Consider the following 282,494-nt stretch of genomic DNA (forward strand, 5'->3'; position numbering starts at 1 on the left):
CAAAGCACATACATTATATGGTCAGATGGAAAAAACATTTATATAATGAGAAATTGTTAGAGATTGTACATACACAGTTGCCTAAAATTTATTTTCAAATACATTGCTGAATTGCTGTTACTGATAGCAATATTTTAAAGTTCTTTTTGTAGAAAACACTTTTCTTTTTTGTTCTTTACAAATTGGTCCCTCTCATGGTTGATTATAAATCTTGTTTTTCATTTTTTTCCTCATATTAATTCATATAAACTCCTCTTTATAAAGATGAATTTTAGTTTTTAAAACATTCTTCAATCATTATTTAATAGGAAGAAGAAAATAATCTCATTTCCCAATTTACAAATTCTTTATGATATAATTTTATATTCACATGAAAATATCAAGTCTGTCCTTCATTGCTAAAGACATATGTACTCTCTGACTTCAGCAAATTTAGAGTAAGTACTGTTTCCTTTTTTAGGATGTCTCTAGTTTAAAGGTTCAGGGGAAGGTGTATTGTTACACCTCCTAAACCTTTTAGGCACATGACTTCACTTCTCTGTGCTTCACTTCCTTTATTTGTGCCATGTTTATGATAAAAAGGCTTATCTTACAGGGATGTAATAAAGATTAATAAGCTAATGCATAAGAGAACATGGACAGAGAAATACAAAAATAGTCATCTTTCTTTGGTTTAATATCTAATTTTTAAGTGTTTATAAAATGAGTCATTCATTTTAGTAAATTCTGCCAGTTTTTTTGGGGGGGTACTTACCATGTGTAGGAACTCTAGTAAAAATGAATAGAAAAACTATATTTTAAGGTGTTTACATTTTAATGAAGAAGAACACTGAATTATAATATAAGTGGTTAATACAAGTAATATTATGAGACCACCATGGTAGAACTCACTAAATCTGCATAGAGCAATCAGATTAAAAATTCATGTGAATTTGTTGGGTGAATAATGATTTACCTAGTAAGTGTGTTTGACCGTAGTTATTTGAATAAGTCATGAAAGATAAATACTGAAGAACTATTTATATTGCAAATAGAAATGGGAGAATGTAGTAAAATTCTGACTTGATCTTATACTGGGGAAAAATATCCTAAAAATGTTACTGGGAATACTGACAGAACTGGAATATGAAATGTAGACTAGGTAATAGATCTTTATCACCACCTAATTTCCTGAAATATATCACTGTACTGAGCTTCTGTAAATAAAAAGAAAGAAAAAAGAAAGGAAGGAAGGAAGGAAGAAAGAAAGAAAGAAAATACTTATTCTAAAATGTACCACTGAAATATTAAAGGAGTCAATGGGAAGAATAATATTTGATAATTTGTGATTCATTTGATTTTTTCATATATTCCAAAAATGATCTCAAAAGCATTCATAAATATTTCCTGTTCTTCTCCAAGGAACTGGAAAGTATCAAAAACTACTCTTAAAAAGGAGTAAAATGGTGAAGACAGAATGATGAAGCTTGTGGCAAAATGTTAAAACAAATTACTGACCAAAATATATAGGAGTGTATGTGTTATTTATGCAACTTTTCTGTGAATGTGCTGTCACTTCAAAAGAAAAAAATAAAGAGAGAAAAGGCTTACTTGAAAGACAAGTTCATTAAGAGCCATTGTAAATATCCTAAAGGCTAAGTTCATTGGGTATTTAGCAAAGCCAACATGTAGAAAGGATCTGGAGCCCATGAAAGAGTATGATTAATTTGTAAGTAGTTCAGGATGATAATTTGCATGTCAGTGTGGAAAATTTAGAATACAGGCCTTCACATGTCTATACAGAAACTAGCTTAGATATTCTTAAGCTGAAAATTTAAGAAATATTTTGCAAATTATTGGATGAAGTTTATGCCAGAATCATGATTTATATACCAATAAATATAGAAAATCTCAAATTCTAAATATCTGAATTTTTTTCCTGCTTGACAACCTGTAATTATTACAGAACTCTATTAAAAAGACATATGTTGGGGCTGGAGATGTGGCTCAAGCAGTAGTGCGCTCGCCTGGCATGCGTTTGATCCTCAGTACCACATACAAACAAAGATGTTGTGTCCGCCAAATACTAAAAAATAAATATTAAAAATATTCTCTCTCTCTCTCTCTCTCTCTCTCTCTCTCTCTCTCTCTCTAAAAAAAGACATATGTAACCGTTTGGGTGGGCTTAAGCTAAGTAGACAGTAAAAAATTAGTATCATTGTAGCCCTAGAATCCAATAAAGATTAAATAAGTTAACGCATAAGAGTTATGTTGAACATTAGTGGCAATTTAGAAATTGCTGTCAACAAAAACAGAATAAAATGCTTTAACCATTTCTAAAATCAATATCCATCTTTATTAAGAACATTTTAAAGTGGAGTTGAGAAGAAACATCAGAAATTTTAAAGCAGCAAAATAAGTGATTATGCTAGTAAATTTCACCTTTAAAAGTACAGAATAAGCAAGTGTTATATTTTTGGAAACTTTATATGGTGATTTCACCTATTTTTCCTAATACTTTAATGTTTTATTTCTTAGTCTAGAGATTAAGATATTACTTCAAATGATAGTCACTTAAAATATTTTTATTGCTAATCTCTTAATAGCAAAACTTCTCCAGGTAAGTGCCTCTGTGTTTCATACATAGAATAATTATTAGGAGATGAATTAAAGTTAATGGACCAAGTTCTCAAATAATATTTCACCATTTCCTTACTGGGAAAAAAAAAATATCCCTGGATGCTTTTGAGATATTGATTGAAATATGGGGAAAATATAAACTTTGCACACATTTTCTAGACAGTAAAATCATTAAATAGATTTAAGTTTTATTTTTTTTCTGAAAGAAGTGATAATAATTTGTTACATTTGTTCTTGCATAAACATACCTTTATATAATTTTATATGATATCTATGCATTATTCTACTTTGAATTTTTCTGTCAAAAGAGCTGAAATACAGAAGCATAGTCCAATGTAATTTATTTAGAAAAAATAAACTTTCTTTCTTTCTGAGAGGGAGATACAAGAGAAGTTTTGGAAAATGAAATAAAACCGGAGATTTGCAGACTAACAAACTGATTTTTAACTATGATTTCTCAGGATTATAACAGAATATTTATTTTCATGGTTTCTTGATACTGACTATACTGGTTTTATTTTTTCTTATAAAAATTTTAGGAGAATCCTTTATGGACTCTGTATGCAGAAAAGTTTCTGAAGATTTGAAGTGGTAAAGGTTTTCTACTTTATTTTGTTGTAAAACAAAGATATGTAAATTTTTTGAAATTGCTGAAACTCAAGTATGTTATCCTTAAAAGAATATGAAATCATTTGTAGGAGTTTATCCTGTTTCATGCAGTCACAGTTACTAATAAATAAAAGTAACATAGTTTTCTTGTTTTAGATATTTTAAATTATTTTTGTAAATCTAGAAGATGTTTAAATGATATTTGTTGGAGTCTGTAAACAAGTCAAAGTAACACCTGGAATTTTGCCAGGGGAATGTTAGAGTTCGTAAACAAGTCTGGATGGTGCCTGGCAAAATGTCAGAGGGAGTGGTTTGAGAAGTAACAAAAACAAGCCATTAACTGTGGAGATTCCTTATTGGTTGACTGATGTATCTAGTTTATGCTAATTAGATAAGCTCTGTGGAATGTATAAATACTGCTCCTGTCCTGCAATAAACGGCTCCTACTCCTGCTGTATCAACTACACAAGTTATTCGTCACCCCCCCCCCCCCCTCAGTTATTTTGCTGCAGCCAGCCGGACTGCGGCAGATATTCAGTTTTTTTACTGTTTGTTTTGCTAGTAATAATTTACATGTATATTATATTTGTAGAAAGAGGCTTGGTTTAAGGGATAATAAAGTAAACAGAGTAGTGTAAAATAACTGTTTTATTAAATGTATTTAAACTGTATTTAAAGATTTAAATGCTTGATGATGCTTTCTCTAGTAACAAAAAATTGAGGCAAGAATTAAACAATGCAGTTTTAATTTATCTTTTTGGATATTCTTAGCAATTGGAAGCATGTGGTGAGGAGCCAGAAGACAGAGTAAGATTTGAACCAAGCTGTTACTTCTCTCATGAATCTTCAACGTAGAATGGACATAATGTAAAAACTGTATTCATCTAGACACCAATCTTCTTAATTCCAAACTGATGAAACAATGAATATTTCTTCATGCTTCATTGTATTTGGTGCTTGGTTTTCTCAAAAATATAAATTATAATGAAAGTTGCAATTTTAAAAGTTGTGCTTTTCTTTCAATTTTCTGTTTGTTTTACTTTTTATTAGCTCTTTCACAGATAAGACACCTAAAATGTGTTTAATTATTTTTATAATCAATACAAGAGTTTAAGTTTCTTTGTAATTTTACTACTTAGGGTAATAGGAATTTTGAAATATAGAGTCTGTAATAGTTCTTTTTCACAGCAATGAAACAGGGCATATATGTATGAGTGACAAAGTTAAAAGAACATAAATTTTGTTTATAAAATTTAGTATTTTGTTATTTATTTTTTTCTTTTAAAATTCTGTGGATTATACCCATGGTTTTATTTATACTGATAACTTGTTCTGTACCACTGAATAACACCATTAGCCCAATGCAATATTTTTGCAACTTGATTTGAAAGTTTGCCCTTGAGGCAATTAGGAATTGGGATTGTGCAATTATTGACTAAACTTAAATTCTTATCTTTTTTTTTTTTTAAAAAAATTAGGGATCCAGTTTGCCCTTTTTATAATCATCAATTAATTAGAAAGAACTGGACCAACAGAAAAATGACAGAAATTGGGAAAAATAGATGTATGGATAAGCAAAGATATTGCACAGTGCTGCAATGAATTCATAATGGAAGGACAAATGACAAGAATTGGTGCTAAGAAGAAAGACATATTTTTTTCTTTGATGGCTTAATGATCAGAAGTAAATTTAATCATGGCCAGACCAGCTTCCAGGTTACAGTAGTGCAGACTATAGATTAAAAGAAAAGTTTTCTTTTATGTGGAGAGTAGAAATCTGTGATAAGGAAGATACTTGTGGGGCAGACATGCCTTTGCACTAGTACCCCCAAATGACAACAGTATCATATTTGCTGCTAAGTCTGAAGAAGAGAAAAATAATTGGATGGCCGCCCTTGCTTCTCTTAATTAAGGATCATATAGCTGAAGGCAACTTTTTTGTAGTTCTATGTATGCAGTACTGTAGAAAAGGTTTTATAGAGTTTGTATGTTCTATAAAATGATAGGAAACTGGAATCTTCAGTTGATTAGTTTTCTCTGTTGTATTTAAAATGTTTTTTTTTTATTTATGTATCAACAAATTCCTTTCCTTTTGGTTTTCTTCTTAGATTTGAAATTCCAGATCCAGAACCTACTGAAGCAGACAAAGCGGCAATAGAGAAAAGTGAACAGCCATTCAGTGTTGGACTTCGAAATAAATATGTCCAACCAGGACAACTTAGGTTTTAATCGAATATTACATTTTCTATGTGCCATTAAATGTTCAGTTTATAATAAACACAAACGTTCTTAGCTCTTAATTTAAATGTAAGTATTAGTGTTAACTTTGTGATCATTAAATTTCCAAATTTCTTTATCTATGAAGCTATTGTAAATAAATTCTCTGAAGAAACGTAGCATGCTATTTGCATTAGCTCTCTCTCAGGCATGTGATATGTTTACAAATCAAAGTGTGTTATGGTGAGTAAAACTGAAATGGGAAAGGAGGGGCAGCGTGGGGGATAAAGGAAAAAGAAAAGCAGCCAGTCAGTCCGGGGTGTATCCGAGAAAACTCGGTCCTCCGCTGTTTCCTTCCACCTCTTTCCCATAGAACTAATGAATGTGTGAGCCGGAATTCTAAATTAAGAAGGGTCCCACACAGAGCCTGGAGACCCGGTCACTTCCCTTCCCTTCCTCCCCGAGTGGGCTGTCCAGGGCGATAGGGTGACAGGCGGTGGGGTTCTGCTCGCATGGACAATGAGGTGCCAAGGGGCTGGTGATGGCCCGCGGGATCCCAACCCATTGGAGGGAGGTGGCCCTGCCTCCCTCAGCTCCTCAGGACAACTCTCCACAAGCATCAGCTGCTTCCCGGCGCAGGGACGCGGCGAAAGCCCGTGGCGGCGGCGGCTCCCATGGGTCAAGTTCGCGGCCGCCCGGCGCTGGGAGGCTCGGCCTCGCGCGGTGGCGCCACGTGGGGAAAAGTTTGCAGGAAGCTGCGGGGCCTCGCGCGACCTGACGCCCGCTCCCTCTGCGGCGCCTGGTCACGCCCAGGCCCCGAGCGCCCCGCGGCGTCCCCGCCCGGAGCCTCCTCCTCCGACCCCAAGGGTCGCCCGGGGGAAACGCCTTGGGCCTCCTCGGGCGGGTCGAGGAGCAAGTGTCCCGGGAGGACGCACGGTGCGCGCGGAGGGTCGGGGGCGCCCGACGGGGGCGCCGGAGGGTAGCCCCCGCGCGCGGCGTCCCGCTATCCCCAGTGCGCAGGCGCGGCCGCCCCAGCGCGCATGCCCTGGGCTCCGGAGCGCTGCTGGACCCCAGCTGCCCACGTGATCCTGTTGGCTGCGGTCCGGTCCTGGCCGCCACTGGCTGCGCGGCTTGGACCTCTTGCGGCCCGGCGGTGAGTTTCCTCCGTGAGCAGCGGCGCGGGCGTTCTCCCGCGCCGGGACGGGCGAAGTTCCGCGCCCCCACTTTGCTGCGACCTTTGCGGGCTCGCCGGCGGCTGCGGGCGGCGAGCGTCTGCGCGGGGCGGAGGGACGCCGTGCCCGGGAGGGAGGGCTCCGTGTCAATTTTTTTGTGCGACCGACCAACCGCGGCCGGAGCCTGTGGCGCGCGGGCGGCGAGCGCGGGGACCCCGGCGTGGCAGAGCCATGGATGGACCGGATCGGGGCCTTGGACTCCGCAAAAAGCTGCGGTCAAGGTCGCAGCGAGACCGGGAGATGCGCTCCCGGGTCGGTCTGGGGGTCGGCTCGGCGGGCGGCGGGGCCGGCTGGACTCGGGCGCCCTCGCTCGCTTCGTCGTCCGGCTCCGACAAGGAAGACAATGGGAAGCCCCGGTCCTGCCCAGACCCCCGCGGAGGAAGCGGAGCGAGTCCACCTTGGCCAAAGAGGACATCATCCATGGGTTTGCCAGGACCAGCTTTGTCCCTTTTGAAGCGCTGGAGGTAAGCGCCCCCTCCCCCCGTCTGCCTTTATGCACAAAAATTGGAAAAAAATGGTTTCTGTGTTCCTTCCAGAACCAGCACTGTTACTTGCACTTGGCTTCTGCTCCTAACTTTGCCACTCTGTATGTATTTAACCCTAAGCAAATTTCATAATCCTTTGTACCTCATTTTAAAGGTGTTGAATATATAGATTGCTACTATCTCTTCCAGCAGTGGAAGTCTGTGATTTTACAGATGACTGAATGCTCTGAATAAGATTAAGAAAGCTTTTTTTTTTTTTTTTTTTTTACAGTGTCTACAGGTCAATCCAAAGTGCTGTTAAGTGTCCTCAGCTCTTAGGTTGTTTGGTATCATTGGAAACTATAGTATCGAGTTTTTTTAAAAATAGGCTGAAATTTTCACTTGTCTTAGTGTTTCACTTTGACTTGTAGTGATCCCTACTTAGAACTTTAGGGAAGATGGGTTAACTAGTGCAGAGGATGACAAGATGTCTGGAAAAATCATTATTTGAAATACTCTCCAGATAAATAAATAAATATTCTCCCAGTATTAGGGATTGAACTTAAGGGTGCTCTTCACTGAGCTACATCCCCAGCCCTTGTAAGAATTGCTTTATTTTGAGGCATGGTCTCACTACATTGCCCAAGTTGGCCTTGAACTTGTGATCCTCCTGCCTCAGCCTCCTCCATAGCTAGGATTGCAGGCATGTGCCACCATGCTTGGCACTCTGGTTATATTATTTATTGTGCCGCTATATGAATTTTCCACCTGTTCTTTTAACTAAACTTAATTGTGTGTGTATATATATTTATTTATTAGGGGATTCTATCTTAAAATGAAATAGCGGCATAAAAAAGAAAAACCACAAGTATTACAGAAAGTCTTTAAATAGATATTGGTTTTAGTTTTACCATGTATAACCTGTGTATCTTTGTGCAAGTTATTCAAATCTCTGATCACCTGGCTCCTTGGATGTGAATTCGAGTGATAACATTGCTTATATTTCTTTATATCTATAGGGTAAATGCTGGCATTACTCAAATAAGAAGAGCTTAGAATTATAACTAATGATAACTCCTTCAAAAAGATGTTCTAAGAAGTAAAATGGGCCTATGAAAAATTCTTTGAACATGAAGTCCTATCCACCTGTTCATCATTATTAATTGTTACTATTGTTAGGCTTTTCATGCAGAATGCATGCTACTTAATTAATATTTGGATTATCAGATATGAGTTTTAATTTGTGGAATAAAGTTTTTCTTTAATGTTATCAAGACAAATTGCATTAATATTTATTGGTACTATCTTTGCCTTCCTAGAGAAGTCCCTACATTATCATGATTTATTTCATTTATTGAACGTTTATTTTAAATAAACATTTAAGAATGTATATTTACTGTGCTCTGCTTTAGCTATATCAAATTTTGACACACAGTGCTTTGTTTTCAGTGTCATTGAAATTACATTGTGATTTGCTATAAAACCCTTGTTTTTTGTAAAAGAATGCTTTTGAAATTTATTCCTGTCCTAATTTTTTTTTTTATTTGCAATTGGTTTGTTGACAAAACCAGGTCATTTGTTTTATAGTTTGTCTTACTCAAAATTTTGGTGATGTATCCTTGTCACATGTTTCTTTGTCCCCTCTATTTCCTGAAATTTGACTATTAAATCTAGAGCCTTAATCAGGTTTTAGTGACACATCTCTGGCATGGTGGCACTCGCCTGTAGTTTCAGCTACGCTGGAGGCTGAGGTACGAGGATTGGTTGAGCCCAGGAGTTAGCCTGTACAACATAGGGAGACTCTGCCTCCAAAAAATAGAGAAAAAAGAAAGAAAACTTCATAGGTATTATTTTTGTGTTACCATTAACTGACAGTAACATGTTATCATCTTTTCTAATGTTAACCATCAACAATTATTGTCTGCATCTTAAACAGTAATTGATAAAGGACAAGAGTGTATGTAAACATTACTTTTAACTGTTTGTTGAGATATTTCTATAAAACAAACTCACTCATATCAGCAATTTGGCTCCCTAGATCAAATTCAGTCAGAAAAGGTCATATGAAAATGGGATAATTTCTTTCTCTTTACTGGATGTTTTTTTAAATAATGGACTTGTTCTCTAGCATGAACATGATGAAGAGTTATTTTCTTAGTATCATTATGAAAGCACAGAATGGAACGTATGTGATTGTTTCAATTATGGAATCATGACACCAAATTTGTTCAGATTTTTGCATTAGAAACCATCCTGAGTCCCTCTAACATGAACTCCAATATATTTTCACAGTTTTCTTAATTGTTTCAAGATCATCTTGTGCATTTTTTATTACTATTATTATTATCAATATATATTATACAAAGTAATGGGTTTTACTCTGACATTTCCGTATAAACATGTATCATATTTTGATCATGTCTACCCTCCATTCTACTTTCTCTTGCTCTTTGCCCACCCCACAGTATCCTTCCCCCTTCCCAATAATTCCTTTTCAATTCATCTCCTTCCCACTTTTTACCCTTTGAAAGAACACTAAGGAATGGTCTATTTGGCTTTTTTTTTTTTTTTTTGGTGGTGGTGGTGGGGAGGGGGGAACTAGGGATTGAAGCCAGGGGTACGTAGCCATTGACATCCCCTGTCTATTTATTTTTACTTTGAGTCAGGGTCTCACTAAGTTGCTAGGGCCTTGCTTAGTTGCTGAGGCTGGCTTTGAACTTTCGATGCTCCTACTTCAGCCTCCCAAACTGCTGGGATTACAGGTATGCACCACTATGCCCAGCTCTAGTTGGATTTTATGGTAAATCTATTTTTAGTTTTTTGAAGAATCTGTAAAGGGTTTTCCATACCAGCTATACTAATTTACATTTTCATAAACAGTTTATACAGATTCATATTTTTTCCACATTTCAACTAGCATTTGTTATTTTATTTTTTGCTTTTGCTTTGGTTTGTTTATTTATATGACAAGAGCCATTCTGAATAGGGTGACAGGAATCTCCATGTAGTTTTTTGTGATTTATTAAGGCTAAAGATATTATTTTTACATATATTTGTTGTCTTGTATTTGTATTCTTTTGAGAAATGTCTGTTCAGATCATTGGTCCAGTTACTGATTGGAATATTTGTTCTTTCTGAAGATTAATTCTCTGTCAGATGAATAGCTGGCAAAGATTTTTCCCCATTCTATAGATTTCCTCTTCACTCTCTTGGTGGTTTCCTTTGCTGTGCAGTAGAGTTTTGATTTATTGTAATCCTATTTGTCAATTGTTGCTTTTGTTTCCTGAGATATCAGAGTACTATTCAGGAAATCATTGCCTGTTCCAGTATTTTGAAGTGTTTCCTATATGTTTTCTTCCAGTAGTTTCAAAGTTTTATGTCTTAAATTAAGATTTTGATCCATTTTGAGTTGATTTTTCTTCAGGGTGATTGAAATCTAGTTTCAGTCATCTGCATGTGGATATCCAGTTGTCTTAGTACCATTTGTTGAAAAGGCTTTTCTCCAGTATATGATTTTTGGCACTTTATTGAGATCAGCTGTCTGAAGATACATGGGTTTATTTCTGGGTCCTCAATTCATATATATATATATATATATATATATAGAGAGAGAGAGAGAGAGAGAGAGAGAAAGAGAAATTGTAATGATAATTGTATTATCTGTAAATAGGGAGATATATCTTGTTTATGTTTATATTCTCTTTTTTAATATTTATTTTTTTAGTTGTAGTTGGACACAATACCTTTATTTTAATGTGGTAGTGAGGATCGAACCCAGGGCCTCACATGTGCTAGGCAAGTACTTTGCTGCTAAGCCATAACTCCAGCCCCTTTATATTCTTTTTTGTTGTATCCGTGTATATCTGTTTTTATGTCTATACTAGGTTTTTTTTAATTAAAATAGCTCTGTAGTATACTTTATTTATTCGCTTGTTTAGTCATTTGTTTATTTGTTTTTTGCATTACAATTCTTAATACACCTTTATACCACAATTTATCATATCTTTGATTGTATATAAGGTATGTTGACACCAAATTCACATCTTCATATTTTGTATACTGATGAGGGTCTCTATAGTATATTTTAAAATAAAGGATTACAATGCCTATATCCTTAGTCCTTTTGCTCAGAATGATTTTGATTATTTGTGGTCTTTGTTCATTCCAGATGAATTTTAGGATTTTTTTTCTATTTCTGTGAAGAACTGTGAAAGATGTCATTGGTATTTTGATTGTGATTGCATTGAACCCATAGATCACTTTCAGTACTATGGCTGTCTTAACAATATTAATTCTTCCAATCCATGAACACGGAAGATCTTTACATCTTCTACTCTGTAATCTCTTTCTTCACTACTTTCCAATTTTCACTGTAGCAATCTTTCGCCTCCTTGTTCAAGAAACACTGATTTCTTTCTCAGTCCATTCATTACTGATATATAGAAAAGCTATTGATTTTTGTATATTGATATTGTATCCCTACTACTTTGCTGAATTTATTTATCAGTTTTGAGTCCTTTGGTGGAATCTTTAGGATTTTCTCAGAATATAATTGTATTATCTGCAAATAGGGATAATTCAACTTCCTCCTCTCATATTTATATCACTTTATATATTTTTCTTACCTAATTGCTCTGGCTAAAATTTCAAGCAATGTACTGAATGAAAAGGTTGAGAATAGATACTCTATTTCCTGATTTTAGAGGAAATGCTTTCAGTTTTTCCCCATTCAGAATGATGATGGATATAGGTTTATCATATATAGCTTTTATTATAATAAGGTATCTTCTTTCTATATCTAATTATTCAGAACTTAATCATGAATGACTGTTGAATTTTACCAAGGACTTTTTCTGCATCTATTGAGATGATCATGTGATGTTTATTCTTGATTCTATTTATGTGCTGTATGCTGTATTATATTTATTGATTCATATATATTGAGCCATCATTGCATCCTAGGAATGAAACCAACTTGATCATGATATATGCTATTTTTAATGTGCTGTTGAATTCCATTTGAAAGTATTTTATTGAAGATATATATCATCTATATTCATCAGGGACATTGGTCTATAGTTTTTTGTTGTTGTTGTTGTATCCTCATCAAGTTTTGGTAACAGGGTGATACATTGCAGAATGAGTTTGAAAGGGTTTCTTTCCATTTTAATTCATGGAATAGTTTGAGGAGCATTGGTGGTAGTTCTTTAAAAATCTGGTAAAAATTCATCAGTGAATCTGTCTGGTTCTTATACTTTTTTGTTGGGAAACTCTTTATTACTGCTTCAATCTATTGCTTATTGTTGATCTATTTAGATTTTTTTATGTCCTATTGGTTCGATTGTGGTAGGTCATCTGGGCCCAGAAATTTGTTAATTTCTTCTAGAATTTCCAGTGTATTGGTATATAGTTTTACTCAATATTGCTAATGATCCTATGAATTTCAGTGATGTGTGTCATATTATCCTTTTTTCATCTCTTTATTTCTTTGGGTTTTCTTTTTTTTTTTTTTTTTTGGTTTGTTTAGCTAAGTATTTGTCAATTTTGTTTATCTTTTCAAAGAACCACCTTTTAGTTTAATTGATCCTTTCTATTCATTTATTTCCTGTTCTGATATTTATGATTTATTTCCTGCTACTGATTTTGGATTTGGTTTGCTCCTGTTTTTCTAATGCCCTGAGAAATACCATTAGATTATTTGTGTTTGCTGTGGTGATTTTTTTAATGTATGTACTCATAGTTATAAAATTCCATCTTAGTACTGCTTTCATTATACTTCTGAAATGTTGGTAATTATGCAACACTGGCTGAGTCATAAAGAATTGAGTGTATGTCTTAGTTGTGATTATTGATCCTGAGTATATCTTAGTTTAAGTTTCTTATGTTGTGAAACAGGAATATTTTTTTCTTTGAGAATTTGATAAAAGTAGTCCTGAGTGATTCATTTCAGATTATAATGACAACTTTTATTACTGCTTAAGTTTTTGTTTTTATTTATTTTTAAAGTTTTTGGTACTAGGGATTGAACCTAGGAGTGCTTTACCACTGAGTTACCTTCCCTATTACCCCCTCTTTTTTAAAACAAATTTTTGAGATGATTTTGCTTAGTTGCTGAAACTGGCCTTAAATTTGTGATCCTTTTGTCTCAGCCTCCTGAGTTACTGGGATTCTAGGCATATACCTCCATGCCTAGCGTATTAGATAGGGTTTTAGAGGGAAAGTAAGAGAAGAAAAACTTGGAAGTGAATATTCAACTCTCTGTACCAAAGTAAGATGACTTTCTTCTTTTTTTCAATCCTGCCAAATATCACAAAACCTGGACATTATGAAGGAAAAAGAATATAAAGGTTTTTTTTTTAGTTTTTTTCAATGTAGTAAGAAAAAGTGGGAGCAAGTAAGTATTTTCTTATGCAATATCTTAGAAGAGTCTTCAAATCTTGTATAAAATAAGTGGTTTTTATCTTGAAATTGCATATAGACACTGTCTTTTTCTTATTAGACTGCAAGTGCTCCTGAAACCCCTCTAATAAATAAGCACTGCCCAACTTTTTCGAGGTCCAATACTATTTCCAAACCATATGTTTCAAACATCCTGCCATCAGATGCACCCAAGAAGAGGCGTGCTCCATTGCCTCCAATGCCAGCATCTCAGAGTGCCCCTCAGGACCTTACAAACATACAGGAGAGGCCAGCTTCTTGTGTGGTGAAATCCACAAGTGTGGAGGAGACTGATAAGGTGGGTAGGTTTGTTTTGTTTTACAGGATGAGACAAGGTTACGTAACTTAGACCCCCAAGAAAGTTAGTAACAGTTATTAATATGTAATAACATGAATAAGTACTTAACTAAAATTGGTACTGGAAAAAGATTATATGTAGTTTGATTCAATGAAGAATAAGTTGCTATTTTATGGAGCTTTTTTTTTCAAGCAAATAGCTGGTCTATAAACATTATGTCTTACTTAATGCATATATTACAGATGAAAATGCTTATTTTCAAATGAAAATGTTTTTAAACAACAGTCTTTGTGCTAATTCATGGGCTTCTAATTTGTATGTCTTCTTTACCTAATTTTGAGATTCTGCAGAGGAAATACTTGTGTCTACCTAAAATCAATACTAAATCAACATATTGTGATTACCTTTATGTGTTCTTATGTTCAAATCATTGTTCTATGTGTACCTTTTCCTTTAAGTTTTACTTTTATTCTTCTTCTTTATTGTCTTATTTTTACTCCCCTATTATTATTGGTTCCCTTTAATCCTAAATTTGGGAATCTATTAGCAAACAGCTTTTTATGACTAAGCAATCTGTACATTCTTGCTTTATTCATGTGGAAAGTAGATGATTTTTCAAGTAAGTGTGATTGAACATAAGATGATGTATTATGTTGCTTGTAATCACACTATGATTTAAATGACTTTGAGAGCAATTTTTATTTTGAAGTATTCAAGACAACAGGTCGTCTTCTCATATCTGGTTGAAGGATTTTATTTCCTCCTCAGAAGTTTAGTAAATTCTAGCCTCAAGAAATGAACTCTTCCCATCACCTAATATGCATTTGGGTACTTTCTTAATTTAAAAAAAAACCCAGCAACTTGATTATAGTTTTTTTTTGTAAACTATCATGTGTGTCTTTAGAACATAGCAATTTGAATAGAAACACATCTTTAAAGAAATGCTTAATGAAGTTGTTACTTAGAAAATCAACTCTCTTATTTCTATTAAGAGGTCTAATTTAATGTTTGTGGTATAAAATCTCATAAATCAGGAATTTTTTTCTGTAATGGAGTCATTTTTCTGACAAAGTTTTCCAGGGTTACTGCTTGGTAGTTGAGTGAAGCTTTGCGAAAAAGGTGATCGTTGAGTTCAGTCTTAAAATGAGTGTGGGAGTCCATCAGTCAGGTGGAGGACCCTGTCCAGAGATTCAGTTCCTGAATACAATAGCTTGCCTGGGTGTGTGCAAGGATCAGATTGAACCAGCAAGGAAATCTAGAACCAAGTCAGGGTCAGAGACTTCATTTTGTGCTTGTAGCTCCTTTGCATTTCTTCATAGCAAAAGCATTTTCAGGATTTTTTATACTTGTATTTACCCTAAAATTACATCCTAAGTATGTAAGTTATTATACTCTCAAGTAGTTACCAAAGCATCTTTTTCTGTATATAGAAGAACCATTTTTTATTTATTCATTACAAAAGTGCATGTATGCACACACGTGAATTCTTGGTTGCCTAGGTATCTTAGTGCCTTTTCCTTACATTCCTGGCCATATTTGATGTGAATAGTCACCCTTTGGTCCTGATTTTTTATCTTCTGCTGCATCTCACTGTGTACCTCCATACCTTGCACAGATCCAGGAGGAGTCAGTTTTTGTTGTTGTTGTTTTTTTTTAGATGGGGATTGAACCAATGATGCTTTATCACTGAGCAACATCAAAAGCCCTTTTATTTTTAATTTTGAGACAGAGTCTCGCTAAGTTGTTGAGGCTGGCTTTGGACTTGCAGTCTTCCTGCCTGAGTCCCTGGGATTACAGGTGTATACCATGGTACCCTGCTAGGAACCAACTTCTTATACTTTAACCACATCCTATTTTTATTTTCCTTGCTGTCACTCTTTTACCCATTGTCTGAATTGGAGATACCTGAATTCATGATTCACTATGTTCACTCTACTCTTTAAGAGGCAGCACATCTGTTCTTTTGTTAAATCCATGGGCTGATAATTTTCACTATGTGATTTTAATAGTGTCCCCCTATGTCCAGGTCTTAAATAAATGAAGTCATATTTAAAACTAGTGTTTTGTGGATGTACTTATGGGTGTAGAGATGAGAGCATCTTAATTTTAAGTTAGACCCAAATCCACTGGTGAGTATGCCAATGATGAGTCCACAGAGAGGGCACTTAAGGTGAAGACAAAGCAAAGGTGATGTCATGCTGCTGCATGCAGCTAAGGAGCACCAGCAGCCAGCAGAAGCCATGGGATCATGGCCTTTCCAACACCTTGATTTCCTTGATTTCAGATTTCTGGCCTTAGAAACCATGAAAGAAGAACTTTGGGTTGATCTAAGCTACTCAGTCATGGTAATTTGTTATAGCAGTTTTAGGAAACCAATATATCAGTAACTCCAATTGTAACTCCAATCCTGGTATTCTTCTGGTTGTACCTTGACCTCACTGTTACTTAGTGACTCATTACACCTATAAATCAACATATTTAAAACCAAAATCATTTTTCACTGCTAGACTGAAAAGCTAAAGATCATTTTTTACTTTTTTCCTTATTCTTTCACATCTACTTAGAAACTAATTCTTCACATAGTCACCCTTCATAATGTCTTCCATTTCCTTTGCTGAAGTCATTCCTAGGAAAATCCAGGCAGAGTAAGGTGAGAAATAGTATTGAACTTATCCTCAGGATGCTCTAAATGGAGCAAGCTGCCACATTTCTATTTGTTAATTATCACTTCCCAGTTCAGAAATCTCAGTTTGCTGTGATTAATTTTCTGGGTCTCAAGTTTCTTTACAGACTGATCATAAGTTTTAAACTTTTAATCCTCGTCATTTTCAGGATGCTTTTAACTCTGACCACAAGATTTGACTTATTGTCTCTCATGTGAAATCCTGCTTCCTTTCCTTTCATAATTGAATGGCCCGATTGCACTTACAAAAGTGCATGTATGCACACATGTGAATTCTTGGTTGCCTAGGCATCTCAGTGCCTTTTCCTTACATTCATTCCTACTATCCCATTCAGTGGATCCTGTTTTTTTTGTTTTTTTTTTTTAACTTAAGAATTTTTTTTTTCAGATTTTAGCATAGAATACTTTTTACTTTCTCTTAACATGTCTCCCTTGTGCCTTTTTATTTTTTATGTATATGTTTAGGTAGTATGTTCATATATTACATAATGCTAAAGATAAAAAGGGGAATACAGTGAAAATCATCCTTTTCTGCTTTGTCCTCAACTAAATTCTTCTGCCCAAGGGCAACCAATATTGACAGTTCAAGTCCCTTTCAAGAGCTAATGAATCTATGCAAATTCAAGTCAATACTCATACTACCTATTGTTCTTTTCCCATGGTCATGTGCTACCTTATACCATGTTATTCCTCACTTTTGGTACTTAATGATTCATTTTGGATATCCTTATTAGAACATAAAGGGCTTCCCTTGTTTAAAGATTGAATAATATTACATTGATGGATATAACAGGATTTACTTACCCTGTCATCTAAAGATAAATATTAGGGTTAAATTGCTATTGTTCAAAGCTTAAAGCTCTGTTAAATTTTCCTTTTGTCCTCTTCCAGCTATAGGGCAGGAATTGTATTCTCCAGCAAAATCCTATAACACTGTAGGTATTCAAGAGAATTGGTGGTATAGTACAGAGAATTGACAAACATTAATAAGTAGAGCTTCCACGTATCCAAGTATATTATATACAATGAGAATTTGTCATATCACAAAATGTTAGTATTTATTTCAGTTTTGTATTTGTTGAATTTTCTGAAACACTTGGATAACATAGGTTGCTTATATTTAGTTTTATGGTAACTGGACCACATGGCTTTTAGCAATGTTTTCTTAGGCTTTTATAGAAAATCCAGAATTTTGACAACCTTATATTTAAAAATCAAGGATGAACACCTAAAACATTATATTATATATTACACTGTGCATATAAATATAATTAACCATTGGATTGACATTAGTTATATACAGACATTCAGAAAATTCAGCAAAGCATATCAATTACTTAGTTTACTGATTACTTGCTGAGGCTGGTCTTGAAATTGCAATCCTCCTGCCTCAGCCCCCTGAGTTACTAGGATTACAGATGCCACCACTCCTGGCTGAACTTTGAATTTTAACAAGTCACTATTTTATGTGATTGAAAGTATAGGCATGTTGGGGAAAATGTAACTGGAAGAAAAAATATTTGTACAAATCTGTTCTTAAGTATGCAAAGAATTTTAGATACACTTATATCCTATGATTTTCATTGTCTGTGATGCAAAATAAACTACAAGCGTGCACTGTTTAACAGAAGTACAGTGTTGTAATCTTTTCCATTTTTTTTCTTCCAAACTATACTAAAGCAGAAAGCAAATATTGGAAATATTTATGTTATATTAGAAATAAAAATGCTTACTTTGTATGAGTAAAGTGACAGAAAATAGAGTAAGAGAGATAAATACCAGTAATGTCTGACAGTGATTTATAATTAGCAGTTTTATCCATTTTGAGCTTTGAGTTCATTTTAGTGTTCTTTTAAAGTCACTAATACTATGTTTCCCACAGTCAAGGCTTACCAATAAGTTAGTTCATCTGTATCTTGAAAAAAATTGTTAAACACATCTCTTTTGTATTTTTTTTGGCTGCCCGTATTTAATAATTTGCCTAATTCCTCTAAGGCATTTCTCAATATTGGCAAATTAAGATATTTGGATTGTGTTTTTGGAACTTATACTGAAATTATTCACATTACAGGCTGTTGATTTTCTGAGCTGATTTTGACAACTGATTGTGCAGTTTCCAAAAAAGATTCATAAAAGTTTAAAATTAGTAAAATAGTCTAAATTTTTCTTGGAATAGTTCTGTACCTAAAATTTTCCCCATTTAAGACTGTATTTTATAGAATATATATTTCACTGTCAATTTCATGTCCTTAAATTTTTCTGTACTTTTTCTCCATTATTTCAGGCTTCATGTCATTTTCCCTATAAAGGTAGATATATTCCTATCTACAAAAATGTTCATTTGAAAAGAAAAACTTTCCAATTAGAATTTTTCTGGCAGTTTTTAATGGAACTTTTGGAGCATTTTGTGGTTCTAATGATTCAAAATGTCAATTCTGTGACAAAATATAAAATATTTGACTCATTCTCTTATTTATGCAAACCATATCCCATGCATTAGTATAGAAAATGTATACAGTTATATATAGTAAGACCAACATGTGTGAAACAGGAAGTCAGAAATGCAGTGACTTGACTCAAATTGAAAGTGACTTATAATTATGGAACTAAAACTAAGTTCAGAAATCTAGTTTCTGCACTGTATGTGCAGAAACTAGATTTATTACATTAGAAGAAGAGGTAAAAGAGTTGAATTTGTGGATAATCTTGACTCAGAATTCATAGAACCTTTGGGAGAATTTTTCATTTGACATATTTGGTGTGTCTTTGCGGCTTAGAGCTATGTGTATACAACACCCACCAGCTTTTCCACTGACCACTAACATGGTATGCCATTTTCTTGGGATATTGAGTTGTGACTGAAAACACAGTCGGAATAATCTCTAGTGGATATTTCATTTTGTCTCCTTTTGCATTCTGCTACAAACACTCAAAGATTGAGCAAATGAGACTTTTGCCATCTAGTATTATGCAAGTGAAATTTAATACCTAGAGTATTCATTTTTAATAAGTAACTTAATTTTTTAAAATATGTGCTGTCTTCATCTTTTACTCACTTTTATATCAATGGCTTACAAGCAGATGATGTATCTGCTTGTATGAGTAGGTATATATTTGTTTTCATTTTACTTAATTGATTTTAATCCTACTTTTCAACAAAGTAATTAAGGCTGTACTCTTCTATATGTAAAGTGTGTATTTGTAATCTTTAAGAAATATACTGTTTTTTAATCCAGATCATCGGGTAACATTTTATTTTCCCCTCCACTCTCCTCTTATCATATGGAAAGTGGACCACACACATCATTCTACAATTGCTTAGGAACAGTGGTTACCATGGCATTTGCAGTTTGATACATGGAATACAGCTGTCTGTACTTCCAAAAATGACTGACTGGTTTCAGTAGAAAAATGCACTGGCACAATATATTTAATCTTTCCCAGATATAAAGCATATTTTGTCATTGTGGTTTTCATAAGGTTCATTTCAAGGGTCAGAATAACAAAAGCAGTGGTGAATGCTTATATATTGACTTTTAATATTACATATCAAGTTTAAAGAATATTACCCAGTTAATCTCCACAATAACCCTCTGTATTACTACTTTTTAGTTTTCTGCCCAATTTACTTCTGACCGAAAAGTAAAAAAAAAAAAAAAAACTATGCTCATTATAAATTTAAATTTTAAATAAAAATATTATTCAAAGAACAGTGGGTTGTGGGATTAATGTGGATTTCTCTTCCTTATCTATTAATATGCAAAAAAGTTGTTTCTCTCTAAAATTGCACAAGATATTCATAAAACCATATTGAAAACCATCAGTGTTAGGAGGCTTTCTTGACCAGTCCTTGTGGTTCAGAGTTTGCTTAGCCTGTCTGCCATGGGAGAGATTCACCTTTCAGTGGTAATTGGTTTGTGTTAAAAGAGGCCAGGCAGAGAGAAGCGGGCGTCTTTCCTAGAATGATGGTGATAAGCTTATAGAGGTGGGGCACTGTCTGGAATGAAGCCAGCTATACATCTTTGGTGCATTTTTTGGAATCAGCTGAATTGGCCCCAGTTTGTTTACCTGTAGGTGTTTCATATTTCCCTACCCTGTCCCTAGAAAGACTTCTGCTAAAATGATAACAGAAGACTAGAGTTACCACCATTCCCTATCTTTAAGCTTGATCATGGGCTCTGCGCTCTTCTGGTTCATCCTGTCTTTTCCCAACAAGATATACTATTGAGAGAGGCCCTCATCTTTGGTCTTTAACAAAATGTAATAAGCAAAGGTTTCTCAATAACAAGAATTGGTTGTATGCTATCGCAGAAAATTGTAGGGCTTATGAAATGAAAATGCATGTTGCTTCAAGAGAAGTGTAAAAACATTTTCAGGTCATAACACAAGTTGTAAAATTTGTAATTTATTTCTTCTTTGCATAGAGAAGGGCTGGAAAAAAGAAGTATATTGTGGCAGAACAGGAATTGTCGTGGTTTGGAGCATGGTTACATTCTATTCTTGGGCCTATGATTTTTTTTTTTTTTGTCCTTGTCATTTTCTTTTCCATCATCATCTTCATTGAACTTTTCTGTGGCTTGGTTTTCTCCTCTGTAGAATAAGGTTTTGTAATTGTGTTCATCAAAGTGTCTTCCAGCTCTAGTATTGTAAAATTATTTTAATCCTTTTATTGTCTTTTAAAATTGGACGAAAGGGCTTTGTTGTGGGAAGCTTTGATCAGTGGTAATGAAATGGTGATGCCTACTTCAACTCTGTGAGGATTTATGAAACCTAAACTACAGAAGCAACTTAAGACATTGAATAATGGACATCTTTCTCCCTGGACTCCTGAAGGACCACATGGGTATCACTAAAAAGTGCTCAAAGACTTAGTTTCATGAAGATGTGTTCAAGTTAATGAAGTTGCTCAGATATTCAAGTTAATGAACATGAATATTTCATACTATCTCATAGTATTTACTAGGAATATATAGCTGGCGAAGAATAATGTTGATCTGTACCTTAAAAAAAATATGTGTGTGTGTGTATATAAAATTTATAATAATTTTACAGGATTTCTTAGGTTCTCTCTATTTACCCCGCTCCTCCCCACATGTGAAAATAATATTGTAAACAGATAATAAAAAAACTCCTAATAGATATATTAAATAACATTATTAAAATTAGGCTACTGTTTATATGCCTTAATTCATTTTTTTCTTTTTGTGTTCTTTAACTCTTATCTAGAATGCATTGATTCCAGTGACCCACATCTTATGATTCACCTAATGATTAATAAGTGACCTAGTAACTAGTGCAAAGCTAGTCATCAGTCTTTTGAACATTATTTAATTCTGTTTTCAACTTTTATTTAGTTTCACTTGAACCAGTGAATTTTGATTTGGATGAGAATTGTGGGACACTAACTATCTGGCCTGGTTTTCAACCTGATGTTGCCCTTTTTGCTAGAGGATTCTGTTGTTTCCTTGTAGTGTTTCCCTTTTCAAAGAGCACACAGTTTGGTGATGTGTGTTTCTATTACAGGCGCAGTGGTCACTAATGGCAGACAGACTTATCAGTAGCTTTAACTAAATTCAATAATTGAATATCTCTAATGATTAACCATAACAGTTTCTCCTGGTAAATAGAAACCCATTTTCTCATATTGTAAACCCTTTAGACTTAAAATAATTAAATTTTAACCACTGTTAAATATATATGTATGTGTGTGTGTGTGTGTATGTATGTGTGTGTGTGTGTATGTGTGTGTGTGTGTGTGTGTGTGTGTATATATATATATATATATATATATATATATATATATATATATATATATATATATATATATATATATATATATATAATTTGTCCAAAGGAAATGTATCCTGGTTATAAAAGGTAAACATTTATAAATTATTCTTTATTTAATTCTTCATGTAAACTTCACCTGTTAGATTGTTCAGATTTATATACTCTAATGCATATTCACGTACTCATCACCAGCATTTAACAAACTAGTGTTAAATATTTAACTTTTATTAAAGTCCTTCATGGTATGATGAAATAACTTGAGGTGATTAAAGGTGGAGAATTGTAGAACAGCGAATTTGGCTTATGCAGCGGACTAAGCACAGGTTCCTGAACATTGAACACTGTTGGGTTTTAAAGTTGATAATAACTGAGATTGATTCCAGTAGGACCCCCAATGCCATTGTCACCAAAGAGAAAGGCAGTCATAAATACTTCCTTTTTTTAATATCCATACTTTTCACTTTAACCTTAATAACTATCATGTTTTTATTTTGTTTACGGAATACATTCACATGTCATGTAATAACAGCTGATAAATATGGAACATGTACTGTGTACTAGGCACCATTTTATATATGCTGAGATCATTTAAGGATCACAGCACCTTTTAACATAGATATTGTTACTTTTTATAGATGATGAGACTGAAGGTCACAGAGACAGTAAATGACACGTTTCTTGGTTCTGCCCCTAGTGTTGACCCCATAGTCCATTTTGGGGATCACCATTATGGTGAGCTATCTTCCAACATAAAAAACTTCTATGAACCTCCCTCTGGTTTAAAAAGATACACCTTCAGCACACTAGGTGATTGAATTCTGATCAGTGCAAAAGTACAGTTACTTAGAGACTATTGGGAGCGCATCCTGAAGGAAACAGGAGAATATATTCTAAATGGAAACTTGTGTATTACTTAAATAACTGTGGTAATTTAGGAAGTCTACTTTCTAGCTGTAAGTATTCCTGTGTTTGGAGCCTTTCCAATCTTTTGTATTAGGATATATATATAGTATACATATCTAAATACACCCAGCTTTCTTGGCTACAGTCTAACCAAGAAATAAATACTTAAGTGTTCTAATGTAAATACTCCATCTTTTCCTGCAGACTTTCACCCAAGAGAAGGATATGTTCAGTAGATACAGACCATCTTTTCCTCAAGACCAAGTACTCCTCCAGGTTTTCTTAGTAGTGATATTTTAGTCAACCCCAAAAAACTTCAAATTTGACTTTTAGTAACTTTCTTTGGCTGTTACCTTAGCTGACTGAAGCTCTTTTCTGAGAGTCTCTTTTTATAAAAACAACTAACCTCTTATGTATCCCATAGGACGACTGAAAATATAAAGCTATTTTTTAAATGCTATTACTGGTGTTACATCTCAAAATTTACATTTCTATTATTAATCTTGTGTTGATTATCTAATCTCACAATTCTTATTAATTCAGAACTCCTGCTTTTGGATCATCTTATACTAATTGTTACATTTATATTTTGTCTCTTTATTTAGCAAGTTTTCACTATTATAAGATGGAATCTAGTTATGACAGGCACAAGTTCTACCTCATATCAATTAGTAAGAATCATGTCTCTCCTAATGTCCTTGTTCTGTGGGTCTGTGTTTCAAACTGCAACTCTAGAAATGTACACCCATTTATACCAGTGTTTTGTAGAATGATTATACTGTATGTGCTTCCCAAGGTATCCATAGCTTTGCATTCCCTCAATTGTCTTCATAAATGCTATTTATTTATTCTGACAAGTTTTAAATTCCTTGTTCATAGAATTATACATATTCTGTACAAAAATGCTAGCTTATTTTAGGATCTCCAGACTGATAAATATATGAATATGTGGGTATTCTGTATTTGAGTTATGGATATGTTCAGATGAATTTGTGAGTATAAAAATTCCTCTATTTTTAAAATTTCTATGCTGTCTGCTTTACTGTATTATGAAAGTCTTTAGCTCTTAAACACTATTGTCTGTGAAGTTCATATCATGACTGCTTTTAGCATGTAATAGGCGAGATCCATAAGTGACAGTGATTGAGAATGTGGCCTAAGGTGGAAGTATTTTTATTATATACCTCATGAAAGCAATCAGTCCAAACATGAGAAACATGAAACTAAGGAGGAAGATCAAAGATGTCATTACTTGGTGTGTTTTTACTGCATTGTTACTAATAAACCAGGTCTGCAGTGAGAGTGATGCTTGAATAAGGCTAAACTGAAGTCAGTTTCTCAAGAAATAACATCTTTAGATTTTTAGACAAATATTTTAAAATGTACTTTTAGCATTTAACAATCTCCTTGAGTTTCTCTGAATTTGTTAATACTATGAGAGATCAAGTGAAAGTTTCAGACCACAGAGGCTTTATAATCTACTCAAATCAGTAACAGTTAGTTTCTGGAATAGTACTCGCTCTTAAAAAAAAAATACTACGCAAGGGAAGAGGGAGGGAAGGGAGTGGAGGAGGTTGGAGGTTGGAGGTTGGATCCTTTGCTCCCATCCAAAGGTGGGTGAGAGAAACCTGAGTCTATAGGGATATGCTGGCTGGCCGGCATGGTGGGTATTGCTCCTGTTCTTGCATGTGTGGATTCTGCCTGTGACACTTTGGCTCTGTGTCAGAGAATGGTGAAGATTGTGTGTGGACGAATGATGGATGGCATTTTTCCGGGCAGCTCTTAAAGTTCGTTTTAAGTGAGCAGCTTGGGATTTGGTTTCTTTGCTGTGTGTATGTCTACTAGAAAGAGAGAAGCCAGAAGGGCTATGTTGTGCAGTGACCCTGTGCCTCCAGGGAGGAAGGAACTGTCCCTTTTCAGGCACCCTCTGAAGTAGACCCAGTGGGAAACACTTCCCAATGAGCCTGTCTCTGTTGAAGGGGGCATTGATGCCTCTATATGGAAGCCATACTCTCACCAAAAGCCGGGGTATCAGTTTGGGATTGAAATTGATATAAATCAGCTGCTCCAAGTGAGAGGAGCTCTAGGGTACAAAGCCTGTGCCAAGGCAGGAGATGAAGAGGGAAGGAGACCCCCAGAGGTCCTTTCCTCAGAGGAAAGAGTGAGGCGAATGTGGGCAGGGGAGCAGTGGTGATGGATCTGCTAGGGTTGAGGCTTGCAGACTTGGCTTTCTGGCTTGAGACTTCGTTTTAGGACACCAGTTTGTAGTAAAAGGGGGAAATGCAGACTGAGGCTAACAGGAAACATGTGGGGTTTTCATATGACTATGTTGTGCGTTTTCAAAGGACCTAATAGAATGGAAAGCAAGAACAGCTCCTAGTTAAAGAGACACTTATGGGGATAATTTCATTCTGATTTGCAGAAGGCTGACATCCGCCCTGATGTATATTTAGATGCTGTATATTTCTGTGAGCCATGCCAATGCTCTTGGTCATCTCTTTGCCTTTGCAGTGGGTAAAGGAATTAAGTGGAAAGCATGCAAGGGTGATCAGATGAGTTTTTTTCTCAGTTGCAGTATACTTCTGCCCAGGAGATGAGGCCCAGAATAGATGCCTCTTAAGAACCTTTCTTTCTGTCTTTAGCTTTTCTAATTCTTTGTGCTTTTACCTTCTCTAAGGCTGAACTTTGATGTAGTCCAAGAAAGGTTGTTCATTAACATTTCCAATATTAAGGCTAATATAACCTTACACTCAGCAACCAAATAGACGGGGACCTCAGGTTTGCATCCTCTTTGAATTTATCTAAATGGGTTTGGAGCTTTGATATTGGGATATAAAAGGGCACCTAGGACAACTTTGCTCAGAAATATGCAAAGACCTTTCTTCGGGATTGGATGAGACTGCCTTTTGTGTCATATGACTTTATTCTTTCTTTCCCCCTTCCCCTTCTTTACAGACTCTTGAGTTCTTCTTGAATTGCCGATTTTCAGCCTCCTCATGCCTCCGTCTCCTTTAGACGACAGGGTAGTAGTGGCACTATCTAGGCCCGTCCGACCTCAGGATCTCAACCTTTGTTTAGACTCTAGCTATCTTGGCTCTGCCACCCCAGGCAGCAATAGACACCATCCTGTCATCGCCACCACAGTTGTGTCCCCCAAGGCTGCGAATCTGACGTATATGCCCTCATCCAGCGGCTCTGCCCGCTCCCTGAATTGTGGATGCAGCAGTGCCAGCTGCTGCACTGTGGCAACCTACGACAAGGACAATCAGGCCCAAACCCAAGCCATCGCTGCTGGCACTGCCACCACCGCCACGACCGCCATTGGAACCTCTACCACCTGCCCTGCTAACCAGATGGTCAACAACAATGAGAATACAGGCTCTTTAAGTCCATCAGGTGGGGTGGGCAGCCCTGTGTCGGGGACCCCCAAGCAGCTAGCCAGCATCAAAATAATCTACCCCAATGACCTGGCAAAGAAGATGACCAAATGCAGCAAGAGTCACCTGCCAAGCCAGGGACCTGTCATCATTGAGTACCCTTCATGGAGTACAACAAAAGTCACATCCAAGGAGCTGTCCATGTTAACTGTACCGATAAGATCAGCCGGCGGAGACTGCAGCAAGGCAAGATCACTGTTCTAGACTTGATTTCCTGTAGGGAAGGCAAGGACTCTTTCAAGAGGATCTTTTCCAAAGAAATTATAGTTTATGATGAGAATACCAATGAACCGAGCCGAGTGATGCCCTCCCAGCCGCTTCACATAGTCCTCAAGTCCCTGAAGAGAGAAGGCAAAGAACCTCTGGTGTTGAAAGGTAATGCCCCTGTTCTGTCCCAAGCACAGTCCCGTTTAGCTGGGTTCACTTTGGGATTTCTCTTAGCAGTGGCAGCCTTCTCCTTACCCTGGCTACCAGAGAACAAAACAGACTCTCTTCTTGTCTTCTCTGCCATGCCCTTTCTTTATTATTTTGGTATAGTGAGAAAAACCCAGCAGCACTGAGTTGGAAGTCAGAAGATCTGGGTGCTACCCTTGATTCGGCTTCTGATTTGCATTGTGCAAGTCATTTCACCTCTCTGAGACTGTTTTGTCATCCTTCTAAAAAGGGGCTTTATACCACCAGATGGTGTCTCAAGTCATGCCTGGTCTGGTGGCTTTCTGTTCCAGTCCATAACTAATTGGAAAGTTGCTGTCTCTCAGACCTAACCAATGCTGATGAAACAGAGGAAGTTACTCTGGTGCACTACAAGTAAACCTACAGGTACCAGCTCTTTTTGTGGGAGATTCTTCCTCTTTCTCACCTCTGATCAGCTTGACTTTTATATAGCTTATAAAATGACCTTCAAGAAGGGCAGAGATTTATTTGTAAAATGGAAGTGTAAATTCATCGAATACCTCCATTCCTTTGCCAAAGCTCCAAGGGGACAGAAAGATTTTTATGAAACACTTTCCAACTCATTGTACTTTTTTGGCTTCACCTGATAACAATTGGCATGGTGGTTCCTCCCAAGAGGGAGTAGTAGGTCACCTTGCCAGTACACTGAATGTAGAACAACTCTGAGGTTAGTGAAGCTGAGCCCCAAGAGGAGGAATTAATTGTCCACTCTTCTCTGAGCCCCTTCCGTACAGTATTATCTAACCTAGCAGAGGAGCCCTGATCTTGTGTCCAGCCTAGTTGCAATTCTTTGCTCTCAGACACTGCACCTCGTTTCTCTTTGGCATCTTCTACTTGGTGACAGTAATGAGAAATAGTCATCCTTTTTCTTCTCTCTTCTTGTGTTTTGAGCCAAGGTACACAGTTTCTGGGTCACATCTCCAACCTGTCTCCTGAACTGTGTTGATCAAAGGTGTTGCTGGGTTCTTCTGAACACTTTGCATATTTAAATTGCAACAGGTGATTTAGGTGAACAAATTACTTATTTTAGCTTTGTGGGACAGCTCTGCCACCATTCTTCTTGTTTTCCACGAGAGGTCTTTAGCCTTTTGGTACGCAGTGTTCTTGGAAATATGGTCCTGAATTCCTTTGCTAGTAGTCCCCTCCCACACCCACTTAACACTTTATTCTCAAGTTTTTTCTCATTGGGCTCAGATATCACAAGGGCATATCTTTCAAGGTTTACTTGGAGTCACAAATACGTTCAGGCTTCCTCTGTGTAGCTCTGTATTTTGTTTTTGTATTCTTGTTTGGTTGACTTTTAGTATTTCCCAGTAGGTTTACCTTTCTTCTGTTCTCTCACCACAATCCTGGTTTGTCTTTTTCAGATGAGAAAATACCATCTACAAATTTCCTATTTCCCATTTGTAATAGTTTGTCTTGGGGAACAAAGACAAATGGTCTTGCTGGTCTCTTTTCTTTTATAGACATTCTTAATATTAAAAAAAAAAAAAAAAAAAAAGGAGAGAAGGAAGATGGCGGCGAGGGGAGTGCATTGTCCCCGTGTGCTGCTTCACTGTGTGGGAGTATGACAAGTCAGGACGGCTAAAGGATATTTTGTTAGGAATTTCCAGCAATAGTGGGGTGCTCCGGAACCTGGAGGAAGGATTTCCATCGCACGAGGATCGGCTACGGGGACTCAAACGCGAGAGGTTTGTCGCACGGAGGGTATCACTGCTTATTCAGCAAATCGCCCCGCGGCTAAAGTCTGGGATAGAGACGCAGGGTTACAGCGCTGCAGTTTCTGCCAGCCGCGCAAGCACCGTACTCAGGGCTGAATTCTGGGTTCGAGACGGGGGAAGGAAGCGGTCCATCTCGGTTCTCCACACGGGTCAGACCACAGAGGAGGCCAGCAGCCACCATGTTGGTAAACTGACGTCACCACCCCTGTTTTTGACTGACCGCAGCTCATTCAGCCATAGAACAGGTAATTTCAGGCTGCAATTCGCCTGCGGCTTGCAGACAGATTGCTAGGGCTCAGCGCCTGGGTGCTTCTTAGAACCTGATCTTATCAGAGTGAATACCGAGCGCGGGGCGGCCGAGTTCCGGCTCCCGGAACTGAGCCCGCGGGGACTGCTTCTTGGAGCTTACATTTATAGGAGCTTACACCGAGCACGGAGTGGCCGAGTTCCGGCTCCCGGAACTTCCCTGGCCCGGGGCTAGGAGCCCGCGGAAACTGCTTCTCGGTCCGGGTCCTGCTGAGGGCCGGTCAGGACTCACCCGGTGCTTTGGTTGCCCGGCAAGGGGAACGAAATGCTGCCATTCGCATAGGATACCAACATGGCAGAGATCTGACGTCTGCAGAAAGCAGCAGAGGAGGGAACTTCATCAATACCAGTGGTGACATAAGCAGTTGGTCTCCTGGTAGGGGGGGTGAGGCACAGTCACCCGAGTCTCCTCAATTTGTCGTCGAGCCAGAGGGAAGGAGCCGGGCCGCTGCCAGCGCCCGGAGCAGGCCCAGCGGCTCGCCAGCGTGGTGACCGCGTGACCCCAATTGGAGAGGGGGCGGAGCGGAGCCGCCAGCCGCAACCGCAAGGTGGGCAGACCCGCGACCCAGTGGTACATGGGCGTGGTAGGAGGGGCAGGGCAGAGCCGCAGTTCGCGCTTGCAAGGTAAACAGACCTGTGTCAGCCTGGCGGGTCAGGCCCAGTGGCCTGCCAGTGTGGTACACACGTCACCCCAACTGGAGTAGGGGCAGAGCAGATCCTTCTCCCACGCCCGGATCAGGCCCTGCCGGTGTGGTGGTCACGTGACCCCAATTGGAGTGGGGGCGGAGCGGAACTGCCACCCGTGCCCGCAGGGTGAGCAGACCAGTGATCAACCTGCAGATCAGGCCCAGGGGTCCGCAGGCGTGGTAGGAGGGGCAGGGAAGATCCGCCGCCCGCGCCTCCAAGGTAGGCAGACCTACAACAGACCGGCGGATCAGGCCCAGGAGCCTGCCGGCGTGGTACAAACACCACCCTAATTGGAGTAGTGGCAGAGCAGAGTCGCTGCCCGTGCCAGGAACAGGCCCAGCGTCCTGCAGGCGGGGTAGCCATGACACCCTAATTGGAGTAGGGGCAGAGCAGAGCCTCCACCCGTGCCCGAAAGGTGGGCAGATCTGCGACCGACCAGCGGGACAGGCCCAGTGGCCTGCCGGTACGACAGACACGTCACCCCATTTGCAGTAGGGGCAGAGTAGAGCCGCCTCCCGCGCCTGCAGGGTAGGCAAACCTGCAACCGACCGGCGGATCAGGCCCGGTGGCCTGCCGGCGTGGTACACTCGTCACCCCAATTGGAGTAGGGGCAGAACAGAGCCGCCGCCAGCTCCCAGAACAGGCCCAGTGACCTGCCAGCGTGGTAGCCACGACACCCCAATTGGAATAAGGAGAGAGCACAGCCGCCGCCCGCACCTGCAGGAAAGATACGCAAGCAGTATGAAAAGACAAGGAAAGAAAGGACCACAAGCAATGCAGGTCAACGCAACTTTAGAAGAGGTAACAGCTGCAGCAGATGGAATGTCAGATAAAGAATTCAGGATATACATGCTTCAGATGATCTGGAGTATCAAGGAAGACATTAAACAGCAAAATCAGACAATGAAAGATCACTTCGACAACGAATTACGCAAACAAATCCAGGAAGCAAAGGATCAACTATACAGGGAGATAGAGGTTATAAAAAACAAACAAACAGAAATCCTAGAAATGCAGGAAGCAATAAACCAACTTAAAAACTCAATGGAGAATACTACCAGCAGAGTAGAACACTTAGAAGATAGAACATCAGACAATGAAGACAAAGTATTTCAACTGGAAAAGAACATAGACAGCTCAGCAAGACTGTTAAGAAACCATGAGCAGAACATCCAAGAAATATGGGATAACATTAAGAGACCAAACTTAAGAGTCATTGGGATACAGGAAGGTACAGAGCTCCAAACCAAAGGAATGAGAAGTCTATTCAATGAAATAATACAAGAAAACTTCCCAGACTTGAAGAATGAGACAGAACCCCAAATCCTAGAAGCCTACAGGACGCCGAATGTGCAAAATCATAAGAGATCCACACCTAGACACATCATAATGAAGATGCCCAACATACAGAATAAGGAGAGAATTTTAAAAGCTACAAGAGAAAGGAAGCAGATTACATTTAGGGGTAAGCCAATCAGGATAACAGCTGATCTGTCAACACAGACTCTGAAAGCTAGAAGATCCTGGAATAACATATTTCAAACACTGAAAGAAAATGGGTTCCAACCAAGAATTGTGTATCCAGCGAAATTAAGCTTCAGGATGGAGGATGAAATTAAAACCTTCCACGATAAACAAAAGTTTAAAGAATTCACAGCTAGAAAACCATCTCTTCAAAACATCCTCGCCAAAGCATTACAGGAAGAGGAAATGGAAAATAACAATGAAAACCAACAGTGGGAGGTAGGACAGTAAAGGGGGGGGAATAATCAAAGAGGAAAACAAACCATGTTTAGTAACAGAAATAAACAAATATGGCTGGAAGAACAACCCATATCTCAATAATAACCCTAAATGTTAATGGCTTAAACTCACCAATTAAGAGACACAGGCTAGTAGAATGGATCACAAAACAAGACCCAACAATACGCTGCCTACAGGAGATGCATTTGATAGGAAAAGACATATATAGGCTGAAGGTGAAAGGTTGGGAAAAATCATATCACTCATATGGACTTCGGAAACAAGCAGGAGTGTCCATACTCATATCAAATAAAATAGATTTCAAGCCAAAGTTAATCAAAAGAGATAAAGAGGGACACTACATACTGCTTAAGGGAACCATACAACAACAAGACATAACAATCATAAATATTTATGCCCCAAACAATGGTGCAGCTATGTTCGTCAAACAAACTCTTCTCAAGTTCAAGAGTCTAATAGATCACCATACCATAATCATGGGAGACTTCAACACACCTCTCTCGCCACTGGACAGATCTTCCAAACAAAAGTTGAATAAGGAAACTATAGAACTCAATAACACTATTAATAACCTAGACCTAATTGACATATATAGAATATACCACCCAACATCAAGCAGTTACACTTTTTTCTCAGCAGCACATGGATCCTTCTCAAAAATAGATCATATATTATGTCACAGGGCAACTCTTAGACAATATAAAGGAGTAGAGATAATACCATGCATCTTATCTGATCATAATGGAATGAAACTGAAAATCAACGATAAATGAAGGAAGGAAAAAGCATACATCACTTGGAGAATGAACAATAGGTTACTGAATGATCAATGGGTTATAGAAGACATCAAGAAGGAAATTAAAAAATTCTTAGAGATAAATGAAAACACAGACACAACATATCGGAATCTATGGGACACATTGAAAGCAGTTCTAAGAGGAAAATTCATTGCTTGGAGTTCATTCCTTAACAAAAGAAAAAACCAACAAATAAATGATCTCATACTTCATCTCAAAATCCTTGAAAAAGAAGAGCAAAACAACAGCAAAAGAAGTAGAAGGCAAGAAATAATTAAAATCAGAGATGAAATTGAAACAAAAGAAACAATTGAAAAAATTGACAAAACTAAAAGTTGGTTCTTTGAAAAAATAAACAAAATCGACAGACCCTTAGCCATGCTAGTGAAGAGAAGAAGAGAGAGAACTCAAATTACTAGCATACGGGATGAAAAAGGCAATATCACAACAGACACTTCAGAAATACAGAAGATAATCAAAAACTATTTTGAATCCTTATACTCCAACAAATTAGAAGATAGTGAAGGCATAGATAAATTTCTTAAGTCATATGATCTGCCCAGATTGAGTCAGGAGGATATAGAAAACCTAAACAGACCAATATCAATTGAGGAAATAGAAGAAACCATAAAAAGACTACCAACTAAGAAAAGCCCAGGTCCAGATGGGTATACAGCAGAATTTTACAAAACCTTTAAAGAAGAACTAATACCAATACTTTTCAAGCTACTTCAGGAAATAGAAAAGGAGGGAGAACTTCCAAATTCATTCTATGAGGCCAACATCACCCTGATACCTAAACCAGACAAAGACACTTCAAAGAAAGAAAACTACAGACCAATATCTCTAATGAACCTAGATGCAAAAATCCTCAATAAAATTCTGGCGAATTGGATACAAAAACATCAAAAAAATTGTACACCATGATCAAGTAGGATTCATCCCTGGGATGCAAGGCTGGTTCAATATACGGAAATCAATAAATGTTATTCACCACATCAATAGACTTAAAAATAAGAACCATATGATCATCTCGATAGATGCGGAAAAAGCATTCGACAAAGTACAGCATCCCTTTATGTTCAAAACTCTAGAAAAACTAGGGATAACAGGAACATACCTCAATATTGTAAAAGCAATCTACACTAAGCCTCAGGCTAGCATCATTCTGAATGGAGAAAAACTGAAGGCATTCCCTCTAAAATCTGGAACAAGACAGGGATGCCCTCTCTCTCCACTTCTGTTCAACATAGTTCTTGAAACACTGGCCAGAGCAATTAGACAGACGAAAGAAATTAAAGGCATCAAAATAGGAAAAGAAGAACTTAAATTATCACTATTTGCAGATGATATGATTCTATACCTAGCAGACCCAAAAGGCTCTACAAAGAAACTATTAGAGCTAATAAATGAATTCAGCAAAGTGGCAGGATATAAAATCAACACGCATAAATCAAAGGCATTCCTGTATATCAGCGACAAATCCTCTGAAATGGAAATGAGGACAACCACTCCATTCACAATATCTTCAAAAAAAATAAAATACTTGGGAATCAACCTAACAAAAGAGGTGAAAGACTTATACAATGAAAACTACAGAACCCTAAAGAGAGAAATAGAAGAAGATCTTAGAAGATGGAAAAATATACCCTGTTCATGGATAGGCAGAACTAACATCACCAAAATGGCGATATTACCAAAAGTTCTCTATAGGTTTAATGCAATGCCAATCAAAATCCCAATGGCATTTCTTGTAGAAATAGAGAAAGCAATCATGAAATTCATATGGAAAAATAAAAGACCCAGAATAGCAAAAACAATGCTAAGCAGGAAGTGTGAATCAGGCGGTATAGCGATACCAGACTTCAAACTATACTACAGAGCAATAGTAACAAAAACAGCATGGTACTGGTACCAAAACAGGCGGGTGGACCAATGGTACAGAATAGAGGACACAGAAACCAATCCACAAAACTACAACTATCTTATATTTGATAAAGGGTCTAAAAGCATGCAATGGAGGAAGGATAGCATCTTCAACAAATGGTGCTGGGAAAACTGGAAATCCATATGCAACAAAATGAAACTGAATCCCTTTCTCTCGCCATGCACAAAAGTGAATTCAAAATGGATCAAGGAGCTTGATATCAAATCAGAGACACGGCATCTGATAGAAGAAAAAGTTGGCTACGATCTACATACTGTGGGGTCGGGCTCCAAATTCCTCAATAGGACACCCATAGCACAAAAGTTAATAACTAGAATCAACAAATGGGACTTACTCAAACTAAAAAGTTTTTTCTCAGCAAAAGAAACAATAAGAGAGGTAAATAGGGAGCCTACACCCTGGGAACAAATCTTTACTCCTCACACTTCAGATAGAGCCCCAATATCCAGAGTATACAAAGAACTCAAAAAATTAGACAATAAGAAAACAAACAACCCAATCAACAAATGGGCCAAGGACCTGAACAGACACTTCTCAGAGGAGGACATACAGTCAATCAACAAGTACATGAAAAAATGCTCAACATCTCTAGCTGTCAGAGAAATGCAAATCAAAACCACCCTAAGATACCATCTCACTCCAGTAAGATTGGCAGCCATTATGAAGTCAAACAACAACAAGTGCTGGCGAGGATGTGGGGAAAAGGGTACACTTGTACATTGCTGGTGGGACTGCAGATTGGTGCAGCCAATTTGGAAAGCAGTATGGAGATTTCTTGGAAAGCTGGGAATGGAGCCACCATTTGACCCAGCTATTCCCCTTCTTGGTCTATTCCCTAAAGACCTAAAAAGAGCATGCTACAGGGACACTGCTACATCGATGTTCATAGCAGCACAGTTCACAATAGCAAGACTGTGGAACCAACCTAGATGCCCTTCAATAGACGAATGGATAAAAAAAATGTGGCATTTATACACAATGGAGTATTACTCTGCATTAAAAAATGACAAAATCATAGAATTTACAGGGAAATGGATGGCATTAGAGCAGATTATTCTAAGTGAAGCTAGCCAATCCCTAAAAAACAAATGCCAAATGTCTTCTTTGATATAAGGAGAGTAACTAAGAACAGAGTAGGGTCGAAGAGCATGAGAAGAAGATTAACATTAAACAGGGATGAGAGGTGGGAGGGAAAGGGAGAGAGAAGGGAAATTGCATGGTAATGGAAGGAGACCCTCAGGGTTATACAGTGGAGGAGGTAGAGAGAGAGGAGGGGAGGGGAGGGGAGAGGTGGGGAGGGGGGAGGGTGGAGGATGGGAAAGGCAGCGGAGCACAACAGACACTAGTATGGCAATTTGTAAATCAATGGATGTGTAACTGATGTGATTCTGCAATCTGTGTATGGGGTGAAGGTGGGAGTTCATAACCCACTTGAATCAAAGTGTGGAATATCATATGTCAAGAAATTTGTAATGTTTTGAACAACCCACAATAAAAATTAAAAAAAAAAAAAAAAAAAAAGGCATGGTTTTTGTGTCAGCATGACCAGAGGAGAAATGCCAAGCAACAGAAAATAAGATGACCCTGAACTTGAACATGGGGATGATCAGGAGGAGTTGTAGATCTTACCCTGCATTTTTCAAGGGGTCTTGTTGGGTAGAAGGTTGGCTTGTCAATTACTGATAAATCAGTCTCTTGAGGGCGGCTGATGAAATGGGGTTCCTCTCCCCCTTTCCTGTGGATGCATCTGAGAATCCGGGCAGCCTGGGCTTGTTCCTCAATGTCTGAGAGCAAGGTTGCCTCAGTGGGGCGGGGCAGGACACACTGCTGACCTCACCACCAGGTGCCCTGGGTGTCCGCAGCGGAGGGCTCATCATTTTCGGGTTGATGAGACAGCACAGCGGTGAACTTGGAAGACGCTCTGGTGGTAGAGGTTGGATTATTTGTAATTTGGGGGGGGGATTTTTCTTCAAACACCTGGAAGTTTGGTTGAATTCACATAGTTCAGGAGCAAGTGGGTCTGTAATGTACTCTCTTTATTATTGTTTTGTTCATTTGATATCTTTTGATGGAATGGCCTAAAATTGGGACCCAAGATAAGAATGAGAGAAAGGGATGAATCCTCATTAGAATGTCCCTGTTGTCCTTTCATCTAGGCAAACCCGAGGTTAATATCAGAGCAGCATTGAGGTGAAGAATGGGGTGGGCCTTTCTCAAAAGAAATGGTCAACAACTTCCCCCAGGTTCTTGAGTGGGCCAAGAAGACCATCCTGATGTGGCTTCTCTTCTGAGATTTATTTTAGGAATCCCCTTCCTCTGTGATTGTATTTCAGCAAGAGTAGTAATGGTACCATTTTGGAATGAGGGATTTTTCCAGGGATGATATGTGTGTGTTGGGGGGGGGGTAGTTAGAATATAAGGTAGAAACTTCTTTGTAGGTCTTGTAAGTTTATTTCCAGAGATTTCAGTGACCTCACCCCTGACAGGACGGAGGGGTGCACATGCTCCCAGTGCCCGTGTGGAGCCAGCAGGAGGTGGACATCCACGTCCCCATCACCCTCCACCCCAGCATCTTGACGTTCCCGTGGCAGCCCAAGACTGGCGCCTACCAGTACACCATCCAGGTACCTGGGCTTCCCGGGCGTGTGGCCTCCGTCCGCTCTGTGACTTTTTTTGGTAACCAGAGATTGAACTTGGGGGTGCTTGGCCACTGAGCCCCGTCCCCAGCCCTTTTATATCTTATTTAGAGACAGGGTCTCGCTGAGTTGCTGAGGGCCTCACTAGGTTGCTGAGGGGCTGGCCTCTAACTTTTGGTCCTCCTGCCTCAGCCTCCCCAGCTGCTGGGATTCCAGGCGCAACATGCCTGCTGTTCTGTACCCTTGGCGTTGCTCTCTGTGGTACGACCAAGTATCAGGGGCTGTGGTCCTGTGTTCCCTGAGGTCCCTGTCACTGCAGTGTTCTGGGTTGCCAGGGAAGCAGCCCACAGTGGACACTAGCTGGAGACCACAGTGAGCCCTGGAAGGGCCTCGAGTCCCACTCGGCAGTCACTTGTGTAAAACATGTGGAGCAGCATAAGTGCACCAGAGAGAACTTTGAGATTTTAAGGGAAAACTCTCTGTAACCCTGTCCACGCCAAGCGTCTGAACTCGCTGGCGTCCATGTTCCCACAGGGCGTGGCCTCGGAGGGGGCTCGCACCCTGTGGTCAGCACAGTCCCAGGGCCTTGTGGGTCCCCTGGTGATGACAGGTGGCCTGTCTCTGCACCAGCATCTGCCCCTGCCCACCCAGACCTGGTGCCATCTTGGCCTCTGGGGTTCAGGATCCTAACCCCTGACCTGGCCACAGCGAGTCTGGCATTTGTCCCCAGCAGGGGGTCAGGACCTGGCCAGGGCCTGTGCTCATGTCTCGTCACAGAAGCAGCGTCTGCTGGTGACTCCGGGGCCAGGGCCAGGGCCAGGGTTCCGTGTTTGTGTCTTGCAGTCATGAGTTCCGTAGAGCATGAGGTCCGCAGAGCACAAACATCCCCAGAGCACAGATGTCCCCAGAGCAGGAAGTCCCCAGCACACGAGGACCAGAAGGGAGATGGGAACAAGGGTTCAAGGGCCCATGGGCACCTCCAGCCCCCGATTTCCACGGGTCCGTGGATCTGTGTGTGTCCCCGTGTGGGGCAGAAGGGTGGAGCAGGTGGCGTTCCCGGGGGTCGGTGGCACGCATGGGCAGGTGCAGGTGGGCTGGGAGAATGTGGTGGCCATGGCGTGACTCAGTGATATGTGGACATAGCGTGGACGTGTCCCTGGCCAGCACGGCAGTGGGCACCTCATCCCCCACCTGCCACTTCCCAAGGCCGGCCGGTGACTGCATGCTCCCTGGTGGCTCTTCTCCCCAGGCCCACGGGGGCAGCGGGAACTTTAGCTGGTCTTCCTCCAGCCACCTGGTGGCCACCGTCACCGTCAAGGGCGTGATGACCACAGGCAGTGACACGGGCCTCAGTGTGGTCCGGGCACAGGATGTCCAGAACCCTCTGCATTTCGGTGAGATGAAGGTGAGACCCCGGGCTGGACAGTAGGCCAGGGGTGGCCGGGAGGCCAGGAGTGCCCAGTCTGCCCTGTGGGACCGCGACCTGGCACCCTCGCCCCAGCCGGAAGGGCCAGTGCCCCAGGGCTGGGGTCCTGGCGGGAGACCAGAGCACCCTGAGGACCTGGAGGGTCAGCCGGTCCAGAGAGGGCCACCCTGCCCTGGGCTTTTGGGTCACAGGGAGAGGCCCTGGGGCCCGAGACCCCAGAGCCACGCTGCGCCTGGGACTTTCTCCCTGACATGCAGGGCAGATGGCCATCCCTCTGCCCCTACGGCCTCTGCCCCCAGCCCCTCCTGACCACCGCTCTGAGCTCCCCTTCTTGACCCACTAACAGCAGAGGACACAGGCTGTGTCCCTGTGGTTGGGACGTGGGTGGCAGGTCCTTCCCCCTCCTGCTGGGAACCACACACCCACTAGACGGCCCAGGCCATGTGTGGACACCTGGACAGAGGCCCTGGGGGGGCAGCCCCATTGTGCAGTGTGGTGTCCACTGTGGCCACTCCCGGCCTCCCTCCTCCCTGCAATTCCTGTGCCACCTGGAGCCCCAGGACAGCTCCTGGGCCAGGCAGGTGGTCCCCTCCTGGACACCCCCAGAGAGGGCTGGGCTGTCAGAGCCCCTCCTGGTCCTCGGGCTACTGGGGCTGGTGGCCCTGGGCTTGCCTGGCAGGAGACAGGAGGGACAGGTGAGCGAGCCAAGAAGCTGCAGGCAGTGAGTGGCCACTTTGGCCTCCCGCCCTGCCCCAGGCCACCTGAGCTGTCCGTCCAGGGTCGCCCCTCAGATCTGCCACTGCTGCCCACCAGCAGCTTCCCCATTAGTCGCCTGGTGGCCGATTTTTGCACAGGACCCAGAGTGTGGCGCCCTCTGCAGCCTCCCCAGCTCAGCCAGAGTGAAAATGGGGTCAGGCCCTGCCCATGGCCTTCTGGGCCTCCTCCCCCTGTGGCCACACTGTCCTTTCCATGGGGCGTTCAGGGGATTGAACCCAGGAGCTCTCAACCCCTGAGCACCTCCCCAGCCCTATTCTGTATTTTATTTAGGGACAGGGCCTCTCTGAGTTGCCCAGGGCCTTGCTTTTGCTGAGGCTGGCCTCCAACTTGTGATCCTCCTGCCTCAGCCTCCCGAGCCACTGGGATGACAGGGTGCACCACCACGTGTGGTCACACTGGCCTCCTTTGTGTGCCTACCAGGAGCTGAGCAGCTAAGTCCATCTCAGGACCGTCTCTTGGCCTGACTGTTCCCCAGGGAGACATTTCTCTACCTGGCAGGGCTGACGGGCTCATGTCTGTGCACCTCTCAGAGACCAATCCCCTTCCTAGTCAGCTCTGTGCTTGCATCCTCCGTGCCCAGCCTGGTTGTCCTCTGGTGTGTCCTCAGGGCCACCACAGCACACCTGGCACACTGAGCCACTGAGCCGCAGGCTGCTTCCTGCAGAGGCTGACAGCCCAGGCCTGGCCCTCCTGCAGGTGTATGTGATCGAGCCCAGCAGCGTGGACTTCGCCCCGTGCCGGGTGGAGGCTCGAGTGGGCCAGACCCTGGAGCTGCCCCTGAGGATCAACGGCCTCATGCCCAGTGGGGACAGCAAGGTGGTCACCCTCAGCGACTGCTCCCACTTCGACTTGGCGGTGGAGGTGGAGAAGCGGGGCGTGTTCCAGCCCCTCCCGGGCGGGGCAGCTGGCCGGCGGGGCGGGGCCGAGGCAGCAGAGCGCCAGTGTGGGGTGGCCATGGCCGCGTCCTCATAAGCTGCGGTCTGTCTCAGCCTCATGGGCAGAGGTCCTGGCCAGTGCTGCCTGCCGTGGCCGGGTCTCCAGGCCTGGCTTTCACCCCAGGACGCTTGCGTCTTTAGGGGGATTCTGTTGAGACAGGAGTCCTGGGGTCAGGATTTCTCTCAGAAAGTTCCTGTAGGCTCCCGAGTGACTGCATGCAGGACTTTGTGTGGCCTTGGGGACGACTCAGTTGGCTTAAGGAATAGTTATCTTAGGCAGGGACGGCTGGTCAGTGCAGAGACATTCACAGGGATCTGTGGGACCCTGTCCCCGGTCCCTCCGCCTGCTGTGGCAGAGTTTCTTAAACTGGGTAAGTTTTGTCAACGACAGAAAGTGACTTCACAGTCACTCCACATGGGGCTGCGTCCTGCCCTGTGCGTGTATCCCACGGCCTTGTTTCTTCAGAAGCTCTTAACTGTGCGGTGACACATGCCTGTCATCCCAGCAGCTCAGGAGGCTGAGGCAGGAGGATCGCAAGGTGGAGGCCAGCCTCAGCCACTCATTGAGGCCCCAAGCAGCTCAGCGAGAACCTGTCTCTAAATAAAATACAGAATAGGGCTGGGGACGGGGCTCAGGGGTTAGGGCCCCTGTGTTCAGTTCCTGGCACCAAAAAAAAAAAGCATTTTTAACCAGTGTTGCCCTTGGTGACCTTGAGAGGCCTCTAAGTCCTGCCTGCTTCCCTCCTGAGCGCGTCCCCCACCGTGAGCTCAGGGCCCTGGCTGACCACTTCAGATGCAGGGAGACTTGGAAACACACATGGACACCTGCTGTGCCGCTGCAGCTGTCTCCCCTCTATCTGACCCTTTGTTCCCTGTGACTAGGGACACCCCTCCCCGCCCCATCCCTCCCACGCCCTGTCCCTGAGCACCATTGTCCTGCTGCCCCTTTCTAGAAGTTCCACTGTTAGACGCCACAGAAGGACGCTCCTGGGGGATTGATGTGTTAATTCGTCCTGTTCAGTCACTCTTGGTGATAGATGCCACTGTCACACTGTCACACTGAGAATGACATTGATGGGGATGTAGAGAAAATGCAGGGTCTGTAGCGCTTGCCCCTCTGAGGTCTCTGTGTCGGCTGTCGGCTGTCACCAGGCCTCTTTGGTTCCGCATCTCAGTGTGACTGCACCCTCCAGTGTCTCCTTGGCCACACCAGGCCACCGTTGGGAATCCGGGAAAAAAGAAAACTGGCTTGTTCACACAGTGGATCAGCCAGTGAATGACGGGGGAGCAGAGAGTCCTTGGGACAAATGAAAATAAAACAGGGACCCAAACTTGGAAGTGTGGCAAGAGCATTGGGTTCCAGGGGGCGCAGAGCTGCGGCTGCTGAGTCAAAAAGACTGAGAGTCGACTCAGCAACTAAGTCCAGTACTTACAGAAACAGAAAAAGAACAGGCTAAACCCAGTGCCGTCTCGCAGAAGAAAAGCACTCAGATCAGATCAGAGGAGAGCCGGGCGCCAGGCGCCAGGGCCCACGCCTCTCATCCCAGTGGCTCAGGAGGCTGAGGCAGGAGGATGGTGAGTTGGAGGCCAGCCTCAGCAATGGCCAGGCCCTACAGATCTCAGTGAGACTCTGGCTCTCATAAAATACAGAATAGGGCTGGAGATGTGCTCAGGGTCCAGGGCCCCTGAGCTCAATCCCTGTTCCTCCCCCAGCAAAAAAAAATAAGAGGAAATTAACGAAACCAAACGTTGGATCTTTTGAAGGATCAATAAAACTGAGACCCCTTTGGCTAGATCGTCACGATAAAGGACTGGTCGCTAAAATCAGATGTGAGCCACAGGACGTCATTGCTACAGAGATTAACAGATCCATGAGAGTCTTTTTCCGGGGACATCATCGTCCATGGAGAAAACCCCCCGAGGTCCTAAAGAGGAGCCAAAGGACCAAAGTGAACCCAGCCGAGGGGCAGGAATGTGGACCGTCCAGGACCTGAGTGGGCCAAGCCCTCTTGGGAGAGGGCAGACGTGGCGGGCTGGTGACTGCTGTTTCCAGGCTGTGGAGCTGCAGGCCACAGCTCGTGACAGTGGTCATGGCCAGGCTTTAGAGGCCCACGGGGTAAAACACCCGGCCTAGAAAAGGACCCTCGTGCCCATAGTGAAATGTCATTTTTGTGGGGTGTGGGAACTGGCCATTGGACTCAGGTTACTAGACCCCTGAGCCCCCGTCCCAGCCCTAGTTAGTAGTTTATTTAGAGACGGGGCCTCACTGAGCTGCTTAGGGCCTCGCTGAGTGGCTAAGGCTGGCCTCCAACTTGCGATCCTCCTGCCTCAGCCTCCCCAGCCCCTGGGATGACAGGCGTGGGCCACCACCCTGCTATCTTATGCTTCTTGACCTGAGTCTTAGCTACAGGCCATCTTAGGTCTGTGGGGTAAAGACAAGACCGTGAGTCATTCCCTTAGGACATCTTGGTGGGTGACTTGTTTGATTCTTTGTCTGTTTTCGGGGTCGGGTGTCAGGCACTGAGTTACACCCCAGCCCCAAGGCTCTTAAGTTGGCATCAGCTGTGTGTCCAGCCAGGTGGAGGGGCCCTGAGCTAGCCATGCGCCCCTCCAGCTTCCCATGGTGACCGCAGTTCTCTCCTTGACACAGGGCGGCTGCCCCGGTGCCTGAGCACAGTGGTGGCGTCCGGGTGAAGGCCGAGGCTCGGGGCTCCACCACACTCCTGGTGAGCTACACGCATGGCCACGTCCACCTGAGCGCCAGCCTCACCATCACCGCCTACCTGCCCCTCAGGGTGAGCCGGCTGCCCTGGGCCACTGTGCCCACAGCTCCCTGGGGCTCTTCCCGCAGATGTCCCAATAGAGGCCAAGCCAAGGGTCCCTCAGAGGCCGGGGGGAGCGAGGCTGGGTTCTCTCCAGAGCCCACTGCGTCCTGGGGTCTCCCAGACACGGAGGGTTGCATGGGGGATTCAGGCACTGGGCTGTCCCCACAGAGAGGGCAAAGACGTGGCCCCGAGGCCCTGCCCCGCCTGTCTCCTGCCCTGCCTGGGGAAGGCTGAGGCCCCCCTCTCCCTCCCAGGCCGTGGACCCGTCCTCCGTAGCTGTGGTCACCCTGGGCTCCTCAAAGGACATGCTGTTTGAAGGAGGACCCCGGCCCTGGGTCCTGGAGCCTGCCAAGTTCTTCCGGAACCTCACCTCTGAGGACGGGGCAGCATCAGCCTGGCCCTCCTGGGCCCGCCCGCCTCCCGGAGTCACCAGCAGCACAGCATCCGCACCACCTGCCGGGCCCTGGGCGAGCAGGTGAGTGGCTGCTGCTCAGGGCCTCCAGGTGGGGGACCTCGCAGAGATTGGGTGACCCTGGGTCGTGCTGTCCTGCTGTGCCCACATTGCAGAAGGGAAGTGAAGGCCAGGTGAGGGGACGACGGTGTGCCCCGGGCAGGCTGAGCGGGGACCGAGGCCACCAGCTGTCCCAGAGACAGCCCCCGGGGGTCCCTCTCAGGGCCGCAGAATCCCCCACCCAGCCGGAGTCGGGGTCAGGGCAGAAAACCTGACGGTCCCAGAGTTGGGCCTCATAAGTGAGGAGGCTGTAGACCAGGGGGGTCACCTGGGGCTCAGCACGCAGCACAGCCTGTGTTCCTGCCCCTGGGATCCCTGTTGGGGGGGGGTACACCAGGGAGTGACCCCAGGGGCCCTCACCCACTGAGCCCTGTCCCAGCCTTGTCTTGTATTTTATTTAGAGTCAGGGTCTCACTGCGCTGCTCAGGGGCTTGCTGTTGCTGAGGCTGGCCTCCACCTTGTGATCCTCCTGCCTCAGCCTCCTGAGTAGCTGGGATGACAGGCGTGGGTCACGTGGGTGCCTGGCTCTTCATATTTTTTTTTTTTAAATGTGAAAATCGAGAAATATCAGAAGACTGAGTGGATGGTGTGGCCTGAGCCCCTGGGCTGGCCTGGCGGGTGGCGAGGTGCAGGTCCTCTGGTGCCTGGTACCCGCGCCCTCCAGCCAGGCAGAAGCTACTGGCTCTACGCCCTTTGTCTTTCTGTGGGGTCCACCGCTCTGTTGCCAGGGTTCCCCAAAGAGGGCATGGAAAGTGAGCAGGAGGTCAGAGTGGACCCGGAGAGGCGGGGGGTGTCCCCTGCACATTTAATAGTACAGAGGGCACCGGTGGAGTCCAGAGTCCCATGGGCAGCTCCCAGGATGCCCAGGACTACGCTTGTGTGACCAGATTAGTGCACAGAGAAGGAAGCCCAGGGGACCCGCCCCCTCCTGCCTGGTGGCCCTACGGGGCACCTGGACCAGATCTGGGCCGTCTGCAGAGGGGTGTGGCATTGCAGTGGCCTAGGCGCCCATCCCGTAGGGCGTATGCACAGGGCCAGACCCCATCCCCGAGATCCCTCTTGGCCAGTGAGCAGGCAGCCAGGGCCCTGCAGGGTGACCCTCTGCACCCTCCTGTGTCCTGAGCAGCACCTCCCGTCCACCCCGAGGACAGGGTCTGTGAGCAGTGAGCGTGTCCCCTCCTCACATGTTGGGGACATCTGCATGTGCTGGGGCATCCTGGGGGCTCCTGGGTCCCGGAGGCCACAGTGCCCCGATCTCCCCGGGTCCCCTACAGAGGCCCTGGGATCCACAGCATCCACAGCGCCCTGCACTGAGAAGGTGCAGCCGTGTCCCCTGGGTCCCCGGCCCTTGGCAGCCACTGGGCGTGGGTGTCCACATCACAGCCGTCCTGCAGAGCAGAGCACAGGAGGGGACGCGCCCTGGGGGACGTGCCCTGACTGCCATCCCCCCACCCCCAGGTCATCGCCCTCTCTGTGGGGAACCAGCCTGGCCTCACCAACCCTTTCCCCGCCGTGGAGCCTGCCATGGTGAAGGTCGTCTGCGCCCTGCCATCCAGGATCAGCCTCACGCCTGTCCACACCGGTCCCCCGCTGGACCCGTCGTGTCCACGGCTGCAGCACGACAAGCAGGTGGTGCGTGGGGGAGGGGCTGAGGGAGGAGGCAGGCCTGGAGAGGTGGCCAGGGACTAGCAGAGCACAGTCCAGGTGGTGGGCAGGTTGGACTGCCTGCCTGTCATCCCCTGAGCTCACCTGGATCCCCGGGATGTGGCCCCGGCCAGGAGCCTTTGGACTCTGGTGTTGCCATGGGGGACAGGGAAGTCCCTGTTCCTGGCTGACTGTTTTGGCCTCTGCTCTTCATCCTCCTCTGCCTCCCTGGCCTCTACTGACCACTATTCTGCTCCTTAATTCCTTAGTACCAACTTTTTTTGGCTCTGGAGATCAAACCCAGGGGTGCTAACCCCTGAACCCCATCTCCAGCCCTCTTTGTATTTTATTTAGAGACAGGGTCTCACTGAGGTGCTCAGGGCCTTGCTGAGTTGGTGAGGCTGGCCTCCAACTTGCGATCCTCCTGCCTCAGTCTCCTGAGTGCAGGGTGCCTTGGTGGCCAGCAGCTGTAGAGTTTGGTGTTCAGCTCATCCCTTCCCCCATCAGGACCCCACAGGCAGCCCGCCATCTTCAGGATACACCATGTGGTCAGCCGTGGCTGTGCCCAGGCCTGGGTGTCCTGACCTCTGTTTCCTGTAGGTTCCCGTCTCCAGCCACCGCAACCCCCTGCTGGACCTCGCCGCCTATGACCAGCAGGGCCGCCAATTCGACAACTTCAGCTCCCTGGGCGTCCAGTGGGAATCCACCTGGCCCTTGCTGGCCAGCATCGAGCTGGACCTGCCCATGCAGCTGGTGTCCCGGGACGACGGGAGTGGCCAGAGGAAGTTTCACGGTGAGCCGCGGCTGTGGGCCTGGAGCCCTGGACAGCAGGCTGGGGACCAGGGAAACCCCGACAGATGAGTGTCCCAAGCAGCGTGGCACCTGTCAGAGCCTCTGCCAGCTGGGGCGCCCCTTGGCCAGCTGGGGTCCCCTCGTCCAGCACCGAAGCTCGGGCAGCTCCCTGGGCTGCAGTCTTGCACTGGAGCTAGAGGTCCCAAGTGGGGAGTCCCCGGTGGCCCCTGTGTGTCCCCTGTGTGTCCCCAGGCCCCTCAGCAGCCAAAGCTGGCCCGTCCCCTCCAGCCCTGCTCCCTGGGCCCCACCCAGGGTCTGGCGACTCCCGACTCCCCCCGACTTTCACACTGGGGCTTGCCCATGATGGAGGGGTGGGTGACTACAGAGGCCCAACGTCGGTGTCCTCCTCTGGACCCAGGATTGCAAGCCATTGCTGTCCATGAGGCATCAGGGACCACCTCCATCTCTGCCACGGTGACCGGCTACCAGCTGTCCCACCTCAGTGCAGCTAGAGTGAAGCCACTGGTATGTCCAGAGCCACCCGTGGGGGTGGACAGCTGCCCGCTGGGCACCGGGAACGGCTCCTCCCAGCTCTGGGGTCTGGGGCCTCATGGGAAGGTGGCTGCCCTGGGCCCAGTGTGTGTCCTGGACATCACGGGGGCCTGGGGCAAGGCCAGGACTGGGATCCCGCCCCTGTCCCAGGGGTGGCCTATGGGTCTGATGGCCCTGCCCTGTCCCTGCAGCCTGGCCCACCTGCGCCCGTGTCCGCCTCGGTGGAGCTGGTCCTGGTGGAGGACGTGCGTGTGGATCCGGACGTGGTGACCCTCTACAACCACCCTGATGTCCAGGTGGGTCCCCCACCAGCCCCGCCCCGCCTGGGAGACCCTGGACCCTGGCCCTGCCTGACCGCTGCCCCTGGCCTCTCGTCCCCAGGCGGAGTTGCACGTCAAGGAGGGCTCCAGCTACTTCTTCCTCAACATGAGCGCTGCCAACGTGGTCAGGGTGGCCTACCAGGAGGCCAGGGGCATCGCCACGGTGAGCGGGGCCTCGGCCGGCACGGGGTGGCTTCCTCAGTGGGCCGTCCCCTGGGCTCCATGGCCGATCGTTTCCAAACCTGGGACTGAGCAGCGCCAGTGCGTCTGGGTCACTCTGGGACCTTTGTCACTGCAGGGCCACCTGGGGATCTCTAGTCCGTGTCCACAGCTGCGTGCCCTGTCCGTCAGCAGTGGTGTCCCTCAGTGTCCTGCTGAGAGTGACACATCCTCACACGGGCAGCACCTTAGCAGCCATCGTGCCTCTCGGACCCAGGACACACCTGCTGCTCCCTGTCCCCACGTCTCTGGGGTCCCTGCCACGGGCCACATCCCCAGCCCTTCGTGGTCCTTATTTTGAGACAGGGTCCTCCTGAGTTTCCCAGCTGGCCTCGAACTTTCCATCCTCCGTCCCAGGCCTCCCAAGTCCTGAGGTGACAGGCAGGCGTCACCTGGGCCCGAACCTTCTCTAGAAGGAGCCCGTTTCCTGCTGAGTGAGTCAGGCACAGGGCGGCCCAAGGGGACACAGCAGGGGTGTCCAGCCAGGCAGCACCGCTGAGAGACAGCTGGCCAGTTGCCTCTGGGCCACTCGGAGCCCAGGCCCTGCTCTCCCTGTTCTAAGGGACGGTTCCCACAAGGCAGCCACCATCAGGACCACGCCACGGACCTCGAGGAGGCCAGGGTGGTCGCCTGGCGTGGGTGCTGGTGCAACTCCCGGGGCCCTGGCCCAGCTGTGGCACCTGCCTGGGGGCCACCTGCAGTCCCCCCGCCGGTCCCTGCCCTGGGCCTGGCCTGGGGAAGCAGGCGGCCCTCCTAGGCCAGCAGACGTCCAGACCCAGCCTGCGTCCAGGGCCTGAGCCGTCTGCCCGCGAGGTGGCCTCACCCACTGCCGCAGAGAGTCCATGGTGTCACCAGTGATCACATGTGTCACCGTGAGCGGTGTCCAGTGAGCCCTGCAGTCCGTTCACCTCCTGACCGTCTCAATGTGGGGGTCCCCAAGTCACGGCCTATGGGCTGGGACAGGTACAAAGTGAGGGGCACAAGCCACTGTCAGGGACACACTTGGAAGTGTCAGCTAAGGGGACCTGGGTGTGACCTTGGTGCTAGGTGATGGGACGGAGGCAAGTCGAGGAGCAGGGAGGGCCTGGGGGCTGCACCGTGCCCCTGGCTGGTTCCTATCACTTGGTGACGTCTAGACCACAGTGCGACTCGGGTACCGTGGGCGTCGCCCCCTGAAGGTAGGACTTGGTGGATTTTGGTGTCCACACCCAGGCCCGGCCACCACGATGGTCAGTGTCGAGAGTGTTGTCATTATCTCCAAAAGAAACCGGGGCCCTGTGGCCACCACCTTCCTGTCCTCACCCGCTCTCTCACGCGGCCCACTTCAGTGACCATTCTCACTTCTGTCGTCCCTATACCCAGGAATGCAGTCCCCGAGTCTGCAGGGACTGTGGAAACTATCCAGGAACTTCCTGGCGGATTTCCTGAGTGGCTCAGCAACCCTGTTCCTGCGGTGGAGCCTAGGGAGGGCCCCGGCTCCTCATGTCCCCTACCTGCGTGAGGGCCCTGGCTGCCCCACATCCTTGTCAACACTTGTACTTATCAGACTTAAGTTCTAGCCATCTTTGGACAGTGGTTTTGCACTGCGGTGACCGTTGGCATCTGCCTGATGGCTGATGGTGTGGTGACTGTTCCTGTGCTTGTCACCCGTGTGTTTCTGTGGCTTTGTTAGACAAATGTCTGCTCAGATCCTGGGCCCATATTTCATCTTTTTAAAAAATATTTTTATTAGTTGTTGATGGATCTTTACTTATTCAGGGGCCGTGCTGGGAATCTAGCCAGTGCCTCCCACATACTGGGCCAGGCCCTGCGGCTCAGCCCCAGCCCCAGCCCCAGGTTTACTGTCACGCTTTCTTGATGACACCAGCCCTCTGTCTCCTGTTCCTTAGGTCATCTTTTGATTTTTTGGTAGCATCGTCTTGCTCTCACGGCTTTCATTTTGAGGGGTGCAGTGTCTCTGTTTCCTTGTGTCCTTGCTCCTGTGTTTGATGTGAGATCTAAGAATCTGTTAAAAATCGAGGTCGTGAAGATCCATGTTTTCTTCTAGACTTAAAATTCCAGCTCTTGCACTTCAGTCTTTGAAACAATACGCTGGGTTTGTGGGGTGAGGTAGGACTCCATTTTCTTTCTTTCTCTCTTTCTTTTTGGTACCAGGGATGGAACCCAGGGCCGCAGGCATGCTAGGCAAGCACTCTGCCACTGGGCCACATCGTCATTTAAAAAAAAATACTTAAGTATTTTTAAAAATTTTAAAAAAGAAAGGAAAAACCCCTCCCAGTCAGCCCGAAGATGTAGGCAGCTGGTGCCTGTCTCTGTTACATTGGGAGGCTGAGGGGAGAGGCCACTGCAGAGCCCTAGCCGCCTCTCCCTGGAACATGCACTGGTCACTGGGCCGTCCCTGTGTCTTCCCTTCTGTGGGATCTTGAGGGGAACAGTGTCCCCTTGCAGGCAGGACCCCAGGGTGGGCCCACCCAGCCCTCTGGCAGAATAACCTGTGAGGCAGGCCCCCTGAGAACAGCTTTGTCCCCAGAAGTTCTCTGGAACAACCTCCTGCTCCTCCTCCCCCTCCTCCTCCTCCTCCCCCTCCTCCTCCTCCTCCTCCTCCTCCTCCTCCTCCTCCTCCTCCTCCTTTTCCTCCTCCTCCTCCTGCTCCTCCTCCTCCTCCCCCTCCCCCTCCTCCTCCTCTTCATCGTCCTCTTCCTCCTCTTCCTCCTGCTCCTCCTCCTCCTCCTGCTCCTCCTCCTCCTCCTGCTCCCCCCCTCCTCCTCCTCCTGCTCCCCCCTCCTCCTCCTCCTGCTCCTCCTCCTCCTCCCCCTCCGCCTCCTCCTCCTCTTCGTCCTCTCCTCCTTCTCCTCCTCCTCCTCCTCCTCCTGCAGGGACTCTCGAGGCTCTAGAGGGAAACTGGGCCCTGCCCTGTGGGCCTCTGTGGCCCTGGGAGGGATGTCCCCTTCAGTGCTGACCGTCTGCAGGTCCTCCCAGCCTCCTCCAGAGGACACTTCACACATTTCCTTGGTCTTCATCTGCTAGTTCAGGGACCTGCTGGGTCTCACCCCTGCTGGGACACTTCCTCTTCCTCCTGGACACTGAGAATTCAGGGACAGCCCTTGGCCCCTGGAAGGGAGGCGTAGGGCCTGTTGTCCTGTGCTCGGGGCAGCCAGGCTGTGCAGGCCATGGCCAGCTCAGCCACTCGGCCCCGTGTCCAGCGGGCACACAGAGGGGCACTTCCCTGACGTGAGCTTGGGTCCCTCTCCAACTGACATATCCTGGTGGGTCAAGATGAGCCCTCCAGCTGAGGTTGCGTGGTCACAGGAGCAGGGCCAAGCGTCCCCTGCCACCTGAGCGACTGCCACTTCTCACTGCTGTGTCCCTTCTGCAGGGCTGGCGTTCCTGTCAGGCCAAGGGCTCTGCTGGGTGTGGGATGACGTTGACAGGGCAGCAGAGGACACAGTGGTGCCTCTTGGTGTCTCCTAGGCCCTGGGAAGCAGTGCAGGGCCTGGTGCCACTGCTGCTGGGGACACAGGCTGGGGAGCAGGCAGGGAGCAGTGGCAGCAGCTGGGCCTGAGCTCAGGTGGCCCTACTTTTGTGTGACACTGGTCTGTGGACAGAGGGGCACATGCCCAGCACCCAGGCCAGGACTCCCCTCAGAGCCTGAGATTGTCACGTGAGCCGAGGTTGTCCTCTGGGCTGAGGGTGACTCCTGGGGCACAGGAAGAGACACAGTCCCCTCTGTCCCACATGCTTGTCCCACCATGGAGCCTGCACAGGTTTTCAGGGAACAGGAGCCCGCGGCCGCAGAGAGGCAGAGATATCCCCGTGTCCTTGGTCTCTGCGAAGGCCACCTGTCGGGGGACTTTAAAGCAGGGTGGGGGCCTGGGGAGGAGGCGGGGGCTGGGATGGCAACTGGTTCTTTAGGGCAGCACTGCATTCGTCACCTGCAAACAGGTGACACAACTTTGCCCTGGGCTCCGTCTGCCAATGTCCTCGGGTGACACTCCAGCTCTTGGAATCCGGGGCTCACTCCAGGCCTGGCTTGTCCCCAGCTCTGTCCTTCCAGCTTGGCCGAGGAGCCCGGGACCCAGGCCATGAGAGGCAGGGGCTGTGGTCCTGGTAGGGTCAGGCGCAGGTCCCCACAGCCACCAGTTTGTCCCCAACGTGGCCTGTGAGGCCCCAGCGTCATCACAGAGGTGAAGGGAGCCAGGGCACCCCAGACACGGGGCAGGCCAGCCTCCAGAAGGTGGCCACACGTCCACCCTCTGACAGCTGAGCGGAAGGGACAGTGACCTTCCCACTGTCCTTTTCTGCCTCTGTTTAAAATGTGCAAAAATTGAAGTTTCTCGTTCTTCTCTGCGGTTCCCAATGGGCTCTCCTTGGGGGGCAGATGTACCCACTGGCCTTTCCCACTGGCTGCCCATCCTTCCCCCCGACACCTCCGTCCTGGCTGCCACAGGCATCCCCTGACTCTGCTGGCACCAGGAGCCCCGACGGGGAGTACTTCCCGCATGAATGGGGGTGCACGGGTATTTTTCCGGAAGTTCCATGTCTTCACTAGGCAGGTTCAGACTTTGGACAGCCAGGCTGGCTCAAGGACCAGGTGTCTGTGCATCTGGAGGATCCCTCGGTGCCTCTGTCTGATGAGGGAGGTGCCCAGGGTCCAGGCTGTGCCAGGCACCAGGCCCAGCATAGGGTGGAGAGGCCAGGAGGGGAAGGAGGTGCTGAGTGGTGCTCTCCATTAAGGCTGTGTTAGAGATGGTGACAGGAGCCCCTGGGAGAAGTCAGCAAAGTAATGGAGGGGCCTCCCCTGTATGGGGTGGAGGCTGAGTTGGAGTCAGAAGGCACAGCTCAAGGGAGAAGAGCTTAGGGCCTCGCTTTGGCTGAGGCCAGCCTCCCACTCACCATCCTCCTTCCTCAGCCTCCCAAGCTGCTGGGATTACAGGCATGCACCACCATCCTGGCTGTATCCCAGACCTTCAAGGTGGACTATAAGGTCACATGGCAGGTAGGCGGGCAGGAGCCTGCTGACCGTGAGGACAGGAGAGAAGGTTGATGTGGCTGGGGCTTGATGGTTATGAGGGATGGTGCAGTGAGACTGTGGCCCTGCGAGTGTCGTATTGCTTAGGCGTGTATTTCAACTGAGTGGTTTTCAGCCAGGGCAGGCAGGGCCAAGGGGGGTTGCGGCCTTGGCCACCGCAGTCTCCAGTAGGACACGTTGAGGATTCGGGCTCAACCTCAGAGCACTGGAAAGCCGTGGACGTGTTTTAACCAGGGTGCGATATGATCTTGGCTGCTTGTCTCCTTTTGAGTCCAAAGCCTGATTTTTCCCCCTCCAGATTCTTAGTACTGAAAGTCCTCTTAGCAGATACTGACCTGTCGCTGTGCACATCGCCCTTCCCCTGAGTAGGGGATCCCAAAGAGCAGGAAGCAAAGTGAGCTAGAGACGGGCCGCAACCCCCCTTGGCCCTGCCCGCCCCAACCGAAAACCCCCAGGTGAAATACTCACCTAAGCACTATGACATGTTGCAGCTGGTCCATGTTCAGCTGAGAAACGTCCAGTGTGGGGATGCCCATCATCTGGCAGCACAAGAGAGAGACTGGGGTGCCATTTGTTAGGGGGGAGATTCTGTAGAAAGTGGGGTCCCTGGAAGGGGTTGGGAGAGAAGAGTTAAAATGGGGACATTGGCAGCTAAAAGTCCAGAAAACACCAGCTCAGGTTTGCTCCTTCACTTGGTGCATTTGCTGTGGTTACTACCTCAAGCAAAGCCAGGGCGTAGAGATGGATGAGCCTCTAGGAGCATCTGCCTGAGTGACCTCTGGGGTCGGTCCCCAGGTTCTGTGACGCTGTGAGGTCTAATGGGGGTTTCTTAGAACTCACTTTTGAAAGCACCTGTCTCCTATTCTGCCGGCTCCTGGTTGGCAGCCTCGCCCCATGGAGTTGCAGAAACAGACGGCCAGAACAGGACCTGGCCTCCTGGGGTTAAATCCTGACTCTGCCTTCAGGTTGCTGTGTGTCCCAAGGCCGCCCGCTGCCCCTCTCTGAGCAGCTTCCATTTTCTTCTCTTTGTAAAATGGACAAAGTTGAGATAGATGCTCTTTCTGAGATCCCCAGCACGGACATTTTACATCCCCAGCTCCTCTGCTGGCTGGCCATGGGGCCCACGGAAGTAGACAGAACACCCCTTGGGTTGTGGATGTCCTTGTCCACTGCCTCCAAGCACTGGTCTCAGGCAGCGGCACCCCAGAGATGGGGGCCTGACCCCACCCACCCCACATCTTGCAGGTGCACCCTTTACTGCCAGGCTCGGCCACCGTCCTGATCCATGACCTGTGCTTGCCCTTCCTGGCCCCAGCCAAGGCCACCGTCTACATCTCAGACATCCACGAGCTGTATGTCCGCGTGGTTGACAAGGTCAGTGGACATGTCCCCTCAAAGCTGGCCTTCCCACTGCCCTTGGGCTGCTCTGAGCTCCCTGGCTGGGTGGGGAGGGGCAGCATCTCCACTGCTGTCTGGTTTCCTCATCCAGCCGACATCCGCGGGGCTCAGCCATAGACCCTGGCGAGGTCAGCTAAGCCAGCCTGGCCTGGGACCCGTGTCCTCCAGCGCCCGCAGGTCACACAGCAGCCGGGCCCCCCATCCCGGGTGCAGCTGTGCTCCTCTGGAGTTTCACCACCCTGGGGAGAGCTCAGGGCCTCCAATTGCTCTTGCAAAATGGTAAATAATAGATCTGGGTTTTCTTTGGCCTCATCAGGAAACTTTTTCTTTTTATTATTATTATTATATTTTTTTGGTACCAGGACTGATCCCAGGGGCACTCGACCCCTGAGCCCCGTCCCCAGCCCTTTTGGTATTTTATTGAGAGACAGGGCCTCACTGAGTTGCTTAGGGCCTCGCTGTTGCTGAGGCTCACAATCCTCCTGCCTCAGCCTCCCGTGCCACTGGGATTACAGGCACCCAGCTCATCAGGAAATTTTTATGACTCCCAATATCAGAGGTAACCCACGCCAGGCTTCCAGGGGGTGCTGTCAGCCTCTTGTTTGACCCAGTGGGTGTAACGGTTGGTAATTAAAAGGCAAATATTCAGGCAGCTTAGGCTACTTACCTACAAAGTATCATTAATTAGCTAAAGTGCTCACATTCCCGACCAGGTCTTAAATATTCCTCCCATAATGTGATTTCTCTGCTCATTTCCTTACTAGATTCCTTTTTTTTGGCTAAGCATTTCCAGCCCCCACTTGCTATTATGCACTGCCAGATGTGAACTGTTCAGTTGGTGAGCACTTATTGAGCTCCTGTTGAATGCATGATGGAGTTATAAGCTATATATATTTTTTTCTTTCTTTCTTTTTTTTGAATGAGTGTACCATGGATTGGACTCAGGGAAACTCAGCCCCTTAGCCGCATCCCCAGCCCTATTTTGCATTTTATTTAGAGACAGGGCCTCACTGATTTGCTTAGGGCCTCACTGTTGCTGAGGCTGGCTTTGAACTCACGATCCTCCTGCCTCAGCCTCCCGAGCTGCTGGGATGACAGGCGTGGGCCACCTCGCCTGGCCTAAGCTATACCTTATTTTCGGGGTTCTGTGGTTCATCCATTAAGAGTAGGGAGTGGAATTTTTGTCTCTTAGTGTCCCCAAGCCCTGTTGTATACAATAAGTACTTAATTGGTGTTCGTTTGTTGATTGACCTAGTCCAGAGAGAGGTCATCCTGGGCGACTCATCGCCAGCTCCTAGGGCATTGGTTTTGAGGTCACTGTCCCCACCTGAGGGAACTGGTCCTTCAAGCCTCTGTCCCCCCGACACAGGTGGAGATTGGAAAGATGGTCAAGGCCCACGTCCGAGTGCTGGACTTTTACAAGAAGTCTTTCCTGGCCAAGTACTTTGCCTTCATGGACCTCAAGCTGCGGGCGGCCTCCCAGATCATCACCCTGGTGTGAGTCCTCCCGGGGGTCAGGCGGGCTTCTCAGGGACAGTGCTGGACCGACTGCGCCCTCCTTGGCAGGTCTGACCCGGAGGTGGAACCCAGCGCCCCGTCTGTTTCAGGGCCCTGGATGAAGCCCTGGACAGCTACACGGCTGCGTTCCTGGTGCATGGCACGGCCATCGGCCAGACCAGCCTGACCGCAAGCGTGACCGATACCGCCGGACAGAGGATCAGCTCGACCCCGCAGCAGATTGAAGTAAACCGGCCCTTCTCACGCCCTCTGGGGTCTGCCCCTGCTGGGGGAGGGTGTCTTCTTGGTGACAAGCTGGACGGTCCAGCAACAGCCCAGGAAGTCACCACGGAGAGGCCCTGTTAAAATGTGTGCCCGTCCTGGCTTCTGAGGAGAGGGTCTCCACCCGGCCCCGGGGCCGGGAGGCAGGTCTCAGTGCTGGAGGGAGGTGGCTGGGGGTTTTGCTTTTTGGTACCAGGGCTTAAACCCAGGGGCCCTCGACCACTGAGTCCTGTCCCCAGCCCTGTTTTGCATTTTATTTAGAGACAGGGTCTCACTGAGTTGCTCAGGGCCTCACTTTTGCTGAGGCTGGCCTCAGCAAAACTGGCGATCCTCCTGCCTCAGCCTCCCAAACCGCTGGGATGACAGGCGTGGGCCCCTGAGCCCAGCCTGAGTGTTTCTAATCTCCCTCTGTGACACAGGGGGCTGTGTGGCCCTAAGGAGAGGCATGCCTAGTCACATGGCAAGGGGACGAGCAAGAACTGTTCCCAGAGAGTGGCCCGTAGGGAAGTGGCAGATGCACTGTGTAGACCTGACCTGAGCCTCCGCCCAGGCGCCTGGGGGCTGAGCTCCTGCCATGGGGCTGTGCGGGCAGAGGGGTCACTGAGCCACCCAGGGCCGGCCGCTCTGGGGAAGGCAGCCCTGAAGCCCCTGTCTCCGTGTGACGCTGGGCTCTGTCGGGTCCTTAGAGTCTTACTGCCAAGGCCACCGGGGCCAGGGCACCCTGTTGTTTGGACCCTCCAAGGGATTTGGCCCCGCAGGGGCCAGTGGGCTTTGTTGACCTGCGTCCAAAGCTGGCAGGGGCCATGCCTGCCTCCAGGGGACAGTGCAGAACTCCAGGGGACAGAGTAGGCTTCCAGGGGATGGTGCTGGCCTCCAGGGCATGGTCACCTTCCTCCCCCTGGCGCAGCCCTGGGAGGCTGACCCTCCTACCTTGGGCAGCATCCTGGCGGCTCCCATGGCCGCGGGGACTTGTGGGGCTGCCCAGGGGGTAGGGACCTGCCGTGTGGGGGGGGCGCTGTGTCCCTTCTGCCTGCCCCTCGGCCCCTCTTTGAGCCTCAGAAATCCCGAGGATGCTGGAGTAGATGGCCGCTGGGCTCCTCACGTCCTCAGGGATCTGGAGGGACCTTGGGAGCCAGAGGTGGCAGACGGTGACGTGTGTGAGCCCCCAAGGGCTGTGTCCCCATCACAGGACCCGCCTTGGGCTCTGTGGTTCTGTCCTGGGCCAGAGAACGCGTGCCCTACCAAGGCCCCCACGGTCACCCATGGCTACCGGTCCACTGTCCATCATCGCCGCCCGACCTCTGCCCACCAGCTCCTGAGGCGTGGGCGCTGTGCCCCATGTGACCCACGTGACTGAGGCTCACCCGTCCTCTCCCGTCCCCTCAGGTCTTCCCCCCATTCAGGCTGATTCCCAGGAGGGTGACGCTGATCATCGGGGCCACGATGCAGGTAGGAGCCGAGGCCTGTCCCTCCCACTCATGTCCCCAGCGGGTCCCAGCGAGGAGGCCACCGCCCCGCCTCAGGACAAGCCCGCCTGTGGCCTCTGCTGGCCCGAGGGTGGACGTTCCTGACGCGTGTGCAGGTGCCCACGAAGCCACGCGTCTGCCCCGCAGGTCACCTCTGAGGGCGGTCCCCAGCCGCAGTCCCACATCCTCTTCTCCGTCAGCAATGCCAGCGTGGCCACCGTGGGCAGCACAGGGCTGGTCCGTGGCCTGGCCGTGGGCAGCGGCACCGTGTCGGGCGTCGTGCAAGCGGCGGACGCGGACACCGGCAAGGTAATCGTGGTCTCCCAGGTATCCCTGAGCCCGTGGTGGCCGGCACCGGCCACGCCTGGGGTGGGGAGCCCTGCGGGTTGGTGCCCTGGGTCCAGGCAGCCCTGTGTGGCCAGCGGTGCCAGGCACTCCTGGGGACCTGCCCCTGAACCTGCTGTCCCTATGTGTCCCCTCCTGGGACAAACTGCCCATGTGGGCCCCATCCCCGGGTGCCTCCTGCAGGCCGAGGCTCCCAGGTCTCCTGTGGCGGGCCAGGCCACCACCCCACCCCGTGCCCCCAGTGGGTGGACGCTGTGCGGTCCTCTCCTCGGTCCTCAGCTCTGTGCCTCTGGCTCCCATTTGCAGAGAGCCCCTGGAGTGACCAGCCAGTGGCCCTGTCCTCGTGTGGCAGGTCTGGGACGTGGCCAGGCTCTTGGTCTTGCTGGCTCATTCCCAGTGGGGTTTGATTATGTGCCAGGGACAGAGGAGGGGACACTGTGTGGGTGACAGTGTGCGTGCGCTCAGGGTCGTGCCCTAAGTGTGGCAGATTGAGAATCAGTCAGGGGTGGCACCTCCAGGAGGGACCGTGAGCCACCTGCCACAGTCAGGTGTCCCCAAGCCTCTGCTGGGGGGACAGGCCTGATTGCTCCTCCTGGTCACCAGACAGCTGTCCCTGCTGGGCGGGCCTCCTGCCCCGCCTGCATGCGGGGCTCCAGGCCGGGGGTCAGCATCCGAGGTCCGCTGCCTTTCCCGGGGGTCGGGCACCTCCATCTCCTGGAGTGGAGGCCGGGTCATCTCCATGGCTGTGAGAGGCTCAGGGGTACCCCAGAGGCCTTGGGTGCCCCTGGCATCCTTCGGCCGTGGTGACCCAGGCCCTCAGGTGCAGGTTGGGGTCCCGCTGCCAGCCACACTGAGTGCTGGGGGCTGGGGACAGCCCCGTGGGCACGCAGGGCCACCAGGGAGGAGGGCCTCTTCAGATCTCAGCCGGCGTCCCTCGCCCAGAAGCGGGTCCCCTCCGAGCAGCCCGAGCCCTCTGAGCTCAGGGCGTGTGATCCTGCTTCCCAGGCGGACTTTGATCCAACCATGAGTCCACTGATGGACTCCTCCGCCCGCAGCTTCAGTGCGGGCTTCCAAGCATCCGGGTGACCACAGAGGCTTTGTGAGCACCAGGGGACGCCATGACCCTCTTCCGTGCCAGCAGACGCAGGGCAGCCCTGAGCGCCCGGAAACTTCCACGGGGTCCAGAGGCCCCGGGTGCCTTGCTGGCTTCTCTCTCTGGGGGGGACCCGGCTCCTCCTCTCTGGGGCCAGGCAGAGGACGACAGCCCTGTCCCCTCCCCTCTGCCCTTCTTCCCTGTGGCCTGGCCTTGCTGGCCCCCTTGCCCCCTGGACCCACGTCCATGTCGAGCTGTGTCTGGTCAAAGCATCCAGGACCAGCTGTCCAACCCCAGCTCAGAATCAGCACCCCAACCTGCTGGGTGGTCCTGCTGGGTGGCCCAGGCCTCTTAGTGGAAATGGACCAGAGAAGGAGGACCCGGGGCAGGTGGGAGAGTGAGTGCTTTTCAGGACCAGCTGAGTGCCAAGGATTGACAGCAGTCAGGAGGCACAGGGTCCCCTTGAGCCTGTCAGCAGGCCTGGAGGGGTTAGTAGCCTGAGCACAGCCCAGGTCAGCTGCGCAGGTCAGCAGGCCACTGAAGTGGGCATTTGGTCAGATCAACAGAAGCATGGAGATGAGAATGTGGGAGTATGTGCAGTCTGTTCTCACCGCACCCTGTGGCTCCTGTGTGCCTCCCTGTGTCCTGAGTCAGGGAGAAGGACGAGCTGGATTTGGGGTTGAGTGGACCTAGAGACCTGTCCTGCGAGGGCCACCTGCTGAGAGAACAGGCCCCAGCAAGACTGCCGTGGTAACATGGGTCAGCTGGGCCGCTAGGCCTCGAGGCTCAGGGGCCAGATGGGGACTTTGAAGGGCCCGCAGCCTGAGCCCAGTCTCTTCCCAGGACCTGGTGGAGCTAGAGGTGGTGCAGCTGCGGGCGGTGAGGATCCGCGCACCCATCACGCGCATGAGGACGGGCACCCAGGTGAGGACCAGTCGGGATGGGGCTCCGTGTTCTGGTTCTGACGAAGCCATTGTGAGGGCACTTCCCTGGGCCAGAGCCACGTGTCCATGGTGCCCAGCTTAGGCTCGGTTCTGGGCCTGGGGTGGGGTGGGCGTGCAACACAAGCATAGCGTCTCCCCTTGGGGTCCACTTGGCCTCCTCCCTGAGGGCGAGGCTGCCCATCCCCCACCTTGGGTAGCACCTGGATAGCAGGAGCCCCTACCCCGTGCACCTGTGAGGTTGGCCGGTGAGCGATGGACGTGGATACCCCGAGTCCTGTGCACAGCCAGGGCTGCTGTCCTTGGCACCCAGGAGGCCTGCTTCCCAGAGCCCCTGCCAATACCAAGACCTAAGAGTACCCTCGTCCTTCGTGTGAAGCGCCCCGTGGGTGCAGGGGCCTGTGTGTCCTCCCATGCACCTGGGGTTGTCCCCAATGTCCCCAGCATCCCCAGGGCGAGTCAGACAGTTCTCAGGCCTGTGCAGCTGGTTGTGGGTGTGGCTAGCACTGCGTGTCCCCAGTCTGCCACCTGGAGTCGGGCTGGGGGCCAGCTGGTGGCTGGCTCACCTACGCCTGCCCACAGGCTGAAGGAGCCAGGCTGCTGGTGTCCACGCCCCACAAGGCCTGGGAGGGTCAGCAGGAGGGTGCGGACCTCGGCAGCATGGGCTGAGTGGCCAGGGGTGTCCGCAGGCCTCCTGCAGCCCCAGGGGTCTTTCCAGAAATGGACCTGGCCATGCACAGCCCCTGGCAGGGAGGGACAGGCCGGTCCCCGGTGGTTGGACTATCTGGTGTTTGGTCATGGCTCCCAGAACCTATGTCCGGCCTGGGGTGGACATGGGCAGATAGGCAGAGCTCCAGGAGGAGGGTCCCCAGCCTGGGTGCGTGGGTGCTCACAGGCCCGGCTCTCTCACCCCCAGATGCCCGTCTATGTCACTGGGGTCACCAACAACCAGAGCCCTTTCTCCTTTGCAAACGCCGTGCCAGGCCTGACCTTCCACTGGTCGGTCACCAAGCGCGACATCTTGGAGCTCCGCGGACGGCACCACGAGGTAGGGCCCAGCCTGCCTCCCGGAGGGCGGGCGGCCTCATCGCCCCGGGGGCCTGTCCCAGGGCAGGGGACACAGGGCCCGCTGCAGGACACACTGTGGCTTATTACAGACGTCCTGCAGTGGGCCCTGTGGGGGACCCCACAAAACCCAGCAGCCCCCACATAACACTCCCACGCACACACAGGGCTCCAGGCCCCGCTCAGCGACCCCGCGTCCCAGGCACCATGCAGAGTGGCCTGTGGCCTTGTGTGGGTGACTGCCGTCTGTGTGGCCCTGGGTCAGCAGATCTGACCCCGGCCGAGGGCAGTGGCCTTGGGGAAGAGGGTGCCCCCAGGCCTGTCCCTGAGCCCGCTCTCTGCCTTCCAGGCGTCCGTCCAGCTGCCCTCGCAGTACAACTTCGCCATGAGCCTGCTCGGCCGGGCGAAGGGCCGCACGGGGCTGAGGGTGGTGGTCAAGGCCCTGGACCCCTCGGCGGGACAGCTGCACGGCCTTGCCAAGGAGCTCTCGGACGAGATCCAGGTCCAGGTACTGACGGGACACAGCCGTGAGGGCAGCAGACAGCGCAGGGGCCTGGCCCAGAGCTCCTGGGCCCTTGGTGTGGGGGACCCTCGCTGCACTGAGGGGCTGCGCCTGCCTGGGGAGGACGGGCAGAGGGGGTGTGTGACACCCTGGGGGGAGCCCAAGGGTGGTGTCGCCAGACTGCATGGAGGGACTCTGCCGGTGGCAGGGTTGGCTGCAGATCTGAGCAGCAAAGGCCTGGTGACCGGGAACAGCCTGTGGGTTCCAGGAACAGCAGCTGGGCCTAGTTCAGGAGAGGGCGGGGCCTGCTCAGGGGAGGGTGGAGCCTGCTCAGGGGAGGGTGGAGTCTGCTCAGGGGAGGGCGGAGCCTGCTCAGGGGAGGGCGGAGCCTGCCCATGGGAAGGTGAGGCCTGCTCAGGGGAGGGCAGGGCCTGCTCAGGGGGAGGGTGGAGCCTGGCTCAGGGGAGGGTGGAGTCTGCTCAGGGGAGGGTGGGGCCTGGTTCAGGGGAGGGCGGAGCCTGCTCAGGGGAGGGTGGAGCCTACTCAGGGGAGGGCGGAGCCTGCTTAGGTGGTCAGGGGCCCTGCTTGTGGTCAGGGGTCAGGCCTTGGGTGGGGCCTCATGACACAGGACCAGCTGCCTGGAGGGCAGGGAGCCAGCTGCCCTATGTGGTCTGGAGAGGGAATGTAGGTGGTGGGCTCCCTAGGAGTCCTGCTGCCCCTGTGTCCTCCAGGAGCTCTCGAGCATGGCAGAGGGGAGGGAGCCGGATGGGCCACAGCAGAGAGAGAGGCTTGTTCTGAGATGGTGACAGGGACAGGATGTCTCAGTGGCGGGGGTCCCCCGAGCAGGACGCCGGGCCTGATCTCCCTGCTATGGAGTCTCCTGTGACGGGGGCCGAGGCCGAGGCCGAGGGTGAAGCCGGGTGGCCCAGCTCCCACGGGGTGCAGACAGCTGCTGCTCCTGGGCTGGGCCACCAGCCCCATCGTGTCCCCAGCCATGGGGCAGATAGTCTGCCGTTGGTCTCGTCCTGGCCCCCAGCCCCCACTTGTGGATAAGGGGATTCAGGCGTGCCGTGGGAGACCCAGCTCACCCTCTTTCCCAGGTTTTCGAGAAGCTGTGGCTGCTGAACCCCGAGATAGAAGCAGAACAAATATTAATGTCCCCCAACTAGTTTATCAAGCTCCAGACAAACAGGTACGTGTCCCGGCTCCTGTTCACAGCAGGGCTGGGAGCTGCCCCCCCATGCCCATCTGGACACCACGGGGCCTTCTGGGCACTGGGCTGGACCTGGGCGGCCACTGCCCATCTCTGGCCTCCTCCGGGGCCGCCCGCCTACCGCAGCCTAGAAACATCTCCCACTCACGGGGGAAGCTCGGGGTTGAAAAGGGGAACAAGTTCCAACTTGGACTGTTAAATATTTCAAATGACTCAGAAGCGGAGACCATGAATTAACCAGAGCGGCCTCACCTGGGACCAGGTCAAGTGCGCCTCGCAGCCCTTCCCAGACCCGCAAGGACAAAGCTGCCCTGTAATGAGGTCCCTGGGCGGTGGCCATGCACATTAACGTCCGAAAAGTGCATCTTTAAAGGTTCTGAGCAGACGTGATTCCCACCTGACCCTCACAGGGACAGGGACACTTTTCCTAAGGAGCATTTGCGCTTAAGTGGCAGTTGCTAAGGGCCCGGGGGCCGAGTTCCATGTTTTATGAACGCACACCCAGGGAGTGTTCAGCCGGAAGTAACTCAGTGCCCAGCACTGTGCTAGGCCCCAGGAATGCAGGCAGAGGTGGATGGCACGAGGTGACATCAGGTGACAGCAGGCGTCCTGCAGGAGCCCACCAAGAAAGGGGCCACACGGCCAAGCCAGGGCTCAAGTAAGAGCTGCTGGCCCCCAGATTGAGGGGAGCCGCGGCCCAGATCACCTGGAGGGCTGGCCGCAGAGGAGAGGGCACAGGACACCACAGGACGTCCCCTGGCTCAGTGCCTGCTGACGGTGTCCGTGACCCCTCTCAGGGTCCAGTGAGCAGCCCCAGAAATAGGATGGGGCACTAGGCCTCCCCTTTCAGAGCTGACGAAACCGAGGCCAGAGAGAAGGCGGAGGAAGCTCTAGACCACCTCGGACCTGTCCCCACCTGGATCCTGTCCCCGCCCCAGTCCTGCCCCCGCCCCGCACTCTCCACCGCACCAGGCGGCCTGACCTCAGTGACCGTTAGCTGCAGAAGCCATCTTTACCCATAAATGACCGTGTCGCTGATGCAACCGTCCTCAGGGTCTGTCGCCCGCTGCCCGCTGACCCCACGGCCACTCTGAGGAGTGCGTGGCCATGTTGTCTTCAGAGCCACAGGCTTTCTGGCTTAGGTCTCCTGGGGGTGGCTGACGAGGCTGCAGACGGCGACAGCACACGCTGCACTGCAGGCAGATGGTCGATCTCGAGGCATCGACCAGGGCCGTCCCCCACCCCCGCAGCCATCTGCAGAAACAGATGTTTTCTTCCCCAAGGGACGGTGCTGCGGTTCTTTGCTACTGTGTCCTGGAGGGGCCTGAGAAGGTTCCCGTCGTGCATGCTGATGAGAGGGGCTTCCTGGTGTCCGGCTCAGTGATCGGGACGTCCACTGTCAAAGTGACCGCTCAGGAGCCTTTCGGGGCCAACCAGACCATCATCATTGCCGTGAAGGTGGGTGGCACTTGGCCCTGTTTTGGATAACAAAATCTAAAGCTCAGAGGCACGTTTTTCCTCTTTCTGGTGTAAAACTGGTTCACCCAGCCGGGGGCCTGCGGTGCACATCTGTGATCCCGGGAGCTCAGGAGGCTGAGGCAGGAGGATCGCCAGTTGGAGGCCAGCCTCAGCAACTTAGCAAGGCCCTGAGCGACTCAGGGAGACCCTATCTCTAAATAAAATACAAAAAGGGCTGGGGATGGGGCTCACGGGTTAAGCACCTCTGGGTTCAGTTTCCCAGTACCAAAAAAAAAAAATGTGTTCACTCTCCAGCTGTAAACCGTGGGTAGGGATTTACGTAAGAGTCACCCAGGGACAAATCCTGGGTAGGTGTGTGGCCGTTGGAGCCAAAGACCCCAAGAGGTCACCGATTCCACCCACCTTGTTTCATAGATGGGAAACAAGTCCAATGAGGGCCTGGATCAGCCCGGGGGCGCAGGGCAGGTGCCCCGTCCCCCCGGCCCAAGGGTACACTGCCTGACGTGCCTGATCCCTAACGTGGCCACCCCTGGGAGTGGAGCCCCTGCGGGGGCCACCCAGGGAAGAGCGAGGTCGATCCTTGACCAAACACTGTGCACTTGCCGGGGACCCCCCACGATACTTTCAAGCTCATGAAAGTGGCTAAGTGCTCATCCTGTTTCAGCACGCACGTGCTGAGCGCTAACTATACCAGCCACTGCCTCCCGGGACTTTGCGGTGACTTTGGACTGGGGAGGGGTGGCTTTGTGACCAGGAGGTTTCTGCCTGGGATCCAGAGAGATTTGTTGAGTTGCGATTTATGGGACTCGGGTTCCTCCGTCACCTGGGGCTCCTCTCTGACCCAAGGGGCATTGTTCCCGCCTCACGTGCCCCAAGAGCCAGGTGACAGCCGGTGGTGCTTAAGCAACGAGCACAGCACTCTGGTCTCTCCAGGTCCTGATGTGGGTGTCCTGGGTGGCACCCGGGGGACTTGGCCTGCACGGTTGGAGGCGGGAACTGGGTCATAGGCCTGGCGCTCTGGAGGCCTGTCCCCGGCTCAAGGGTGTCATCGTATTGCCCCTGTCCTCCAGGTGTCCCCATCTCCTACCTGAGGATGTCCATGAGCCCGGTCCTGCACACCCAGGACAAGGAGGCCCTGGCGGCCCTGCCTCTGGGGATGACCGTGACCTTCACCGTCCACTTCCACGACCACTTTGGAGACGTCTTCCACGTGCACAGTTCGGTCCTCAGCTTTGCCACCAACAGGTAGGGTGTGGGTGACACTGTTGTCACAGCCCCACCCGGGGTGCCCCTGGTTCCACCCGGTGTGGCGACAGGTGGGGACTTGGGCTCAGCCACCAACAGGACCCAGTGCTGTCCAATTCAAATCTGTTTTTATTTTGGGGTCACTCGTGGTTTCCCAGGGAGGGGCCACGTTGCCTGGCGGAGGGAGCAGACCGTCTCCAGGGTCTGGGGGAGCAGAGGGAGCATCCTGCCGGTGGTGACCACTGCAGCCTGGGCTTCCCACGGCCGGTGGCCGAGCTGGCAGAGTGGGGCCTTAGGAGACACGGGCACCAGCTGCTCTCTAAGCGCCAGCCGTTTAGCGCGCCCGTCACGCCACGTGGCAGGCACAGTGTCACCGGTGCACAGAGGGGACGTGGCGAGGCTGTCCCACAGCAGAGGCCTCCTCTGGGGGTCACTCTCCTCCTGGCCGCGGTTTCCCTTCTGGGTGTGGGGTGGCGGTGCTGGCCCTGGGTGGCCAGGGGCTGTGGCCTCTGTCCTGCAAGGCGCGAGGAGGCCTGCGAGGCCCTGGGACTCCCTCCAGCTGAGCGCCTCCCTGTCCCCAGAGAGGACTTCGTGCAGGTCACCAAGGGCACCACCAACAACACCTGCGTACTGCGCACGGTCAGCGTGGGCCTGACGCTGCTGCGCGTGTGGGACCCCGAGCACCCCGGCCTCTCCAACTACGTCCCGCTGCCCGTCCTGCCGGCCATCGCTCCAGAGCTGCCCGGCACCGTGGTGGTCGGGGATGTCCTCTGCCTGGCCACTGTGCTCATGGGCCCCAAGGGTGAGAGAGCCAACCAGGGCGGTCTCGGGTCACCGCGCCTGCCAGGGTGGGAGGGGGACCCTGGGGTGCCCTGAAGGGGTCAGGAAGGCCACCAGAGGGCCACATAGGCCATGTTGGCTTTGGAGATGACCTGCCTGGGTAGCAGGGCCACTCCCTAGTGGGCACCTGGGGAGGGTGGCCCTGGGGACAGTTCCCCTGGTGACGGCACCCCTGGGGACGGTCTGCTGGGCAGCCACAGTCCACAGAGCAGGTGCGCCAGAAGGGGCCACCAGGACGTGGCCACGGAGGCGGGCAGGGAGGCTGAACCAGAAGGCCCCTCGTGGGCAGGGGTCAGGAAGAGGTCATGGGCGGCCGGTCCTCTGTTGGGGGGATGGGTGACATGGGGCCTCTCCTCCCAGGTGCCCCAGGAACCTGGAGCTCTTCAGCCGACAGCATCCTCCAGGTCGACCCCAAGACGGGGGTGGCCGTGGCCCCGGACGCGGGGTCCGTGACGGTGCACTACGAGGTCCCCGGGCACCTGAGGACCTAAAAGGAGGTAGGGCAGTGGGCGCCGGGCCTGGCCCACCCTCCGCGGGCAGCGGCGCCCTGGCCTGTGGCTGGGAACGCCTGTCCTTTAAACCAGTACCGTGTGTCCAGGGGTCGGCCAGGACCTGGGTCCCCAAACCTGCAGGTGCTCAGTCAGGTCCCTCACGTGCTACAGCACAGTGTGACCTGTGGCCTGTGCGGCCCTGCGTCCACTCTGAGTCGTCCCCGGGTGGCTGGTGACAGCAGGGAAGCACTGTGTGCCCTGTGACCATGCTGTGCTGTTCAGGGGGGACAAGACCCCCGGGCCTCCTCCCCAGAGGCCGCTCCTCTCAGGGGAATCTTAGAAAGACACGCAGGCCACCGAGGCCGCCTGAGTCACCGAGGCCACCAAGGGAAGCTCAATGATGTGACGTCACCAACAGAGTGAAGCCACAAGGTCTCCTTCAGAGCCTTCTAGAGGCAGCAACCCTTTGGCTCCGTGTTTCTGTCCGGCTGAGGACAGGTCAGCGTGGACCCCGGTGGCACATTAGTGCCATGCCTGGGTGGCCAAGGACTGGGCGTGTCCTGCCTCCTGGAAGGGCCCAGCAGGCAGGTCCCGGGGCGCAGGGCCCTGGGTGGCTGCTGGAAGGAGGGCTGCACGTCCTGGGCCTGGCCGGTCTCTGGTCAGATCCTGGAGGCGTGAGGTCTGGGCAGCTGGTCCCGCGGCTGAGCGCAGGTGGCCTCAGGGAGCAGGGCTGGGGTGACCCTGTCCACGTGGCTGACCAGGTGCCCACGGCCCTTCCTGAGGGGAGCCGGGGCAGGGGGTGGGCATCACAGTGGGGGTCACGGGGTCCAGGTGGGGTCGCACCTCCACGTGGGGCTGCCAGGAAACCTGGGGCCTCCTGTGTCCCCGAGGGTGGGCGGGACACGGGCTGGGCGCAGGGCTGGGGACGAGGCCCAGCCACAGGCATCAAGTGGGACACGGACTGGGGCGGAGCCAGGGCCAGGAGTGCTGTCCGGGGCTGTGGTGGTCAGCCCTGTCCAGCTGGCCCCTGGGGACCTGGAAGGAGGCAGTGCCTGGGCTCTGGGGTCAGTGTGGCCTCTGCCTGTGGCCTGCAGTGGGGGTTGATGACTCCGAGTAAAGGACAGGAGACTAAAGTGGGTCCTCTTTGCTGCGAGGTCAGGTCAGGAGCTCCTGACTGGTGTGTCATCTGGGTGTCACAGGTGCCATGAGGTCGAGAGGGGCGCAGGCCGGGTCATGAGGTCCAGCGGACTGAGTGTACACTGTGCTGGCCGGGTGGACAGGCCTTGGTCCTGTTGTCACCTGGGGCCAGGTGTCCGCAGGCAGCAGGCTCAGGAGGGGTCACGGGGGGCCCAGCATGGATGGCCAGCGGGCGGCTCTTCACCAGCTGCCTCGCCCTCCACAGATCGTGGTCAGTGTCCCCCAGAGGATCGTGGCCCGGCGTGTCCACACGGCCCAGGCCAGCTTCCAGGAGGCCACAGCCTCCAGAGTGACCGTCACCGTGGGAGACAGAAGCTCTAACCTGAGAGGTCCATGCCGTGGGGAGGTGGATCCCAGTGTCCCTGAACCCAGAGGCCACCCAGAGCCTAGGACCCCACGGCTGGGCAGGTGCTCTGCCTCCAAGCTGCGCCTGGCCAGCTGTTCCCACCCAGGGGACACTCTGCTCCTGGCCGACACCTTCGCCTCCCTGGGGCCCACCTGTCCCTTGCCTTGGGTGGCCGGGTGTGGTGGCCGCTGGCCAGGCCTCCTGACTCTGCCCGTCTGCAGGCGAGTGCTCCGCTGCCCAGAGGGCGGCCATCCCGGCTCTGGGGCCCGAGGCCCTCCTCAGCTGCCATCTTCGGTTCCAGCAAGACGTCTTCAACCTCCCAGTGACAGACGTGTTCTCGGCCGAGCCGGACTTCGACGTCACACTGGGTGAGCCAGGGCTGAGGGGCTCTGCCCACCGCCTTGGGCTGCCCGGTGGTCATGGCCTGGCTCACCACTGTCCAGCCTGGCCCAGGGCCCTCCTGGGAGTCCGTCCTGTGCGGTGCCACCAGGGCCAGGCCTCTGTCGCTTCTGGGCCCACAGGAGGCTGGCCTTCAGCCACCGCCGCACCCGCAGGACGGTGCAGGGTCAGGAGAGTCAGGGACAGGGTGGGGTGTCAGCGCAGGTAGGGGACAGGGACAAGCAGGACACCCCTGTCTCCGCAGGCCAGTACCTCTGCTCGGTCACCATGCATAGGCTGACCGACGGGCAGCTGAGGCACTTGAGCTCGAGGAGGACACCCCTGGTGGTCACAGCCTCGGTGGCCGGGGGCCAGACGTCTGTGGAGCAGGTGGGGGCCGAGGTGCCCTTCAGCCCTGGGCTCTACGCTGACCAGACCGAGATCCTCCTGAGCAACCACCTGTCCAGCCGCGAGGTCAAGGTCTTTGGGGCCGCGGAGATCCAGGACAGCTTGGAGGTGAGCAGAGGGGTCGGGGCGGACGCAGGGACCACAGTCGGACTTCACGTTGACTACCCGGGTGGTGACCGTCCCCAGCCCTTTTTATATTTTATTTAGAGACAGGGTCTCGCTGAGTTGCTCAGGGCCTCACTAAGCTGCTGAGGCTGGCCTCCACCTTGCGATCCTCCTGCCTCAGCCTCCCGAGCTGCTGGGAGGACAGGCGTGGGCCACTGCACCTGGCTTGGTTTTGCAGAGTTTTTAAAAAATTTTATGTATTACTCGTTTGTTGGTTGGTTTGTCTGTCCATGTGCTGGGTCCCCCGGCCAGTGGCTCTGTGGAGCGTCCCTGCAGCCTGACGTCTCTCCCAGGTCAGGTCCGGGTCCCCCGCTGTGGTGGCCTTCGCGAAGGAGAAGTCCCTGGGGCTGCCCAGTTTCATCACCTACACGGTCGGCGTCTCGGATCCCAGGGCGGGCAGCCAGGGCCCTCTGTCCACCGCCCTGACCTTCTCCAGCCCTGCCACTAACCAGGCCCTCACCATCCCGGTGACGGTGGCCCTGGTGCTGGATCACTGTGGGGCTGGTCCTTGTGAGTGTCGGGACGGGACGTCACGGGAGGGACCTGGGGGGCAGGGGCAGGGATGGCCAGCGTGGTCTCGGGGGTCAGTGGAAACCTGTGGTCAGATGCAGACTTGGAGGGTCCTAAGTGCAGGGTGTCCCTCGAGGTGACAGTCACCTTTTTTGGGTACCGAGGACTGAACTCCGGCCCCTGCGACCCCCCCCCCCCAGTGTTTTATCCAGAGTCGGGGTCACTAGGTTCCTGGGCCCGCTGAGGCCCTTGGTGGGCCTGGGTCCCCGAAGTGGCCATGGGACCCCACAGGCCCTGGCTTCTTGTCCACCTGTGACCCCCCACGGCCCCCACTCCGGCCACAGCATCCTCCTCCCGGGGGGCCCTGGCCAGCGTCCTCCCCTCCTGGGACCCGCCCTCCTGAGCCATTTCTGGCTCCCAAACCCCTCGACCCTCTTGTCCCCGGACACCATTGCCAGAGCCGCCTGTCATGGGCAGCGTGACGATGGCTCGGCTTCCCACGGGTCTCCCCAGCTGGCCGGGCCTAGAGGCTGGACTCCTGGCCTCCTTGCCTCCCTGCCTCCTCAGCCACGAGGTGCGTCCTGGGCCGGCCCTGGGCCAGGTCACCACGGGAAACCTCCCACCTAGAGGGGACGCAGGGTGGACTCTGAGCGGGTCCCCTGCCCTGGTGGCCCTGCTGGGCATCCTGGGGCCGGCAGACACTGGCAGGCCACCCTCCAGATGGGCGGGGCTGGCGGGGGCCTGGGGTGGCCCTGGCCTGGTCTTGCTGATGGTGTCCCCGCGCAGACGGGGCCGGTCTCTTCCAGCACCTCCTGGACTCCTACCAGGCCCTGTTCTTCTCGCTCTTCACCCTGCTGGCCGGGACGGCCGTCACCGTCATAGGTGAGCCGGGGGGTGCCGTGGGGTGTCGCGGGGGTGCCGCCTGCCCTACCCTTGCTGACCGTACTGACCACGCTGACCCGCCTGCCCTCGCAGCCTACCACACGGTCTATGGGCCCCAGGAGCTCACTGGCCCCGTGGTCCTCACGCCCCGAGCCAGCCCTGGGCACAGTCCCCACTGTGAGTAGTCCCCGCCATGGGCAGACTGGGGGGTCCCTGAGCCCCGGGGCCGGGCTGTGGGGGTGTGGGGGGACAGCCCCGGGCTCCTGCCCATGCTGGCCCAGGTGTCCACTCTGGGACTGCCTCGTGGGACCCAAGTCAGGCGGGGGGTCCAGGCAGTCCTGAGGGGTCCCCCAGAGGGAGAAAGGGCAAAGCCTATTCCTTTGACAACTCCTCCGTCTCCGAGGGACCTGAGACCTGGTGGCCCTACAGGCCTGGTGACCCCACAGGCCTCCAGAGGCACATCCTTTTGGGAGCACCATCTAACGGGGTTGCAGTGCCCATCCTGTGCAGCTGTTCACGGCAGCCCTTTCTGGGTCCAGGCTCCCCTTCGCCGCCCAGGGGCCCCCATCCAGGCTTGGCCCTGGGCAGCCGCGGGTGGAGGCTGGGGAGTGGACTTTTTGAACAAGGGCAGAGTTTCATAGAGAGAAGCATTTTCCTTGGAAGTAAGATGCCACACATGTCCTGGCCCCTGGAATCACAGCCCCTGCCCTGCCACGCCTCTCACCTGTGACGCGGGACCTAGGAGAGCCACCGAGCTCTCGATGACACACTTCCCTTACAGCCATACCTGCGGTGGGCTCTCACCTCTTCCCACCTGGAAGAGTGCTTCTGTCTACAGAAGTACATCCTCTTCCAAAAACCCAGGGACCCCTGGAAGCCTGTCCACACCCCAGAGGGTTAGTGGGGAAATAACCCAGGGGCTCCCTTTACAGGGGGTGAGCCCCTGAGTAGGAACAGGAGACACAGGGGCACCCTGCACAGCTGCACAGGTTGGGCACTGCACAATCTCAACGACCGCCCTCTCCACATCATACCCCTGAGGATCTCCCTTTGCTGCCTCCTGGAGGCCTCAGGCCTCATCAGGAAAGTGTCCTAGGCATACAGCAGGCACTTCATAAATGCTTCTTTTGGCTTAAGAGGGTTGAAGACACGTCTACTCCCCCAGAGGGTCCCTTGCTCACTCTCTCTCTCCCTCCTCCCTAGATCCAGCGGCCTCCTCTCCGGCCTCCTTCAATGCCTTGCCTCCTGGTCGCAGAGGCAGCCCCCGCTTGGTGCTCTGGAGCCCAGCCTATGCCTCCCACTAGCTCCTGAGCGCCCCGTGGGTAGGAGCCCGCGGTCAGTGTGCTGTGTCCCTCCTCCTTCGAGCCGTGCGGCCACCAGGAGCCCGTACACCCTCGTGTTTGTATTCCTTGCCGCTAAAAAGCGCTGCGTCCTCAGAACCTTGGGCCGTGGCAAGGCGAGTCACCCGCGTGTCACCCTCGTGGTCTCAGGGAAGGGCTCTCTGGTGACGCTGGGGCTTGTGGGGCGCCTGGCCTGTGTGTCTCCTCCCCGTGAAGACTCTCCCTGTGGCTGTTGCTACGACAGGCTGGGGACAGCAGTGTCCTGGGCCAGCCCCGCCCACCTCAGGAACTGTCCCCAGCCACGACCAGGAGCCGAGCCAGTTGGACGCCTGAGCCCAGAGCCAAGCACCCGGGGCGGCTCCGTCCCCTCCGGGGGCCACTGTGACAGTGGCTCTGCGTCTTTGTAGAAACTCCTGGTTCCGCGTGACCTCTGCCCCCCAGGACAGCCTGAGCCCGTCCCTGGAGTGTCCTTGAGCCCCCATGGGGCCTTCTGCTGTCCCTTTAGCACAGAGACCCAGCGTCCCTGCCGCTCCTGTGCCACGCTCAATACCTCGGCCCACCCGAGCCAGACACAGCTGCGGTGTCCCCCAGCTGCAGTGTCCCCCCGCCACGGTGTCCCCTCCTGCCTGAGATCCCCTCCCCCGCCCCGCACTGCCGCCGGGCAGCCTCCTGGAGGCCCCGAGCCCACCCTGGCCTCGAGGAGGCTGGGCGGCCACCCAGGACCTGCCCTCCAGGAGGGGACTCCACCAGAGGACAGCTCAGACCCCGCTGTGCCCAGTGCCCCCTCCAGGTCTGGGGCCAGGGAGGGCAGGCCCTGGATCCAGGCTGTGCACCGTGCGCCTGGAGCCAGCCACACCTGCACGCCACGTGTCTGCTGAGTGCTCAGCCTCTGAGGCCCACCGTGGGGCTGGGAACAGCACTGACTGCTCTGCAGCTGGGGACTGAGACCTTTGTGCCTTGCCTGTTACTTGAGCTCACACTGACGACCTGGATGTCGCGGAGCCCGGCTCCTGGTGTGGTCAATAAAGTTCTGTGGTTGTTCTCACGAGGGCTGTGGTCACTGCGGGGCTGCCCGCGTCCTGTTGCCCGAGCCCAGGCCACTGTGGCCAGGGTACCCTTCCTTAGGGAACCCAGCTGGGGACAGGAGCCAGCGGCTCTGCGCGGGGGGACGGGCCTGCCCTTCTGCCACCACGTCATCCAATGTCAACTGAGCATGTCCCCTTGCTATGGCCCCCGCCTGCTTGGCCCCTGCTGATCTCCATGGCCTGGACACCCCCGGCCACGCTGCCCTCCTCGCCCCTGACCCTCGGCAGCTCCTGGGCCCTCCTGCTCCCCGCCTGGCCAAGGGGCCTCTGCTGCCCACTGTCCCTGAGGTCCATCCCCATTTCTTCCCAAGGGTCTGAGCTCCACCTGCCTTGGAGCTGAGCCAAGATCCCCAGGACACCTGGTTCCCCACCCTCTTTGCCGCTAGACGTCAACAGGTGACCACGTGGTGGTCACGGTGAGCAGAAGTGACCATGGACATCTGGCGGAAAGACGGTGTCCTCACCTGGCGCCCACCTGGCAGCCAGTCCCGGGAGCCCTCTCTGGCTTCCCCACGGCCTCCTTCAGAACAGCAGCTGGGGTGCCACCGTCCTCCTCCTGGGCTGGGTCTGTCCCCGGGCTGAGTGCTGCCCTACCGCCTCCCCGGGCCCATTTCACAGAGGAGAAGACTGAGGGTCAGAGTGGGCAAGCGCCCAGGCCAAGCAGCCAGGCTGGAGGGTCTGAGGGACCAGCCCTGCCTCCTGCCCACTCCCGGGTGGGGGTGGGGAGTGGAACTGCTGGGGTCACAGGGGCCTCCCAGGGAAGGGGCCCCGCTCAGACTCCTGGGCAGCAGGGCTGCCCCTCCACCCGCCTGCACTCGCCATCCCACGTCCCCTCCAGGCGGGAGGTTCCCTCCGTGACCTGGCACAGGGCCGGCCCAGGATGTGCCTCGTGCCTGAGGAGGCAGGGAGGCCTGGTCAGCAGCCCAGCCTCGAGGCCAGGCCAAGTGCCTCACACCTGTGAGGCAAGCACTCTGCCTCTGAGTCACAGCCCCAGCCCCAAAGTTTTTATAAGAAAAAAATATTTCATCAGGTGACGCTCATCTGTCATCCCAGTGGCCCGGAGGCTGAGGCAGGAGGATCCCAAGTTCAAAGCCAGCCTCAGCCACTTAGTGAGGCGCTGAGGCAACTCAGCGAGACCCTGTCTCTAAATAAAATCTAAAAAGGGCTGGGGATGGGGCTCCGTGCTTAAGCACCCCTGGGTTCAATCCCTGGTACCAAGAAATAAAAGAAAAAGAAAAATTATTTTCCTAAGAAAAAATGCTCTCATGTCACGGCCACCTCCCCAGCCCCTTTTAATTTATTTTTTTCAATTTTGAGACAGAGCCTCGCTAAGTCGCTGAGCTTTCAATCCTCCTGCCTCAGCCTCCCGAGTTGCTGGGGTGACAGGTGTGCACCCCCCGTGCCCAGCAAGAAAATAATTTCTAAGAGAATTTTCCCATAAAGTTATTTTATAGGGTTGGGGCTGGGGCTCAGTGGTAGAGTGCTCGCCTAGCCCATGTGAGGCCCTGGGTTCAATCCTCAGCACCACATAAAAATAGATTAATTAATTAAAGGTATTGCATCCAACTACAATTAAAAGAAAATAATTTTTTAAAAAGGGACTGTGGGACCCTGTCTATCCTCTCTCTTTGCTTTTGAACTCATGATGTAACCAGGAAGCCATTCCATCTTGGCCTGGGCCCTCCAGTACCATGGGCCCAAATAAACCTTTTTTCTTTATAAGTCAATTTTCTCAGGTAATCCATTACAGTAATGCAAAGCTGACTAATAGAGGTGCAGAGGCGGGAGTTTCTCTAGAAGTAGAATTACTGGGTCATGGCACATGCCCATTACCAATTTGGTAGATGCTACCACATTTGCAAAGCATTGTATCAGTCTGCACACCCACCAGCTGGGGACGAGATTTTGTTTCTACCACTCTTGCCAACACACAATATCGCCATATGTGTGTGTTTATCTTTACTGGTTTGGTAGATGGAAATTAGAATTTTATGAGTGATTTAAATTCCTTGATGGTACAAAAAAGGATGAGCTTTTATTTGTTTATTGATCATTCCTGTTTCCCTCTGAGCACTATCTGCTCTCCATCCAAATGTTTATTTTTTTAAGCTATTTCTTTGTCAGAGCCAAAGAGAGATCTAAAACAGCTTCACGTGCCCGGCTTAGCATTCGATGTATCAGTTAACTATTGCCGTGTAACAAATGTCTCCCCCAAATCAATATCTGGTGTCAGCTGACATTCAGGCCGAGTTTCAGCTGAGAGCACCTTGCCCATGTGTCCCTCCTCCTCCTGTCTCCCATGGTGACGACCAAGGTGCCAGAGAATGTGTGGAAACACTGGTCACCTCTGGAGGGTGAGGCCGGGAGGGGCATGTTGTCCTCATTCACAGTGAAGCCCTTCATTCAACTGGACAATGGGAGCCATGCGTCTGAATCCAGAACCAAAGGTTGGAGGGACAGAGGCCACCTGTGAGGAGCTATAGTGTCACAGGTAGATGGTGCTGAAGGTGGGTGAAGACTCAAGGTCAGGGCTCTCGTGGGTTGGCATCTCTTCCTGGTTCATGGATTTATATATATATTGGCACCAGGGATTGAACTCAGGGGCCCTCGACCACGGAGCCCCGTCCCCAGCCCTATTTTGCATTTTATTTACAGACAGGGTCTCGCTGAGTTGCTCAGGGCCTCAATCAGTTGCTGAGGCTGGCCTCCAACTTTTGATCCTCCTGTCTCATCCTCCCGAGCTGCTGGGATGACAGCCATGAGCCGACATGCCCGTCTCCTGATTGATATGGATTTGTGGACTGTGCTGGACCCCTCTGGGAAAGGATGGTAGAAGATTTGACAATGATTGAGCACCATATGTTTGCTCATGACTGTGCTGGAGCTTATTACACCCACAGAGCAAACTGATGGAGGCTACTATTTGATGTTTTTATATAGAGTTAGTTGCTGATGAGCCTTTATATATTCTAATTATTTTAAATAATTTATGTTTAGTTGTCGATGGACACAAACCTTTATCTTACTTGTTTATTTACATGCGGTGCTGAGAATCGAACCCAGGGCCTCACACGTGCTAGGCGAGCCTCTACTGCTGACCTCCACCCCAGCCCCCTAAGTAAAACTTTACTACTCCATGACCCCGTCCAACCCTCCCATTGCATAGATGGGGAAACTGAGGCTCAGGGTCAGGAAGGCATGGCTGAGTGAACCCCCCGTCCTTGCTCCTCCGGACCCTGCAGGTCCACAGCTGTGCCTGCTGGATGCACACGTCTCTGAGTGTTTTTCCCAATGACTGGTTCTCAGGAGGCGGTTTTGACATCAGATAAAGCAAACAGTTTATTAGTTAATGAGAGAGGGAAAGGGGGGGACCAGGCTTCAGCCGTGGGCTGGGGACGGGCTCCCGCCCGCTAAGCTGTATGCCGTGTGTGATTAGCACACGAAGCTTCCCTGAGGACTCATTAGCAGCCTCATTGGGAGGCCGCTGTCACTGAGCGAAAGGAGCGTTTCAGTCTTCACTGAGAGTGAGGAAGGTGCTGCGGAGACTCGGGAAAACGGGGTCAGAATTGAACCCAGGGGCCCTCGACCCCTGAGTCCCATCCCCAGCCCTGTTTTGGATTTTATTTAGAGACAGGGTCTCCCTGAGTTGCTTAGGGCCTCGATGTTGCTGAGGCTGGCCTCCAATTTGCGATCCTCCAGCCTCAGCCTCCAGAGCCACTGGGATGACAAGCCATACCACTGTGCCCAGCCAGCATGGATCTTAGAAGCCCCCAGAGGCCCATGTCCTAAGGGCTCGGTGGCCGTTCTGGGGCACTACTGGGAGTTGGTGCTAGTGAGAGGACTGTCCTTGGGGATGTGCTTTCAAAGGGCATAGTGGCCCTGGCGGGAGCATGAGGTGTGACAAAAGGGGGCTCTGCCATGGTGCTGTCCCGCAGGCTCAAACAGGAGGCCTGGGGACCCTGGACCAAGTCCAGGAACCTGTGAGCCCAAATTAGCCTTCGTCCTTGCAGCTGGTTAACTTGGGTCTCCCTCCTGTGGCAGGAGACTGGCTAGCAGATGGAGTGGGCATGGGGACCGGGGTGGCTCAGTGCACGCGGCCCTGGGCTGGATCCCAGGACCAAGAAAAAGCAAAAAAATCAGCGACAGCAACACAGTGGTCAGCTCCTGTGTCGAGGACCCTGGGCAGTGTGGTCAGGAGCAAGTGCTAGGTGCTGGATGCTCGTGAACTTGGATGGGCCTGGGCGCGGGTCAGCGCTCGCCTAGCCCATGATTCCTGGGCTCCATCCACCAAGCCACGCGGGGGGGGGCGGGGGGCGGGGGGGTCGGCTTGGTGGGGTGGGGGTCGGCGTTGCCGTCGGCGTCGGCTGGGGGCGGGGTCGGCGGGGGGCGGGTCGGCGTCGGGGTCGGCGTGGGGATGGCAGCCAGGGTGGCGGCCTCGGCCTCGTTCCCGGCCGCGGCCGCTTCGTTATTCCTGCGAGGTAAGGCAGCGGCAGGGGGGGTCGGCGTCGGGGTCGGCGTCGGCGGGAGGGGGTCGGCGGGGGGGTGTCGGCGTGGGGTGGCAGTCAGGGTGGCAGCCAGGGTCTCGGCCTCGATCCCGGCCGTGGCCGCTTCGTTATTCCCGCGAGGTGAGGTAAGGCAGCGGCGGGGGGGGGGGGGGGTCGGCGGGGGGCGGTCGGCTTGGGGTGGGGGGGGTCGGCTTGGGGTGGTGGGGGGTTGGCGTCGGCGGGGGGGGGGTCGGCGTTGGGGTCGGCGGGGGGCAGGTCGGCGTCGGCGTGGGGGTGGCAGCCAGGGTGGCTGCGGCAGCCTCGGCCTCGTTCCCGGCCGCGGCGCCCTCGTTCTCGGCGCCCTCGTTCTCGGCGCCCTCGTTCTCGGCGCCCTCGTTCTCCGCGCCCTCGTTCGCCGCTTTGTTATTTCCTAGAGGTAAGGCAGAGGCGGGGGTTTAGGGTCGGCGTGTGGGTGGCAGTCAGGGTGGCGGCCTCGGCCTCGTTCCCGGCTGCGGCCCTTCGTTATTCCCGCGAGGTAAGGCAGCGGCGTGGGGGGGGGGTTCGGCAGCCAGGGTGGTTGCGGCAACCTCGGCCTCGTTCCCGGCGGCCGCGCCCTCGTTCGCCGCTTCGTTATTTCCGCGAGGTAAGGCAGAGGCGGGGGGTTGGGGGTCGGCGTGCGGGTGGCAGTCAGGGTGGTGGCCTCGGCCTCATTCCCGGCCGCGGCCGCTTCGTTATTCCCGCGAGGTAAGGCAGCGGCGCGGGGGGGGGGTCGGCGTCGGCGGGAGGGGGGTCGGCGGGGGGGTGGTCGGCGGGGGGGTGGCAGGGTGGCGGCCTCGGCCTCGTTCCCGGCCGTGGCCGCTTTGTTATTACCGCGAGGTAAGGCGTGGGGGGGGGGGTCGGCTGGGGGGGGCAGCCAGGGTGCCGGCCTTGGCCTCGTTCCGGGCCGCGGCCCTTCGTTATTCCCGCGAGGTAAGGCAGCAGCGAGGGGGGGGTCGGCTTGGGGTGGTGGGGGTCGGCGTCGGGGTCGGCGGGAGGGGGGTCGGCGGGGGGCGGGGTCGGCGGGAGTGGGGGGAGGTCGGCGGGGGGGAGGTCGGCGGGGGGGGGCTCGGCGGGGGGGGAGGTCGGCGGGGGGGGGCTCGGCGTGGGCGTGGTAGCCAGGGTGGCGGCCTCGGCCTCGTACCTGGCTGCAGCCGCTTCATTCTTTTTTTTTTTTTAAGAGATAATTTTAGTATTTATTTTTTAGTTTTTTCGGCGGACACAACATCTTTGTATGTGGTGCTGGGATCGAACCTAGGCCGCACGCTTTCTAGGCGAGCACACTACCACTTGAGCCACATCCCCAGCTGCTTCGAGGTAAGGCAGCAGGGGCGTGGGGGTCGGCGTGGGGGTGGCAGCCTCGGCCTCGTTCCCGGCGGAGGCCGCTTTGTTATTCCCGCGAGGTAAGGCAGCGGCGGGAGGGGGGCGTCGGCGGGGGTCGGCGGGGGGGGGTCGGCGTGGGGGGGGTCGGCGTGGGGGGGGGTCGGCGTCCGCGGGAGGGGGGGGTCGGCGGGGGGGGGGGTCGGCGGGGGGCGGGGTCGGCGGGGGGCGGGGTCGGCGGGGGGCGGGGTCGGCGGGGGGCGGGGTCGGCGGGGGGCGGGGTCGGCGGGGGGCGGGGTCGGCGGGGGGCGGGGTCGGCGGGGGGCGGGGTCGGCGGGGGGCGGGGTCGGCGGGGGGCGGGGTCGGCGGGGGGCGGGGTCGGCGGGGGGCGGGGTCGGCGGGGGGCGGGGTCGGCGGGGGGCGGGGTCGGCGGGGGGCGGGGTCGGCGGGGGGCGGGGTCGGCGGGGGGTCGGCTTCGGGGTCGGCGGGGTGGGCGGGGGGTCGGCTTCGGGGTCGGCGGGGTGGGCGGGGGGTCGGCTTCGGGGTCGGCGGGGTGGGTGGGGGTCGGCTTCGGGGTCCGCGTCGGCGTGGTGGTGGCAGCCAGGGTGGCAGCGGCGGTGATTTCGGTGGCCTCGTTCCTGCCGTGGCCTGGTTCCTGCCGTGGCCTGGTTCCTTCCGCGACCTGGTTCCTGCCTCTGCCTCGTTCCTGCCGGGAGTGAGGTCGGCTTTGGGGGCAGCTAGGGCTGTGTTAGCGGCGGCGGTAGCTTCGTTCCCGCCAGGAAGTAGGGCAGCGGGGATGGTGTCCGCGTGGGCTTCAGCCGGGGCGGTGGCGGCGGCAGCTTCATTCCCGCCGCGAGGTAAGGCGGTGGGGCTGGGGTCCGTGTGGGGGGGCAGTTAGGGCAGCGGCGGCGGCAGCTACGTTCACGCTGTGCTCCGCACCACCCGGTGTCCGGGAGCTGAGGGTCCTTTTGGCTGCTCCTATTGCTTGGCGGCTGGGGCGCCGAGCTGTCCGTGGGCGGCCCTCCCCACAAAGGGCAGCGGAGCTGCGTGGTCGCTGGCAGCAGCAGCCGCTGGCCTATGAGGGCAGAGACATTTGTTGCAGTTCTTGGGGCTTTGTTGTTTTTCCTCGGGCTTTTACCCTTCTTTTCGTTAATTTTGGATAAAATGTCCCCCGTGATGTAAAGATTGAGCAAGGAACCTTCGTGATGTGGGGAGCTTTGCCGAAAGTGCAGGTTGGATTCTGCTTTTCCTATGATGGCGGCTGGATGAATCTTCACTGCTGGCCGTGGAAAAGGCTAGAGCAGCTTGTTAGTTGAGTTTTAAATTTCCCAGTGTTCTTTTTAAAGGTTTTTCATGCATAGAAGAGGAATGTTCACCTTAAATAAGCATATGAGCGATTAACAGGGTATGTTTTCCTCTGGGAAAGGGAATTTGGTAGCTCTGACCCATGTCAGTCTGTGAATATTTAGACGTGTAGTGACTTTGTAACATTTTTTCATAAATGTTATTTATGAAACATTTCATAAATGTTGTTTATGAAACTGTTATTTACAGTTATGTTGTTAATACTCCTTGCCTTCAGTTCCCCGGCAAATCTTTTTCATGCCTTCTGAGAAAGTAGACAATTGATAGATTATCCAAGGAATGGAGAAAAATGTGAGTGGGTGATTTCGGACAATCCCTGAGAGCTGGCATTGTAAGATTCATCCTATCCCCAGTAATATTTTCATACAATAAATGTGAACACTTTTGAAGACTTTTTATAGAGATACAATTTGGGAATGATATTAAGATAAGGAAAAGCTGTTGATTGATTTCTTAGATTAACATTTCTTCCCTCTGCTCTTTTCTCTTTAAAACAGTTTTCCAAGTGGTAACTTCATCAAATGGCCAGTGATAAGCAAATGTCCGATGATGACAGCCCCAGCACCAGCAGTGGCAGTTCAAAGGCGGACCAGGAAGACCCTGCTGCTCCAGAGCCTGAAGATCATGAAGAAAGAACCTTCTGCCACCCAGCACAAGAAGAGCACCAAACTCTCTAGCAAAACCACTGCTAAGTTATCCACTAGTGCTAAAAGGTAACATTGTCAGGTTGTCTTCCAAGCAATTGGATGCTTTTATTTTTACATCAAGAACAATACTCCAGAAATACTTCATGACCAATTTTATTTGTACTTGAATGAATTGTCATCCTTTAGGGGACATGAAAACGTCCTCACTAAAATTATGCTTCTAAGCAAACTTATTCTGTACTTTGGTAATTTCAGGAAGAGTCCTAGAGACTGAATTCTCATCCTGACAGTTTAAGGAGTTGGCCAGGAAAATTTGTGAAACTGAATTAGATGGTACATTGGGGATGTTTCCTTTTGTGAGTTATACTCTTGAGTGAAATTAGCACGTGTCCACGTGGGTGTCAGTCCAGGCATCTGTGGTGGCAGCTTCATAAAAGGAAATGTGTCACTTTTCATGAAAGGAAATGATCAAAAAAGTTTATATTTGCTAAAAAATGTTGAATGTCAGGCCTTGGCTTTTTTTGAAAGCAGATTTTAAATTTGCTTAGTTTTACAAACAAGTCTTTAAATCCTTCATAATAGGTATAATTTTTTTGTAGTTATAGTTATCCCTCCTTGTTCTTGTGAGAACAAATAAAACTGAAAAGTAGCCATTAACAATCTCAGGAGTCACTTTGCTGTTAAAACTTTGCACATCTTTAAAACTCATGGATGTTCTTGACATAGTAGTGAAAAACAACAGCAGGAAAAAACATTTTGTTGGTTGTAAGTGAAAGATTATTTGTTTCCTGCTGACTTTTATTTTCTATGATGGCAAAAAAATCCATCAATGGGACTCCATTAGTGATAGTGGTTGTATTGAGTAGAACTCTTGTATCAAACATAAAATGTACCTATAGCATTACCTAATGTTGATGTTTTGTTGTTAGAACTCTTGTATCAAACATAAAATGTACCTATAGCATTACCTAATGTTGATGTTTTGTTGTTTTTCATTGATCACAACTAAAAGAAAAAGAAAATATAAAAACTGATCAATTATTGCATTTTATTCATGTTCTTATTTTTCTATACATTTTCACCGTCATTGCGCCATTAATCAAACATTAATGAACTTGAGAATATTATATTGAATAGCAGCAGTCTTTGAAATACTTTAAAATTCTTCTCAGTGTGTTGTAATCTTGTGGAGAGAACAATAAACAACTTTTGAAAACATTTTAAGTTTCAAGAAAATCAGAGAAATGCTCTTTTTCCCCTTACCTCAAGGCCCTCTTTCCTCCAAGAGTATGAAATTTACATTTACGGGCTGTACCTAAGATCAGAGAAAAGAAATGGTTAAGTAAGATTGCTAAAATAGTCCTTGGAAGTTTTTCATTGGTAAAGGTATTTGTAAATTTTAAACTTTTTTTAAAACAGATAAAATATTGACAAAACTATTAATGTGCTCTTGCAATAGCTTTGTAATTTTTACCACACTAAAAGTGGATTGAAGTCATTGTCAAAAATATTCTAGTGCTTTTCCTCCTTCTGTTTTGTCTCGTTTGCATATAAGCTTGAAAAGAGAATTTCTTTGGTAAAAAGAGTTTTAAAATAGATTTTATATCCTTTTGTTGAGTAGTAGTGGAGGACTTTCTCAAATCAGGTGTAAATGACTTACCTATTTACAGTAGCAAGTGAGAAAAAAGCTGAAATTTTCTGTTAAGGAGTTTGGATTATGCCTCTGAGAACAAAGAGGAAGCAGCCATGTTAGCATTACTGAAGGCAAAACCAGCCTTGCATTTACCTGCATGATGGTAGAGGGCATTCTGATTTTCTGGTTATTCTGTAGACTGTCTCAAATCCTTTTTGTCTGTTCCTATTTCACTAACAGAATTCAGAAGGAGCTAGCTGAAATAACCCTTAATCCTCTCCTAACTGCAGGTAAGAAACAAATTTTGTTATTTTGATTTCTAAATTGTGGAACGATATCAGGAGATTAATGTATTATCCTTGTATGTATGTGCAGCAGAAAAGGCTATGTTTACTTCCTTAAAGCTTTGCAAGTTCTTTAAACAAAAATTGCCTAGGTGAATTAAGTTAAATTAGGAGAAAATACTCTTTAGCATGTATCATATATTCTGTACTTATGAATATACTGATCTTGTGCTTCTTGCTGAGATTTGAGTGGTGTTGATTTTTCTGTGGAATACATTTATTCACAAGTATTTTGTAGAAACCTGTAAGGTTTTAAGTTTTCAAGTTAGTGCTTGTGTGCAATCTGAACTGATTTTCCAAATTTAGAAATTTTTGAATATGGTGTTACAAAATGTAAAAGCATTAAACAGGAGTATAGTTGTTTCTGTTTGATTTATTCAGTAACTTGCCTAAAGGACAAATTTTATGTGCTAAGCTATGGTTGTAGTTGTTATTTTCTAGAAAACACATAGTTGGAATTATTTACATTTTAAGCAAATATCCTAATGACTTGGGAAAATTCTTAGCAGTAAATTAATTGGAATTGTGAGAAGAATCAAATTCAGTGGAACTCAGAATTTAAGATTGGTTGACAAATTGTATTAAAAGTAGCTGGTTGATTTTTTTCATTTGTGTCTTATATAGTGTTCTGTTTATTTTTTAATGGTGACTGTATGGTTGACAAAATTTATCAAATTTAGAGAGCAATATTATAAATAAATTGCATAGAAGTATGTGCTCAAGAATGAGAGGGGAAGGGATGCTAGAATTAAGGCAGTGCTATGATTTGATATAAAAATGTTTTGGTGTTTAACCTGTGTTTTTGGTACAAATTGTGTTTGCTCATGTTGATCAGCACCATCTCTGAAGTCTACTTGAGACATAATAAGGAATAATCCGTTTGCTACTTATTGTGTGTGTTAACCACATCCCCAGATAAGGGGGATCTGATCCTGATTTATCCAGTGAATTAACAGTTTTGCTTATATTTGTAGTCGCAGCCATTTCAGTTTAAAAAGGAGACATGAATGTGAACTAATTATAAACAGAGTGGTATGTCAGATCTCAAAATATTACTTAAAAAGTATACTGCTCAATAGTGTAGCCACTAGCCACATTCTGACTATGGACCAGGTTGTTGTGGTTAGTTGAAAATATGATATGCTGAAAGTGTGAAATGCATACTGGATTTTGAAAACTTAGTACAATTTGTAAAAGAATAAATATTTTAATGATATTTATTACATCTTGAAATAATATTTGGCATGTTTAGTAAGTGTTTTAAAAATTGTATTTTTTATCGTTTTAGCATAGATATTAGAAAATTCAAAATTACGTGTGTAACTTGCATTATAATTTCGTTGAACAGTATTGCTTTAGAGAAGAAGTAAATCAGTATTTCTTTTAGCCTTCTAAATGGTGTGTCAAATTTGTACCATTTAGGAGGTCAAGTTAAATTTGCTCTGTGGAAGAATCACTTAACTTTCAGAGTATATTCTGATAATTTCCATTACGAAAGATGTAAAGATCTGTCAGTTTAAAACTCACATGTCTTAAAGTTGCATGTCAGGTCAAACGTTTTTAAGGGTTTCTGTTGATTTTCTGCAAATGGCTTAAACCAGTGTATGAATATACATCTAGAGAACATAGTAGACATATTGAATGCTTTCAGAGCAGTAATGTACTGGTACATTTGGTAAAGGAATGTACTTTAAGTGTTTAACCCAGGACTGTTTCCACAAGGTCACAGGATTATTTTAGATGGAGTAAAATAATCTAAAATAATAATAATATTTCTGTGAAATAGAAAGTAAGTTTCACTTATCGCGTATTTTTTCTCTTTATATACCAGATTTCATTTAAGTTCATGAAATAATGCTTAACATTTAGTGATTTAACTAGTGAAGCAGTAAAACTTTGGGCTTGCTTGTGCATAGTAACATGGAATACTTATATCTATTTTCTTTTGTCACAGTCTTTGGTGACTGTTGGCTATTGAAAAGGACATCTTTTAACTTCTCTAGTTCTTTAATATCTGAGTTTCTTTGTGGCTGCGTAAGTGATTCAGGAAAAAAACAAATGTAAAATACAAGTTTCTTAGGAAATCAGAAGTTGTTTCTTACTACTTTGGGGAGACACTTTTTTCCATATACCTCATATGTAAAATAATGCAGATGCTTTTGTGTGTCTTTGGATTCTTCTGGGTAGAAGGTTAGTTCTTGTAATTTTGATAGAAAAGCCTAAATTTGTATTGTTTTTGCTTTCATGCCAGAAAATGCAATAGATTGTGGTATTATATTTCTTTTAACTCATAGCTGCATAAATGAGAATTTTAGCTTTATGGTAGTTGTATTATTTAGATTTGTTAATTTATGTTGTAATTAAAAATGGGATTCCACAATCATAAGTACATTTAGAATTTGTGGGTTAATATTGCATGAGACCTTTGAAACCTTATGCTTGCTACTTCCAGGTGCAATTATTTAATTATGGCTTTTGGTACGGGGTGTGTGTGTGTGTGTGTGTGTGTGTGTGTATGTATGTATGTATGTATAAACTTGTCAAAGTATGTGACAGTGTTAATTATCCCTCAGGGAAGAAATGTTAAGTGTATCTGGGTACATTCAGGAAAATGTTGGATGAGATATAGGAAAACCAGAATTACTTGTACTAGGGAGATTTATCTTAAATCCCATCTTTTGTTTTAATTAATTAATTTAATTTCTTCCCTTTTCATGAGGTATAAAAATATAACGAAAACCCATCAGGACAGATTTTGTATGGCTAAAAATTCATGCTCTCATGAAAATAGGGAAGAGTTTTTCTTGAAGTTCTCAAACACATCTAAATAGTAGATAGAAAAGACAGTGGAATGAGATTACCATCATTACCCTAAGTACACATATAAAGACACAACTAGGGGCTGGGGATGTGGCTCAAGCGGTAGCATACTCGCCTGGCATACCTGGTCCCCAGGTTATATCCTCAGCACCACATACAAAAACAAAGATGTTGTGTCCGCGGAGAACTAAAAAATAAATATTAAAAAATTCTCTCTCTCTTAATAAAAAAAGGCACAACTGATGTGACTATACTTTGTGTACAACCAGAGATATGAAAAATTGTGTTCCATATGTGTAATATGAATTGTAATGCATTCTGCTGTCATATATAACAAATTAGAATTAAAAATAAATACATTTTTTAAAAAGGTAAAAAAATGGGAAAATTAGAAACTAATATCGTTCCATGCTGTACATATCACTTCCCTTTCTCAAGTACAATCTGGCACAAAATGTGTTGAAGAGATTCCCCTCTAAAGGAAAAAAAAAATCCACTGGGGTTGGGGATATAGCTCAGTTGGAAGAGTACTTGCCTCCTATGCACAAGGCTCTGGGTTCAATCCCCAGCACCACCAAAAAAAAAAAAAAAAATCTATGATATTACATCCAATTGCATGAACAAGATTTAAAGAGCCACATAACCATAATGAGAGCACAAAGCACACAAAAGTCTTTCTAGATTCCAATCTAGAAAAAAAAAAAAAAACAAACACATCCCAAGGGAGGAGAACAATGTTCTTGCAATTACTTTTCTCTAAGGAGTATCTTAGTATGGTGATGAATGACCTTCCCCCCCTCCCCCAGCACTGAGGATTGAACTGAGAAGTGCTCTACCACTGAGCTACATCTGCAGTTTCATTTAATGTTTGTTTTGTTTTTGTTTTTCTTGAGACAGAGTCTCACCAAGTTGCCCAGGCTCTCCTCAAACTTACCATTCTCCTACCTCAACCTCCTGAGTAGCTAGGATTATAGGCATGCACTGTTGTACTGGCTACAAATTATATGTTTTTAAATCAGGAAATTGTCATTTAGAGAATATTATTCCCATGAGTCCTTTCTGTATAAATTACTATAGAGCAAGCTTCACACAACCAATTGAAGAGACGTTATCATTAATAGGTTATCCTATATTGTAGTTAATTGTATGGAAAAGAAACAATGTAGCAAAAATGAAATCATAAAAACAAAGACATTTCACATAGTAATGTAGATTAAAATGTCATCCAACTATAAATTCCCCCAAAATGCATGGACCAAGATCCTACCCAAGATTGAGACTTGAGGAAGGACTGACTGTATCCTTTAAAGGCACAAACTCATTTTTTCTTCTCTTTGGTACCCTGTGCCACACTGTAAAGAAGCCCAGGCTATCTTGCTGGAGGGAGAGTCCATATGAAGAAAGCCCCTGACATATGAAAGACCACATGGAAAGGGAGACTACATGAAGCCAACAGTCAGCACCTTAGTTCGGGACATAAAAAGCCATTTCAGACCTTGTAGTCTAAATCAGGCGTTCGCTGTATGAGTGAGCCTAGGTGACACTAGAGCAGAACCTTGGTTAAAGTCTTGACTTACAAAATTATGAGAAATAAAATGGTTGTTTGTTTGGTAGTGGGGATTGAATTCAGAGGCTCTCGACCACTGAGCCACATCCCTAGCCCCATTTTGTATTTTATTTAGAGACAGTGTGTCACTGAGTTGCTTAGTGCCTCGCCATTACTGAGGCTGGCTTTGAACTCGCCATCCTCCTACCTCAGCCTCCTGAGCCACTGGAATTACAGGTGTGCACCACCACTCCCGGCAAATGGTTATTTTTTTAAAGCTACTAAATTTTGGAATTTTAAAAAATATAGCAATAGACAACTAAAATACTGTTTATTGATGATTTGCAGGGCTTTTATTTAATGACCAGTTTTATTAAAGAATACCCCATTTATTTCTACTGTGATCAGAAAACAAACTGAAATTCAATATTTAAAATTTTTTGAAACTGATTATTTTGCCAAGAATATAACCTATCTTGCAAATTTCCATGAGGACTAGAAAAGAATATATATTCTGGAGTTGTTGGGTATTGTCTGTCAATGTCAATAAGGTTAAGATGGTTGATAGTTTTGTTCAGACTCTTGTATCATTAGTGATTTTTTAATAGTGTTACTATCAGTTATTAAAAGGGTGTTAAAAATTCAAAGTATGGATTTGTCTCTTCAGTTTTGTCAGCTTTCATATATTTGGGGCATATAAATGTTTGGTTGTATGGTGTCATGTTTCTGTGTTCTTAAAAAACACATTATGGTATTATGAAATGTCTTTCTTATTTCTTATAAAACTCTTTATCTTGAATTTAAATTCATCTGATGTTAGTATAGCCTCTGCATTCTTATTGGCTTACTATTCATGATGTATTTTTATCTATTATCTATTTCTTGTTTTCGTTCTATTCATATTTTTATTTAATGTAATTAAATAAAATTACATTAAATAAAAATTAAATTTTATTTAACTTATCCATTTGCTTTTAGCTGTATTGCTTTACATTATTGTTTTAGCAATGTTTCCAGGAATTATGAAATGCATTCTTTAATTTATCACAGTTTTCATAGTTTAAAAAATTGTGATACTTTCTCACATCTCCCCAAGTCTTTTGTGCTTTGTCATCATACATATTACAGCTGTATACATTTTTTACCTTAGTCATGTTTCCAAGAAATTAAAAGAATAAATATGTATACATATTGCCTTTTATATTTACCTACATTTTACTATTTCTAGTACTTTTCATTTCTGTTTATGGTGCATTGTCTTTAAAAATATCTACCCCAAATTCTTCACATTCCTGTATCATGTTGCTTCTCTCATTATGAAGTAATATCTATTTTCCTACCTGCTGAGTCTGGGCTGGTATTTTGTCTTGTTTTAATGAACAAAATATATTTTTGGTGAAAGTGATGCCATGCCAATCCTAGACCTAACACCTTGGGAAGGTGTATACCTTCTACTTTTATCCTCTAGGAATCCAATCAACAAATAAAAAATTTTAGAATGACTGAATGACTAAAAGCATTTGAGGAGAAAAGCCTGACCCAACCAGTTGAGCTAGCAGACATGTAAACGAAGCTATTTTGTCAGTTCTACCTTTGGTTAAACAATCCCTGCTAAAGGAAACCACATAAGCAGTAATAAATACCTAGAGCAAAGGACCCATCAGGTTATGTAATGCCAAATTATAGAATAAGGAGAAATAACAAAGAATTTTTATTTTAAATCATTAAGTTTATTACACAGTGAACTAAAACACACAGTGCATCTGTTTCTAGCTGGTGGATCATCTCCTTTTATCCTGAAGAGGTTCTTTTAGCATTGTTCATAGTAGAGATCTATTGGTATTGAATTTTCTTACTTTTTATTTATTTGAAAATGTCTATTCTGCTTTCAGTTTTGAAGAGTATTTATCCTGGATTAGCAGTTTTTGTCTTCTAGCACCTTAAACCTTTCCATTAACTTTAACCTCTCATTTCTGATAAGAAGTCAGCTATTATTTTAGTCATTTTTACCAATGCATAACACACCACTTTTTTCTAATTGCCTTCAAGACCTTTTTCCTCCTAATTGATTATTTACAGTTGACTCTGATGCATCTAGATGTGATTTGCTTTGTAACTAACCTTAGTATCCACTGAGTTTCCTAAATCTGTTAACATCTTTTTTGTTAATTTGGGATAATTTTAGCCATCATTATCTTAAATATTTTTTTCTGTACAACTTATGCCTCTATTCTTTTAGAAATCTAATTATATGTATGTTAGGTCACTTTGTACTGATAGTAACCACGTCTCTATTTTTTTCTTTCTGATTTTTAGACCAGATAATTTTTATTGGTCTATCTCCAAGTTAACTTTTTGTTGTTTTTGCACTATACAATCTGATGATAGATTTGTTTCATGAATTTTTCATTTCAAATACTATACTTTTTATTTCTTTTAAAAGAAATTTTTCATTTATATAGTGACACCCATATCTACTTATTCATTATGATTAAGCTTTTCTTTAACTCCTTGAAATTAGTTATAAAAACTATTTAAATTTTTTTTCTGCTAATCCTAACATCTGGGTCAGCTCACGGAACTTTTTTTATATGTGATATTTTCTCTTGTTGTTCTCATTTTTCTATCTTCTTTGCATTCTGGCAAAATTTAATGATATTCTACATGCCTATAATCCCAGCGACTCAGGAGGCTAAGGCAGGAGGATCAAGAGTTCAAAGCTAGCCTCCGCAACTAAGGGATGCAGTTAGCAACTCAATGAGACCCTGTATCTAAATAAAATGCAAAAAAAGGGCTGAGGTTGTGGCTCAATGGTTAAGCACCCCTGGGTTCAATCCCTGGTACCAAAAAAAAAATTTTTAATTATATTCTGGTCATTTATAGATGACACATCATAGGAAGTCTGGATTATGTTGTCTTCCTATAAAGGATATTCTGTTTTATGTGTCATGCAGGCTAATTACTGGTAAATTGTTTTGATCATATTAGATTTGGTATTATTATTATTATTATTATTACTATTATTATTATTATTATTTGGTACCAGAGATTGAACTCAGGGTACTCAATTACTGAGCCACATCCCCAGACCTATTTTGTATTTTACTGAGAGACAGGGTCTTGCTGAGCTGCTTTAGCACCTCGATTTACTAAGGCTGGCTTTGAGCTCGTGATCCTCTTGCTTCATCCACCCCAGTCACTGGGATTATAGGCATATTCCACCGCGCCTGGCTAGGTTTGGTATTTTTCTTTTTTTCCATATTTCATGGTGCATTATACTTGTACATAATGGTGGGATTTGTTGTTATGTTTTCATACATATGTACAATATAGTGATAAAACTTAGCCAATATCTTTCTCGAGTATTTCTCTTTTACCTGCTTTCCTCTCTCCCCTGATCCCTTTCCTCTATTCTACTGATCTCCCTTTGATTGTCGTGAGATTCCTTTCACACACACACACCTTTCTTTTCCTTTTTCCTTTCCGGCTGCCACATACATTTTTAGCATGAATCAATTTTGGTTTCAAATTTAGGTCTACCATTTTCCCTTTACTCTTTTGTGTGTGGTTGTTTTTGCTAAGGCTTATTTCTGAACTCTTAATTAAGTACCTGATATACTAGTGAAGCTGCTGCAACCTGACTCTGCTGGAAACCTAATTTCTTCCAACATTGCCATTTAGCATCATCTTCAGTCTCCTTTATAGCAGTCAAACTCTGCTAAGCCTTAAAGAGTCTCATCTGGTACATTCATATCAAAAATGAATTTCCTCCAGGCTTTTAGTATTCTCTCTCTAACACACACACACACATAATCACATTGCACACACCATACATAGCTCAGACATTCTTGTCCACAAAATTCCAACCACTATGATAATCTTGCACTTTGATAATTTTCTCCTTAACTCAGTATGACCACCATCTTACTTGAGCTTCATCCCCCTAATTAAGTGTGTTTTGTGCACCAGGCCTACAGTCATGTCTGAAATTAATACCTGAAAATGTTTAGTGTTTCTAGTTTTATACTCTTTTGTGTCAGGAAAACAAATCCAGTACAGTAGATCTATAATAGTTTCAAGTAAAAGTACTAAATTACTTATATCCTTGCCCATCAATAGTGGTAGAGACACTTAGTTGAACTTACATAGAAACTGCAACATCTTACATACTCAACAACAATTTCATTGCCCATGGGACCCAAAATTAATTGAAAGAGTAAACCCCAAAATGGATATCTGAAAAATAAACTGGTCAAAATCAGTAAGGCAATCAGACTTAAATAATCATATATTTTACCAATAGCACTAGCTTAAAAGTATGGGTCTACAATAACTAGAAAAATACAAGTTAATGGCTAGAGTCATAAAAGTTATTACAATCCAATAGGCAGTCTGTTATGATGCTTTAATATTATATGATAGTTGTGAAATGATTACAAAATAATAATGAACATAATCTATTTGCAGATTAAAATGTTCTTCCCTGTATTATCTACAAAGTTTAGACCTCAAAATGCCCTGGAAAATAAATTTCTTAAGTCTCATCAAAATGAGCTGCCAGTTTTTTTCCTACATTTGACATGACACAGTGCCAAGATTTCTAGTCCTGAATACACACTTTCTATAGGGAAGAGACATTTATCTTGGCAACTAACAGATCATTTATCTCATTTCATACAGCCAATTTTAGTTGTAAGAAAAGAAATGTTTATGTATTTATTCTGCTGACTTTAATCTATAATCTAATCAGGGATCAACAAACTTTTCCTGAAAAGAGACTGATAATAAATATATCAGACTTTGTAGGCAAGTCTTCATTGCTACTCAAGTGCCAGTGTAGCACAAAAACAGCCTAGACTGTGGGTAAATAATATAAGCTTCTGTGTTCTAATAAAACTTTGTTTACAAAAGCAAGTGTTATTGTTGGACACCTTGGTGTGCTTGCAACTACTCAGAAAGCTGAGGCAGGAAGATTACTTAAGGAAGGAAGGAAGCAAGCGAGGGAGGGAGGGAGGGAGGAAAGAAAGAAAGAGAAAAAAGCAATAAAGAGAATAATGAAAAAAAAAAAAAAACAGTGTCAGGCTGACAGCTATGATTTGCTCATCACTGTTCCAGAGTATTAATTAATGTTTATGCTCACAACAGATGTTTGGCTAGGCTGTATATATACATACATACATGAAGGCAATTTTGTTCTTTTTGTTTGCTTTCTTTTATTTTTTCCATTTTTTTGTTGATACATTACAGTCGTAAATCATGGCAGTATTTGTCGTTACATATTTCCACATGCACAATATAACACTACAGTTTGGCCAATATCATTCCCCAGTATTTTCCCTTCACTCCTCCCTCTCCTGGTCCCTTTCCTACACTCTACTGATCTTTTGATTTTCACTTTTCTTTTCCTTTTTCCTCTCTTGCTTCTACATACGAGAGAAAACATATGCTCCCTTGACCTTATGAGTTTAGCTTATTTTGTGTAACAGAGTGTTCTCAAGTTTCATCCGTTTTCCAGCAAATGACATAATTCACCTTTATGGCTGAATGAAGCTCCATTCTGTGTATATGCCACATTTTCTTTATTTATTCATCCTTGATAAGCACCTAGTTTGGTTCCATAGTTTGGCAACTGTGAATTGTGCTGCTATAAACATGGGTATGCATGTACTACTCTAGTATTATGACTTTAATTCTTTAGGATAAACATTGAGTAGTTGTATAGCTGGGTTATATGGTGGTTTCCTGCCTAGTCTTTTGAGGAACCTCCATACTGATTTCAATAGTGGTTATATTCATTTACAGTCCTATCAACAGAGAAAAAAGTGTCCCTTCTTTTCCACATTCTTCTAGCATTTATTATTAATATTTTTTTAAGTAGTTGGACACAATACCTTTATTTTTATTTATTTATTTTAATGTGGTGCTGAGGATCGAACCCAGGGCCTTGCACGTGCTAGACAAGCGATCTGCTGCTGAGCCACAACCCCAGCCCCATATCGTTCATATTCTTGATGCCTGCTATTCTGACTAGAGATAAAAGCTCACTGTAGTTTTGATTTGCATCTCCCTAATTGCTAATGATGTTGAACATTTTCATAGATTTGTTGTCCATTTTTATTTCTTCTTTTGAGAAATGTCTGTTTAATTCATTTGCCCAATTAAGCTAGGTTATTTGAGGTTTTGGTGTTAAGTTTTTTAAAGTTTCTTATATAGTCTGGATATTAATCCTGTGTCAAAAGAGCAGTTGGCAGGGCTGGGGATGTGGCTCAAGCAGTAGCGCGCTTGCCTGGCATGCATGCAGTCCAGGTTCGATCCTCAGCACCACATACAAACAAAGATGTTGTGTCCACCGAAAACTAAAAAATAAATATTAAAAAATTCTCTCTCTCTCTTTAAAAAAAAAAGAGTAGTTAGCAAATATTTTCTCCCATTCCGTAGGTTCTTTCTTCATGTTACTATTTGTTTCCTTTGCTGTGCAGAAGCTTTTTAATTTGATGCCATTCTGTTTATTAACTCTTGTCATTATTTTCTGAGCTTTAGGAATTCTAATACGAAAGTCATTGCCTGTACCTATATGCTAGAGTCTCAAACCTATATTTTCTTCCAAGGATTTGCATAGTTTCTGGTCTAATTCCTGGGCTTTTGATCTCTTTCAAGTTTGTACAGGGTCTAGTCGTATTTGTCTACATATGGATAACCAATTTTCCTGGCACCATTTGTTTAAAAGCCTGTCTTTTCTCCCAATATGTTTTTGGCACCTTTGTCAAGGATCAGATGACTGTTAACTGTGTTGGATCTTTTTCTGTGTCTTCTCTTCTTTCCCATTGGTCTATGTATCTGGTTTTATGACAGAGACTTGCAGTGGTTATTTCAATAGCTTTGTAGTATAATTTGAAGTCAGGTATTGTGATGATGCCTCCAGCTTGCTTTATTGACTTATAATTGCTTTGGCTATTTTGAATATTTTATTCTTCCAAATGGGTTTCAGGACTATTTTTTCTAGTTCTGGAAAAATGAAATTTATTATTATTATTATTATTTTAAATTTATATATGACAATAGAATGCATTACAATTCATATTACATATATAGAGCACAATTTTTCATATCTCTGGTTGTATACAAATTATATTCACACCAATTCATGGGTAATTTGATGGGAATTGCATCAAATCTTTATGTTGCTCATAAAATCAATTTCAAACATATACAATCATATTAGTAGTGATTTTAGTGTCCAAAAAGAGATCTACTAAACAATAATTACTAGGCTGGTTTGGTGACTTGTAGTCCTAACTACTCAGAAGACCAAGCCAGGAGGATTGCTTGAGTCCAGGAGTTGGAGATCAGGTTAGGCAACATACCAAGACCCCCATCTTAAAAATAATAATAATTAATGATGTCAAAACACATCTCAATCATTATGATAGTCACTAACTCTTCATTGTTTTCCTTGAAACTCTAATATACAATTAGTGAATGTCAATTTAGGACTAATTGTGCTGTTTTATAGAGGAGAAAGCTGATTATAATGGTAAATGAAATCAGCTAGCATGAACTGATTTGTGTTTATTTAATTACAATTATCATGCTGATGACTCTACATATTAAGTCTCCACCTATAAAAACGTGAGTTTTCATTAAAAATAAGAAAAGAAACCCCTCCATATGCATTTCAATAATTCAGATTGTATCATAATTTGACTATTAACACAAAGGAAAATCAATGCAACTAATTCAGATTTAAATTTAAGATTACACAGTGCAAAAGAGGAAATAGTCTTGGAAAGGGAAGTAGAAAAATGTAAGGTCCCTCGTAGAGGTCAGAAAAAATAAATTCAAAAATGTGATTTTTTTTTAAAGGTAGTGTTAACTTGAAGTGGAAAACAAAAAGCAAAAAACCTTTGAAGCAAAGTCAGTTGTGTTTACAAGGGCCTTTGGGTTTTTTTGATGTTTTAGTGCTTCTGGTTTTTAAAATGTTGATTTGTGGAGGATGGGCACAGGGGATTGAATCTAGGTGCTTAACCACTGATCCACATCACCAGCCCTTTTTTACATTTTTTTTTTTTTTTTTATTTTGAGATAGGGAATCCATAAATTACTTAAGGCCTTGCTAAATTGCTGAGGGTGACTTTGAACTCAAGATCCTCCTGCCTCAGCCTCCAGAGCCACTGGGATTACAGTGTGCATCATGAAACCGGGCCTTAAATGTTGATTTTATAATCCTTTCTTTTTAGCTGATAAGAGAAATTACAAAATACAGAATACTTGCAAACTACAAAATATAGGATACTTACAACTAAAGGTGCTTTGTTAAATGATCAGAGTTTAACTAAAGTTTCAAGCAGTGACTCTCAAACTGGGAGAGTGATTCTAGTCTTTCAAGAGAAGTTTAGAAATGCCTGGGGGCATTTTGTTGTTGTTTCACCATGACTGAGGAAACTACTAACATTTTTTGGCCAGGCCCATGGATAGTATATAACCTTCAGCTAGTAGGAACAGTCCAAACCAAAGTACCAATAGAGTTCTATCAAGAAACCCTGGTGCAAAGAAGCCATCTACCAAGGTCTCTTACTTAACTGCAAGGAAAACACAGTTGCAGTTAAGTAAGAGAACAGAGCAGGTGCCTGGTGCAGTGCTGCATGCCTGTAATCCCAGTGGCTCTGGAGGCTGAGGCAGGAGGATCGTGAGTTCAAAGCCAGCCTCAGCAAAAGTAAGGCCCTAAACAATTCAGTGAGACCCTATCTCTAAATAAAATACAATGTAGGGCTGGAGATGTGGCTCAGTGGTCTAGAGCCCTTGAGTTTAATCCCTGTTACCAAAGAAAAATAGACCACCCAGGTGACTTGTTTGTACCAGTAGGTCTACCTAAAACGAAAAGGGATTTTATGCAATCAAATTGTTTTATTATCCATTTAAATATAATTCTTTATTTCTTTATGTTTGTCAAGAAGTAAATATATTTAAGATAACAATGAAAAATAATAAAAGAATGACAAGTATAGGAACCTAATGATGACTTACACTTTTTGATTACAGACTTGAGATTCATCTGAAATGACAATGCAATCCTTAGCTATTGCAACAGAAATCTTAACCTCTCAGTGAAAAAAAAAAAAGAGGGATGTTGAGATACCTTCAATCATCTTTTCTCACTTCTGCGTAAGTACCAAGAGAGGTTGGCCAAAAATATTTTAAAACCTAACACATACTTTTAAACTTGACTTTTCTTTAAAATAAGTGCAAGTATATGGTATGGCCTAGTGTTAATTTACAATCCCTACTTTCTTATGCTGTGACTGTCTTTAAATGTGCCCAGTTTGAACTGAGATGTGCCATAAGTCAGATATCAAAGACTTATTGTGAAGAATGTAAAATAACAGTTATATTTTTATTTTGATTACAAGTTAAAAGAATGACATTTTGAATATATTGAATTATGTAAAATGCATTATTAAATGAAGCTCGTCTGTCTTTTTAAAATATGACTTCTAGAAAATTTAATTTACATGTAGAGTTAATATTATATTTCTATTGGTGGTTCTAAGGGATCAGTGAGAAATAAGAGAAAGATCATGTTCAGATTCTCTATTTCATCATTTGGGTTTGATGTCATTCACTGGTCCTCTTATGTATTCCAAACCATTTCAAATTTCATGTGCATTTGGGTAAGGCTGAGCTTTCATACTAATCGCAGAGAACTTACTTTCCCATGTATGTTTGTTCAGTGTCCCCCACTGAGTATAGTCTTCATAATAGTGATTATGGTCCTGTTTCTAATTTTATTTTATTTTTTTAAAGAGAGAGAGAGAGATAGAGGAGAGAGAGAAAGAGAGAGAGAAATTTTAATATTTATTGTTTAGTTTTTTAGGCCGACAAAACATCTTTGTTTGTATGTGATGTTGAGGATCGAACCCGGGCCGCACGCATGCCAGGCGAGCACACTACCACTTGAGCCACATCCCCAGCCCCTGTTTCTAATTTTATACTGCATGCATCAATTAAAATGCTGAAGATTCAGGAGGGCTTGCTTTGCTTCAATGTATGCTCTGGTAGACTATATGTTATCCCGAAGAACATATTTTCTCCTCCACTCTCCCTGTCTCCTCCAAGAGGTGCTTGTGATCTTCCAAGCACACTTTGGGAGGATGTTATCAGCCTTACTTTGTTTCAGTGAGAAGAGGACAGTTTCCAGAGTAGGCACTATCTAAAAATGTCTCCTTAGTGATGAAAGCATTTATTGCCAAGACTTTTGTTGCTTTGTCAATTGTCTATATTGGCTGTAACAGCCAGGATTTTGCTGTATAATTATTTAAACCACATAAATGGGCAATCTTTCATATATTATCTCATTTTCTTCTTAAAAAATGAACTATAAAATTTTTAACTTTGACCCATATTTGTATAGATGAAATATCTGAGACTCAGAAAATTTAATGATTTGCCTATAGTCACACAATTAGACTTTTGACTCTTACTACAATCCTTTTGGCTATATTCCTTACTTCTGCTGTTGTTCCGGTAAGGAAGTAATTTATATTTCTGAAAACTAAATGGATAAAGCCCAACAGTGCACTGTGGAAACTGAGATGTACAGGCCACATGTCCCCAATATCTGTTCTGCATTTATTTCAACACACCAAATATTTGACCTCCATAGAAAGAATGCCAAGGTAAATTAGGCAGAACCAGAAACAGGAACTCATATACATGCCATATATTAGTGGCAATTTCAGATGTTTGAGTTTCTTTCTTTGTACAGTTGAAAGTGGAATAATATTTGTCAGGGCTAGACAAACAGTAGATGCTGGCAGAAGACCTTGCCTTGTATATGACTCACTTCCATTAGTACAGTACACTTCGACATGACTTTTTAATTGTGGGGAATGGCTCAGCCCTACTGGTCATGCCCAGCCTAAACCTCCATCTTCCCTGGATTTAAGGACAAGATACTTGTTTAAATTCCACTTAAGTTATATGATCCCTTTACTTAAAGTCTAATACTTTCTGCATTTTTATTCAATTAAGTCTAAATCCTTATGCTTGATTTTCAAGGAATTTCATAATCTGACCTAAGCACACAAATATGTCTTCCTTTATAGAATCCTTTCCTCTTAGCAAAATGAGGTGTCCTTACTGTCCTTTAAACATACTTCTTTCTGCTGAGTCTTTCTTCTGCTGTTTAATTCACTTGCCTTTTATTCTCTTTTTAGAATCTGAATCCTATGTACTTACCCAGGTCTAGCTCAAATCCCAAGACTCATCTCTTACATTTAACTCTTTAATGTTTACAATTTGTACCAAAATACATTTTAGCATTTATTTTGCGGCAGGGTAGGGCCCTTGCCACCCTCCCATTACACTAACTCTTACCAAGGAGGAAACTGGTGTTACCAAGAAAGACCTATTTATTTTTTTAGGAGTTCCCACTCTCGAGATTATAATGAGGAGCTAGAATCACCTCCACCCTTGGAGATAGATCCAAGATTGGGGTCCTTAGGCACAGGTGTAAAGGTTGATCCATTGCCTAAACCTCTTACACTGGCACAGAAGATGATGTACACACACACACACACACACGCCAAAACTCAGAGAGGAAGGAAGGGAGGGCAGGGAAAGAAGGAAGGAGACCCTTTGAAATCCATTGAGAAATGATACTGTTCTGGTCAACCTGACAGAAAATGGATATTTGTTGTCATTTTCTGACTTACCATATTGTGACCAAGCATAGTGCTTTTATTTTTATTATTTTTTTATTAAGACCTTTACTAGGATTCACCTGGTTTATAACTTTCTACCTTTAAATATAACTGAATCTGCTGGGAGGTGGTGGCAGTGTCTGTAATCCCAGATATTCAGGAGGCTGAGGCTGGAGGATCGCAAGTTTGAGGTAAACTTGGGGAACTGAGCCAGACTCTGTTTCAAAATTAAAAACTAAACTGGGCATGGTGGCACACACCTGTAATCCCAGCGGCTCAGAATGGTGAAACAGGAGAATTGGGGGTTCAAAGCCAACCTTAGTAATTTAATGAGGCCCTGAGTAACTCAGTGGGACCTATCTCTAAATAAAATACAAACGAGGGCTGGGGCTGTGGCTCAGTGGTTGAGTTCCCAAGAGTTCCATCTCTGATAGCAAAAAAAAAATTAATAATAAATGAATAAATAAAATAAAAGGGCTGGGGATGTAGCTCAGCAGTAGAGCACCCCTGGATATTTGTACTAGGGAGTACAAAAAAAAAAGAATTTTCAATGCGTATTACTTTTTGTCTAGTTTATTTCATTCAGAATCTCCCTGTTTTTGCTATTATCAATAGTTCTTTATTCTTGCTAAGTATGTTTCCAAAATTTATTATCTATTTTCCTATTGATATACATTGGGGATTTTTTTTAAGTAAACCAGGTTATATTTATACAGTGGAAAATTATTAAGCAATGAAAATAAGAAGTACATTCACATTCAACAACTTCGATAAGTCTTATAAAAATACATATGGAGCTAAAAAAGCCACACACCGAAGAACACATGTGTATGATTGCACTGTATAAAGTAACAAAACAGGCAAAACTAATCCTTGTTATTAGAAGTTAAAATACTGCCTAACTCTGGGGGAGCGGAGGGAATAATTAGGGGAGCAATGAGAGAGGGCTCATGAAGGTGCATTTGATGTCCAATTTCTTGACCTGGGTTAGGGTTTAGTGGATATGTTTACTTTGTGATAATTCATTGTGCTATACGTGATTTTCTTTTGTCTGTTATATTTAATAAAAGAGAAGCTCTATTAACAGTAAAAAAAATCAATCTCTACATTCATGGAATAGTTAGTAATCAGATGCCTACTATATGTTTAATATGAGTATAAGGGTTCTGAGGCATGTAAGACAGACATGTTCCCACAGTCCAACATTGGGGATTTTTTGACTATTACAAATAAAACCACCATGAATAGTTGTGCACAAGTCTCAGTGTGGATGTATGCTTTTATTTCTCTGGAGTAAATATCTCGACAGATGTGATTTAATTTTTAAAGCAACTGCCAAACAGTTTTCTAACAGTTTGTGCCATTGTTTGTACTACATGTTATACTCTGCAGTTCTAAGAGAGATACCATAGTCTTCATCTTTGTCAACATTTGTTATGATCAGTCTTAAATTTTGTCCATCTTACTGTATGTGTAATAACATTGCAGTTTTGATTTACATTTCAACTTATGTTGGATATCCTTTCATGTGCACATTCACCATATTTGTGTCTACTTTGGTGAAGAAAAAAATCTTCTGCCCATCTTTTCAAATTGGGTCATTTTTCTTATTAATAAGATGCAAAAATCATTTGTATATCCTAGATATCATTCTCTTGAGAGATATATGTTTTGCCAATACTTTGTCCTAGTCTGTCAGCTTATCTTTCCATTTCCATAACAATGAATATAGAATAGACAAAGTTTGTTGTTGTTGTTTTTGGTACTGGGGATTGAACTCAGGGGCATACCACCACTGAGAGAGCTAGTTAGTTTTAAAAGTCTCTGCCAAACAGCTTTTTATATTTTCTTCCAGAAGTTGTATAGGTTTAGCTGCTACATTTAGGTCTGTAGTCTATTCCTACCAGTAGTGTGTGAGGGATCCCATTGAGTCACATCCTTGCCAACTTCTTATTATCTTTTTTATTATAACCATCTTAATAGATGTGAAGTAGTATCTCACTGAGGTTGTACATTTCCCTAATGGTGCTGGGTATCCTTTCATTTGCTTATTGGCTTTTGCCTATTTTCTTTGGAGAAATGTCTATTCTAATTTCTTGCCATTTGTCTTTTCATATTGAACAATAAGAATTGCTTATATATTCTAGGTAGTTATATTCTAACTACATGAATTGTAAATATTTTCTTCTATGATTGTGTTTTCACTTTCTTCGATGGTAGCCTTTAAAAGTTTTAAATTTGATGAAGTTCATTACTTTATTATTTTTTCTTTTGGTGCTTGGGCCTTTGGTGTCTTAACTACAAAGTCATTGTCTACTCCAAGATTTACCTATGCTTTCTTACATTTAGTTTTGGTTCTTACATATATATGTGTTGTCCATTTTGAGTTCTTACATTTATGTCTGTGGTCCATTTTGAGGTAATTTTTATGTGGGGTAGCGTTTAACTTATTCTTTTGCATTAAAGACTACATCATTTTGAAATATATTTTCATTTGGAATGCAATTCTAGGATGTCAGTGTTTTTTTTCTTTCAGAACTTGAAAATGCTGATGTACTGTTTTCTGGTTTGCATGGTTCTTGAATGAATTTTGACATTTTACTTTCACTCCTTTGTACATAATGCTATCTGATTTCTGTAGATGCTTTTCAATTTTTTTCTTAGCACTGGTTTTAAGCATTTAGTGTATATTTGTGTTATCTTTATCATTTTTCTTATTTATTGAGCTTTTTGAATCTGAGTGTTCATCAGATATAGAACATTTTTATTTATTATTTCTTCAAATGTGTTTTTCTCATCACTTTTTGGAACTAGCATAACACATATATTGGACTGGTTGAAGCTGTGCATACTGATGCTCTGTTCAGTTCAGTCTCTTTCTCCGTGTTTGATTTTGGAGAGTCTTTATCACTGCATATTCAGTTTGCCGATATTGACTTCTTCAATGTCGAATCTGCTGTTAATCTCATTCAGTGTAATTTTCACCTTAGCCATTGTTTTATCTGAGCTTGAATTAGACATTTTTATATCTTCTTTTTTCTCCTTTAAATGCTTATGCTTTTCCATAGCATCTTGAACATATGGTATACAACTGTATTAATGTCCTTGTATAATAACTCTATCACAGTGTAATTAATGATCATTTCTATTAATTTTCTTTTACACATGGGTTATATTTTCCTACCTCTCTGCATGCCTCATACATTTTTATTGGATTCCAAATATTGTGAATTTACCTTGTTGAGTATTGGATATTTTGTATTCTTTTAAATATTCTTGAGCTGTGTACAGCTTTTTGCTGAACTATCTTGGAAACATATTTTGTATTCTTTTAAATATTCTTGAGCTGTGTACAGCTTTTTTCTGCACTATCTTGGAAACATTTTTGTCTTTTTAAGATTCTGCTAGACAGGAGTTACCTTCAATCTTGGGCTAATTTTTGCCTTTTACTGAATGTGTTACTTGATGCCCTTTTATTACAGATTTTCCATTCCAGCTGGTGATTACAAAAATTGATCTCCATGCCAACAATCACCACCACCTTCTATCCTGTTCCTTTCTGAAGGTTCTTTCTCTGGCCTTACATGTGCACCCATTGTTACTTAACCACAGACTTCAGGGGAACCCTCCATGGATGTCTAGAGAGCTAGTGCATGTACACACTCTCCCTCCCTCTGCAGTTCTCTACTTTCTCCTTTATTCTGCTCTGTGACTTCTAGCTGCATTGGTCTCTTCAGACTTTGAAATCCATCTCTTCAACTCAGGAGATTTTCTATTTGAATTTCCCTTCTCTGGATGTGACCTGAAAAATTCTTTCCAGGGAGTAAATTGGGATAATCCTAGCACTCATCTCTCATGCTTAACTTTATCTTAGAGGTCACGCTTATGCTGCTTATTATCTAATATCTGAGAAATGTTGTTGTTTGTATTTTGTCCACTTTTTTTCCAATGTTTCATACGCAAGGGTAAATATGTTGCCCCTCTTGGAGAGATTTAGTCCTCCATAAATGTTTAACACTATTCTCTGGCACATCATTTACAATAGATGAGGTTCTTCCTGGTAACAGCAGCGTTAGGCCTTCTGAATGCTCCTAGGCAAGTGCCTTCACAAGTTTCCAATGGTGTATGTTATTATGCTGCCAATTATTTGTTTCAGATATGTTTTTCTTGTCTCATTTAGATTGTACTCTGACATTAGGAACCCTTCATATCTTAGAATTTTATGTCCCCTCCACCCAAACTGGATACATTTACCTTTAACAATTACTCAACTCTTACCCCGTAAGAATTCCCTTTGAGGTATTAAAGAATAATGCACTTGAGATTATTTATCTCCATGCCAACAATCACCACCACATTCTATCCTGTTACTTTTCTGAAGGTTTTTAACATAACCTTATATTAAACATCAGTGCCACATATTTAAATGCTATAAGTAAAAGTGAATGCTGATTCATCCACTAATTGTATGTATCCTGGTAGAAAGAACTACCACTACCTTATTCTGGCCAGTTGAGAAATTTTCTTCTCATTATCCACCAGACTAGTTAATATGTCTTTAAGGCAATAAGTTTAAAAAATAATGCTGATAAATCAAAATATTGAAAACTCTACAAACTAAGCAGCTAGTTCTTCAGTAACTGGAAGCACTGACTATGCATATAAAATTATATCTGATTATGAGTCAAAGTAAATATCAAGAAGATAATATACAATTAGATCATTTTGCTATTCTGATTTTTCCACCAATGAATTGTCATTAATTTCTATTCTATAATAAGAAAAATTCTACAACATACCATATTCTATAATAAGAAAAATAAGAAAAAAATTAAAACTAGTTTTTAAAGATCTGCTTAAATATTCCAGTATCATGTAACCAAACAACTACTCTCCACAACAACTATGTTTTTATTCAACAACAAACACATTCAGGGGTACATTCCTGGAGTTGAGGATGCATGCTGCTGAGAGGTGGACCTTAAATGCCTTATTCTCATAGCTTATTTCCTCTCAGTACTATTTATATACGGGGGCTTAATAGTTAATATATGTGTTTAGGTTAATAGTGTAGTATATTTATAATATCATTGGAACCATGAGTTTATCCAACAAATCATTTGTTAACTCTCTCATACATTCTAGGCATTTCCCTAGTCACTGATGTAACAGTAGTGAACAAAACAACTAATTTCCTGCTCGTGTTGGAAATTGTGTTTGAGGTTGGGTTGGAGCAGTCGAGTAGATAAACAAATGTAAGGCAAGTAGTAAGAGAAGTCTAAAGTGGTAAGGCAAGTCTGAAGAGAAAGAAAGGCATGGTGATGGGCTTGATAGTCATGGCAAGAGGCTCTATTTTGTGTAGGGTGGCCAGGGAAGGCCTTTATCACATGAAATGCCACTGTTACAGAGACATGATAAAGTGAGGGGGTAGTTAGCTAGTCAGATGATTTGGGGAGTTAAGGTTGAGGCAAAGTTGCAAGTGTAAATGCTCTGAAGCGCAGGGGTGGGCTTGGTGTATTTAAATGGAACTAACAGAGCAATTGAAGAATGTTAGGAAATGGGGAGAAAAGGATGAGGGGAGTCACATTGAATAAGAGCAGTCCATAATAAGGCAGGGCAGTCCATAATAAAGTCATGGCTTTTTTTCCTTTTTTTTTTTTTCCTGATACCAGAGATTGAACCCCCAGGGGCACTTAAACACTGAGCAACACCCACAGTCCTTTTTAAAATATTTTATTTAGAGATAGGGTCTCACTGAGTTGCTTAGGGACTCGCTACATTTCTGAGGCTGGCTTTGAACTCAGGATCCTCCTGAGAGCCTCCTGAGCTGCTGGGATTACAGATGAGTACGACCAGGCCTGGCTAAAGTCATTGCCTTTTATTTGGAAATGGGAAGCTATAGGAAGATTTTCAGCAGAGAGACACAATCAAATTTATATTTAAAAATATCACTCTAGTTGCCATCAGGACAATAGATATTGGGGAAAATGAGGGCAGAAGCAAGGACAGAAGAAGGCTATGGGAATCATTCAGGTGACTTATGATGTGGGTTTGGCCTGTATATTGGCTCAGCAGATGCAGAGGAGTGGTCAGATTCTGGGCATGTTTCAAATGCTTATTTGGAAAGAAGGAAGTCAGAAAAATAAATAAATAAAATGCTGTATAATTTATATCAAATTCTAGAAAATGCAAAACAATCTATAATGACAGGAGATGTTTGGAGACAGAAAAGGAGAGGGGAGGGATTACAAAGAAGGATGAAAGACTCTTTTGATTTTGGTGATAGTCTCATGGGTATATTCATGTCAAAACTTATCAAATTGTACACCTTAAACATGTGCAATTTATTGTAGGTCAACTATATCTCAATAAAGTTATAAAAATAAAGACATAATATTGTCTAATGGACTGGAGTTGGAATGTGAGAGAAAAGAGATCAAAGATGGTTTGTAAGTTTTGGGCTTTGAGCACCTGGGTAATGGGAATTAAATTGTTGTTCTTATTTCTGAGATAGGGAAGACTGAAAGGAGCAGATTTTGAGAGAAAAATGAATTCAGTTTTCAACATGTTATTAGAGATGCCTACTAGATACATTTTATAACATAATAAATGCATGGTAGAAAAGAAATGAAGAATGACTCAGACAGTTTCTCTCTATGATCCACTGGTTCTCCAGAAAGCGCAGAAGTACACTGGACCAAAGGGGACCTCTCATGGCCCCTGTAGACAAATGTTTGTGCACACCTTTTTTCCAACGTTTTCTTTATTTAACATTATGAACATGGTGGACTACATTCTTTTCTCTAAGTTTTAAAGATTCAGTTAATTTGGGGAAACAACTGATGGGTTCATTGTTGGAGGTTGATGAATAACTTTAGCAGAGACTATAGTAACAAGCCCTTGGTCACAGACAAATGAGAATGGCTCCACCAAGGATGGGAGCATTGCAGACACTCTTCCTTGGGCTGGCTAGCTTGTGCCTTCCCCCCCTTAACTGTACATATCAGTAATTCAGCTATATTATGATTTAAATCAGATTTTGCTCCTCTTGTCAGAAAGTACAACATTTGCTTGCTTGTTAGTTGATAGGTTGTGATGAAAAGGAGTCTACTCCTTGGGTTTGAAACTTAGCTCCATTACTCACTGGATGTGTGACTGCCTCAATTTACTCTAAAATAAGGATTGGAATAGGACCTACTACTACTCTAAGGTACTATTGTTATGAAGATCAAATGAATTGATATGTATAAAACCTTCAGAATAACAACTGGACATAAAGCGTTGAAGAAATGTTAGCTACTAGCTTTCTTCTCTGACAATCGGTTTTGTCAGTTGGTTCCCACTAAGTTGTGGACTTTTTCGGACCAGGACCAGATATCTTGTCTTTTGATTTTCATCCACTCCCACACCATGCTAGGGCTTTGTCCAGCGTCTGGCATGAATGGTAGCACAAAATGAAAGTTAAAAATATGCTGTTGAATTAAATGATTTCTTCCCTTATGGATAAAGATAAGAATCTCAAGATCTTAGCCCCAAGACTACTGTCCATCTCTCTGCCCTCACCTGTCCCCGCCTTAAAAAAAAGCAGGCCATTCATTGTCTCCAGTTTACACCCTCACTCACAGTTCCATTCACCTTCCCCTTTCCTAATCAGAGGGATCTTGGGGTGGGGCTTCAAGGAACCTCTAGGAGTTTGAAGGGGAGGGAGCCTGGAACCATAGACTAGCTGTGACAACTCATGGGTGGGATTTGGTAGTTCAGAAAAGGAGGTACCCTACCAGGAATGGGGGATGGGAGTGATGGTGAAGTGGAGTAGGCTAGTTCAGGATGGACCAGAAATGAGACTTTGAGGAAAGCCAGAAAGGACCGGTTGGCGGAGTGGGGGGGATGGGTGGGTGATGACTGGAATCATGCGGAGGGTCGCTTGTGAGGTCACAGAAGCAAAGGCAGGTGATTGGAGGAGAAAGAGAGTCCTAGTTGCCCCGGCAACGACTGGAGGAGAAGGTCTTCAGTTGAGGAGAAGGTCTCCACTAGAGAAGGACGGAGCTCCGGCTCCCTGCGTTCTCCAGTAGAGTCTGTGCGTCGACCCCCAGATATCCCTGCTGACGAGTCACCTGGGAAAGGCTTAAGCCTTCCCAGGCGCCACCCCTCCGCGCCTCGCTACCCACCCGCCCCCTGAGGCCCACCCTCACCTCGGGGAGCGTCACCAGCTCCCCGAGGTGACCACAACATGGCTGAGGCGCCGGGGCTGCTCTTCTGGCTGTTCGTGCTCTGTCCGACCTGGCGAGTGCCGGGCCATCCGGACCCGAGCACCGGCCGGCGCTTCTCGAAGCACAAACTCTGTGCAGACGACCAATGCAGCAGTGAGTGCACAGGCGGGCGGGCGGCCCGGGGTCTCTGCGGTGGGTCTTCGGGGCTGCATGGGGCTCCAATCCCGTGGTCCCCAGCCTCGCGGGCTGGGCTAGGGGGTCGCTGGAAGACGGGTGGGGCGCAGGAGTGACAGAGCCTCGGGACCCTGCGTGTGTCCCCTCCGGCTCTGCCGGCGCCCCGGCCACTCGACTCCCACTTGTTGCCAGCGTTTTATTTTTCTCTACTGAGTGAGGTGGGGGTTGGGAAACACGATTCCCCAGGGACAGCTCTCAGTTTATTCCCTTCCAGGATTCGCCTAGGATCTCAGTGGGTGATGGGGTTGCGCGCCGCGTGCCGGGGGGGGGGGGCTCCCCACGCTGTAGCAGAGCGCTTTTCTGCCCCCGCCACAGGGACCTGGGCCCGTGAGGTATCAGGGCAGATGCTCTCCAGGGCTCGGTGCCCCTAATCCCAGCGGCAGGTTGATGGTGGGGCTCCTTGGGAAAGGCTCACTGGCCCCTTCGTCCTTTTGCTGCACTGGGGATTGGGCTGGTTTTGCCTTTTAACAGGGACTAGAGTTTAGGCTTGGGAAGAGCACCGAGTCCAGGCATGCAATGTGTTCCGAGGTCTCGGCCCCGACTCTGCTTCAGTCCTGTGATTTCTGTGCATAGAAACCTCCCTTCATATTTGAGGTAGGGTAGCAGGTGGGCCAATAATGTTTTGCTTTTGAAAGAGGCCAAGGATCTGCACCAGCCACCTGGGAACTGCAGCCTCTTCTGTGCACAGGAAGCGGACAGAATTGCTTCCCAGTCCTGGATTGGAGGTGGGCGGTGGGGAGGATGTAGCCATTCAGATTCAGATGAAGAGGTTTGTTGCAATAACAATAATAAATACTCCAAGATTTTTATAAGCCAATTCAGTTTTAGACTCAGTCGCTAGTGTTGTTGGAACCTCTTTCCTCTGTATATTTACTGGCCCAGAATACTTCTTATGGCCTCCCGCTTGGTTTCTAGTAACCTTGTAACTTGATGACCGTGTTGTCCATAAATTGTAAGCAGTACATATTTTAAAATATTCATGCTAAAAAGGCCAAGAAGTTTACCATTGAGCTCTTTATGCCTAAATTGGTGTTACCAAAAACAAATTTTATAATTTGAATTGTTTGTTCCACTCCAATAAAGAAAAAAGATGTCTCCAATATATGTTAAGCAGTTCCTAGAGGTAACCCTAAGGCTGGAGTAAATAAACACTCAGAAAAGCAAAGCAGCTGCCATGATATTTCCTTTCAGTTTTGGGTGAACAAAATCAGGCTTCCAGCATGGTAAAATGTTTGCTATTCTTTGCTATCAAGCGCTATCCTACATGGGCTACCTGGACAATATCATCACTGATGCTTCCTCAGTACTAAGACATGGTGTTGGTAAGGTTCAGTGGGGTAACATAACTTGAGAAATGGCCTGTGTCCAAACAGATGTGACCAAACACAACAGGTGGGTCTGTGTTGTGTTGTAGGAAGTAGTGAGGTGTGGATGTCAGGTGTCCTTTTGTGTGCCTTCCAAATAAGTGCTCCAAAAAAAAAAAGAACTAAATAGGTGCTCCATAGTATGCATTATGTTGTCACCTAATATATTACTGATTTGTAAATCCTCTATGACCTAAGGGGGAACAAGAGAAACATTGCCATTTCCACTTGTGATGAGAATTCCCCACCTTAAAGTGTCTCTCACCTTCAACTTGGCCTCTTAATTATATATGAATTAGGATGCTGACAGTTCTGAAAATAGTCCTATTTTAGCTTCAAAAAAAAAAAAAACAAGTTACCCTCTCCAAATCTGTTTGTTCCTCAGACATATATTTTTATAAAACACACATTCTTGTGTATTTTACTGCTAATTGGCTTTTAGAAAAAGTGTTATTTCCATTTCTTCTTAGTGATTTTTACATACATCTATTGTCCATTTCATCTTAAATCAGAAACTGTGTATTTGGTCAACCAAAAGAAAAATGTTGCTTCTACCAGTTTCTAGATCAATTGTGATTCTAGTCCTGCATTTTAAGCATGAAGGTATTGCCTGACCTTTTCTCATGGTTAAACTTGTTCCTTGTCAGATAGGATACCCACTTTTGATTTTGTTTATTAAAAAAAATACGAATGAGAATGTTTTGAAACAATGTTGAATATAGTCAACAATATTTGCTCAGAGAAAATACATTTCCTGGTAATTTACCCAGATCCTGAACACAGAGACAGCAACTCTGCTGCAAATGAAATTTACAGTGTTTACGGCTGCATGGTAGCACTTGCAGCCACTTAAAGGTAATGTCTTTTAGTGGTTAGTTCAAGTTAATTAACCCCTTGGGGGTTCCTGGATATTCTTCCCTCTTCCCTATTACCTCTGCATGAAGCCATACTTAAGCCTGTCCGTGTCTACACTTGGATTTACATATTTGCAAAATGAAGCTTTTTATGATTATGAAACAGAAAAAAATTGAGGCCTGCAAGAACCAAGAGTTTCACTGAAACCAGCCATGGTTGGTGGTAGCTTGGTTTTTATTTCTCAGCACAGAGAAAAATAGAGAAGCTTCCTTTTCCCTTGTCTAATTGCAGGGAATATTGTATTTTATAGCAATAAAATCTCTAAGGATTTTAGATACTTTGAGCAGGTGAATTAAAAGTGATTCCAGAGAGTACTGGAAAAACTTGATTTTTGTTCATAGTGGGATTCATATTTCCTGATGAGTCAATATGGACTGTGAAAAATCAAATCCTAATGTTTGTTTTTCTTTTTTAAATGTTCATATACAGTGTTAATGTATCGAGGTGAAGCTCTTCAAGATTTCAGAGGCCCAGATTGTCGTTTTGTGAATTTTAAAAAAGGTGACCCTGTATATGTCTACTATAAACTTGCAGAGGTATCACCAGAATGTTGGGCCGGAAGCGTAAGTAAAAGTTTGACAGGTGTTATATTCTTACTTTTGATGGGTTTTTCAGCAGTGTAGATTTAAATGACTGATTTCTTTCCTGGCACCTCTCTGCCAGGCCCTGTGCTCCTAACACGCCTTGGGCCTGGCACAGCATAGAAAGTCAGGAGACTTTCTGAAACAGAACTGAACTGGTTGTGGTTGCTATCCCTCACATCAAGTTCCAGAAGGCTCTACACATCATAAAGGTTGTCATGGTGGAAACCTGACAATTTTTAGCTTTACTGCTTCAAAAGGGAGGGATTCATGGACATTAGAGTTAATCCTGTAAATTAAGTCTGAGATAGTAACTCAGGCATGCATATTTAAAGTTGATTTTTTGTGTATTTTACCTAATCATTTGTGCTGTTTTTACTCTAAAAAAGCAGAGTATTATGTTCATTATGTGCTTTTTTTCCTCCCCTTTTTTTCTTTTTTGCAACTTCTGGGCCATCCATTTCCTGCTTTTCCTATATTCTATGCCTGAAGGTTCCCCCAGGGGTTCTACTTCCAGCCAGTTGTATGGATCTTCTGATGAAAGACATGACATTGTTTATATCATTCTTTGATATTTTAAATGGGGAGATTCACTAGGAGTGACCTCATTGAGAGACTTATGAGTATTGTCCTTTTCATTTAAAAAAATGTGATATGTGGATTGTTTACTTAAAATAGTAGCAAGGGTCTTTGATGACTGTAGGAATGTTCCAGTTTAGAGACATTCCGGGTTGCATCCCTGAAAGTTCTCACCCTAAATAAAACACCACACAGCAGAAAATAAGACAGAAAATAAGAGTAATCCCTATGGGAAAACTAGTTTCATTTTGTTGCCATTTCTGATTCTTAGGGAATGATCTTGAAACATGGTGGCTCTAGGTACAAACTTTATATTTAGACAGAGTCCCAGTTGCAGTACTCCATATAAAGAACCATCTATTGTTTCTTTCAAGTATACCAAATAGGATTGGTAATCTTTAAACTTGGAACTGTTTTTCCATGTACCTAAGTGGCATTTTTCATATAGTAGTCATCTTTCTCCCCTTCTTTGAGCTTTTGGATAAATGGGCTTGATTTACATTTTCTTCTGTCACATTGTAGCCTGTTAACTATGTTCATCCCTAGGACTCTTGCCATTCTGGGTGGCAGCACTCATCTTGTCTTCCTGAGGAGCCCTGCTTTCAGCACCTGACCAGAAAGGATCTTTGCCGACTGATGAGTATTTGAGTGGCACTTTGTTTGCATTGCTCCTGTGGCATTCATTTGTCTTCTTTGCCTTCAGTCAGGTTGTGTTTTATCTTAGCTCCCTATAAAGTAAAAAACTCAGTTAGGAAAGGACCCCTGTCTAATCCATCTTCCTTTTGAATATTTCCTTTCAGGGCAGTGGCACTTAAGTACATTTGTTCTGATAGTAGCTTATGCAGAATTTGTTCTCTTGTGGCAGTTCTTTGCTCCCCACCCACAAATCAAATCAACAGCACCTTGGCAGGGATGATGTATGGAAGCAAAATTAGATATAGATTAGAGGAACTGGATGGGTACACAGCTGGTGGGGATATAAAGTGGTAGAATCACCTTCTTAAAAAGGTAAGCATACACCAGTCATATCCAACCATTCTTTTCCAAGAAAAGATAAGTTATATAGCAATAGAAGGAATTTTATATCAGTGTTCTTGGCTATTTTATTTGTAAAAGCCCCAAACTGGAAAAAAATCCAAATGTCTATCAATAGATGATAGACAAATTGTGGTACGTACATATAATGAAATACTACTCAGCAATAAAAATAGATGATAGATAAAACTGATGTAGATGAATCTCAAATTATGCTGAATGAGAAAAGCCGTAGAAAATACAATATATTATCCCATACACATAAAACTTGAGGAATACAAAGCAATCTATTAAGATAGACATTTTGCTGGAGGAGTGGGAAAGTGGGGGGCAAGAAGGAAGGGTGACAAAGGGCAGAATTACCTAGAGAATGAGAATATTTTTGGAAGTAAAGGATGTGTATATTATCTTGATTATAATGGTGATTTCATAATTTCATGTTAAAATTTATCAAATTGCACACTTTAAATACATGTAATTTATTTGCATGCCAATTTTACCTCAAAGCTATAAGAAATATATTCATCTTTTTTCACTTTCTAAGATACAAATAGTATTCTATAAATACTTTTCTCTACTTCATTTTTAAAAAAATGTATTCTGGAAATCAGCTCTTAGCAGTATTTAAAATTATTTTCTTTCTTCTTTGGTTTATTCAACAACTTTTATTGATGACAGATGTTTCAGCCTTTTGTGACCATCTTGTGTTATTATAATTAATGCTTGAATAACATAGTTTTGTAAATACAAGTTTTAAACATTTGTTGTTGTATTCCCAGTATATTTAGAAGTTAGGGCTGGGGGACTATAGCTCAGCAGTAGAGCACTTGCCCTAGGTACCCTTCCCCAGCACTGAAAAAGTTAAAAAAAAAAAAAGTGGGATTGTGGAGTTAATAGGTAAATATATAAGCAGTTTTGGGAGATGTTGCCAAATCTCATTCATAAGGGTTGTATTATTTTGTATACTTATCAGCAGTGTCTGAGAATTTGTATTCCCCCACATTCTCTCACCTACTGAGTATGTTGTCAAACGTTTGGATCTTGCCAATGCAAGTGAGAAATGGTATCTTGGTGTGGTTTAATTTGTATTTTGTTCATTATGAGCTAAGCAGAGCATGTTTCCATATTTTATAGCTATTTGCATTTCTTTTCCTGAGATCTGTTTATTTCTTCAGCCCATTTTTGTATAGGTTTGCTGGCCATTTCATTTATAATATTCTTTATATTTCAGGAACATGATTCTTTGGACAATAATATGTTGCAAATATTTTTTCTCAGGTTGTCATTGTTAAACTGCATGTGTGTGTGTGTGTGTGTGTGTGTGTGTGTAGCAGGTTTAGATACAGCCAGGAAAGATTTTTTCATTGAGGCAGGTTTTGCCCACTCATAATACATAGAAAATTTCACCCAATATTTTCTAGTACTTGTTTATTTTCTATTTTTACATTCATGTTTCTTATCCATTTGTAGTTTATCTTTCGAATAAGTAGAGAAAAATCCAATTTTATAATTTTCCATGTGGTATTTGCAAACGCTACTTATTAGAAAGTCTATTTTCCCCAAACTCACTTTTATTGTACCCCAAATGTCCAGTGCATTCGGTTCTGTTTCTGGATTCTCTATTCTGTCCCACAAACTCTATGTATTCTTGGGCTTGGACGAGGGTACATGATTTGATTATGTAGTCTGCCCTCCCTGTACCCTTCATTGCTCTTCTTTTTCAGTGCTTTCCTGCTTATTCTTGTTCTTTTGAATTGACTATATTCAACTTGACGACAGATTTTTAAAGATCCACATATGTTCATTCCCTCCCCAAGTTAAACGTCCCCAGTTTCTTCAATTTTTAGCACGTACTTTTCGGGCTATTCATGATTCTGTTCTTTTCCACAAGTCATGCAACCTTAAAATGTGGCATCCAGAAATGAAGCCACCGGCGTGGGGTGATAATGACATGATTCCTTAGGGTAAGGCTTTTTAAAAAGAGTATCATCCACAAGTGGAGAAAGTAACATAGGACTGGAGTGAGCAGGGAAGGAAAGCCCAGTCCGAGCAGTAGTCCTTTAGAAGGGAGCAGGAGAAGCATCTCCTCTTGTGTCTGCACTTTTGGGGCAGGTACCTGGTGTCTCAACACATTGACAAAAGGGTTTTGCTCTGGGAGGGGCTGGGAGGCCTGACTTTCTCCTTTTTCCTAGTCTCTGCCTATAATCCCCTTCTGCTAGTTCCCTGGCTTCCTCCAGGGCCTTCTAAATCGCAGGTCCTCTCCCAGTTCCAGGGTCAGGTGAGCCTCTTTCCTCCTGGAGTCCTTTCATTTGGACTCTTCCGCTGGGCTCTCCTCGCACTGTCCCCTCCGTGCTCCGCAGTTGGTTCTTCCCGCTCCCGGCCCCGCCCCTCGGCATCCTCCATCTGCTCACTGCAGTCCGCCCAGTGGCTTCGTCTGATGACACGTTTTACGTGCGTTGGGCGGAAAGCGCCTGCGTGGAGGTAGGCAAAGTTCACTCCCAGTACCCGCCCCCTGCGCTGGGTCCTCCCGAAGTAGGAAACGGTGAAAGAGAGGGTCCTGTGCTGTTCTGCAGGGAAGCGTCGCTTCCGCTCAGCTGTCCCTACACCATGGACTCAGTACCTGCCACTGTGCCTTCTGTCACTGCTTCCCCGGGGAACCCGGAGCTCCTGGGACCCCTGTAGGTGCTCTACGCAGCCCTCATAGCCAAGCTACCGGAGGTGACGGTCCCATTCCCAGCGAGGGACCCCAGCTCTGGCAGGCGGGTGGCTGAGTTCTGGCGGAGTGGGTGCACTGACTGTCGCGGCGACGGAGAAATGTAGTGTGTCAGGCCCAAGGCAGGCAGGACGTGACTGTATTGTTAAGCGAGGCCGGTGAGGGTGTACTTGAGCTTTCCCCACTTGCACTTTTTTTTTGACGGAATAGAGGTGACAACCTCATGTTATGTTCTGAAATGCAGCCAGCAATCGAAACAGCTAACGTTACTACAGGTCTTTTCCCTACGGAGACTGCTGGGGAATTGGGCCCAAATGACAGTTATCTCGTATTACGTGTAGAGGGCGGTGAAAATAGGGAAGAGTAGGCAGGTGTTTAATGCACTGCCTTTGAGCAACCATTTAAAATTAGGCTTTGAATTTTATAGAAGGATGTTAAATTCAGAGAAGTGTATCTAAGCCAGTTTTCAAGAGTTGTCTGAAATTACATGTCACTTATCTGTTTATATAAGAGTGGAATGGAAGTAAGATTTAAAATCTTATACGTATATCATCATTGTTTTTATTTGTTGCCATAAAATTAATTAGTTCTTTCATATATTTAAGTTTTTGTCTTAAATGAATTTTTAAATTATAAAAACCAGGTTATCTAAGAGAAAAGAATGATCCAGAGGGATTCTAGCCAGGTGTTAGACAATGTGATGATATAGGGCCTGTTACAAACTGGAAATGTATGCTCAATTTAAAGTATTTAGATTCGGGCTGGGGTTGTGGTTCAGTGGTAGAGCGCTTGCCTAGCATGCATGAGGCACAGGGTTAGGGTTAGGGGTTCAATCCTCAGCACCATATAAAAACAAAATAATGTGTCCACCTAAAACTAAAGATACATAAATAAATATTTTTTAAAAAGTATTTAGATTCATTATACTTGAAAACACTGCAAGTGAACAAAAAATATGTGACTGCCAGTATCCTCTCTCTTGAAGAAGCTATTGGAAAATATTGAGGAGGTGGATTTCTGATGAGGAGGTTGGTTTAGAATTGCCATGATTCTTTGTGACTGTTTTGTTATAAATTTAAGGTTTCCCATTTCTTCTAATTTGTCTGTTTCAGCTGTTTACTACATTGCCTGATGATACTCAACCTGGGCCTGATTTTTATGGACTACCATGGAAGCCTGTAGTTTTCACTGTTTTGTTTGGATTTGTATCCTTTGTCATTTTCTTTTGGAAAACTATTCTTGTGAGTAAATTAACTTACTTATACCTTAGCACATAAGCACAAGGATTATTTTATATAGTCACTGGCCCCCACCTTTTTTTTTTCTTTTTCAGTTGCTAAAACACAAATTAGTGGTTTAAGTCAAACTAACCTTATAAAATAATTTAGTGTGGGTGCAGTTGGTAGAACTGGTAATTCTTACAGCCATCCTGACCAGTAGTTTCATATGTATCAGAAGTTTTAAAAGTGGGATAAAAGATGGAATAGGTTAGATAAATATCCTTTTATGTAGCATATATGTCTAGTAATCTATATTAAAGAAATAACCATACTTTGAAGATTTTGGTAATGTTTTTCAGTGGAACAGTGTATTAGATTGAAGACTTAGCACAACATAATTCATTTAAGGGTTATTGTATGTTCGCTTAATGTAATAGTAGGCAGATTTATCTATTTCAAAGCTTTGAGGTACAGAAAATGCTCACAATTAAATGTGAAGTGGAAAAAAAAGCAGAAACTAAGATTTAAATGTTGATGAACTGTATGTTAATATAAACACATATAAACAGGGGGAAATGCTGCAAAGAAATACAGTAAAATGAGAAAAAGGAGATGAGATAATTTTTCCAGTCTTTTATATATATTTTTCCCAGATTTTATGATTTGATCATATGTTCAGAAAATACCTTTTTATTTGGAAGTATAGATTATGTGTTGTCCAAAAATCCATTAAATGTTTTGTTCATTAAGTCTTTTTTTTTGTTCTGAGCAGAATTAGTCCATCTCTGTGTATGTGTGTACATATATGTATAAGTGTGTGTGTGTGTGTATATATATATATATATATATATATATATGCTTATACATACTTATGTTTGTACTGTAGGTCATTCTGTTTCATAGTTATTTAACATAATTGGAAGAAAATTATTTTAGGTAAATGGGCTTTGCATATGAAAAGCCTCACAGTTAAAGAGGCCAAAAGCATTGGATACAAATATTTTCAAATCTGAGTGTTCTTTTTCTGATTTCTTAATTATATCAGATATATCATTGTTAAGATAAGTTTCCTCTCCTTGTACAATTGAGTGTAAAATCTCTTAAAAAGTATTCCCTTCTTAAATAGAAGAATCGTTTGCCTGGATTCCTGTGAGGAATTTTCTAATCTCATTGAACTTTTTCTCAGCTAAAAGAAAAAAAGGAAATAGAAGAATAAAGAGAGGGGAAAAACATTAAAACATTTTATATTTCTCTCTCTTGTTTCTTTCATTTCAAGAACCCCGTACCTGTTTCTCTTTTTACTAGGTTATGTGGGATCTGGTTCCTAGCTGTTTCAGCATTTGACTTTGGAGCTTTAGTCCCTTCCTTAGATGACTGCTTTTATGCTACTTCCCATTTTCCTCTGTTGTCATTTTGAGTAAAAGGTTAGCAAGGCTATGACATTAAACAAATGTTCATTTCTTTCTGTGTTGGGGTTTTCTGAATGCAATTTCCTATTACGAAGATCCCATGGATGATCCTTGGACACATCTGAGTATCCCATCACCATTTATAACATTTGAAAGGATAAGTATATGCTAAGTTACAAAGAAATTTAGTGATGTTTTTAAAAAATTTCTGCTTAGGTTTTATTATCAGGCAGTTTATTGCTGTCTTTAGGAAATGATTGTTTTTGTCCTTTCCAGAATATGTTAATTGTCATTTCTCTTGTTGCTTGTGCATTTTCTTCTAGCAGTCTTACCTTTCAGATTTCTTGCTATATATTTAGTGGTTTGCAGAAATAAGATGGTGTAGCCTCTTAGTTTCTAAATTCAGCCAATAGCCAAATTTAAATTGGAGTTCTAAGATGTTTTCTGGTGAGTGAAAGTGGCATATCTTAGTACAAAGATATGCCTTTAATATTGTTTCCTCATATTCCTTTTGAATAGTCATTGTTTCTAGACTTTATCCTGGTTATTTAGAATTGTCAAGTAAATGATTTTGAGTACACACACACACACACACACACACATCTTTACTGTGAAATAAGGTACATATCTTAGTGTTTTTATGTCAGAGGCTATTTATGAAATATCACTACCAATTAGATTTAAAAGGCTTGTTAACCTTTACTTATTTTTAATCCTATAAATTATTATCCTGAACCAGAATGTTATTAAATTCTCACTTGGTTATGATTCTGACTGTTGTTTTAGGAATGCTGTTTCTATTGAGCAGATGTTTGACATCAAATTTAATCTTTTTTCTCTCTTCTAGGTAAAAGATAGAGTATATCAAGGTAAATTTTTAGGTTTCTTAAACTTGTAATAACCCTTTGTATTGGTGTTTGATGTGTGTTTTATGTATGTTAGAAGTAGATAGTGACTTTTAATGTCTATTATCTTTTTTACCTCCTGAAAATTTTACTATTCCTGGGTTGCTAGCATGGATAATAGAGTAGATGATGATGGTTCCAACTCTGAGATAGGAGATAAAGAGGAGGAACAAATTGTGGATAGGGAGATGATGGTAAGTTTTAATTTGGGGCAGATTAACTTTGAATATTGATGTAATGCAGATGTATTACATTTGAAGAGTATTTCTATGCTAATGATTTAATCATGCATTAAGTAATTGAGTAGATAATTTAAAGAATGGTAATGTGCATCAGTATGCTTTCATTTCTGTTTTTCTTTGCAAAGAATTAAATGATTCCATTTTCTGAAAAGAAAGTGTTTTGAGAAGGGAGGAATATCAAGCTACAACACTTTACTGTATTTCCCATCTGTGAAATAATCTTAAATTGAAATATCATTTTGGATGGGAGGGGTACCTGGGATTGAACTCTGGGGCACTCTACTGAGCCACATCCCCAACCCCCTATATTTAGAGACCAAGTCTCACTTAGTTGCTTAGTGTCTCGCTCTTGCTGAGGCTGGCTTTGAACTTGGGATCCTTCTAGCTTAGCCCCCTGAGCCACTGGGATTACAGGTGTGCACCACTGCGCCCAGCAAAATATCATTGTTCTTATATTTTTCTTAAATTTTAATAATTTTTATACTCTTATTGCTAATAAGCATAGATTGCTTTTTAAAAGCATAATAGTTATGCTAAGAAGTATTTCCTCATAGTACCATATAACATGTCTTTGCTTTTAGTAGATTGAGTAGTTGAATTTCATTTAGTGATTGTAATAATCTTGTGTATTTCCCCCTTTTAGTCAATGAACAGCAAATTTCCCAAAAGGTGAACAATTTCACGAAAGAAAATGAACTGAAGCAGAAATTGTCAAATTATAAACAGAAGGTATAATTATTTTTTTTGTTTCTTTCTCCCTTGGTTCTAGCTTAAATCATTTCTACCTGTTTTAATTTAAAAATCGTATTTTAAAATTTTTGTTTCATTATTTCCTACAAATCATCCAAATTCTAAGCAGTCATATGTATTAAGTACTGCTTTCTTCTGGAAAAGGGTCACTTGTCTGGAAGTAACTTGTATAGTAGCACTATAATTTGTGTGTCTTAATTCTGAATGCTTTATTTACATAGATGAAGAAACAGGTCAAAGAAATCATGAAGCAAAATATGATTCTTTCTGATGAAGCAACTAAATATAAGGTAAAAATCCCTTCTTTGGGGGGAATTACATTCTAAACTCAAAAGTAAATGTAATGAGTGAGTAATCTTGACACCTTTTTTTCCCAGGATAAAATGAAGCTTCTTGAAAAAGATAAAGAACTTCTGGATGAGAGAGTTAAAAGTCTTCATGTTATGTTAGAATCTGAGAGAGAACAGAAAGCTAAGAATCAGGACTTGGTAAGAGTTTTGCTGCTAAGTGTTACTGTAATTTGGCTTTTGAAATATTTTGTAAAATTGGTTAAGTTGAACTTAGTCCAGCTGTTAACTAAAGTAAGATTAGGAGTCAAGGAAGTTGAACCCACTTCTGCCCATTTTGTGGAACTTTTAAGTACTGATACAACAAATTATTTTTATGGGCCTAGGAAATATTTTTATTCTCAACCTTGGATAATTTTCATATTGCTTTGCTCTGCCCTTGGAAACATGCAGAACAACTAAAAAACTATTGTCCAGTTGAACAGTATTTGTTTACTTTTTACTTGAAAGAGTAATGAATTAATCAATTTTCTCTACTTAAAAAAATTTTACTTACATATTTCATTTTCAATTTCTATAAGTTTCTGTCATTACATAAAAGTTGAAAAAGATAGTAGAGAGTGTGTTCTGAAATATCCTACCCCCAAGTAAGCTTGATCACCTAGCTGAGGTAGTATTTATCAGATTTCTCCACTGTAAAAATTCTTTCCAATCCTTTTCATATTGTATTCTTTGGAAGTTACCATGCACAGCCCACAGTTAAAGTATGAAGAGTTACGAGCTCAGGATGCAGCTCATGGTAGAGCACTTGCCTAGCATGCATGAGGCCCAGGATTCAGTCCCAGGCATTGCAAACAAAGATTACAGAGTTATGTCCACTTCCTTAAGGAGCGAGTATCTTTATAAATTTTTTGGAATTCTTCTGTATGTGAGATTAGTCTATTCTCCCTTAAATTTTATCATTTTTTACTTCAGATAAGAAAATTTTAAAAATGATCTTGGGAAATTTTTTTCTCTATCACTAGAAAAAAAATTTACTAATTTGAACTGGTTTACTTGAAACAGTGATTAATTAGTTAATTTCCTATGCTTTAAAACATTTTATTTACTTACTGCATTATGTTTTTCTATACTTTGACCTTTTTTTCTGGTTATCTCATAAACCGTAAGGTTGTGGATGCCATGAAATATTTATGACTTCATTTTCCCTCATCTCTTTCAGTTCTTGATTTTTTGCTTAGTCCAAAGCTGGATCCCCTGCATTTACCTGAAATGTAATGGGATGGCTTGACAAATATTTTGTTGTGTTTATCTTTTTTAGTATATATATATCAGTATTTCTACTGAAATCCTAATGCATATTTTGTGTTCTGTTTTCACCTGGCAGATAATGGAAAATAAGAAATTGATAGAGAAGCTTAAAGAGGTCATTTCAGTGAATACTTCTGAACTTTCAGAGGTAAAGCTGCCAACTCTTGCTAACGGACATTAATACTACATCTTAGTTTTTTTGCGGACCAAAAATTTGAGGTGTGCTAAAATGTGCAAAAAATGAGAACTATATGATGTCTGGTTTGGGAAAGTATAACTTTGTTTTTTCTTTGGAATTAATTCACTAACTGTAGTGTTTTGCATTAGCTTCAAATTGTCCTTAATGAAGCTAAGCTTCGTGAAGAGAAGGTGAAGTTGGAATGCTGTCGGCTTCAGAAAGAAAATACCATGCTTAAGAAGAAGAAAGAGCAGGTAAAGAAAATTTGATGTCATACATAATGTAAACTAGAGAAGTGAATATCATTATCTTGTATCTTTCTTGGATCTGTTTCTGAGGTAAGGAATATTCATGTAGGACCTTTACTAGATATGCAAAGTTTAAACAGTGCTCCCCAAATTGAGTGCATATATTTGTTCTCCATCTGTTTTGGATTTTTGGATTATTGCTTTTCTTATCAAATATCAATCAGTTATTAACTTGCATAGCCTCAAAGAAACTTTTTAAACCAGAAAATTAAGTATTTTATGATCCTCTTTTGAGTAGTTACTGATTCACCGGCCAAGGGAAGATTACATGATAAGGAGTCTAAATTTAGGAGACAGTCATATGTGCCCAGCCATTCCTGCTGGAGGTAAATTATTTGAATTGGCAGCAATTTTCTGGGGAATGCAATAAACAGGGTCAATTTCCTGATAGCTCTGATGTTCTTACTGCAGCTATGAGAGTTGGGGCCACTCTGCCCTCTTCCTTAACCAAGGTCTCAACCCCCTTGATTGAGGCAGGCCACCGAGGAGTATGGCTCTCTATTTCTTTGTCTAAGTCTTGTAGTCCTGATGTATCCAGTGCAGAAACCTCTCCCTAACCCATAGGAATTCATATGTTTTGACTTTTCAGTTGCAGCAGGAAGTCAAAGACTGGAGTACATCACATGCTGAGCTCAGTGAACAAATCAAATCATTTGAGAAGTCCCAGAAAGATTTACAAGTAGCTCTTAGTCACAAAGAAGATACTATTAATGTAAGTTTATACTCCAAATACATGTTTCATCTCATGAATTCTCCTGAAATCTTCTGAATTAAAATCGAGAGTCTTCCAACCTTTTGCTTCTTTTCTAGGCTTCGACTAATTGTATCACACAGTTGAATTGGTTACAATGTGAATCTGAATCTGAGGATCAAAATAGAGAAGAGGAGTCAGATGAATTAACCAATGGAGAGGTAGCAGGTAAGATCAGTCTCAGGGAGGTTGAATCCTTTTTTGCTTTCCTGTCTTTAATTAAGTATACAGATGCCACTTTTCAGCTGCCTGAATTTCTTCTTAAGTTTCAGGGTTGTAGACACATATCATTGGATCTATAGATATGTCTGTTGCATTGGCAGAGGTGGGTTGCTGGGGTATAATGTAGCAATAGGCATGTGAAGAACACTGACTTTTTCTATCCCATTGAAAACTAGTAAGTACACTGCAGCTACAATAGTCACATCCTATACCTCTAAGTATTTAACATTGTACAGTAAGAGAAATTTATTTCTTTATTCAGATGATACTTGATTTTGATACTCATCATCTCTATGGCTCTGTGGTTTTAAGGTCCACAGTCAGTCTTAAGAGTCCGGAGGTAGTTGGAACCATAAACTAAGGCTGTGAGAACAGAGGCTAGAGACTATCAGAAAGCTAGAGAGGGAGTGTAACAGTGTTTACTGATGGGGAAAATATTTCCAGATGTTTTCTCCCAAGTTGGATATTGCTTACATAGCAGGTATTTCAAACCACACCTGGTAGTAGATTCAGGGAGAAAATAGAGGATTGAATCTTTCTAAATAAGACACTTACTTGCCCAGGTGAAGATAGATCTGAGAGAGAAGAAAAGCTTTTATCTTACAAGAATAACATAGATGACATTTCAGTTGTGCAAACTAGAAGTTCACCTTTTTTTTGTTTGTTTTTAAGACAGACACAGTACTTTTATTTATTTTTATGCTGAGGATCAAACTCAGTGCCTCACACATGCTAGGTGAGCACTCTACCACTGAGCCACAACCCCAGCCTGAAATTCACCTCTCTCTCTCTCTCTTTTTTTTTAAATCTAAGCTTGCAATTCTCTTAAAAGTCATTAGTCTAATCAGTTTAGTTATTTAATTGATTTTTTTGTTTTGTTTGAACACAATCATTATTTAGTTTGGGGAAGTTAGGAGAATATAGAGTTAAAAGTAAGGAAAGAAAAAGCTAAATTCTTTTGTTTTTTAGGTGATCTGAATAAGAAGATCAAAGATCAAATTAAGCAGATGATGGATGTCTCTCGGGTATAGTTCTTTGTAAGAGTCCCATAGTGCCTGTGAATTCTTCCTGTGCCTCACTTTTAAGAATACCTCTCTTTTCTGCAATTTTTAGACACAAACTACAATATCAGTAGTTGAAGAGGATCTAAAACTTTTACAACTTAAGCTAAGAGCCTCGATGTCCACAAACTGTAATCTAGAAGGTGGGTTCTTCATGAGAAGAAATTGCCATGTTGGAAAGACTTAAAATTTTATTGGAAAGATAAAGAATGGCTTCTTGCTTTCATGCTTCTTACTTTTCTTGGCACTACTCCCTCAAACAAGTTCTTAAGTCCTTGTACACATATAGAGATAAGCTTTTTTATCCTTTACAGACAAAATAAAGAAATTAGAAAGTAACTGCAGTTCACTACAGTCTTCTAAAGTTGGACTGGAAGAGAAATGTAAAACTCTAAGGCAGAAAGTGGAGATTTTAAATGAACTCTACAAGCAAAATGAGATGGCACTACAAAAGTAAGATTTTCATTGTTTGTTATTGTTATCACTGTGTGAACTAATAGATAATTTTATCTTTTCTTAAGATTATTTACAATTTCTTCTAGTTTGTAATAAGTAGAGATTTGTCTTTTTTCCTTTGTGTTTTGTTTCCTATAAGTTGCATTTTTCTTTCCATCATCAGTCTTAAGAGTCCTGAGGTAGTTGGAACCATAAACTAAGGCTGTGAGGACATTGTAATCAATTGTCAAATTCATATGAAGGCAGGAAGTGGTAAACTGGTATTAACAGTCACTGATGTGGAAATACCTCTCAAAGATCTAGACCCTTTCTATGATCCCACTATTTATTTTAATTACCTTTCATTGTGATCAGTTATGTAATTCTAATGTTTTGAACTTGTATCTCTAGCTCTGGACCTTTAAAAATACTGAGTGATTTGGAATGACATGTTTTAGTAGAATAAAAACTTCAAAAAGGAATAATATTTACTTATTGATGGTACAAGTTTTGGACTTGAATATCTCAGATGTTCACACTAAAAATTGAACTCTGGCAAGGACCTTAGGAGTTATGATTACAGAAGTACTTGTTTGTAGTATATATTTATATATTAATCTTCTCAGTGTGGGGCTAGTTATTTTTTGAAAGTTCATTTGAAGTTTTTAATCCACAAAAATACTTGAATTCTCTAAAAATAGTTTTTTTGTGTCAGATTTTATTTGTTTGCACCTGATTTTACTCTTCGGCATATATATATATTTTCTTGTAAAGCAAAGACAGACCTTCTTACAGACCTAACTATTTTTAGGTATTTTGACTTCTGTTGCCTAATTAATGCATTAAATATTGAAACCTTTCCATTAACTTTTCTAAAATTCTGTGATCTCCAAGCGACCTTTTTAGAATCTCAAATATTTGCCTGGCCTGTTTCAAAGAAACATTTCTCATTTTATCACTTTTTTTTTTTAAAAGAACACTTGTTTTCTCTGTCCCTACTAGTAATATGAATGACCTAAATGGCAACTACTTTTCTTTGTAATGCAATTAAATTGTAGCACTATTTTCCTCAACTCCTCCAAAATTCATTGTCATCATCTGTGGTTTGTACTCTTTTTAAAAACTCATCCCCGGGTACTATGTTAGTTCATGCCTGTGTCATCTTTTCTGTTCCTAACCTAGATCATCTGTCTTCATTCTCCATTTTTTATATTTTTTATATAACTTATTTCAAATTCTTAGTAGTTTTCTCTATAGCCGCTTGAGTGGACTTTCTAAAATGTAAGTCTGTCCATGTCAATATGTGCCTGTGGTTTATGAAGAATTTGCTTTCTATTTGATGACCTGTTCTTTTTTTCTTCCTTGTATCTTTTTAATAGTTTAAATATTTTTAATTATTTTCCTCATCCCCTCTGTATAAGCTTGATGTAATCATAAATTATAATGGAATTATAATTATATAATTATAATTTTATTCATCTTCTCATAATTTAAAGGCCATGGTATATATTCTGGATTTAATAAAAACCTGACATAGATTAATAGGTTTGTTATTTTTTTTTATGGGCTTTAAGTAGCTCCTGAATCAGATAACTGTTGTGGCATTGTATGTTAGTACTTCATATACTGTGAACTCCACAAGACATTCATTCAATTTATACACATATTTAAAGTTTCTGTAGTTCTGCATTCTACACTGTTTGTTTCTTATTTGAAATTATTTTCATTCTATTTGAACATTGTCCTTTAATGATAGATTTGATTAGTGTATCAAAGTAGTACAAGGATAAACAGAGAATAGTATTTTATCCACTAAATATTGCTACCTTTATAATCTGTATTAGGTTGACATGAACTTCATGATTAGAGTTAAAACCAGTTTCCATTTTTAAAGGATCTTTCTTTTGGCTACTGAATTTTGACTCTTACTTAGTTTTAGCAATTTAAAAATATCCAATTAATTACCATCTGTTTTAAATTTTTTCTTTAAGGAGTCCATTATCATTGTTGTTTGGTCTTATCCCTCCCCTAGTTCCTGTAGTCATTTCTCTGTTTTTTTAACCGTTGTATTGGGAAGTGCCTAGGTGTAGTTTTCCCCACCCCACCCACTTTTTCCTCTTGCAGTTATGTTGCTTGGGACCATTAAACATTGCTTGAATTTTCGAGTCTTTTTCTAAATGTTGATTTTACCTCATTCTCTCTTCTGATTATAATAATGCATATTAGAATTTGATTTCCCCTGCCTCCTACATTCTGGATTTACTTCTTCTGGATATTTTCTTCTGACCTGTCTTAAAAGCGCTAGGATTTATTTTACTTCCCAAATCTGGTGCTAAAATCATTCATTGAGTTTAGGATTTTAAAAAATTCAGGGTTTAAAATATTATTTTAGTTGTAGATGGACACAGTATTTTATTTTTATAGGATTTTTTTAAGAGAGAGAGAATTTTAATATTTATTTTTTAGTTTTTGGCGGACACAACATCTTTGTATGTGGTGCCGAGGATTGAACCTGGGCCGCATGCATGCCAGGCGAGCGCGCTACCGCTTGAGCCACATCCCCAGCCCGACACAATATTTTATTTATTTTATGTGGTGTTGAGGACTGATCCCAGTGCCCCACACATGTGGGGCACGTGCTTCACCCCTGAGCCACAACCCCAGTCCTATTTCAGTACTACAGCTCAAACCCAGAACCTTGAGCCATGTGCTCTACTATTGAGCTACCTCCCCAGACTCCTTGCTCTTTCTCATAAGGGACTAGGGTCTTACTGCTTTCCAAGCTATCTTTAATCTCATCATTCTGCCTCTGCCTCCTGAGTATCTTCCACTGTAGGTAGGTCACCACATCCAATTATTTCTTGGTTTTATAGTTTCTAATCCTTTGACAAAATTCATAATCTTTTTTTTCCTCTTTTGTGGTGCTGGGGTTTGAACCCAGAGCCTTGTGCATGCGAGGCAACACTGTACCAACTAAACTATATTCCCAGCACTGAAATTCATAATCTTGACTTTACTTTTTTGACTATATAAAAAGCACAGTGATTTTAAAACATGTGCGGATAACCCCATTAGGTGGTTTCCTTTTCTGTGGGATTTTTTCTCACAGAATTTTGTCTTATGGAGTGCCTGGTCAGTTTTGATTGGCCAACATTGTTGTGATAATTATAGATGAAATTTGAGGACTAAGATGAAGTTATCTTCTTATAGAAAAGTGTTGAGGTTACTTGAGTAAGATTGTTACTTTAAACTTAGTCAGCAATTAAGATAATTCAAAAATGACTTGTCTTTTCAATGTTTCATTATTGTTCCTTTTGGATTTTTTGCCTGTTCATCACTTAAGTGTGCAGTACTTTCTAATCTAAACTCAAAGGCTAGGGCTTTTATTAAGGGTCCCTTTATTTGTAGCCCCAAACACTTCTTTTTTTCCTCTAAGCCCAGGAATTTGATGAAGGCTTAGTTCAGACTCATTATATCTTTGTGTTATCTTCAATATGTGGGTGAACCTAGGAGAAAAGTACCTTAAAGTGCCAGCCTTACTTGTAATTCTGAGATTCCTTTTTCTAATGGATCTTGGCCACATACATATATCTTCACTGCCTTTTTAGCTTGGATCCCTTCAAACACAATTTTATATTCTTATAAAGATATTTTGATTGTTCTTAGTGCTCTCAGACTAACTCTTTGATAATTGGAAACAAAATTCTCTCTGTCCTTCAAGATTCAGTTTTCTCCATATTCCTTCTTAAGCCAGTGGGGAAAATTATTATATTCCTTTAGGCATCATTTATACCTGAAACAGTGAGCTCTTTTATTCTTTAGCATCTTACAAGGTAACTAGTATATTATAGCCACTCATAAAATACTTGCTGAAGAATTAAATGAGAAGCTATATAAGAATATATAATCCCCTTTTTCTATTTGGTATCAATAATCCTTTTTTACTATAGTTCTTCTGATTTATGGAAAATTAAGTTTCAAGTTAATTATCTTTTGAATTGGAACTATGGCTAAAGTAGTACAAGGATAGCAGAAAATAGTATTTTTTAAATCATTAAATGTGGCTACCTTTGTCTCAGTAGATGAACATCTTGAGTTTCATGATCAGAGTTAAAACTTGTCAGTAGATAATACTCTGATCGTGGGTCAGTTTGGCTTCTTTTTCTGGTTGACAGACATTATCAAAACTCAGATTTGTCTTTTTGCTTAATTACAATTCTTTTGAAATAGATATCTACAGTGTGAAAAATGTTCTGTGGTTAATTGCATAGCTAAAAGACATATTCTAGAAGATTTTTTCTTTGACTGATTATCTTTATTCTGGTGCCAGTCTTGGATTGAGAAAAGAGTTCCTCCATGACAAAGATATACTTAGTGTCCTACCCATGGCAGAAACGAGAAAAGAATTATCCCCTGCTTTATCCTAATATGTTTAATTATGTTAGGTTGATCAGTCCTGATCTTCCACATTGAAGTAAAGTGAGTTTTTGTTATCTTACACACAGGAGACTTGCCCTTGGGGCACATGTTGTTTTCACATTTATTTTATTTACTGGTAAGTAGAGAATTAAGAGGAGAAGTTAGAAAATTTAAGTGATTTGCCAGAGTTTGATTTACGAAATTGCAGGTTTGAATTCCTATTTTATGTGCCTAAGCATTTTATAGAATTGTGGGAAGTGATATTCACAAAGAGAAACTTTTGATTTGATAACTGGCTTTATTTTAGGAAACTGAATCAAGAAGAATATGAGAGACTAGAAAAAGAGCAGCGGCTGTCAGCTGCAGATGAAAAGGTGGTTTCCCCTGTAGAGGAAGTTAAAAATTACAAGTGAGTTCAGTTTCTAAAGGAGGGTGTCAATGTCTAATGAACTAGTGTTAGCTTTCTTTTTAATCTTTTTTTACATTATGTAGATAGAAGAAAATAGCATGGAAGTATAAATAACGAGAGAATATGAATACATTCAATTCACACAGGAGAAAAAATAAATTCCAACTTAACAAATGAAAAATGTTAACAAAAATTTACTTATACCCAATGGGCAAGACCATAGGGAACTTGGTCAATGCAAACAGTTCTGGGGGTTTTGTATGTTGTAGTAATTCTTTAAGAAATCAGTTTGCTGTGTGATGTATCAAGACCCACAAAAGTGTGGCATTTGATAGACCTTGGAAATCTTCTATGGATATAATTTGAAAAAAAGTTTTAAGGAGGAAGATATTTCTAGCTGAATTACTTGAGAACACACTGATGAACAGTTAAGGAAATTATAATTTATCAATTCAGAATCTCTAGCAATTAAATGATAAAGTTATTAGTATTAGGTTTTTATTTCATTTATTTATTTATTTTTGGTGCTTTACTACTAAGCTACATCCTTAGACCTTTTTTTTACTTTGAGAAAGGGTCTCAGTTGCATAGGTTCCCACTTAATTGCTGAGACTGACCTCGAACTTGTGATCCTCCTGCCTCAGCTTCCCAATCATTGGGATTACTGGCATGTGGCATTGCACCTGGCCTATAGTATTAGTTTTGATCACACTGGATTCATATAACTATAGAAATGTTTTTCTTATGTATGATAAAGTCTTTAAAAGTATAGCTGATGGAATAAAGGGAAAATGGTCAGAATGTTTCAAATTTTATTCAATTGTTGTAATTCTTAGGCGGAGAATTGAAGAGATGGAAGAAAAATTACAGAAAACTGAGCGCTCATTTAAAAACCAGGTAGTAATTAATACTGTCCTGTAGTTGCAGAATTCTTTGATATCTAATACAGACAATTATAGGCTATTATAATGAGTCCCTAAAAACATTTTTTTTAATGTGTTGTCTTTTTCAGCTTGCTATGCAAGAGAAGAAAGCTCATGATAATTGGGTAAGATTTTTTCCCCCTTTTCTTTATTTTGTGCATAGCCTACCGCAACTGAATTTGAATATTTTCTCTTTGATAGCTCAAAGCTCGTTCTGCAGAAAGAGCTGTAGCTGAAGAGAAAAGGGAAGCTGCTAATTTGAGACAGAAGTATGTGATTTTGGTATCTTACTATATGTTTTATAGTGTTTTAAGGTTATGCTAGATATTATCTATGATAGATTGCTGTTTCATAATTTATCCCATTCTTTCTCAATATTCAAGACTATTGGAAATGGCCCAAAAGATGGCAATGCGGCAAGAAGAACCTGTGATTGTAAAACCAATGCCTAGAAGACCAAATTTACAAAATCCTCCTCTGAGAGGTAGGGGGCACTTTGTAAAAGGAGCTATTTTATTTCTTGGTGCAGAATTATGTAAATTACTTTTTATTTCTGTAATGGTTATGAAATAATCTGAATGATTTGCTAAAGCGGGAGGTGGGGGTTGGTGTCAGGGAGAAGGCTGCCTTAAAGTAGTAACACGGCATTGTTGTCTTTAGGTCCCCTGAGCCCGAATGGCTCTTTTGGTCCATCCCCCGTGAGTGGTGGAGAATGTTCCCCTCCACTGACAGCAGAGCCAGCTGGGAGACCTCCTTCTGCTACCCTTAATCGAAGAGATATGCCTATAAATGGATTTGGTGAGCATTCACATGTTGCTTTATAGTAAACTGCTTCAAGGTTTTGGTTTTTTTTCCCTTTTGAATATTCTAATGAAAACATAGAATTTGGGCCTGTACAATATATAGAAGATAATTTCTTACTTTATCTTAGTGAATGTTTTCTGTAAAATCTGTTCTAGAATAGAAAACATTTTTTTTTTCCTGGAGGTCCCTGTATTGTTTTTTTTTCTTTTAAATTTTACACTGTGAAGTGTAAACCTTTATCTTTAAATTAAATCTCTATGATGTTCCTTTCCCAAATATTATAAAAGTAACCTTAAACTTTATGTATCATACATATTTCCAATATGAAATACTGAGTCTTATTTCCAATTCTAAATAGGACTGTAGTCTTGGTAAGATTGGAATTCAGGTTATACAGATTAAAGAAAAGCCAGCCTACACATACTTCAAGTCTATAGCTTAAAGTTTAGGACCAGTACTTATTAATCTGCTGTTCTATCAACCCAAGGCAGTTCTTTATTTTATTTAAGTCTCTTCATAAATTGTGATTTACTATTGGGCAACCCATTTTAAAAAATATTTTTAATTGTAGATGGACATGATATCTTTATTTTTTAAATGTGGTGCTGAGAATCAAACCCAGTGCCTCACACATGCTAGGCAGACACTCTACAACTGAGCTACGACCCCAACCCCTGGGCAACCCATTTTTAATGTTGCTTTCTAGTTATTGTTGAACCCTGACCTGTCCACCAGTGGTTTATTTCTTCTGAAAAATACATACAAGGGCTCTGATCTTTCTTTCCCAAGGGTTAATGGATGGACCTTTACCTCGTACTCAATGGTCTTCTGAGGCATCTGGGAAACCCGTTGCCTCTGGTAAAGGGACCAAGTAATTTCAAAGAATCTGTAATTGTGGATGCAGGATTTTTATTCTTTTCATGTTAGAATAAGTCTGAATCCATTCTTTGATCTCTAACAGACCCAGGATGTGGTCCAGCTCACATGAACAGCAGCTCCAGAAGTTCTTCTCCAGCTAAGGTGACAGATGAGGGCAAGGTAAGTTCTGTAGTTACTGTGAATCATGTGGTCGTGCAGGAACATGTAGCTTTCCTACAGTACTTGCTCTTTGCTTTATCCTTCTTTGTGTTCTATTTGTACTGTCCCATTTGTTTTTTAAAAAGCAAACTGTTCCCCAAGAACCTGAGACCCCCTCAGTTTCCACCAGTACTTCTTTGACTGAGCATCCAGTTGGAGTAAGTACTTAGAGGTTGAGAACTGAATTGGGTTTTATTCTGTGCATTTCTGGGAAGGATATTCAGAGCATGACACTGATCTTGTTTGCTTTAAAACTGCATGCAATATTGAGCTTACTTTTCTCCTTAACTTGGGAATGTTGCTTAAGTGTGTACAACTATAATGAACTACAGAATGTGAAAAGTTATCACTCTATATGGTGTTTTGTGTTGAATGTTCTAAGGCGAAGTAAATTCATTATAAAAATTATATAATTCATCATTTTTATTTTTGTTTGGAAGAATGCTATTTAAGAATTCCTCCATTGTGCAAACCCTATTTTGAGTGATTTGAATTAGATTGGTATCAGATTTTCTGAAAGTGAAATACTGTTTCAGTGAAACAATGATAATCTGAAATGACCTCTTGAGCCAGTCCCAAGCAGTGGTCTCATTTGTTCACATAAGTACATTCTCTTGTAACTGTGTTGCTATTATATCTGGTAGGTCTTCTGCAGCTCTATAATAAATTTTTAATTGTTCAGTTTCAAACCCACTACTCATAGGAAATGATAAATCAATATCTCAAATGGTGTACAGTAAATGAAAGTAAATATTAAAGCCTTGTCTTCCTTGGAAATTTGTGTATATAGCACTGTGTTGGAAAATACTTCTCAAGTGCCAGTGTATATATATTCCAGGAATATACATCTCTGGAGAAATCTAAGGGCAGCTTAGATAAGATCCCAAACCCCTTTGTAGTAGAAGATTTAAAAGAGAGCAAAGACCCGTTGTTAGAGAGGAGTAGAGGTGGGAAAAGCATGGCTTGGAGGCAAACCTTGGGATTGAGTTCCTTTAATATGCAGTGTGGCCTTCAACAAATTACGATATTCCATTTGCTTTTGTTCCCTCTTACTTAAAACAAGACAGTCTACTTAAAGATCTCAGAGGTTGAATAATATATGAAAGACTTACTGACGATACTCTGAATAGTAGCTATTATTACATGGGTAGAGAATGGATTTTTCATTTTATTCTGTTCATTCTTAATATGGAAGTAATGAGCTATTGTGATGAAAGGGAAGTGATGGGGAGGGGGGACTCCCTTTGATATAGATTGTAGTGAATACAGCATGACATACTGGTCAGAAATCACCTCTGTTAATAACCTCTGCCAGTCCTCTTGCCTTTCCATTTCCTGTGCAGATATAATCAGTAACAAACTGCTCCCTCTTGTGGCATCCTTCTAACTTCTGTAAGCTGTCAGTGGGAATACACAGGAGGGGTGGGGAGAGTTTTGTTGCACTGATGGTGTTCTCTGGACAGATGCTTGTTTTGGGTTTTAGCTTTTATTGGTGTTGGTACTTTGTCTTAATACATAGGAATTTTAAAACTTTTAACTGCTTTCAAATCTTAAATTGCAGGTTAATATGGCTATGAAAGGGCCCCCTCCTTTCTCAGGGGTACCCTTCATGGGCCCCCCCGATGGGACCCCCTATGAGACGGCCTCCACCACCTCCCATTTGGTATGGACCGCCACTTCATTTCGATGGGCCTTTTGGGCCTCGGCCAATTCCTCCACCATTTGGTATGATGATCTGAACAGTAGTGATTGACTTATAAATCACATTCATCTTTCATTTCTATTGCTTGCTAAAACAGTTGGTTGCTATCTCAGGTCTTAACAATGAAAGGATAAAGCTGAGTACATTTTAACTTTTCCTCCAGTTTTCTGGGACATATGGGACACTACATAATCTTATACTGAGATAGGCAATAGCTATCTATCATAGACAAGGATAAGGGGCTATATACAGAAAAGCAAGAAATATTACTTCTGCAGATGTTTGTTGAAAATCTGTTGATACGCACTGCAATGGATGGAAAGGTGGATGAGACACATGCCATAACTTAAAATTTTGTCACAGATATGAAAATCCTATAACATAAAGTTTGTAATCACCCATAACGGAAGCATAAGCAGTAGGTTATAGAATATAGAAAAGGAAAAGTCAAACCCTCCTTACCTTGAGAAAAGTCAGAGGGAAGTGTTAAAGAGGAGGATTTAACAGTGACCTAATAAATGTTGCTGATTTAATTAGGTGGCTATGGAAGGCCTTTTCCAGGAGGGCATGCACCTTGATTCTGATGGCATGTGTAAAGTCCATGCTGAAATACTTCATGAATTTTTAATGGATACAGTAATAAATAGTGGGATTTCCTTTTATCAAAATTTCTTTGATGTAGTAAAGTTCTTATTTCATAATCTATCATCTTGTCATGGTAATATAGTACTTCCAAATATAAATGGAGCTCTTGTGAGATAGAAATAATTCTGCAATTATATAGTAGGGAAAGAAAAAAGACAAGCCTGGAGCTAGGTAGAGCTATGTTTAAATCCTTAATATGTTGCTTCATGGCTGGTTGGCCAAAGGCTATAACCTAAACTTGTTCCATCTCAGTTTGCCTCATCTGGCAAGTCAGGATGTTCACCAGTTGATGTTCTAGGCTTGGGAGAATTAAAGACTATATTAACATACTTGAAATCACCCTAGTTCAGAAATTTCTGGGTATTTACATAACTTCCTTTTTATTTTCCAGGTCCTGGTATGTGTCCACCAATAGGCTTTAGAGAATATTCACCAGGTGTTCCACTTGGAAAAACGGGATTTGCGTTTTGACCCTCGTGTTTTTTTTCCAGGACCCGCACCATTTAGACCTTTAGGCTCATTTGGCCCAAGAGAGTACTTCATTCCTGGTGCCCCATTACCACCTCCAACTCATGGTCCCCAAGACTATGGGCCACCACCTGTTGCAAAAGACTTAATGCCTTCAGGCTTTAAAGATGAACCTCCACCTACACCTGATTCTCAGAGTAGTGAGGGCTGTTCACAGGCCTTAAAACTGGGCCCATAAAATTAACCTCTGACACTTAGTCAGAAAGTGGATTATGAACTATTCATTGTGTTAAAGGATTATTGGCTTCAAAATATAAAAGTTTATTTTAAATGGTCTATGTTTTTAGAATGAAGCTGCCTTGGCGCAGTACACATTTTGAGCCAAAATATTTTCCCCCTAAATATCCCCCACTTAAGCTAGAGTATAATTCCAACTTTAAAACGTGCAATAAGGAATACCTTTGTTTTAGTTAATGTAGCATATACAATTGCTAAATGATTTAGAATGTCATAATTATGGACATTTCCTGTGGAAATGCTTTAAGAACATGTATTTCCATTATCCTATTTTTAGTGTATTCCAGTTGATAGAGAAATGGTGTTTTATAAGCTTGATTTTTCCTCTTCCAATATCTGGTCACAGAGACTGTTACGCTAAAAATGTTTACTCAAAGATCATAAACATAATTTTCCTTCTTGCTGAAGTTCTTTGTTGTAATAGTTCATAAAAAATTGTTTATTAATATTTCCCAAGTGTCTGTTGATTCATTGGATCGTCATGAGACTTTGTGCCATTGGGGAAGCATGTAAACTCACTTTCAGAACTGAAGATGGTGACTTGGAAGCATATTCCCTGTTGCTCACTGTTAAGGAGGCTGGACCTTGGTCAACTGTGGACTTCTACAGAGGATTTCTTTTACTTGTGAGAAGTCGTGTGGCTCTATTTTTGTAGCACATTCATGTACTTTTTTCTAACCATTGTCCATGTGAGAATGGTTTTCTGAGAATGAGTTTACATTAGTAGCAAGAGTTGTTTGACCTGAAGTTCTACTGCTTTTGCCATTATTGCATTATAACAGTAAAATATAAGGTGGTATGTTGTGTCTATAAAAAATAAGGAAATTTCTTTTTAAAAATGTACACACACACTCTTCTCTTTCCCATACCTTGCCACTGATTTTCAAGGAATATGATTAAAAAAATTAGAAAAGTATAATCCTCTGAGAAAGAATGAATGAAACTCTAAGGCTTATAATGTCTTTAATCAGCAACTATGGGCTGAATTAAATTCTTTTTTTTTTGATAGATACTCAAATATATTTTATTTAAAAATCAATTAAAGCAAGTCCTGAATCTGTAACTACTGTCTTTAAAACAATGTTTCTAAGAACTAGCTCTCCAGAGCTGTAATTTTAATTACGGCAATTTTAACAGTACATTTTAAGAGGTTTAAGATTTAAATAAAATTATAAAAGCCTGGTACTTTTGTTTACTGCTAGACCATATTCTTCCATTCTTTTAAGTTCTAGAAAGTAAAAGGATTGTTGAAACCTACAACATAACATATCATTGTTCTTTTTATGCCCCTAAATATTCTGAAAATAGGGGCAAAAGCTTCAGTTTGAAACAAAATCTCTGTGAAACAAAATCTAAACTACTGAAGAATTCAATCTACATAACCTCCATTTAATATCAGAAGCAGCAGCTGTGTGTAAGAGGAAAACCATATAATAGCTTATGCCATTTTTAACCATGTAAAATAAAATTTAAGTCACAAATACCAATTTTGAACGTATCTTTCAACCTCTACAGGACACAAGGCAATGCTGAAGTTACTATAACTTCTAATTTTAAAATAGCATTTAAATAAAGGTGATGTCAGGAAGATAGATTTTCAAGGAAAGGCAGATTTATTTTTTTATTCAAAGCAACAGTAGTTTTCCCTCTAAAGCCTTTTTTGTATTTATTCTATTAGTAAGCTATAATGCGTTCTACGTAGTTTATCTGAGCAGTTCTGAACCCACCCATAGTTGCCTCTCCTTACATCCATCTGATTGTACCACTTCTGTAGCAAAGCCCAAGGTAGCTGCCCATATACAGGTTGTGTAGAGAATACTGTCCCTTGATTCAGTTATACTTTTGTATCTCAAAAGTTTTAGAAGTCCTCTCCAGCAAATTGTGTTTGAGTTTAGTTACTAAAATCATTTCATTTGTGAAGCAGTAGTGTTTCAACCTGAAAGTATTACTGCTATAGTTGTAATTAATGTCCAGTGACTCATCCCCTCCCACACTAGAAAGTAAATTTAAACAACTAATTTGTGAGATACAGATTGTTTTGTGTTAATTGCTTCAATATAAAATCACCTTTTTTTGGGGGGGAGGTTTGGTCATTCAGGTCTGAATTAAAGCTAAGCTGATGACAATGTTCAATTTAAGTTCGTTTAATGCTGATGAAAGACATTCATACAAAGCATCCTCTTTTTTTTTTTTTTTTCATATAACCCCATTCTTTGGTGGCAGCTGGGGTTGTGGCTCAGTGGTAGAGTACTTGCCTAGCACAGGCAAGGCCCTGGGTTTAATCCTCAGCACCACATAAATAAATAGAGGTTAAAAAAAATAAAGCATTCTTATGTGAAGGATGCTAAATGTTTCTTCATATAAATTTTCACTTTGAGGGGCTGGGGTTGCGTGTGAGGCACTGGGTTTGATCCTCAGCACCACATATAAATATAAAGGTACTGTGTCCATCTACAACCAAAAAAAAGGTTTTTGTTCTTTTTTAAATTATCACTTTGATATACATGTTTTATAGTCTACGAGAAAACAGAAAGAACAATGTATCAGTTTTGCTACATTTTAATAGTAGATTTTAAGGGAGCAACATCAAACATCAGTAACATCAAACAAAAAGGTACTGAGTACTCCACAGGGTACAGAGTGCTGCCCAAGCACCTTGGAAAGTTTACATGACATGGAGAAGATGAGTCCCTTCTCTTGAGAAGTTTACAGTCTGGAAATTTTGACTACTCAGAGTTTCAGTTGAGTGAACATTTTATTAAGGCAAATTCTTCATTTCCTAGAACTACTGTAGACTGAACTATTTTTGCATTTGTGAAATTAACCCAATCCAGATGAAAGACTAATTTTGGCCGAGAATTCTTTCAGGCTCATATAGTTTTATTAATTTTCATCTAGTAAACAAAATTGACCTAACAGACAACTGAAAAATTAAAGACTAGATCTCTTGAAGTGCAAGGGCTAAAACAACTGTTATTCATTTTAAAAAGCAAATGGATGGTATCATTAGGGTTTACACTAGTTTAAAAATAGGCCAAGTATTGCATTCCCTTCATGCATTGTTCATTTAAAACAGTGAATATTAAAATACATGGGTTCTACATGTAACCCACAAAAAAGCTCCTCACAAATCTTTATGTTCTGTGTATCAAATATCCACCTCGTGTACTATGAAAGTTTTATTTATGTCTCATCATTAAGTTAAAAGTAATGTAAATAGTGAAATTATAATAGGCTAATGACCTGCATATTTTCATATGATTATCAATATATCTAAATAGGAAATAAATGTCAGTTGTATCTACCTATATTATAAAAAATAGAATATCTTTCCAGATTTTGCATACTCATCACTTTATAAAGACAAGGTATGCAGGTTTTAAGGTTTCACAATCAGTTGTCAGAAAAACAGCAGTTGTTCCTGTAGTATCTCATTAGCATCTGACTCAATTATTTTTAGATGACATGATTTAGAAGACGTAAACCCACCCCAAAATTTGTAATTATTCTGAGAGAGATGGTTTTAATGTTAACCCTAGAAACAATAGCAATGTGATGTAGAACAACTAATCGACATGACTAAAAATATGCTCACTTTTAGAAAAACAATCTGGTCATCTGGAAAAAAGTCACAGCTACAACCTGGAGAACACTCCCATATAAGATATTGATCTGGTCAAGGCACACTATTTCTAAGTAGAACTATCAGATGAGGGTGAATTTAGGCCAGCTCTAAGGAACAGCCTATAAGACAGACCATAACTGATCCAATTTCCTTTCAAAGCAATCTGGTACTATCCTACCCACTTCAATTCAAAAGTTTGAAGTTAATTCAAATCAAAAGACCATATTGGAGCAAAAGTGAGCAAATGTGTAAACACTAGCACATTCTTATTGCTGTATTAAGTTTGAAGATGAGCATACCTACCACAGTAGTATTGTTCCAGGAAGCAGGGTAGGAACAGTGGTAAATTAGGAAACAGACTATTAATTGCACAATTAATTGAAAAGTAAAAACATGTTTCAAAATCTACAATAAACCTGTATCCAAAGGAGTCATAACAATGAAGTGCTGGACTTTAGTTCTGTGGTACAGCTTTGCAATGGACTCACTGGCCGATAGGTACGGCTCACTTCCTTCCTCCTGTAGGATGAATATGCTACACAGAGCTATGATGATTTCTACTGAGTGGTAAAATTCACAGAAATTCCACATTACTCATGTCAGAATCATTCCATGTGCAAAGTTTGATGTAGATGAAGATAAAGTGGTTTCTTGGTCAATAACTGCAATTTCTTTCTTTTAAAGTCAGTGGGTTTCTTGTATCTGTAACCACAATAGAAAGATCATTGTTTAAAATACTTTGATGATTGATCTACTCCAATGTTACATTCTAGATAAGAGGGACTAAGAAGAAACATGAACTAGTAACCATTAAAACAGTAAGAATCCTATATGTATATCACTTACAGTTCTATTACAATTGGCCCAGGTTTAATCTCATCTATCTCCATGAAAGCAAAACACTTGGTGCTGGTAAACCTTTTTTTAGGCTTGTAGTGTTTGAATTCAAAGAAGATAGCTGCACCTAAGGAATTAAAACAAACCACATAAGCCAGAGACCACACATTTCTTACGTGTCACCAGAAGCCTATGATTTTACAAATTAACATGTGTCAAACAGTCTGATGACACAACTGTTGATAACTCACTGTGGCTGTCACTCCAAGCTCTTCTACCATGTCTGAGTGACATTTCTCCATATCATTTAATTCTACAAAGTACAACAAAATTGTATAGCAAGAATGTAAGTTATGTACACAGGTAGAATCATAAACTACCAAAATATAAAATATTAAATACCACAAGAAAAACAGAAGTTACTTAAATATCAGCAGTACCTATAGAAATGGTTTCAATAAGCACCTATATTAGATAGAATAGAAATTTAAAAGAGTTCATTTAAAAAAAATTCTAGCTTACATCATTTCTCTCCCTCCTGAAACCACCAAGCCCAGATTGCCCTTTCCATATTCTTACAAACTAACTGCCAGTTATAGTATCTTTTTACCCAATGCATCTTATTGAAAGAAAAAAAATAATTCTTTAACTGTTAGAAAGTAATCATTAGGTTCCTAAAAGGACTTAAGGTAATTATTAGGGACCCTGCTTCCTTAACTCTGTATTATGAGAAAAAATTCCCTATCAAATAATATTTAACCACATTATTACACAACTAGATAATGCAACTGCTAATTCTCATATTTTAAAAAAATGTTGATTTGACTTTCTTTAAGTCAATATTCATAACTATGTGACGTAAGATCTTGTGTTAAGTATACTATGAACACAAACCCAGATAAGTACTGTGTCCTTAAGAAGTCAGTAACTGATAATTACAAACCTTTGGTTAATTTTTCAATATGCTTCTGGAGCTCAATGTCCACATTAAAATGAACATATGTATCTTCTTTTCTTGAAGCCACAGGAGTATCTTGCACAGGAGTTAAATCTATGCCATTCAGATCTGGAGAAACAAATAAGTTTCTGCTTATGAGCATTCACATATACAGACGGAAAATCTAGAAACTGCAAAGGTTACAGTTCCTAAAGAGGCATGGAAGGAGCTGAGAGGAGATTCTCAGGCTAAGAGATTCCTATTTGGTGTGAGCAAGTATGTGAGAGTTGTTGAAGTTCATGGGGTATGTGGAGAGAAATGAATATAGACTGGAGAGGAGACCTCATGAAGGGGACAAGTAAGCCTTAACATGGCCAAGTGGACAAAACTTGATCTTCATAGTGAAGTGGTAAAAAGAACAAACATGTTTTCCTTAGGGAATAGCCCACTATATTTTTTTATGCAAAAAAAAAAAAAAAAAAAAAAAAAAAAAAAAAAAAAAAAAAATCTGGAGTATATAATTTGCCACAATGGAGCTCTGCCACCAATTTCTAACTTTGATCAAGTATATGGCTTATTTAGAAAAGCCTTTAAACCTAACCTTATCATAATTTCCCTGTTAAGAACCAAAAATGGATGAGAACAGCCAACAAAAACCCTTTTGTTAATGAATAATTTTTCATATATATTATCTAAATTCTGGTTATACTGTTTACAACATACCCTGAATTTACAACAACCAGATGGTACATTATATATAGTTTTAATTTTCCGGGTTTTAAAATTCAGTTTAATCAAATTCAACATGGACTCATTTAATAACTCCTCAGTGTTTACGTGTTATTCATTTATGTATCTCAAAAAGCTCAAAAACAATTTAGTACATTTAATAATTAAAAAATATTTACATAAAAATATTTCAGTTTAACATATGCAAAGGTAATTTAACATTTACAACATCATTAAATATTTTTGTGTTTTAAGTATACTTTCTGAATGAGTATGCAGTTTTACAAATGGCCTATCAAATAATATAAATATTTCCCAGTACACTATATATTTGATAACTGGTAACATCGGCATTTAAAAGTGTACCAGTATTAGTGCTGTGGATTATGTTCTTTAAATAAATGTTTTTCTTTGTGGTCATATTTTTCTTTTAATTAGCACTAATGAACCCATGGATCTGACTTTATTTCTGCAATTGATAAAAGTTCCTCCATTTAATTTCAGCACCGATCTGTTCCTTTCATGCAAAACTACAGATTAAAATAACCCATTTGTACTAACTATAGTTATTTCTATAAAATGGTATAATTTATTCCTTAATCACATCATCATCCCACGGGATTGCATTCAGGGCATGGATGTTATGGACGCCCCCTACTTCCCTGTCCCCTGATTTTCATCTGCCTCTGTAGGACTCACCTATGTAGATACCTCAGTAGCACAGGAAGAAGAGGGGCTGAAGCAGGAGAGATGGGAAAACAGGATATGGGGCTTTGTGTAGAAAACTACACACCCATGGAAGGTGAGGGGTGCTATTGTTAATCTACATCCTGAAGGCTGTAGCTGCTGTTAAGGACAATGTGTATGTTTAGTCCGCACGTTAGATGGAATCTGAAGAGCAAAAATCTATACAAACTCAAAAGCAAAAGTGAGTGTATAAGTAGGAAATATTTTTTGTAAGTCTTTCAGAACTATGTTCTGTTATGATCTCTTCTAGGATTTTGCCTCATTATAGAATGCATTAAAGTAAGTTGTCACATATACAAGACCATCCCCTGTCAAAAACTTTGTCCCATATGAGAAAAAACATAATGCAATTTGCCAGTTATTTACCCTTTACACTAACTGTAATATAGGGATCGATGCACTGTCCAGCATCTTTCAGACCAATTTTCTCAATCCTGATAGTGAGTAATGTCATTCCCGGTTCTGATGGCAACTTTGGTAATAAAGTACCTGGCAACAGAGAAACCTCAATAAAAGTTAGCTCCACCAATAATTCAGAGTAAATACTTTGACAAACAGAAGATATAGCCTACCTCTTAAGAACTAGCTAGGCATTATGTATTTTTATTTCCAAAATTCATGAACATCTGATGTTATACTTTTTTAGAAAAATATTTAATTTTACACATAGTATATCTGCATTTCCCAAGCATACAATCACCTTTAAGCAGAAAATAATAATTTCTATAATAATAGTGTATAGTATGTATAATAAAAGTTTGTTAAAACATCACTTGAGGAAGCCCAATTATACATAATAGTATAATATGCTCACATAATATTTATATTCCATATGTACTTCTATATTATACTCAGCATCTTAATATGAAGTGGTAGAACAAAGACAAGAAAAGCTTTTAAAATACTTGTTATACTGTCCTAAATCTGAGACATTTAATATCAGAGTTGATCAATACATTCTTTCCTTTAGTTACTCCTAATAAAGAAAATAATTTACAATTTGATATTTATGTTTCAATTTAACTATATAGTCTAACTTCTATTCTTCATTCTATTTTGTATGATTTATTCCCTCAGAAATTAGTACTACACAGACTGCCATATAAAAGGGCCATTTGTATAACTGAAAATTTTCCCCAAAACCAACTAAAAATTTTAAAACTAAAAACCCACCCAGAACAACATGACAACATTCACCCACCAAGAACATATGAAGGAAGAAATCAATTGTTCAGTATGTTCCCTTTTTTGAAACTACCAATAGAGAACAGATGCAAATAAGCTGATTTTAATCAAGTATGTATACAGAACCTCAAAATACACTTAACAAAAGATTTTGGTTGATGTTTTTCAAGTTTCTATTCTACAATGTGTTATGCTACTTTTAATGATGAGTTATTTGAAATACATGAAGCAATCAACACACTACATTTGAAAATACACATTTGATTGATGGCAAATGTGGCTTGAGGAAATTTTGGGAGGTGATGGGAATGTTCTGAACTTGTATAGTGATGACAGATGCAAAACTCTATAGAGGTGTCAAAAATCAATGAATTTTATACTTACAGAAGGGAAATGTTATGATATGCAAATTATACCTCAACAGTGCTGTTAAAAATGTATTACTTTTAATTTAAACAAATATGAAGACAATACAGACAAATGCAAGAATGGGAAGGCCTGGAGGCTGCATTCCACTGTTGCATTAACAAACCTAAATGGGCTCAGGCTGATATCATTAAATATATACATAATACCTTTTATGCATCTTCTTTGATTGACAAATTAGGGTACTTTTAGAAGAGGGGCTTGTACCTGGACATCTGGGATGAACTTCAGAGAGTTAAGAAACACCTCTGAAATTTTATGAAAAATGTGAATATGTATACATTTATATTTATATACATACATATTCACATGTATGTATATCATATATGAATTTTTCTGCAGAAAAGTTCATTCTATTATGTAGTACATGGCTGTATAAATATGCTACAGTTTATGTACACATTCTTGTGTTGATAGATATTTGAATTACTTCAAGTGTTTGGATATAGTTAACAAGGCTATTATAAATACTCTTCTGAACATCTTCTGGTGCCCATAAGCACCCATTTCTGAAACAGAGGAATCAATAAGTCACCTGGCATGTTACCTCCATACCTACTATGTAACGACAATCCATTTCCCAAGGTGGTTGTGCCAATTTTTATTCCTAGCCCAAGTGCAGTAGTATTCCCATTGCTCCACATCCTCACTAGGTACTGTTTTCTCAGATTCTTCATGTTAGCCAATTTTGGTATAAAGAGATCAATCATTTTAATCTGCATTCCTCTGAAGATTAATAAGGTTGAGCACCTTTTCGAATAAATCAAATATATGATTTCCTCTTTTCTGAAGTGTGTTCAATTATTTTGCTCGATTTTTTATTGAGATGTCTATCTTATTGAGCTGTAGGAGGTCTCTATTATTTTGCTGGACAAATGTTTTACAAGTAGCTTCTTAGCAGTTTTCCTTTATAAAGACTTTTTGTTGAAGTAGAGCATATACATTGTAAAATGTACAAATTGGAGATCCGGGCTGACGGATCCGTGCGGCCCGCCACACGGCTACAGACGGCGGGGCACCACCAAGAAGCGACCAGCAAGCAGGGAGAAACGTTGCTGCAGATTCTGTGGAATCCTGCCGGCTGAGCCCCCACTAAGCCCCGGGCTGAGTTCGGGATTTCAGACGGGGAAGGAAGCGGTACAGTTCTATCCCCCACAACGGAAACTCCACCAAGGAAACCAGCAGCCACCATGTTGGAGAGCTGAAGTAACCACCGCCACTCTCTGACAGATTGTAACAATAAAACAGGTGTGTGTTACTCAGCTCAGCTCCCATACAGCGGTGAATTCACATAAAATCTCTCCTAGGCTTTCTGGGGGTGGGATTATCAGAGCAAGCCTGCATAAAGACTTGGGGAAAACTAGAGACACCTGACCTTCAACTCCCCCTCCCATTAGTGGCGAAAACGAAACCTGTCTAGCCAGCACTGGGGGAGGGGCAAGTGGAAAAAATCAAAACAATAGAGTGCTGGGGTTCCCAATAGACACCCTCCACACCCAACAAACGGCAGGCCCAGAGTACAGTTTGACTGCCGAGAGGCATCACTCAGGGGAAATCTGGTCTAGCAGGAGAAACCAGGACTAGCAGGAGAAACCAGGGAACTAGAGGCCAGGCCCTCACGACTGGGCGGCTGGAGACCGCATGCCCACCGGCGACAGTCCACCCGCTGCCCGTGTGACTGGGCGGCTGTAGAACGCCTGCCCGCCAGCGACAGCCCACCCGCTGCCCCTGCGACTGGGCGGCTGGAGACCGCACGCCCGCCAGCGACCGGGAGCTGAAACCAACCAGAGACAGTCCAGTCCCACTCCCCCATTCAGACACCCCGGCAAGGAGCCTGGGGCCAGCCATAGCAGAGAGGTGACATCACTGGAGCTTGGCAGTTGGAATTCCTTCCCAGCGGATTCCACTTTAGCAGGCATAGTCTACCAACACAAAGGAGAGACAACAGAGATATACAAAACCAAAACAAATCTATATAAGAGAGCAGAAACACAGCAATCAAATAGAGCTGGAAAGTAACGTGAACATCATGAAAAAACAAGGGAATAAAGGAGTACAAACAATGCAGGACAACTTAATTCTACAGGAGGACCTAGAAGCATCAGAAACAGGGATAGGGAAAGAACTCAAGGCATACCTAACTCAGATGGAAAGGAATATTAGAGAAGACATGAGGCAGCAAGTCCAAGCAATAAAAGTATATTTTGAAAATGAATTAAACAAACAAATTCAAATGGCAAAGAATGAGCTTTACCAGGAGATAGAGATCTTTAAAAAAATCAAACAGTAATCCTAGAAATGCAGGAAACTATAAACCAAATTAAAAACTCAAATGAGAATATTACAAATAGACTAGATCAAGTAGAAGTCAGAACATCAGATAATGAAGACAAAGTTTATCAACTTGAAAAGAATATAGTCAACACAGAAAAGATGCTTAAATCCCACGAGCAATCTATTCAAGAGATATGGGATGTCATAAAAAAACCAAATTTGAGAGTCATCGGGATAGAAGAAGGCATAGAGATTCAAACCAAAGGAATGGACAACATATTAAATGAAATAATTCTAGAAAACTTCCCAGAGATGAAAGATGGAATGGATTGCCAAATCCTGGAAGCCTACAGGACCCCAAACATTCAAAACCGTAATAGACCAACTCCAAGACATATAATTGTGAAGATAGCCAACATACAGAACAAAGAGAGAATATTAAAAGCTACGAGAAAAAGGAGGCAGATTACATTCAGGGGTAAAACAATTAGGTTAACGACTGATTTTTCATCACAGACTTTGAAAGCGAGAAGATCCTGGAACAATGTATTTCAAACGCTGAAAAATAATGGATTCCAACCAAGAATACTGTATCCAGAAAAATTAAGCTTCAGATTTGACAATGAAATTAAAATCTTTCACGATAAACAAAAGCTAAAAAAATTCGCAGCCAGAAAACCAGCACTGCAAAGCATTCTGAGCAAAATACTACAAGAAGAGGAATGGAAAAATAGTGCCCAAAACTAACAGTGGGAGGTATCTCAGTAAAGGGGGAGAAAAATAACCAAAGAGGAAAAACTAGCCAAACTAAAATAAATAAATAAATAAATAAATAAATAAATAAATAAACAAACATGACTGGAAGTACAAACCATATTTCAATTGTAACCTTAAATGTTAATGGCTTAAATTCACCAATCAAGAGACATAGGCTAGTAACTTGGATTAAAAAAACAAATCCAACAATATGCTGCCTTCAGGAGACTCATATGATAGGAAAAGACATACACAGGCTGAAGGTGAAAGGTTGGGAAAAATCATACCACTCACATGGCCCTCGGAAGCAAGCAGGAGTGGCCATACTCATATCGAATAAAATCAACTTCAAACCAAGTTAATCAAAAGGGATAAAGAAGGACACTATATACTGTTAAAAGGAACCATCCACCATCAAGACATAACAATTATCAATTTGTATGCACCAAACAATGGTGCTGCAACGTTCATAAAACAATCTCTCCTCAAGTTCAAGAGTCAAATAGACCACAACACAATAATTATGGGGGTCTTCAGCACACCGCTCTCGCCATTGGACAGATCCTCTAGACAAAAGCGGAACAAAGAAACTATAAAACTCAATAACGCAATCAATAACCTAGACTTAACCGACATATATAGAATATCAACCATCATCAAGTGGATACACATTCTTCTCAGCAGCACATGGATCCTACTCAAAGATAGGCCATATATTATGCCATAGGGCGACTCTCAGTAAATATAAAGGTGTGGAGATAATATCATGCACCATATCTGATCATAATGGAATGAAACTGGAAATCAATGATAAAAGAAGGAAGGAAAAATCCTACATCACATGGAAAATGAACAATATGCTACTGAATGATCAATGGGTTACAGAAGACATAAAGGAGGAGATAAAAAAATTCTTAGAGACAAATGACAATACAGACACAACATACCGGAATCTATGGGACACAATGAAAGCAGTTTTAAGAGGGAAATTCATTTCTTGGAGTTCTTTCCTCAAAAAAAGAAAAAAACCAACAAATAAATGAACTCACACTGCACCTCAAAAACCTAGAAAAGGAAGAGCAAAACAACAGCAAATGTAGTAGAAGACAAAAATAATTAAAATTAGAGCAGAAATCAACAAAATTGAAACAAAAAAAAATTGATAAAACTAAAAGTTGGTTCTTTGAAAAAATAAATAAGATCGACAGGCCCTTAGCCATGCTAATGAAGAGAAGAAGAGAGAGAACTCAAATTACTAACATATGGGATGAAAAAGGCAATATCACAACAGACACTACAGAAATACAGAAGATATTTAGAAAGTATTTTGAAACCCTATATTCCAATAAAATACAAGATAGTGAAGATATCGATAAATTTCTTAAGTCATACGATCTGCCCAGATTGAGTCAGGAAGACACACACAATTTAAACAGACCAATAACAAAGGAATAAATAGAAGAAGCCATCAAAAGACTACCAACCAAAAAAAGCCCTGGACCGGATGGGTATACAGCGGAGTTCTACAAAACCTTCAAAGAAGAATTAATACCAATACTTTTCAAGCTATTTCAAGAAATAGAAAAAGAAGGAGCTCTTCCAAATTCATTCTATGAGGCCAACGTCACCCTGATCCCGAAACCAGACAAAGACACTTCAAAGAAAGAAAACTACATACCAATATCTCTAATGAACTTGGATGCAAAAATTCTCAATAAAATCCTGGTGAATCGAATACAAAAGCATATCAAAAAAATTGTGCACCATGATCAAGTAGGATTCATCCCTGGGATGCAAGGCTGGTTCAATATACAGAAATCAATAAATGCTATTCACCACATCAATAGACTTAAAGACAAGAACCATATGATCATCTCGATAGATGCAGAAAAAGCATTCAACAAAGTACAGCATCCCTTTATGTTCAAAACACTAGAAAAATTAGGGATAGCAGGAACTTACCTCAACATTGTAAAAGCTATATATGCTAAACCTCAGGCTAGCATCATCCTAAATGGAGAAAAACTGAAGGCATTCCCTCTAAAATCTGGAACAAGACAGGGATGCCCTCTATCACCACTTCTATTCAATTTAGTTCTTGAAATACTAGCCAGAGAAATTAGACAGACAAAAGAAATTAAAGGCATAAAAATAGGAAAAGAAGAACTTAAATTATCGCTATTTGCGGATGACATGATAATATATTTAACAGACCCAAAAGGGTCTACAAAGAAACTGCTAGAGTTAATAAATGAATTCAGCAAAGTGGCAGAATATAAAATCAACACGCATAAATCAAAGGCATTCCTGTATATCAGCAACAAAACTTCTGAAATGGAAATGAGGAAAACCACTCCATTCACAATATCCTCAAAGAAAATAAGATACTTGGGAATCAACCTAACAAAAGAGGTGAAAGATTTATATAATGAAAACTACAGAACCCTAAAGAGAGAGATAGAAGAAGATCTTAGAAGATGGAAAAATGTACCCTGTTCATGGATAGGCAGAACTAACATCATCAAAATGGCGATATTACCCAAAGTTCTCTATAGGTTTAATGCAATGCCAATCAAAATCCCAATGGCATTTCTTGTAGAAATAGATAAAGCAATCATGAAATTCATATGGAAAAACAAAAGACCCAGAATAGCAAAAGCAATTCTAAGCAGGAAGTGTGAATCTGGAGGTATAGCGATACCAGAGTTCAAACTATACTACAAAGCAATAGTAACAAAAACAGCATGGTAATGGTACCAAAACAGGCAGGTGGACCAATGGTACAGAATAGAGGACACAGAAACCAATCCACAAAATTACAACTTTCTTATATTTGATAAAGGGTCCAAAAACATGCAATGGAGGAAGGGTAGCATCTTCAACAAATGGTGCTGGGAAAATTGGAAATCCATATGCAACAAAATGAAACTGAATCCCTTTCTCTCGCCATGCACAAAAGTTAACTCAAAATGGATCAAGGAGATAGATATCAAATCAGAGACACTGCGTCTGATAGAAGGAAAAGTTGGCTACGATCTACATACTGTGGGGTCGGGCTCCAAATTCCTTAAGAGGATGCCCATAGCCCAAGAGTTAATAACAAGAATCAACAAATGGGACTTACTTAAACTAAAAAGTTTTTTCTCAGCAAGAGAAACAATAAGAGAGGTAAATAGAGAGCCTACATCCTGGCAACAAATTTTTACCCCTCACTTCAGATAGAGCCCTAATATCCAGAATATACAAAGAACTCAAAAAATTAAACAATAAGATAACAAATAACCCAATCAACAAATGGGCCAAGGACCTGAACAGACACTTCACAGAGGAGGACATACAATCAATCAACAAGTACATGAAAAAATGCTCACCATCTCTAGCAGTCAGAGAAATGCAAATCAAAACCACCCTAAGATACCATCTCACTCCAGTAAGATTGGCAGCCATTATGAAGTCAAACAACAACAAGTGCTGGCGAGGATGTGGGGAAAAGGGTACACTTGTACACTGTTGGTGGAACTGCAAATTGGTGAGTCCAATTTGTAAAGCAGTATGGAGATTCCTGGGAAACCTGGGAATGGATCCACCATTTGACCCAGCTATCGCCCTTCTCAGACTACTCCCTGAGGATCTTAAAAGAGCGTACTATAGGGATACTGCCACATCAGTGATCATAGCGGCACAATTCACAATAGCCAGACTGTGGAACCAACCTAGATGCCCTTCAATAGATGAATGGATAAAAAAAATGTGGCATCTATACACAATGGAGTATTACGCAGCACTAAAAAATGACAAAATCATAGAATTTGCAGGGAAATGGATGGCATTAGAGCAGATTATGCTAAGCGAAGCTAGCCAATCCTTAAAAAACAAATGCCAAATGTTTTCTTTGATATAAAGAGAGCAACTAAGAACAGAACAGGGAGGAAGAGCATGAGGAAAAGATTAACATTAAACAAAGATGAGTGGGGGGAGAGAAAGGGAGAGAGAAGGGAAAGCATATGGAAATGGTAAGAGACCCTCAATGTTACACAAAATTACATATAAGAGGTTGTGAGGGGAAAGGGGAGGGAACAAGGGAGAGAATTGAACATCAGATGAGGTAGAGAGCGAAGATGGGAGGGGAGGGGAGGGTGGATAGTAGGGGATAGGAAAAGTAGCAGAATACAACAGTCACTAATATGCCATTATGTAAAAATGTGAGTGTGTAATCGATGTGATTCTGCAATTTGTATTTGGTGTAAAAATGGGAGTTCATAACCCAATTGAGTCAAATGTATGAAAGATGATATATCATGAGCTTTGTAATGTTTTGAACAACCAATAAAAAAAAAACCTATACACTTGTACATTGCTGGTGGGACTGCAAATTGGTATAGCCCATTTTGAAAGCAGTATGGAGATTCCTGGGAATCTGGGAATGGAACCACCATTTGACCCAGCTATTCCCCTTCTTGAATTATTCCCCAAAGACTTTAAGAGAGCGTACTATAGGGATACAGCTACATCGATGTTCATAGCAGCACAATTCACAATAGCTAGACTGTGGAACCAACCTAGATGCCCTTCAATAGATGAATGGATAAAAAAAATGTGGCATTTATACACAATGAAGTATTACTCTGCACTAAAAAATGACAAAATCATGGCATTTGCAGGGAAATGGATGGCATTAGAGCAGATTATGCTAAGTGAAGCTAGCCAATCCCTAAAAAATAAATGCCAAATGTCTTCTTTGATATAAGGAGGGCAATTCAGAACAGAGCAGGGAGGAAGAGCATGAGAAGAAGATTACCATTAAACAGGGCGAGTGGTGGGAGGGAAAGGGAGAGAGAAGGGAAATTGCATGGAAATGGAAGGAGACCCTCATTGTTACACAAAATTACACATAAGAGGAAGTGAGGGGAAAGGGAAAAAAAAAAACAAGAGAGAGAAGTGAATTACAGTAGATGGGGTAGAGAGAGAAGATGGGAGGGGAGGGGAGGGGAGGGGGGATAGTAGAGGATAGGAAGGGCAGCAGAATACAACAGACACTAGTATGACAGTATGTAAAAATGTGGATGTGTAACCGATGTGATTCTGCAATCTGTATACGGGGTAAAAATGGGAGTTCATAACCCACTTGAATCAAATGTATGAAATATGATATGTCAAGAACTATGTAATGTTTTGAACAACTAATAAATAAAATATATCTATAATGGTGATGGTGATGATTGTAGTTATGATGATGATGATGGTGATGATAGTAATAGTCATGATGGTGATGGGGATGGATATGGTTTTGGCAATGGAGATGGTTTTGGTGATAGTGATAATAATGGTGGGTGGTAATGATGATGGTGGTGATTATGGTGATGAAAATTATGATGGTGATGATATGATAGTGGCAATCATGATGGTAATAGTTATTATGATGGTAGTGATGATGGTGAGTAATGATATCCATTGAGCCATTACCATATATAAGACACTATTTTAATAGCTTTAAATGTTTAAATCAGTTAACCTTTACAATAAGTAATTTCTCAGCTGTCCCTTGGAGCCCAGTGAGTGTCCTAGAAGAGTTATCATGGACTCATTCATCACAGCAGGACCCCAATCAAAATCAGGAAATACAGGAAAATGACAGGGATGTTGAAGCTATTGTTCCTATAGAATTTATTACAACTAATTGTTAAAACTACTTATACAAGAACATGGTAGCACTAAGTGAGGTGGTCTGACCATATTGTCATGAATCACAGTAAAGAGATGTAGTTGATTTGCAAGTACCTAGTGGACAGCCTCATTCAGTATTTTCCCCACATCTAGTATCTGGTGGACAAGTAAACAGGAATTCAGAAAGCCTCCATCACCAGCCTCGATGATGAAGAGACTCATGGAGGGCCACACATACATGGAAGGGTTCAGGAAAGTTTGTTGTGTTGTTAAACTTTGTTACTAAACAGTCAGCATGACTTTCTCAGGACAGTATGCATTTCTGTAAGCACCTATACTGATGCAGATATATTCACTCTGCCAGCCTCTCCTGTCAGTCCAACTTCCCAGTTGGGGAGAGAAGCCCTGCCTAAAATACACTCTCAACATCACTTTCATGTCTTACCATCTCATTTGATCTCATAAGTCATTTCTCCTTGAAAAGCAAGTTAGAATATTTGCTTGTATTTGCACTAAACATTGAGGTTAAAATAACTCACATAGTATAAAGTAAGGAATTCATATCTTGGGCACTAAGCCTAGAAAAAAATCCTATCTCCTTTATTACAACAATACAGCCCATCCCCTATATAATATATAATGAGTGTTGGGATCACATCCAATGCTAAAATATACCAGAAAGATGACTAGTGATCCACAGGCTATGTAGTCCATGCACATGAAGGGCAACATTGTTGTATAAGGATGCAATGATGGGGGATGTTGGGAAAACAATAGGCTGAACAATGGTCAAAGGGCACCATTTTTGCAGGGCTCAGTGGTGCACACCTGTAATCCCAGCAACTTGGGAGGCTAAGGCAGGAGGATCGCATATTCAAGACCAATCTCAGCAACTTAGTGAGGCCTTAAGAATTCAGCAAGACCCTCTCTCAAAATAAAAATTAAAAGAGGGCTGTGGCTAAGTGACCCCAAGTTCAATCCCCAGTACCAAAATTAAAAAAGAAATAAAGAGAGAGAGAGAGAGAGAGAGAGAGAGAGAGAGAGAGAGAGAGAGAGAGAAAGAAAAGCACCATTTTATTATAGTGCCTGTAATGGAGAGAGAAAGGGAATAGGAATGAAACCTAAGGGCATTCAGAACCCTAGAGCAACAGATGAATACTCTAGGGTCACATGAGCAAGTGAGCCATGCACAGTTGTTTAGCAGACTCACAGCTGCCCACTTTTCATACAGCAGGTCCCAGTGGGCCTCCTTGCTCCAAAGTCCCTCAGACACTTTGCAATAGCTGAGGGTGCTTGATGCCCACAAGCAATCACCAAGCAGCTAGAGTGGAACTAAATGAACACAGCATTATCTAAGTGTTGGCTATCTCCCAACTCTGAACAGTGAATGGAAAGACTTAAGTTCCAAAATTAGCTCTTACCTGATCAACAGGAAATGAGCTTCAGGGTTTTCCACAGCTGCCCTGGGTCAGGGTCAGAGTAACCTGTCAACATAATATAGCCTCTGATAATGGGAAAATTGTATTTCCAACAAGGAAGTTCAATTGATTTCTGCAGTGGAGACCCAAGAAATAGGCACCAAAGTGGAGGACCCTACTCAGACAGCAGCACTCACTAGTGAGTTGCAGAGGTTCACCACAAAAAAGCACTGGCAGTATGAATACATTGATCAGTTGACACAATGCTCCAGGGAAAGTCTCTTGGAACTAATAAATTATTTTCTCATGTTTGGGAGGTTAGTTTTCAAGATGGTTATTGTAAAAAAAAAAATCAAGGCATCTCTAGGTTATTCTGGAGTCTCACCAGAAAGGGACACATAAACATTTGGGATAATGTCCAAGAGGTTTCTAGGTTCTTGGCTAAGGGGATTATACAATTGTTAGTTAATCAAGTGCTAGAGATGACTCTGAAACCACATGACCGGGAAGCTAGAACAGACAGATGTTGAGTAGACCCTGTATAGAAGTCACCTCCTGTATTCATCATTACCTCATAGACAGATGGGGTTGGAGGAACTTTGAAAGTTTAATTTTGTACATGCATACACACTAAGGAGATGGTGCAGGAATTTAGGGGTCAGCCTAGCCTCAGATGGTGAACACAAACTGGAGGTTATTATAATCTGGCAACATTAGACATTCTTCATCAGAAGAATTCCTCTGTGCTGGATGGATGGGATGTCCACTAAGAGTCAATTGGTGTCTTTGCCTCAGACCTTGGCCCTATTCCAGAGCACATCCCCCAAGTCCTCCAGCATGCCTGCATTAGTCTATTTGGGCTATTATTAAAAAATGAACAAAAAAACACAGACTGAGTAGCCTAGAAACAACAAAAATGTGCCATAATTCTAGAGTCTGGGAAATCCAAGATCAAGATAACAGCGGATTCAGCATCTGATAAGGACCCATTTTCTGTTTTAAAGCTGTTCATCTTCTTACTATATCCTCACATGGTGGAAGGAGCTAGGGGATGTCTCTAGGGTCCTCTTATAAGAGCACCAAGCCCATTCATGAGAGCTCCACCTTCATGATCCAATTGCCTCCCAAAGGACCCCCTCCTAGTACCCTCACACTGGATGTTAGGTTTCAGCATCTTGATTTCAGAGGGGCACCTGCTGAGCATAGCAACACCTTTCCTTACTGAAGAGGCTGGAATGGTCAAGCCCTATACTTCTAGATCTCTCTTTCAGTGTGATTTCCTAGTGGAAATCAGGTTCCTCCAATCTGATGCACTTTTATGCAATGAGCAAGGCAAAACTGAGGATGGGGCTGTCCACATTCCCTCCTTCCTTTGGGGTCCTGGAGTCAGGATCTTGTCAGAAGCTTCATGGCTTCATGAACACTGCACAGCAGCTGCAGTGACAAGGCCCAGACTCAGTGTCCTTCTGTCTCCACTCCAGTGTTGTACTTTGGAGGACAAACAGACCAATGAGCTTTTCATCTCCACAATCCTGGCAGGACTCCCCATCTTCCTGACCATACGGAGTCTGTGGCTCTATAGCAAATAACCACCCCACCTCACATCCCCCAGCTCTGCAGGACTGCTCAGGAGGCCTACTGGGCCTAGAGTCTGCTCCTCTGGCCCTCCTATAATGTCACAGCACTCCTTCACCATCTGCATGTCTGTTCTGCTCAAAAGCTAGACTTGCTCAGAGAGGAAACACATTCGTTCACTAGCAAGAATCAGGGTTGCCCAGCCCACAGGTGCAAGGTTGCACCCCATTTAAGGAATACAAGGAATTTCCCTTTCTCAGTCTCTTCCTCTTTAGTTTCCTAGGGAGACTGAACACATGCAGCAAGTGGGATGTGATCCCTGTAGCATAAATAGCTCAAAAAATGCTAAATAAAAGCATAAGAAAAAATATAAGCCCTCTCCAGTTGTCAAAGAATGATGTAAGGATAATGTATCCTAATATATCAATACAAAACTTTTTTTCTTTAATAGCAGTACCAGTACTGCATAAATTACCTTAAATCAGTTAGGGAAATAGTTGGCTGCTTCTATCCTTTAAGAAACCACGTGACAACTACTTTCCCCAGTTTTAGAAAAAAGTTCATGATTCTTGACCCATAATAACCCTGCTTAATGATATTTTAGTTAGTTTTCATTTCACATCATCTTTGTATTTTACCTGTCTATACTTTATAAAGTTTTTAATGGTGTGGTCAGATATTACTTTTAGCAACAGAAAAAGAAGCATTATTTTTTAAAGGTTTAAGTTTGTTAAAAGTCTTTGACCCTGTAATTTCATCTCTGGTGATTTTTTTTTTTTTTTGAGATGGCACTAAAGAGGGATTGTAAATATGTGGGTTTTTTTTTCTTCTCAGTTTTCACATGATATTTCACATAGTATAAAAAAATCATGACATATATTATGGTCTCAGTTTGATAGTAATTACAAACATAAGTAACTTTTTAATAACACTACAAGTGGTGGTTGTGGGTATTATAGGGAATATTTAGCTTTTATGTTGCAGTTGAATTATTTATTCAACCAATATTGATGGATAGTATGTGACTATGTCAATCAGTTCTAGGTACTGGGGACACAGCACTATTCTGAATCAACTAAGCCCTTGGGCTCATGTAGCTAATCTTCAGTAGGGGAAAGAGAAGCATAGATCTTTCCTTTAGTTTGTTACTACCATGAAAAAGTACCGCATGCTGAGTAGCTTTGACAGGAGAAATTTATTCTTTCGTTGTCCCAGATCCAAGATCAAGGTGGGGGTAGGATTTGTTTCTATGATGCCACTCCACTTGGTTTGCAGATGGTATCTTTCCTCCTTTGTCCTCACAAAGTGATCCCTCTGTATCCTGATTTCTTCTTTTTGCTTTTCACTTTTCTTATTTTGTTTATTTTTCTAAAAGTATGTCCAGAGTAACTTTACAATTATTTACTTCTGTCAGAAATATATGAAAGATCCATTTTGCCTGTATTTTTACCAATATCAACTAATTTATATAACCTAATTTTCTCATTTCAAAGTTTTTTTCTACTTTTATATACCTCTTCGATATTGTGCTTGACATATCTATTCTTTTAACATGCATTTTTTCCCAATAAAGTTTTCCAAAAACTTTGTTTTTAAACTGCACCATAAAAATATGCTATAAGCATTATAAGTCAATTTAACCATTTCCTTCATATTTTGGACATTCACACTGGCTTTATTTCCAACTTTTATTGTACATAATACTATAATGAATGTATTTGCACATGCAACTTTTTATGTATTTTAGTTATTTTTTTCTTAAGACAAATTCTGAAAATGTAGTTGTTGGGTCAATTCTTTTTTCTTCTTAGGAGAACATAAGTCATACTGGATTAGGGCCTACCCTTGTGATCAACTTAATTTTAACTTAATTCACTCTTTAAAAATTCTGTCTCCAAATACAGTCACATTATGAGGTACTGTGAATTAGGATTTCCAACATATGAGGTCAGGATGTGAAGACACAATCAGCCCATAACAATAAATAAATGTGTTAAATAAATTATGTTGAATATCAAGGAAAAATATGGCAGGAAGTTAGATTAGGAAATGTAACTTTAAATACACTAGCAAGAAATGTCTCTGATAAAGTGACTGGAAGAAAGAAGAGGAATAAGCTACAGAATTATCAGAAAAGAAAAAAAGAAAAAGTATTTCAAGCAGTAGACCATCCAATGCAAAGACACTGAAAAGAAAGCCACCAGCTATGTTCCAGGAGGAGCCAGGGGAGCAGTGAGGATGATGCTAGTTATTGGCATGGACATTGGTCATATGCTAGGGGCTACTTGCCTGACTCACAGGAGCAGGCAATTAAATGTTTAAAGAAATCTGTGTGCAAGTTGACAACATATCAGTAGCTTGAAATTGGCTATTATTGAAGTATTTACACCTCAGAAATTGGCAAACACTACAAATCATAGTGTGTTCTCACCAGGGGACCCAGTTGTTAAACATTTACAGTGCACCAGAGAGCCAGGGGGAGAGTTTCAGGAGGTGAGTTCAGAGAAAAGGCCAGGACAGATCCTGTGGGCTGGAAAGCCACTGCAAGGACATGGGCCCTTTCCTAAGGAAAAGTCTTTAGGAGGACTTGAAGAGAAAGGGCACATTATTGCATGTGTGTTTTAAATAGATCTCAATGCAGTACATAGGGGAAATAGACTCACAATGCATATGTCTGGAAGCAGGGAGAACAGAAAAAAAGGCTGTGGCTAGAATTCAGGCAAGAAAGAACAGCTTCTCTACTCAGCAGGAAAGAACTGGTGCTGTCTGACAAGGATTCAATTCTGGAACGTTTATTTTATAAATAGGGACACCAGCACAAATTGGAGAATGTGTGAGACTGGGAGGAGTGGAGGATGACTTTGGGGATTTTGTCTTGAGCCACAACAAGAGAAGAAAGGAGTACTCTCTGCAGAGAAGTTTGCTGGAGTCACTCAAGCTTGAGATGAGTCACAAAGACCCCCAGATGGAATCACACAGTAGGTATTTGGATAAATACACTTGAGTTTTAGAAGAGAGACCCAGATACATCTTATATCTCGAACACAAATATGCATGGTCTTCAGATGCAGAATGAAACAATACTATACATCCTCTAATGATGGTTTGCCATCATTAATCACTAGAGGGCAATATAAACTAATTTTTCTCCTGTTTTACAGTCTTGAAAGAAGGGATTAAACAAATCTGATAAAATGATGAAGATTGTTAGGCCAAAAAGCCAGGTGTTCTAACCCAGAACGGAATGTACAAGACACTACATTTGATGATGTTGGCATTCTTCAATGTGGAAAACATTTATGTCAGGCCATACCAAATAGGAAGATTTGAAGGCTGACATGTTCAGAATGAGCAGAAATGTCATTCTTTGCTGAAGTTCAACCCAACATTTACTTACTATGTTTATTCAAGTGGTAGGCAAAATGTTCCGTACTGTTTCTACATGAGTTAAGGTACGTATCAGTTAATACTAGAGGATCGTGGTCACCCATGGCTCTTTTATCTTCAGGAAACAGCAGAGCACAGTCACAGTGTGACTAAGGGCCCTTGATACCCTTGGCACTCTCTTCACCTAGTTACAGTTTCCTAGAAAGGACGTGTAGGATGATCAGAGGTAACAAATGTCCAAGAGAATTTTTACCTCAGAGGCCACATCGAAGGAATGATTAACCATGTGTGATACATTAAAAGGTTAAACATGAAGGAGGAACAGAAGAAATAAGGGAGGAAGTCTCACAATTACAGGGTGATTTATTATCCATAAAAAAATAAATAAAAGAATAAGGGAGTGGTTGATTTATACAAGATCTCTGGCCAGGAGCAATGCCTTGAGAAGGGAACTGCTGGCAACCAGACTGCTTGGCTCCTGACATGCTGCCCATAAGCTACAAGTAGCAAACAGCTCAGCCCTGTTCACCTGCCTCTGTAGTAATTAAAATGTCCCAAAGCAGCCTCTGAACTACAAGCACCTGTCCTTACGGTTGTAATAAAGGGGGAGAGGGCAAAAGTAGTCTCAGATCCTGGGTGGATACCAATTCTTCCCTCAGTGACCTTGGACAAGAGGTTGTGGGAATGCATCTGCATGAACAAGGAAGAGAACCAGGCAATGGATCAAGGATGTATTTTATCCAACACATGGCTCTGTGCTCAGCACACAATGCCTGTGCTTACACCTACAGAGTGATAGAAGCAAAGTCTCTACTGGCAGAAATGCTTCTTTTTCTGAAATCCTTGAAAGGTTCCTAGCAATATTATAAGACAAAAACAGTTTTCATTGGTTTGCTTTTCCCTGGAAGAATCAAAGAGACTGACACTTCCCATGAGTTCTGGGGTCAGGGTGAGGAGACCCAAACACTTCAATATGTGGTTGGGTATTTTTTTCTTGGTATAGAAAAAGGTAAACTTGTAGCAAATAGGGTTGAGGATATGGCTCAGTGGTTAAACACCCCTGAGTTCAATCTCTGGTACAAAAAAAAAAAAAAAAGATTGCAGCAAATAAAGTAAAATGTTTAAAAATAGTGCTATGGTATCTATGTCAATCAGACAACAAATAGAGGAAATTTAAAACCATCATGATCATCATTCTAGAGTTTAAAATTTGGTATATGTAATAACAAACAAGCCTAATTGTTTTAAGCTTCTTTTAGTAGTAGAAAAAAAATTGCATTCAAGTAAAATTTTTCCTGTAACCCCAGTTACAAACCCATAAAGGTGAATGCTGCTTAGACTGAAGCAAAAAAAAAAAAAAAAAAAAAAAAAGAAGGAGCTGAGCCCACAAGTCCCCACCAGGTATTCCATGTGACTGTCATCAAGGTGCCATCTTGCAAACTGTTTTTTTTTTTTTTTTGTCCATAAGATGTATGGCTAAGAACAAAGTCCACTAGATAATGAAAGTAATTTAAAAATTTTTTTAATCTTGAAAAACACACATGATTTCTTAATCCAAACCATCAGGGGCTGGGAGTGAGTAAGAAAGTGTTCCCCTTTCTGTATGAAGATAAGAATTCAGAGTTTCTATTTCATAGCCATGGCTCAACCAATATATTCGCAAACTTGTACTTAAAAGTAAATCCCAGAATTCCTTGTGGATTCCTCATGGCTGTTCTCTGTAGCAGTCACCAAGATTATAAACAGGCAACTCATTTTTCTTTCCCAATGTCTGCAACCCATTCACTTCCCACTAGCATCAATCTGTCTTGTTCTAATCCCACATAAGATAACTAGGCTTTATTACTGATTCTGAAGCCATCTATATCATGACAACACTCTGCTCAGCCATCTTCAGCACTTTCTGCCTTCCCCAAGTAAGGTCCCGACCATCCTGCTAAGCACCCTTACTGCCCGTGTAGTCAAGGCAGCATGGATGGAAAGTCCATCTATGGGGACTAAGCTAGACTAGGTAAACCTGAGGCTGCACTGAGCCAGAAAAAGGATTGCCCCAGCCATTTGGGGATAGAACATGAATTGAATGGCTAAACCATTCTGTAGGAGGCTAAAGTTTCTGATGGAAAGAGAACACAACAGGCCAGATCCAAGGACCAGCGACAGAAAGAGAAGGAGGATGGAAGTCAGAAACAGGAGAGACAGGGGTAGGTGGGACATGGTAAGGGAAGAGCCCTCAAAAGGGAGAGGCTTAAGACTGAGACTGCACCTCTAAGAGTATGTGGCAGCTCACTTCTAAGAATAGAAACTAGAGACCTAAGTGGAACCCAGTCACTATGGGAGAGCCACAGTCCCCAAGGAACCATGTCAGGAGACCTAAGACACTCCATGTGTTGAAATGCATTAAAAGAGACTGCAAGGGGCTGTGTCAAGGGGCCTGTGCTTCTGTGTCAAGCACAAAAAGAATGTGAGCTGTCCTCATGCACCTGTGAGATGTGGTTTTCTAAGCACAGCCGAGCCACCATTCCTCCATAACTGTATACATGTTGTTCTCAGCCTCAGATTCTCCTTTCTTACCAACTTTCCCACAAACTTCCACTATGTCCAGACCAAATTGAAATCCTATGGTGTTGATGAAACCATCTCTAAAGTGTCCCTTTTACCCAATATAAAGTTTCAGCATGCTGCAAGGCAGAGACATGCAGTACACAAAATACAGCAATGTCTCTTTATTTGGAGGGAATATGTTCCAAAATCCTCAGGAGATGCATGAAAGCTCAGAGTACCAAATTATCTCTGTATTGTTTTTTTTTCTATGCAATCATTCCTTCATTTCCATGGGGGACTGTCTTCAGTAACTACTTCAGACACCAAAATCCATAAATCCTCAAGTCCCTCATATAAATTGTATAGTATTTGCATGTAACCTAAGCACATCCTCATGTATACCTTAATTCCTCTTTAGATTACTTATAATACCTGATGCAATATAAACACTATGTAAATAGCTGTTGAACTAAATTTTTAGGAAATAATGAGAAGGAAAAAGATTGTGTATTCAATACAATTTTGTGTATGTGTGTATGTGGTGGTTGGAAATGACCTCACACATGCTAGGCAAGAGCTCTCCCACTGAGCCCTGCAATTTTTTATTTAATATTTTCAATCTATGGTTGATTGAATTTGTGGCTACAAAACCCACAGATATGGAGGGCCAACTGTATTTACATACCTATTATAAAGTTTAATTTATAAATTAGGCATAGTAAAATATTAACCAAAATAACTAATAATAAAATATTTTAAAAAGTATAACAATACACTAGAAAACAAGATATTTATACCTTATTGTTTATTACTGAAACTTTCTATTTAATAATTTTAGACTGCAGTTGACCATAGGAAACTCCAAGTACAGAAAGTAAAATCACAGTTGAGGAGAGACAATGTGCTTACTTTACACAATTGCTTTAGGAAAAACATTAAATACTGTATAATTAAGCTGATTCAAAACCAGCCCTGGATTTCAGATGGAGGTACAGATTTAACAGTCTTCAGTATAAATATGGAAGCTAGAACTAAGGTGATATTTTCCTGTAAGGGTAGGTATGTAGAGGGAAACAGGGCCAAAGAGATTTGGGGGTTCCATGTAAGGATCTGTTACTGAACCAAACACCATCAAAGGACAAAGTAGAGAGGTCAGCAAGGGGAAGGTAAGGAAAGCCTGGCTTCATGAGGAGTGTGTTTCCATTAGTGGAGCATAGAGTGTCATTAAAGAGAGGCAGAGGGCATTGAAAATGTTCACAAAGGATATTTTAATGTTTTTTTTCTTACATGAAGAAATTTTAATAGAGGAGAGGGGCCTATGTGATAAGGTTTTGAGGAGATAGGGATACACAGAAGACAGGTCAGTATCTAGATGACATGGGTTGAAAAAAACTGGACAACAAAAGGAGTAAGCTGAGAGGGTGGATATACAATTGACCAAGCACAGTGCTGGTACAAATAAAAAATTGTGATGCGGTCTCTGGAGATTTTCTTATCATTGTCTCAGTTCAAATAAAAACACCACTTTTTCTATGAGCCCACCACAGATTTGATCAAGGACAATGATGCACATTCACTAAATTCACCAAAGCCACATGTAGAAAACAAAATGTCCAATTATTCCTTTATGGTGAAAACGAGTCATCAAGGAAATGCAATGAAAACTACCAAGAGATTCCTCTAAAAATAAGTCATAATGGTTAAAATTAAAACAGCTGACAAAATCAAGTGTTGACAAGAATATGGGTCAATTGGATCTCTCCTACTCTGCTGGTGGAACACATCCACTATAGAAAGTTACCAGTAGTTTCTAAAGTTAAACATATGCCTACTCTATTATTCCTAGATATACCACAAAGGGGAACAATCGTACATGTCCACTGAAGCACACAAACTAGAATGGGGCTAGCATCTTTACTTATAACAGTCAACAACTAGAGTCAACCCAAAAGCAAACCAAGACTAGGCTAGATAAGTAATTTGGAATATATTTATACAATGGAATATTGCAGAGCAGTACAGAGTACGAAGAACTATAACTACATGGACAAAGCCACAGCAAGAGGAAACTACACGCAAAGGAATACATAGGTTCCTCTGGTGAACAGATAGGGAAGGGGTACAAAGGAACCATTCAGAGTATTAGAAATGCTCTCTGTTCTATATCTGGGTTTACAGTGTACGAACACAGGTACATACATTTCTTAAGACTCAGGAAACTCTATAAGAACTGTGCACTTGATAATATGTGTGACATCTAACAAAAATAAAAATAAAAAGTAAAAAAGCTTAATTAGATGATCAGTGGGAGTTATAGAATGAAACCAAGATTTTATTAGAAGAACAAGACCTGTTCCATTGAAAACAGAACCCTGAAGAGATGAACCATGAAATGTCATGAGATCAGAAGCCCCTACCAGGCAGAAGCCATTTATTTTTATTTTTTTAATTTTTTTTAAGTTGTCTGGACCTTTATTTATTTATTCATGTGCTGCTGAGAATTGAACCCAGTGCCTCACATATGCTAGGTAAGCACTCTACCACTGAGCCACAACCCAGCCCCCAGAAGCCATTTCTAATGTAGCATGATGCACCCAATGCATAGACAAGTTTCTGAAACATAGTAGGGCCTCATTAAATATATAGTAATTAATAAACAGGGTTAATAAACCAAAAGAGATCTAATTAAGTAACACAAAGCAGTAGTGTTTTGAGATTAAGAAGTTAGTTCAAACCAGTAGGAGAAACAACAAGCAAAAATAGTGCTTTGGTAGCTTGCTCGCTCCCTCTCTCTTCATATGAATTAGTTTTTCTTTTAATGAGTTTATTCTTTGTAGTAAAATTGAGGCTCATATTCGTGGCTCCAATACAACTTGACTCAATTTTTATAAATCTGATACATTTGGGAAACCTTGTAAACTAAGTTTTAATTCAATCCGGAAATACTGGATTTGGGCCAAAAATCAATGATACCAAAATGAACAACAGTATACTGAAACTACAGTAAGGGATGGATAAAGGCCGCCTTTGTCAAACTTCTCCAACTTAGTAAAACCTGCTTAGCAGGGAGAGTGTGGAAACTTGGACAGAAAATCCTCCCATGTTGCCAGTTTCCATCTATTACAGAAAATGGTTATTTAACACAGTACAGGTGGAATAATCCCAATTAATGTTTCCCACATGCTACAACTTGGAGAAATAACATCTCATCCAATGACACAGTGTCATCCAATTGTCTGTGAAAAGCTGCTTAATGACCGGAACTATCGCATTGTCATACGGAAAAGCCACTTGTAAATATTATGTTTATTTGGTTTTCTATCTTTTCGGGCTCCAGTGTGTAAATTGTACAATCTCAGTGACCACACCTACACAATCAGCTCAGAACCGTCAGGGCCACGGTCATATATAGCAGGGAGGTAGGGTTGGCCAACAGTCTCAACCCATGGGACTCTCACTGAGAAGCACGAGCATCTCATTGCAGTGGCTGCTGAAGTGGGCCACTTCCAGGCTCAGGAGAAAAGTGAGGTTTGATGAATTAATGAAACCTGCAAGAGCAATGGGACAGCTGGGTGAGAATGGATGCCACCTCTGGTACTCCCTGGTACTGCCACAAGGACAAGACTGAAAACAGGTGGCATGATTCTAAAGAAGTTCTAGAAAGAAGACTGTGAGGGAGGAGTATATGGCCAATTGTGTATGACCTCTCAAGATTCTTTTTGTCCTTGCCAAGTCTTCTCGATTCAGGGGTCTTTGTCACCAGTCTTCAAGGGGAAATTTTCTTGTATGTGTGAGCCCAATACTGATCTGTTTAAAGAAGTCCCATTAACCGAAAACTACAAGAGGTTGATACAAAAATCAGATACCAACTTAATAAATAATGGCAAGATATATCGATATCAAGAAGTGATATTAATCACATCCAATAGGAAGTTTCCTTGGTCCTATGATGAAAGCCTATATCATAACCAGAAAAACGGAGCCAGAGTCAGTTTGAAGGCAAAGGTGTTAGAGTTCACATAGCTTAAGGCCACCATTTCCCCCTGTTGACACCGAGCCTACAGGTCAGACACCATCTCCTCTGCACAAAGCCAGAGAGATTTGACCAAGTCTGACCCTGAGGCCCCCATACAGGGCATGCATGGAACTGCTTCTGCTATTAAATCTTCTTGCACAGATGTTAACAGGACCCAGAGTTTTGTACATGCAGACATGTCTATCCTTCAGGACAACTTCTGTAGGCCCTTGGGCTCACATTTTTTATTGATTTTATTTGCTGAATTCTCAAGGTGTGACTTAGGAGCAACTCATAGTAATCATACACTATAAATTGTCCACAATTTCCTCTTCAATCCAATACTAAGTAGCTCTGGGATTGGGTCAAGTCAATTTACCTTGGAGACCAAAGCTATGTAATCTATGAAATTTTAGCATACAGTTTAGAATTTAGACAAAATAGCTAAAGGTCAATGATCTTAAGGAGAAATACTTGCATATTCCTACAATACAGGATTTGCACAGATACCACTGGAGTTGTACTCCATTTTTTCTTGGAACAATTCCTGTGAATTTTCTGTTCAGACTCTCTCTACCAGTTAAACTGCACATGAGGTAATTCACTTCTTGTCATACAATGATTCCTTAGATCAGTTTGGAAATTTCCAGCCTACAAAACATTGCTGCTTCATAGCAATTATGTAAGGTATTCATTATCATCATCCCTATTTTACAGATTACAAAAGGTCACATCAGAAGTTTTAAATGATGTGTCCAAGTTTCTAGCCCTGATAATTACAAGCTGTGGGTCAGATCTGGAGAATTCCAGCTTCAAATCCGGTGTTTTTGCTGGTAAGCAAAGGATATGCCATTCTGTTGTGTTTGCCTTTTCACAATTTATAGGCAGTTGCGGCCCAATTTGTTTTTGTATCATTTGGCTTTAAATCAGTACAGTCAGTATGTACAGAAAACAAGATTTAAATTTATAAAGTCATAAAATAGAGCTCAGTGTACATTCCACACATGTCACCCAGACATGGGGCTGCTCCACACTTGGGAAAGATTCGCTAATGCAACAAGAAATTGCTGTACAGGCCCCTGAGTATCTGGAGTTCCAGAAGGGAAGGATGCCAACCAAACTCGACACCAGGGATCACATACGTTCTTCCTCGTGGACTGAAACTCAACACCTGCCTTCACAATGCACAGCAGGCCTATCCTTTTCCTTATTTGGAAGGTGCTATCACAGTGTGGACTTGAAACCTGATCAGCCCTGCGGCTGGACAGGCTGTATTGTGTTTCCTGGTAACATCAGATCCAGAGACCACAGACACTCTGGGTGCCTCTGTGCTCCGTATTCTAGAAAGTTCAATTTGGGAATCTCTAACTTTGAGACCACTGTCTGAATATGCTTCACTGTACGCACTGATGACTATAAGACAGCTAACCAGGAAGTGTTGCCCAGCAGTTACTGCTGAAGCAAAAAGCAGGATAGTGAATATCTTTTCTCCTTGTTTTATCTCATCAATGTAAACTTATTAGTCAATTAATAACTACTTCTCTTCAATCAAATCTACTTCTCTTTCTTTGGAAATGGGCCTAAATTGCACATGAGAAAGAGGAATGGAGTTTAATTACTATATCTTGGGCCAGAGAAGTCAGAGATCCCATGTCCTGTTATCTTCTCCAATTTCCTCCCATCGAAGGGAAGAGAGAGATAATTTGTAACCTGTGCCCATTCAGAAATACACATGTAAAATAAAAGTTAAATGTCCAGATATCAGTGAGGTCTGAGATGGGAAAAATCTTTCCATCTATTGCCAGAGCTGAGGAGGGAAGGTGCAGAAATTAGTGGAGATCAAGGACAATCACTTGCATTATTTCTTTTCTATTTTTCCATTTGCTGTCATAGTAAAGAATTAAATTCCCTGCTTTTTCAGGGCTTAATATTCTCAGGAAAATATCTTATTCATATGATAGACTAATTCAGGTAAAGGCATATAAAGCACATTATAACCAAGTTTTAATTATAATTTTATTTTTCAAATTATCCTGGCCATTTAAAGTTTCATCTGATTGGCGGGCTATAAGAACTAAATCAAAATATCTGTTGCAGATACATTTAGCATAAAGCAAATATTTAAAAGGAATTTTGCATGTATTAATTGCTGATTCTTTCATATGCCAACATAATTGTTAATATGAACAACTAACATTATGCTTAGAATGATTCCATATGACTGCCTTGTCCTTTTTAATTTTTGCAACTCAGGGGATTAAACCCAAGGATTTGCACCTGCTGGGTAAGTGCTCCACCACTGAGCTACATCCTCAGCCTCACTGGCATTTTTATCATCCCATTTTATAGATGGAAACTGGGGCTTCTGTGGAGACCTCTGATTCACAAACCACTACTTGTGATGAGGGGCTAGTTTGCAGAGCAATAGTTTCCCTCTGGAAGTTATATGCAATTGTACAATTGTTTTAAGATTAATATTTTAACAGACAATCTTGAATGTGGGGGTTCTGGATTATTGACTAACTATACCCACTAACAATTCTATTTTTCTACATGTAGTAGGCATGCCGTGAATGACCAAATAAACTTCCAAAGAACAGATGAATGAAAACTGCTTGTTTCCTCAATTTAATAACTTACTAATGTCCCTGTAACACATTTGCTACCTTATTTTCATCACTGAAAAATGAAGAAGACTGAATCTTAGTTGATATTTTCAAGCAATTTCAAAAATAACTTTAATTTTATTAAAAAATTTAATTTCATATACACTATGTTGATCCACTGGATCCACACCTGTCAGATGGCAGGGTACCTGAAAACAAGAAATATATATGAAACAAGAAATATAAATGAAATAATGCAAAATTTTTTAAAAGATTAAAATCACCACAAACCCCAATATCAGAAGCAAGCATTCTCAACATTTGTTTGAACTATTTAAAGTCACACTATGTATATAAGCTCACATATAAGATCATGCCCTTCCAAGTTAAAAGAAAGGTATAATGATTACAATGTCATTAAAATAATTCAGTGAAAGAATTTTACATGCAAAAAGGCATATTAAATGGCCAAGATAACTGAGTAGTGATTATATTTTCATCATATTATATTTCAGCTTGGATCCCAATGTCATATGCAAATTCTCTAATGATAATTTATTGCTGAGGTCATAATAACAACACAACCATTTCCAATCTGCAGTTATTAGAATTTGGTTAGACATTATATTAAACAGGTGTTGATCCAGTGGACTCAGTGATCTGCATGCCGTTGACCATCCTCTGAAAGACATTGCTCATTTGATGGAGGGCTGGGCTCCAACCAGGGGAATTAAGCAGCTGTTCAATTTCCACCTAAGGTAATGGGAGAGGATGTTTCTCCTTTTATCTATTTCACATGTGCAGTTTCTTCCTAATAAGCTCTATCTATTTAGATGGACCTACAAAAAGGTGTCAACATGCATTAGACTGACACATGAGCCTTTCAAAACATGCAATTCTCTCGCTATATTTGCAATCATCAACCCTTAAGGTCTCTTCCTCCTGTTTGCTTTTGTGCACCTAGTGAATAGAATAGATACAAGCATCCACCTAGCAGAATTGTGTAAAATTCCCTGTCTAGTGTAGATGCTACTGAAATTACCAAAGGTTAACAAAAATAAAAACAGTTGTTCCCTCACCCCCAGTTAAATGAGAGAACTATTAGAAGAGAGAATCGGGAGGCATTACTCTAGGATTTAGCCTGCTTGTAAAAGAAAGCTGTCTCTAAAATATCAACACTGAGCTTTGGGGCCTGGTGTAGACCTTTCTTCCACAGCTAACATGCTGATATGTTTAACTCACTAAAAAAGTCAATTGTGCTTATTTGGAAATTTCCAAAGAATATTAGTTTAATAAATATTAGGCTTTTGTGGATCAGTTGGTACCATCTGTGAAATACTCCTCACAGCTGCGGTCCACATTTTGCTTTTCCCCTCTATAGAAAGTAGGAGAAAAGGGGGATACTCAGATGGTTATCATGCAACTGAGTGACAGGTCTTTCTTTTCAAGGCAGGATGGCAGGATATCCCTAGTCAGAGATGGCAGAATGGGTTACCAGGGCTGCAAGCTCTGTGACAGTGGGCAAGGGAGATCATCAAAGTTTCTTTCATCCATCTTATTTATTTGAGATTGACAGCTGTTTGATTCTGGCCCTACTGGCAGAAGAATTGACATTTCACATTTTATTGACATTTCACTATTTTATGCCATCTGGTTTCATCATGGTGGCTGATTTAAAACTCCCAACGTGGAGCATCACTGTTCAATAAGAATAGTAGAGAACACACAGCTGCTTATTTGGTTATTTTGTCAGAATCTGAGAAGACATTTACATTTCACACTGGCCCAAATGGCTAATGACTGTTTGTTTTAGCACTTCTCAACTGTTCATCTCTATTAGTTTACACATCTCAACACAACACAGAGAACTGATGAACACCAGAAGTGAATGACACACACATGGCCCTGAAGTCTTAAGAGCTGATCTTAATGTTGCTCAGACCGCCAGAAATATCAGAATGGATCTTGATTTCAAAGGTTTTTATGGGGGGGAAACTTCATAACCTCCTTTAGCAACCATAGTTCCATTAGGAAATCGATTGCTCCACTTCGAAAATTATACATTATCCACCAGGTACTGGATCAAAGCACTTCTAAAGCACTGATAAACAGTTTATTTTATTATTTTTGGTGGTTTTCTGCTACCTCTTGCATAGGTTATAAAGGACTTTATGGGGGTGAATTTTACATGTGAATTACATTTCAATTTAAAAAGTGACAAAGAGCATCCCATTACATACACACACTTTATTTACCTAAGTATGTAGGCATGCATGCATTTACTTCTGTGTGTTCTTGTTTGTTCAGCTTTCAAAGGAAATACAGTGCAAGTAATATAAAGAACATCTCCCAGCAATGGCAACACTTTTGCTTCTCTTCCATCTCCAAATGTAGAACCCTTGATTCTCTCCAATCATAATTCCTATCCACAGCTTTTACTTCTTATATTTAGCTTGACATTTCCCATACAATTTGCCTTTTGTTTCTATTGGCATGTACTTTCCATGACCTTAAAGAATCAATTTATTTATTTTTGCTTGATTCTGTAACTTATTTTCCATAGTATTGATAAAGCCTCTTGTTGCAGATCATCTTGCTACATAAGCAAAACTCCCCCAGGTTCACTTTGAGATACTTGGTTCCCACTGTCAGGTCACCCACACCTGGTTTCATCTCCCTCCACCCAATCCATTTCTTCAGGGATCTCTGAGTACTGTCAAGCTCATTGTTCACTGTGCATACACACATATTCCTAGTTCTTTGGGGCTACATCATTACCTATGAGCTGAGCCTTTTCTTCCCATCATTTGGCAAACTGATGAAAAACAGAAAACATTTTCTACTTTCTTTTTAATTCTCTCTTTTCATTAAGATTGTTCCCTATCCTCAGAACCTAGTCAATGCATGTTGCTGAATTATGGGAGCCATGTTCACCAAGGTCAATTTGAATTTCAGTCCTCTATTCCAGGGCCCTATCTGTCCCCACGTGACTGTCTCAGCTGCAAATGCACGAAGCATGCTTTCCATCCCATCTCACCCAGGTACATTGATAAAGCTGTTAAACAATAATAGGCCAGGGCCCAGGCACTGGGGAAACACCTGTTCTTTTACTCCAGGTATCACTGATCACTGATAGCCACTCTCGGTACAGACCTCCAGCCAATTCCCCTGTGATGCCTACAATGGGTTCCCCCCCTGGTGACTCCATGTATCTATCTGGAAACAGTTGCTTGTTCAAAGGTGTTTCATGACCAAGATACAAGCACAGTTATAATGATAGATTAATATTTAATAGAATGTTAAATCATTTGCTAGGTAAAATAAAAGGACCATGAGGGTTCCTTAATATGTCTTGCATGTAAGAGAAAATAAGGCAATTAATTATTGTACAGGGGAGCAATGTTGAATAGCTCAATCTTTGCACTCTACTTATTAAAAAGTTCTAAAGCTTACTAATGAGATATTTATAACATGCACATTATGATTCACTTTTGAGGATAGTACAGAATCAATGACTTTCACAACAGACTCTTCATTTTTCTCATGCCTGTTTTTGTTATTTAACATTACTTTCTATCTAGTAGCTTGTAATTCTGATGCAATGGAGTCTTTCTAGGTTGACACCCCACCTTAAAATAAAATTAAACACAAAAGAAACCCAAGGTTAAATAAAAAAGAGATTTGGGTCCTAAGAACAGGGATGCATGGCATAAACAGTGTCATTTAGGATTTTAGTTTTATTTTATGATTGACAAACATGGTCAAATGAAAGCTGCCTAGAGGTATTTTACCTGTTCTTGAAGACCTCCTACCCCTGTGACTATCACAAACACTAAGTATAACTTGGCTCCTCTTTAAAGAGCTTTGTCAGAAGTTTCTCCTTCCTTCATCCTTCCTTTACCCACCCAAACTGCACCCATATTCACCACCGCAAAAATTATGTGGGCTGCTGAGTCAGAGCTGTGGCTCTCATCTCAATCTTGTCCTTTATAATTGTGAGAAGTTGGACAGCTAATTAGTTTATCAGTTTCTTCATCTGTAAAATGAAAATTATGTATTACTTTTTGGAGGGATTTAAAAGGTTTGTTAAACCAATATATTTTTAGAAATACCTGAATCTTATCTGTCTCATGGTAAACAGATTAAAAAACTATACAAGGTTGAGTTTCTACAGCTTGAATATCCTTTATCCAAAATGATTAGGACCAGAAACATTTCAGATTTCAATTTTTTTCCAGTATTGGAACATTTGCATATTCCAAATGAGATATCTTGAGAACAAGACCCATGTCTAAACAAGAAACTCATTTAGATTTCATATACACTTATAAACTTGAAACAAAGGTAACTTTAGATATTACTTTTAATAATTTTGTCCATTAAACAGTTTCATGGTGTGAAATTTACCACTTGTGAGGTCATATTGCTCTCAAAAATTCAGACTTTCAGGTTAGGAATGCTGAAACTGTATTATATTCTTGCACAAAATACTTTCTTCTACTTATGAGAAAACATTAGATATATCTGAATGGAGGGATATTTTGTTTTAAAAAGAACTCAGGAGCTGTCCCAGTATAGGAGAATATACTGACATAATAACTAAATGCAGTGTGGAGCCTGGATTGGATCCTAGAAGAGAAAAACAATATTAGTGAATAAACACTGCAGTTAAATTAATAGCATTGTACTGATGTTAATTTCCTGGTTTAGATAATGATGCCATTGTTATATGAGATATTAACATTAGAGGAAGCTGGGTAAGGCATACTCAAAAATCTTCTGTGCTATTTTTGCAACTTATCTGTATGTCTAAATCATTTTTAAACATTTCAAAATGTTATTTTTAATGTAAAAAAAATCTTAAAATTCTATTTTGTTCTTTATAAAATCTGCACATTTTTAGTATAATTTCTTTTACCTCCTATTGTTCTTGGGGCCATCTTTTATATTTTTATCATTGTAAACTGATGTCATAAAAGAGGCTTTGTGGAAAGAGGAAACCAAGTATGGCTGTTGGCTTTGCCCATGTTCACAACACTGTTGATCTTGGCAAGGCAGCTGTATTGGGGTCAGAAGCCTACCTGGAAAGGGCTCTGTGGAGAAGGGGACACATGGATGGAGGAAGCAGGCATGTGCAGTGCTTTCAGGGAGGATGGCTCTGAAAAGAAGGAGGAAAGGACCAAGACATCAGTGACAATGGGGACCTGAGAGGGCCTTGGAGATGAAATCTGTTCCAGCATATTGGTTTGTTCATTATAATAATCTAATACAAGGGAAAAATGTGATGATGGAGGTGGAGCAGAGGGAGCTGCAGGAATAAAGCCCTGGGTTGGAGAGAGGTGGGCCTTAGAAGCAGGGAGCTCTAATCCTCCTTTTTTTTTTTTTAAAAAAAATATTCTATTAGTTGTTGATAGACCTTTATTTATTTATGTGCTTATTTATTTATTTATTTGTATGTGGTGCTAAGAATTGAACCCAGTGCTTCACACATGGTAAGCAAGCTCTCTGCCACTGAGCCACAATGCCAGCCCCAGTTCCTCTTTAACAAGGTGAAAGGCAGGCTTATAGGCACACAGATAGTCAGCTGAGAGGATGGGAGAGATGATGAAAAGGCTTTTTAGTTATGAATGGTCCTGAACTTTATGCTGATTTGACATGATTTTTGAACTTTATGATGGTGTAAAAGCAACATCTATGCGGTAGAAACTGTACTCTGAATTTTGAATTTTGACCTTTTCCCAGACTAGTAATGTGCCATACAAGACTCTATCAGAATGCTGAATAGTGCAGCAGCTGCAGCTCCAGTTGGCCCTGTGATCATGTGGAAAACAATCAAAGCTACAGAGCACTGTGGTGCTAATCTAGGAAGTTCAGGGGACTAGGTATAGTAAATACATTTTTTCCTTATCATATTTTTAACTTACAATGGATTGATTATGAAATAACTCCAACCTTAGTTAAAGAGCACCTATACTTAAATCTCCACAAAAATGATGATAAAAAATAAGATAATATATTGGGAACATTAGTCACTGTTCTCCAGAGAAACAGAACAGAGTAATACACACACACACACACACACACACACACACAAAACACACACACACACACAGAGTCCAGTTGTACCTCTTAATGTTGAGTTCCACATTCATGGTTTCAAAGAACTGTGGATTAAAAAAAAGGCAAGTTTTCACTGAACATATGACTTCTCTCCCCCCCATTATTTCCTAAATGATTTAATTGCATAACAACCATTTATGTGTCATTTACATTGTATTAGATATTATAAATAATCTAGTGATGATTTAAAGCATTACGCCCTATGCAAGTACTACACCAAGGACTTAAGTGTTTACAGATTATGATATCCTTGGGGGTCTGAGAACCAACCCCTTTCAAACACTGAGGAATGACTATGTATGTTTATGTTTTGGGGAAGGGGATTAGACACAGATTGATTTATCATGGGAATTGACTCATATATTTATAGAGGCTGAAAAATCCCATGATCTGCCTTTTGCAAACTGGAAAGCTGATGGTATAATTCTGTAGCAGTCCAAAGACTTGAAAAAGAAAAGCAACAGACCAAGACCCAGAAATGCTGATGTACAATGATAGAAGAAGATGGAAGTCCCAGTTAAATAGAGAAAGTATTTGCCCTTCCTCCACTTTTGTTGTTGTTGTTTTGTTGTATTCAGACCCTTAATGGACTGGTTGATGTGCACCCATAATGGTGAGGGTATGTCTTCTTTACTCATTCTATTAATTCAAATGCTAACTTCTTCAAGAAGCACCCTTATAAACACAATCTGAAATTCTGTTTTGCCTGGTATCTGGGGATTCCTTAGTTGACCCATACAATTAACCATCATACAAATGAAGAGTGAGGAACAGAGGTGTTTGGAGTTGTTCTTGGGAGATTCAAAACTATGTAGAATGGTTTCAGGGAGGATGAGCCAGTGAGCCCACTAAGGTCATGATCAGTATCCAGGGTTCCCTTTAGGTGAGTGTTCCTAAATTTAAATAAATTCTTTCTCCCTTGTGGTCTGTTTTTCTCCAACTGCATTCAGTTTTTTGAACAGAAAAGACTTTGAGCCAGGGTCTTAATGGTAGTGATAGTGGGAGGGAAGGGTGATGGAAAAGGGTATGTACCTAGGAATAATTCTCATGTACATAATGGTGACTGAAGAGAACCCAGTGGGTCAAAAGAAGGAAACTCAGAAAAAGAGGAACTATGTTACTTTCAGTTTGTTTGTTTGAGTTGCAGATACTTAGTGTACTGTTCTCTTCCTGCCCTTATTCCACTCCCGAATGCCTTTATTAATTAGATTGTATATCCTATAATCTGTGGCATCTCAGAATAGGCAAAATAGGTAAGAATGAATGACTCATCCCAGGCGTTAAGAGGATCTGTATTTTTCTTTTTTTAAATAATTGATGTTTTTAACTAGTAATGGTTTGATGCATAAGCATGTATCCTTCCATATCCTATTGAAAGCATTCAAAATATATAAATACACCTTTAACAAACATTTATGGAATCATATATGCTCTGGATTTTTTAAAAAAATGTTTTGTTTTCTAATTCTGTTTAAAATTTACTTTTTTGATTGATTCAAAATACATGTATATACTTTGGGCATATAATGTGATATTTTAACACATGTATACCATGTGTAATAACAAGATTATGGTAACTGGCATACTCACCACTGTCAACATTTTATTTTTCTTTGTATTGGAAACATTCAAAACCCTATATTAGCTATTTTGATGTGTAGTAGAATTAGTTGTTGTTGACCATAGTTAGCCTACTATGCTATAGAATATTAGAAACTATCCAACTGCTCTTCTGTACCATCTTTTCTACATTCCCTTCTTGCTCTTACCTTTCCCAGGCTCTGGTAATCACTACTCTACTTTCTTCTTCTTTGAGATCAAATTTTGGAGTTTTCATATATAAGTGATATCATATAGTATTTGTTTTCCTAATGGTAGTGATAGTGGGAGGGAAGGATGAGGGAAGAGGGTATGTGCCTAGGATTTGCAAGGGAGAATCTACATGTAGACATCCAAAAAGTCTCAACCCATCTCATTTTTAAGGAGTATGGTAGTTTGCACTGGGTTTGGGTCTTGATTCCAAGACAAAGATGGAATAGCTGGGTGGCCCACCAATTCTGCCTTCCCATTAATTAGGTTTCTACTCTTCTTATTCATGATGTTGGTCATTTGTTTCTGCCCTGAAGTACTGGATTTCTAGCTTCAGCATATTTTGCATTTTGATTCTCCTCAGCTACACTTAGCTTTGCAAATCCATATTCAAAAAGCTTGACATGATGAGGACCTTATTCTCTTTAGCAACTTGCTTCTAGAACCGGCTCTTGTCTCCATTCATAGTTCCTGGGAATCAGACATTCAGGATGATACACCACACCCTCATCCCCAACTGTCTGCTTTCTATCACAGATAACCAGGGACTGAGCTTGCCCAAGATGAGGCAGAGCATCAGGGCAGGCAAAGCAGTCCTGATGCTTTCCTGAGGAGGAAAGCAGCTCAGGACATGACATTCAGGCAGAGAAGAGAACTCTGCTCACCAGAGATAAAATATAGACCCAAAAGCATGCCCCCAGTGATCTACCTCTTCCAATCACACCCTACCTGCCTACTTACTATCCATTTAATCCATATCAGGGAATTAATCCACTAATCAGGTCAAGGTTTTTATAATCCAATCATTCTGCCTCTGAAAATTCTTGTATTATCTAACACATGAGCTTTGGGGGAAACACCATATATCTAAACCATAACAGTTGGTCTATAACCCTAAATATCCATTAGACCTTTCTTCACTTTACTCCAGCAAGGTTAGAGATAGTTTCCAATTCATCTTCATCTCCCTCACTTACCACAATCCCCAACCCAAAATCAACATTTGTGGATACATTTTTAATTTTATTAATATTATTTTTCATTCCTAAGATTGCACCCAGGGGCACTTAACCACTGAGCCACATCCCCAGCCCTTTTTGTATTTTATTTAGAGACAGCATCTCATTGAGTTACTTAGGGCCTTGCTAAACTGCTGAGGCTGGCTTTGAACTCATGATCCTCCTGCCTCAGCCTTCTGAGCCACTGGGATTACAAGCGTGTGCCACCATACTCGGTGTGGATACATTTTTATTCAAAGAATGGAAAATGTGCTAGAAAAGAGTTCATCACATTAACATTAGGCCAGGGGATAGATTTGCTAGCTTGGACAAATGGGAGAAAAGTGGACATGGAATATCTCAGCAGCTACAGCCAAATCAGAACCTGAAGGACCTGCAAAGAAGGAGTGAAGAATCACCAAAAGTGAGATGTATATTTAAGAGATGATAATAAAGAGTAATTGAGTATAATGAGTTATAGTTGGAATATTTTCCCCCAGGTATACTCTTCTTTCTCTGAATCCATCAGACAATGGCAAATATAAGGCAAAGAAAATGACCATTTATTTATGTCCCTGGCCAGAATCATCTCTGGTACCCTGAGCTCATGGTTCCTTCCTTTCTTATGGAAAGGTACCAATAGCTCATACCTTCTTTGGGGCAACCAATAACATTGTTGCTCTGGGTCACTTCTTTTGTTCTCAGCATTTGCTTTTGTTTGGTTCCTCCAGTATCTGTGTTTCTACCATAGTCAATTCTTTGAGTTCCAGGTATGAATTGAGTCATCAGGCTCCTGCCACAATTAACCAAGTATGCACCTCAAAACTCTTCTCCCTTTTTCAGTTTCTTAAATCATTCTCTCTAGAGACACTTGCAATGGATGCTATATGGCACAGAGCCAGATAATAGTTAGGGGCAACAGCATCCTGTGCAAAAAGCACACACCACCCATCCCGTGGCTGCAGAACTTTGTACCTCTCCTCCCTGATATACTGTCTGTGTCCCCATGACATATCAGTGATCTCCTATGCTTCCTTCATCTACATTTTGAGGAAAAAAGGGAAGAGCACCAACATACCCCTCTGGTGAGAGTGTCATCTATGACAAACTCAGGGCTGTATGCCAGTCATGAGAACATGGTAAGAGACATCAAAGGGGCCTTTCAGACATGAATATCATCAGCAGAAGCACCACTGTGAGACCAGACAAAGCCACATCCTAAAAACTCATACAAAGGAAACCTAAAAAGCTTTGCCTCTGAGAGTATGTGGACCCATGCTGCCTGCCTGCCTCTCATTGCCATGGTTCCTGAACTACCTGCTAGGATGCATGCAGGAAGAGGTCACCAGGGCAGCAGCTAACAAGGAGCCACCTGAGAAGATCAGCATCTCCTCCACTCACTGGCTTATGTGCAAGTGGCTTTGAAGTATGTGCTATGTGTCAGGCCCTGGCACTCTGCTGGGAATGGGTTCACATCCTCATAAGATGAAGCAGAGCCCCATCCAAACAAAGAGCAGGAACTCTGGGGTAGGAGTTGCTAAGACAAACCAAACAAGCATTGCTGGCAAGTCAGATGAGAAACATGGGTCAGGATTTAGTGCATGGTTCACCTAGGAGTTTCACTAATCTGAAACCACTCAGTTGATGTCTTCCTAAGATGAAGCTGGTTCTCATTATTTTTCCCTCTAAATTTGTATGAAAAAATTTAAACATCAGTATTTGAAAACCAGCAGGTATTTCACTCATCCAAGTAATTACTAAACAACACTACTCTACTACTGGGGCTCTTCTCTCACACATTGCATTTTTGTATGCAACTCAGGAATTTGTCATCACCTTATACTGGAGGAGGCTGGGGTACAGGGCCACTAAGAATCAGTTCTAATACCAGACCTAGCTGTTCTTAGTAAACAGTGTGAAAAGAATATCATGATAAATACCAAGCAAAGTATACATGAAAAATCAAAGGAAGCATGAGCTCGTGCAAACTGAGATAACGAATGGAAACTCAGGACATGTGAGGACCAAGCAGGGCTGTCTGCACATTGATAAGAACCTTCCTTCTCCTTCCTCAAGAAGCAGTAAAAATTTTTTAGAAGTAGTTTAAAAGTAATATTTATATTTAGCAGGGTTTGAGTACTTTATAGGGGATCATTGTTTAACAAGTCCAAGAACATGACAAGAAGTCAGACTGAGTGGAAAAGTGTGCCTTGGTTAGATTCAGTCTTCCTGCATCTTCTTTCATTTGGGGACATATGGTTTGACTTACAGTGAGGGGAATAATAACCTGTAAAGTGTCTTTTTTTTCTCAAGCATTCTGTTGTCAGAAATTGAAACTTGGCAGCCTGGGTTATATTTGGCTTGTAGGTATGTTTGTTTAGGTCCTAGATTGTTTTTTGAAACAGTTTATTGAAGTGTAATTGACATACAATAAACTGCATGTATTAAAATGTATACTTGGGTAAATTTTAATATCTGCTCTACCATTCCACCACTGAGTTATATCCCCAGGCCCTGTCACCCCTTTTTATTTGCTCCCTTACTTTATCCTTACTACCAATCCTTTCTCTACCTGCTATGTCCAGAAAACTATTCATTTGCTTTTGGTACTTGAGATTAATTTGCATTTTTTAAAGTTTTATATAAATGGGATCACCCAGGATGTGTTCTTCACTCAGGAGAACTGTTCTGAGATTCTTCCATGTTGTTGCATATACTATCAATAGTTATTTCTTCTTACTTGATCATAATACTCCATTGTTTAGAGATACTATAATTAGTTTTTTCATTTCTGTACACTTGGGTTATTTTCAGTTTGAAGCAATTATAAATAAAAATACTTAGAATTTTGGTCTATAAGTCATTGTATAAATATATGCTTTCATTTCTCTTGGGTAAATTCCTAGGAGTAGAATGGCTAGAAGATATGGTAGATGTAGCTTAACATTTAAATAACCTCCAGACTGTCTTCTAGTTGGCATCATTTCACATCACTATAAGAAGTAGATGAGAGTTCTGGTTCATTCACAATCTCTCCAACACTGTCAGCCCCCCTAGTTTTTGTTCTTTTAATAGATATGGCATTTCACTGATTTGAATTTTCATCACCCTGATGGCCAACCGAGATTTTAAGTATCTCTTTTCATTGCTTATTGTCAGTTGATCTGTTTTAATTTGTGAAATGTCTCCTTGAATTGTTTGTCTACTTTGATTGGTTTTTCTTTTGGGAGGGGCTTATTAATTTGTCTTAAGTTTACATATGTATATAGGTACGTGAGTTTGTATATATACCTTTTATCAGATATGGCTGTTACCAATGTTTTCTCTCAGACTGTAGTTTGGTTTGTGGTTTTGTTTGTCTGTTTGTTTGGGTGGTTGGTTTTTTGTTTTTTTTGTTTTTGTCTTCTGATGAGCTGAATTTTAATTTTAATAAAGTACATTTTTCTTTTATGGAATGTTTTTCTGCCATTATATCTAACAAATCTTCACCTAGCCCACAGCCACAAAATTTTTCTTTATAAATTTAGGTCTATATACAGTTTTGAATTAAATTTTTGAGAGTGTATAAATTAGAATCAAAGTCAATCTTATTAAATATGAATAGCTCCTTGTTCTATCATCATTTGTTGAAAACTATATCCTTTCCCTATTGAATTATCTTTTGTTGAAGATCATTTATCCACGTGTGTAGTTTTGTGTCTGGATTCTTTATATTGTTATATTGATCTACTTGTCTAGAATTATGCTAATTATGTTTCATGAGATATGCTAACCATAAAATCTTAATAATTATAGCTCTGTGATAAACCTAAAAATAAGATATTGTTAATTTTCCAAACTTTCAAAACACTTTTGGCTGTAGCAGGCATTTAAACATTTCCACACGAATTTTAGTATTAACTTTTCAATTTCTTATAGAAATTGTTGACATTTTTATTAGGATTCCATTAAATCTATGGGTAAATTAGGGGAAACTTGACATCTTAACAGTATTAGTCTTATGAGCCTTGAGAATAGTGTGGGACTTCATTTATTTATTTATTCTTTCATTTTTCTTGACATGTGTTTTATAATTTTCAGGTCTCATACATAGTTTGTGAAGGTTACTTCTATATATTTCATGTTTTATGCTAATTTAAGTAGTATTGCTTTACTAATTTCAGTTTTCTAATGTATGCTGTTATAATATCTAAGTAGGTTTAAATGTTTATGTTAAATTTTTAATACAACCTTTGAAAAAACTATTTTATTATTTCTAATAGCTTTTCTTGAAGAATCCATCATATTTTTATATAAATAACCATGTATATCATATATGTGAATGTAGACAGTTTTATTTTTTCCTTTACAATCTGAATACATTTTATGTCCTTTTACTACTTTAGTGGAGTACTCATAATCTCAGAAATGTACATTCGAATCTTATCACATGCTTTCAGTGCATCGGGATAATTGTGTGATTTTTATTTTTTATATTTTCATATGATGAAATACACGGATTGATTTTTGAATATAAAATCAATATTTAATTCATTTCTTTTCTTTCCTAAGATAAATGTGGAGCTCTTCAATCAACTCTCAGAATTGGTCCAGTTTTTAGACCCAAATCTCCTTGAATGAAGAGGAGCCCATGTTCTCTTGAGGAAGAATCTTCAAACAATGCTGAGAATATATACCATTAATCTTTCTCCTATCCCTCCCCCAAAAGACCTGCAATATTCTACCAGTGTACCCACACACTGAGGAAGAGGAAGCAATCAGAGGTTTCAGGGACTATGTAACACTCATTCTGATCTGACACTAAAACATCACTGGGGCCCACCACTCAGACTAAGGGCTTATGGAGGTCAGGTGATCAGTATAGTTTTAATCTAGTTCCTTTTCTCAGTGTGTCCAGTGAACTCTCAAACCCAACTTGTGGTCATTTCTTCAGTTCCAGAATGAATAATTGGACTAGATATACCAACAATTAGCACAATACACAAGCTAGTTCCCTCATATATGAAACAGGGGCTATAATGGTAGATAAGGACAAATAGAAATCACTAGAACTGCCTCTACTTGGAAAACTAGAAAATCAAAAGCATTCCAGAAGGATTACAGATTAGTGCCACCATCTAAGGCCTGAAAGATACAGAGATGGTGATTCCTAATATATCTCCATTCAACTTTCTTATTTAGTTTGTTCAGAAGACAGATGAATCTGGGAGAAGAACTGGATCATCATAAACTTAACAAAGTGTTGACTCTAATTGCAGCTGCCATACCAGATGTGTTTTTATTGTTTTGGCAATAAAAGCAATTATTGCTTTGACACATCCCCTGGTATGCAGTTACTGATCTAGCAAATGCTTTTTTCCTCCTGCATACATTGTTAAAGACACCCAGAAACAGTTCACTTTGAGCTGACAAGGCCAGCAATATGCTTTCTTTGTCCTACTCAACACTTCCACCCTTTGCCATAATTTAGTTTTCGGGGATTTTTATTGTCTTTCCTCTCTACAAGATCAACATGGTCCATTAATTTGATGACACTGTGGTGTATGGATCTAATAGGCAAGAAGTGTCACCTACTCTGGGTTTATCGGTAAGACATATATGTGTCAGGGGGTTGGAAACAAATCTGATTAAAATTCAAGTATCTTTTACCTCATGACATTTATTGGGTTCCAGTGGTATATGGCATGACAAGATATCCCTTCTAAGGTGAAGGGTAAGATTTTTGCCTCTAGCTCCTCCTACAACCAAGAAAGAAGTACAGTATTTAGTGGCCCTCTTAGGATTTTGAAGGCAACATGTCCCCATTTGGGTGTATTACTCTAGTCCATTTACCAAATGACCCTAAAAGCTGCTAGTTTTTTTTTTTTAATTTTAAAATATTCACTTTTTAGTTATAAGTGGACACAGTAGCTTTATTTTATTTTTATGTGGTGCTGAGGATTGAACCCAATGCCTCACTCATGGTAGGTGAGCACTCTACCTCTGAGCCACAACCCCAGGCCCAAGCTGCTAGTATTTATTTATTTATTTTAGTTTTAGATGGACATAATATCTTTATGTGGTGCTGAGGATTGAACCCAGGGCCTCACATGTGCTAGGTGAGCATTGTACCACTTCAACCACAACCCCAGCCCCAAGCTGCTAGTTTTGAGTGGGGCCTAGAGTAAGAAAAGTATCTATTATTTATATAAGTTGCTCTGCCATTTGGGTCATATGATGCCTGCAAATTCATTGGTCTCAAAATATCAGTAGCAGATAGAGATGCTGTTCGGGGCCTTCATCAGGTCCTTATGACTGAATTATAGCATAGGACCCCAGGATTTTTAAGCAAAGCATGCCATCATCTTCAGACAGCCACTCTCTTTTGGGGAGAAAGTTCCTGGTCTACTACTCGGTCTTTTCTAAATGGGCAAAGGACATGAAGATATTTGTGTCCCTAGTAAATGCTCAACAAATGATGACTTCACCCAAGCAAGATTTTAATAATGAAGTGGATAAAATAAACCATTCTATGGACACAAATAAGCCTCTCCCATCCATGCCTGAATAAAGTAGCTATGGTGGTAGGAGTGGAGGTGATTTCCACTTACCAAGACTAACCTTATGATCACTGCTGCATGCCAAATCTACTAGCAGCAGAGACCAACACTGATATCCTATTATGCAACTATTCCCTGAGGTGATTAGCCAGTTAGTTACTGGTGTCAGGTTGATTACACTGGACTAATCAACTAAGTTGATTGTATTTCTTAAATTGTAGGTAAGATTTGACTTCTCCTCATACAATGCTTCCTCTAAATCTACCAGCCACGGACTTGGAGAATGCCATGTCCACCAATATTCCACCAATTATTCCATATAGCATTGCTTCTGATCAAGAAGTTCATTTCATAGTCAAAGAAGTGTAGCAATGAGCCAATGCTCATGGAATTCACTGTTCTAATGTTCTCCACTAGCCTGAAGAAGCTAGTTTAAAAGAATGGTGGAATGGCCTTTTAAAGACTCAGTGACAGCACCAGGTAGGTGTCAGTACCTTGCAGGGCTGGGCCTGGTTTTCTAGGAAGCTGTAAATGTTCTGAATTGGTGCTGATTATACAGTGCTATTTCTCCCCTAGACATGATTCAGGCTCTAGGAATTAAGTAACCCACTAACATAATCTTTGTGTCTTGTTTCTATCAACCTTATTCTCTGCTGGTCTAAAGTTCCTAGTTCCAGATGGGAAAATTATTCCATCAGGAAACATGACAATGATTCCATTGAAATAGAAATTAAGGCTGCCTCCTGGCTACTTTTGGCTGCACATGGCTACAACAGGCCAGGAAGGAAATGAATCTACAGGCATGTATGATCTATCTAGACTGCCAAGGGAGAATTGGACTACTACTCTATATAGGGGTGAGGAACAGTATGTCTGGAACACGGGTGATCCCTTAGGGCATCTCTCAGACCATGCTCTGTGATAAAGATCATTGGAAAACTATAACAACCCAATCCAGGCAAGACTACTAATTCCCCTTCAGGAATGAAGCTCTGAGTCACCCTGAGTTCCCAGGTAAATAAGTCATCTCAAGTTTCCAGGTAAAAAAATCACAACCCACTGATGTGTTTCCAGAGAGAATATAGAATGGGTATAGTTCAAAGTAATTATTAAGCACCAGCTATGACCATGTGACTGGTTATAGAAATGAGGACTCCAATTGTCATGAATATCTACATCCTCCTTATTTTATTATGAATGTGTTTGTGTGTATATATACATATATTAAAGCAAATACATTTGCTTTATTCCTTTAACATGTAGTATAAAAGGTATTGGCTTTATATGAGTCAATATTTAAGCACTGTCAATTTAACATCATAGTATCAAGGTTATATTATATCAGGAGAAGAGTAAATGTTACTCAAGGACTTCACCTCCACTTCTGGGAAAGGGATTAAGTTCATTTGGGGTTGTATACAGGATAGTATTGTGTTTGGTGGAATTCTGACCTTCCTATAGTCTTTGGAGATTTAGTCTGGCTTAAGGAAATATGATCCAATGTCAAGTTGAGAAGGGGTGGAATTGGGGTGATTAATTTTATGTGTCAACTTGACTGGGCTAAGGGCTGCCCAATAGCTGGTAAAGATGTTTTTCAGATGCATCTATGAGAGTATTTGGGGAAGAGGTAAGCATTTGAATGAGTGGACAGAGTAAAGAAGATTGCTGTTACCAATATGGATGGACGGTATCCAATCCATTCAGTGCCTACACAGAACAAAAAGGTGGTGAATGCATGAATTATCTCTGTTTTTGCTGGGATGTCCATTTTCTTCTGCTCTTGGACATTGATTTCTAGTTCTTAGGCTTTCAGACTCAGATCAGGACATATACCATCAATGCCCCTGGCTCTCTGGCTTTGGGGATTAGAGTATACCACCAGCTTTTTCTGGATGCCAGTTTACAGATGATGAATTGTGGGTTTCCTTGACCTCCATAATCATGGGAGCCAATTTCTCATTATATATTTATTATTTCTAAATACATCCTATTGACTCTGTTCTTCTGGAGAACCCTGACTAATATAGACTTTTTATATCTATATTCACAAGGGACATATATATATGATTATATATATATAATACCCACTCTTTATTAATAGCTTTCTCTGGTTTTAGTATCAGGGCAACTCTAGCCTCATTAAATAAATTCAGAACTATTTCTTCTCTTCAATGTTCTGAGTGAGTTTGATGGGAGCAATACACATAAACACACACACACACACACACACACACACACACACACACACACACAAACTCTCTCTCTTCCTTGCTAACAGGTATCTGTGTTGATGATTCCAAAGAGCACACCCTCCTGGCAAGTAGAAAAACCATGAATTTCATCTCTTTTCTGAAACATCTGCTGATTTACCTTTGCTGGGGTACTTATGTATTATCCAGCCATTTAGTGCTGAAAATAATGACATAGAAGGAAAAAGATAAGGCATAGTTACATAGTTTCTTTTCATTCAATCTTTCCTTATTCACCAGTTGGCAGAAATGAAGTAAGCATAGTTGAATTTGTTTTATGAAGCACTTCTACTCTGTGGTATGAATAAAATACATAGGCACGTATGAGCTGAAAAATACAAACTGTGTCATTTCAGTAATTCCACAGATAGGTTAAATTATCTTACAATTTGCATTTAAAACCAGCACTACACAATAAAAAGATGAACAGTAAAATTCATGCCAAGGATTTGAAATTTTTTAGTTTTTTTTTCTTTTTTTTAACTTAGAAAGACAGTAAATATCAAGTGGAAAACACCATGACAAGTTGAGAGAAAGCATGGAATAAAAGGAAAAGGCTATTTGTTTTAGTATCTGCAAGGGCAAAGGGCACTATATTTCCATCTTGATGTTCGGGCAAAGGGCACTATATTTACACTTTGCACTGGATTTTAGGGTGGGCATACTGGAGGCTTTCTTAGAGTTGAACCAAGAACTAAAGAGGACGAGAGAACAAAGGGTACCTTCAAATGGGTGTTGCTGCTACTCTCTGATAATGAACAAAAGTACAAATAGAGTAAGTGCTATAGTTGGGATCTAAAATGCCCCCCAAAGGCCCGTGTGCTGAAGGCTTTTTCCCCAGTCTGTAATTATACTGGGAGGTGGTAGAATGTTTTTAAGAGGTGAAGCCTAGCGAGAGGAAGTTAGGTCACTGGGGGAATGCCCCTGAAGTGGATATTGAGACTCTGGGCCCTTTTTGACTCTGCTTCCCAGTTACCATAAGGGGAAGAGTTCTCCACCATGCCCAAAGCAACAGGGCCAACCAACCATGACCCAAAATCTCTGAAATCATGACTAAAATCAATCTTTTTTTTTTCCTTAAAAGTTTAAGGATCTCTCAACTATTTTGTCAGAGTAATGGAAAGCTGACTCACATAGTAGGTTGGTAAATTCTTGATATGACTGCTTCTCCTTTTTTAGTTTTTGATTCTAGTGGCCTGGTTTCTTTTCCCCACCCTCTTCTTTGGTTCCCAGGATCAAGTATGTGTCCTGGAAACAGGCCCTGAAAAAGCTGTCCAGGCCTAGAAAAAGTTGTCATTGGAAAGTATAAACACAAGCGTTCCCCATCCTCACCCAAGTATCCCTAGTGAATTCCTATGGCCAGCTAGAATCAACCTGTTTTGGAGACCCCAGCAGCTCCCCTCTATTGTACAGGTTGGCAATGAGCAATCATTGTGTTTATGGGCTCCTGTGGTCTCTGAGGCTGGTGATCAGGAAGGCCTCACCTACCTCCCCTTTTCACCCCATGGGATTTTTGGATCATTCAACAGGGGTATTGATCCCAAGATGGAGAAAACTGACATCTGCCAAGGAGGCATGTGATGCTTAAGTGATCAATTGGAAAAACAAAAATGTAATACCCTACAGAGGAGTAAACATTCCAGAGCTGCCTGCATTTGAGAGATCTGTTCACTTGAGTTAATGTCTAATCTGGAAGTGTGGGAAGGTACTATTTCTGCACAGTTTATCATGCCTGCTTATGTTGGTATTTTCTCTCTGTGACCTCACCCATCTTTGCTTTTTTTCAATGAGTAAAACAAAAGACAAAAATGGGATTAGAAAATTGAGTACAGTATCCCTGAAGCAATTCCAGTTCTGACAGTCCATTCTGCTTTCATTAAAAAAGGGAAAAAAAGTAAGATGAAATGTATAAGAAGACCCCATCAAAGAAGAAAGTATGATATTGCTGAACACAGAGGAGATGCATACCAAGAGAAACCTTTGGCTGGCAAGATATTCTATCACCTCCAGGCAGCTGCATCTCCCCTCTGTCATGATGTTTCTGACACAGTAGACAGCTTAAACTGCTCTTTAGGTAAAGAATGTTGCATTTGAGTCTGTTGTTTGTGTGTGAAAATTTGCCAACTGAACAGACAGTGAACTTTTGTCATAAATCCATGCATGTATAACAGAAAAGTCTTCCCTGAAATTTTGTCATGGAGAAAATCAGAAGCCTCCACTACCATTTTCATTATTATGTATCCGTTGATCCTTAAAGGCCTCCAAAAATAATTCTAGGGAGTTCATTGTACAACCCATGTTTCCTAGTCTACTCTAGCTTAAAAATAATGTTCAACTAGAGTGATAAGTGAGAATGTTTCTCTGCTATCCATCACCCTAAGAAAATGTAAGTCACTGATATCTTCCCTAAGATGTTCCTCCTGCACTACACAGATCAGTACTCCTGCCATACCTGGTGGCTTCCCCGATCCCTCTCCACTCTATGACCCTCCTTGCTGCAGATACTATATATGGCTGCTCTTGCTGATAGCTACCTCTTTGCTAGGGCCTTCCTTCATAACTATAGGACACAGTAATGTGGCTCTGACCTTCCCTAGATATTGATATTTTCCCCAGACACAATGTGGTTTAGATGTAGCTCAAATTGCAAATCAAAGGAAAGTCTTGCATTAGGCTTCCTAAATATAAAATTGAAAACATAAATTATCCTGCATTAGGCCAGTGTTTAGATAATGGGAGGGGGGTGTGGATTCAGTTCTTATCCAGCAGAAGTATAATACAGTACTGCAGAAGCTGGCCACTATAATTCTAATCCCCAATGTGATGTCAACCTTTGATAATATCATTGGTATCTAGATACATCCAGCAGTTGCCTTTTAAAATTTAACCACTAAAGACATATTTTTCAATATTTCAGGTGGTATCAATTTACTCCCTGAGAGGCAATTTCTAAAAGTTCTATTATATCACATGACCCAAATTCACAGTCAAATTACTTTCTACTTATTTATGTTTCCATTTTCTTTTATTCAAAAGCAATACTCAAACTCTAAAAAATGTTCACAAAATAATTGGAGAAGCTGGAGAACTGACTGGGTATTGGATGTTGGTAAGGAATTTAATTTTTTTAAAGGGGTAATAATGATATTGTGGTTTTATTAAAATGAACAGATGCTTATTTTCTTTTGATACATTTCCAACTATTTAGGAATGAAATGATATGATGTCTGGTATTGTTTCAACATAACCCAGTATAATGGGGCAGGAGGGGAGGGAGTGGGAATGTCAAGACTGGCCATAAATTTATTGTAAATTGTTGAGACTGAGTGATAGGCTTATTATATTCTTCTATTTTTGTATAGTCTTGAAATTTTTCATGATTCGAAGTTTTTAAAAGAAGCATTAAAAATTTAACTCTTATTTGTGATAAGAATCTTATTATTATTAGCTTATGAATGTCTATATCAATGAACCAAATTAACACAATTCTTGAAAGAAAACTATTTTGAATCTCCTAAATAGCCCTTTCCCCCTCATTTTACTTGGTAATACAATGGGGAAAAATCAGTTATTCTTTCAAAGTGATCTTTTTTCACCAAAATCAAATTCCTGCATAGCATTCACTACAAATACCACTTTGTGGCCATTTACTGACAACTTAGTGAATAATAAAGAAATACATGCTGTGTATGATATATCAAAGTATATGAGTACATTCTACTGCCATTTAAAACAAATATATATTTTTTTTTTAAAAAGAAAAGAAAAGAAATAGATGCTTCTGCACTTAGAACCCTAGTTGGACATTTCTCCATGATGGAACTCAGGGTCAGCACAGTTATGAAAGTCTGAGATATTTTATTTTAATAAAATAATTATATTTTAATATATACATTATATTTTAATAGCATTTACTGAGCTCTTGGGATGGGCAAGCACCTTGCCAAAGGCTTTACCTACTTTCACTTAACCTTCATTAATGTCCTGTAACGTGGATACCATGATCATCCCTTTGGGCAGGTGAGAAATCTGTTTTAGAAAGTTGAGGTAAACTTACCCTGGGCAAGTGATGAGAGGAGTATAAGCTAGGAGAGGAGTCCAAGAATGTGTGATTATAGAGCCTGCATCCATAGTAGGTTTTGAACTCTATGTCTACAGAAAAAAAAGGAAGAGCTTAGAAATGGCAGGTTTCTGTTTTCAGATAATTAGTGTGCTGTGTACAACACCAGACTACGCATCCAGTGATCTGTTTAAGAAATCAAGATACAAAAATTGAATCACCAAAGATTAAAAACAAAGGTCACCAATGCTGGCAAGAATCACAAGGCTCTAATATTCATAACTTAACTAAGTTCATTATAATAAAAAGACAAGAAAAAAGTCAATAAAATAAAAAATCGTATAAATGTGTTTGACAATCAGAGAAAAGGAAATAAGGTTTCACATGTGGTCTCAGTAAGTTTTGTTAAGAATTATAGAGACCTTTGCCTTTTATTGGTATTTGAGAGTTCATTGACCCTCTTATGCTGCAAAGAAATTTGTCAAAAATTGTCCATTATGACCTGCAGCTCATCTTTCAAGGTCTCTGAGTTCTATGACCATCTGAAGCCTCAAGTAAAAGGACCTTGAGAACAGTGATAATGAGTCACTTGGCTTTATCTAAAATGTGCCACTGAGCATTTGAATCATGAAAAAGCATAATGTGGATATTTTGTCTTATGTCCTTTTGGGTTTCTCCCTGTCCCTGGCTTGCCCCTACTCAATAGGGCTGGCTGACATGTGCTGCCCACAGCAATTAGACATGTAAATGAACACTGTCAGGCAGCTACTTTTTCCTAAAATGTGCACACATAATCACTCTCAACAAGGTGTATCAAAATCCCATCAGAAAGTGAATCATTTGTCAACCTGACCTTTCATAAATTAATTGAAAGCTCCACATGGGGAGGAGGGAAGTGAAAGCAAAGAATAATATCAGGGTGGACACTTGACAAAAGCACTAGAGGATCCCTTTGCAGCCTTTGTTGCAAAATTCAGGACTGAGTGTCTGGTGTGGATGGGAATTTAAACCCTGAGCCAGAGATCTAACTCAACTCTCAATAAGCTCTGCGACCTTGGGCAATGGCCATCAGGAATGTCATAGCCTCTTTGGTGAACCAAGGCCTGTGGATTCTGTGAAGTCTTCCTGTATAGAAACTCCATGTTTCTCTCATGGGGCTATCTACAAACTGCAAGGAAATGGATCTTCATGTTTCTCCAATAACTAATTGTGTGTAAAAGAGGGTTTACCAGTTATGAAAACACTAAATGCAAGATGACAGCCATTTCACAAATGAGTAATAATGCATAATAATGAGTCAGTCCTAAAGAATATACTATGAAATAAGGGGATTTTACAATTATTTGTTTCACCAATCAATTTAGAGAATAAATATCAGACAGGAAAGGCCATTTACCATACAGTATGCCTGTGCACACTGAATTTGAAGCTTGGGTAGCGTGGTGGATTTTTGTTTTGTTTTCTCACCGTTTCTTGCAACATCTCTTGAGTGTGATTTTTTTTCTCTCTGATCCTCTAAGCATACTGATTCTTCTGTTTAAGTCTCTATCTTTGACTTAAAGCCTATTCTACCTTTATGCCCTATCTTCTAGGATCTTCTCTTAACCTTTAAAACTGGGTGAAGAGCCTTCCTTCAAGCCCCAGAAGATCCCCGTGCTTGCCTCTGTGTTCACGTGTGAGGCCCACAATTGCTAGGCCCTGCTTGCTCCTCCTGTTTCTCAGGGGTATATCTGTGCTCTTCTATCCCTAATACCAAGCCGAGTACCAGACATAGCAGGTAAACATTATTTATTGAACGTTGAATGACAACCGTCTCTTAGGATCTCATAGACTCTCATTCTATAATCAAACAGAAAAATTTTTTTCACTTGTCAAACTGGACAAATGATCCCCAACTTAACGACTGTTCAACTTACAAATTTTGATCTTTACAATGGTGCAAAAGCAATATGCCCTCAGGAGAAACTGTACTTCGATTTTTAGAACTATACTTCCTCTTTTGAAATATGCTTCAAATTCTGAATTTTGAACTTTTTCCAGACTAGCAACATGCTGTATGATACTCCATTGTGATGCCCATTGTATTCTACTGTAAATGTTTTGAGCACACTTAAAGTAGGTGAGTGTAAGATATGGTGCTTGATAGGTTAGGCACATTTGATGCATATTAGACTTATGATTTTTCCAACTTTTATTGTGTGTGTATGTGTGTGTGTGTGTGTGTGTGTGTGTGTGTGTGTTTTAACCCAAGCCTCATGCATGCCAGGCTAATGCTCTACCACTAAGCCAAATCCCCAGCCCAATATTTGCATTTTTTAATAGGTTCATCAGGATGTATTCCCACTGTAAGTTGAGGAGTATCTGCATTTAAATTACCCCAGAGAATCAATGTGATTGGTAAGCACTTGGAAGCAGGAAATAATTCATAAAGATAAGGAAATTGTTTTTTTTTCTATGATACTTAAAATACATTAAACTTTCACTTTTCCTACTTTTGTAGGGTTGCTTATAATACAAAAAAAAGAGAAGTTTCAAAGATCTATTTTAAAATTTAAAATGCTACTAGAAGAAAAATATCATGCTATTAAACTTTAACATTTTTTAAATGTCTGTAAAACAGAAAACACGATTTCCCTTTCTTATTGTCACACTCAACCTTCTCAATGGAGCACCTGTGAGAAGCACATGAAGATAGCTGTCACAATCGCTAAAGGTTACCCTTTGATGATCGGAAAAATACTCTTTCACTACAGGAGTTTAGGTTCCTGAGCAGCACTGCATAAATGCAATTCTCTGTGGTCAAAGGCACTATCATTTCTCTGTACTATTTGGGTTTCCTGACCCTGAGGACTTTGGCATCTCGTTTAGCCTTTGGTTTACTCTGGTTAAAGATTTTCCAATCCTTCATTAGGAAACAAGGCTATGAAAACTCTGCTACTACCCACCCCCAATGCTCACAGGAGTTCACCTCCCAGTCTCCATGTTTAAGCCCTGGAACAAGGCTGGGGTCACAAGAGTTACACATCACTGTTTTAACTAATGCTCTTTTGGCTACTTCTGAGTAGATTTTAAAGCTTTTGGAGAAGTAGAAATGGTGTTTTGTGGGTTACCATAATAGTGGAAATGCCAAGAAATAAAATAATGTGTGTGTAAGTGTCAGCATAGGTAGTAATGAAGACGTGGCCATCTTAATTGTGAGCCATTGAAACAGAACTGTTTGGTCAAACCATGAATCTCAGGTTCCCTTCACCCCTCTTCACTCTTCAGTCCATTTGGAATGTCCCTTCTCCATCCTCCCCTCAACTCCATCTCTGTCCCCTTATCCATATTATACAAATTCTCCCTGTCCTCAAGTCCTAGGTCAAGGATTATTTTTCCCTTCTCATAATCCCTCAGTTAGATGGAATTTATTTCTGCTCCATAGCCCCCTAAAAACTTCATCTATATTTCTGTTTGCTCACTTATTTATTAATTTAATAGATCTTTACAGAAGGCTTAATGCACCAGTTCTTATTGCTTGCTTCATACTTTTATATAGACACATGTTTTAATCTCCTTTATCAGACAGACAGCTTTTGAGGGCAGTTTTCATGTCTGTTTTTTTTTTTTTTGAGCATCACCAAATATTTTTGGTAGGAATATTGTTAGTATTAGTTTCATTCTTTTTCCTCTTTTCCATCAGATTCTAATATAGTTTAGGTGTCTCCTCCACTGTGTCAATTTCAACAATGCCTCATGGAGTTACACAATCCCTTTCTGCCCCTTCCTTTGATCTCTCCTTCTCCTGTCTTCCTTCTCTCCCTTCCTCCCCACTATTCCTCCTCATTCATTTCTTTCCTCCTTCAACTTATTCAACAAAATTACAAAACATTTTCCTGGATGTGATGATAGAAAAAGGAACCTGAACAAACAGCCTTATTCTTGACGGATCTTAGGTTGAGATTTCTAATGAGTCCTCCAAAACCCAAACTCACCTCTTTATAAGGAAATTGAAGGCTTGGGATTAACTGACATGTCAACTTTCAGAAAGCAAGTGCCAGGACAGAGCTAAAAGAAAGGTGTACTTATATATGTGTGCTTGCACATATATGTGTGTAAATATATTTTAATTTAAATTAAAATCTATAAAAATGAAAAATTTGACACAGTCCCTCTGCGAACTCTTGTGGGAGGAGGCAAACAGATTCTTAATTACAAACCTCATGTCAAGCACCTTGTTGGAGGAATGGAGGAATGTATGGGCTGGGGCATAGAGAGGAGGGGGCATCCCTGACTCTGTAGGTGAGGGAGTAAGCTCTGAAACAGAGTTATAGAGCAGATTATTCTATAGTTGAATCCTAAAGGATGAGTTGGAAAGACAAGAAAGGGAAGATGGAGTACTTCAGGCCAATGGTCTGGAGCCCTGTGCAGATCTGGCAACCTCTGGGTGTAGCCGGAGAACAGGGCTGGGCTGCCTGGTAGATGTCTGTGCTGCAGAGTGGCAAAGGAGGAGCTTGGAGTGGTGGTGTTCAGGTCACAACGTGTTTCTCATGTCAGTCTAAGTAGGCGTTACCTTATCCTAAAGATGGTAAAAAGTCTTAATGGGTTTTAACCAGGGGAATAATTAGATTTTAATTTTAGAATATTTTTCCGATAACCATTGGAAGAATAGCCCCCGAGGCAGGGTAAGCCCAAAGATAGTAAGATTTGTTAGAAAGGTGTTTTTTGATTTGTCTTAAAACTACAACAACGACAAACAACACTCAGGCAAGAAATAGTGGAAACAGTTAAATATACAAAAAGAACCAGTTTCGAGTGAGAAGATTTTTTTTTAAACATGGCCACAGCAAAATTACTGAAAAATAACTATAACTACAAAAAATTTGTTGAGATATACAATATCAAAAGGTATGAATTATGACATCACAGACAAAATGTGGGGGTGAAGAGGAATTGTAGAGTCATTTTTAAATATGTGATAGAAATTATCAGCTTAAAGTAGATTAATAAAAACTATCCACATAAGCGTTACGGTAATTACAGAACAATACCAGGAATACACACACAAAAGAGGAAGAGAAAGTCAAAGCATCTTTCTACAGAAAACCATCTACTCAGAAAAAGAAGAGAGCAGAGAGGAAGAAAGGAATTTCTTCCTTGTTTACAAACAAAGAGAAAGCAATGAATAAAATAGCAGTAGTAACTCTTTACCATCTGTGACTACCTTGAATGTAAATGAGTTAAATTCTCCAATTACAAAATATAGAGTTGCTGAATGACTAAATAAACAATATCTAACTACATGTTGCCTGCAAGTGAGCCATCTTACCTTTAAGGGCATCCATAGGTAGAAAGTGAAGTAATAGAATATTCCATGCAGATGGTAAGCAATGCAATAATAGGGGGCTTCAATACCCCACTTTCAACTATGGATAGATCATCCCGTTGGATAGAGGGAAACATGGGACTTGGTGGACACATTAGACCAAATAGACCTAACAGATATTTAGAGAACAGTGTAATATACATTCTTCTCAAGCACACATAGAACATACTTCAAGATAGACCATATGTTTGGCCACAAAGAAAGTCTGAAAAAAATTTAGATTTAATCACAGCAAGTATCTTTTTCAACTACAATAATATGAACCTAGAAATCAATAACAGGAGGAAAATTCATAAATACATGCAAACTAAGCAACATGCTTCTGAACCAATGAGTCAAAGAAGAAATAAAAAGGAAAAACTACCCTGGGCTGGGGATGTGGCTCAAGTGGTAGCACGCTCGCCTGGCATGCGTGCAGCCCAGGTTTGACCCTCAGCACCACATACAAAGATGTTGTGTCCGTCGAAAACTAAAAAATTCTCTCTCCTCTCTCTCTCTTAAAAACAAAACAAACAAACAAACAAACAAAAAACCAAAAACAACAAAAAAAAAAACTACCCTTGAGGTAAAGGAAAATGAAAACACAACACATCAAAAGCTAAAGGTTGTAGAACAAGCTGTTCTAAAGGGCATATTTTAGGGTGATAAACACCTTAATGTAGAAAGAAGAAAGATCTCAAACACTCTAACATTATAACTCACGTAAGCAGAAAAAGAAGAAGGATGTGAACCAATATAACAGAAGTCAAGAAATAATGAAGACCAGAGTGGTAATAAATGGAACAGAACCTAGAAAACCTACAGGAAAAAAGTACTGGGGTGGCGGAACATACTAATAATCCCAACCACTCGGGAGGCTGAGGCTGGAGAATTGCAAGTTCAAGGCCTGCCTGGGCAACTTAGAGAGACCCTCAGCAATTTAGGGAGACTCTGTCTCAAAATTAAAAATAAAAAGGGCTGGGGATGTGGCTCAGTGATAGAAAAGAACAGAAAAAAAAATGAGGGGAGAAGATGGCCGCTGCATACGGGGGTTGCTGAAGTGCTGAGCGTGGTGCTCAAAGCAGTGGCTTTAATAGAGATTTCGCACAGTCTGTTAGAGCTCCTTTCACCGTTAATCTGTAGCGGACCACTTTGCCAAGGAGCAGGAAGAACAAAGAAATCGAAAAAGAGACGCTTGGCTGCTCAGAGCCGCGGGCGCTTTGCTCCCATCTGCTTCCTCTTTCGCTTTGCTCCGGGCGGACAAGCTGAATGTGTAATCAGCAGTGGATTGTAAGTACCCGAGGCAAAGAAAGCTCAGTGCGCCCCGCCTTTTTTTTTCTTTTTGAATATTTTTTATACAGGGAGAGTTTGTGGATTGGGATTGTTGGTGGGGCTGTGGTTTCTGTGCCGAAAATCCACTCCACGGGAGCCGCCATTTGCTTTCTGCTTGCTGTCTTGATGGCTCTGTATACACTGTCCGGCCGCCGCACCTAGAGGTTGGAGCTGGGCTGCGTGCTGAGCCCTGTCCTCCGAAGGCTGGACTGCAGCCTCGAGCATCTCGGTGGCCTGTTCGCCGCTGCACCTTCGGGCAGAGCCTGCTCTGGGGTCGTTCTGCACCCCCCTGCCAGGGGACCGGTGCTCCGGAGGAGGGGGACGGAGAGCCGCAGAGGCAGCCGCTTGGGCCCCTGGGGCCGGGCACCGGGCTGAAGAGCTGCGGAGGCCAGGGCGGCTCTGCTATGGTTGCAGACAAGCGCGGTGCTCGTAAGCGCGGTGCTCGTGAGCGCGGCCCAGAGACGGAGGCGACGGCAGCAGGGTTTCATTTCTAGAAATCTGGACTGGAAACAGAAGCAGTAGTTTGTATAATCCCAAGAACTTGCTTATACCAGGAAGCTGTAAGGGCAACATGAATAGCATTGAGGAGATGTAACATGGTGGCAGGCGCAGAGAGATCAAGTCTCTGACATCTTCAACTGCGCGGGCATAGGGAGCCGTAAACTGTCTAAATGCTGTTTGCTCAGGATCACTAGGCAATGCTGAGCTGACGTGGATCTGGGGTGTACAGGCTGGGCCCCTCAGAACACACACACAGAGCCCGAATCGGAGGCAATTAAGCTCCGGTTTGCCTGCTTCGTGTGACTCAGCACTAATGATCCCTCTGAAATAATTGGCCGGCCCTTAGGAACTTACAGAGGTAAAAGCCAACCGAGCCTTCATAGGCAGTGGCCACAGGACTGAAACGGGGATTGGGAGAGACAGTCAGGACCCACCCGTTGCATTGGTCACCTGGCAAAGGGAACAAACAGTCACCATTTGCATGGGATATCACCATGGCAGAGAAATGGCGTCACGGGCGGAGGAGATAACTGCATTGAAACCAGCGCGACAGGTGTGTAATCCCCTAGCCATCTCTCTCCACACAGCAGGGAAAACTTAAGGGCCACTCCCAGCTCTCCTGTGAACGCAATAACCAGACCGAGGGAATCAGGAGTGGCGCGGGACTCGTGGCGCGGAACTCCCGGCTACCGCTCCCACCAGTGCTGACAACTGAGGTCTCTTGCACCAGCTACCGGGGGCGTGGCTACAGGAGGGCAAGCAAATTCGCTGGGGGATCTCAGCCCCAAGCTCTACAAACTTAGGGTCTGAGGGAGGCAAACAGGGAGAGTGAGCCCAGGTGTTCATGAAAACAGGGTTCCCAGGAGCAGCAGACCTGGCATGTAGCCAGTATTGTGGTGAGCACCACAGGTGAGCATGGCCTGGCTTGAGGAAACACAAGACAAGGCCCTAGACACTCAGGATTGGAGACCCGCCCAGTCTAGGAGAAAGAGCTGCTGCACAGTGAATGGTTCCCACCTATTGAGAGGAGAAGCTTGGCCCAGTGGGCACAGCTCCACCTACTGGAAGAGAAGTTAATAGAACTCTAGGACTGCATTTATTATTATTATTATTATCATTTTTTTTCTTTTCTTTTTCTTTTTTTTTCTCTTCTTTTTCTTTCATTTTCAATTTTTATTTGTTGTTGTTCTTTAACTTTTTTCAATGTTTCTATTTTTTTTAATTTTTTATTTTATTATTATTATTTTTTTAAATTTTAATTTTCATTTTTTATTATCACTATTATTTTTGTTAAAATTTTTTTTTCGTCTTTTCTTTCTTTCTTTATTATCTAATCTTTGTTATTTTTGTTTCTTTTGTCTTTTCATTTCTTTTCAATTTTCTTATTCCCCCTTCCTTGAATTCTACCTGCCTACTCTCATTCTCTTTAGTGACTTCTTCCCTTCCCTTCTAATATCTTTCCTCTCAAGCATCAAATAAATCTATAAGAGTAAACAGTAACTCAGCAGTCAAACAGAACAAGAAGTAACATGAGCAGCATAAAAAAGCAAGGAAGAAAAGGAGTACAAACAATGAAGGACAGCCTAAATATTCAGGAGGACCTAGAGTCAGCAGAAAAATGGTCATATAAAGAACTCAAGGAATACCTTAGACAGATGGAATGGAACCTTAAAGAAGATACGAGACAGCAAATTCAAACAGTGAAAGAACACTTTGAAAATGAATTACATAGACAGATAAAAGAAGAAGTTAAGCATCTTTATCAGGAGATTGAGATTATAAAAAAAAACAAACAATAATTCTAGAAATGAAGGAAACGATAAACCAAATTAAAAACTCAATTGAGAGTATCACTAACAGAGTGGAGCAAGTAGAAGCCAGAACATCAGATAATGAAGACAAAATATATCATCTTGAAAAGAGCCTAGCCAACTCAGAAAGGCTGGTTAAAAACCACGAGAAAAACATCCAAGAGATATGGGATAACATAAAGAAACCAAACCTACGAGTCATCGGGATAGAAGAAGGTACAGAGATTCAAACCAAGGGAATGAGTAACCTGCTGAAAGAAATAATTACAGAAAACTTTCCAGAAATAAAAAAGGAAACGGATATACAAATTGTAGATGCATACAGGACACCGAGCACACAAAATCACAGTAGACCAACGCCAAGACACATTGTTATGAAGATATCCAATATACAGAACAAAGAGAAAATACTAAAAGCTACAAGAGAAAGGAGGCAGATTACATTCAGGGGTAAACCAATAAGGTTAACAACGGATTTTTCATCACAGACGCTGAAAGCGAGAAGATCCTGGAACAACGTATTTCAAACACTGAAAGACAATGGATGCCAACCAAGAATTCTGTATCCAGCAAAATTAAGCTTCAGGTACGATAACGAAATAAAAATCTTTCATGATAAACAAAAGCTAAAAGAATTTGCAGCCAGAAAACCAGCATTGCAAAGCATCTTGAGCAAAACACTACACGAGGAAGAAATGAAAAACAATAACCAAAACCATCAGTGGGAAGTGCCTCTATAAAGACAGGGGGGAAAGCTAACCATGGAGAAACAAACTAAATTAAAAAAAAAAAAGAAGAAGATAAATAATCAAACATGGCTGGAAGTACAAACCATATATCAATAGTAACTCTAAACATTAATGGCTTAAACTCTCCAATAAAGCGACATAGGCTGGTAACATGGATTAAAAAAACAAATCCAACAATATGCTGCCTCCAGGAGACACATCTGATTGGAAAAGACATACACAGGCTGAAGGTGAAAGGTTGGGAAAAAAATATACCACGCACACGGTCCTCGTAAGCAAGCAGGGGTGGCCATCCTCATATCGAATAAAATTGACTTCAAGACTAAATTAATCAAAAGGGATAAGGAAGGACATTATATACTGTTAAAAGGAACCATTCACCAACAAGACATAACAATTATCAATATTTATGCACCAAATAATGGTGCTGCGACGTTCATAAAACAAATTCTCCTCAAGTTCAAGAATCAAATAGACCACAACACAATAATTATGGGTGACTTCAACACACCTCTCTCACAATTGGACAGATCCTCCAAACAAAAGCTGAATAAAGAAACTATAGAACTCAATATCACAATCAACAACCTAGACTTAACTGACATATATAGAATATATCAACCATCATCAAGTGGATATACTTTTTTCTCAGCAGCACATGGATCCTCCTCAAAAATAGACCATATATTATGCCATAGGGCAACCCTCAGTAAATATACAGGGGTGGAGATAATACCATGCATTTTATCTGATCACAATGGAATGAAACTGGAAATCAATGATAAAAGAAGGAAGGAAAAATCCTACATCACATGGAAAATGAACAATATGTTACTGAATGATCAATGGGTTACAGAAGACATAAAGGAAGAAATCAAAAAATTCTTAGAGATAAATGAAAATACAGACACAACATATCGGAATCTATGGGACACAATGAAAGCAGTTTTAAGAGGGAAATTCATCGCCTGGAGGTCATTCCTCAAAAAAAGGAAAAACCAACAAATAAATGAGCTCACACTTCATCTCAAAGCCCTAGAAAAAGAAGAGCAAAACAACAGCAAATGTAGCAGAAGGCAAGAAATAATTAAAATCAGAGCGGAAATCAACGAAATTGAAACAAAAGAAACTATTGAAAAAATTAACAAAACTAAAAGTTGGTTCTTTGAAAAAATAAATAAGATCGACAGACCCTTAGCCAAGCTAATGAAGAGAAGAAGAGAGAGAACTCAAATCACTAACATACGGGATGAAAAAGGCAATATCACAACAGACACTACAGAAATACAGAAGACAATTAGAAATTATTTTGAAAACCTATATTCCAATAAAATAGAAGATAGTGAAGACATCGATAAATTCCTTAAGTCATTTGATTTGCCCAGACTGAGTCAGGAGGATACTCACAACTTAAACAGACCAATAGCAATAGATGAAATAGAAGAAGCAATCAAAAGACTTCCAACCAAAAAAAGCCCAGGACCGGATGGGTATACAGCGGAGTTTTACAAAACCTTTAAGGAAGAATTAATACCAATACTTTTCAAGTTATTTCAGGAAATAGAAAAAGAAGGAGCTCTGCCAAATTCATTCTATGAGGCCAACATCACCCTGATTCCGAAACCAGACAAAGACACCTCAAAGAAAGAAAACTACAGACCAATATCTCTGATGAACCTAGATGCAAAAATTCTCAATAAAATTCTGGCGAATCGGATACAAAGGCACATCAACAAAATTGTGCACCATGATCAAGTAGGATTCATCCCTGGGATGCAAGGATGGTTCAATATACGGAAATCAATAAATGTTATTTACCACATCAATAGACTTAAAAATAAGAACCATATTATCATCTCAATAGATGCAGAAAAAGCATTCAACAAAGTACAGCATCCCTTTATGTTCAAAACATTAGAAAAACTAGGGATAACAGGAACTTACCTCGACATTGTAAAAGCTATCTATGCTAAGCCTCAGGCTAGCATCATTCTCAATGGAGAAAAATTGAAGGCATTCCCCCTAAAATCTGGAACAAGACAGGGATGCCCTCTATCACCACTTCTATTCAATATAGTTCTCGAAACACTGGCCAGAGCAATTAGACAGATGAAAGAAATTAAAGGCATAAAAATAGGAAAGGAAGAACTTAAATTATCACTATTTGCAGATGACATGATTCTATACCTAGAAGACCCAAAAGGGTCTACAAAAAATCTACTAGAACTAATAAATGAATTCAGCAAAGTGGCAGGATATAAAATCAACACGCATAAATCAAAGGCATTTCTGTATATCAGCGACAAAACTTCTGAAACGGAAATGAGGAAAAACACTCCATTCACAATATCCTCAAAAAAAAATAAAATACTTGGGAATCAACCTAACAAAAGAGGTGAAAGATTTATATAATGAAAACTACAAAACCCTAAAAAGAGAAGTAGAAGAAGATCTTAGAAGATGGAAAAATATACCCTGTTCATGGATAGGCAGAACTAACATCATCAAAATGGCGATATTACCAAAAGTTCTCTATAGGTTTAATGCAATGCCAATCAAAATCCCAACGGCTTTCTTGTAGAAATGGATAAAGCAATCATGAAATTCATATGGAAAAGTAAAAGACCCAGAATAGCAAAAGCAATTCTAAGTAGGAAGTGCGAATCAGGCGGTATAGCGATACCAGACTTAAAACTATATTACAGAGCAATAGTAACAAAAACAGCATGGTACTGGTACCAAAACAGGAGGGTGGACCAATAGTACAGAATAGAGGACACAGAGACTAATTCACAAAGCTACAACTATCTTATATTTGATAAAGGAGCTAAAAGCATGCAATGGAGGGAGGATAGCATCTTCAACAAATGGTGCTGGGAAAACTGGAAATCCATATGCAACAAAATGAAACTGAATCCCCTCTTCTCGCCATGCACAAAAGTTAACTCAAAGTGGATCAAGGAGCTAGATATCAAATCAGAGACTCTGCGTCTGATAGAAGAAAAAGTTGGCTCCGATCTACATATTGTAGGGTCGGGCTCCAAATTCCTTAATAGGACACCCATAGCACAAAAGTTGATAACAAAAATGAACAAATGGGACTTACTTAAACTGAAAAGTTTTCTCTCAGCAAGAGAAACAATAAAAGAGGTAAATAGGGAGCCTACATCATGGGAACAAATTTTTACTCCTCACACTTCAGATAGAGCCCTAATATCCAGAGTATACAAAGAACTCAAAAAATTAAACAATAAGAAAACAAATAACCCAATCAACAAATGGGCCAAAGACCTGAACAGACACTTCTCAGAGGAGGACATACAGTCAATCAACAAGTACATGAAAAAATGCTCACCATCTCTAGCAGTCAGAGAAATGCAAATCAAAACCACCCTAAGATACCATCTCACTCCAGTAAGATTGGCAGCCATTATGAAGTCAAACAACAACAAGTGCTGGAGAGGATGTGGGGAAAAGGTGTGGTGAGCCGCTTCTGCCATTTCTGCAGACTATGGTCGCCATTACGAGATGGCGCTGGCTCCGCTGTGGTATGTGACAAACAACTCCTTATCTGAGAGAGTTGGCACATGATTTTTCACCACCCTGTGAGAAAGTTCCACGCGGCAGCTTTGCATTGGGGCTTGGGATGCTTTATTAAGGCTGGGAGGGCATCCGGGAAAGAGAGAAGAAGAAAGAATAAGAAATATCAAGGGACCTGAATAAACTGCTGAGAGAAGATTCCTGAGTTGCGTCTTCCTTGCGGGCAAGGGGTCGCGACAAAAAGGGTACTCTTGTACATTGCTGGTGGGACTGCAAACTGGTGCGGCCAATCTGGAAAGCAGTATGGAGATTCCTGGGAAAGCTGGGAATGGAACCACCATTTGACCCAGCTATTGCCCTTCTTGGACTTTTCCCTGAAGACCTTAAAAGAGCATACTACAGGGATACTGCTACATCGATGTTCATAGCAGCACAATTCACAATTGCTAGACTGTGGAACCAACCCAGATGCCCTTCAATAGATGAATGGATAAAAAAAATGTGGCATTTATACACCATGGAGTATTATGCAGCACTAAAAAATGACAAAATCATAGAATTTGCAGGGAAATGGATGGCACTAGAGCAGATTATGCTTAGTGAAGCTAGCCAATCCCTAAAAAACAAATACCAAATGTCTTCTTTGATATAATGAGAGCAACTAAGAACAGAGCAGGGAGGAAGAGCAGGAAGAAAAGATTAACATTAAACAGATACATGAGGTGGGATGGAAAGGGAGAGAAAAGGGAAATTGCATGGTAATGGAGGGAGACCCTCATTGTTATACAAAATTACATATAAGAGGTTGTGAGGGGAATGGGAAAATAAATAAGAAGAGATATGAATTACAGTGGATGGGGTAGAGAGAGAAGATGGGAGGGGAGGGAGGGGGGATGGTAGAGGAGAGGAAAGGTAGCAGAATACAACAGTTACTAATAGGGCATTATGTAAAAATGTGGATGTGTAACCGATGTGATTCTGCAATCTGTATTTGGGGTAAAATTGGGAGTTCATAACCAACTTGAATCTTATGTATGAAATATGATATGTCAAGAGCTTTATAATGTTTTTAACAACCAATAAAAAAAAATTAAAAAAAATGAACAAAACTCAGCAAACTCTTAGCTAGATTTTTAAAAAATGAGCAGATTCAAACAACGAAATGTGGAAATGAAAGAGGAAACACAAAAACAATTCTTCAAAAATTAAAAGGACCCTCAGTGAATAGTATGAATAATTATACACCAATGAATTTGATAACCTAGAGGAAATGTGCAAATTCCTAGAAATATGCAACGCACCAAGATTGAGACAGGTGGAAACAGAAAACCCAAGCAGACCATAACAAATGAAGAGTCAGAAGTAATGAAATTTCCTGACAAAGGAAACGGACTGGACACCTTTATTGATTAATTCTACCAAATATCCAAAGAATTAATACTAAACCTTCTTAAACTCTTCCCAAAAAACAGAAGTAGAGGAAATACTTCCAGTCTTAACAAAGAAAAACAAAGCTGAAGACATTATACTTCCTAATTTAACATTAAACTTAAAAGCTATAGTAATCAAAATAGCATGTTACTTACAGAAAAACAGATATTGAGACCAATGGAACAGAAGAGAGAACCTAGAAATCAACCTATACATGTGTGGTCAACCAGCTTTTGGCAAGGGCACCCCATGGCACCACATAGGCACCAGGAGAGGAATGAAGATGGACTCATCTTACACTGTCTACAAAACATAACTCAAAATGGATCAAATACCTCAATGTCAAGCCTGAAACCATAAAATTCCCCAAAGAAAGCACAGGGACAAAAGTACCTCAACACTGACATGAAAGGCAAAACAAGCCAGTGGGATTAGGTTAAACTAAAAAGCTTCTGCACAGCCAAGGGAATAGCAAAACGAAAAGGGAGCTTACACTAGGGAGATGGTGTTAGAGAATCACATGTTTACAAAGGGTTAATAGCCAAAACATATCTTTAAGAAACACATGACTCAATAAACACACACAAGGGAAAGAAAAAAAACGACTGGCATTATTTAAAAATGGGTGAAGAACCTCAGTAGATTCTTCCCCAAAGATGACAAAAAATGGCCAACATACATGAAATGATGCTCAAAGTCACTAGTCACCAGAGAGATGCAAATCAAAACTACAATAAGTCATTACCTCATACCTGTTAGAATGGCTGGTATTGAAAAGAATCCCAGGCTCATTGCAGCATTATCTACAATAGCCAAGATATAGAAATAACCAGTGTTTATGGATAAATACTTAAGAAAATGTGAAATATACATATAATAGAATATTATTCAGCCTTAAAAAGAACGAAATCCTGCCATTTGTGATATCATGGATGAACCTGGAGAATGCTATTATGCTAAGTGATATAAGCCAAATATGGAAAGAAAAATATTACATGTTCTCATTTAAATATAGAATGTAAAAAAGGCTGTTATACAGAAACAAAAAAAAAGTGGGATTTCCAGGGGCAAGTAGGGTGAGGGCAGCATAGAAATGGGGATCCGTTGGTCAAAGGGTGTATAGTTGCAGCTATGTAAGATGAATAAGTCCAGAGATCTAATGTATAGCAGGAAGAATGTAGTAAATAATATTGTATCAAATACTGGAAATTTGCTAAGAGACTAGATTTTAGGGGCTGTTACCACACACACACACACACACACACACACACACACAGGTAACTTTGTGAAATGAAGGATTCTGAGTTACATTTCACTATGCATGAATACATCAAAATACGTTATACCCCTTAAATAAATACAATAAAAATAAAACATTGGTTACATAAGGATCACAACTTCACATTTTTCTACCATATATATTTTTTAATTATTTCTTGAAAAAAACTAAATAGTATTTCTGTTAACATGCAGTAAATAATTAGCTGGAGTAAGGAGAAAAGCCATTGAAAATCCTAGAAAGCATATACAGGATAGAGTACCACATTAATATTCAGTACACAGAACTTTTAAAGGAGAGGATAAACATAAAATAACCATGTTGACAATTATTCAATACCAAAGGTTCATGTTAGAACTTGCGGTCAATTTAACTTCTAGTTAAGTATCTATAAGTCACCTGGCCTTGACCAAAAACATTCACACCGAGTGAGCTTTATGTGACAATGTCCTGAATAAGCAACGCTGGAGGCTATTTATAATAGCTAGCTTAAAGAGGTCCCCATCCTGCTGAATTGATGAAGTTTCCATTCCTGACTAACTTCAGGAGACAGAGGAGGCACAGAAAAATGAACTTGTATTTTTGCAGAAGGAGGAGAAATAATGATTTTTCTTTTCCTTTTTGTCATAAGACCTATCAGACTCTTCAAATCATGGGCAATGTGTACTAAGTCCAGAGATAATTTAATTCTGCTTTTAAGTTATAGTACATTAGGTTTGACCAAAAGGAAAGACAAGACTTATAAAAACTCATCACTCTGGTTAAAAAAAAAAAATCCCAGAAAGCTGACATATGGCAAGAAAGTTATGATATGAAGTACTGAATAAAAATATCTTCTACAAATAGACGTGAAGATCAATGAAGCATTGCTCCTAATGGTAAGAAGCTGAGATCCAAGTTTATCAATTGGAGAAGGGATAAAATGTTGTATAGTCGTACAATGAAACATTCAACGGGTTAACATAAATAACCTGAGGTATCAGGAGAGACTGAATATAGAAAATGAACAATAGCCAGACCATATATAAAAATAGTACTTTGACCCAGGACCTGCAGCAACCTGCCCAGGAAACCAATCCCTTTATCTCCAATAAACAGCTCAGGAAGCCAGTCTGCTTGAATTCAAATCTGCAGGAAGTCAGATTTCTATCACCAATGACAGTGAGGAAGCTCAACAAAAAACCTCCCCAATCAGCTCCAAATAGCCAGCACTTGATTATTACCTCCCAGCTTCCTTAATTTTTGTCCCCACTCTCAATTTAGAACCAAGGAAAGTCAAATATGCCTCCCTAACTAATTATATAACTGCCCCACTGATAGTTAGCCTTTCCTGCTTCCCCAGGACTCTCCATTTTAATCTACTATAAAGTAGCAATGTTTTTTTTTTATATTTATTTTTTAGTTTTCAGTGGACACAACATCTTTTATTTTACTTTTATGTGGTGCTGAGGATCGAACCCAGCACCCTGCACATGCCAGGCGAGTGCACGACTGCTTGAGCCACATTCCCAGCCCCAAAAGTAGCAATGTTATACTCAACAGCACTACCACAATATGGGAAGCACACCTAGAAGTGCAAAGTTTGACAAAGCTGGATTGTGGGCACATGGCTATTTTATTTTTCTCCTTAATTTCCTATGTACTCAAATCTCTAATGATATGAAAAAGAGATGATAATAGTAGCTATACAAATTATAAGATAAAAATATTTCCTTCTTTTTTGGCGGGGGGCACTGGTTACCGGGGATTGAACTCAGGGGTATTTGACCACTGAGCCACATCCCCAGCCCTATTTTGTATTTTTAGATACAGGATCTCACTGAGCTGCTTGGTGCCTCCCTTTAGCTGAGGCTGGCTTTGAACTTGTGCTCCTCCTGCCTCAGCCTCCCCAGTCACTGGGATTATAGGCCTGGATGACTGCGCCCAGCTATAAAATAAAAATATTCCTTATGCAGAAATTGTCATCTCTACTTGCCAGAAAAACATCTGTTTTGATTGGTAGTTGGTGACTTTTCAGAGATCAACAGAAAACAAGTACTTTTTGTGATTTGACTTACTTTCTATGCAACAAGGGAGGCAAGATATTGATAACTGCTCCCCTTTTCTTGGCTTTACTCTTTCCATGCTGTGAATGTGAGTGTGCATGCATGCATGTCTTCCTATGATCCCTTGGGACCTTACCACCCCTCTTCCTCATCCATATATTTTCTTCATGCATATTTTTATTCTTTTTTTAAAAAAATATAGGTTAATTTTTTCCCAAATAAAAGAGTAGTATGTTCATTGGAGAAATGAACCTGAGAATGAATCTGACCCTTTAAGATTTTTCTCTAAGAAACACTGGTATCATGGTTAATTTCTATGTTTCTTTATAGATATAATATATTTTTGAAGATACTATATCTATAAAGAAAGACAGACTTACAGTCATACCATTCAATAAACATATTAGTAATTCTAAGGTATTTTTCTAGTAATTGTATTTATATAGTACATTTAAAACATAATACCATGACTTTAGATTTCATTACTATTTTAAAGAGATGCCAGCCTCACATAATTTCTATAGCCAAATATGGCCCTTAGAGTATCTATAATTGTTACCTGGAAGAATAACTTAACATAGGAGAATATTAGGAATAAATACATGAATAAAATATGTGAATAGAGCAATGAGGAAGCATAGGAATATCATTATCTACATCATCATTGATAATTAAAGTATAATAAATAGATATTTTTCCCATTAGCTCTCTAAAGCTCATCTATTTATCATAAGAATTTTTGACAAAATTCCTTAAGAAGGAATTGTTACAAATTACCATGATACCAGTGTTCCTTAGAGAAGAATCTTAAAGGATCAGAATCATTCTCAGGCTTAGCATGAGTAACCACTGCATTGTGGAGACATGTTTCCAAGTCCAATGGAAACCTTCTGATCGTTGGCAATGGTGTATCTTAAGAATTTTGGCACAGATCCAATGTAATTCCCCTACCTATAATTTGATTTTTTTCTGAACATGACCTGCCCTATAATTTTTTAAATCATTAGAAGAAAGAAATCATGAGAGTTCTTTATATGACTCAGTGAAAGTCATTTTGATTCAGTGTTACTTTCATAACATTATCTGATATGTCTGTGAGATAATTATGTTTTATGGTTTTAGAAGTTATAGAAGCTAACACAGCTCCAACATAAAATGATTTAAATCAAGAATATATAAAATATAGAGTGAAGGCATTGACCAGGGCAAAAAGTCTGTGATAGAAATGTCTTTTATTACAAATCAGCTACATCAAAGGAAGAACATGCAGATTTATTCCATATTTAATGCAATACTTCTGGGCAGCAAATCTAATCACCCTGAAGCCTCGTGTGACATGAGATACAAGAATGACCTAAAAGGTAGAGTCTATCACAGTCTAAGTTTCAAATATTGAATTGACTCAAGCATTAGTCCATTTAGTCCAAGGAATAATTACTGTTGGTCATTCATTTTTGTATACAGTGTTGATCAACTCTTGCACGCTACAACACAGGCATGTGGCTTTGGGATGCAAAGGTGGGAAAATCTGGGTCTATCTCTGACTTCTTTTTTTCCAGGTCAGCTACACAACTGCAGATGTCTTAGAGACACCTCCCTCCAACTCAGGGAGCCTGAAACTGAAGGCATTATCTCTTCAAACTCTGCCTTCCAATCTCAATCAATGCCATTTACCTCTTACAGTTTCCCAGCCAACAATGAAATAAGCCCTTCTCAATTGCTCTGATGAGTCCTGTTCCTTTAACTCCCCCAACTTCCATTCTGTCATTGCACATATTAACTGACCTATTAATCAGTCAAGAAAGTGCATAAACGTCCTTCGAACCCAGGCCCCCCTCAGCTTCTCAACTTCACTTTCCCTATCTCTTCCACAGCCTTAGGTCATTTCCTGATCATCAGTGAGCTAATCAAGGGCAACAGCTTCCAACCAGCTAAGTGCCTGAAGTTGTCTTTTATAAAAATTCATCTGATCATGAATTAAATATGTCTGTGGAATATGATATGTCAAGAAATTTGTAATGTTTTGAACAACCCACAATAAAAAATTAAAAATTAAAAAAAAATATGTCTGTGAGCTCCCTGTTGCTAACTGGCAGGAGACACCAAGATCTGCATCGTTTGACCCAACCTATCTCCTTAGCTTCATCTTCTGCATGAAGCCCACACTTTACAGTTGTGTGGCCTGGGCCATAGTAGAAATAGATCCTATGTAGGAAGATGAAAATTGACAAATAAAACTTATAAAGCATTAAGTATGCTCCAGTTTTCTGTCCTAGCAAACAAAACTGCTTAAAGTAATTGGAGATCAGGAGTGAATTTACGATTCTTAGAATTCCCAGAGTCCCACATGGGAAATAGAGACACAGGGAAGGAAGGCTCAGTGCTCTGGGTCTGCACCCTACCCACCTCTTGTTCCACCCCTGAATTCCCTATGTGACCAGTCTTATAGGCAATACTGTGGACACCCCTGTCTGATGTCAGAGCTCAGTCACAGCATCCTGCAAAGGGCCTCTGACCCCACTTAGGGATTGAAGATGCTTCTGTTCTCTGTGCATTTCCACCCTGCAGGAAACTGTAATGAGGAAAATGCCAAGAGAACTGCCAGCAGAGAGCCAGGGTGTCATCCAAGCACAATGTTCCAGGAGACCTAGAACATGGACTTCAGGTTGGCAGGTCCTTGGTCCCATAATCCTCTTGCCAGAGTGACACCCCCTAAAGAGCTGGACTCAAGACAGGAGTTCCTATCACCCAAGGCTAAGGCAGTAGTCGTCTCCAGCACAGACAACACACCAGAAACATAGAACACCACATAATTTCTTCTGTTGTAAAGTTTTTCACAAGGAAACTTAGACACATCATTGTCGTCTACTTCATTTGTTTCCTTGTTTATTTTTGTTTCTTTAACCCTTGGCTTCCTTAGTGGACCTTGATTCCTCTTTTGTGAACCCCCCTTGCCTATAAAAATGCCTGGTGTCTCTTGATAACAGTCTGATAAATGAAGAGATTAATTAGTGAATTTGTCAATCATTTCCCTATGTACATCCCACTCATTCTTCTCTTTCTCAGTTTCTGTTCTCATTACTCAATGTCTAATCTAACAGGGGTTTTAGGAAGGAAAAATAAAGTTAAATCCTTCTCCATTGGTGGGAGGGTAACAGGCTCTCCCACCTGTTAGGCAATGGAGGGGTAAGAAAACAGAGACAATAAGTTAGGGCTCTAAAGACAGCACTATGAAGAAATCACAAGAATGAGACTTATTCCTGTAGAATCATATTATCATATTATCATAACACATACTTCTTAATTCTCCCATAGGATTAATTCTAGAATAGGGCCAAGTAAAAAGATTGCTTAAATCTTCTTTTAATTTTTCAACATCCCTAAGAGTATACAAAGTATTCATTCCTAAATGAATGGCATAGCATGGCATGGCAGAATTTGGAGGTATATGGCCATCAACCTAGAGTATTACATTTCTGAATTTATACAAGAGAAGTGATAGAGGAACCTTCTTAGTCAATGTAATCCAAACACTTAGAACAATCTAAAACATCATGCAATACAAAAGAGTCAATACCATCCAGTGTTTAGAACAATGTCTGGTACTCCTAAATATAGCTTACCTTATTTTCTTTATGTTATTCTATTTTTTCTTCCCATCCTCCTCTATTTCCTGATTATTATTACAAACTTTTGAAGGTGCACTTTCAACACTGGCACTTACACCATACTTCATGAGTTCTTATATAGCATTGTTTCAGGTTATAAAAAAGACTTTAAATTGGAATAACCATGAACATTAAGATGATAGCACGCCAATCGTTAAAATCCTCACCAAAGATTATGATGCATGTAACGAATTTGATGATTCATGTTATAACCATAAAGAGTAGTGAATATTTCTGTTGTCATCTGAAATAAAGGCTCCAAGTATCAAAATCATAACTGCTTTACATTTTGCTTTGCTTGCCAGCTTTGAAGTTATATAGATTATTTTAAAATTAGACATATTTATATTTCAGTTTTTCAAATTTTACACATCAAATGAGATTCTACTAATAGTTACTAACATTTAAGTCACACTTTTTAAATTCACATAACTTAAAATTCATAAAATATGATGAGATTGTATATTTTCAGATTCTTTCTTAAATTCTCAACACTTAGGTTATACTGCCAAACATTTCATTATAGAAATAAAAAAAAAAAATAGAAAGGCACAGAGAGGGTGTAAAGGAAGAAAGAACACAATTTTGGCAGTGATAGAATAATTACTGACCACAGCTGTATCCTCTTCCCCATGAGCACATAGCTGGACACCAGTCTCAGTTTCCTTGCATGTGACTGGCCAAGTCATAAATGGCCCTTGAACATGTGCAACTTTTCATGTCCTTTCCCTTTCCATGGTAATGGTGAAAGCCTTGTATCAAATATCGAGTGTCTCTTAAATGCCAGGGACTGTACATCCTGAGGATTCTGAGATTTAAAAGCCAGCGGCTCCTCCCTAGGTGCTCACAGCCCAGCAGGAAAGAAACTCAGGGGACAGCAGGGAAGAGTTAACTCTAACGGGGAAAGAGAGAACAGTGGGTAAGCTGGGGAGATTCACAAATGAGGACATTTTAGAGCTGGGTCATACGGGTAAGCAGAATTTGTCAAGGACTTAAAGGAGTTAGAATTACCAAAGTCCAATGGCAGAGTTTAAAGTGAGATTATGAAAAGGTCCAGATCTGTGATTTCCTCTATATTCTGAAAAACAGATATTTTAAAACTTAGATGGATTGTTATTTTAAAATCTCCTAATCATTTTTCTTTGACCAATTGTTGAGATTAGTTTGAATTTTGAACATATGGCATTTTCAATATTTGCAGCCATTAAAAACAATTAATTCACTTATTATTGAAGAGGCTCCCATTCCATTTTCTAGCATTCATCTAGAAACTGTAAGTCCATATAAATTTTGCTTCAATCAGTGGTATTCCTGTTCCCAAATGTTTTAGAGGAAATGTTGTAGAGAGTTGGGTTCACCCAAACATATGCAGGCCACAGTGTTCCAAATCCAGTTCCTAGCTTGCAGCCTATTTTCTAAAATTATTAAGTTTTCTAAAACTATTATAGCTATAGCTCTGACTAAGTAACAGGTGAGCAGCTGTTTGACTTTTGACTATGTTTACAAGCAAATGCACAGTTGAAGAAGGTCTAACATCTATAGCATGCTATGATATAAAGTTCTCAAAGTGTTTCTTTTTTTTATTTTGTAAATATGTTTTTTATTAGTTGTTCAAAACATTACAAAGTTCGTGACATGTCATATTTCATACATTTGATTCAAGCGGATTATGAACTCCCATTTTTACCCTATATACATAATGCAGATTCACATCGGTTACAATCCACTTTTTTTCCTACTGCCATACTAGTGTATGTTTTATTCTGCTGCCTTTCCTAACCTCTACTATCCCCCCTCCCCTCCCCTCCCTTCCCATCTTCTCTCCCTACCCCATCTACTGTAATTCATTTCTCTCTCTTGTTTTTTCCCCCTTTCCCCTCACTTCCTCTTATATGTAATTTTGTGTAACAATGAGGGTCTCCTTCCTTTACCATGCAATTTCCCTTCTCTCTCTCTTTCCCTCCCCCCTCTCCTCCCTGTTTAGTGGTGATCTTCTCATGCTCTTCCTCTCTATTCTGTTCTTAGTTGCTCTCCTTATATCAAAGAAGACATTTGGCATTTATTTTTTAGGGATTGGCTAACTTCACTTAGCATAATCTGCTCTAGTGCCATCCAATTCCCTGCAAATTCCATGATTTTGTCATTTTTTAGTGCAGAGTAATACTCCATTGTGTATAAATGCCACATTTTTTTTTATCCATTCATCTATTGAAGGGCATCTAGGTTGGTTCCACAGTCTAGCTATTGTGAATTGTGCTGCTATGAACATTGTTGTAGCTGTGTCACTATAGCACACTCTTTTAAGGTCTTTAGGGAATAGTCCAAGAAGGGGAATAGCTGGGTCAAATGGTGGATCCATTCCCAGCTTTCCAAGGAATCTCCATACTGCTTTCCAAATTGGCCGCACCAATTTGCAGTCCCACCAGCAATGTACAAGTGTACCCTTTTCCCCACATCCTCGCCAGCACTTGTTGTTGTTTGACTTCATAATGGCTGCCAATCTCACTGGAGTGAGATGGTATCTTAGGGTGGTTTTGATTTGCATTTCTGTAACTGCTAGAGATGGTGAGCATTTTTTCATGTATTTGTTGATTGATTGTATGTCCTCCTCTGAGAAGTGTCTGTTCAGGTCCTTGGCCCATTTTTTGATTGAGTTATTTGTTATCTTATTGTTTAATTTTTTGAGTTCTTTGTATACTCTGGATATTAGGGCTCTATCTGAAGTGTGAGGAGTAAAGATTTGTTCCCAGGATGTAGGCTCCCTATTTACCTCTCTTATTGTTTCTCTTGCTGAGAAAAAACTTTTTAGTTTAAGTAAGTCCCATTTGTTGATTCTTGTTATTAACTCTTGTGCTATGGGTGTCCTATTAAGAAATTTGGAGCCTGACCCCACAGTATGTAGATCAGAGCCAACTTTTTCTTCTATCAGACGCAGAGTCTCTGATTTGATATCAAGCTCCTTGATCCATTTTGAGTTAACTTTTGTGCATGGCGAGAGAAAGGGATTCAGTTTCATTTTGTTGTGTATGGATTTCCAGTTTTCCCAGCACCATTTGTGAAGATGCTATCCTTCCTCCATTGCATGCTTTTAGCCCCTTTATCAAATATAAGATAGTTGTAACTTTGTGGATTAGTCGCTGTGTCCTCTATTCTGTACCATTGGTCCACCCACCTGTTTTGGTACCAGTACCATGCTATTTTTGTTACTATTGCTCTGTAGTATAATTTAAAATCTGGTATCGCTATACTGCCTGATTCACACTTCTTGCTTAGAGTTGCTTTTGCTATTCTGGGTGTTTTATTTTTCCATATGAATTTCATGATTGCTTTATCTATTTCTACAAGAAATGTCATTGGGATTTTGATTGGCATTGCAATGAACCTATAGAGAACTTTTGGTAATATCGCCATTTTGATGATGTTAGTTCTGCCTATCCATGAACAGGGTATATTTTTCCATCTTCTAAGATCTTCTTCTATTTCTCTCTTTAGGGTTTTGTAGTTTTCATTGTATAAGTCTTTCACCTCTTTTGTTAGGTTGATTCCCAAGTATTTTATTTTATTTTTTTGAGGATATTGTGAATGGGGTGTTTTTCCTCATTTCCATTTCAGAAGGTTTGTTGCTGATATACAGGAATGCCTTTGATTTATGCGTGTTGATTTTATATCCTGCCACTTTGCTGAATTCATTTATTAATTCTAGTAGTTTCTTTGTAGACCCTTTTGGGTCTTCTAGGTATAGAATCATGTCATTCGCAAATAGTGATAATTTAAGTTCTTCTTTTCCTATTTGTATGCCTTTAATTTCTTTCGTCTGTCTAATTGCTCTGGCCAGTGTTTTGAGGACTATATTGAATAGAAGTGGTGATAGAGGGCATCCCTGTCTTGTTCCAGATTTTAGAGGGAATGCCTTCAATTTTTCTCCATTGAGAATGATGCTAGCCTGAGGCTTAGCATAGATAGCTTTTACAATGTTGAGGTAAGTTCCTGTTATCCCTAGTTTTTCTAGTGTTTTGAACATAAAGGGATGCTGTACTTTGTCGAATGCTTTTTCTGTGTCTATCGAGATGATCATATGGTTCTTATCTTTGAGTCTATTGATGTGGTGAATAACATTTATTGATTTCTGTATATTGAACCATCCTTGCATCCTAGGGATGAATCCTCTTGATCATGGTGCACAATTTTTTTGATGTGTTTTTGTATCGGATTCGCCAGAATTTTATTGAGGATTTTTGCATCTAGGTTCATTAGAGATAATGGTCTGTAGTTTTCTTTCTTTGAGATGTATTTGTCTGGTTTCGGAATCAGGGTGATGTTGGCCTCATAGAATGAATTTGGAAGGGCTCCCTCTTTTTCTATTTCCTGAAATAACTTGAAAAGTATTGGTTTTAATTCTTCTTTAAAGGTTTTGTAAAACTCCGCTGTATACCCATCCGGTCCTGGGCTTTTCTTGGTTGGTAGTCCTTTGATTGCTTCTTCTATTTCATCCATTGATATTGGTCTGTTCAAATTGTGTGTATCCTTCTGATTCAGTCTGGGCAAATCATATGACTTAAGAAATTTATTGATGTCTTCACTATCTTCTATTTTATTGGAATATAGGGTTTCAAAATAATTTCTAATTGTCTTCTGTAGTTCTGTAGCATCTGTTGTTATATTTCCTTTTTCATCCTGTATGTTAGTAATTTGAGTTCTCTCTCTTCTTCTCTTTGTTAGCATGGCTACAGGTCTGTCGATCTTATTTATTTTTTCAAAGAACCAACTTTTAGTTTTGTCAATTTTTTCAATAGTTTCTTTTGTTTCAATTTCATTGATTTCCGCTCTGATTTTAATTATTTCTTGCCTTCTGCTATATTTGCTGTTGTTTTGTTCTTCCTTTTCTAGGGCTTTGAGGTGAAGTGTGAGCTCATTTATTTGTTGGTATTTTCTTTTTTTGAGGAATGACCTCCAGGCAATGAATTTCCCTCTTAAAACTGCTTTCATTGTGTCCCATAGATTCTGATATGTTGTGTCTGTATTTTCATTTGTCTCTAAGAATTTTTTGATTTAATCCTTTATGTCTTCTGTAACCCATTGATCATTCAGTAACATATTGTTCATTTTCCATGAGATGTATGATTTTTCCTTCCTTCTTTTATCGTTGATTTCCAGTTTCATTCCATTATGATCAGATAAAATGCATGGTATTATCTCCACCTCTTTATATTTACTGAGGGTTGCCCTATGGCATAATATATGGTCTATTTTTGAGAAGGATCCATGTGCTACTGAGAAAAAAGTATATCCACTTGATGATGGTTGATAAATTCTATATATGTCAGTTAAGTCTAGGTTATTGATTGTGATATTGAGTTCTATTGTTTCTTTATTCAACTTTTGTTTGGAGGATCTGTGCAATGGTGAGAGAGGAGTGTTGCAGTCACCCATAAGTATTGTGTTGTGGTCTATTTGATTCTTGAACTTGAGGAGAGTTTGTTTTATGAACATAGCAGCACCATTATTTGGTGCATAAATATTGATAATTGTTATGTCTTGTTGGTGAATGGTTCCTTTTAACAGTATATAATGTCCTTCCTTATCCCTTTTGATTAACTTAATCTTGAAGTCGATTTTATTCGATATGAGGATGGCCACCCCTGCTTGCTTACGAGGACCGTGTGCGTGGTATGTTTTTTCCCAACCTTTCACCTTCAGCCTGTGTATATCTTTTCCAATCAAATGTGTCTCCTGGAGGCAGCATATTGTTGGATTTGTTGTTTTAATCCATGTTACCAGCCTATGTGGCTTTATTGGTGACTTTAAGCCATTTACGTTTAGAGTTACTATTGATATATGATTTGTACTTCCAGCCATGTTTGATTCTTTATCTTTTTTTTAATTTGGTTTGTTTCTCCATGATTAGCTTTCCCCCTGCTCTCTGGCTTACTGGGGTACTTCCAGGCGAATGGGAGCCGGAATTCGGCTGCTCCGGGCTCGGTGTGTGTTCTGATAGGAGCAGGCTCCAAGAAGCAGTTTCCACGGGTTCTTTAGCACTGGGCCTGAGCAGTTTGTCTGCGAGACGCAGGCGAACGGCAGCCTGAATTCGGCCGCTCCGGGCTCGGTGTGTGTTCTGATAGGAGCAGGCTATTCGCCCCAGATCCACGTTAGCTCAGCAATGCCTAGTGATCTTGAACAAATGGCATTTAGACGATTTAAGACTCCCTATGCCCGCACAGCTGGAGAGGTCAGAGACTTGATACCTCCGTGCCCGCCGCCATGTTGGATCTTCTCAAAGTGTTTCTGTTAACAGGAACTTAGTGGTCATGAGCTTCTTGAGGTACAGATGGCCCCCTAATCTTTCTCTGAGGATGTTCCTTCTACCAAGTTCCTAAGTGATGACCATGGACATTCTGATTATAACCAGAAAGTATTCTTTGACCTTGTGCTATTTTGAGTATTGCCCTAAAAGCAAAGGAGAACATTCTAGTATATCCTTTGGTGATGTTATAAAGAAACAGGGAGAGATGTGGAGTGACACTACTGCAGAGAACAAGCAGCCTTATGAAAAGAAGGCTCCTAAGCTGAAGGAAAAATGGAAATGATATCGCTATATACCAAACAAAAGAAAGCCTGATATGGCATCATGGGAGATGTCAAGGCTGAGAAAGTTAAGAAAAGGAAGGAAAAAGAGGAAGATGAAGAAAACCAAGATGGAGAAGAGGATTATGGAAATTTGATTCAAGTTCAGGTTTTCCCCTTTGTCTTTAGAGTATTTAAACCCCCTGTGTACAACCCACTTTTTCTAAAGAAAAGAAAGTGAAATTTATGGTTGTGTAAGATTTGTTTCTGAACTGTACACTACAGTTAACATACCACTCCAAGTGTCTTTAGGTTGTCCTGTCCTGGTGGTATTGTCTGCAGCCACTTACCTTGCCTGATACAGTAAGGGGGTTGTCAATTGGCAGGGAAATTTAAAGCAGGCTCTTGCTAATTATATATGGGGATGGTAGTTTTTTTAATCTTCATTTGTTCCTGATATAGCCCAGGTATTTACGAATGTAATTTGAAAATAGAAGTTCCCAGCATTGGAAAGCTCAGGGAGATAACCCACAAATGTAAGAATTCTAAAATATAAAAACTTGTTGTCCATTTTCACTGAGAAGGATGGTGGTCCTTTCTCTCAACAGAGCAAGGTGCGAGCTCCATAATTATAATTGTTTAACATCAAAAATACCTTCATTTTCTCTGTTCATTAGCTCCTTTATCTCTAAGATTACAAATGTAATTGCACAGCTCAAGTAACAATCAATTCATTCCAGTAAAATATTTTAATCAAATGGCCCCTCTTGCTAGAAATTTCCAGAACTAGCACATGTCAAACCCATTTAAATGCCAGAGAACTTTTTCTCCCTCAAGTGGATTTTAGCACGTATCACATGCTCAGCTTAGAGGATCTTCCCTCCATTTGTGTTTGACATCTCCTCTATTGGCACCATTTTGATTGTTTGTTTTCTTTTCTTTTGTTTTTTAAATCAAATCTAAAATCTTTCTGAGATAGACACAGAATGCTTTCTATACAAAGATTTGAGCTCTCACAAAAAACAGGAGCCATTAAACTGGAGAACCGAAGTACATTGGGTTCCAAGAAGAGAGCACCAGAAGAAGGTAAAGAGGCAGTACATGACTCTGTGCCTTGCAGGGGTAAATAACTATGCATGGACACAGGAGATCCTAAGAAGCTGAGAGGCAAAATGTCATCATAAGCATTCATTGTGCAAACTTGCTAGAGAAGCATAAGAAGAATCTAGATGCTTCAGTCAATGTCTAAGAATTTTCCAAGTAAGTGCTCAGAGAGGTCTGCTAAAGAGAAAGGGAAATTTGAAGATATGGCAAGGGTGAACAAGGCCCATTATGAAAGAGAAACAAAAACTTATATCCCTCCTAAAGTGCAAAGAAAAAAGTTCAAGGACCCCAATGCAGCCAGAAGGGCATGGGTGTGCAGCCTGCAGGCACCAGCTAATTGGCTTTGGGTTGGCAGCAGAACTCATCCTGGACATGCAGGTTCTAATTAATGGAGCTTCTCCAGGGAATCTAAGCATAGGACACAATGGTAACTCAAGGGAACCATGATGGTTCTCATTACCACACCAGCCATGGCCTAATTAGATCATGGTACTTGGGAATCTGGGTGCAGAACAGCCTAGAGCATGAGGTTACAGAAGCAGTCCTGGGTACTGAGGGAAAATCTAGATCTTTTGCAAAGGGGATTGGAATTTTGAAGAAATCCACTCTTGACCTTGTTCTCCATACCTTTCTAAACTTTCTTTCTCTTTTGGATGCATGGCTTCATCATGACCTTCACTAAACAAGAATGTTCCTCCAGGATCTAGGCAAGCAATGTGATCCCTTAATTGTCTACCATGGTCTGAAGAGTCAGCTCCATCCTGACGGTCCTGGCCTTGCTCAAGATCCTCAGTTTCAGCTATACTGGCAAGACATTTCCTTAAAGACCACCGTCTTTATTTACCTTTTGACTGAAACCCTCCCCATCACTCATCTTCCGAAAGCCTTGGAAAGGGAACCAATCACCCTGGATCAGAAGACCAAAAAATAAAAGGTGCATCTTCATCCAAATCCAAGAAGAAATAAAAACACAGATACTTCCTCCACCATCTCATTACTTTATCTTTTATTCTTCAAGACTCTTCTGTCATCTCTCCTCCAGGCTTCTTGTTTCTACCAAGTTTCCTGTGCAGAGACTCTAAGAGGTCTTTTTTCCTTGCCAAATCTTTTGAATAGATCATATTTCTAGGAGATGAGTGCTGTGCAAACTATATGAATGCTTTTCAAATCAGATATTCTTTATTTTGTTTCATTTTCAAATGAGATCTACTCAGGAGGCAGGACAGTCTTCTGGGCCCTAAATAGTCTTAACTTCCTTCTTTTTGGACTAGAGGCTTTCTGCTGGTTTTTCTGATTGCTTCTCCACTTCTATCCTTTTACCTATCTTCACACCCATGGAGCAGGCAACCCCTTGGCATGCTTTATTTGGACCTTCCATTGCCATCTCCATATCCTTCCCTACAGCAGCTGCCAGAAAATGACTCCCAATGCCCACTTCCCCTGGCCCCACTATTGATGCATATAAAATCTCTCTCAAATTCTAACTTGAACAAATGTGGCCATCCCAGATAGAAAGCTGCACACATGCCTCTGCTCCAAACTTGTATCTAGAAAGTCAGCTAATGGAGGACAGAGAACATAGTGAAAGGCACTCAGTGCAGTCTTTGGAATAGCATCTGTTTATAAAGGGTGCAAAATAACAGGGAAGTCTGAACCACAGAAGGAAGATAAGCCTGGCTTAGTCTTCTCTTTACTTGGTTGCAGACTTAACTCCCCGTTGGGACATCCAATTGCTTATATGTCACCTCCACTCACATGATTAAGAGGCATCTCCAGGATAAGACCTATAAAATGGAACCCCTCAAGGTCCCCATATCTGATGTTCCCACAGTTTCCCTGTGCAGAGGGTGGCAACTCCCTCTCAGTTCTCATATAAATAGCTTTGAACTTGCCCCTAAATCCTTGCTCCTTCATCTGACCTATGCTCCATCCAGTCATGTTAGCTCTGCTTCAGAATATGTCTAGAGCTCACCCCTTGGCATATAACTGCTACCATCTGGCCCAAGACACCAGTCTCCATCACCTGAATCACCTTGGCACCTCTCCTCTGGCCCTTACAGTCCATTCCTAACCCAGCAGCCAGAGTGCTCCTGTACAAAGGTTAAATCGCATCTCCTCCCTGCCCCTAACTCCTCCATAGCATCCCCATATCCTGCAGAGAAACACCAGCCAAGAACCCCTGTATGTCCTGGTCCCTGGTGCCTTTCTGAAGCCACCTTCTATGTCTCAGCCCAATACTCACTCTGCTCAGGCCATCGCTCTTCCCACATCCCTGACATGCTCCCACCAAAGCCTTTTGGACTAGAAGTTTCTTCCACCTGGAATGTTCTCCTCACATATCCTTACCTTCTTTGTTTTAAAATCATCACATGAACCCCCATTGAACATTTTTTCCTTTTCCCAGTTTATTTTTCTCTTGAGCACGTTGCTCCATCTCTCTCTCTCTCTCTCTCTCTGTATTCCCTACATCCCCTCCGCCCTCAGTAGAATCTAACCCTCCATGAGAGGACAAAGTTTTTTGCCTGTTTTGTTCACTGCTCTGTCCCCAGTGCCAGTGGGTCAGTGACCAGATCATAGTAGGTACTCAATGGTATGTGCTGGATTAATCAGTCATCCATTTCCAAATTCCATCTGCCCAAGAAATAAATGACAGACTATAATGGTTTAAAATAAAAACTTCCCATTGCTTTCTCAAACTCCAACTTCAAGACCTAGGGAAAAAATTTAAGACTATTCACTTCTTGAGCCCCATGAAAGAATAAGAACAAGTTGAAATAAGACATAATGTAGAAAAATTATATATATATAGTGGCTGAAATAAAATCAACAGGCATACGGAAAATCAATGCATGATTGTAGAAGATGAACTTGAGAAGCATTCTCAGAACAAAAAACAGATGAATTGCAAAACAATATGTACAAGGCTATGACATATTTGAATGACAAATCTCAGAAGAAAACCCACCAATAAAATCACAAATGCATGTGTAAGGAGCAATAATCAGAGATGTGAGAGGATAAAATATTCCAAACCTCATAAAACAAACTTGAGATTAGAAATCAAAAGTTTAACATCTTCCAAGAAATTTAATGAACAGAAATAAATATTAAGACACAGCCTCATAAAATTTTAAACTGAAAGAATTTTTAAAATGAGTCCTGAAATTAACCACCAGGATAGCTATTATCAAAAAGACAAGAGAGGGGTTGGGGTTGTAGCTCAGTGGGGAGCCCAAGAACCTAGGTTAAATTCCCAGTACCTACACTCCCAATAAAAAGAGAACAGGAGATAACAAATGCTGGTGAGGGTAAAAGAAAAGGAAAGCCTACCACACTATTTGTGGGAATGTAGACTGGCACAGCCATTATGGAAAATGGAATGAAGGTTTCTAATCAAAATAAAAATATAACTATTTACAAATTCTTCTTTTGGGTATACACCCAAAGAAAATTAAATCACCCCCTTGTAAAAATAAAAATAATTTTAAAAGTCTACACTCATGTTAACTATCTACAATTGTCAAAGGATCAATTGAACCAAACAATTACACACACACACACACACACACACACCCCAAAGCACACAAAGTAGAAAATATAAAGGATGAACAAGCTGTAATATCTAGCACACAGCAGATTATAGGTAATAATAGTGCATGGTATTGAGGATTTCTGCTAAATGAGTAATTATAGCAGCTCTTCCACAGGTGAGATAGTGGGTAAGTATAAAAAATGATGGATGTTAATTTGTTCCACTATAGTAACTATTTATATATATATGTATGCATGTGTGTGTGTGTATATATATATATATATATATATATATATATATATATACACACACACACACACACACACACACACACACACACACATAGGTACACACATATATATATATATATATACACATCTATACACACAAACATAGATACATCTCTTTTAATACATGTTGAATATGTTATGCACAATAATTTTTTTTATTTTATTTTAATTTTTGGTACCAGGGTTTGAACCCTGAGATGCTTAATCACTAAGCCATATCTCCAGCCCTTTTCTATTTTTTATTTTGAGGCAGGATCTCACTAAGTTGCTTAGGGTCTCACTAAGTTGCTGAAGCTAACTGAATTTGTAATCCTCCAGCCTCAGCTTCCCAATACACTGGGATCTCAGGTGTGCACCACCATGCCCAGCTGCACAATAAATTTTTGAAAATAAACAATTAAATGAACAAATAAATAAAATTAACCAAACTGGGGGGAAAACAGTTTTCCCTAATATCTTCTCTGTTATAATAAATGACAGACAACAAGTCAGTTTAAAGGGCATAGAGGGGGAAAGTTTATGATTCAATGATTTATAAACATATCTGTGCTGTTAATATGCTAGGACAATGTTTAATAACTTATCATGCCTACAAATGAATAATGTTATAAAAAATATAACTAGAAGATGAAAATTTCTCATAAATTTGTGCCCAACAGGTTTTCTACAAATTTCATTAACAATATATTCCAGATCACCAAGAGATGAATAAAACCATGAATTAAAATATGGAACTATATTACTCAACAAAGATAAAAATATCTGTCAACAGGCATTAAAACTGGTTCACTACTTAAAAGTAACTAAATAAATATTTATCACTGAGAAAAAATAATATATTCTCACAAACAAATGATTTTAATTATTACAATAATAGTAATGAAGAATGAAAAATAATATATCATTGAAAGAGAACATTTTGTTTCAACATAATTGTGTAAAATTCAAGATTAAGTTGTTGGGAGAATGATAAATCCTTGGCAGCAGTGAGGAGAAGAGCGATAGGAAGAAAACAGTAAAGCAAAAGACTAGATTCCATTTAAAATGCTAATATAAGTCCTGTAGAACTTAAAGCACTTTATCTTCTGTTAATAGATAATATCCGGTAATCCATATACAAGGGATAGGCAAGACATGCATGAAAAAACTGTAAAACTCTTTGGAAAGATATTAAAGTTTCAAATAAAGAAAGGGTATGTTCCTGGGTCAGAATACTCAATTTGAAAAGATCTCAGTTCTTCTCATAATTATCTTTGAATTAAATAGGATTCAATCAAAATCTAAGAATTCATTTTTAAGCAACTGGACAGACTAATTCTAAAATATATGTGAAAGAACAAAGGTCAAAAATAGCCAAAAGCTTCTGAAGAAAAATAAGGAGGTAGAGCAGGAACTTATAACACAGCATTTAGGATTTTTGTTAAGTTGAGGTGATGAAATATTACAGTGCCATATTGGCTTAGAGGTAGACAAACAAAACAGAATACAGATGCATATAGTGAGCCTCTCACACACGAAAATTTGATGTATGGCAGAGTTGACACTGGAGACAACATTAGAAAGGGGGAACTATTTGATAGATGGTCCTGAGACAGTTGGTTGTACGTAAGGGGAAAAAAATGGACCTATATATCACACTATATTCATTATACGACACATACCACACAAAAAAGGATAAAGGATTTGAACATAAATAGCAAAACATAAAGAAATTTAAACATACGAATGAATGTCTTTATGGACTCAGGTAGAGAAGAATTTTTAAATAACATGGAAAAAGAGGTAATAAAATAAATGATTAATGTATTTAATTACCTTAAGATTAAGAACTTCCGTTCATAAAAAAATACCATGAAGAAATGCTTGTACAGGGCTAGCTGGGTTATAATATGGTATAACCACTTTGGAAAACAGTTTGGCAATTTCTTAATACTTAAATACCTACATACCATACACCCAGCCATTTGCACACTTGTGCATTTATCCAGGGGTGAAGGAAATACATGTTTACAAGAAAACTTTTGGAAGTGCTAGACATGTTCATTATTTTGATCATGTTGGTGGCTGATGCTTCATATGTATATATGTCAAAATTTGCTTAATTGTACATTTTAAATATAACTAGTTTATTATATATCAATTGTAACTCAATAAAGCTCTTCTAAAGTAATATCATAAAGAAAATGAAAAAAAAGCCCAAAACTGGAAGAAGATATCTGCAACACATAACCATCAAGGGAATAGTATTCATAATATATAAAGATCTCCTTAAATCTAAGAAGAATAAGGCAAATAATCTAATAGAAAAAGAGGCAAAAACAAATTCACATTTCACAGAAGAGGGAATGGCAACTAAACATACAAGATGCTAAGCCCTCATTAAACAGAAAAATGTAATTTTAATTTTTAAGAATCATTCTAATATGTCATTATACTTTCATAGATTTATGAACATTAAAAACTCTAACAGTATAAAGTATAGACAAGTATTCAGATCAATAGTCTCACACGTTGATGTAGAAAGTTAAAATGGTGTGCCTCTTCAAAAGGCATGGACATGATGGCACACACTTGTAATCCCAGTGACTGTGGAGGCTGATGCAGGATTGGAAATTTGAAGTCAGACAACTTAGCAAGATCATGTCTTAAAATACAAAATTAAAAGGTCTGGTAATGTACCTCAGCGGTAAAGCAACCCTAGGTTCAATCCCTGATACAGGAAAAAAGAAAGAGAGTAAAAATACAACACAGGGGCCAGTACCTCCATGGTAGAGTATGTGCAGAGCATGTTTAAAGGCCCTAAGGTCAATCTCCAGGACCAAAAACAAAACACAATGCAGCTTTATGTATAAAAATCAAAGCTCAGTGAGTTTCATAACCCAGTAATTCTATTCCCAAGAACATATTTTAGATTAAGTCTTGCATATGTACATTAGTAGACAAGATACAGCAATGTTCACAACAGTATTATTTATAATAGTAAAAAATGGGAAAAATTCAAATGTTCATCAACAGGCGAATGAATGGATGAATAAATTGTGATGTGTTCTCTCAACAGAAAATTTATCATGATTAATATGAATAAATTGTGTCTACATGCAACGTAACTCACAGAAATATATTGTTGCAGAAGAAGTAACAAATTGCAAAGACCACAGAAGGTTATAGTTTTTAATTAAAACATAAAGTAAAAAAAAATTAGGAATTAAATGCACATGATATTTTTTTTAAAATAATTTCAATGATAACTCTCCAAGTAGGAATAGTGCTTACCAATGAAGGGAAGATAGGGGAGAACACATAGGTGAAAGAATTGTTTGAGGTAAGACATAGGAAGTTGGGAGGTGATATTCTCATGAAATTGCCTTCCAGTTAAGTTGGGAAATTCCAGTTCAGTTGGTATTATGATAACAGAGATTTATTTTCATAACTTATGTGTCTGGTTAATGTTTTGTGTTAAATGCTACATGGTAAAATATTGGAAAGAAAAAAAGTACTGACTTAATACTCAATCTTACAACCAAGAGGCTGTAATTGAAGCAGTAAGTTATTGTGAATTAAATTAATGCATTTTTAAATATTCAGTGTCAGCCACTTTATAACTAACAGAGGTTACTTATAAGACTACAAATGCCATATACTACTGGAACACTATTGAAGAATGAGTTATCAAAACATTTTAGCAATCTAAAATTATTCTTAATATTTTAATCCAGATACCCCACTTTTAATAATCATTGTTTCTGTAGTTTATTCATAAATGTAAAAAGTAATGTATATATTAAATATAACATATACTGAATAAGCCATCATATATCTCCAAAGATATGGTTTATAGGAATTACAGTTGATAGCTCTAAAGATACTATAAGAACAAAAAAGGTCATATTCAAGTTTTGGTTTCCAGTGCAGTATGTAAGAAGTTTGTGAGATATAGCAAAAGCTGTGCTTAGAGGAAAATGTATAGCTTTGAATGCAATTGCAGTCACACATCACTTAAGTACTCGGAATGCATTCTGAGAATGCTTAGGTGAACATCACAGAATATCCTTACACAAAGCTAGATGGTATAGCCTACTGCACACCCAGGCCACAATGGTACAGCGTAGTGCTCCTAGGCTACATACCTGTATAGTATATAGCTATAGTGAACACTGAACACAATTTTTAACATGATGGTAAATATTTGTAAATCTAAACCCAGAAAAGACACAATAAAATTAAGTTACAAAAGATAAAATGTGGTACACCTGTATAGAGAGCACTCTTACTATGAATGAAGCTTGCAGGACTGGAATTTGCTCTGAGTGGAAAGAATGTGAAGATCTAGGACAATACTGTCTACTACTATAGATTTCTGTAGATTAACCCTGTTTACTTAGGCTACACTAAATTTATTAAAAATATTTTTTTTCTTCAATAATAAATTCCAACATTTAGTTCACTGTATCTTTTTTACTTTATGGCTTTTTAATTTTGTTTAACTTTTTGACTCTTGTAATAACAATTTGAAACTAGAACACATTGTACAAGTCTACAAAAGTATTTTGTATTTATATCCTTATTATATAAACTTTTTTCTACTTTTAAATGTTTTTATTTTTACTTTTTAACTTTTTTGTTAGGAACCATGACACAAATGCACACATTAGCTTAGGTCTACACTGGGTCAGGATCATCAATATCACTGTCTACCTCCTCCACATCTTGTCTCCCTGGAAGGTCTTTGGGGACAATAACACACATGGAGCTGTCAACTCCTAGGATACAATGCCTTCTTTTGAAACACCCCCCGAAGAAACTGTCTGAGGCTGTTTTACAGTTAAACACTTTTTTAAATAAGAGGAAGGAGCACACTCAAAAATAACTATAAAAAGCATAGTAAATACCTCAACCAGTAACACTGTCATGCATCACCATTATCAAGTATTATGTACTACACAAAATTGTGTGTGCTATATTTTTACATGGCTGACAGTGCAGTTGGGTGTTTATACCAGCATCTCTATACACATATGAGTGAGGTCCAGCACTGTGACATTATGATGGCTATGATGTCACTAGGCAATAAAACTTTTATGCTCCCTTACAATCTTATGGGGTCAGTAAAAAGATCAATGGTTGCCATGAGTTGGGTTTGGAGAGATGGATAAATAGCATAGAGGATTTTTAGGACAGTTAAAATACCCTGGATGATCATCCAATTATGATGAATACATGCCATTATACATTTTCAAATCCACAGAATATCCACCAGGAGTGAGCCCTGTGTAAATTATGGACTTCTGGTGATAAAGGTGTATCAGTGTAGGTTCATCAGCTGTAACAAATGCACCACTCTGGCAGGCAATGTTGATACCAAGGAAGCTAGGCATATGTCCAGGCAAAGGGAATCTGGGAAATGTCAGTACCTTCCCCTTTGTTCTATTCTGAGCCTATAACTGCTCTAAAAAATGAAATCTACTTTATAAACAAATATTATTAAACATTAGATGATAAATATACAAAAATATACATATATCATGATGACAATTACATTAATAGAAACAAGCCTATTTACAAAAATGGAATTAAATACCCCCAAATTATAGTAATAGTATGAGTAAGCTAAAACTGTAATATCTTTTTTTAATTTTTTTTAATTCTCCATAGACATCACTTTTCTTTCTTTTTTTTTAAAGAGAGAGAATTTTAATATATGTTTTTTAGTTTTCGGCGGACACAACCTCTTTGTATGTGGTGCTGAGGATCGAACCCGGGCTGCACGCATACCAGGCGAGCAGGCTACCGCTTGAGCCACATCCCCAGCCCCTGTAAGTAATTTTTAAATTTTCTTTATCTTCCAAGCTTTTCTTTGTGAGTTATAGCTCCTTTACCATTTAAGAAAATTAGCAAGAAAATGAAAACCTCACGCTCAAATATTAGGCTTACATATCACCAACAAATTAGTTTTGCTCTCCCCAAAATTCTAGAAAATTTATTCAAGTTGGTACTAAAGAAAAGCAAGCACAGAGAAAAATTAAGAAGGTGAATTTTAAAATCCTATGAATACTAAAAAAGAGTGAAATCTAAATTTAGTTGTAAGAGTGGGAAAATGTTAATAGAGAAATATTCCCCAGAAATCATATAAAAGGACAACATGAAGGGAAAAACTACAAATAACCATTTCTTCCCACAAAAAAAAAATAGTGCATTTTTTGGGTGAAGAAAAAAAAAACACAAAATCCTAAAGCATAATTTTCAAATTGAAAAACTGCATCAATTTGAACTTGATTGTTGAGGTTCAGACAACATTTTAAATAAGAGGACACAAAGGTAGGGGTTTGATGTACGTATCTATTAGCAGACAGCTGCTTATAATTTTGGTTTAGAGCTGGAACACTATTCTTGGAAAAACCAGTCGTGTTCAATTTATAACAGATGTAACCAAGTGTTTATTACAGCAAAATGCTGGTTTCTGTAAGTCAAAAGTTCAATGAATAAACAAGCCATGTACACAAGCAAAACAACATTTATTGTTCTGAACCAAAGAATTCACTCTAATCAGTGGTGAGCATTAATTATTCCATCAAGTAGAGCGTTCTATATTTTATTCACTTGGAAGAAAGGGGGCAACTAGCTCATTTTGCTGTGTTATATTTAATTGCCTTATTCTCGCGGATCTGATACATAATTGCAATCTTAAAGTTAAATTTAGGAAAATAACTAAAAATTACACATGAATCAATATTCACTGAAGTTATTGGTATTAAAACTGAAAGGGGGGGGAGCTGGGGTTGTGGCTCAGCGGTAGGACGCTCGCCTTGCATGTGCAAGGCCCTGGGGTCCATCCTCAGCACCACATAAAAAAATAAATAACAGTTATTGTGTACAACTACAAAAAAATAAATATGTTTTTAAAAAAAACTAAAGGGGGGAAATGTGCAATTCAAGATATGCAGGTCATGGTCTTTGTGTAGTGCTTAATAATAACAGCAAATCATGTAAATCCTCCTGGCAAACTGGTATGTGCACTGCAACTGGTGTGCCCATCTCTGTAGTTCCTCATGTAAACCCATCCCACAGAACACTCACAGAGCAAGCTACCAGAAAGACCCATGGATGGGTTGAGCCACATACACAAGGGTGCCAAAGGCAAGGCAGCAGTAATCCAAAGATGGTTTAGAAGGGGGAAAAAAGTAAAAGCAGAAAAGCAGCACACATAAAGACATAAGAGGAAAGGGAAACGGGGAGAGGAGCAAGCAGAAGAGCAAGTATTTTTCTAGAAAAAATGTGATAAAGTATTAGATGTAGAAGGGGTCCTCCTGAGTGGAACTGAGGTCAACCAATGGCTGCAAATAGCCAGCAGAACTGGAATTGGAAAGCTTCTCATTTACACGGGAGCAAGGTCATGCACCAGATACAAGACCTCCTTGGTGTGGGAATATGGTGGCAAAGCCATCAGACGAACCCGGCATGCCTTCCTGGAATAACAGTTAACTCCATGACAAATAATTAAATCATAACTCATATTAAAATAATTATATGCATATCATAGAGTGAAATAAAAATTTTACATAAATATTTAAGTTGAAACATGAAGGCTCAAAGAAATTTTTATGGGTTTGCGGCAACCATTTAGGGCTAACCACCCCAAAATCATGGGATTATGCCTTTATTCTCTTTTACCTGTAGGGATACTTAGGGATAAAATTTGAGAGGAGTTGCCAATTTATCCACAATCTTGCCCACATTTTAAACTTATCTACTGCTGCTGATAAATCAGCACCATTGTGAGAAACATTTTTGACAACATCTGTTTTTGTCAGCTTTTTCATCGCTATGACTAAAGAACCCAACATCTGAAACTGTGAGCCCTCAAATAAGCTTATTTGAGGGAGGAAAGGCTTATTTGAGGGCTCACAGTTTCAGAGGTCTCAGTCCATAAACATTTAGCTCCATCATGGTGGAAGAGTATGGCAGAGGGAAACAGTTTACATTATGATCAGGAAGCAGAGAGAGAGAGAGAGACTCTACTGGCCAGATACAAATTATATACCCCACCTCCTCCAGCCACACCCCACCTGCCTCCAGTTACCACTCAGTTAATCCCATGAGGGATTAATTCACTCATTAGTTCAAGGCTATAACCCAATCATTTTCCCTCCAAACCTTCTTGCATTGTCTCACCTACGAGCTTTTAAAGGACACCATATCTAAACCATAACAACACCTTAAAAAAACAGAGCAAAGTGTATGCAATGCATGATTTAAAAGTTAAACTAAGAGGTGTAGAAAATTGCTTACTAAATGCAAGTAAAACTTCATAAAAGGAAAAATTGAAATCAATAAAATGAAAATGCAAACAGGAATAGCATTGGAAAGTTAAAGGATAGAATCATTTAAAGGATAGAATCATTATCATTTTGAAACACAGGAATTATCAAATCTGATAAAAACATAGTATGCAAAGCTTACATTTACCAATGTATTCATTTTCACATATTAATTTTAATATTTTTTTAAAAATCAGCAAACAGCAAAGCTATCATGTACAACCACATGGATTTCTTAGCAAGGATCTCTAAAAAACAACTGCTAAAAAGTTTAATTTTACTAGTTTCATAATAGCCTTGAAACATATAAAAGTTTTATACATTCTTTTTTGTAACTTTAAATACAACTAGAAGTGACTCATGAGTAATTCTAAACTATTAGGAAACTTGAGAATAAGCAGTAAATGCACAGCAATGAATCTGAACAGCAAAAAAAAAAAAAAAAAGAAAGTTCTATCTGCATACATTAAGACTCATGCACTGCTTTTCTTAGGACAAACCAACATGCCATGATTATTAGCCTATTTTTAAATTTTTATATAAAGTTCTAATAAGGTAATGTTTTTTTTTTTTTTTCATTTTCCCAGGGCACAGCAGCTAAGCAACACATAATTAAATAATCAGAGGAGGAATGGAAATACTGCTGGGAACAAGCACACTAATAGAAACTAGAAGGAGCAGCTCAGTGACAGCAAGAGTTAGAGAAATGGTAATGAGCCAGACAGTCATTAAAAATCATGGCAGCACAGGGCTATTCAGAGCCAGCCGACTACAGCATCAGCAGCCCTAAGGAAGCGGCATGCTGCAGGAAAAACAGGATCAGGGAAGGTGGATTCCTCAATCTCCATATGACCCCCAAATCGAACTGAAGTTCATCACCCTTGCTGTCCAGAAACTGGTTTAAGAATGGGTGTGCAAACCCACCCTGATCAACAAGGCAAAGGATAAAACCCACAGAAGAGCTGATTGATGACACTCAAGAATTACTCCGGCTATTTGCCACCTGTTTAAGAATGAGACCAAGACACAGGTTAGGGAAGAAACAAGGGAGGAAGAGAGGAACAGCTAGACAAGAGTGAAGGCTGAAGCCTACTCCTCAGGAACTGGAATATGTGAATTATATTATTTCATCGTTGAAGCCAGTTTGAATTTAGATTTCTACTACCTACAGGCCATAGGACTAAACTCAAATCTAGGTTTAGCACTATGTGACTCAAGAGAAAGGTACTTGACTTCTTTGAGCCGCCATCTCCTCAATGGTGAAAAAAAGTTTTCTCATTGATAGTTGTGAGCTAATGAAGATAAAGTACATTATCTGGTCATGGGGTCTGGGGTTGTGGGTCAGTGGTAGAGCACTTGCCTAACACATGTGAGGCACTGGGTGCAATCCTCAGCACCACATTAAAAAAATAAATAAATAAAACAAAGGTATCTGGTCTGCTACTCCAAAGAATATGATATATTAAAAACCAAGTATATAAATAGACTATATGTAAGAAGCGAGGTATTTTGAGGAAAATATTTTTATCCAAAATTATTTGAATTCTAAAATAATGAAACATAAAAGCAGGATTTTTTAATTTGTTCTTTTTAGTTCTATGTGGTGGTATATTTTTACATATTTATACAAACATGCAGTACATCTTACTCTAAATAAGATCCCAGTCTTGCAGTTGTACAAGATGTAGGGATTCACTGTGATGTATTCACATATGTACATAGGAAAGTTATGTCAGATTCATTCCACTGTCTTTCCCGTTCCTGTTCCCTCTTTCTTCCCTTCATTATCCTTTGTCTAAGTGACTGAATTTTTTCTTTAACATAACAGTCAAGTATTTTTTCTAATCTAAGAGCTTATGATAGATTTTATGGAAAACTGCTGGAAACCATTCCTTTTATAAAAGCGTAAAATGTACATATCTTAAATGTTCAAATTTTTAAAATTTTGGCAAAATCTGTATCACACAAAATTTGCCATCTTAACCACTTTTAAACATTCGCTCCCATAGCATTAATATATGCACATGGTCTTGTTACCATTATCAACGCTCATCCACAGAACTCTTTTCATCTTGCAAAACTGAAACCTGACTCATTAAACGATAACACTTCATTCTCCCTTCCTCCAGCCTTGGGCAATCCGCACTCCACTTTCTGTCTCTAAATCTGACTACCAGCTACCTTACATAAGTGGACTGATAGAGTGTGTCTTTTTGTGACTGGCATATTTCACTTAGTATAGTGTTTTCAAGGTCCATCCATGTTTGTCGCCTGTGTCAGAATCCTTTCTTTTTTAAGGTGGAATAATTCCTCATTGCATGTATACACCTCATTTTGTTTATCTGCTCATCTGTCAATGAACCCTTGAGTTGCTATAGCAAAATATTTTTAAAAGCAAAAACAATAGGAAATCTGGATGGAAACAATAAAATACAGGAAATCCTGTGTACCTGGTTCGTTGGAAAAGCAAAACTTCAAAAATTTTATTAGAAACACCCATGTTATGTGCTTGAGGCACTGAAGTTGATTTAAACTCTGAACAGGTGTGCTTATGTTAATTTCTTCCATTGTCTCAGAAGTCAAATAATACAACTCCTAAATGAGGGAAAATTTCCTGGGGGGGAAAACTTTCTGGAAAATTTTAACATTTTATTTATATTGAAGGTAAACATACGCAGAGAACATTTTTAATTACTTTTATTAGTTTGGATTTGTTTATATAACCAAGAACATGGGTTTATTTATTTATTTATACTTTTATAAGCACCAAAGAATAGTATATGTCAACTGCAAAAGCTATAGAAGTTCATTGCATGTTTTCAAAAAGAAGAAATAGAATGTTATTTATAATAGTAATCTTGATTTCAACAGATTATAATGTTTTATCTATTATTTTTACCTATGTGTTATACAATGCAATGGGTCTATCAGAGCAATCAAGTAAAGGATGATAGCTCAAAGACATTAAATTAAAATGATACTGAGAGCCTCACCTGCTTTCCAGTTTACCCAGTGGTTGTACTTCTTGGGCAGAAGTGCAGAAGTAGGTTTTGATAGCAGCTGGAAATTCTGAGAGCCACTTTGGAAGTTACATTTGACTTTTCAAGGACACTCACTCAGGGAAACTGGCTAATTTCCCAGATGTTTTATGAAGTCCTCACATTTTGTATTCTAAAAATGGTTTTTAAATGGGCCCAAAAAACAGGACTTAGAAACTACAAAAACCTCTACAGAATCAGGTGGGTTGAAGCTATTATTAACGCCATGAATGTAAAAATATTCTTAGGGTCTTAGGTGTCAGTGGGATGCATACATTTTCATTTTAATTTTCTAAGCAAAACCAGACTCACAGATTTTTTTCATCCCTTAGGGAATGTGAGCTACTTCCATACAGGTGACCTATGAATGTTAGTAGAATAATTCTAGGTTAAAAGTAGTTAATATACTTACACTGAGTTTTTGTAGATGAAATTTAGAAGGATTTTCCCTATTCCAGGAAAGACTGTTCTTACAGTAGATCCATGATATAGTGATTCCAATACACTTTTTGTTTAACCAATTATAAAATTTAGGATGTGGGAATGTAGTTCAGTGGTGGAGCACTTGCCCAGCATACCCGAGGCCTTGAGTCTGATCCCCAGTACAACAATAACAATAAAATAATAAGAAAGAAAAGAAAAAAATAAGCAAATTGTTTAGAGCAGGTAAGTACAAAACAGAGAGAAGGTTACCAATTTTTGGTTTCCTGTTACCACTGCTTTTATTTTCAGGTAAATCCTTTCTGTGACCCTAGCCTTTGGGCCAGCACCTCTGTATATCCTTACCAATTCAGTCACTTCCAAGCCCTGTTTGTTCCATCAGCCAACTCAGCTCAGTCTCAAAAGCCTCACAAAACTAAATTTATTAGTTTTATTTGAAGAAAAAGAGATTTCTTTAAATAATCCCTCAATACTCTCACAGATTTTTAACTCAACATTGATCCAGGATTAAAACATGTCATTATCATTTATTGTATGTGATTACAAAATCTTGGCAAGCCAAACACTTTTTTAAATTTTAAATTTTTATTTTATCCAATAATGCACATAATTTTAATAAGTCAAATACTATTGCTAAATTTTAAACAAAAATACCAGGATGCAGTCCCATTCCTCCCTAGTCCCATATTCTTTTGCCCTAGAAGCAAACACAAATCTTCCAGCCACTTAATCAGGCCTTTATATATTCACAGATTTGCACATAATCTATATACTTATGTCTTTAATAATTTGAGGTGAAATCTATATAACATAAAATTAATCATTTTAAAGTGAACAATCCCTGGGACTCAGTACATTCAATATGTTGTGCAACCAGCCAGCCACAAGAAGGGGAAATTATATTCCAGGTTTGTGTAATATATCAAAATACACTCTAGTGTCATGTAGATCTAAAAAGAACAAATTTTTTTAAAATATTGTGCAAGCACCACCTCTATCTAATTGCAAAATATTTTCATCACTCCTGAGTAAAACCCCCATTAAGCAATTTTTCCCCATTCCACCCTTCTCCATAGCTCTAGGCAACCACCAATCTGCATTTGATCTCTATGGATTTATCTATTCTGAATATCTCACCTAAGTGTAACCTTTTGTGTCTGTCTTCCTTCAACATTTCAGCCATTATTATATCATGAGATTGTAGCATGAATCAGTACATCACTCCTCCTTATGATTGAATAATGTTCCAATACTTTCATATATACATTTGTTTATCCATTTGTCCACTGATTGACATGTAGGCTTTGGCTTTTGTGAATAGTGCTGCTATTAATATTAACATGGGTACACATAGGCTCATTTGAATATCTGCTTTCACTTCTTTTGTTAATACACATAGAAGTGGAATGGCAGGGTCATATGCTAATTCTATGTTTTACTTTTTGAGGAACTGTCATATACTAATGTTCTGCATTCATGAGCAAACAGCATTCAAAAATAAATTAAGAAGATAGTACAACACTATCAAGTGGGTTTCATCCCAGGGATGCAAGTGTGGTTCAACAAACACAAATCAGTAAACGTAATTCACCAATTAAATAGAATTAAGGACAAGAATCACATGATATCAAAATGTCTCAATAGATGCAAAAAAAAAAAAAAGCCTTTGAAATTCCAGCATTCATTCATGTTAGAAATGCCAGAGACACAAGGGATAGAAGAAACTTACCTCAACATTGTAAAGGCCATTCTATAACAAATCAAAAGTCAACCATCATACTGAATAGAGAAAAGCAGAGTATTCCTTGAAAACAGGGAACAAGACAAGGGTGTTCACTCACACTATTACTGTTCAGTATAGTTCTTAAAACTCTAACCAGAGCAATCAGGCAAGATAGAAATTAAAGGGATACTAACTGGAAAAGAAGAAGTTGAATTATCTGTTTGCTGATGACATGATCCTTTATGGAGAAGACCTCCCCCAAAACCCTAGTATAATTCTAGAGCTGATAATCAAATTTAGCAAAGTAACAGGATACAAGATCAACATGTAAAAGTCAATAGCCAATAGCTTCCCTATACTCTAATAATGAATTCACTGAGAAAGAAATCAGGAAAACTATTTTGTTCAACAATAACCTAAAAACAAACAAACAACAACAAACTTAGGAATAAATCTAACCAAGAAGGTGAAAGACACTTACAATGAAAATTATAGAACACTGAAAAAAGAAATTGAGGATGACCTTGGAATATGGAAAGAACTCCCATTTCTTAAATGGTATCTTGAAAAGAAGTCCTAGTCTTCAATCAAGTTTGCATTTTGCTCTTTCTCTTTTCTTTTTCTCTTTCTTTCTTCTAAAATGGTCCAAAAATACTTATTAAGTAGTTACTTCATCTATATAAACCTGAGGCTTCTACAAGAAAACATTGTAAAGAATACAATCCTTTTGAACAAAGAGAAACCCTATCATTTATCTTCTTTTACTCAACAGATCTGTTAATTTCTTTTTTACTTTTTCCTTTCTATCTCTGTAAATTTATTCCATATCAAACAGTCTTAATGTTTCTCCACCCACATACTCTTTTCCCCTGATGAAGAATTTATCAGGAACTAAAAATGAATGCAATTTTAAAACGGTTTTAAGCTGTGGTGCATAACAAAGCAAGAAAAAGCAAAAAAAAAAAAAAAAAAATTACTTAAGCACGGGGAAAAAAATCTCGAGACAAATCCTGAATCATAAAATATTTCCTTTTAACATAAAACTTGCTTATAAACAAATGGCTCCTCAAAATATTTCTATCCTATGAACCACATTTAAGTATTTGCAAAAAAAGAAAAATGAGAGGGCTGGGGATACAGCTTAGTTGATAGAGTGCTTACCTTGCATGCATAAGGCCATAGGTTCAATCTCCAGCAAAACACACACACACACACACACACACACACACACACACACACACGAGAATTAAAATTGTTCTTATGAGCAGTAAGGTATGACATAGGTGAAGGATCATTTCAGAGCACTCACTCGTTGTAACTGCTGTGTCCCCACTTTCTACTGAGGACATAAGTTGGGGAGGAAGAGAAAACTTATGTTTACTTTGCACTTGTTGACTTATAAACTAAGCAGACTACCATGGAAGTGAAGAGGACTGTGGCTGACCAACAGCAAAGCCTGAGCAGAAGCCTATGAACTGCCTTTTCTTAAAGAAGTAACTTTCAAGGTGAGGTCCAAAGTGGTCGTTAACAACACAACAAAAGTGGAGGTGAGGAGATAAAGAAAGGAACATAGGCCTGTTGTGAGGATGCAAAGATACTGTAAGGAAATAAAAGTAGGGATTTGGTACCATACTGTGGATTTTAGGTTTTAAGAATAATGGGAAGGGCTGGGGATGTGGCTCAAGCAGTAGCGTGCTCGCCTGGCATGCGTGTGGCCCGGGTTTGATCCTCAGCACCACATACAAACAAAGATGTTGTGTCCACTGAAAACTAAAAAATAAACATTAAAATTCTCTCTCTCTCTCTCTCTCTCTCTCTCTCTCTCTCTCTCCTTCTCTCTCTCTCTCACTCTCTCTTTAAAAAACATGAAAAATAATGGGAAGCTCCATGTATTAGTTTGCATTCACCCGGTTATGCTGTGTAACAAGCATGGAAAAAACAAAAACAAAAAAACAAACAAACAAAAATAACAGCTCAGTGGTTTCCAGTTACAATTTTTTTTTCCAACTCATGTTACACCTTGACTCTGAGACAGCCACAGGTGTGCTCCTTGAGTCATTTTCACAGTAGGACCTGGCTGAAGCAGCATCTGGAATCTGGATCATGTTTTCCTCACAGAAGAGGCAAATGAGCCACCACCACACCCTGAGATGCTCCAGGCATAAACCCCTCTGATCACATTCTACTGGGTAAAGTGTCATCTGGCCAAATCTCAGGGAAGGGTGGTAAGGTGGGGGGTTGGAGGTGGGCAGTTAGAGAGGGGCAGAGATAGTTAGGACTAGAGTTCTTTCTATGAGCCCTTGAAGAGTGTGCATGGGGCTGGTGGCAACACAAGAAATCCGTTTTGAAAAATAAAGCAACTGGATGAAGTGGGCCCCCAAGGAGATGGTGAGGTGAGGACGGGGTTCATGTCCTAGTCCAGAGTGAGATGATGATTGCCAGGATCAAAGAGGCAGGGGTAGAGATGGAAAAGGGAGATTTGAGAAATATTTTGAAGTAAAAATAAACAACCTGATAATAAAAAAGGAAAAAAAAAACTCAATGAAAAATTGTTTGAAAGATGCATGTATTTTAATAGGATTTACCTGCAATCCTCTAAGATCATTGCTATAAGGTCTCAGGTCTCATGATCAGGATTAGCTGTACTTTTCCTAAGCAACTTGTTTAGTTTTAGGGTTTACACAAAGGGAATCATGAAGATAATGTTCCATCTCCACATGGGCTGCTGGTGAGGCTCAGAGTGCAAATTGTCAGATCCACATTGCGAGGGGAGAGGATTTCTAGCATACATTTTATATACTAATTTCATTTTAGGATCCTTTTTTCCCTCTTACCTTTTTTCAGCTCTCATTGTGTATATCTTTTCAGCCCCAACTTAAATTCTATAGGAATAATACAGGAACATAAAGAAATAAATCTAACTATGCCACCGTCAAGTAGAATGCTGGTTTTAGAATTCTAACCCTAGTTCATGTTTTGCCAGCACTATATAATATTCAAGATTGGGGTGCTCCCAGAGTGGCCCATATTATTGTACTTAAGAATACAGCCATAATTTTCTATGCCTCATTTTCCTCTGTTATCTAGTGAGCAAAATTCCTGCCTCCTTAGGTGAATGCAATGTATAAATTAGATAATCCATATGATGAGCTTAGCATATTGACTAGATAGTAAGTGCTCAGTAAATATTAACTTCAATATTATTAGCTTTTGCTTTATAACAGCTCCTTCTATGAGCTACATTTAGAGCAAAAAAACCCAAAAATCTAAAAGCAGAATTCATTTTGTTTCATTGAAAATCTACTAGCACAGAACAACCAAGTGTTTTTGTTTGTTTGTTTGTTTTTTGTATTTTTTGTTAATACCAAGAAGGATTTTTAAGTCCACAGAAACCTAGAGGTGAAGATAAAGTAAAAAAAGTAAAGATAACAAGTTCAGGCAACTTTTCAAAAAAAAAAAAAGCTATAAAGAGAATGGGCAAGCTAGGGCGGAGGCTTAGTGTTAAAAAATAATTTAATTTTTGTGTGTTGTTTTTGTTTGCCTCTTATTTGTTTAACAATGTATTTCTGTGTATCTTTTTTTTTCCTTCTTTTTAAAATGAGTGAAACATGAAAATACACCATGACGGACAGGTACACGGGGTGAGGATAAGCTTAAATAAGCCCTCTATATAAGGAATTTAAAATGTAAGGAAATGAAAAATTAGGACCTAAAAGGACAATGGATGTTGACAAAGAAAAAAATGTTAGAAAGTACTTTAGGTTCTGCCTTATAAAACTATCATTTGGAATCTTTTTTTTCCTTAAAGAAGTCTTTAATAAATAAAGTCACATAAATGTTTCTTTCTTCTTATGTACATATAAATATCTTTTAATATATATAAGGGATACAGGCCTAAAAAGCTGTTCCTAGTAACCTGGACCAACTTTCCCACTGATTTACATTATAAAATTGTTCAGTCTTCTGTGGTTCAGTCCATGCTAGAGGTAGGGAGAGGAGGGAGTCTCCAGATGGAGTAGTTAGTTATAAATATAATATTTTAGAACCCTACAATTTTAATTTTATCCCAGGAAAGACAAAGCAACTTTACTCTGTAAATGCAGGTGGACCCAAATGTGTGTATCGAATTTATGTCTTAATTTATGCCTTGTAGTCCAACTTTTTTTGCTGATTGCATTTATTTAGCACAAGGGAGCAACACAGTTCTCCTGGGAAAAAAGAGAACTATGTTGATTAGTTTGTCTGTTTAGAACTATTAGAAAATGTTGTGCCTAGGAAACCAATACAAAGGGAATTCAATGATCCAAAATGAAGGCCTATATTGTAAATCAGAGCTTTGTTTCAGATGGATTTAAATAAAGCCATTGTTTGTTTATTTTATAAAGAGAAACTTTCCAAATGCCCTGAGCACAGTTTTGTTTCATTTTATGTGCACAGAGTCTATTATGTTCATATGTTTTAATGACATATTCTCATCTAATAAAAGTATGAGCATGAATTTCTTGTATACAGCATTAGTCAGAATGTTTCCATAAAAGCTTAATTAAAGAATAAAAAGTGATAATGCCTTTCAAGATCAAAACACACCATTCGTATTATTTGTGCCTCAATTTCTGATTCCTTATCACTGGAAAGGCAAAAATTCAGCCATTAACTTGCAAATTGGAGCCAAGCATTTCCCTTTAAAACAAAGCCATTGACTTTTTAAAGATTGTGGCTTTTAAAGGTCATTTTGGTGAACCGAGGAATGACATTTATTTTTTAAATAAAATGTTGTAAAAAAAATTAAAGTGTCATGTACATTTTGCTTTTCTTTCATGGACAAGTTTGATTTTAAAAATTAAATCGTGTAACGTGTTTTCTTCCTTTAAAATCAGTTCTATTTAATTTTGAAGAGTATATGTGTAGGGAACAAAAAGAAAATATTTATAGGTGAAGGGTTGGGGCTGTGGCTCAGTGGTAAAGCACTTGCCTAGCATGTGTGACTCATTGGGTTCAAACCTCAGCACCATACAAATAAATAAAATAAAGGTATTGTGTACATCTACAACTAAAAGATGTATTTAAAAAAATTATAGGTGAGAGAAAATGAATATATATGTAAAACATATACTTATATTATTCATTATATATAATATATAAGCCATATATTATATGTACATATATAAAACTGAAATTCTGAAATTTGCATGTTATCTGCTTAATTCTCTCTTGTATATATTTGAAACTTCACCTGGTAAATCTTTAAATAAATGTAAAATCGTATAGCTACATCAAAGAGACTCTAAAATTGATAGAACTTTTACCATTAGGTTACATAATAGTAAGGAAAGGATAGGATAAAACAGGTTTTATTTACATCACCTATTCTAGTAAACTCTCAAGGTCCTAATAAATGAAATTATTTAAGATGTAATATCTACACATTCAGGTCATAGTATATTCATTAAATTCATCAAATATTTTTTCCCTTTTCACTCACTTCATTGACTCAACAAACAGTGGACTAAACACCAAAGGGATAAAAATGAAAAGAATTTTCTCTTTCTTCCACCATCCTGAGCAAAGGCAGACCTGCAAGCAACCTAACAATGCAGAGGAGTCACTATTACGATAGAAGTCAGTGCACTGTGCTGTAAGCAGTATGGCAGAAACCACCATCCACACACCTTATTGAATTAGCCCCAAAGGCATCACACAAGGAGAGTTGGAAGAGAACTCTGTAGCCACTTTTTGTCCAGAAGTCAAGTGAGAAGAAAATGGAAGAAGAATATTTCAGGTCAGGGGACCAGCAAGTCAAAAGGTAGGAGTCTTAAGGAGGCATAGCATATTCAAGAAAGTGCAAGTAATTATATATGTATGTATGGAGCAAGAAAGGACTCAACTGAAGTCATAACATGACTCCCATCTACAGGATCAGGCAGAAGCTACCCTCTTCAGAACTTTGCCTGTGGGTCAACCTTGCTTGCCTTCTTCTCATCCCTAGTCTTCTTTCTTTCCCCACTCTTCAAGTGTGTCCCCTAAGAGCAATTCCTTAATAAATTCCTGTGCATAAATTTTCCTGTTAAGATCTGCTTTCTGGAGAATCTTCCCTAAGTGGTTAACAAGAACATCTTCAGCAACAGTTCCAGATGAAACATCATGAGCAATACATTACATCTGTAATGTATTGACAGAAAGGACAGAGAGAAAAGGAAGGGGAAAGAGGTATTTAAAAGGTACTGATTAAACATGGGAAAAGGTAGAAGAAAACAAACCTAGGATAAGTTCAGTTATCAGACTTGAATAATCAGCTGCCATCAATCTCTGAGCCAGGAAATATAGAAGAAAGAGCAGGTTTGGAGGAATGGAAGAAGATCTGCACATATTAAGTATGAGGCATCTATGAAATAGCTGGGTTGAGCTACTTAATAATCAGTGTGTGTGTGTGTGTGTGTGTGTGTGTGTGTGTGTGTGAGAGAGAGAGAGAGAGAGAGAGAGAGAGAGAGAGAGAGAGTTCAGAAGCTAGTTCTGAGCTGAACAATTTTGAGAGTAGTTTGAATAAGGGATATAAATGAAATTTCCCAGGGTGCCAGAAATAGGCAATCATGAAATATTAATTTTGCTGGACAACAGAGTACTCTTAAGTTGACATTTTAGAATGACTTCACCTCCAGAGTTATATCACAAATTCTAGTAGAAATTAAAGACAACCTTTATTAGAGATACTGAAGGGTTTTAATGGATTGTCTCATTTAAGAATAGCTAATTGCCGGAGTCTGGCTGCAGCAAAATAACCGGGGGGGTGACAAATAACTTCTGTACGTTGATACAGCAGGAGTAGGAGCCGTTTATTGCAGGACAGGAGCAGTATTTATACATTCCACACAGCTTATCTAATTAGCATAAACTAGATACATCAGTCAACCAATAAGGAATCTCCACACTTAATGGCTCGCTTTTGTTACTTCTCAAAGCACTCCCTCTGGCATTTTGCCAGGCACCATCCAGACTTGTTTATGAACTCTAACATTCCCCTGGCAAAATGCCAGGTGTTATTTTTGACTTGTTTACAGACTCTAACATTTCCCCCTTTTGTTTAATTTAAATAACGACCATAGTGGTTTTTACAGAAACACCATAAATAACCTGCTACAAACAGAAAGGGAGGATACAAAATGCCTCAATACCAAGCCAATTGATGGCTCCATGCAAGAAGCCCTTGGAAAAATTATACCAGCAATGACACCATTTGCAAAGATACAAAGAGTTACAATTTGTTGTAGATTACAGTTTGTTGTCTCAGTCCAGGTAAAGCAGTGTCTCAATAGATTAACTCACAGTCCAGGTAAATCACAGTCCAGGTAAGTTCTGCAGGCAGCTAGCTTAAGCTGTAGCAGCAGAAACAGCAACAGCTCTGAAGTCTCGTCCGTTTTTCAGCCGAAGTTTCATCCGGTTTTCAGCAACACTGGAAATTCTTCCACCTTGGTCTTTACCGGCACTGGAACGAAGACAGGAACTCCCGGATGGCTAAAGAAAATCCTGTAGTATTCCACTAAGAAAACAACCTTCTGAACAATTTAGTACATTATCTCAAGGTTTTTTTGCATTGGAAATAAGCATTAATAGTGCTCATTACTCATCAGCTTCCAGGTGTGGGAGAACCATTGTAGCTTAGTTATTGGCATTGAAAATGACCAAACATCAGGGACACCAGTAGCGTCTTCTGCTGGCTGTAGTGCCTGGGCAGCCCCAGATGGCCCTGGGGAGTGTCCCCGACTCAAACTGCTACTGGGCACAGGGAGCAAGAGCCTGCGAGACTGTGCCTCCAGGTCAGGTCTAGATTTGGGCTCGCGGCAGTGGAAGAGCCAGCTCCCCGGCCAGGAGGCGGGGAAGGGCCAGTCGCCGCCGCCTCTTGGAAAATCCTTGCTGCCCTGTGACCGGCTTGCACACTCGGCAGCTGCCTCTCCGCTTCACGCACCCTCCGGTAACAAAAAGTATTTAGTAATAGCCTTTTGCTGCAACTTTTTTCCTGATAATCCTTCTTCTTCTGAACTTTCTTTTTCTTTCTGACTAGAGTTCCTGGGCTCTTATCAACACATGCCCTAACTATTCTTGGTTCCACTGGGGTGCCTTCTTCCCTTAGTAATTTACTTCTCACCCCTTCCATATTTTCATCACAAAGACAATACAATACACTGAGACAAAACAAGACACAAACATACTGTATCAATCTTCTCCATTTTCTCGAAATGGTCATTTTTCCTCTCGCCCTATCTGCCTAGGGACGAGCAGATTTGCTCCCGTCCTATCTATGGACGGGCAGCTTTTTTTCGTCACTTACCCCCGAGTGTCCCGGGGCTCCCCGTACGGGCCACCATCTTCCGGAGTCCGGCTGCAGCAAAATAACCGGGGGGGTGACGAATAACTTCTGTACGTTGATACAGCAGGAGTAGGAGCCGTTTATTGCAGGACAGGAGCAGTATTTATACATTCCACACAGCTTATCTAATTAGCATAAACTAGATACATCAGTCAACCAATAAGGAATCTCCACACTTAATGGCTCGCTTTTGTTACTTCTCAAACCACTCCCTCTGGCATTTTGCCAGGCACCATCCAGACTTGTTTACGAACTCTAACATTCCCCTGGCAAAATGCCAGGTGTTATTTTTGACTTGTTTACAGACTCTAACAGCTAATAATGATACTAATAAATCCATTCAAATTAGTAAGGCTCCTAGACAAAGAGAAATTAGACAGAACATTAATGATTACACTACACAAGAGCAGAATTTTCATATTAACTGATCATGTGATGGGTAGGATGGTTCCCACAATTGAAATCATCATTCCATGAGCCTGGTAAACATGCACAGGGCTATGGAAATGTTTGCAGACATACAGTTTTTAAAAGAACCTACCTTCTTGTCCAGGATAGTTCATCTGTCTATGACCTGGACTGATCCATTGGGAGGATTAAAACAAGATCTCTGTTAAAATACATCTGAAGTGATTGATAGTTCACCTGGGAACTGACCCCACTAACTCTTGATTTGGACCTTATTGTCTTAGAAATGGAGAAATTACTCATTGATAGTAGGGAGTGGAGTGTAGAGAACCAAGGGCAAACAGTTTATCAGACCAGAACCTAGGCTGGGTAGGCCTGAAAGAGACAGTCAAAGGTCTAAGCAGATAAATGCAGTCCAAAATATGATAGATTCAAGCAGTTTCTTTCTTTCTTTCTTTCAGTTGTCTATGGACCTTTATTTGTTTTATTTATTTATATGTGGTACTGAGAATCGAACCCAGTGCCTCACACACACAAGACAGGTGCTCTACCACTAAGCCACAACCCCAGCCCCTCAAACAGTTTTTCTTCAGTGATTTTCTAGCAATTTGCTCCCTGAATTTCTATCTTCTGATTCTTAAATTAATCTATAACACATCCCTCCCTAGCTCTTTAATAAACCCTTTGTTCATGACCTAAAAACTTGGGTCAACTTGTCTTCTCAGTTTTTAGAGATACCTACTGACCACCTGGTGTTAACTGCAGCTGTTCTGCCCTAATCCTCTGAGACACAAACTGCAGAAGATACCTGCAAGCTGCATTCCACCCTCTGGGCTGCTTTGAGTGGACCAGAAGTAATTCTACATACTCTTAAGAGGCAATTAAAATTTGAATAGGTAATATATAAATCTTCTGAAATTACTACATTGAGAGCAAAATAAGAAAGATGGCATACTGGGTTTATTATTATTTAATTAAATGGTATTATTAGTCACTAATAATTAGATAACAGTGGCATGAGAATCTTCATCATAAAAAGTAGAAATAATGGCACCATAATGTGATTTTTCACAGTAAACACAGAAGTTTCAAGTCCCTCTGAAAATAAAATTCAAATGTTCCTGACATTTGTAATGCATATTAATTTGGCTTTAATTATTTGTTAAATGCTTCAAAGAAAAATTGCCCTTTAAATAAAGTAGGTTCAAAATTGATGCCTGTAAGTTACAGGTAAATCAATCACACCACAATCATTTTAAATTTACCCACTAATACTCAATCTCACATCTATCTCCTATCTGTTCTGGACAGAGTGGACTGTTCAGCTCTATAAGATCTTAAAGGGTTTGCCAAGATGTTTGGGGCTCTTGTGATGGTGACTGAACCATTATGGATCCCCCATGGGTCAGAGAGAACATAGGATTGGGGATTGCAGGGAGGGATGATAATGTTCCTCTTTCTACCTTCTTTCTTCAAATTATAAAAAAGCAAACTTCTACCACAGCTTTACCTCTGTGCCAGATTGCATCAATACTGTATCATTTGTCCCTTGACCTTTGGGAGGAAAAGTCTAGAAACTACATTTCTCCACTGTCTGAGGTCCCCAGGAGCCCACCATTGAGAGGTCCTCAGGTGAGATATGAAAGGTGAAAGTCCTTATCCTCCCACGGTGACTGTAGGCTCATGGGTGTCAGCAGACAACAGAAAGGAGGTTTCAAATCTAGGTTTGTTCTCCTCCTGACTCACCTAGTAAGCAGCTTTCCCTGTAATTTCCACACTTCACATTTTCTGAAAGCAGTCATCCTGGGCTTAGTTCCCCTGTCCTCCTATGGTTGTAGAATCCTCCAATTTCTGAGGTTAAACTGATTCCCACCAAGACACCTTATTGAGTTCTGTTTTCCCTCACTCACTCCATCCCAGCAAAGGAGAGTGGTTGATTTGGTTTGTAGAAGCTTGACAATAACTGGACCACATTTCCTAGTGGGCAGGGTTTTCTCCTTTCCCTTTCTGGACTCAGACCTAGAGAATGTTTCTTAGTGTCTATATGTTTTTTTGTTGCCTATAGTAGGCGCATCTGGGTAGGTCCTCAAACCTTCTGTATTAGTTTCTTATTGCTGCTATAACAAATTACTGTGATCACAATCCTTGGCTCATGGCTTCAATCAGCTTGACCTCTGTTTCCTTCATTCCACCTCTACCTCCTGCTATGACTCTCTTGACTCCTTCTTATAGGAACTCTTGGGATTACATTGGGCCCACATGGACAGTCAAGGTTTATCTCCCCATCTTAAGATCCTTAATATAATCACATGTGCTAAGTCCTTTTATCCACATAGGGTAGGACATGGACATTGTATGTGGCAGGCATTGCTCTGCCCAGCATGCCTTCCTTCTGGAACCGGTCTTCCAGACTCATCCACATTTAAGCAGGTGGTGGTGAATCAGCACTGAGGATCTGGTCCCATATTCCTCTCCCCCACTGCAAGCACCCCTGAGCTGTGGGGACTCAAATCTAGATAAAAAGTAGGAGTAAAACCTCTGACTTTGGATAAAGCCTAAAGTATATATATTCTAATGTAGATTTGACAGAGCTCTGCACTGAGAATTATATGAACAATCAAACCCACTATTCATATCTTCTATTAAGCCAGGAATCCTGCTTGGTTGGTTTGCTTTATTGATCAGATGCCAGAGAATGAGAAGGGTAGATGGTGACCCAGTCTCCTGGATTCATTGTTCCGACTCCATAGATACATGATGAATTACCTGGAGATTCTTTTGTGATGGAGTTTGTTTCTTATGTATCTATTCTGTAATTCAGATTTTGGGAAGACAAATTTTTCAAAATCAGGTTACACCTACATAAATCTATACTGAGCAAAAGTTCAACACAACTTGAACTGTCTGCAAGATATAATGAATTTTCCAAAAATACTTTCACCACTTGACACTAAATACAGTAAAATCACAGCATCCAATATTTCTTAACTTCATATCAGCACAGAACAAAAAGCCTTGTGAATAATGATCAATGAGGCTACTCCTTTTAATTCATGTTGGATGAACAAGTCTGTACTGTATTGTTCAGATTGTCATAATTTTTTGAGCAAATATAATCCTCATTAGCTACAGATAGTTGTCTTCATGGCATTCATAATCGAATATGTAAATCAATATCAGATAAAGAAATGTCCTTGGTGACAACAAAGTAACTGTGTTAAAGAGCATAATACCTGCCAATGCAGACGCTTCATCATCTGAGAATGGCATTATTTGATCAGAACACACCAAAAGATTAATGGAAATTTTTAAAAAATATGATGGCAAAGCCAGATATTGCACTGGCCTGAATTAGAATGCAGCTCAGGGACGCTGTGGCCTAGAAAATGTGCAGCCTCCATATGATAACAGAAGGCCCCATTCCACTCCTGTCACTTGCCGTCCATCATGCCTCATCCATCCATCCATTCCTTCACTCATTCTGCATCTATTTTGTATCAAACACTGGGGATTTGAAAGTAAGCAACACAGTTCCTTCCTTCAATGTGTTCGTGGATTAGAAGCAAAAGAAAATCAGCCATTCTGTCCAGAGAGCTCCCAGCTAAAGAAAACACAGAGTAGTGGCACCCAGATGGCCTCTTTGTGACCTTGGGAAAATTGCTTAACCTCTCTAGCCTTCATATCTCTGTTTTTTTGTTTTTGTTTTCTTTTTGGTGCTGGGGATTGAAGCCAGGGGCACTTCAGCACTGAGCTACATCCCTAGTTCTTTTTATTTTTTGTTTTGAGACAGTGTCTTGCTAAATTGTTGATTTGACCTTGAACTTGTGACCCTCCTGTTTCAACCTCCCAAATTGCAGGGATTATGGTATGTGCCACCATGCCTGGCTCTCGTGTATCAAACAGAGATAACCATAACATTTTAGACATAATAAGGAGAACATAGCACAGTAAAAAGTTTTAGTGGGCTGGTGTTGTGACTCAGTGGTAGAGGGCTTGCCTAGCATATGTCAGACACTGAGTTCAATTCTTAGCACCACATATAAAGAAATGAATAAAGCAAAAGTCCATCAACATCTAAAAATATATACTTTTTTAAAAAGTTAGGTGGGTATAATAAATGCCATGTACCTCTGTAAATAACTTGATGGTTTCATAGAAAAAGGTAATATTTGAGCCAGACTTTGAAAAATAGGTAAACATCTGTCCACTAATAAAATGGAAAGTTATTCTAGGTAGACATATTTTTTTCTCTTTGTGGTGGGGCAGGGGTGGGGGAGGCAGGGGCAAGGCATTGCTGGAGATTAAATCCAGGGTCTCACACATGTTAAGAACATGCTCTATCAGTGAGCTATACCTCCAGCAGGATTTTTTTTCTTTGAGAATTTTTTCTCACTATTCCTATAGTCAGATACCTTGGAGGAAATAAGCAAAGTGTCACATGGACACAGGCTGGTACAGCAATATCTGGTTGAAACATCTGCAGGTTAAACCATGGATACCTTAACTGAAATTTCACTCATCTCAGAAGCTTATGAAAGAGTCAATATATCTGCATCCAGAATAATCCACCTGTCTAGAAGAGAAGCCACACTACCCTTTCCCTCTAGTTTAGGCATATCACATTTCCTCTTGGAATTCCCACCAAAGTTTAAAGGTAACATCTCCAAGTTCTGTTGATTCTAACTCCAGAACAAACCTCTAGGCTGTTCCATTCTCCTCACCCATCTCACCTTCTAGAGACTTATATCAGACTCTTCACCAATGCTCTGGCCATATTTAATTTGCTTTCCACAAAGCAGCAAGAATCATCTTCTTAATACATAAATCTTTCTGCGATGCTCCCTTCCTTAAAACCCTTCAGACTGTACTTGGAATACACCTGCTGACCTTACCAACTACAAGGCTCTGTGACTAGGCCCCTCCCTAACTCTTCCACCTCATCCCCACTGTCTCTCCTCACCACACGGTGCTCCAATAAGAGGGGCATCTGCCATGGCTGCTACAAACTCGTTCCTGACAACAGGCCTTTGGATATCTGTCCTTCTCCACCTGAAACCTTTACCTCACTCCTCTTACCTGTTAGAGCTCAGCTTGAGTAAGAGTCAGGCCAGCGGAAAGAGTGCTCAAGAGGGACATAGGAGGATGGTGCTTATGTTCTGGTTCTGCAGTCCTGGCTAAGTGACTGGGACATCACCCATAGTATCTGAGCCGGACATAAAATTAGGGGACTGGACCAGATGTCCATTTGGGTTCCTTCTAGCTCCCATTGTTCCTTTCCTACTATAAAATAAATATAACCCTGGTTCCTTGCTTTTCTTCCTGGCTTCTCTCTATGACCAGCAAAAGACAAAACTTTTTAATTCCCCAATCCATTCCATTTCCCTCTTGTCTCCATTTTGAGTCTCATAAAAGTGAAAAAAAAAAAAAAAGAAAGAAAGAAAGAAAGAAAAAGAAAATGGAAAGAGAAGAAATAGTGAATGATATTTCCCTTCTTTAAGTAAAACCTGAAACAGAAATTAGACTGGTGAATTCAGACAAAGAATTTTTAAAAGTGAAAATCCAGTGAGCTAAAGACAATGATGCAGAACTTTAACCCAAAATCCATGCCCTGGGTGGTCTGGCTCCTCCTCCCTGGCTCCATCCCATCATTCCCCTTTCTCTTGCTCTCTGCACTCCACCTGCACTGGCCTTCTATCATTTCTTCCCAAAGCATGACCATACTGTCTCCCCCAGAATGCCAGCCAAATCCCCTTATGACAGGCTCTCAGGCACCAGGAAGCTCACCTTCATCAAACATCACAACTATAACTTTCTAAGTAATCTGTAATTATCTTATTGTGTCTGTCCACATTTAACCTGTGTTTTAATAGGACACGAATCACATTCATTTAAGCTTGTTAGTAATAAATTTACTTCTTATTGCACAATAGGTAATCCATAAAATATTTTAATAAATACATGTATATAAAGAGCCAAAGAGAACACATCCTTTACATAGAATACACAATAACAGGCCCACCACCTGCTGCCCATGGGGCAACCAAGAATCCCGTGTCTTCTGAAGAATCTACTTGAGATCTTCCTCCCATATTCATACTGCTGCCTGGGACCCAATATGAGTCCTTTACTCCCTCTTCTCATATCCTCATAACTGTGGTAGTCCCTTAAGTGGCTAGGACAAAAGTATATAAAATAATAGAAGGGAGAGGTTACTATTACCTTGATACTCAAACCAGACAAAGATGAGATTACAGACAAATATACCCACATGAATAGACACAAAAATCCTCAACAAATACTAACAAACTAAATTCAGAAAAAAAAATATATGTGTGTGTGTTTGTGTTATATATATATATATATATATATATATAGAGAGAGAGAGAGAGAGAGAGAGAGAGAGAGAGAGACTTATACAACACAACCAACTGGAATTTATCCCAGCAATGCCACGTTGGTTTAGCATCTAAAAATCAACTAATATGATATAACCCTATTAATAGAATAAAAACAAATATATATGGTTATCTCCATAGACATTTAACAAAAATCCAATACCATTTCACATTAAAAACCCTCAACAAAGTAGGGAGAGAAAAGGAACATCCTCCATCTGACAAAGGGTATCCATGGAAGACTGACAGCTAATATTGTACTAAATGGTGAAAATAGATGGCTTCCCCCTCGAATAAGGAAAAAGACAAGGGTGTCCATTCTGGCCTCTTCTATTTAACATTATGCTACAGTACTTGCCAGGGAAATCAAGCTAAAAAAGAAAGAGAAAGAAGAAAGGAAGGAAGGGAAAGGGGAGGGAGTCTAGATTTAAAAGAAAGGGGAAAAAAAACTATCTCTATTTGCAGATGACAAGATCTTATATAGAGAAAATTCTTTAAAATCTATCAAAAAGATATTAAAACTAACAAAATTTCAGTGAGGGTCTAAGACCAATATACAAAAAGCCATTGTATTTGTACATATTAGTAATAAATAATTCAAAAATAAAACTGAGAAAAAATTTTTGTTTACTATAGAATCAAAAAATAAATAAAGCAACTTCAGAATAAGTTTAATAAAAGAAACACAAAACTTGTGGTCTTAAAACTAAAAAACAATGTTGAAAAAATTAAAGATATTCTTAAATGGAAAGCAATCTCATGTTCACATAATAAAAGAGCCAATACCGTTAAGATGACATGACTCTCCAAATGTATTTACAGACTCAACACACCAAAATCTCAGCTTTTCTTTTCTTTTCTTCAGAAATTGACAAGCAAATCCTACAATGTATATGGAAATTCAAGGAAGCCAGGTAGCCAAAACAATCTTGCAAAATAAGAGTAAAGAGAGAGGATAGTTTCCAATATTTTCCAATTTTAAAACTTATGACCAAGCTGCAATATTCAAGACAATGTGGCACTAACATGAATATAAAGATCAAAGGAATAATATTGATAGTCTAGAAATAAGCACTCATATTTGGTCAATTGATTTCCACAAGGGTACAAAGACATGTCTATTCTTCTCTACAAGTGAATACCCACATGCAAAAGAATAAAGATGCCTTCCCATACCAGGGAACAAAAACTCATGTTCAAAATAGATTATAGGCCTTATTTAAGCAAGAGTTGAAACTACAACACTCTCAGAAGTAAACAGGAATAAATCTTAATCAAATTGGATTTATTGCACAAACAATAAAAGAAAAAGAACATAAATTGTCTTTCATCAAAATATCAAAACCTCTGAGTTGCAAACTAAACCATCAAAGGTGAAAAACAAACCACAGGAAGGGACCTGTCTGACATGTGACTTGTATCTAGAACATACACAACTCAATGACAAAAAAAAAAAAAAAAAATAAAAAAATAAAGGGACAATGAATTGAAATGAACATTCTCCAAAGAAAATATGCAACTGTCCAATAAACAAATGAAGAGATGCTTAGTATCACCAGCAATGCTAATCAGAACCATAAGATACTACTTCTGGGGCTGGAGATATAGCTCAGTTGGTAGAATGCATGCCTCACATGCTCAAAGCCCTGAGTTCAATCCCCAGCACCGCAAAACAAAACAAACAAAAAGATACTACTTCACACTTATTAGGACAGTAATAATAAAAAGAAGACAAAAGCATTGGTGAGGATGTGGGGAAAATGGAACCCTCATACATTACTGATGGGAATATAGGATGATACACCTGCTGTGAAGACCAGTTTGGCAATTCCTCAAAATACTAAATATACTTACCCTATTACACCAAAACTCCACTCCCAGGTGTCTACACAGGATAAATGAATAAATATCTCCACACAAAGACTTGTACAAGCATCTTCATAACCGCATTATTCATAAAAGCCAAAATTTGGAAACAATCCAATTATCCATCAATTGATAAATGGACAAATGGTATCTGGCATATCCCTACAATACTGTCACTGCAGTCTATTATAGTCTACATAAAAAGAAATTAAGTGATGTGCACTACGACATGAAGGAAACTTGAAAACATTATGCCAAGCTTAAAAAAAAAAGCCACCACAAAAGGCCACATATTGTATCTAGTCAAATGAAATGTCCAGGATAGGCAAATCCACATAGACAGAAAGTAGATTAGTGGTTGCCAGGGTGGGGTGGGAGGGCGATGGACTGTAAAGAAGGTGTGGTGACTGACTGCTATTGAGTGTGGCAGTTTCTGCTGGGGGTGGGGGAGGAAATGTGATAGTTGCACAATTTTATGAATATATTTTTAAAGAACTTTACACGGATGGATTTTTTAACTCTGTGTTTTGTTTTGGTACAAGGGATTGAACTCAGGGGCACTTTATTACTGAGCCACATTCCCAGCCCTTTTCTATATTTTACTATTTTTAATTTTTATTTTTAAAATATATTTTTAGTTGTCAATGGACCTTTATTTACTTATTTATTTATATGTGGTGCTGAGGATCGAACCCAGTGCCTCACACATGCTAAGCATGGAGCTACAACCCCAACCCCTGTATGTTATTTCGAGTCAGGGTCTGGCTAAATTGCTTAGGGGGCCTTCACTAAATTGCTGAGGCTGGCTTTGAACTTGTGATCCTCCTGCCTCAGCCTCCCAGGCCATGGGGATTACAGGAATGAGCTGCTACACCTAGTTCAGTAAAACTATTTTTAAAAAATAAATGAGAAGAAAAAATACTACTTTGTGATCATATTCTTCTTATTCACCACTGAGCTCACCATCCTCAGTGTCCTCACACCTTCCCATCCCAAACACACAGACCTCATTGTCCCCACAGAGACCCAAGCCTGTGTGGAGTCTACAGTGAATGCTCAGAATCATCTCATTCATTCTGGACTTTTTCTCTGAAATGCAGAAACCCACACACATTATACCAATCCTCTGAAATTCGGGTGTCCACTTTAAATCATCTGTTTCAAAGATCAGCAATTTAAGAACCCAGACTCAATTTAATGCTCAACCAGTTTTTTTTTTGTTTTTGAACAGTCTTTTAGCTAAGAATAGTTTGTACATTTTTGAAGCATTGTTTTTTAAAATGTGTGACAAAAACCAAATGTGGACTGCAGAATCTAAAATATTTATTTACTCCCCGACCCTTTATAGAACAAGGTTGCTGACCCCCTGATCCACAACTTATTTTCTCTATATTTATCAACTGAAAACGGGCAATGGAAGAGAGAGAATTGGAGGAACTTTGCCTTTCTTTTATGTAATTGTTGACAATAAAAATAGTAGAGGATAGGGGAGAGCTTGCACAGATTCATGATAGCCAACTGCTAAATTTTGAAGAGTTTTGCAAGTCAGTTGATGGTGTGGTGGAATTGGCTACTGTAAAAAATACTTACAGCACAGAAATTGACAAACCCTACAAATCAAGGCTGTTTCCTCCAATAGAGAGTCAGCACATCTCTAAATAAAAACCTTCTCATCTTTGTACTTTTCAGAGGCAGAAGGCAGGGAAGAATCTTTGAACCAGATTTTTGATCCAGAGGGAGTATGCAGATGGAAGCCACAGTGCAAAACTAGGGATGGATAGGGAAGTGCATGGGACAATGTCTGAGTCCTTTCTGATGCTCACTGTGACTCTCTGATAGTTCCCGCCCCCCGCCGTACTTTCTTTGCTAGGGTTCCCATTCTGTGCACATCAGTGACCAACAGAATCTCCACTCCTCCATCTCTGGAGACTGCTATAAGGAGAAGCAGCCACCAGACCTCATGCTAGGACAGCAGCAAATGAAACCTAGTTGGGCATTAACCAGGACACGGAGGGAAGATTTCAGGATCACCACTAGGGGGAGAACTGGTCATACTTTCTATGAAGGCATTAAAAAGACCAGAACGCAGAGGTCAAAATGTAGAAAACCAGAGAATGAGGCCACAATGAAGAAGAAACAAAGTAGATCAGCAAGAAGGAGGGAAGGAGAAATTTTAAAAAAAAGAAATAAGCACTGCTTTGTCTCTACTGAAAAGGGGTATTGCATCTAACAGCATCCAACAGGTGGGACAGGAAACTAGAATCAGAACTCTCAGCAAGTTTCCAACAGGCTAAGCACCTTTGTTCTGTGCAGAAAGGGTCCAGCAAACCGACTTCCTTAATAAAACCCCTAAAGTGCAAGAAGTAAAATCAGTAATCAATAAATGGGATGGCATTAAACTGAAAAGTGTCATCAAAGTGCAAAGGAAAAATCAAGAACATGAAGAGAGAACCTAGAGAATGGGAGAAAATCTTAGCCACCTGAACCTCAGATAGAGCACCAATTTCCAGGATATATAAAGAAGTCAAGAAACTTAACACTTAAAAAAATCAATAAATGGGCAAAGGAACTAAACACACACTTCACAGAAGAAGAAACAAATATATGAAAAAATGTTCAACATCTCCAGCAATTAGAGACATGCAAATTAAAACTACACTGAGATTTTATCTCACTCCAGTCAGAATGGCAATTATCAAGAATACAAGTAACAATAAATGTTGGTGAGGTGTGGAGGAAAAGGTACATTCACATGCTGCTGATGGGACTGCAAATTGGTGCAACCATTATGGAAAGCAGTATGGAGATTCCTCAGAAAACTTGGAATGGAACCACCATTTGACCCAGTTATCCCACTCCTTGGTATACACCCAAAGAATTTAAAATCAGCATAATACAGTGACACAGCCACATCGATGCTCAATTCACAATAGCTAAGCTATGGAACTAAACTAGGTGCCTTTCAATAAATGAATGAATAATGAAAATGTGATATATATCCATAATGGAGCGTTACTCAGCCATAAAGAAGAATGACTTTATGACATTTTCCAGCAAATGGATAGATATGAAGATGATCATGCTAAGTGAAATAAACCAGTTCCAAAAAACCAAAGGTCAAATGTTTTCTCAGATATATGGAAATTAACTCAAAATAAGGGGATGGTGTAGGGAAGAACAGAAGTGCAGTAGATTATACAATGGGGAATGGAGGGAAGGGAGAGAGGATAGGCAAAGGAAAGAGAGTGGAATGAATCTGACATATTTTTCCCATGTACATATATGAAAACCACACAGTGAATCCCACCACCACATATATCCATAAGAATGGGACTCTAACCAGAAAAATATATATTTCATGCTTATATAATTATATCAAAATGGATTCTGCTGCCAAGTATAACTATAAAAAGCCAATAAATTTTAAAATATACATATATACAAAATAAAGAGGTCCTAGCAAAAACCACAGGTGGGTGGCGAGGAGGGCATCCCATGCCCTCTTAGACCATGAGTACACTGATGGATGTATAATGCTGAGATTTGCCTTATAGTGGTCTTAATTCTCAATGATGTCTATCTATGAACTTAATGTTGATTTTATTTATTTGTACTTTATTAGTTTAGTATCATTGTATAAGCTTGCTTGTAAAAGATAGCAAATAAAAGGAATCCAACATTGTCTATTTGGTAGAGTACCTATATTACATTTTAAATTCTCATCATACAGATATGTGTGTGTGTGTAGGTGTGCATATATGTATATATAGATTTTCATTCTTCGATTGAACAAATCAGCAAGGAGAGAGATTATATACCAAAAAAAAAAAAAAATGCCAATCTAGCTCATGGTATGATGTGATGGAAATTAGGGTTTTATTAATTAATTTATTATTTATTCATTAATTTTATTTCATTAAGATTTGTTTTTCCATATGAGGAAGCAAACTACAGTGTTATTTTTTTAATGCTCAGAAATTAATTAAACAGGCTTATCCCAAGGCAGCTGGGAACCTAAATTCCACATGCAATGTTGTTTCTACAAGAAAAAAAAAAAAAAACCTTCCAAACAACCTACTTATGAAGAACATTGAGGACAAAATGTGTTTGTGAACTAGATAGGGAAAAAAATGTGTACAGCAGTTGTTTGGAAAGCTAAAATTCACCTCCTCTTTCTTTTCATTGTTATGATAATTTGTGTTTCTACCCTAGAGTACAGATTCCATCTCATCCCCAAATCTCTTTCTCTCCACTCCCCTCATTCTCTCTCTCTCTCTCTCTCTCTCTCTCTCTCTCTCTCTTTCTCTCTCTCTTCCCTAAAGAGATGTTTTGGCCTCATCTCTTTTACAGTTAAAAGAAAATAGATTTCTCATGGATATAGTTCAAGGTTGTTGGCCCCATTTTTGCTGCAGTGGTAACTTTTCCTGGCTCCAGAAAAGTGACTCTAAACTAATGGAAATTGGACAAGGTTACAGAGCATGCTAAGAACAGAACTGGAAACCTGAAAGTACTACACCCAAGGCTCTCTTCCTATTCCTAGAGTAAAAAATGGGCACAACAGAATGCTCTTCTCTGGTGAGGTCAAACTATTATGAATCCACAGAGCTGAAAGCACTATCTGTTGAGTCCATTTTTTTAAATGTGACTGCTTTGAGTTCGAAGAAATTGCAAGCTGTATAGTTTAGTGTGGTCATTTATATGAAAATATAACAGGGTGCCGAACTTGAACCCGTAAGGACAATATCCTGGTAGAACCATAAGAATATCCTGTCATCACTTCCACAGTGCACTTAAACAGGTAGAGCCCATTATTAAGCAATTAAGAACTTTTTATTTAGCACATAGGCCATTCCTACCCTAGGGATGAATTTACAGAAGCCATTTTATTTCATTTTCATTTGTTAATGCAATGCTTCATTGGTTAATTGATATGGCCTCACAACTCCTCTCAGTTAAAATTTGCCAGGTCTCAGCTAAAAGGAGTTGCTCATTGGAGGCAACCAGTTAAAACATTTGTGTTAAGATAAGCAAAAGGAAAACTCAACAGCAAGGGACAGGAACATGTGTCAAAATCAAGTTAGGTGGCCAACTAGCTGATCCAAGAAGACTCTCTCTTCCTTTCTCCTCCCTCCCATCTTTCTGTTCTTAATCCTAACTCAACAAGGTAACTTCATTAACAAGTGATGTTCTAAAAATATCCGTGTGATTTTACTTAGGCCATGATTTTCACCTTTGGCCTCTGGGAGGCCACTATTCCCAGCCTCCCACTTCCACTACCATTTAAGAAATGGGATGTGATCTCTTAGGAGAAGAGGATCCTTCCCCTGCTGGAGAAGAACTTGCATGAATAGGTGAGACCCTGATGTTCTTGCATCCCAAGCTTGCTACTTCTCTGTTTTACTCTCAGTAAGTGACAGATACTTTTATTTGGGCCAAAACCCCTGCACTAATCCTTGATTCCTCTTTTTCTCCCAGCTAGCATTCAATCTATTAGCAAATTCTGCAAAGGAACATTTATGATATATTGCAAAGCTGACCAGTTCTCACGAAAATCATGCTTGCATGATTTCTCAGGATTATTGCAATGGCTTCCTAACTTCTCTCTCTAATTTTTGTACCACCTCACAGTCTGGATTCCACAGACACTGGAGAAATACCGGAGATTTGACACAATGTTCTTGTCCCTTGCTGTTGTTTTCCTTTTGCTTATCTCGTGGTGAGAATGTAGTACTTTAACTCAAGGACAAAATGTACAAATGCAACTTTCCAAAAGCCCCAGGACAGAAGGACTAGACTAGATCTTGAAGAGACGATTTAATCTAGCTCTTAATTATTTCCAGAAGCACATAAGGGTTCTTCAAGGTCATTTCCAAAAATAATATCTGAAGATTCTGGAAGAGTTTTGCCTCTGAATACAAATCTGATCAAGAGAGGAACTAACAGGCCAGAAGATCATAGATGATATCATCCTCCTCCTCCTCCTCCTCATCATCCCCTATACTAATTAAACATGTGCCAGGCACCCTGCTAAGCCTCAACATGCATTGCTTTATTTGATCTAACAAGACCCTAAGATACAATTTCCACTCTATATCTATTTATTTTTTCAACAAATATTGGAAGAACACCCACTATCTGCTATACATTTAAAGCCCTAGGGATACATGAATGAATAAAACAGATAAAAATCTCTTCTTCATGGCCTTAGTGGAGGAGAAAAAAAAAAACTTAAGTAAAATGTATATGTTTTTAATTTCAATGTCTAAAAAGATCATTTTTGCCAGAAAGTAGAATAAAGAGTTAGAAGATATAGTTTAAAATGGATTAGCCAAGAAAGACCTCATTAAGAAGATACATTGGAGAAAAGATAGGAAGGAAGTGAAGGAATCAGGTCAAGCAGGTATCTGGGGAAAGAACATTCCAGATCAAGGGTACAGAGAATTGAGAGTTGCTTACATGAGAACAAGTGTGGTATGTTACAGGAACAGGAAGGAGGTCAGTGTGGTGGACTCATGGTGATTAAGGAGGATGTAAAAGAAGAACTCTGAAGGACTGGAAGTGGCCAGGTATTATAAAACCTTACAGCTGGGGGTAAGGTCGATCTCTTTCACTGTGAGAGAGATGGGAAGACACTGTAAAATGCAAGCAAAAGAGTCTCCTGGTCTGGCTTGTGTCTTGGCAGTATTTCTCTGGTGTCTATGGAATTGAGACTGTGAAGTGGTACAAGAATTAGACAGAGAGAGAAGTTAGGAAGCCATTGCAATAATCCTGAGAAATCATGCAAGCATGATTTTCGTGAGAACTGGTCAGCTTTGCAATATATTGTAAATGTTCCTTTGCAGAATTTGCTAATAGATTGAATGCTAGCTGGGAGAAAAAGAGGAATCAAGAATTAGTGCAGGGGTTTTGGCCCAATTAAAAGTATCTGTCACTTACTGAGAGTAAAACAGAGAAGTAGCAAGCTTGGGATGCAAGAACATCAGGGTGTCACCTCTCCAGAAAGTGACGTTAACAAAAGGAACATTATGGAGCATCAGATATAGAATCTGCGAAAGGGTGTGGCTCTTGTGATTAAGATTTGATTTTTCCTTCAAAAATCATTCTTTTACTCATTCACTCACTTGTTCATTCATTTCTTTATTCAACAAATATTTATTTAGTGTGCACTGAGTGCTAAATTGTGTGCTATTTGCCTCCTGTGTAAAATATATGATCTAGAGCTTAAAACTTTATGATCTAAAGCTTAAGCAAATATATCTATACCTATGGATAGGCAGTAACCTATAAAACAAGAAAAAAATTACTAAAGAAGCAAAGGTGTTGGACAACTTAAGTAACTTGCTCATGATTGAACAGGTAGGGAGAGAGAGGGTTGGAACATGAACACAAGTTGCCTCCTTCAGAGCCCACAAGCCTATGCTATAGCCTAATTGAATGTTAGTGCCGCTCACATGCCATCCAGTAGAGACAGAAAACACAAGCAACCAATGGGAAAAAAAATACAATCCATGCAATTTCCCACAATGGCTGTGATGTGACTGTTGCAACATTTCCTGGACCAAGTTTCCTCATCTGTAAGATGATGGGTTTGGATTAAGATGATCTCAAAAGCCCCTTCCGGATCTGAAACTGTGGTTCTTTGGTGCCTATTAGTGTCCAAATGTAAGGACGGTGTGGGGATCACCCACCCAAGCTTCATTTCCTCCACAGGTGTAGGACCACATCTATGAGTAGACTAGGAGCCATGGAGCCAAGTCCTTTTCCCTCTGTTTTCTGAAGGACCTAAGAAGGCAGCAGGAGCTGTGAGAATGAGGGGCTGGCAGCTGGGCAGATGGTCCTTTCAGAGATGAAGACAGGTGCAAAGGATAAACCTTTAAAAAATGACAGAAAAGAAGCCTAGCATGTGTAAGACAACTGGGTTCCATCCCCAGCACCAAAAAAGAAAGGAAAGAACAAAGAAAAGAAGAGAGGAAAGGAGGGAGGAAGTTGAAGTTGAAGTCCAAGGATAGCAAGTCCATTAAATTGCTCCTGGTTTTAGAAACCCTAAGGGTCTGAATTCCTCCCAAGCCTACAATTTGCAAAACAGACAACTCTTACACATTTCAATGTGATCCTGAGAAACACAGAACCCCCCCACACCATTATAGACCCCAGTTTTCTCATCTGCAAAAATAAAGTTAAATAATTTCCAATCTTGGCAATTCATGACAGTATACTCCTAAAAACCTCAGCATTTCTGTACTCTAACTATATTTCCAAAATATACTTCTTTCCCCCAGAAGATACTTTCTACCAAATCTGTAAGACTCATTCAAATGGCCATTTGATCTAACAGTGCAGTTCTGGAAATAGTCCAAATCAAATATCTACAACAGAAGAAACATTCCAGAGTTTAGCTACCATTTATGAGTATCTCTAAAATATTTTTACATAAAATTTCATTTTTAAGCCACCATAAATCATCTATAATCACAATACTTATCCTAGAACTCTGATAATGTCTTAAAATACCTGCAAAATCCTTAATAGTGGAACATATGGGATTTTTTCTATTCATTGACTACACATTTCTTGTCAATGTTGGTATACTAAATTAATATTACAGAATACAAAGTACCAAAATAAGTAGTACTTTACATTGATATATTCTGAATTTCACTATCTAGTGAAATCACATAAGTAAAATCATCTTATTTTATAGAGAAAAAAAGGTTTACAAAAATTCTACAAATATCCCTGAATCACATAAATCACATAGCACTGAGAAGGTTCCAATAACTAAAACCAGCTTTACTGCCTATAAATTCTTGATTCAAATTACTGAGTTGTAATATCATTGATAAATATCAAAAAAGCAATGAAAAGTAAATAGTTTTGTTTACATGAACTTTAGCTTTCTGGTAAACACACACACACACACACACACACACACACACAAATAAAATGAAATTAAGGAGGGAGAAAACCCTCATCAGTCACCTAGGAATTTGCTACCTTCTACCTGAAAACCCTAACTTGGGCTCCATTCATTAAACCAAGCAAAGTCTTGCATACATGTGTTTAATCTTCATGGGTAAAATCTGGATATAAATCTTTTAATCCAGTTTAAATTACAAAGGGTGGAAATGTGCACATTAAGTATATTATTAGACGTGTGAAGGAGCTGTTTTTGGTGATTCTAAAATATTTTTTCCAATCTGTCCCATTATGCTAGACACATCCAACTCATATTATCAACACATCCATATGAGCATTGTTTTATGACCTCTTCATGGCAAGTTAACAGATAAACTGCTCTAATAAATGTTATCTATAATCTGAATATCTGCAGAGATGTAGGCATTTCATAGATAGGAAACGGAGTTGGCTGCTGATAATGTCCATTGTTTGAAAATGGAAAACAAAGCTTGTTTGTTGAAGAATGTATACTTTCAAATAGTTAAGAACCCTGTCTTCTTTCTCCTCCTGCCCTCTCCAGTTGCCTTTACTTCTTCTCTTTCAGCTCATTCTCTTCCTTCTTATCCTGTCTCTCCAGCATGACACCTTTTCTATGACACTTTGAACTATGATTTATTCATCCATCCATTCATTCATTTAAGTCCATCCATCCATTCATTCAGTACCACTGTGTGCCTGGCACAGTGTTGTTCTTTGGGCTTCAAAAATGAATGACAGTTTCTCTGCTTCAAGGAGAATGCAATCTAGTGGACATTGGGCCACACGATTAATGAGATGGAGTGAGTCCTTGTAGTTAAAACCAGTTAACACCTGTCCCTCACTATGGCACATGTATTTTTTTTCCATTTGCTTTCCAGACCACTTCTTTCATGGACTGCAAGCCCTCAGAGTGCTGGGACCACAGAGCAGTCATTTCTGTTGTCCCAGCATCTAACACAATGCCTACCAAATAGTTTGGCCCTACAAAGTGTTTAGGGTGGATGGATAAATGGATGGATGGATGGATGGATGGATGGAAGGAAGGAATTGAGTGACCAGTATCTGTTATGAATGACTTTTAAACTCACTGGAATCTAATTTGTGAGTTTTGACTAATTGTCTCCCCCTTTTTCCCAAACTGGCATCCTTGGTATCAAAAGCTAAGTGGATTTCCAATTCCTAGGCACAGACAGTTCTCCCAGAGAATATGCTTTCTCTGCCTTCCTGGAATCATTTCATCGCATATAATATAAATTTCCCAGAGACCCCTTCTTAGGTGAGACCAGGGTGGCTTATCATACCAATTCCTAGCTTCCCTGCCTTCTATAAGACTCTGACCCTAGAAGGAGCGCAGCTTTCATGAACTTTTTTTTTCTTTTTAAACCATTTAGAAGTTTGTCAGTTAAGGAATAAAATCTCCTTGGGGAAATTCTGTTACAGAAGAAGCAGCCAAAAAGAGCTCATCATGCACTGAGGACAAGTCAGCAGAATGCCCAGGGTTCTTGAGCAGATCCGGTCTCGCCCTGCTCTTGCAGTCTGAGGGCTCCAAGGGACCGGTGGCAACGCGGGAAGAGCAGCGGGCAGGAAGGGCAGCCTGAAGGCTCGAGGCCCCTGCCGGTCACTCAGCTCTCCGGAGCTCTGTCGTTCTCAGAGAAGCCGCCCAATTACAAGAATCAGCGATTGAACCCTGAAAGGCGCCCAAAATCGACTGCAAGCACCCGAAGTATCATATTTGCCTTCTTCCTAGATTTCTATCGCCCTGGTGGAGACACTGGTGCGCCTCAAAGGGCCCTGACCACCCACTCGACTCTGAGACCCTGGGTCCAGACTCCTCTGCATCCCCACCCTACAGCCCTGCTGCCTCCAAGCCAGCTTCTCCTCTTGTCCTGTCTTCCAGCTGTCACGAAGCACGAGCCTTCAGCGCAGCCCAAGAAGCAAGGCAAGAACCTAATCGCACCCGTTTCCAGCCTCCCCTAACCCCCTGGCTCGGCACTCTAGGGGGGCATGCCAAGGTCACCAGAAGAGGCGTGACAGTCTCAACCTTAGCTCCCCCCAAACAACTATCTGGGATCCCGGGGACGAGTTCTTCTCCAGTCCCTCAACCCAATTGAGGGTCTCCTCCTTTGATACCCCATGGTCCCACCAAGACCCCTCCCTCCCTTCCCTCTCCTGGTGCTTGCCCCCGTCGGGAAACGCTCACTTTCTCTCCTGTATAAGGCTCTCTTGTAAGTCTCCCCTCAGTTTCCTTAGAGAATGAGGGGAGGAGACGTGCCTCTCACTCGCGCAGGGGGAGCAGCAGGGGAACCGACGCAAACTTCTGCTGCACTTACTTCGGGCCGAGGCTGCCGCCCCCTCGCCTCTGCTCGCTCTAGCACCGGCTGCTGCTCCGCGGCTACATGAAGCCACCACGCTCGCATTCCCCACACCAGCGCAGCTGCGAAATGCGCAAGAAGGGAAAGGAGTCTCTCTCCAGCGAGCGTGCCCGGGGCCGGAGTGCAGGGCAGAGGTCTGGCCGCCGCGCTTGGCTGCTAGCTGAGCAGTGGCAGCCTTCGCCCCGGGATGCTGCGCTCAGCGCCGCGCGCTCTGCTCCTCTGCTGGGTTGTTTCTGTCCGACTTGCAGTTTTAGTGCATGCCAGGACTGCAGCATCCGTCCTCCCCGGGAAACGACTTTCAATTCACCTGGTAGCTGGCGAGGTTCTGCTGAGGGCGAGCAGCGTGACAGCGGGTGCAGAGGAGAGGGAGGAGCAGCGGCTGCCCGAGTGCGCCTCCAGCTTCCTCGGCTAAGAGCGCGCAGCCCTCTCCAGCTGCTCTCCTCGGGACTGCAGTCCTGACGTCACCTACACCCCCCGCTCCCCCAACCCCAGCGGAGGAGCGGCGCGCAGGGTGGGGTGCAGAGAGCGAGGACGTGTGAGTGTAAGCGGGAGTGAATGTGTGTGTGTGTGCACGCGCGTGTGCCCCGCAGGGCCGGGGACGGATTGGAAGGGCCGCTGGAACCTGAAAGAAGCCTGAAACAGCTCTCTACAAACAGTCGCCAAGGGTTTGCCGTGAACAGCCGGGGGCGCTCGCTTTCAGGTTGGGGCGGGAATACTAGGGAGGTTGAGTTTGGACGAGGGAAAGGATTAACAAAGCCTGGGCGATGGAAGTGCGGGAGTTGGGTACTCTTTTCCCAAAGTTGGAGGATGCACAGAACGCTTTTCAAAAAGCTGCGCTAGAGGTTTAGGAGGAACAGGGAGTAGACCTTATGGGAGAGTTGATATTCACGCTCCTGTAGCAGGGGATCGGGTTGGAGTTGGGATGTTCTCAGGATCCTCTTGGCCTCCACTAGTGCTTGCAATTCCCGAGAGGAAGGAGCCGAGTGAGTCCTTTGAGGAGTCAAACGAGTCCTCTTACCGCTGACTACTGTCAAGTTGCTGCAAAGAAAGCAAAGTGGCTGGCTTTCCGCACCCAGTTTCTCCCGGTGTGAACCTGAGGGAGCGTTTCTGCCAGAAGCTGGATGTAAGCACCCCTAGCCAGCAAAAGGGATCAAGGCCAAGGCAGGGCTCCAGGTGCGTGAGGCCCCGCCCTTCGGTCCTGGTCTGAGGCCGCGGTGGTGAGAACTCCAGGAAAGATTCCCTTGAGGTCATCAGGGTGAGGTCACCATTTGAGTCTTTGCCGCTCTCCAGGACCTGTGCTCCAAAGGTACTTATCTACGTAGCCACCCAACTTTCCTCATTCTCTGAAATTGTCCTAAGGGCCAAAAATAAAAGAGACTTTCTGCAGAGGCGCCAAATGAAGGCGCTTTAGGTGGTGCTGGAGTGGTTAAAGGTTGTTGTTCTTGGAGCGTTTGTGCCTTACCAGCAACCTTGGAGAAGAGTGCTTGGCTCCGTGCACCTGCAGCGCACCCCTCCCGGCTACTGAGTGCCCAGGCTGGAGCTGCTGGCCCTCTGCCTGCCGCACCCTAGCGGGAGAAAAATGTGCAATGCGTTGCAGCACAGGCTAAATCGGCTGCCAGCAGCGAGGCGTCAGGTGCGCTCTGCAGTGACCGCCAGCATAGCCAGCGATTTTTTGCCCCTGTTGAGTGACATTCGTTTTAACTGCAAGCGTCTTCCTTCTTTAATACAGACACCATTTAATCGCCGAGACGCTCTTATTCATTAAAATAACTTTCTGAAGGGTGGAACTAGGATGAGGGACATAAAAGGAAGAAAATATTCCCAGTTCATAAACAATGTTCTTTATAACTTGAACTTTCTAAAGTGACCAGAGTAGCATCAGATCTGAACAAAACAGCTGAAAGTTTTATTACAATCTCAATTCTCCAGTGGAAGTTTAATTAAAAAAAAAAAAAGAAGCAAATCTGGAATCCTGGTCTAAACTGTTGTAGATTTAATAATCTTAGGAGTTCCCACATTTGAAAATTAGAATTTTAGCTAATTGGGCAAAAGTACAGATACCCTTAACTGTGATCTGGATTTCACAAATAAATAGTAATTAACATGAGTAAAGGTACACCATGTTCCTAAATAGAACAAGGGAAATATTAGACAAGGACATGGGGTCATTAGGTCCTTCTGTAACCATCCTATTTCTTCAAATTTGAAAGCACTCTGACATCATGAGCAATTATATAACTAGATCTTAGTTATGCATGTTTTGAAAGCAGTTAATTCCTCAGTAGGAGTCACTGTTCCCTGAAAATGCTAGTTCAGATTAATAGTGTGGGAATCAGCAAGTCATTGACAAATTAAAGAAATGATTTGAAAATAAAATTGTAAAGTGGCAGCTTCAAGTGTTCAAGGCAATAAGTTAGTGACTCTCTATTAGCAAGTATGACAGCCTGGCTGACATAACTACAGTAAATAATGGCTATCTGATGTGGCAGGCCTAAGTGCTCCTGCTCCTTCCCTTATTTCCCATTGCATTCTGTCCACATCTCCAGAATGACTCTTTTTTTACATTCTAACCTGATGGGTTGTTTTCATCTGTGCCTTCCTTCTAAACTTACAAGCTCCTCCAGGGCAGGAATTTTGTTTGCTTTTCTTAGGACCCAGGCCAGTGCCTGGTCAATGGTAGGCACTTAATAAACATCTGTTATTGGACTGTTTTATAAAGAATACAAAATAACCACATTTAAAAAATCTGTTTTTACAGTATGGGACAAGCATAAAAACAGAAGCACAGACCAATGCAACAAAAATCAAAGCCTGGAAATAAACTTTTTTAAATGGTCAACTAATTATCAACAAGGACACCAAATGCTCACAATGGGAAACAGTCACTTTAATAAATGGTACTGGGAAAATTGGATCCTACATTAAAAAGAAAAAAAAAAATGGAACCCTTTTCTTATGCTGAAAATGGACAAAAGACCTAAATGTAAGGCCCAAAGCTATAAAAGTCCTAAAAGAGAACAGAAGGGGAAGGCTCCTTTAAATTGACTTTGGCAATGAATTTTTTGGATATCACATCAAAAGCTCCGGCTACCAAAGCAAGAATAAATACAGGGACCACATCAAACCCAAAACCTTGTGCACAATAAGGGAAACAACCAACAAAATGAAAAATATTTGCAAGCCACATATCTAATAAAGGGTTAATATCCAAAATTTATTAAGAACTCTTAAAACTCAGTAGCAGAAAAATAAATGACACAATTAAAAAATGAGCAAAGGACCTTCTTTTATGTCCAAAGAGGACATAAAAATGGCCAGAAGGTATGTGAAAAGATAGTCAACATAATCAATCAAAAGGGAAATTCGAACTAAAAATACTCTGAGAAATCACTCACACCAGTTAGAATAGTCATTATCAAAAAGACAGATAACAAATGTAGATATGGAAATGGAAAACAAGCAGACCTTTGTAAACTGTTGGTGGAAATGTAGATTGGTACAACCATTGTAGAAAACAGTATGCATGTTCCTAAAGAAATTAAAAATAGAACTACCCCTGTGATCTATCAATTTCTCTTCTGAGTATATGGACAAAAATGAAATCACTACCTTGTAAAGAAATCTAGACTCTAATGTTCATTGCAACATTATCCACAATAGCTAAGTAATAGAAACAACCTAAATATGAATGGACAAATAAATAGTGGTATTTATACAATGGAATATTGTTCAACTTTTTTTAGTTGTTTTAATGGCATTACATGGAAAAACCATAAAAAAGTATACACCTTGGGAATATTGTCATTCCCAAATATTTTTAATGTTTGTATTGGTTCATAAATACAAAAGAGTAGGAAGTATAGTCTTAAAACTTCTGAATCTGATAACTTTCCCTAATTCAGCCTGTTTAACCATTTCCAAGAAGACACCTTCTTTTTTCTTTTTTTTATTTGTTCTAATTAGTTATACATGACAGTAGAATGTATTTTGACACATTATACACAAATGGAGCATAGCTTCTTCTTCCTCTGGCTGAACATAGAAGTCAATCTTAAAAAAGGAAATTCTACCATTTGTCACAACATGGATAGGATTGGAGGATATTATGCTAAGTTCAATAAACCAATGGTAGAATGGAAAATATTGCATGGTTTCACATATACAATAAGACATATTCACATGAATATAGTTGAAGTGCATTTGTGTTTTTTTTTTTCCCCAAAAAGAGAGCTCAGTACAGAGAATGAAATAGTGGTTTCCATGGATGGGGAAGGGGAGAGAAAATGAGATGTAGGTCAAAGAAAATAGCATATGTGTAGGCTGAACAAGTTTAGAGATTGAATATACAATATGAGGATAAAATTGTATAATATTAGAGATTTTATTAAATAGTAAATTTTTGGCTGCTGCTGTCACAAAAATAGCAACTGGGTTATTGTATGTTATCTGCCTCACTATAGTAACCATTTTACTATCTATATGTATCCAGTCCATCATGCTACAAATCTCAAATATAAATGATAAAATTTAATTTAAAACGATATAAAATAAAATACAATATTTTAAGCTATATAAAATAAAATACAATATCAATGTTACATATGTTTACATATATGAAATGGAAAAGATGGAAAGGAGAAGAGAAGAAAGGGAAGGATAGGGAAAAAAATCAGCTTTCTAAAGGATAAATATTGATGGCCCAATTTATCACTAGAATTTCTTTCTTGTTCATTTTGACATTTACATGTTTTAAAGATTGGTTTGGGAAAATCAGAAGCACTATCCAAAATGCATTACACATACTTTTCTCATTGTGTATAATGCAGCCCATCATTTTAAATTGGGCATAGGCATTGCTGATAAGTTAAGAACCTTTGTTAGTTCAACCTACCTGGACTGTGCCCTAATTAGTATGAGAAGAACCAAGATTCAGGCACTCTCAATACAGCCCAACAGGCCAAGCCAATGTGACATGACTGCACTCAGGCTACCTATGTCCAAGCAGTTTAATTATCAGATAATTACAGGGACCCCCCCCCCCAACACACACACACAAACCTGTATCAATCCACAGCTACCATAGAGCCAGAGCATCATGGTCACAAAGAAGAAACAGATCTGCTCTGTTGGGGCCAGGGTAGGAGGTTCCTGTGTTGGAGCAGGAGGTATACTTCAATACAGTAGTGGCTCTTCTTCACATACTCCATAGCCATTAAAGCTCTGAGCCAAACACAAATACTAGGTAACACAACCATGGAGAATCATAATTCTGAGCTTCTAGAAGCTATCTCCACCATCAAAATAAGCTCCCTCCATCTTTGATGTGGCTTCTCATTTTCTGCAACAGGAAAAGTAAAGAAAAATTAAAAAACAAAACAAAACAACAACAACAACAACAACAAAAAACCAAGAATAAAAATTATTTCACATAGTACTTAGCTTCCTCTATGTCCCCTAAACACCAGTTTACATATTACTTGTACAACTTCTAGCATACTTTTTTTGTGTGTAATGTATACCTATATTTATCCAGGTAGGTAAATAAATATGCAAATACACATTACTTAAAGATGATAAAATGATTTTAATAGATCTATCCAATTATGTAGGTATTTTTCTAGAGAGACATTTGAGACAAGCCTAAATTAATTCATGATAGAGAAAACCAGACCAAAAAATTTTAAGCACTTATTTTTAGAACATAGCAAGTTTGGTATAAAACACTGGAATTTCCCTGCAACTTCTCTCGGGACTTAGGCTGGCTCTTAATATTTTATGCTTCATGATATATTAATAGCTTTGTATTTGAACTGCTTGTCTAGTGCCGAATAATCCTGACAAAGTTAACCCCTCAGTCAAAAATCCAAGTGGCCAATTTCTTTCTAAGAAATTAAAGTCCTAAACTGATACATTCAAATTTCAGAAATGTCATGATTGAAACAAAAAGTTGATATAATACATTTAAACATGGCATTCACAAAAGTAATTTAGAAATTTTATACTAAATTGTTAATGAGGAAGCATAATAATTATACTTCACCAAGATTTTAAAATAAGTCTGCCTTCTTATGATTTATAGAACAGACTTTCTAAATGGACTCTATTTACAGCAAGGAACAACTGTCTATTCATGTCATAAACCTAATTAACAATAGCAAAGAGACAATTCGTTGTTTCCAATTCAAGTTTTGGGAAGAGATACCTGACAGGTAGGTTGTTCAGTGTTGGGCATGCTCCTCTAAGTAGAATTACTTAACACGTGAAAACAACGTTGCAAGTAGAAAGTTTTCATTTTTCCACATCACTGGTATGAAGGCAAGAGAAGTCTCAGCCAGAATGGATTTAGAAAGTCAAGTACTTATCAGACTGGATTCTTGCCCTTAACAACCCTATAGTCTTGTGCCCTGCCATCTCTGCCTTTCCTTGTGAACTGCCTTTGAGTTGTGCTCAGGTGAACATTGGAATCCACCTTAGCAAGTCAGGGAGCCCTGAATTTACAGTAATGTTTAGAATTTCTTTAAAATACTCAGAAAGTATTTTAAAATGGATTTAGTGACACTACTTTGATACTTCTTGCCTTGTACAGAGCAGCTTCAACCTAGGTTGAAAAGAACATTTGCTTTTATCCATCATTTCTTCCCAAACACCTATTTCTTTAACCCTATTTTCCAGCTGATCTCCTCCTACTTTTGCAGAGTAGTGTTTTTTCATTTACATTGTCTAATTCAGGCAATTAGAACTTAGGCACCTCTGGGTAGAGCCCTTGTCTGCCTACGTGTTTCTGAAGCATTATGTACACTTACTGCACTCTATAAATAATAATAACAGTAATCATCCTCTATACAAAATTAGAATGTTAGCATATTCAACCAGTTTAGTATGCTGATTTGCTTTAGTGCTTCATAATTATCTCATGAAACCTATGGTATAATGGGCACTACATTATACAATCTTCCAAAAATATGTGAAGCTCCATGAAGCTTTGCCAGACCAAAAGGTCTATGATCAGAAGGAAAGATCAGAGGCTGTTAGGAGGATTGCAAGTTGGAGCTTAGGGAAACCCTGTTTATATAAATATGAAGTGCTGGAGATGTGGCTCAGCATGCATGAGACCCTGGGTTCAATCTCCAGTTCTGTGTGTAGTGTGTGTGTGTGCGCGCGCACACACACCCACACACCCACACACACACACACCCACACACCACAAACCGCCTAGAGGATTTTGGCCTGGGGCTGCCCTCCTCCAGGATTTGAGGAAAACTGCTCCTGTGGTTTGAATGTTTGTGTCCCTCCTAAACTCAAATTGAAACATAATCCTCCAGGCAATAATATTAACAGAGGTGATTAGGTGATTAGGTCCTCAGGGCTTTGTCCTTAGGAATGGGACTAGTGCCTTTATTAAAATGGCTTGAGGGATCCTGTTTGGCCCCCTTTTTGCTGTTCTGCCATGGGAGGACGGAACAACAAGGGGACATCTTTGAAGCAAAGAGCAAACCTTCCCCAGTCACTGAACATGCCACCATCTTGATGCTGGGCTTCTCAGTCTCCAGAACTTTTAGAAATAAACTTCTGTTCTTTATAAATTGCCTAGTCAAGATATTTTGTTATAGCAGCAGGAATAGACTAAGACAAATGATATATAGGTGGAGGACTAAAGACCTTTAATAGAATTCAATACAGAATTATATAAATACTTTGTGTGTGTGTGTGTGTGTGTGTGTGTGTGTGTGTGAGAGAGAGAGAGAGAGAGAGAGAGAGAGAGAGAGAGAGAGAGCGATAGTTTATCTCTAACAAGTCCCTGCTCTGTAGTAGTCTAGAGAAACAAATTGCATATTTTTAGACTATATCTACATAAAGGAGCATTCTTTAAAAATCCAAGACACCTATGAAGAAATGCACAATTCCTTCAAAGCTTACCTGCTTATTTGCTCTACAAGACTGCCAATAATGGCTTAAATTATAACAGCAATATTAGCAATGACACTGATATGTGAAATTTTTTTCCTGGAACTTCTGAAACCTTAAAAAAAAAAGAAATAGCCTTGGGAAACCAAGTGAGGGAAAACTGTGCCCACTAACTACTTGAGAAATATTCAAGGAGGTGGCCATATGTCCATATGCTAATCACAGGGTCCCCCTACTTTCTCCATTTCTCTGAGACTTCCTGGGAACCAGGATAGATTTAGGCAAAGGGAAATAGGTAACTTCTCAGATGTTTTATGAAAGCTTTCTGTATCCCTTTGGCTGTTTTGTTGTTGTTTATTTGTTTGTTCATTTTTATTTTGTATTGTACCTTCCTGACTAATCTACACACACTTTTCAGTACTCCTTTTCAAGTGAATATGAAGAAAACAAGAAGGACATACATCCTGGATTAAAACAGGTTTTTCTTGTCTTGAGAAATAGTGAAAGGACCCCTACACTTACAATCTGGAGAGTTTTTTTGTTTTTGTTTTTAATAAGCTAAAGTCCCTTTGTTGTTGTTGTTGTTTGTTTGTTTGTTTTTTGTGGTGCTGGGGATTGAAGGTAAACCTCACATCCAAACCACAACATTCAGTAAGTTATACCTTTTCAAGATTAAAAAAGTAGATGTCTCACTTAACTTGTAGCCTTGCAAAGCCAAGCACCCCAGGGTATTATGGAAGCATCTCCCAGAGTAGCTACAAAAGCCATATTTTCTTCTCAAGCCAATTCTCTGGTATGATTTAGATGTATTAGTAGAATGTTAGCCTTGAGCTTATTTTTCCATTTTGAGACTATCCTGAATCTACAAACCAAATTAGAGAGAACTGATATCTTAACAATTTTGAGTCTTTCAACCCATGAACACAATATATCTCTCCTTTTATTTAGATTTCTAAGGAGAGGTTTGGCATATTGCTTGTCATGTCTACCCTAAATATTTCATAATTTTGCTGTTGTTGTAAGTGATAAGATTTTTAACTTCAATTTCTGAACATTGAGAGCTAATAAAAATGATCTAAAAATGATAGTTGATTGCTAATATATTGAAACTCATTGACTTCTGTACATTAATATTATATCTTGCACCCTTTCTAAACTTAGTTCTGGTAATTTTTGGAAACATTTCCATAAGATATTGCTATAAGACAAATCAGGCTAGCTGTGAAAAAAAAATGTTCCTTACTTCTTCCTTTCTGATTTTGGTGCCTTCTAGTTCTCTTCCTTGCTTGTTTGCACAGGATAGAGTCTATCTGATGATGAATGGAAGTGGTGAGAGTGGACAACTTTGCCTTATTTATTACCTTGGGGGGAAAAATATTCAGGCCTTCACCAATAAGTGTGATGTCAGTCAAAGATTTTTCATATTTGTTGAGAAGAAAATTTAATCCGGAGTGGATTTTAGCTTGTTCCAAATGTTTTTTTTTTCTGTATCTACTGAAATATTCATATGGGTGTTTGCTTTCTTAGTTTGATAATAAGATCAATGATATTGATAGGTTTTCAAATGTTTTTGTTTTGAGGAATAATGAAATGAGGTAAACCTCAGTGAGTCATACATATTATCTTTAAAATATACACAGTTGTTGGAGCTGAGGTTGTAGTTCAGTGGTAGAGAACTTGCTTCGCACAAGGTAGGCACTGGGTTTGATCCTCAGCACCACTTAAAAACAAATAAAAGTATTGTGTCCATCTACAACTAAAAATAAATAAATAAAATATACAGTTATGATGGTGTATATTCCAATACATCCATTGAAAATTTAAAATATTATAAGTTGAAAATGCATATAACACACCTAACTGCACATTATTGCTGTTATGGTTCAGATACAAAGTGTCCCCCAAAAGCATTGTTGTGAGACAACACAAGAATTTTCAAAGCTGAAAAGGTTAGATTATGAGAGCCCCAATCTAATCAGTGGATTAATCAACTGACATGAAATAACTGGGCAGTAACTATAGGCAAATAGGATGTGGCTGGAGGAAGTAGGTCACTTCACCTCCCCTTCCTGGCCATCATGTCTTGAGCTGTGTTCCTCATCAAGCCCTTCTGCCATGATGATGTACCTCATCTTGGGCCCAGCACTACAGAGTGAGTTGACCATGGACTGAAACCGTGACCCAACATAAACTTTTCCTTCTCTAAAATTGCTCCTGTCAGGTCTTTTGGTCAGAGCAACAACAATAACAGCAACAACAACAACAAAAAAGCAGACCAAAACATGGCTTACTAACACAGTAGCTGTAGAGTTTCTGCTGTTCCCCTTGTGATCATGACTGGGAGCTGCAACTTGCAGCCTCTGCCAAGCATTATGAGAAAGTATCATTACAAGAGCACATTGTTGATGCAGGGAAAGATCAGACTTCAAAGTACAGTTTCCTCTGATTGTTCATCACTTTTGCACCATCATAAAGTTGAAAAATCATAAGTTGAACCATCCCAGGGGGAGAGACAACTGTACATTGTTGGATTCAATTTGCTAAAGTTTGAAGAAGAACTTTCAATCTGTGTTCATGAGAGGTATTTGTCAGTTTTCTTTCCTTGAATTATATACCTGGTTTTGATTTAAGGGAAATGTTCACATAAAATGAGCTGGAAAGTATGCATAAAGCTGGAATAAATGAGTTTGTAATATGTCTTTATTTTCTATTTAATATCTGTAGAATCTGTAGTTAGGTTAGTTTCTTAAGGTAGAAGTTGAAGTCAATAATTTAAGACCACTCTTATCATACTGACATTTAATGCTGTACATTTCTTTCTAATTACTGCTTTAATGGTATCCCACAATAATTTATGTTGTTTTCATTTTCACTTAGTACAAAATGTTTTCTGATTTCTTTATGAACTTTTATTTGTCCCACAGTTTTTTTTAAATGTTACAGAGACTCCAAATACTTAGAAAATTTCCAGAGATTTTTCTGTCATTAATTTCCAAATTAACTCCACTGTGTTAAGAGAACATTTTGAGAATTTTCTATGACTCAAAATATGATCTACCTTGACAAATATTTTCATGCACAATTGAAAGGAATATGTATTCTGCTGCTACTGGATATTCTATAAATATCAATTAAATTATTTAAATTAAAGTTAATTTACAATATTTTAAAGGTTTTCTACATGTTTACTGATATTCTGTCTACTTGTTATGTGACTACATTTGTGGATTTGTCTATCCTTGCAGTTCTTTATAGTATTTTCTTCATTTATTTGGAGCTCTTTGATTGGGTACATAAAAATTTAAGATTTTTATGTCCTCTTGATAAGTTGAAGCCTTTATCATTACAAGATCATATTTTTCCTAAATAATATTCTTTGCTCTAAAGTCTACTTTGGTATTGATATATTCACTCAAATTTTCTTTACAATATTATAGCATGGCATTTTATTTATTTTTTATCATTTTACTTTCAACTCATTTGCCCTATATATATTTAAAATGAGCTTCCTATAGGCAGCTTATAGTTGAGTCTTAGTTTTTAATTAATGTGAAATTTTCTGCCTTTTGGTTAGAATATTTAAACCATTTAAGTTTGTGATTAATTACATAGCCAGATTTAAAACTACTATCTCGTCTCATCTGTCCTTTGTTCTCCTTTTCTTCTTTCCCTGCATGATTTTGAATAAATTGAACATTTATTTTATCTCCTTTGTTGGTTTATTAGATATAACTCTTTGTTTTGTTATTTTTGCAGTTGCTTTAGGGTTTTCCTTTAACATCTTTAGCTTACCTTTACCTTTCAGTGATGTTGTATCATGACATAGTTTGTAAAAGAATCTCACAACAGTGTTCTTCCATTTTATACCTCCTACCTTTTTTGTCATCATTGTTGTATATTTTATTTTTACATGTTTTAAACTCCATAATACATTGTTATCATTTTCTCATTAAATAGTGAATTATCCTTTGCTGAGATTTAAATAAATGGGAAAACATTATTTTATACTTACACACATAGTTACCATTTCCAGTGCTTTTTAATCTTTTATGAACATCTTTATTTCCATCTGGTATTTTCATTCTGTCTGAAGGACTTCCTTTAGCATTTCTTATAGTGTGTGTCTGTTGGTGATGTATTCTTTCAGCTTTTATATGTCTGAAAAAGTCTATTTCAAATTTGTATTCAAATGTTGTTTTCACTGAGCATAGAATTTCCAGTTGATAGGTTCCTTTCTTTCTTTCTTTTTTAATTTTTTTAGTGCTTTAGAGTTGTCCCACTATCTTCTTACTTGCATTGTTTTTGTTGAAAAATATGCTGTAGATCTTTTCTTTGTTCCTCTCTCTTAACATGTCTTTTCTCTAGCTCTTTTTGAGATTTTCTTCTTGCTACAGTTTGGAGAATGTAATTATGAAGTATGCTGGTACAGTTTTCTTCATGTCTTTCATGCTTGGACTTCATCTTGGATCTAGTAATCCCTCTCCTGAGGGAGAAATTAAAATAAAAAAAGGTATTTTCATATAAAGTTCTCTATGCAAATGTTCACAGCATCTTTATTCATAGTCACCAAAGACTGGAAATAAACCATATGTCCTTCAACAGGAAATTAATGAACAATATGTGATACATCCACATAATAGGATACTACTCAACAACAACAACAACAAAATGAACTGTTGATAAATGAAACAGGATGGATGAATCTCAAATGCATTATGCTAAGTGAAAATAACCAGATGCAAAAAAATTAAAAATAAAAATAAAGAACAAATGAGTCCATGTATATGATATTCTGGAAAACAAGAATCATTGGGATGGTGAAGAGATCTGTAGTTGAAAACGGTTAGAGCTTGGAGGAGAATTTGAAAACAAAGGGCAAGGATAAGGGCCTTGGAGTGGGGGTGGAGACAATAGCACTGTTGTTGTTATCGTCATTGTGGTGGGGATTTGTGACTCTTTGCATTTGTCAAAACTCACAAACCTCTAAGCCAAAAAGAGTGGGCCTTATTGTATACAATCAAACAATAAAATTTGAAAACCTATATACAAAATATTGAAACACCACTTTTCCATGACTCAGCTAGGTGTATTCACCAAGGTTGGAGACTACAGAATTATTTTCTTGAGATATAAAAAGACTATGAGTGCAGGATGAGAGGAATATTTGCATATATTGACATTTACAGAAGCGCTCCTGAAACAGCTGGGCCTCTTGCTGGGAAACTATCACAAAGCCCTTTTTTGGTGTGTCCTGCTTGTACACACACATTCCAAATAGCTTCTTAGCCTAAACTGACATCAAAAAAAAACTTCATTTGAGGAAAATCCCTAATACAAAAGACAATACTATACAAACACCGAAACGAATACAAACACAGAAAGGGCTAAAACTCAGTAAAAATGAGGCGATATAGAAATTTGAAGAAAATTTTAAAACATTTATTTAATATCCTCAAAGGGCTAAGAGAAGAAATTGAGTCTTTTTAAAAAAGTGTAAAAAGGATATAGAAAGCAATTAAAATTTTTATGGAATTTAAATGTAGGGTAGAAAAAAAATAAAACATATCAGAAGGGCTAGATAAATTCAGAAATATCTTTCAGGAAATAGAACTAAGGATAGAGAGATAGTAAACATGAAATTAAAATTCTGGAAAGTTGCATGATTAATTCAAAACACCAAATCCAAATTATCTGAGTGGTAAAGAAAAAGATACCAGAGGACAGGAAATTTGACCAGCAAAAGATACAAAGTAATTCCTAGACTTGAAATTATAAGCCCAGAAAAAAATTGAATGAGAAAGGTCCCAACCAAAGTGTCAGTGTGAAGTTTCCAGAGAGAAAAGTTTGGTTGCATGTTAAAGAATCAGAATGACCTACTTCTTATGAAAGACATTGGCAGTCAGAAGACAATGGAACAAAGGCTTCAGAATTGTGAGGAAAAAATAGAATTCATATCCAGCTAACCTATCAAAAGTATAAAATTGATAAAAACATTTTCTTAGACATTCAAGATTGTAAAAGTGTTACTTGCCCATGAGCTATTTCTCAGAAAGTTACTGTAGAATATTATGGAGAAAAATAAGAATTTATAAGAAAAACAAAGACAGTAAATCTAAGAATCAGGGGAACTAATACAGAAATAAAGCAGAGAGGAATCTCAGGATGTCATCTCTGCAATAGGCCAGATCAAGCCATTCAGATTGCAAAATGATATATTGTTATATTGTGTGTATGTACAAATTTGTAACAACGAATCTTACTGTTATGTACAATTATAATGCACCAATAAAAAAGAAAAAATTTAAAGTAAAATGAAATAAAATGAACAATGACATAAAAGTGCAAGAAATCTGTCTCTACAGGAAAACAAACTGGAATCAGTAGATTATCTGCTATATTTGGCAAGTAGAAAGTGGTATTAAAATAGTATAAAAGGTTTTAGAGTTCTTAGGAAAAGTTTGAGAACAATTCATTATGGAAACATTAAAAGAAACTAGCAAATAAAAATGAAGCCAATGTCAACTCCAAGGAAAACATAAAGTCTCATATGAAAAAATAATGTAGGGCTGGGGGTATAACTTAGTTGGTAGAGTGCTTGCCTTGCATGCACAAGGCCCTGGGTTCAATCCCCAGCACCACCAAATACACACACACACACACACATAATTGTATAACAGTATTTTGCTCAACATTGAGTAAAACTTTCATAGTTACAAAACTGCAACACTGATTAATGATTCATTAAAAATTACAAGTGTATTGGGATGATGGAGGAAAGAGGATGTATGTTAAGGCATGGGTGATCTCATCAGAATTCCAAATACTTTCTTTCACATCTAAGACTCAACAGACAATGACTAAAATTGAAATATAAGTCCATATTTAAAATTATAGAGGTAATAATCAGAAGAAACAACAAAAAGAAGTGAAGATGTTACCTGTGAGAAACCCAACTTGGAGATGGGGGCAAGTGAGAGTGCTATTTTTTAGATGTCTTAATTTATATTTTAAAAAAAAGTCATGCATGTTTTACGTGGATAAAAATATAACTAAAAATTATAATTGCAGTAACCTATTATGAGAATGTTAGAGTGGAGGACTGCCTAATAATATTTTTGGAGAGAAAGGAAACTGTTTTCTGTTTTCCAAATCTGCCTAGGCATAGAGCTCACCATGCTAGTTCCTAGGGAAGAAAAGGGGCACAGCATGATTCTTCTTTCACACCTTGTTATGGCATTGTTTTCTTTAAAGAAGCAAAGGTAAAAACTCCTATATTTTACAGTTTTATTTTAACTCTATTTTTTGTGGTCATTTAAAATAGATTTTCCTTTTTGCCATTATAAATAGTTACCCAGGACTTTAATACCCGTAATAGTTGGCAGCCTTGGACAGCCAACTTGTCTATGTAAGATTGCTCCTGACGTTATGAAATTGACATAAGTAAATGTCACCATAGACAGGAAAATATGGAATCAGATTTTAGCAAATTCAGCTCTTAGACTCTGTAAGAAATAATTCAGGCCTCTGAAAATGTCCCAGGATGACATCTCAGGGCTGAAGTCCTATGCCAAGCTCCATGAAGCTCTACTACTGAAATGCTTTATGCAAGTTTTGGTCAAGTGGTGAATTTCAGAAGATCTATAGAGATTTCTTAGGGAACTCCAGGACAGTCTTAAAATACCTCATAGCCTCAGGACAGTGACTAATAAAATAAAAACATACCTCTGAAGATCTCCTAGAACCTTGGAGGAGAATTAATTTTGACTTGTGTCATTTTTTTTTGGCTCAGCCAACTGTGAATTTCTATTGTACTAGGCATGTTAAGTATACAGACAATGGACACAATTATGATAGTTCAACATAAACAAGCCAGATGAAGAAAAATTCCATGAACTTTTCCTTGTAAGATGTCTATAGATGAATTCTTTAAAAAAGAAACAGACTATTGATCTATGTTGTTGACAGTCATTGTGATTCTTCACATACAGGGCCTATTTATTCTCTTTTATTCATTTTTCCCCCTGAATTCCACCCTTCTTCTTTCTGGGCTTCTGAATTGAATTTTTTTTGTATTGTTCTCCCCTGTACTGATTCAGAAGATACATTTTTTTTTATTTCTAGTCTTCAAGTAGTTGTCCTTGAAATTTTAACATGGTTACATTTAAACTCTAAAAGATCAATCAACATCCTTACCTGTCTCTTGAATAAAATAAGAGCATAAGATGCTTTAACCCAATCACCTATCTTGAAGCTTGCCTGTTGCCATCTCCTCTTTTAATTAATTAATGGTTTATTGTCAGTGTTTTTATATATTCTATTTTCATACATCAGTAACTTATGTGTGTGAACTTGCCACCCAATCTAAGAATGAGGATATTAACAATACTGCTGCATCTTTCTGTAAATTTCATTATTCCATTATATATGACTCAATTTCATCCCCAAAGGTGAAAACCATTCTGATTTTTGTTTTAAACTCCCTCTCTCTCTCTCTCTCTCTCTCTCTCTCTCTGCTATTTTAAAAGTAGTTTTATCATATATATGTGTGTGCCCAAAAAGATGTACCATTTAGTGCTAAGAGCCATAGCCAAGTAGTATGATGCATGGAATTTTTGGTTGTAAGGTGACTCCAGCAAGCCATTGAGATGATATGATTATGTTAAGATCTGCATTTATATGGATATTAGACCCCTGCTGTCCACCTCAGCCTGCTACGGGACTCCTGGAGAGTTCCCATTGGTTGGGGAAGTGCGGTAGGAATTCCGGAGGAGGGACTTCCTGTTGGAGTGTCCGGGAGAACACTGCTTGTGTTGGTCGGGATTTTTCCCGGGAGCGTATAGGGCATTGACGGGGAGTTTCAAAAATATAGTTTGTTCCTGCTTGAGTGGCTTGTGATTTTGTGCCCAGCCTGACTGCGGCAATTTAGTTTTGTGTATTTTTGTACTTTTTTTTTCTTTAATTTTTATTGTTGGTTGTTCAAAACATTACATAGTTCTTGACAAATCATATTTCACACTTTGATTCAAGTGGGTTATGAACTCCCATTTTTACCCCGTATACAGATTGCAGCATCACATCAGTTACACATCCACTGTTTTACATATTGTATTTTTGTACTTCATAAAATTTTCTAGATGGTTCTCTGGAACTCATTTTTTTTCTATTTGATTTTTGTTTGTTTGTTTTCTTATTTTAATTTAATTTACTTATTCTAATTTGTTATTGATGACAGCAGAATGCACTTCACTTCATTTTACATATATAGAGCACAAGTTTTCACGTTTCTGGTTGTATTCATTTGATTTCTGATAATTGAAAGTCATCACATGGGACTAGGTGGTAAAGCACTTGCCTACATGTGGTAAGGCCCTGTGTTCAACCCCCAGCACTGAAAAAAAAAATTGTCCACATTGTTGTGCTCAATTATTCCTGATAATTTTTTCACTGTTCTATAGTATGTAATATGGTCCTTTCAGAATTTATTTATCTAGGCTCCTATCAATGAGCATTTGATTTGGGGTAGTTCATGGAGGCCTTCTAGCATTCAGATCTCCCTTCAAGAGAATGTACTGCAAGAAGTGTGGTTGGCTGACATCTACCAGTGACTGAGGATCAGATGCATTGCAGTGTTCACACAGAGGCCTGGTCTTCCTGAGCTGCTTCTGAACAATGACAGAATAGACAAGGGTACTCAAGCCAGATTATTCCTGTCCAATGCGGGTCTCCTCTGAAGGTCATCGATTGGCCTAGTAGAGATTTTCTGCAAGCAGCACTGCATCCAAGGCAATTCCTACCTCTTTCCATCTCCTTCCATAGCTGTCAGACCTGCATTATAGTCTGATCTCTTTCCCTGTCTGTTCCTGAAACCTCTTCACTTTATTCTTCATAAGCATTGTTCCCCCAAATCTTGCACTTCTAGTTTTATCTCCACATCTGCTTTCTAGAGGACCCAAATGAATACAGGACTGCCTCAAGTCTTTTGCTATCATAATATTACTGCTATGAACATTGTAGTATGCAAGATTAGTATTTGTGTGCAAGAGTGGAGTTGCTGAGTTGTAGTGTGAGTTTAATTTTTCACAATGCCAAATTACTTCCAAAGTGGTTTGCCAACTTGCATTCCTACCAGCAATAGTTAAAAGAGATTCTTTTACATTACTGGAAGAGTTGATTTTGTGTGACTTCTGAATTTTTGCAGTTATTTGGTGTAAAATGATACCAAATTGTGTTCTTGACTTCCATTTTTCTTAATACTAATGACTGAGAATTTCTATTTTTATTGACCGTATGCATTTAATGTTCAGTGAAATGCATATATAAAATGCATATATAAAATGCATATATAAAATGCATATATAAAATCCCCTTGGTCATTTGTATTGCAAATGACTTATAGCCTTGTTAAGTGGCTGAGGCTGACCTTGAACTTATGATCCTACTGCTTCAGCCTCCTGAGTCACTGAGATTACAGGTGTGGAATACCACACTCAGTTGATAGTATTTTTTTAGAATATTGTCTTTACCTAATTTAAGTATCCAGATTAAAGTCACCTTGCAAAATAAATTTGGGATTATCCCTTCCCCACCAGTACCTAGGAGAGTTACTAAAAGATTAGAATCACCTCCTTCTTCTTCCCTTGCTCCTCTTCTTTTTTGTTTTCAGGAGGGTGGGGGGGAAGGGGCAGAGCTGGGAACTACACCCAGTGCCTCATGCATGCTGGACACACACTGTACAGCTGAGCTATAGTCCTAACCACTGATTTGTTCTTCAAAATTTCATAGATGTTTTACCTATGTGTGTGTGTGTGTGTGTGTGTGTGTGTGTATATATATATATACACTGTTAATCTGCACACTTTTATAGTCTTATGCATCAGTAAAACACTAAATTTAATTTAAGTTAAAATTTATTTAATGAAAAAAGAAATTCTAAATTGGAAAAAAAAAAGTTTTGGTAAAGCTCATCTGTAAAACTAACTAGTCCTGAGAAGATTTTTAACTGTTACTTTATTTAATGCCCAGTTATCATGTGATATTTTTCTAGAAATTTTTCCACTTCATCTAAGTTTTAAAATTTTTTTGAAAAATGTTATTGTAGCATTCTCTTATTACCTTTTAATCTTTGCTATATTTATAGTTATGTATGTCTTCCATTAAAAATATTAATGTCTTCATTTTTTTAACATTTTCAAGAGGTTATCTATTTTTTTGCAAATTAAAACTACACTGAGATTTCATCTCACTCTCATCAGAATGGCCATTATCAAGAATACAAGTAACAATACATGTTGTTGAGGATGTGGGAAAAGGGTACACTCATACATTGTTGGCTAGACTACAAAGTGGTGCAACCACTCTGGAAAGATCTTGATTCATTTTTACTGTTTATATCTAAGTGGGTGTGGCCAGAAAATGTGATTTACTTAATAGTTGCTTCCTGAAATTTGTTCAAATTTGCTTCATATCTTAGTCCATAACCAGCTTGCAAATTTTATATTGT

General features: G+C 40.9%; 4 protein-coding genes and 1 non-coding gene across 5 annotated transcripts; 3 read left to right on the top strand and 2 right to left on the bottom strand.

The window, feature by feature from the left end:
- The first annotated feature begins 6,556 nt into the window (after positions 1–6,556).
- Positions 6,557–71,079, top strand: LOC139704678 (nuclear pore membrane glycoprotein 210-like). Its single transcript, XM_071607744.1, is given in 29 exon segments — positions 6,557–7,141; positions 42,791–42,935; positions 43,220–43,343; positions 43,346–43,440; positions 44,935–45,108; positions 45,721–45,913; positions 46,331–46,437; positions 46,656–46,760; positions 46,846–46,947; positions 53,278–53,406; positions 54,800–54,927; positions 55,038–55,173; positions 56,596–56,658; positions 56,823–57,002; positions 58,957–59,037; positions 59,971–60,102; positions 60,469–60,627; positions 61,722–61,813; positions 63,118–63,296; positions 64,384–64,558; positions 65,140–65,360; positions 65,759–65,895; positions 67,292–67,415; positions 67,654–67,800; positions 68,076–68,326; positions 68,677–68,893; positions 69,680–69,775; positions 69,869–69,952; positions 70,979–71,079. Coding segments are annotated over 29 exon segments (4,170 nt in total). The 5' UTR covers positions 6,557–6,848.
- Positions 71,080–76,448: 5,369 nt separating this feature from the next.
- LOC139704603 (basic salivary proline-rich protein 2-like) lies at positions 76,449–81,140 on the bottom strand. The gene is made up of 6 exons (XM_071607397.1): positions 81,135–81,140; positions 78,817–79,335; positions 78,447–78,746; positions 77,177–77,864; positions 76,959–77,114; positions 76,449–76,876 (listed from the first exon to the last, which is right to left on the bottom strand). The coding sequence occupies exons 1-6, from the start codon at positions 81,138–81,140 to the stop codon at positions 76,449–76,451; spliced, it is 2,097 nt and encodes a 698-aa protein (XP_071463498.1).
- On the top strand, positions 79,903–133,332 carry LOC139704679 (transport and Golgi organization protein 1 homolog). Its single transcript, XM_071607745.1, has 27 exons — positions 79,903–80,118; positions 81,926–81,975; positions 95,435–95,557; positions 109,247–109,380; positions 110,524–110,617; positions 113,279–113,493; positions 114,838–114,966; positions 117,202–117,223; positions 118,145–118,230; positions 118,473–118,541; positions 118,629–118,739; positions 119,926–119,997; positions 120,177–120,281; positions 120,925–121,047; positions 121,146–121,254; positions 122,278–122,333; positions 122,422–122,512; positions 122,684–122,822; positions 127,531–127,632; positions 128,469–128,529; positions 128,645–128,680; positions 128,757–128,824; positions 128,939–129,039; positions 129,216–129,353; positions 130,321–130,397; positions 131,998–132,161; positions 133,175–133,332. The coding sequence occupies exons 4-27, from the start codon at positions 109,252–109,254 to the stop codon at positions 133,203–133,205; spliced, it is 2,328 nt and encodes a 775-aa protein (XP_071463846.1). The 5' UTR covers positions 79,903–80,118; positions 81,926–81,975; positions 95,435–95,557; positions 109,247–109,251; the 3' UTR covers positions 133,206–133,332.
- A 4,431-nt stretch (positions 133,333–137,763) lies between these two features.
- On the bottom strand, positions 137,764–140,892 carry LOC114080650 (axin interactor, dorsalization-associated protein-like). The gene is made up of 4 exons (XM_071606862.1): positions 140,790–140,892; positions 138,954–139,076; positions 138,020–138,137; positions 137,764–137,875 (listed from the first exon to the last, which is right to left on the bottom strand). Exons 1-4 carry the CDS (start codon positions 140,875–140,877, stop codon positions 137,779–137,781), a joined length of 426 nt encoding a protein of 141 aa, XP_071462963.1. The 5' UTR covers positions 140,878–140,892; the 3' UTR covers positions 137,764–137,778.
- Positions 140,893–277,562: 136,670 nt separating this feature from the next.
- Positions 277,563–277,635, top strand: Trnaa-ugc (transfer RNA alanine (anticodon UGC)). The gene has a single exon. It is a non-coding gene; the product is annotated as a tRNA-Ala (tRNA).
- Positions 277,636–282,494: the final 4,859 nt, after the last annotated feature.

The sequence above is a fragment of the Marmota flaviventris genome, chromosome 2 (genome assembly GCF_047511675.1).
Source record: "Marmota flaviventris isolate mMarFla1 chromosome 2, mMarFla1.hap1, whole genome shotgun sequence".
Lineage (NCBI taxonomy): Eukaryota > Metazoa > Chordata > Mammalia > Rodentia > Sciuridae > Marmota > Marmota flaviventris.

Excerpts from the sequence above, each read along its gene's own strand:
- LOC114080650 (XM_071606862.1), bottom strand. The coding sequence starts at position 140,877 with ATGACATTACTCACTATCAGGATTGAGAAAATTGGTCTGAAAGATGCT. Across the intron at positions 139,077-140,789 it reads TATTACAGTTAGTGTAAAGG|ATCTGAATGGCATAGATTTA; the intron begins GTAAATAACTGG and ends TTGTTTCTCCAG. Across the intron at positions 137,876-138,019 it reads GGGCCAATTGTAATAGAACT|ATACAAGAAACCCACTGACT; the intron begins GTAAGTGATATA and ends TTGTGGTTACAG.
- LOC139704603 (XM_071607397.1), bottom strand. Across the intron at positions 77,865-78,446 it reads CCCCGCCCCCCGCCGACCCC|GTACGAGGCCGAGGCCGCCA; the intron begins GCCCCCCGCCGA and ends GGCTGCAGCCAG. Across the intron at positions 77,115-77,176 it reads CAGCCGGGAACGAGGCCGAG|GAAATAACAAAGCGGCGAAC; the intron begins GCCGCCACCCTG and ends CCTTACCTCTAG.
- LOC139704679 (XM_071607745.1), top strand. The coding sequence starts at position 109,252 with ATGTATCGAGGTGAAGCTCTTCAAGATTTCAGAGGCCCAGATTGTCGT. Across the intron at positions 109,381-110,523 it reads CAGAATGTTGGGCCGGAAGC|GACTCTTGCCATTCTGGGTG; the intron begins GTAAGTAAAAGT and ends GTTCATCCCTAG. Across the intron at positions 130,398-131,997 it reads AGGTGACAGATGAGGGCAAG|GTTAATATGGCTATGAAAGG; the intron begins GTAAGTTCTGTA and ends CTTAAATTGCAG.